The 288,358-nt window shown below is 37.8% G+C and overlaps 1 protein-coding gene and 1 long non-coding RNA gene across 16 annotated transcripts; both read right to left on the bottom strand.

Annotated features, from left to right (window-relative positions):
* Nucleotides 1–62,279: 62,279 nt before the first annotated feature.
* Nucleotides 62,280–69,769, bottom strand: LOC132345940 (uncharacterized). The gene is made up of 2 exons (XR_009495538.1): nt 69,594–69,769; nt 62,280–64,438 (listed from the first exon to the last, which is right to left on the bottom strand). It is a non-coding gene; the product is annotated as an uncharacterized lncRNA (long non-coding RNA).
* Nucleotides 69,770–72,645: 2,876 nt separating this feature from the next.
* Nucleotides 72,646–247,938, bottom strand: MPDZ (multiple PDZ domain crumbs cell polarity complex component). Of its 15 annotated transcripts, none has more exons than XM_010807804.4 (49): nt 247,679–247,938; nt 222,278–222,355; nt 219,938–220,104; nt 193,722–193,931; nt 192,921–193,060; nt 191,857–192,070; nt 190,757–190,885; nt 188,597–188,806; nt 185,897–186,011; nt 185,449–185,537; nt 174,402–174,582; nt 173,485–173,574; nt 169,942–170,039; nt 167,558–167,704; nt 166,559–166,723; nt 164,143–164,328; nt 162,801–163,010; nt 160,416–160,532; nt 158,944–159,111; nt 152,119–152,403; nt 151,741–151,864; nt 138,988–139,186; nt 131,690–131,794; nt 127,481–127,573; nt 120,354–120,531; nt 117,463–117,573; nt 112,239–112,337; nt 111,450–111,521; nt 109,000–109,162; nt 107,083–107,279; nt 105,660–105,751; nt 105,353–105,443; nt 103,047–103,127; nt 100,431–100,523; nt 100,266–100,340; nt 93,645–93,819; nt 90,563–90,708; nt 89,746–89,829; nt 89,372–89,565; nt 87,038–87,185; nt 84,416–84,502; nt 83,553–83,643; nt 82,889–82,966; nt 82,604–82,647; nt 81,688–81,810; nt 80,342–80,446; nt 79,684–79,796; nt 78,771–78,894; nt 72,646–76,903 (listed from the first exon to the last, which is right to left on the bottom strand). In XM_010807804.4, exons 2-49 carry the CDS (start codon nt 222,291–222,293, stop codon nt 76,757–76,759), a joined length of 6,369 nt encoding a protein of 2,122 aa, XP_010806106.1. In that variant the 5' UTR covers nt 222,294–222,355; nt 247,679–247,938; the 3' UTR covers nt 72,646–76,756. The 15 variants fall into 15 exon arrangements, with proteins under 15 accessions (XP_010806106.1, XP_010806109.1, XP_005209997.1 ...); XM_010807807.4 differs by having other exon boundaries at nt 173,503–173,574; XM_005209940.5 differs by lacking the exon at nt 82,889–82,966.
* Between the last annotated feature and the right edge of the window lie 40,420 nt (nt 247,939–288,358).

Raw genomic sequence — 288,358 nt, 5'->3', positions numbered from 1 at the left:
ATACAAACCCAGTCATCAGCAGACAAGATTGCCACCTCATTCAGCCTTGCCCATCAGAGGAAAAACAAACAAACAAACAAAAATTCAGCACAAATCTCACATTATAAGAAGCTTACACAAACCACTGGACCAAACAGAGACCAAAAGGAAGAAAGAATTCAACCTTGATGCCTGGGAAAAGGAGACCTCAAACATAATAAGTTAAAAAAAATAATAATGAAAAGGCAGAGAAATACTGCACAAATGAAGGAACAAACTGGAAACACAGAAGTCCAAACAAATGAAGAGGAAATAGGCAAACTACCTGAAAAGGAATTCAGAATAATGATAGTAAAGATGATCAAAAACCTTGAAGGCAAATGGAGAAAATGCAAGAATCAATTAACAGAGACCTAGAAGAATTAAAGAATAAACACGCAGAGACAAACAACAGAATTACTGAAATTAAAAATACTCTAGAAGGAGTCAATAGCAGAATATCTGAAGCAGAATAACAAATCAGTGAGCTGGAAGATAAAATGGTGGAAATAACTTCTTTTTTTTTTTTTTTTTTTTTGGGAAATAACTTCTGAAGAACAGAGTAAATTGAAAAGAATGAAAAGAACTGAGGACACACTCAGAGACCTCTGGGATGATATCAATGCACCAACATTCGATTAAAAGGGGTCCCAAAAGAAGTAGAGAAAATGAAAGGTTATGAGAAGTTTTTTTGAAGAAATTATAGTTGAAAATTTTCCCAACATGGAAAAGGAAATAGTCCATCAAGTCCAAGAGGCATAGAGTCAGATATAGGATAAACCCAAGGAGAAACACACAAAGACACACACTAATTAAACTAAAAAAGACTAAACCCAAGGAAATAATATTAAAAGCAACAAGGGAGAAGTAACCAGTAACATACACGGGAAACCCCATACACTTAACAGCTGATCTTTCAGCAGAAACTCTGCAGGCCAGAATGGAATGGGAGGATATATTTAAAGCACTGAAAGGGAAAAATCTACAACCAAGATTACTGTACCTGGCAAGGATCACATTCAAAACTGATGGAGAAATCAAAAGCTTTTCAGACAAGCAAAATTTAAGAGAATTCAGTACTACCAAACCATCTTTAAAATAAGAGTTGAGTGGACTTATAAAGTCAAGAAATACAAGAGAAGAAAAAAGATTTACAAAATCAACCCCAAAGTTTTAAGAAAATGGCAATAGGAACATATATATATATATATATATATATATATATATATGTAATATGTATAATATATATATGTAATATATATAATATATATAATAATATATATATATATATATATATATATATATATATAAAATTACTTTAAATGTAAATAGATTAAATGCTTCAACCAAAAGACACAGACTGGCTGAATGGATACAAAAACAAGACCCATATATATGCTGTCTACAAGAAACCCACTTTAGACCTCAAGACACATATAGACTGAAAGTGAGAGAATGGAAAAATATATTCCATGCAAATGGGAAGTAAAAGAAAGCTGGAGTAGCAATCCTCATACCAGAAAAAACAGACCTTAAAATAAAAAATATTACATGAGATAAAGAAGGATACTACATAATGTTCAAGGGATCAATCCAAGAGGAAGACATAACAATTGTAAATATCTATGCAACCAACATAGGAGTGCCTCAGTACAGAAGACAAACACTAACAGACATAAAAGGAGAAACTGACCGTAACACAATAAGAGTAGGAGTCTTTAACACCCCACTCACACCAATGGACAGATCATCAAAATGGAAAATTAATAAGGAAACACAAGTCTTAAATGACACATTAGATGAGATGGATCTCATTGATAGCATCAGAACATTCCATCCAAAGGCAGAAGAATACACCTTCTTCTCAAGTGCACATGTAACATTCTCCAGGATAGACAAAATCTTGGGTCACATATCAAACCTCAATAAATTTAAGAAAATTGAAATCATATCAAGCATCTTCTCTGACCACAATGCTGAGACTAGATATCAATTACAAGAAAAAAACTGTAAGACACACAAACACATAAAGATTAAATAACATGTTTCTAAATGACCAACATATTACTGAAGAAATCAAAAGGGAAATAAAAAAATTTCTAGAAAAAAATGGCTATGAAAACACAACTCAAAACCTATGGGATGCAGCAAAAGCAGTTCTAAGAGGGAAGTTTATAGCAATACAATCCTATCTCATAAAACAAGAAAAACATTGAATAGACAGCCTAACTTTACACCCAAAACAACTGGAAAAAGAAGAACAAAATAAATCCAAAATTAGTAGAAGGAAAGAAATCATAAAGTTCAGAGCAGTAATAAGTGAAAAAGAAATGAAAGAAATAATAGTAGAGATTAATAAAACTGGTTCTTTTGAGACGATAAACAAAACTGACAAACCTTTAGCCAGACTCATCAAGAAAAATAGAGAGAAGAATCAAATCAACAAAATTAGAAATGAAAAAGGAGAGGCTACAACAGACAATGCAGAAATACAAAGGATTATAAGAGACTTATATGAACAACGATATGGGAATAAAATGGATAACCTGGAGGAAATGGACAGATTCTTAGAAAAGTTCAATCTTCCAAGACTGAACCAGGAATAAATAGAAATTATGAACAACTCAATTACAAGCACTAAAATTGAAGCTGTTATTAAAAATCTCTCTAAGAAACAAAAGCCCAGGACCAGATGGCCTCTCAGGAGAATTCTATCAAACCTTTAGAGAAGAGCTAATGCCTATACTTCTAAAACTCTCAAAAAACTGCAGAGGAAGGAACACTTCCAAACTCATTCTATGAGGGCACTATCACCCTGGTACCAAAACCAAAGAAAGACAATAGGAAAAAAGAAAACTACATGCCAATAACACTGATGAACACAGATGCAAAAATCCTCAGCAAATTTTTAGCAAACAGAATTCAGCAACACATCAAAAAGCTCATACACCATGATCAAGTTTGGTTTATTCCAGGAATGCAAGGATTCTTCAATATACACAAATCAACCAATGTGATACACAATATTGACAAATTGAAAGATAAAAACCAGATGTAAATCTCAATAGATGCTGAAAAAGCCTTTGACAAAATTTAGCACCCATTTATGATTAAAACTCTTCAAAAAAATGGGCATAGAAGGAATCTACCTCAACATAGTAAAGGCCATATATGATAGGCCTACAGCAAACATTATTCTCAATGGTGAGAAACTGAAAGCATTCCCCCTAAGATCAGGAACAAGACAAGGGTGTCCACTTTCACCACTATTATTCAACATAGTTCTGGAAGTCCTAACTAAAGCAGTAAGAGAAGAAAAAGAAATAAAAGGAATCCAGATGAGAAAAGTAGAAGTAAAGCTCTCACTGTTTGTAGATGATACATAGAAAACCCTACAGATAGTATCAGAAAATTGCTAGAGCTAATCAGTGAATTTAGCAAAGTTGCAGGATATAAATCAATACACAGAAATCACTTGCATTTCTATATACTAACAATGAAAAACCAGAAAGAGAAATTAAGGAATCAATCCCATTCACCACTACCACAAAAAGAATTAAATATCTAGGAATAAACTTACCTAAGGAGACAAAAGAACTGTACACAGAAAATTATAAGACACTGATGAAAGAAATCAAAGATGACATAAACAGATGGAGAGATAGTCCATGTCCCTGAGTAGGAAGAATCAATATTGTGAAAATGACTGTACTACCAAACACAATCTACAGATTCAATGCAATCCCTATCAAATTATCAATGGCATTTTTCACAGAACTAGAACAAAAAACTTCACGATTCATATGGAAACACAAAAGACTGCAAATAGCCAAAGCAGTCTTGAGAAAGAAGAATGAACCTGGAGGAATCAACCTTCCTGACTTCAGATTATACTACAAAGCCACAGTCATCAAGACAGTATGGCACTGGCACAAAAATGGACATATAGACCAATGGAACAAGATAGAAAGCCCAGAAATGAACCCTTGCATGTATGGGTACCTTATTTTTGACAAAAGAGGCAAGAATATACAATGGGGCAAAGACAGCCTCTTCAATAAATGGTGCTGGGAAAACTGGACAGCTACATGTAAAAGAATGAAATTAGAACACTTTCTAACACCATACACAACGATCGACTCAAAATAGATTAAAGACCTAAATGTAGGACCAGAAAATATGAAACTCTTAGAGGAAAACATAGGCAGAACACTCAGTGACACAAATCAAAGCTGGATCCTCTATGACCCACCTTCCAGAGTAAAAGATATAAAACAAAAGTAAACAAATGGGACCTGTTGAATTTAAAAGCTTTCGCACAGCAGAGGAAACTATAATCAAGGTGAAAAGACAACCCTCGGAATGGGAGAAAATAATGGCAAATGGAACAACTGACAAAGGAATAATTTCCAAAATATACAAGCAGCTCATACAACTCAACACCAGGAAAGCAAACAACCCAATAAAATGTGGGGGAAAGACCTAAACAGACACTTCTCCAAAGAAGACATACAGATGGTTAAAAAACACATGAAAAGATGCTCAACATTGCTCATTATTATTAAAGAAATGCAAATCAAAACCACAATGAGATATCACCTCACGGTAGTCAGAATAGCCATCCTCAAAAAGTCTACAAACAATAAACGCTGGAGTGGCTGTGGAGAAAAGGGAACACTCTTGCACTGTTGGTAGGAATGTAAATTGATACAACCACTATGGAAGACAGTATGCAGATTCCTTAAAAAACTAGGGATAAAACCACCATATGACCCAGCAATCCCACCCCTACGCATATACCCTGAGGAAACCAGGGTTGAAAAATACACATGTATCCTATTGTGCATTCCAGCGCTATTTACAATAGCTAGAACATGGAAGTAACTTAGATGCCCATCAACAGATGAATAGATAAAGAAGTTTTGGTACATATACACAATGGAATATTACTCGGCCATAAAAAGGAATGCATTTGACTCAGTTCTGATGATGTGGATGAAATTAGAACCTATTATACAGAGTGAAGTGAGTCAGAAAGAGAAAGATAAATATTGTATTCTAATGCACATATATGGAATCTAGAAAAATGGTTCTGAAGAATTTATTTACATGGTAGCAATGGAGAAACAGACATAGAGAAAAACTTATGCACATGAGGAGAGGGGAGGAGAGAGTGAGATGTGTGGAAAGAGTAACATGGAAACTTACATTACCATATGTAAAATAGATAGCCAATGGAAATTTGCTATATGGCTCAGGAAACTCAAACAGGGGCTCTGTTCAACCTAAGGGGTAGGATGGGGAGGGAGATGGGAGGGAGGTTCAAAACGGAGGGAATATATGTATACCTATGGTTGATTCATTTTGAGGTTTGACAGAAAACAACAAAATTCTATAAAGAAATTATCCTTCAATAAAAGAAAAATTGAAAAAAAAAAAAAGTAACTTAAAAAGCTGAACATATTAAGAAGAGGTGGCAAGAATACATAGAGGAACTATACAGAAAAGATCTTGATGACCCAGATAACCACAATGGTGTGATTGCTCACATAGAACCAGACATCCTGGAATGTGAAGTCAAGTGGGCATTAGGAAGCATCACTATGAACAAAGCTAGTGGAGGTGATGGAATTCCAGTTGAGCTGAAAGATGATGCTGTAAAAGTGCTGCACTCAATATGCCAGCAAATTTGGAGAACTCAGAAGTGGCCACAAGACTGGAAAAGGTCAGTTTTCATTCCAATCTTAAAGAAAGGCAACATCAAAGAATGCTCAAACTACTGCATAATTGCACTCATCTCACACACTAGTAAAGTAATGCTAAAAATTCTCCAAGCCAGACTTCAGCAATATGTGAACCGTGAACTTTTAGATGTTCAAGCTGGTTTTAGAAAAGGCAAAGGGACCAGAGATCAAATTGCCAAAATTTGCTGGATCATCGACAGAACAAGATTTCCAGAAAAACATCTATTTCTGCTTTATTGACTATGCCAAAGCCTTTGACTGCATGGATCACAACAAACTGTGGAAAATTCTGAAAGAGACAGGAAAACCAGACCACCTAACCTGCCTCTTGAGAAATCTGAATGCAGGTCAGGAATCAACAGTTAGAACTGGACATGGAACAACAGACTGATTCCAAATAGGAAAAAGAGTATGTCAAAGCTGTATATTGTCACCCTGCTTATTTAACTTATATGCAGAGTACATCGTGAGAAACACTGGGCTGGAGGAAACAGAAGCTGGAATCAATCTTGCTGGGAGAAATATCAATAACCTCAGATATGCGGATGACACCACCCTTATGGCAGAAAGTGAAGAAGAACTAAAGAGCCTATTGATGAAAGAGGAGAGTGAAAAAGTTGGCTTAAAGGTCAACATTCAGAAAACTAAGATAATGGCCTCCCATCCCAACACTTCATGGCAAATAGATGGCGAAACAGTGGAAACAGTGGCTGATTCTATTTTGGGGGGCTCCAAAATCACTGCAGATGGTGACTGCAGCCATGAAATGAAAAGATGCTTACTCCTTGGAAGGAAAGTTATGACCAATCTAGACAGCATATTCAAAAGCAGAGACATTACTTTGCCAACAAAGGTCCATCTAGTCAAGGCTACGGTTTTTCCAGTAGTCATGTATGGATGTGAGTTGGACTATAAAGAAAGCTGAGTACCGAAGAATTGATGCTTTTGAACTGTGGTGTTGGAGAAGACTCTTGAGAGTCCCTTGGACTGCATGGAGATTCAACCAGTCCATCCTAAAGGAGAACAGCCTGAGTGTTCATTGAAAGGACTGATGTTGAAGCTGAAACCCCAACACTTGGGCCACCTAATGTGAAGAGCTGACTCATTTGAAAAGACCCTGATGCTGGGAATGATTGAAGGCAGGAGGAGAAGGGGACATCAGAGGATGATATGGTTGGATGGCATCACCAACTCAATGGACATGATTTTGAGTAAACATCAGGAGTTGGTGATGGACAGGGAGGTCTGGCATGCTGCAGTCCATGGGATTGCAAAGAGTCGGACACGAATGAGTGACTGAACTGAACTTAAAAGAATAATATAGACTATGGTGATTTATTTTATAACATGGGGAATATAGCCAATATTTTCATAACCATAAATGGGTATAACCTTTAAAATACATTAAAAATAAAATTTTTATTTAAAAAAGAATATTTGTCAGTTTGTTAGGTGACAGCTTGCATAATACTTAAAATTTGCTTTTCTAATTTTATAAACTCACATCTATTGTTCTCTAGAGGGAGGAAGGTATTTCTAAAAAGAAATTACACATCTATGTAGCTTTTTATGTTGAGAATGATTTTCTAATATTTATCTTTGGTTACAATTTCAAATTCTACATTTTCATTTCTAGTACAAAGAAAAGTGAATGATTTTTGTATATTAACCTTGTATCTTGCACCCTTGCTGTAATTGCTCATTTGTTCCCAGAGTTATTTTGTCAGTTCTTTTGGATTTTTAACATAGGTGATCATATCATGTGTGAATAAAGACAATTTCATTTCTTTCTTATTAATCTTGTCTTGTCTTATTGCATTAACTAGAGCTGAACTGATTTTAATGTAATCAAATAACAAAGTTTTTCCTTATAATATCTACATATATCATAAAGGAAAGGAAAAAATGTGGGAATGAAATAAATTCAAGTTTAATAGAATATAGCAATATAACATATCTATTAAAAAAACTATATATATTCTAGCATATGTGTATGTTTACTGATGTATTTAGCTAACACCAGATTTGTTAAAAGAAATTATTTTAGGTCACAGCTCTGACCTTTGTGAGGTTACTCAGAGTCCAGCAACAGGTTTCTCAACTGTGCAGGTGGGAGACATTCATAGACATTCATCGTTAGCTCATTCCAAAAGGATAAGGCTTAAGATGAATACCAATGAGACCTCCAACCAAATGTATTCACTTAAAATGGGAAAAAAATTCATAAGCAATCAGTTAATTGATCAGCTGTACACAGCACCCATCCCCTAATATAAGAGAGCTGTAAATAAGTGTAAGAAGTTCCTCGGAGACTGTAGAACTTAAGAAAAAAAGGAGTTTTGAATGGTTTATATAGTCTGTCACCTGCCCAGAAATGTATGGAGTGAGACATAGTCTTCAATAGGATCTGAACAGATTCTTTTGAGTTAATTACCATAACTGAGTAAACTAATGATTTCCTTTCTCTTCTCATCATTATTATGACTTGGAGTAGTTTTTATCTGTGAATACAAGGCATACTGATGAGCTCCTTTTTGCGTTTTTAAAGACCTCCAAGTCAAATGTAAGATTCAGGTTCTTCTCAACCTAAATGAATTGACTTGATAGTTTTGTGATTTAGTTGAGGGGGGGGGGTCCTGCATATCAAGCACCATGTTAAGCAAAATTTTCCCCTAAAGGGCAGCTTTGTGGGGCTGGTGGATAGAATATACAGGCGTGTATAAATTGCAAAACTAATTGACAGATGACAAATGCTTCACTGCTCTGTCCTGGAGCCAAAGAACAGCAGGTAACTTATCTTTGCTGTTTTGTTGTTCCCCTTTTCAATATTTTCTTTGTCAATAGTGAAATCTCATTATTCCCTATGCATTTATAGTTCAGTATTTAAAAATTTCCTCTTATTCATTTCCAAAACCTCTTAAAATTTGTCACTTTTATTTCAACCTGTTACAAATACTGGCTCATGGTTGCAGCTTTATATAAAGTAGTAACTGGTTTTCAGATGAAGACAGTAAGTACATAAACACCAGTCCTAAGTAGAAATATTTCTTTACTGACAGCCAAGAGCCCACATGCATTATCAGGCCTGACCATAATCAGGTGAAGAATGAAGGTTAAAACTTTGCTTTCAGTATATCTTTCTAATTAATCAGCAGCAGCACTTATTATAGCAGGCATTAATTTTAGCAATTCCAGAAGAGAAACACAATTCCTACTTTCAAGAAGGAAATGGCAACTCACTCCAGTAATCTTGACTGCAAAACTCCACAGGCAGAGGAGCCTTGTGGGCTACAGTCCATGGTGTTACAAAGAGTTGGACATGATTGAGTGACTAAACAACAACAAAACCTTCAAGATGGTAATTAATTCTTTGAAAAGACAAAATATTCACACATGAAAAAGTGAACTATATGAAAGTTAGTCTGTTTAAAAAACAGCAGAATAGATGTGTGCAGGTATTATGCATGAATATGATACAGACAATAAATGCTATGGAATTCAGATGAATTCAGGGAGCCAACTCAGAGAATGTTTCATTGCTCGTCAGACTTGAAAGATAGGTAGGACTCACAAAAAACAGAGGACAAGGGTGGATGTCTGGATGGGTGAAGATTGAGTAAATGGTGTGAACAGCTATGTTGGCAAAAAGCATGCTGTATTAAAAGAATGACTTTATCAGTCTGAATAGATAAAGCAGTCAAAGATAGAATGCTCTCTTTCATGTCTTACAGAACATTTGAACACTTCTTCTTTTGTGTTCTTGGGTGCTGTGTTAACAACTTTACAACAAAGCATATCCTATTGCTTGAAGTTTTGTTGTAGAGATTTGTTCTTCAGCTCATCTGAGACCTCTGAGACAGAAGCTGTATTCTTTCTCTACCATGAGCATCTAGTACACGCCTGGTACACGGAAGTCATTACTAGAATTTAGGTGAATGAAAGAAAGCACGATAAATACCGAGAAATGTTTCTTTTAGTAAAGATTGTCGTGCATGCGTGCATTCTCAGTTGTGTCTGACTCTTTGCAACCCTATGGACCATAGCCTGCTAGGCTCCTCTGTCCATGGAATTTTCCAGTGAAGATCATTTTTCATTAATTACTGGAGTTTTAATTCTCAGTAAGAAAGGCATAAGATATTTGAAGGGTTTCTAGTTTTCAATGAAATTTTATCTAGCTTTCCACTAAAAATGGGATCAACTAAAAAACGTATTTGAAAATGTTGACTTAGACCCCACTAAACAGATTTATTTTTATGTATTCATTCACAAATATTTATTGAGTACCTACTATTTACAGGTCACTGTTCTATGTGAAAAAAAGTAAGGAGCTAAAAAAAAAAAAAAAACAGATTAAAAAAATGAAAACAAAACCCTTGCCTTTAAGGAGCTTATATTCTAGTAAAGGGAAACAAAAAATTTAAAGTTCCAACAGGTATAGTAGTTTACAAAAGGACCCTGAATTGCTCACCTCTTGCTATATCCACATTTTCTTTGTATGTATTTTTTAAATTTTGTTTATTTTATAATGGGTCCTCACTGTTTATCTGTTTTAAATATAGCAGTGTGTATGTGTCAATTCCAAACTACCAATCTATCCCTCTCTCAACCCTGCCCTCACCAACCATAAATTCATTCTCTAAGTCTGTGGGTCTGTTTCTTTTTTATAAATAAGTTCACTTGTATCATTTTTTTAGATTCCCCAGTGATATGATACGATATTTGTCTTTCTCTGTCTGACTTACTTCACTTAGTTTAAGGCTTTGTAGCACTGAGTTCCTGCCTGCTCTGAGCTTGTGTCTAGCCAGGTGACCTGCTTTGGCCAATAGGACATTAGCAAACTGATACAAGCTCATAGAAAGGCTTGCTGGCTCTTGCATCTCTGTCCGGAGACTAGTCCTCTGCTAGTTGAGGAGTCAAGGCTGAGAGGCACATGCAACAGAGCTAAGATGCTCCCGTCATCCCACTGAGGCCCCCTGGAATATCTAGCATCCTGGAGACCCACAGATAGTGACTGTGCCCACCCCAGGGACGGACCCAGTGACTGTGCCTAACCCGTTTCAATGGAGTTGCCAGACAGTGACAGAAAGACATGGGAGATGAAGATAGGAAAGTAAAGGGAATACGTCAGAGCCAATTTTGCAGAGCTCTAAAGTCCATAGTGTCACAAAGAGTCAGACATGACTGGACTGAGCACACACACAAGCACAGGAATTCTCAAAGCCTTAATATGCTAATATGTCTTATGAGTTTCCAAACAGGAGACTTAGAATTCTGCAATTCCTCAAATGTATCTGGTAACCCAACACATTTTCTCTTTTTCTCACAGAGCATCTCAAAGCTCTGCCAAATTCATCAATGGGGGGTTTTCTTCTTTAGGTCCCAGGCTAGGCTGAAATGCAATGGTTGGAGACATGCTGAAACTAGCACCCTGACAACATTCCAGAAGATCCAAACACGTAGGCGGAGTCAGCTCCAAGTCGTGTCTCTCCTGGCTATGTAATTTGACATGCAGCAGATATACTGGCTTTTTTCATTAAAAAAGTTTCATATGTAGCATATTACATCATCACATAATGGTTCCAAATGAAATAAAGTTCTACCAAGAAAAAAATCAGATGGCATGTTAAAATACACAGAAGTTATAAATCACTAAGCCTTATAAGCTTTCCAGTAATTAAAAAAAAAAAAAGGTTAGGTTCTCCAGATGTTCCTAATCCACAACACTTGGATGAAAACCCTACCTTAACCTGTCTCAGCAAAGAACATCTTATTCCTACATAAAAGAAATGGAATTGCTGTGATAATTTTAAAGATGGATTAACATTCAAGTGACTTACATATAAATGCACATGACTGTTGATTTGTTACAGGAAGTATTGTCTCAACCCAAGACCCTGATGCCAGGGAGGTTTGGCTCTCTCTGCTCCATTTAAGACCATGTATGTATACACAAGACAAGAATTTTCATTCATACTGTATTATTTGATCCCAAACTCTGCTCTTTCCCTAACTTGTTCATTATACCTTTTCACTCCAACTCCTTCCAATTACAGCTACTTTTTCTGAGAATACAAATATTAAAGGTGAGAATGTATAGCATCTCCACCCAAACAGTATCCCTTGTGTATATTATATTTAAACTGAAAAACTCTTGGCCATTACAAAACTATTTGATCAGTTATATTTTCCATAATTTCCCTCTGTCATATTGTATATGAAAGAATATATGCAGAAATAATATAAATTAAGCACTTTAAGGAAATGGATTCTCAAAACAACATATCATACACACTTTTAAAATTGTTGCTTAATGGCAAACTTCCTTTCTGTAAACTGAGAAGAGGCACCTTCTTCCTTTGCTCCCCTGAAAGGCCCATATTCCCTCTCTCTCTGACTGATCACACTCTGTCAGTTCCTTTTCTGTAGGCCAGAAGGGAGACTCCCCCCAACAGCCCCCCACTTCTGTTCCACGTTGCTAATGGCAGGGGAGACTTATCAAAAACATGGAATTGCCAGAAAGCACATACAGGAGAACCCAAAGCAAGTACCTAAGAGTCTCCCGCTGCAGAAACTCTGTTTCCTTCCCAACACAGGACATACTTCCTGCTAAGACGGAGTCCTCCCAGGGAATCCACATGTGAGCATGGCACTACATCCTTCAAGGGGACAGAAAAGAAATATCTACTCAATCAAGAAACATGTATTTATTACTTAGCCGAGAAGCCATGTACTGGGTATTTTGGAGACATCCACTGTATAACACCAATCCTGGCCACAAGGCAAATTCCCTACAGTTGGGGGAATAAGGTAGCACTTTCTCTGTAAAAAATATTAACTGTTCAAAATATATTGACTTATTCAGAGAATAACATTACAGAGTTCAGTGGAAGAGATACTATTTGGATGAGTCAGGTCATCGGGAAGGAGAAAGTTTTATTTCAGTCACGCAACATAAGCCTCAATTCAGTTAGTTAGAGAAATACGGAGATGTTAGGAGCAAGGCTTTTGGTAGGAACATATATTTCCTCCAGGGGAAAAAAACAAACAAACAAACAAAGTTCATTAAGTGTATCAGGTAATATTCCAGGTGGAGAGACAGTAACACCAGACAAGGCTGGTTCCCTTGGCTCTTACATGCTAGAGAAAAGATAAACGAACAAGCGACTAGCAGTAAGCACCATCACATCAAATCATGACAAACGTGAAGAAAACAAAACCGGAGGATGGCATGGGGAGGGATGACGACTTCCAACAAGATGGTCAAGGAAGGCCATTCTGAGGTGTCCTTGCACCTGGGCAATGAAAGGAGCAAAGGATGGGGGTTAGGGGTAGGATTTCCTAAACTCTAGGTCAGAGAACTCTGGGAAATACCAAAGAGCAACTGAGGAAAACAAAAACAATCCATTTCCATAGAGATTCTTTTTGAAGTTTCATAATACACATGGGAACACTGAAGACATCTGAAAGTCCTTGAGGAAAAAGAACCTATTAATATTTGGCCCAGTGCTTCCCCAGTACACTACAGAAAGCAGTGATCCTTCCTTTACTGGTGGTGGTGTCTGCATTGCAGGGGTTGGGAGAGGGCAGGGTGGTTCTAATACAATAATATTTTTAGTATTGGCTCTCAAAACACTGCTTAATGCTAAACTCAGAAGTCTGCAGACGCCAGTAGAATAAAACCTGAATAGGGTTCCCTGGAGTTATGCCATATGGAGACCTCTTTGGAATTTGATTTATAATAAAAAGGAAGTCCTTCTAACTTTTGAACAGAGAATTGATAAGGTAAAAGCATGTGTTTTGATGCTGTCACCCTAATACTGATAACGCTGAGTGAGTTTAATAAAGGAGAATGTAGAATGAGGTAGAGTAGCTAGGAAACATTTTTCTAGCCTAAGTGAGAATTCTTGAACCAAGATTTAAAGTGGATGAAAGGGAAGGGAGAGAGATGAAAAATGAGGAAAGAAGACGTGGCCAAACAAGTGGACATCTCTCTAGAACTTGGGAGAGACAAGACACTCAGTAGTGAGTTGGAAGCAGTGGGCTGGTACTGCAATGGTGGATCAAACACAACAAAATCAAATTGATTAACATTTCACAAGCAAACAAAGGATATGCAAAGACAGAAGCATGAAATGGCAAGAAAGCAAACAAGGATGAGGTTATGATATGAACGACCTACAGGGGAACGTTCAGGAGTTTACTATGCATTTTATCAGCAAACTACTAGGAATTTCTCAGAAAAAATGATTTGAAGTATGTTTTATTTAAGTTCCACTGAGTACAGTGTGTAGGATTCCCTGGAGAAGAGAGAATGAAGATAGAGCCACTCAAGGTCAATTTCAAAAGTCCAGGTGAAAGGTAAGCAGTTGCTTAGGAGAGAATGGAACCTGCGGATGGGGATGAGGAAAGAGATGCTAAAGGCGTCTCACAGGTAGAACATGGGAACTGAAAGACATCAAGTGTGGTGAGGCAGCATTGAAGGGGATGGAAGAGATGACGGCATTTTCATCACAACTGAGGAGGTGAGTCAGCCAATTGAAGTCAAGGGTGGAGGCAGCAGGTACGTGGGAGCAGATCCTCCATTCCATCTGGAATGTGCTGAATTTGATGATCCAGGGGGCCGTTTGGGAAGAGATGTTCTGCAACCCAAGTTGGAGATGGAGGAGGAGTTCAGCCTACAGATGGGGATCCATTCAGCAGGAAGAGCAGGTGACAAGTCTCTGTCCTGACTCCACCACCTCCTCTCGTGATGACTCTGGATGTTACTCCTCCTTCCTTTGACTCAGTTTTCTCAATAAAATGGGAATAATAATACTACCAACCTTACAACACTGTCATAAGGGTTAATTAAGTCAGTATATGTGAGTTGCCTAAAACGGTATTTAGCACACAGTGTGACCACAGTAGTGTTATTATTTTATTGTGGTTATTGTTATTTTATTGTGTTATTAACAACACAGTTGAGGAACTTTTAAAGCAATGAACTAGAGCAATAATCTTTAAAATAACTTTCTGCTCTCAGTGTCCAATTATACAAACTTTCTTTTCCTTCATGAGAATGGGTACATAATGCTATTGCTATGCAGTTGGTATTTTGATTTTCAAATTCAGGCTCAGAAAAATAGCCTCATGAAAGCATAATCCACCATATCATTCACTGCCTTGGGTACAAAGCTATTATTTCCTTTGTTCTAGTTGATTAATTAGACCCTTATAGTAACATAGAGACTAGACTTACATTTTGAAGGGATTTTAAAGACAATTCAAGACTCTGTAAGACTGGGTTAGACCTGGGGGTTCAGGGGGATGAGTTGAGAAAGTGTGACTTTATTCCTGAAGATTCTATATCAACTGTTTACAGTACTGATGACCTTCATCAGACACCTCAGGTACCTTAGGGTTAGGCTGAGGGAAATTTTAAAGAAATAAGTTCTCCAAAAATGTATGACCATGAGAATACTAATCGTTTTCAATAGAAAAGTCTATTTATTTGACGTTAGAATATCACCAGTTACTGTTACAATAAAACTGCAAAGATTATAAATACTGTTTGATGAAGCTGGCTGTGAACCACCACCTTAAAAACGCATGCCTGTTAATCTGTCTCTCGAAGCAGCCCTTCACAAAGGAAAGGATTATCTCATCAGTACATTCTATTGTGCTGTGCAGTGAGGACACTTCATTGGTTCAACCAATGATAGTTTGCAGGATATCCTGAAGAGGCATGCTGGGATAAGAACAGCACAGTTTCTCTTCACAAAGGTAAAACAGCTCATTCATATGTCTTAAATGCGAAGACCTCAAAAATAAAATTGCAAGGCATGCTTTCAGGTGACTTTTTAAGGTCTGAAAAGTATTTAAAATATGCATTTGAAAATGAAGATGCAGTTCTCTTACTGGACTTATTTAATAGTCACCAGTAAAGAATTTGCTTGCCAACACAGGAGACTCAAGAGATGCGGGTTTGATCCCTGGGTCGGGAAGATCCTCTGGAGGAGGGCATGGCAACCCACTACAGTATTCTTGCCTGAAAAATTCCATGGACAGAGAGCCTGGTGGGCTACAGTCCATAAGGACACAAACAGTCAGACATGAGTGAGCAACTGAGCACAGCACAATAATACGTTTAAAATTCTGATGAAACATAACTGTTCTTATGTATCAGCATACATAGATCAGATTTATATCCTTAAAGGTTAGAGTCAGAGATACACAGGAGAATTTTCTAATATTTCAGTTTAGTTATCAAAAGTATGTAGACAGTACCTATTTTAGCAACTGCAACCAATGTAAATATACAGAGATTTAGGCAAACGATATTTTCCATTGTTGATCACAAGTTTTTTTTCCAAAGATTTTTTTTTTCCCTCTTGGATGGTACTGTGAATCCAAAGATATTTTCCTTGAAATTCATAAAGAGTGTAAGGTTGGTTTGGTGTTTAATGTTTGAAACCCCTAGAACTATAAGGAAGTTGCCAAAACATAGAATTTTCAATTATATTTTAAATGAAATAACACAGTCTATATTTGCTTCAGATTAAAAAAAAAAAACACACAAAAAAAACTCTCTACAAATTTAAATAGAAGATTCTTTCCAAAGAAGCCAAACAGGAAGCTGAAAAGACTTACAGGTAGGAGGCACTGCGTGCGTGCTAAGTCACGTAAGTTGTGTCCTTTCTGTGCAACCCCATGGACTGCAGCCCACCAGGCTTCTCTGTCTAAGGAATTCTCCAGGCAAGCATACTGGGGTGAGTTGCCGTGCCCTCCTCCAAGGGATCTTCTCGACCTAGGAACCAAACTTGGGTCTCTTGTGTCTCCTGCATTGTAGGTGGGTTCTTTACCACTAGCACCATCTGGGAAGCCCCAAGAAAGCTGTGGCCCTGGGCTGTTTAACTTGGTGGGAAGGGTAGTTCAGTTTGAAGGGCTTCCTGGCCCTTACCTCTAGTGAGTTCCATATGATTATTTCAGTCTTCTTTCATGTCAGGTCACTAGAAGAGTTTCCCTTGCCTGCTCTGGCTCCCAAAGCTGGAGCAAATGGAAAGACAGCCTATTCTGTGTGTGACTAAGGGGCTGAAGCTGTGGTCCTCTCCCTGACAGCCGTGAGCGCAGGGGCTGGGTGTGTACGCAGAGTGCTGCCAGCTTCCTACAATTTGCTATTTCGATCATAAAATTCTGAGACTGTTCATGTTTATCACATGCCTGACCCTAAAGCAGCTGGGAGAAACTGACAGTAAACCTGACAAATGAAGCGTTTAATGGAACCAAGGTAGAAGTCTTACCCAAATTCTGACTTTGCAGCTTAACTGATAAATGAAACCCTTCTGAGCAACAGGAAGTGAAGTCAATTTCCCAGAACCCCTGAGAAAGAAGTCTTGATTTAACAGTTTAAATCAAAAATTTAAAAATCAAGCAGTTTGACTTAAAAATCTCAAACTAACCTGAAACAGTTTAGAATAATTGTTCACAAGCTAGTAAGTGGGGAATGGAGAACATGGGTGGGAAAGAGAAAATAAAAACAAAAAAATGGCCAAAAGTAAGAAAATAGCATATATATGTATATACATATATATATATATATATATGACATATAAATATTTTTTTTCTTAATAGTTTACTCCCCAAACATAAGCTTAAAAAAAGAAATATTCCCTGTCTTTTCCCTTTGTATCTGCATCTCCTGGCACCTAACAATAATGCCTGGTAGATAGTAGAATCTCAATAAATAATTATTGAATCAAACAATATATCAATCAATAATTATAGCTAGATTTTAAAGTCTATGGGAAAATGACACAAGCAATAGGATCAACACAGGCTTTTCAGGGAATAAGATTAGAACACCAAATATGGGGGGCTTGGGGGTGTAACACAGCAAGTCTGGCAAATATTAAAAGCTTCCAGTTGGCTCATTTCAAAGGCACTGTCCCTCTCAGTCCTGCATTAGAGCATTTGTGTGATTGCTCTAATGTTTTTATCGCAGGTCTGTCTGCCCCATAAGACCATGATGCCTGCTTTCCTCCTGCTTAGTACCGTGTCTGGCACAGAGTGTTTAGTAAATGTTCCATGAATGAAGGAGCAAATAACAGATAACCAGATAGCAAACACGATTCCAGATGTGTTAATAATTTAGATGTCAAGAATTCCTTCGGTTTTTAAATGGAAAAGAATTATAGGGTGATATTCCTCTCAAGGTTTTTCAGACTCTTGGGATGACGTGGATTTTTTATTCCACTCTTCAAAGGTATTGAGGAAAGAATGCTTTTCGCCCTCTGAAATTCCACTGATGACCACATGATGGCGCTGGCACTGCACCATAAATACAGAAGCAGCTGAGCAACGCGGATTCCCTCCAGGGGCCTCCCTGTCTCTTCCTCCTGCCCCCACTTTTCTGCTGTGTTTCCCCTCAGGTCCTCTTTCCATCCAGTCGCACTTGATACATATAAAACTTGCCAAGAAGCTGTCAGACCGGAACTGGATACTGCCCACCTGAAGCTGGTATGTTCTTTGTTCTCAGACAGGCCAAATTCTGTCTGTTCCTCCCATCTGCAAATTGCCTTAGAACACTTCGAAGGTTATTTAAAGCTGTGCATTCTTAGTTTGCAGTACAGGTCTTTTTATTTCACATTTGACTAGCCCTTGAAAGTGACCTATGCCTTCCTAACAAACTAGCTAACACAGCAAATTATGTCCTGAATAATTATTAGAATTCTCTCAATTAAGGAGATTGAAATCTAAGGTTTTGCCAACATTTACAGAAGTGGACTCTGACAGAGGTTCATATATTCAAGGTATACTGGATAACTCAGAAAAGAAAAAGTAAATTACTTGATAATAACAGCTTTCAAAAACAGAACAGGGATAAACATTTTCATAAAATTAAATGATTTTCTCTTTTTAAATTGAGGGAAATATCATATGTGGTGAAATGCTCCAAGATTTATGATTCTTTATAACATTTGTTGAGATATGAAAGTGGTGGAATTTGCTCAGTTGTATTTGACTGTTTGTGACCCCATGGACTATACAGTCCATGGAATTCTCCAGGCCAGAGTACTGGAGTGGGTTGCCTATCCCTTCTCCAGGGGATCTTCCCAACCCAGGGATTGAACCCAGGTCTCCCCCATTGCAGGTGGATTCTTTACCAACTGAGCCACAAGGTAAGTTGAGATATAATTTACATTTAATAAAATGAATCTACTTAAGTACCTAGCTCAGTGGCTTCTGATAAATGTCATATCAAATGTTATAAACTAACATAAACAACACCGCATGTCCAGAGTGGAGATACAGAACTTTCCCAGTACCTAAGATAGTTCCTTCAGGCCCTCTCAGGTCAACTGCCTCCCACACTGGTCTGATTTTTATTGCCTGAAAATAATTTAGCTTGACCTTAACCTTCATATAAATGGACTTATATACTCTTTTTATTTCTGGCTTCTTTTACTATCTTCTCTGGTTTGGTTTTTGATGATCAACCATGCTATAGACTTTATTCTTTTTTTATTGCTAAATAGTGTTTATTTTACACATTTGTTTCCAGTTTTGGCTATAACAATTAAAGCCACTATCAATCAGTTCAGTTCAGTCGCTCAGTCGTGTTCGACTCTTTGCAACCCCATGAACCACTGCACGCCAGGCCTCCCTGTCCATCACCAACTCCTGGAGTCCACCCAAAACCGTGTCCATTGAGTCGGTGATATCCTCCAACCGTCTCATCCTCTGTCGTCCCCTTCTCCTCCGGCCCTCAATCTTTCCCAGCATCAGGGTCTTTTCCAATGAGTCAGCTCTTCGCATAAGGTGGCCAAAGTACTGGAGTTTCAGCTTCAACATCAGTCCTTCCAATGAATATTCAGGACTGATCTTCTTTAGGATGGACTGGTTGGATCTCCTTGCAGTCCAAGGGACTCTCTAGAGTCTTCTCCAGCACCACAGTCCAAAAGCATCAATTCTTTGGCGCTCAGCTTTCATAGTCCAAGTCTCACATCCATACATGACCACTATCAATATTCTCATACAAATATTGTTGCACACAAATACTTTCATGTCTTTGTGGTTAAACACTAAGAAGTGGAATTGCTGAGTCATAAGATAGGTCTTCCCAGGCGGTGCGAGTGGTAAAGAACTCGCCTGCCAATACAGGAGACATGAGAGATTCAGATTTGATCCCTAGGTCGGGAAGGTCCCCTGGAGAAGGGAATGGCAACCCACTCCAGCATTCTTGCCTGGAGAATCCCATGGACAGAGGAGCCTGGCAGGCTACAGTCCATGGGGTCGCAGAGTCAGACATAACTGAGTGACTAACGCTTCACTTCAAAGCAGATATATGTGTGTGTGTGTGTGTGTGTGTGTGTGTGTGTGTGTGTGTGTGTGTGTGTGTGTAAGGTTATCACTTAAGTTTCTAAGGTGGTTGTATTCATTTACTATGAGTGCCATAACAAAGTACCACAAACTGGGTAGATGAAAACAACAGAAATGCATTGTCTCAGAGTTTGGGAATCTAGAACTCCTGAAATCAGGTAGTGTGATATCAACGTGCTATCACAGGCAAACTCCTTCCAAAGGTTCTGGGGAAGAATCTTTACTTGCCTCTTCTGGCTTCTGGTGGCTGCTGGCAGTTCTTGGCACTCCTCACCTTATGTCAGCATGACTCCAATCTCTAGTCTTGACATGACCTTCTTCCCTGTATATCTCCTCTGTCTCTGTGATTCTATTTCCCACTTCTTACAAAAACACGAGTTATTAAATTTAGGATCCATCCTAATCCACGTTGGGAACTCCAGTTGCTCTGCATCCATACCAATCCTGGGTGTGGCCAGTTTTTAAAGTTTTGGTCATTCTAGTGTATGCATAGCAGTACCTCATTTTGGTTTTATTTTGTAGTTCCTTGATGACTCCTGATGTTGAGCATCATTTCACATACTTACTGGTCAGTTAGGAATCTTCCTTGGTAAAGTTCTTTAAGATATTTCCCAATTTAAAAGTTAGGTCATCTTTCTTTTTTTTTTCTGATTTGTAGGAATTAGTTACATAATCTGAATATAAATCATCGGTCCAATATATATTTTGCAAATATCTTCTCCCTGTCTATGGCTTTGCTTTTTATTGTCTACAGCGGTTTTCAATGAATGGAAGTTTAATTCTGATATAGTGCCCCCTCTAGGGAACTCCCCAAACACAAGGTTCTGAAGATGTTATATATTTTCCAGGAGCTTTGTGACTTTAGCTTTTTTGTTTAGTTCTATGATTCATGTTGAATTAATTTCTACATACTGTGAGGTAAGAGTAAATGTTGATTTACCCCCACGTTTATTTAATAGGCCTGACTACATTATTGAGAAGACTCTTGTTATTTAATTATAAAGCTCTGCCTGAAAATCAACTATTTTATGTTGGTACATGGTCAGTTCCAAGGATCTCTGCCTATTCTTGCCACATTAATTTAACTATGATAGTTTTATTGTTAAGTCTTAAAATAAGGTAGTTCAAGTGTTTCAGCTTTGTTCTTTTTCAGGATAATTTTGGTTATTCTAGGTACATTGCTTTTTCATATGAATTTCAGGGTTAGTGTTTCAATTTCCATCAAAAAATCTGTTTTGATTTTATTGGTTCAAATCGAATATATAGTAACTAGGCTTTTAAACAGTTATTTTGTTAAGTCCATTTCTTGCTAAGAAAACCTCATTTTCTAAAATTTTTTATTTTTACCAAATTGCCTTGTCTTTGAAAAATATGTGTTAACAGTCTTAAGCTAGATCAGAACATATTTTTAAAAATCTTGGAAATTATCCAATCCATTTTAAGCTACTCTTCCTTGAAAATAAAATAAAAACTTCTCAATAATTCAAGTATGGGAAAGAATTTTTCTGACATTAGAAAAAAATGTACCTATTTATGATAAGTAAAAACCATAACTCCCCAAATGTTTTAGAAGCGTTATTTAAACACACACACACATTAATTTCCGTTTCATTTAACTGTAGCGTCTAAATACATCTCCAGACTAGATTTGATAGAAAAGTATGTTGTCTATTTATTTTAATTCAGTATATTCAAATCATGGAAAGTTAAAACCACAGTTACTTTTCTTCACGTATCTCTCTTATTGTTCATTCCACTTTAATTGTATATTTCACAATCCAAGGGTATAGAACGTTGAGAAATCCACCACACAGAAGAAACACCTGGCACACTTTACTTTGCAAATGTTTTCAGCCTCAGGTTATTCCTGGTCTTGTTTGTGTTTCTTCGCACATGAAATATTTCAATGTTCAGAAAGTAAAAACTCAAAAACAAAGCCTTAATTATGACTGCCCCATATTCCTTTCAAAAATCTTGTTCCCTGGTACACTTTGAAGAAAGGAATCCAACTGCTACCCCTTCCCAGACATCTCTAAGCACTTTATCCCAACCTCACTTCAACTTTCAGTGCATGAAATATCTGGATTCTAACATGCTGTCCTTTATCTTTCCAAATTAAAAGTGACAAGAGCTGCAAAAGGAAGGAATTTTTCTGTCTACAGAATTACAATGATTCAATGAAAACTGCAGCTCTCCCAGGGTGCAATTTAAGTCTCCATGGTGAGGGCGCCATCTGCTGGGCGGGTCAGGTAGCACAGAACTGCTGCTCATCTCCCTCACTGATTCAAACAGGAGTGCTTCCTGTTTTTCTTCCATCATGAGATGTAGTATCCCCACAGTATAATATTTTCTAAAATTAAAATGCACTGGAAAATCTCCGTTAAAATTTAACCCGAGTAAGGAGTAACATCCCTCAATCAGAGAAATACATAACTGACTTTAAGCTGAAGTTAAACCAATACAACAAAGCTTTAAGATTAGATCTGTTTGGGGAATGCCTTGGAGATTACTTATAAAGAAGCTAATTTAATGAATTATGAAACATCCATATAATTAATGTTTAATAGTTATTAAAGATATTTGAAAATGTCTAATGAAAAATAAAATTATTTTTATTTTAATACTGCATTTTAATATTAATGGGAAAATAAAGATAATGAAATATATGTACCATTTAAGCCCCAACTAAGGCATTAGTATTTCCTAGTTCAGAATGAATCAGACCTGGGTTCCAATCCTATCTCTGACTTTATCTCCCACGTGACAGTGGGAAAATTAATGACTCTGAGCCTCTGTTTCCTCATCAAAAAAAGCTAAAAATTACAAAATTCATAGCATTGTGAAAATTAACTGAAGGTAATGCCCTTAGAATGATCCCAGGCAGAGATTACACTTTTATGGAAAGTATTTATGAGTTTATAGGAAAAATAAAATAATTCAGGTCAAAACTTAAAAGTTTGCTTATGAAAAACAATTTTAATTCTTCATTAAGTATGTTTGCTAGAGTCAGACATGACTGAAGCAACTTAGCATGCATGTGTGCATTGCAGAAAGAAATGGCAACCCACTCCAGTGTTCTTGCCTGGAGAATGCCAGGGATGGAAGAGCCCGGTGGGCTGCTGTCTATGGGGTCACACAGAGTCGGACACGACTGAAGCGACTTAACAGCATCAGCAAGTATGTTTGCTATTGTTGTTTAGTCACTAGTTTGTGTCTGACTTTTTTCTGACCCCATGGACTGCAATCTGCTAGGCTCCTCTGTCCATGGGATTTTCCAGGCAAGCATACTGGAGTGGATTGCCATGCCCATCTCCAGGGGATCTTCCCTGATCCAGGGACCAAACCCCAGTCTCCTGCATTGGCAGACGAATTCTTTACCACTGAGCCACCTGGGAAGCATCTAAATATTTTTCCACTTCCTAATTTTTTAAGAGTAAAAATATTTGCTTTCAACAATCAAGGAAATGAAGTAAAAATAAAAAATAAGAGATACCTATTAATAGTAGTGTTTACAGGCCTATGGACCAATTACAAAAATAAGAAGAAAATAACTACTATCTGGTTCTAATGTAGGCTTCAAGAGTGGCAGGCCAACTGTCAGAAAAGCAACTCCTTCCATGCAAATCTTACACTAGTCTTAACTATGTTAGAGCTGTCGGTAGCAAATGCAGTGCAGTGCATATAAGAGACTTGGGCACCTGGGACCATCAAGATGGACAGCCATCACTTCTTCTAGAATCTTATATACAGTTTTGGAAAAGCACAAAATAGTTAATATTAAAAGTGATGGGTCCATACCTTTATCAGCAAGAGATGATGTTCTTCATTTTTATAAGTACTAAGAACTGCACAAACCTAAAATTTCCCAAATGTATACCAAGTAGGTAGGTGCGAACAACTTTATTTCTTATCCTAGTAGTTCTTATTTCCCTTTAGATCCCATAAAAACAAATAATTCTTAATTATACAAAGATGAAAGGGAAAGTTATAATAAAGGCATTGTAAAGAAGGTATGAAGGAGCATTATAATGTTAAACCCTATACTGTGGCAGTTAGGAAATGCAGAGTGTATCAATTTTAACAATATGTAACTGTTCATGAGCTCCTTATTGCAAAATTCAGGCTTAAACTGAAGAAAGTCAGAGAGGGCAATTGCACCCTACTCCAGTACTTTTGCCTGGAAGGTCCCATGGACGGAGGAGCCTAGTGGGCTGCAGTCCATGGGGTCGCTGAGTGTCAGAGACGACTGAGTGATTTCACTTTCACTTTTCACTTTCCTGCATTGGAGAAGGAAATGGCAACCCACTCCAGTGTTCTTGCCTGGAGAATTCCAGGGATGGGGGAGCCTGGTGGGCTGCCGTCTATGGGGTCGCACAGAGTCGGACACGACTGAAGCGACTTAGCAGCAGCAGGGAAAACCACTAGGCCATTCAGGTATGACCTAAATCAAATCCCTTATGATTATATAATGGAGATGACAAATAGATTCAAGGGATAGATCTGGTACACAGAGTTCCTAAGAACTATGGACCGATGTTTGTAACGCTACAGGAGGTAGTGACCAAAACATCCCAAAGAAAAAGAAATGCAAGATGGCAAAGTGAGTGGGGAAGTTTTACAAATAGCTGAGGAAAGAAGAGAAGTGAAAGGCGAGGTAGAAAGGGGAAGATATAACTAACTGAATGCAGAGCTCCAGAAAAGAGTAAGGGGAGGTAAGAAAGCCTTCTTAAATAAACAATGCAAAAAAAAAAAAAAGAAAAAGAAAAAGAAAAATAATAGAATACGAAAAACGAGAGATCTCTTGCAGAAAACTGGAGATATCAAGGGAACATTTCATGCAAGGATGGGCATGATAACAGAAACGGTAAAGATCTAACAGAAGCAGAAGAGATTAAGAAGAGGTGGCAAGGATACAAAGAAGAACTATACAAAAAAGGTCTTAATGACCCAGATAATGAATGTAGCCACTCATCTAGAGCTAGACATTCTGGAGTGTGAAGTCAAGTGGGCCTTAAGAAGCATGACTATGAACAAAGCTAGTGGAGGTAATGGAATTCCAGCTGAGCTATTTCAAGTCCTAAAAGATGATGTAATTAAAGTGCTGCACTCAATATGTCAGCAAATTTGGAAAATTCAGCAATGGCCAAAGGACTGGAAAAGGTCAGTTTTCATTCCAATCCCAAAGAAGGACAATGCCAAAGAACGTTCAAAGTACTGTGCAAGTGTGCTCATTTTACATGCTAGCAAGATTATACGCAAAATCTTTCAAGCTAGGCTTCAGCAGTACATGAACTGATGTACCAGCTAGGTTTAGAAAAGGCAGAGAAACCAGAGATCAAATTCACTGAGTTTGTGGAACCAGAGACAATATTCACTGGATCATGGAGAAAGTAAGGGAATTCCAGAAAAACATCCACTTGTACTTCACTGACTACGCTAAAGCCTTTGACTGTGTGGATCACAATCAACTGTGGAAAATTCTTAAAGAAATGGGAGTACCATACCACCTTACCTGTCTCCTGAGAAACCTGTATGCAGGTCAAGAAGCAACAGTTAGAACTGGACAGGGAACAACAGATAGGTTCCAAATTGGGAAAGGAGTACGTCGAGGCTATATACTGTTGCCCTGTTTATTTAACTTTTATGCAGAGTAGATCATGCTAAATGCTGGACTGAATGAATCACAAACTGGAATTGAGGCTGCCATGAGAAATATCAACAACCTCAAATATGCAGATGACACCACTCTAAAGTAAAGAGGAACTAAAGAGCCTCTTAATGAGGGTAAATGAGGAGAGTGAAAAAACTTGGAACTCAAGTTTGGAACTTGGCTTGGAACTCAACATTAAAGAAGCTAAGATTATGACTTCCAGTCCCATTGCTTCATGGCAAATAGATGGGGAAAAAGTGGAAACAGGGACAGATTTTAGACAGTGTATTAAAACGAAGAGATGTTACTTTGCCTACAAAGTTCCACAGAGTCAAACCTATGGTTTTAGGTGTTATTGTTCAGTTGCTAAGTCGTCCAGCTCTTCGAGACCCATGAACTGCAGCATGCCAGGCTTCCCTGTCCTTCACTCTCTCCCGGAGGTCGCTCAAACTCATGTCCATTAAGTTGGTGATGCCATCCCACCATCTCATCCTCTGTCACCCCCTTCTCCTCTTGTCCTCTATCTTTCCCAGAAATAAGGGGTTATTCCAATGAGTTGGCTCTTCCCATCAGGTAGCCAAAGTACTGGAGCTTCAGCTTCAGCACCAGTTCTTCCACTGAATATTCAGGCATGATGTCCTTTAAGTTTGATTGGTTTGATCTCCTTGCTTTCCAAGGGATTCTCAAGAGTCTTCACCAGTACCACAGTTTGAGAGCATAAATTCTTCAGTGTTCGGCTTTCTTTATAGTTCAACACTCACATCCATATCTGACTATTGGGAAAACCATAGCTTTGACTCTACAGACCTTTGTTGGCAAAGTGACATCTCTGCTTTTTAATACAATGTCTAGTCACGTAAGGATGTGAGAGTTGGACTATAAAGAAAGCTGAGTACTGAAGAATTGATGCTTTTGAACTGTGGTGTTGGAGAAGACTCTTGAGAGCCCCTTGGACTGCAAGGAGATCCAACCAGTCCATCCTAAAGGAGATCAGTCCTGGTTGTTCATTGGAAGGACTGATGTTGAAGCTGAAACTCCAATACTTTGGCCACCTTATGCGAAGAGCTGACTCATTTGAAAAGACCCTGATGCTGGGAAAGATTGAAGGCAGGAGAAGGGGACGACAGAGGATGTTTGGATGGCATCACCGACTCAATGGACATGAGTTTGGATAAACTCTGGGAGTTGGTGATGGACAGGGAGACCTGGCGTGCAGTGGTTCATGGGGTCGCAAAGAGTCAGACATGACTGAGCGACTCAACTGAACTAGGTTTGTTATAGCTATTTTCCAAGCAGCAAGCATTTTAATTTTGTGGCTGCAGTGATTTTTCCAGGAGTCCTGTACAGATGTGAGAATTGGACCATAAAGAAGGCTGAGCATCGAAGAATTGACGCTTTCAAACTGTGGTGCTAGAGAAGACTCTTGAGAGTCCCTTGGACTGCAAGGAGATGAAACCAGTCAATCCTAAAGGAAACCAATCCTGAATATTCACGGGAAGGACTGGTACTGAAGCTGAGGCCTCAATACTTTGGTACCTGATGTGAAGAGCCGACTCATTGAAAGGTTCCCTGATACTGGAAAAGACTGAAGGCAAAAGGAGAAGGCATTAGAGGATGAGATGGTGAGGTATCATCACCAATTCAATGGACATGAATTTGAGCAAATTCTGGGAGATAGTAGAGAACAGAAGAGCCTGGCATGCTTCAGTCCATGGTGTCACGAAAAGCCTTATAGCACTTAGCTACTGAACAACTGTTCACATATATTGCGGTTGTACAATTCCTACCAATATAAAAGTCTATTAAACTTACACATGAGGAAGGAATATAATGATGTGATTTTAGATATTTAAAATATTCAGATATTTACTCTGATAAGGGAATTAGCTTCTTGCAATGAAGATTATATCTTAATATTTCTATCTTCTTAGTACCAGACATTAGCTTTAGGCTATGCAGCAGGTATGAATTTGCAACCTCATATTTAGGTAACAGAAACAGCACACTTTATTTTCTTTAATTCACGTAAATTCAGCTCTGAGCACCATCCCAACAACAGGCTGTCAAGAAATCTAGTCTCAATCAGTATGGGGACTTCTGCTCCAAAGTCAAATACTGCAGCAAAGCTTGAGAGTTTTGTTTGGCAAGGGGTACAGGGTGAGAGTAAATACTAGTCTTCTGGAAAAATAATGACAGCTGCTGAGATGCAGAATCCAGGCTCTCACGGTCATCACTGCCTCTATGTCATCCTCAGGGCATGTGAACTTGTGCCTTGCATGGGAACCTGAAGGCTGGGAGGACACGCTCCCCTTCAAGCCTCTCTCTCATATCTTGCTGTCACAATCCTTCAGGCTAGAAGGAGTTGGCCTTGGGCTTCCAACGTCCTTTACATAATTTTTATCCCACTTGGGCATAAGATAAAATTTTGTGTTTTAATCAGGGAATGATAGAAAAATGGAGATACTTTTTTCTATCCTTTGTCAATCCTGACTATCTAATGCCTGGATAAGATGTCCAAATTTCTTATTGAAGGACAGAAACTTAAAAGACTCTGCCTGCCAATGCAGGGACAGGTTAAATGCCTGGTCCAAGAAGACCCCACATGCAGTTGAGAAATTAAGCTCATGTGCCCCAACTACTAGGGCCTAATGAGCTACAACTACCAAGCCGGTGTGCCTAGGGCCTGTGCTCTGAAACAAGAGAACCACAATGAGAACCCTGAGCACCACAGTGAAGAGCAGCCTCCACTTGACACAGCTACAGTATGTCCGCATGCGGCAATGAAGACCCAGCACAGCCAATAAACACATCAATAAATGGAAAGCAAAGAGGAGCAGAACACTTTCTTCCTGAGTGCTGGCCCATCCAATATGATTTCCCTCCTATTACCTCTGCTAAGACCAGTTACATAATTTGCAGAGTCAAGTGCAAAATTCTGGGTCCTTTTATCGAAAATTATTAAAAGTTTCAAGACAATGACAACAGAGCATGAAAGCTAGCCCCGGACCTTTCTAAGTGGGGGACCATGCTATGTGACTGCACAGGTCACATGACCTTGAAGCTTGTCCCGACCTCTGTTTACTTCAGCCCTTCACCATCTTCAACAACCTCCTAACCGATATTCTTCAGACTTACTCCCTTGAGAATCATCCTGTACACATTATCCATATAAAATGCTAAAGCAGACATCTGGTTCTGTCACATCCTTGTTTAAATCCTTCAATAACTCCCTGAAAGGGGGGAGTCCCTGCTGTAAATGTGAACTGCAGCACACTTCTCCGCCTGGCCTCTGATTGACTGGTCGTCTCCTATCTCTTTCCACTCTCTGCTTCACATGGGATGTTCCAACTAGAAGTCAAAATTCAGAGCCATCTATCAGATTCCATCCAAACCACCTGAGAAAGATGGTAAATCAACATGAGATTATGTTATATACAGGCCTTTGTTTCATGTTGATAGCAGTCTGTCCTTCCAGAAGAAACTGCTTCCAAAGATGTTATTTTGTCAGCATAAGAAAGATCAGGAACCATACAATTAAATGATTGAGATGTATAGACACTATCAATGTCATTATTTCTAATCCTGCTATAGTACAAATTCTCAAAGAGATTTCAGCATTCATCTTTTTTTTTTTATCTTTTGAGCAAATATGTATTATACAATTGCTATGTGCCAGGATCTTTGCTAGGTCCTGAGGCCAGATTGATGAACGAGAAGAAATAAGATATAATCCCTTTTTCCAAGGAGGTCACTGTTTAAACAAGATGAGGAAGACAGTTAACAAAGCAATTAGGATGTAATCTATTGTGGCTGTTGTATGTTGAGCCCTTACAAGTATAGCATGGTGTATTTCATTACATGCTGTTTTTAATCCTGATAAAAATTAAGTATGCTTTTCCTTTTTGACAAATGAGAAAAGTAGGTTTCCAAGAGTATAAATAACATGCTATGTAGGTTATAAACGAGGACTTAAGTTCAAGTTTGATTCCAAAGCCCCCTTCTTTCTAGTATGTTATGTATCTCATATACATTAAGAGTGGTACTCTAAAAGCTGGCATGTGCAGAGAAGTGACCGGCAAACCCAGCCCAGGTTTATGTATAATAATAATCTAAAGAGAAAAGGATAAGAAGTGACTGGTCTGTGGACAAGAGTAAAGAATGGCATACAAAGAAGTACACGTTGCCCGGCACAAAAGAGTGTCATATTCTAGCAACTGCAAGTAGTCTGGAAGGAAAGGACCATATATGAAGTCAGGACACATGGAAGCAAAAAGTCACGCAAAGGGCCCTATCACAAGTGCTCGGCAGGACACCGAAAGAGCTCAGGCTTTGTTCATTAGGTGCAGGGAGTTCCTGGAGAAGACTGCAGTGGGAAATGATACATCAGATACAAATTTTAGAAAAACATACTGTTACCTATTTGGGGAACATACCAAAGGAACAGGAGACCACAGGCAGAAAGACTTCAGCAGGTCACTGAAGTCTAGACAAAAATGGAGACAGCCTGGACAAAGTCAGTGAGGAGAATAATAAGAGGAAGCCCATTTTATGACATAGATAACAAGAAGAGGGATTTGGTGATCAGTTAAATCAGGGCTTTGTGATAAATGTGAAAAAAAAAAAAAAAACCTACATAACTTGAAGGGTTCTAATTTAAATACTGGAGTGAACGGTTCTTAACCCAATTGCTCACCTAGATTGACAACCCCAAGCAGCAGACGTGTGAAATTTTATCTTCTGTCATAACTTTCCACGTAAGAAACCATTACAGCCTTTATCTTCTTCATAATTGAAGCACATCTTCATTCCCACTTTCTTGAATCACACAACCTTGTTGCTGTGTCTCTTCTCAACAAAAGAGTCAGTGATTACTTAGGCATGTTGCCTTTCTTCTCAATTATTTTCTAAGAAACTGTTAACTGTTCCAGGATAAAGTGTTCCACAGCTTGTGTACTGGGACGTCTTTACCCTGTTATACACTATACACTGCATTTTCATGAAAAGTTTCTGTTTGAATTCCCTGTGAGATGGGAAGGAATTGAATTTCCTATTTTCAAATATGGAAAAGGAGACTTCCAGAGAATCTGTGTCATTCCTGTTCAAACAGGGAACAGAACCTAGGTCAGGCTGGTTTTCTGAAAAGGTGGGCATTCATTGCCATAGACTCCTCCCTCTAGCAGCCATGTCTGAATTTTACTGACCAGCAGCAAAGTCACTAGCATGTGCCCTGTAATTAAACATGAAATTTTATTTTTTTTAATGTATAAGGAGCCAACAACTGTCAGGATTTGGGGAAGCTAAGGCTCAAGCCAGTTGCTGTTAAATAAGGATTCATCTGGTCACTTGAATTTCCTCCCCACCCTCCTGAGACATTACGCGTGACTGGATCCAGGCAGTTTGCACAATGCAGTGCATCAGCTAATTGCTCCTCCGCTTACGATAAGTACAATTGGCTACACGGATTGGAAACCCAACCCAGGGAATAGGCTATGAAATTGGTATTGAAGCTTTGGCAGTGGACTGGCTGATCAGGATACTGAATGAAAAGCTGAAACACAAAGCACAGCTTGTTTTGTTTGGTTCGGTTTTTTTAACAGTAATTTCTAGTGGCGGAGACAGATGTTTCTTGAAGTGGCAAGAGATTTGCTAAGCAGAACGTTATAGCACTTACTGTAATTGCTTTATTAATATTGTATGCGTTTATGGCTTCTATCTGTTGGCTTGTGGCACCTCTTATTTCAAATGACTTTAGGTTTCCTGATGACTGGCAGTTAATCTTTACTCCAGAGATCCTTTGAGTCCCATATTCAGCTTTGTTCCTGCATAGTGAATTATTTCATATGAAGTCACATTTTCGTTTGCTTTTATTACACTTAGAAGCCCTCAGGGGGCACTGGAACACCATCAGAGATGGCAGTCCAGTATCTGCCAAGGAACCTCTAGTCTGCAGAGATATAAACAACCAGACGCAAGCCCATCCTTGCGAAAGAAATGACCTAGAACATCCTTAGCCAAGTCTCAGAGCTTAACATCAGCTACCATATCAGGTGAAGGGCCTAAGAAATTTTAGTCCAGGGTCTTGAAAATACTGGATTCATTTGGGAGGGTCAAGTTTGTAATAGGCATATTCTAAATAACCTCTTTTTTGGTGCATGGTTTACTCTGCTTGGAAAAACAGGGATGGTATATTGATTCTTTTTTAGTGTGTGACCAAAAAAAAGGGGGGGTGGGGTGGGGAGAAGGAATCGATATGGAAATTGACCAACAAATGCAAGTTAAATTTGGAGGTGATATTTTAAGAGAAGGTTGGTTGTTTTGTTCGATAGCTATTGTATTTCCTTTCTTCCCTTCCCAGGCCCACCTGAGTGGCTCTGAGTGGGTCCTTCATCTTCTCTCAGTAGACTTCTGCTGTTTTCTGTGCTTACTCACTGGGCTTTCCTGGGTGAGGAGGGGAAAGGGAAATCCTTTGGGATGTTTTCCTCTGAGTTTCATGGCTGATATCATTGTTGTTGCAATTTGATTTAGAATTGCCCCCCATGGATCTGTGGATTCAGTGCAGGCCCCACTCAAACAAAGGCCATAAAGGGCGCAAGGAAAGAGCAGCAGAGTTACAGAAAGATCCAGATCATCAAGTCCTTTCCAAGAGCTGCTGCTGCTGCTAAGTCGCTTCGGTCATGTCCGACTCTGTGCGACCCCAGAGACGGCAGCTCTCCTTATAACACCAACTTGCGTGGAGGACCGGGCGGGGCATGGCGTCCTCCTTATAACACCAACCTGCGTGGAGGACGGGGCGGGGCATGGCGTCCTCCTTATAACACCAACCTGCGTGGAGGATGGAGTGGGGCATGGTGTCCTCCGCATAACACCAACCTGAGTGGAGGATGGAGTGGGGCATGGTGTCCTCTGCATAACACCAACCTGCGTGGAGGACGGAGCGGGGCATGAAGTCCTCCGCATTCGATGCCATGTTGTGACAGTCATTCCTTTGTGAATCCTTTTGCAAAGACTCACAACAGGAAGCTTCCAGACTCACTGGTGATAAAGAAGCATCTTTCTTTGATTCATTTCTCTAGGAAGACGCCTGCTCAATATTTAATTTTAATCTAACATGTCACACTTTTTCCATGCCAAGAACTAACCCTCCGGTTATGCATAATTCATCGTAGTGGACAAGCCTGACAACAGCGCTCCTGCAGCGGATGCCGTCGGGAGGGGCGTGTGGTAGCCAGCACTGTCACCTTCCCGCAGACTTTCAGAAGGAGGCATTTCTAAAACCAATCAACACATACAGAAATTATCTGATGCAGAGAAGAAAACACTAAAATAGAGTAAAAACATGTAGATTTTTTTTAATACACTCTGCAAGACGCATAAATAAGTGCAGCTTAGAGCTAACCACTGCTCAGAGCTATACTTTCTGTGCTTCAGTTTCTCCATCTGTCCCAATGGCCCTTCTTTAAATAATGTGTGTGAGACAGACTTTAGAATAACTCAAGACAAAGAAAGAGGACAGCAGATATACTTCCATGGTGCTCCATTATTGTTGCCTTTCAGCTGTAACTAGTAAGAAATTCAGTCAGCTTTCTCATGGTGAAAAAAAATAAAATAATAAGAATTAACTGGAGCCAACATCCAACCCTCACAACTACAGTCACGGTTGTTTTTATCTTCAACAATCATCATTCCTCGCCTCCAAATCTAATTCCTCTCCTTAAAAAAAGACATTAATGCTACTTCATTAATACAAATAAAAAATCAAATAAGGATACATATCTGTAGAAGTGACATTTCTGTACTTAAGCTAATACCATCTTGCAGGTAAACAAAGATGATTTATAAAGGCCAGGTTACCACATAATATTATTAAAATACTGCCATTCCCTCAAGCTGTTCCACAGCACAACCAATCTGACGCATTAACATACTGCATAGTGAAAAGGCTGCACTTGCAAAATCCCCAGATTTTGTTTCCTTTAAAATATTGTGTACAAAAAAAAAGTCATATTCAAGACATTGCTTATCCACAACATCCCTGAAGTGCTTTGACAGCTATGAGACTTTTTTTAAGTAACTGAGCCATGTATACATGCATTTGTTCCTCCTTAATGCTTATTCTTTTTGTATCACTTACCAGCATTTAATTTCACTTTTCCTTATGGTTAGTTCTTAACATTGTACATTTTTTTTTCTGTGTGGTAACAAACTTTCCAAATGGATACTTCTGTGAGGAAGCTACTTTATCTGTATATTACATCTGATGCCTTCCTGGTGCACAGTTACAGTGTCTTAACTTGTTTCCTTTAAAAAAAAAAAAAAAGAACAAGAAGCTCAGGTTAGTATTTTGTGATGACCTAGAGGGGTGGGCTTGAGTAAACTCCTGGAGTCGGTGATGGACAGGGAGGCCTGGCGTGCTGCAGTCCACAGGGTGGCAAAGAGCTGCACAAGACCAAGAGGGGTGGGATTCAGGATGCATGGGAGGGAGGCTCACAAGGGAGGGTATATATGTATACTTGTAGCTGATTCATGCTGTTGTGCAGCAGAAATTAACACAACATTGTAAAGCAATTATACTCCAATTTAAAAAAAAAAAAAACAAAACAAGAAAAAGAGAAAGAACGAGTGGAGGGTAGTGAAGGAAGGAAGGAAGGAGAGAAAGAACCTCATGGATATTTTCCCTCCAATTTCTCATTTTCTTCAAATCCAAGATGTGCAATTCTCAAGAATATTATGTTCCCTGGGCTGATCAGTATTCTCTTTCAATAAAACCACAGGACATAGCTGTTGGGCACAGAAACTAAATGTCATGAATTCAGTGCCTGCTACTTGGCAGGAAACTCTGGCTGCATGCTTTTTATGTAATGTTTTTTTCACCTTCACTCCTTTATTGTGCTTTTTTTCAACAAAAGTTAGACAGTAATAACGAGCACATTTACACACCGCAGTTAATGATTATAATAGTATAAAGTAAGAGGATAAATACTTATTAACACAAAAAAAATACAGTATAACCCTGCAATGAATAGAAAAAATTATTTCAGCAGTTAATGAAAACATGGATACATTTGACAGAATTACTTAGGGGAAGAAAATCGCTTACATGCCTCCTGGGGTCAAATTAACTGGGTGTGTATGTGTTTAATCCTTTCAGGACTATAAAATATAATTGTTGTAAACTGCCATCCTCCTTGCCTCCTACCCAAGTCTGAGTAGGCACCTCCCAGCTCTGTCTCACCTTTCAGTAGCTAATCTGAGTTTCTCTTCCCAAGAAGCACCACAATGTCTGCAGGAAAGGAGGCCAATCATGCCTTCCTGGGAAATCCTATATTCTGTTCCCTGGGGTTAATTGTTGATCGAATAACAGACAATCAGAGCAGTAGTCACTTGGATGAAGAAGGAGGAAGGTGGGGAGCCATGGACAGAACGGGGGGGAAAAAAGAATACTTTCAAAAACATTCAAAAAATTATCAAAGTTAATTTTTCTTTATTAATTAGCATTTTTATGTCTTTTGATACTGCACTCTGTTAACTTGATGGCCCAGACTAATAAAATTAAATATTTAAATACATATTAATTAATGGTCTTTCTATAATCACCTCATTCCTTGTTAATCTAGGCATTAGCAAATAGCTTTCCCCCAGTATATATGGAATATATATCCCCAAGGAGAAGGCACTCATCACATATATACAGCCAGTCTATCAAGCCTTAGATGAGTAAAATAATCTTAAAGACATTAGCAAGTAATTGAACAAAATTAGTAAAGGAGCAGTCTAGGGTTAGGATCAATCCTTTCTGATTAGAAATGTCATGAAAGTGAAGACATTCTCTTGAGACAATTCACTTATGATGGAAATTTTTTCTATAATTTTTGCAAGTTGAGATGAATCACTTAATTACTCTGGCTCTCAACTAAATCCTAGGATCTATAAAAGAGCACAGCTGGGCAAAATGGCTACAACTCTAGAGTTACTTGATTTATATAATGTTAAAAATTTGTGGTTATCATAACTAAAAGAGGTGTATATATATTCTCCAATGTTCACTGCAGCACTATTTACAATAGCTGGGACATGGAAGCCAGAGAAGGCAATGGCACCCCACTCCAGTATTCTTGCCTGGAAAATCCCATGGACAGAGGAGCCTGGTAGGCTGCAGTCCATAGGGTCTCGAAGAGTCAGACACGACTGAGCGACTTCACTTTCACTTTTCTCTTTCATGCATTGGAGAAGGAAATGGCAACCCACTCCAGTGTTCTTGCCTGGAGAATCCCAGGGAAGGCAGAGCCTGGTGGGCTGCTGTCTATGGGGTTGCAGAGTTGGACACGACTGAAGCGACTTAGCAGCAGCAGTAGCAGGACATGGAAGAACCTAGATATCAACAGATGAGTGGATAAGGAAGTTGTGGCATATATACACAATGGAATATTACTCAGCTATAAAAAGGAATGCATTTGAGTCAGTTCTAATGAGGAGGATGAACCTAGAGCCTATTATACAGTGTGAACTAAGTCAGAAAAAGACAAATATCATATATTAACACTTGTGTATGGCATCTAGAAAGATAGTACTGGTGATCCTATGAGCAGGGCAGCAAAGGAGAAACAGAAATAGAGAATGAACTTTTGGACATGGTAAGGGAAGGAGAGTGTGGGATGATTTGAGAGAATAGCACTGAAACACACATATTACCATATGTAAAACAGATGGTCAGTGGGAGTTTGCTGTATGACACTGGAAACCCAAAGCCAGAGCTCTGTGACAACCTGGGGAGAGAGGTGGGAGGAGGCTACAAGAGGAAGGGGGCATATGTATATACCTATGTCAGACTCACGTTAAAATAAGGCAAAAACCATCACAATATTTAATTATCCTACAATTAAAATATAAATAAAAGAAAAAGAAAACATTTGTGGTTATTAGCAAAAAAGGAAGACTTCAGAATATGAGGACATGAATATATCATCTTAGATTTCTTGATAACATAAACCTTAGCAATGTAGATTTCAGTAAGTTGTGTGTAGAAATATGTGGGATTTTACTGCCAGAGAATCTAAAAACATCCCTAAGAAAGGATGGGAGACACTAAATATTTCAAGCAATCACAGAGCAGAATAAAAGGGAAACAACTCAAGGAACTGTGTCTCTTGGAAGCAGACATGAAAAGGGAATTTGGGGACAAGATGTTTAACAAGGGAGAAAGGGTGATGATGTCCATCGGGGACCGGAAGGAGCAGGAAGTAGGTGTGGGTAAGGAAAGGCATCAGGTGACAGTGCTGATGACCCTTGAGGAAGGAAAGCAGGGAGGGGGCAGGAGGGGCAAAGTTGCTGGAGGCAAATTCTCCACCAGCCCAAACAGGAACTATAGATGGAAAACTGATAAACCAGGTCCTGCCAAAATGGTCAGGTTCTAGAATCCCCCTGCCACCACATGCTCAGACACTGGCTGGGAACTTCCAGGCAAGTCTGAAGTCTTGATCCAAAGCAGAGGTGATGATGTCTCACTGTGGATTTGATTTGCATTTCCCTGAAGATCAATGATGCTGAGCACCTTTTTATGTACCTGTTGGCCATTTGTATGTCTGTTTTGGAGAAGGATGGCTATTATCAAAAAGTTTCAATAGACAACAAGCATTAGTGAGGATGTGGAGAAAAGCAAACAGTTGTGCTCTGTTGTGGGAACAGAAAGTGGTGTAGCTACTATGGAAGACAGTGTGAGGATCCTCAAACAATTACAAATAGAATTACCTCTGGCTATATATTCAGGGGGATTGAAGTCAGGATCTAGAAGAGATAGATGCCCATGTTTGTTATAAATTATTCACAATAGCCATGGAAACAACCTAACTATCCATCACTGCACAGTGCAAATTACTTTTCAATTTAATACCATTTCAGTCTTTCATTTTTCTCTATTGCATCTTATTAAATATTGAATTATACTGTATGTGAGGTATGAGTGCATCTTTTCAAGTATCAGATATAAGCACATGGCTTGTTATTGCCAATGAATTCAATTTTTTTTTCTAGGCACCAATGCAATATTGTGATGTGTTATTTGACTATCTTAAGAAAACACCACAGATTATTATGATATCTATATAATTTTAATTGATAATTAAATTGAAATGAATGATTTTACAATGATATTACCAACTTATTTGTATGGAAAACATCATTTAAAATAAAGAGTGGAAATGGTACAATTAGTATTGTAACTGAAGCAATAAAGAAAAAAGAAAGAAGAATATTTGCCACAAATATACTAAATGCAAAGTGAAATCTGCTGGGGCAAAAAGAAGAGCTGTTTATTGTATAAAATTTTTACAAATAAGATACATGACTATGCCTTTGCTAAAACCTATTCAGAGTGGATGTTGCTGTGAGGGTACTTCTCCATAAGATTAACATTTAAATCAGTCCACTTGCATAAAGCACACGTTCTCTCATAATGTGGGTGGCCCTCATTTAATCAGTTAAAGGCCTGAATAGAATAAGAGACTGACCTCCCCTGAGCAAAAAGGAATTTTCCAGCAGATGGCCTTCAGACTTGAACTGCAACATCTGTCCTTCCCTGGGTCTCCAGCCTGCCAGGCCACCCTGTGGATCTCAGACTTGCCAGTCTCCATAATCACATGAGCCAGTTCCTTAAACAAATCTTTATATACACATCCCGTTGGTTCTGTTTCTCTGCATAACCCTGACTAGGGTACAATGCAACTCATACCACCGCTGAGTAGGCAAGCCCCATTGCCCAGCCCTATCATACTTTTAGTCCCATGTCTGACCAGAGCAGGAATCTAAGAACTTTAATTTCCTTCCCTTAGACTTCTCTTTTGATGGCTCTGTTTCTGAGAATGACTAACTCTAATGACTGACATCCTCAGAGACTGTCAACCTGGGTCCCCACAGAAAGACAGTTCAAGGTTAACCCTTGGGAAGCACAGAGTTGAAGGGGCAGAAACGCACCTGTTGAGTGTTCCATCTTCCTATCTTTGATCCTCTTCCTGGCCTTGTGGTGATGTGAAAGACAAAAAAAGGATGAGAGTTGGGAACTTCATGTCATTCCCCTCTATCTAGGCAAGATGAAGATATTCGTCAATCACAAATAAATGCTTTTCGGGATTGAATTCATTACAAGCATTCATTACAATCAGTTTCCCACTTCTGTTATTCATTTAAAGTGGATAAACTAGGACTTCCCTGGTGGCCCAGTGACTGAGATTCTATGCTCCCAGCAGAGGGGATGCAGGTTTGATCCCTGACCAGGGAGCAAGATCCCACAATCCCACATGCAGCAACTAAGACCTGGCACAGTCAAATAAATCAAGTGGATGGAATAATTTTTCATTGTTTCTTCTCTGAAAAACTCAAGCAACAAAGGTTTCCTCGATGTGAGGCCTTCAATTGACGTGTCCTTGGCTGAAGAAGGCACAGATCCTCAGAAACATCTGTGCCTCGTTCAATGGGATTCTGTTCCCCACTGTCCTCCAGGTCAGCCCTCACACAGGAAGAAGATTATCCCAGAAACAGTTGAGGTAGAAGGCAGCTGATGAACGATGTAGAGAAATATCACCTTGGGTGTTATGAAATACCTTAGAAAGACAAATTATCACCACTGATTAACGGTGTTTGGGATTTTCCCTGGTAATTCTACGACGCCTGGGAAGATGGTCAGTGAATCTTGCATGGGAGTCTCCAACTCCACTCTGACCTCTTTCCTGCCCAACTTTTTCCCCTAGAAGGATGGTGTCATATTACTTTCTGAGAGTTTTCATTCAAGTGTCTTTCTGCTCCTGGGAGCTGTTCCAAATTAAAGGAGACTAAAGAAACACTATAAGTAAAGGATCCAAAATATGTGATCCTTAATTGTATTTTGAACTAGAGGGAAAACGTGCTGCAAAGGTCATTGCTGGGTGGGTGAACTGATAATACTGAAATAAAGGTGGTAGATAAGACAGAGCAAATAGGACAAATTATAAACAATAAGTGGATCTGGGTACTGTCTTTACTAGTCTTGCAAATTTCTATGTTTCAAACTGATTCCTAATGAATGGTATTAAGAAACGGTCCAATGATCATTCCTGCTGAGTTTTAACAATGTGTGTTTGAGACACACACATTGATGCCCACAGCTGTCAATACCACATCCGACTCTTCAAAGTGAGAAATTCAAACTTTAAAAAAGAGTATTTATTTATTTTTGGCTGTGCTGGGTCTTCATTGCTACACGCAGGCCTTCTCTAGTTGCGACAGGTGTGGCCTACTGTCTAGTCGAGGTGCATGGGCTGCTCATTGCTGTGGCTTCTCTCGTTGCAGAGCTTGGCCTCTAGAGCTCAGGTTTCGGTGGTTGTGGTTCCCTGGCTTAGATGCCCTGCAGCATGTGGAATCTTCCCTAAAGAGGGGTGGAATCCATATCCTTGTACTGGCAGGCAGATTCTTAACCACTTGACCACCAGGGAAGTCCAGAGATTGCAACTTTAAAGGAGTTTTATTAGATCCTGACTCAGACAAAAACACCAAGACATGATTGCAACTATGGTTCTAACATTTTCCACATGGATTTTAAAAATGACTGGTAAATGCAAATAAAAGAAAAATACATACATGTAAACATACAAAAAATAAAAGAATCATGTAAATATGATTTTAAACCTTTGCCCTGTAACATACCTGCGGTGTGGCCTGGGAAAAGTCATTTAACTGCTTCTCTCTCAGTTCCTTTATCTGGAAAATAGAGATAAAAATCCTTTTTCACAGAAATAGACTTATGATTAAGAATACTAACAGAACCAATAGAAGATTTTCTGGACCTAAAATGCCTCTCTTCAGAAGATTCCAATTTTTCTAAATGCACCTGCCACAGTTCCCAGTCCACTAATACATGGGACACAGTCCTACAAGCCGATAGATTGATTCTCCTCAACAAGATGAAGTGCTCCGTTCTTCAAACTTTTGCATGTTGATATCACTACCTCGTAATGCTGGTGTGTTGAGGACCAGCTCCAGGCAAACGTCCCCCCACTTCAGCCTTTTATGCGATTCTCCTGAGAGTTCTTTCCCCTCAGCCTTTCTCTTCCACTAAAACCCACTATTGGGTGAGCAGATTTCACTTCATTTCTATCTCTCTTCAAAGTGTTTCTACACTGGGGTAAAGCTGCCACATGTTCACTTTACCATGCCTCCTGTGACTTGTGGAACATCTCCCTTTTAATCTATAGTTGTCATTTTCTACCAACAGAAACATTTTGTTTCCAGCCTCTTACAGAAGAGAAATAAATATTCAGGTATAGGTATCCATGGGTTGCCCTCTGTGCATCACTGTACGTATCTAAAAAGAAATCTACCTCTAGAAAAAAGTCTATAATTGCATGGAGAGTATGAATGGTTATTTGAAAGCTGCGGCCTGCCAAACCTGCGGATGAAGGGTGTGTTTCACTAAATTCTTGAAATTCCCAATTTGAAAGCTTAAACCAATGAAACATAAGGCTCTATCGTGTATTCCAATGCAAAATATTATTAAACAGTTTTTATTAAAAAGAAAAGAATACAAAAGTTTTGGCACTTTTGCTTATGTAGTTTCAAATGCATACTAAAATATTGACATTTTTAAGATAAGTTTATTTTAAAGTAATTTTTTGCCTCAAACCCAACTTCTTTCCCAGGTGTTGCTTTTAAGAAATCCTATGGAGACTTAGCATTTTAGGGTTTCATATAATAAAATCACATTTGAAAAACAAGAAAAACTTCAAGTCATTCATGGCATAACTGAAGATAAAATGATAACCAGTATTTCTGCTCTCTGCCTACGTTCCCCCAAAGAGAAAATAATTACCTTTATTTCTAGGGAGTTAGACAAGGGACTTCTGGAATGAAACATATGGATTACAAAAATGTACATTAGACTTAGGAAAGGATCTACGGGGTAAATTAGATTAAGGATTTAATATAATACAAAACTGAGTCCTAAAGAAGGTTTGTCCATGGCTCCACAGTTAGAAATAGCACCTCCACAACTACCTTGGTCTCCGTGCTCCCTGCCTTGTCCTATTTCATGGTCCTGCATGTTCTTCCAGTCCTATAGTCCTATCTCCAATATCCCTCCCCTTTAACAAGGTCCCCTTAGGCCTTCCTAGACAGGATGCTTCAGAATAACATCTTTAAAAGTCCTTATTTCCACCCTAGTTGCTTTCCTTCTGTAATATTGAGTCTTCGATTCTAACAGAAATACCCCATTTTTTGTTCACTGAAATGCAATTTGATAGCCTTCACATCACTTCCTTTTTTCTTCTACCTCCTTTTATCCAACATTATTCAACTACTGCTGAATGAGAGGAACCTTGACAGATGTGGAGGATGTAAAGTTAGACCAAGTCCCTGCCAGAAAGAACCCACAGTGTTCTTTGAGTTACTTCTACTATCATTATTGAGACTATCTACCAATTTGCAATTCTCTTGTTTCTTCCTGATCTTTTTCTATTTGACTGGGTGACATTTGTTTACATGAGTACTAATATTGCCTGCTCATCTATCCATCAGTTCATTCTTCTATCTGTCCACCCATCTATTTATCCCATCAGCTAAAGACACCACTCTTGCCGAGGGCACCAACCTGCCTGATTTATTAGTTGGCCTAGCATAGGCATGTTGAATTATATCACCTACTTCTCATAATGAATGGGCTTTTGTCCATAGGGGAAATAGTTTGGAGTTATGTAAGATGAAAATCTGTAATACAGTGGTTTTTACTCTTGTCCCCTCAGGATGATCATTTTGTTAAGGTTCTTCCTCTGTCATTTTTTAAGCTATAAAATGACATTTAAAAATAGTACCATATAATCAAAACTTCTCAAAATACCAGAAAAGAATCAGTAAACCTCTGGAAACCTGAGTCTTCATGTTCTTAATGGTTAGTCTCTTAATTAACAGCTTAGAGATCCCACCTGCTGTCAAAATAATTGTGCCATCTTTTCAGTTAATTTTTATATGACCTCAAAAGCCTCCCATTTTTTTCCTTCTTGGAGATTAACTTTAGTTTTTCATACTACTTTTCTCATAAAGTGTTTCAATACACATTCTAACTCAAAGGAAAACTGGAGAAAAAAAAGAAAAAAGAGTGTTTTCTTTGTTAAAATACAAGAGCCTTCTTGACAGGGAGGGGCTCTGAAATAAAGAGAACAGCCTTGTTAAAACTTTGAGCTGTGCTTGAACACATCCTACAATGTTTAAATTGTCTGTTCCGGGAATAAATTATAAGCTTGGTAGTTTAAAGCCAACTCCCATTGACTAATAAAATGGAAAATACTGGAGTAGGCCAGATACTAGTTTTTAGTGAACAGCTTCTCCATGAATTGCAATGAGAAATGTTCAGTACAAGCGACAGTAAACAAAAGTTAGATTTAAAAAATGCCTGGAGGATATGTGATTCATGAGAACTACAGAATTTGTTTCTGCTTCCCAATAAAGACGACTAATAAATTATAAGCACATCAAATGTAGCTGCTGATACAATAATAAATATTGATATAAAACAAAACTCAGATTACCTTCTTTTGCCGCCTGAATCTTGCAGTCCAGTCTGGCAGCTCTGTGTTACTCAGACTTTACTAAGGGAAATGTTTTCCTTGTTTTTCTTCAGATTAAACAGCAATAATAGAAAGCATTGTGTCTATCTAACAAGGCATTGCAGTTCACATGAGAGTAATAGTCTCCGGTAGATAAGATTTTATATAATGCTAAGTCCCCAAAGGTCAAATAATTGATACCTCGAAAAGAAACAATCATAATAGCAATAAAAGAAGGTGAGCTTATATGCTTTCATTCTTGGTGCTTCATGTAAACCACAAAATTTAAGAACCTATTTCTACTTTTCTTCACAAAACAATAATATCTGATCTTTAATTTTCAACTGGCTATTCCTACTCTTTGCTTTCTTCCTCAGCATTCTTCCATTCTGAAAACTCCATGAAAAATATTTTGTGTGTGTGATTGGCTTTGAATTTCACTATACACTAAAATCTGGAAAGTGATATGTAAGAGGACCCCCAGTCTGGAAATTGGAAAATCTCCACTCTGGTTCAAGGCTTGCCTTGCATTAGCTGTGAGGCCACGGGGAATTCACTTCTCATCTCTGTACTTCTGTTTCCACTTATGACGTGATAAAACTGGCCTGGATGGCTGATACAATTCCTCCCAACTATAAATTGTGACTTAGGAAGCTCAGCTTTGCATATCCAAGAAAATGGACAAGTTTGAATCCATCCTATCTTTGACTTTTTTAAAGCTTACATTAGTTTCAGAGTGACTTCCCAGAGAAAACTAAAAATGGTGTGAGACATGTTCTAGCTTTTTGGACTAGGTCTTCATTCCATCTTCCTGACTGAGCCTGGTACAAAAGAGGATGTTTTTGAATCAGCTTTGCAAATTGCAGTTACTCTTTCTTCCATCCATCCTCAATAATGCCAGGCCATTTTCTTTAACACAGTTCTCCTTTTATCATTCTTCTATATCCAGTCTTTGCATACTCCCTGGTTGCTATCACTTCAAACCTAAGTATTCTCATCCACCTGAGGGACCTTCACTATCAACATCTCCCACCCTCCTCACATACTTTTATCACAAGTTCCCACTGCTCTCAGCAGCTAATCACTGCTCCCCACAGCCACTGATGTCACGCCTTCATTCATATTATGATGCACTTCTTCATTTATCTAGTTCACATTCCGATAGCATTTTTGGCAAAGATGGAAATGTTCTGTGCTGTCCAATTAGGTAATCACCAGGCTCAAATGATTATTGAGCACATGAAGTGTGGTGAGTCAACTGTGAACCTGACGTTTATTTCTTTTTAATTAATTTCTAATGGTCACATGTGGCTAGTGGTGAACGTATTGGCTAGCACAGCTCTAGACAATACTATGATGTGACATCTAGCTCCAACCCCACTTCTTGCAGGATAGGGCTCATTAAACTTACCTCCAAAACATGAAAAAGAGAACTGTCTAAACTCCATCCATTAGATTCTCTAATCTAATGGGTCTGGGGTGTGATCTGGCCATGGATATTTTTGAAGGCTTCCAGACCAGGGGGCATCAAGTTCGGCCACTGCTGCTCCATGAAACTCACTCAGGCTTCCCATGTCTCAGTATTTATTGCTGGATGTCCCTTAAACTCTGCACAGTAGTCTGATTCATTCAAACTGCCACTTTCAGTTTTCTTTAATTGGAAGCATCTTTCTCCTGTTTTGTCCACTAAATCTGCTGCCACTCATGACAGGTTCTGAATACATTTTTGATTATTGAACACTTTTTACTTAGTTACACATAGCCTTGAAGTGAGAAATATTTATAGTTATTGGATTTAATAAACCCTAAATTAGGGTTTCTATCCTGCCTGAAAATCATTATCATGTACTGTACTGAGTGTATGAATGAGACTCGTGTGCTAGATGGTACACTCCATGAGAGGAGAGGCCACAGCCCTTCAGCAGTGTACCTCTAATGCCTAGTGCCTAGTCTGACACACAGAGGCACTGAATAAGGCATTGCTGAATGAGTCATTTAATGAAGTATTTGAATGAATGCTTTTAACATCAGTATATTGTCTTATTCATGGAAAGTGAGCATAGAGTCATCTGTACATTGAGGTGGTGTGTGTGTATGTGCGTGCACATGAGTGTATACAGCATGTGTACACACATGCATGAATGTATGTACTTGCAGGCATGTGATACATTATGTGGTGCGTATGTGTGTGTTTCAGATGCACAATCAGTGTGAGCATCCATAAGGGGATCCGAAAGTTGCTGAGTATTCCAAAGGATCCCTTAGCACCTCTTGATTCTGCACAGCTGGTAGCTCTGCTCTCCATAGCTCTCGTCCTGGGAAATATGGTATTAATACTGAATGAACAGATGGTGCAGGGTGTGTTACTTAAGACAGTTTTGCCAGGAGGTAAATTTATGCTTTATAAATGTACTTCAAAACTATGCTATTTGATTTAATCACTTAATGCAAAGACAGCTGCATACTATATCTGCCTTAACTACAGTTATATGGGTTATCTGCCAATCTGTTAATTATAGTATTTTGAAAGGCTTCAGAAAAAAAAAAAAAAAACAGTAATTACACAGATTGGGAAAGCGGGAGGAACATTTTTGAAGCCTAAATTCAGACATTCATTCCCAGTGAACACAAACTTATTGAAGATTTAGAAAACCTGTTAAGAAAGTGGGAGTAGATGTGATGGCTTTCCTTCGAAAGGGGCTTCTGTGCATGTTCAGTCTGCATTAGCCACTGTGGGTAACTGCCTGGGAGATGGGAACTGTGTGATGTTCCAACTGGGTAGAGCCCCAGCCCATTTGCCAAGGTCTTAGAACCACTGCTCGATTCTCTGAAATTAAAAAGAGGAGGAGGATGGTGATGAGGAGGAAGACCACGATTAGGAGGAAAAGAGGGAGTAAGAGGGGGAAGAGGAAAAGGAGGGGGAGGACAAGGATGGGGAGAAGGTTCAACTTTAATTGTAAACATGATTCTGTCCTTGCTGTTCTCATAATTTTCCACAATCTGCTTGCTCCCTGAGTTTTCTTGCCTAAATCTTCTTTGCTTAATAGTTGCAGAAATGATTAAGCAGATTTAATTAATATTATATCAGTGAAGAGGAATATTTCAAGTTTTAGTCTGACAACTTCCTTTTCTTGCCAAGGACTAAATGCCACCTACTTGAAGGAGAAGTCTGGCCCATTTCTCCTACCCTCTGGGGATTCATGTTCAATGAATTTCATTGTCATTTTAAGAACAAGATTTCTTCTGTGTGTACCAGGATGAAAGGACTGAATGGGATCCAGGCTGTAAATCAAAAATTGGGGCAAAAGTATTACAGGTTATCTGATCCACTTCTCTATTTTCACAGATGAGGAAACCAAAGACCCTTTAAACTGATTCAGTTTCCCAAATTAGTTAAGGAATAACGGGGCTTTGACCATGAACCCTCTTCTATCAGTTAAAGCTCTTTTGACACACTCCAACTCTCTATAAATTATAAAGTAACAGCAAGTAAACAGAAAGAGCAGAGAATTAATTTTCCTGTATTAGTCCATAGGCTGAACTGGCTGGAGCTGTCTTTGGGCAAAATTTAAAAGCAGCAATAATAACAGTCCCCATAACTGTCTGCCTAGGACCTCCATGTTCCACAGCTACCGGCGCCATTCACACCTGGAACGCTGCCCCGTGGGCATTGCAGCGTGAGTGCTGCCTACTCTGATCTAGGTTTTTTCCAAACATCATCTCAATTAAAACTGCCAAAAACTGACAATGCAAATATCATCTCCTGCACTTCACAGACAGTGCTCTCAGAGCCTGAGTCACTTGCTTAAGTCACACAACTGATTTCTAGTAGGGTCTTATATTCAGACTTGGATTTACTGAATCAAAAAATACTATATTCACCATCCCAAAAAAATGTGCTTGTTTCTTGGCAACCTCCTTTCAAATATTCCCATTAATTCTCTGAGGCCCTTTACTATATCTGTTCTCCCTAGCCAAGAGCCATTTTGTGGCTTGTTACTCCTAGGAGTACCCTCTGCACCACAGTTCAACAGACAGACATCTCACCTGCACAGCCAGGCTATATGCAATGTTCAACGAGCCTCAAGTGATGAACTGATACATGCTTAGACAAGGGCACCAAAGCACACATTGAGAACTCACCTCCTTTTTTTGTTGTAAGTATACATTTCCATACAATATTATCAATGCTGATACATGGGTGTCCAGCTGACCTACTGGAGTAGAATTACTTCAACTTCTTGTGTTAGGGAGAAGGAGAGGATAATACCAGGACTGGCAGGTGAAGAGGAGTTAGAGGGGGCAGGCCTGGCTTTTTGTACTTCTCAAGTAATATTTAAATGAATATTGTACCGAATCTATGAAGAAGCTAGAAGGTACTTATTTCTTTAGTGGTCTCTAGTGTTTCCATTTCTTTGAGATAAAAATTATGGACAATGCAATCTCTCTGAGCCTTCACATCTCTGCTTTGAACCCATGCCATATATTAAAAACAAGTGTCTCATTAAAATTTTAAATGTATGCCTACAACCACAATCTTCATGTTTTAGGGCAATATAGTCATCAATATTCTCTGGCTGCTCTGTTTTTTTTTTTTTTTTTGTAATATCTCAAATTTTTCAAAGAAATATTAATCATCTTTGAATGAAGCAACTTTATCATCTACCAGTTAAAAAAATGGTTTGATTTCTGGTGTATTATAAATATTGATATTTTATCAACAGTTTTTTCTATAGCTTTTGAGATTATCATATTTCCCTTTATTCCAAGGGTAAGCAACATTTTCTAGAAAGGATCATACAGTATATGTTTTTGGCTTTGTGAGCTATATTATCTTTGTTGCAACCAATCAACTCTGCTATTGTAGAATGGAAGCAATTACAGACCACAGGTAAAGGAGTGGGCATAACTGTTTCCCAATAAAACTTTATTAACAAAAAAAGGAAGTAAAATGGATGAGAGACTAGCATTTCAAAATACGAAAAATTCTTTCTGGTTGATATTGAAGTACTTTATGTAACAGAGTTGAGTGTGAGAGAGAGTGTGTGTGTGTGTCTGTGTGTGTCTGTGTGCTTCTTTATAGTATAAAATTGCTTTCAGGAAAGTTGTGCAACCAACCCAATTACCAATTTCTGTTCTTCCAAAGAAGGAATTACTCCTAGGAAGTATATTGACTCTGGGGAATTCCGGCTGGTTAGATTCACAGCCCCACATAGAAAACCTAGGTGCCTCCTGGCATCATTGTTTAACCAGTACGACTTCTCCCAATCCTTCTTCTGGATACTGTGATTTAGAGTTTAAAAAAATCTCCTCCAGTTAGCAAAGATAAAATCTGTGTCTGCCATTATCCTTATTGCTGTGGAGTGATTACTGAAACAAAGGACCAAAATTACCTTTATTCAATCATCTAACAAATGGAAGCCTTCTCTTTATAGATCATTTGTGTTTTTTTAATTATATTTCATTTTATTTTTTAAAATGTAGAAAAAACACCAGGTCCACTCAAATACAGTCATTTGCTTTGTCACCAAAAAAGCAAATTAATAGAAAAAAGATAAGTCTTTTCAACAAACGATGCTGGAACAATTGGCCATTCATATTGAAGACTATGAATTTAGACACAGATTTTATACTCCTCACAAAAAATAACTCAAAATGGATCATAATCCTAAATGTAAGATGCAAAACTACAAACCTGCTAGAAAATAACACAGGAGTACCTCTAGGGGACCTTGGGTCTGACAATGAGTTTGTAGATACAACAGCAAAAATATGGTAATTCATAAAAATTAAAAATTTTTGCTCTGTGAAAGAGAATGAGCAAGTAAAAGCACTCTAGACCAACTCGTGTATGCTAAGTCACTTCAGTTGGGTCCAGCCCTTTGTGATCCTATGGACTGTAGCCCGCCAGGCTCCCCTGTCCATGGGATTCTCCAGGCAAGAATACTGGAGTGGGTTGCCATACCCTCCGCCAGGGGATCTTCCTGACCCAGGGACTGGACCTAAGTCTCTTATGTCTCCTGCATTTGCAGGTTGGTTCTTTGCCACTAGCACCACCTGGGACTGCTTAAACCCAGGATTGCTTTAGACCAAGACTGCTTAAAAGTAAGACTCTAAAAGTTCAAGATGATGTGTTAAGTTGATAAGTAACTAGCTGTCAGAACCAAGCTCACCACTATTTTAAGAAAAACAACAAATTCAAACATTCAATTCTATATAAACATGATCCTTGTGAAAACTACAATGTTGAGTGTCCAATATACAGTAAAATAATTACTAAACATGCAAAAGAACAAAACAATATATACTCATTAAGAGGACAGCAATCTTAAATATTCTAATAATATGACTTCAAAATACATGAAGCAAAAACTGATAAAACTATAAAGCAAAAGAGACAAAGCCATAATTTCAGTAAGAAATTGCAATAGCCTTCTCTCAAAATTAAAAGAACATATAAATAGATCATCATCACTATAGATACAGAGGATCTTACGCACTGTCAACCAACTTGACCTAATTAGCATTATAGACCACTCAACCCTATGAGAATGGAATGTGTATTAATATTAGTTCACAGCCCAGCCAATCCACAAAGAAAACTCCAAGCCCAGATCACTTCACTGATAATTTCAACCAAATACTTAAGGAAGAAATATTATCATTAAACATAAACTCTTTCAAAAAACTGAAAAGGACAGAATATTCCACAATTTATTTTATGAGAACCACATTACTCTGATATCAAAACATGAAGACATTAATAAGAAAACTAGATGCTAATATCCCTCATGAATGCAGATGTAAAAATTCTAAACAAAATTTTAGCAAGTTGAGTCAAATAAAATATTAAAACTATAACACATTACAACCAAATTTGTTTTTTTCTAGGAAGTCAGGGTTGGTTGAACATTTGGAAATAAAAATAAATGTATTTTAACATATTAATAAACTCAACAAAAATACCAATTTAAGGGAAACAAAAAAGTCACTGAACAAAATCTAACATACTTGGTATATATTCCTAGCAAACTAGAAAAAAAGGAATTTACTCAACTGGATAAAAGGCACAAACAAAAAACTCACAGTTAATTTCATACTACATAGTGAAAAACTAAACACTTTGAAATAAGACAAAGATTTCTAGTCAATATTATACTGGAGATTCTAGCTAATGAAATAAATCATGAAAAATAAATTGAAACCATTCAGATTGGAAAGGAAAAATAAAACTCTTTTATTCATAGATTACATGATTTTCTAGATGTAAAAGCTAACAGAATCTGCAAAGAATGCTGTCATCACTAATAAGTGGTTCAGTAAGTTTGCAGAACACAAGAACAATAAAACCAACTGTATTTCTATATAACAAGCAAAAAACCAGAATTTGACATTTAAAAAATATCAATTACAATAACAAGAATTTAAGAGTGATTAATAAAAGAGGCAAAAGACTTGTACGCTGAAAACTACAAAAGATTGGTTAGAGAAACCAAAGAAATCTAAATAAAGAAGAAACAGACTTTGCTCATGGTTCAAAAGACTCAATGAGGTTAAGGGATCACTTCACCCCAAATTGATTTACATATTCAACATGCTGCTGCTGCTGCTGCTGCTAAGTCACTTCAGTCGTGTCCGACTCTGTGCGACCCCATAGACAGCAGCCCACCAGGCTCCCCCGTCCCTGGGATTCTCCAGGCAAGAGCACTGGAGTGGGTTGCCATTTCCTTCTCCAATGCAGGAAAGTGAAAAGTGAAAGTGAAGTTGCTCAGTCATGTCCGACTCCTAGCAACCCCGTGGACTGCAGCCTACCAGGCTCCTCCGTCCATGGGGTTTTCCAGGCAAGAGTACTGGAGTAGGTTGCCATCGCCTTCTCCAACATATTCAACATAATCCCATTCAAAATCTTCAAAGACTTGTTTTTCAGAAATTAAAAATCTGATTCTAAATCTCATGGAAATGCAAAATTCCCAGAATAGCCAAAAGCATTTTGAAAATTAAGATCAGATTTGGAGGATTAACACTAAAAACGTTTAAAGCTTAATTTAAAGCTAGAACAATAAAGACAGTGTGATATAAATGTAAAGAGAGCAAAATAGATCAACAGAACATAAATAAGGTCACATGTAAATGAACAACTGATTTTCCAAAAAGTGCAAAGATAATTAATTCAGTGGAGAAAGGACAGTCTTTTTAACAAAGGTGCTGAATCAACTGAATATACACACACCAAAAAAAAAAAAAACTCATTCATACCTCATCCAAAATATAAAAATTACATAAAAATTAACTGACAATAAGTCATTGACCGTAATAAAAACTTATATCTAATAAGCATGTAGTAAATTAGAAAAAAATCTTTGTGACTTTGAGTTAGGCAAAGATTTTTAGATACACAGAAAAATGGATGACCCATGAAAGAACAAATTAATAATTAGACTGCATCAAAATTAAAATTCTGCTTTTTGAAAGACATTGGGAAGAGAAGGAAAGGACAAATCTAAACTGGGAGGGAAATTACAGATAAAATAAAGGATCTCTTAAAACTCATTAATTAGAAAAATAAACATGCCATTTAAAAATCTGCATAAGAGATATGGAGAGACACATCTAAGAAGACATACAAATAGAAATAAAATAGAAAATAAACACAGGAAAAGTTGTCCAAATTGTTATTCATTAGCGAGTTGTAAATTAAAACCACAATATAACATCACCACATGCCATTTAAATGACTACAATTAAAAAAGACTGATCATATCAAATTTTGGTGACTGTATCAACTAAAAGTAGAACTCATGCTTTGATGCAGGGAATACAAATATTTCCCTTATGACCCAACAATTCTATATAGGCCTTATCCAAGAGAAATAAAAGTGTTATATGGACACAAAAACTTTTTTAAGAATCTTCTTAGTATCTTTATTATAATAGTTGAAAACCTGAAACAAATGTCTATCCTAGTGGTATGAATAAGCAAACTGGACACCTCAATAGTGCACTACTACTCAGAAATGAAGTACGAAAACATACAGCATATATCTCACCAATGGGCTGAGCAAAAGACGTCAATACAAAGGTAACACATACTTCATGTAATTTTACTCATATGAAATTCTAATACAGAAAATTGGTTGTACAGAGAGCAAGTCAGTGGTTGTCTGTGACCAGGAGTGGTAACTTGCAAATGTGGAATTTGACTGAAAAGTGACACAACTAAACTTTTGGGGATATTGGAATGATTGGCATGAAGATTTATCAAAGCATATTAAAATCTACAGCTAAATCTGGTACATTTCACCGAATATAAATTATACCTTATTAAAGGTGATTTCAGCTACAGTTCATCTTATCTCCATGAAACATCCTGACCACAATACCCATTCGATAGTGAACAGTGACTCTACATAATTTTCTGTACTTAATGTAATTGAATTCACCTTTATTTCAAAAAAAGAATGGGCATCAAAGGAAAGTTTGAAAATAACCTTCTAGAAATGTACCGGCTTGTTTTCAAAACAATCATTTATGTAACTGAGATTAAAATGTAACTGGCCATTTCAGCTGAAGCAGATAAAAATCTGGGTTGCTGAAACTTGTTTAGCTGCTCTATAAAATAGCTGCAGTATCACTGGCACTTATTAGGCACGAATCATGGTGCAACCTTCCTGTTTAAAGACATTAGCAGAACAGCTGCATCCCGAGTTATAATGATGTGTTTGAGGGCAGCATAAAGTCTGTAGGTGCAAGAAGGCTATGGGGGTTCATGCAATGGTTCCCATTAATAGCAATGACTCTTAACTTGGCTTTTGCTTTCAAAACCTCATTTAGTCCAGTTCATACCATTTTCCCTCCTAGGCATGGAACTACAGCTACAGTTTTGGCCAAAGCAAAAATGGAAGTTGACATCAAAAGATGTGGCTTTGATTCTCACTTTTGCCCTTTAAACTGTGTGACCTTAGATTGATAATTGATTTATCTGTTTTTTTTTTTTTATTTTCTTCATCTGTAAAATGGAGATCACTGTTCCCATCACATGAGTGTTTTAAATATTCAATTCTGTAATGTAAAGAGGGAATTAGTCATTACAAGCTCTGAGTAAACAATGGTTGGATAGGAAATCAGAGTCTGGTGTAAAAAGCTAAAATGTTGGCGGCCACTCAGAAATGATGCTACAGATACCAGGGGATGACTGAACTATGAGCCTAGAAGAGGATTAACTGAAGGTTGCTCTCCAGGGCAGGCTGGCTCTCAAGTCCAACAGAGGAAATATTAGCAAAGCGGTAGTCTAGGCTGCAATGTTAGCTGAACTGGATTAAATACTGGGTTAACTCAGGTTACCCTCTTTCCAGCTTAATCTGATCAAGTATCTCTTTTAACTGTAATCCAATCCACAGAGAGGAAGAAAAGGACCTCTCCCAACCCTCATAAAAAACCTTCCTCAGGAATAATTGCCAACTGGGCAATTTCATGAGATAAACAGCAGCTCTGACAGGCTTCCATTTTCGGAAAAGTCACTTGACAAATGCAGGTCTTCATACCTGAAATACCAACGTTCTGCTTTAGGGTCTGAGGATTTCTATTCCACTCTGAGGAGAACAAAGTAGCATATTTGAGGTTAACCTGGATTTTTTTTTTTTTTTTTAAGAAAGAAGTGTTAGAATATATGGTGGCTGCCTCCCAAGAAATCTTGTTAAAAAATAAGACTGGATTCTTTTGATATGTGTGCACTGTTGCCTTAATATCATGTCCTCCTAGTTCCCTAAGAAGGGCCAATGAAAACTGAGCCACTGCGTGAGTAATAGACTTACACACCAAAGAGAAACTTAACCTGAACCAGGACAATTTTTGTCTACAAAGCTCTTACTGCAAAGCCTTTCCAGGAAGTTGCCTATCAAGCCCTAGGCCACATCCAGAACTAAATCTTTTGCAAATTTACAAAGTAAATTTGTGCAGGAGGGGCAAAGTACCAAAACTATGTATGGGAGTTACCAAAAAAAAAAAAAAATCCTGCTGACAACACACAGGGAAGTTGGAGAAAATTTATCACTTAGGCCAGTAATTGACAACACTGTCTTTGAGACACTGCAGTTTGCTTGCAGTAATAGTCTTAAAGTTTGTTTTACAATGCTCTGCAACAATAACCCAATTCACTTTCACTGGAAAAAAACTTATCCACTTATCATGGAGCACTTTTGTGAGGAGATTGGGAAACTTTAACCAAAATTAACAAATATAAGTTTTAAAATTAATTTATCCTAGAGTTAGCAATACAATGGCACCCCACTCCAGTACTCTTGCCTGGAAAATCCCATGGACGGAGGAGCCTGGTAGGCTGCAGTCCATGGGGTCGCTAAGGGTCGGACACGACTGAGCGACTTCACTTTCACTTTTCACTTTTCTGCATTGGAGAAGGAAATGGCAACCCACTCCAGTGTTCTTGCCTGGAGAATCCCAGGGACGGGGGAGCCTGGTGGGCTGCCGTCTATGGGGTCGCACAGAGTCGGACACGACTGAAGTGACAGCAGCAGCAGCAGCAATATTGAACATTTATTACTCTAGAAACTATTAACTTCCATAAGGAAGGGCTAAGAATTCCCAGCACGTTTGGAATTTCGATACAATCAACAGATGCTAATTTTTCTTGAACAAATTGAGTATCTGCTCTATGCCCAATACTGTGTGGGGAATAAATAGTTGCTTAAGAGTATAGGTGAAGGTTTAACCATACTTAATCAAATTTTCTAAGGAAAGCTCATATTTCTCAAAAAATATTTCTCTATCGAATTCCATTCTTTGGCAAGTAAAACTACCAGTTCTGTAATTATGTTCATAGAAAAATTTAAATTAAAATTAAAAATTTAAGTATTTCTACTCCAAAGATCCTAGCTAAGTTTATTTTTTCCCCTGCAGAGGAAATTTTATGCACAAAATGTTGACAAATGCAGTGATGATCACTGATAGAAGTGGAAGCAGAAACCAAAGAAATTATTTTAACTTATCAGTGATGTATTAAAACATAATCTTTCTTTATTGGATAAAACACAAAGTACTCACACAATCAGTTTCAACTTGTCAAAGAACAATTTCGACTAAATCTTTTGTTTTGCCAAAGATAAAAGCTTTTGTTAGAAGAGAGAAAGATAAAGAAAACTGAAAAATAAATTTGAAAAAGCCTTTTTTCTCTTCCAAATTCTAGCAATTATATGCAATGATAACATCAATGAAAATCTAAGCTTATAAGTTTCAAGTATTTTGTGTGGTTATTATTTTATCTTCTTCATACAGAGTTTCTTATTAAGAATACAAAGAGCTTGGCTTTATCACTCTTGTATTTTCTCACTTTAAGTTAGCTTTTCAGGAATGGAAGATTTCTTAAGAATTGACTTAAGAATTAACTAATTTAGCATTTTATATTAATTTTTTCAATAGCTACAGAAAAGCCTGTGGATATGCTCCCTCCTTTTTTTGCCCCAAGTACTTACTTCAAAATAGAGCTAATTTTAATAGAAATAAAAAGAATATAATCACACCCTTAAATCTGGAAAAAGATGTATCTCATATTCTACTTGTATCTCAGATATGTTTCTACAAAATGTTATGCTCCAGTATTTTAGAAAGAAGAAACAGCCTCCTTTCTGAAAAATACATTTATCTATTCAGAAAGAGAAAGATGGGCTGAAGACAGAGTGGGGAAGGGGGTCTGAGGAATGGGGCAGGTAATGCCCATCAAAGTCAAAGTACCGTGGACTCTCCTGCCCTCTAGTGGCTGGATTCTGGGAAAAAAATTAAACTGTTCCATGGATTTCTTTTCTTCTCATGGGTTTATTTTCTCTTTGAAAATGTAAACTAAATACAAAGGTGTTTGGCCAATTGGCAACATTTTTTGGAGTATTATGAACAGCCTGATTTTATTCCATCAGGCATATTTATGATCTGGTCTGTATTTTTTCAGTCATTGAAGTAGCATTCCAAACACAAAGTCAGCACTTTGTAAAAGGCACTGGTGGAAAGTCGTCCCCAGCTGTCCCCCAAATTCAACAGCATAGTTTCATAATCATCCACACGCTTTACTCAGTTACCTCCATTTCTCTTAAACATCTAACTTGTTTTAATACCTTGAAACTTAAGAAGTAAGATAAGTCTGGCCCAGTGGTGTCAGTGTTGCACCGTTATATACATACAGGAACCAGCGACGGCTGTCAAAACCAACACAACTCATGTTCACGTCGTGAGCCTCATATTTAGGTGCTGGTGTAAGGTTAGTTCATCTGCTACACTTAGTATTGTATCTCTAAAAGTTGTACGCTAATCCTCAATGTATTTATGCTTAAATTTTCCCTTTAAATGGGACTTGTACTTGCAAAAACTTACCCTGAGATATCTTAATAGTGTTCATTGCTAATCTCAACCTGTAACGCATTTCCATATATTGAATGAGCTTTATAATCACATATGATTCCAACTGACTATACATGCACAAATGCTTTGAAACTTCTCAAAACATTAATTTACCACAAAATGGGTTTGTTCTATAACTTAATATTACAATCACTATCAAACAAACATAGACATTTAATCAAGCTTATGCAGGACTCTTGGCTCAGTAGTAACAGAGTAATAATCAAAATGCAATTTTGTTAGGATTCCCTGGTGGTACGGGGCACAGGTCTTGAGTTTGGTCTCTGGCAGGGAGCTAGATCCCACGTGCCTCAACTAAGAGTCTGCACGCTACAATGACGATCAAAGATCCTGTGTGCCGCAACTAAGACTCAGCGCAAATAAAAAATACATATGCATGCTGCATGCTAAGTCACTTCAGTGTGTCCAACTCTGCAATTTCATGGACTGTAGCCCAACAGGCTCCTCTGTCCATGGGGATTCTACAGGTAGGAATACTAGAGCGGGTTACCATGCTCTCCTCCAGAGGAGCTTTCTGACCCAGGGATTGAACCCTCGTCTCTTATGTCTCCTGCCTTGGTAGGTGGGTTCTTAACCAGCAGCACCAGCTGGGAAGCCATATAGTATATATATGTGTGTAGATACATATATATGTAACATTGCTTATTTTTGTTTTTCCGTATCTGTCACAAAACTTAGTTGCTGGAATGATAGTATACTGATGGGAGGTTTGCCTTACATTTTCATGGAGAATGTAGATGAAAAGAAATTAGACACTCACAGACACAATCTGAGAAACAATAAACTTCAACAGCAACTGAAAATGTTGTTCATCTGCAGCTTACTCCTGTCAAAGAACGAGCTGAATCTGAACGATCTTTCAGATAGCATTCTTCTAGAAATTTATACATAGTGATGATGATGAACTCTCATGGTTTAATGTCTGAACTTTTCAAAGTACAGCTCAATAAGTTAATGACAATAATCAGCTATTATCCATTCATCTTCTTGGCTCCAATTTCAAATGTACAAGATTAATACTTGGCTAATTCCCCTCAATGAAATTAATATGGGAAGATACTATTATTATAAATCATTTAAGTACTGAATTCTTTTAAAAAGAATTCAAATCACATTTAAATACTTGTGTTCAATGAAAAGAGTCACTCATTGTCAGGAAACCTGAGTTTTAGTCCCAGTTTAACCATAGATTGCTGGTAATTTTGAAGATGGTTCCTCTATAATATCAGTGGATTAGATTCTTCTATAATTTAAAATTTTTAACCTTATGGAAAGTCAAGGATTTTCAGGCCTTTTATTTAGTATTCACTTTAGAATGACCACATGCCAGATCCATAATATGTGATCAAGGTTTTGGTCAAATTTAATAACCTAGAAAGATGTAGATATTGGAATACTAAAATATACCCATACATAAGAACTTACCAAGGAAGAGCAGCCAACTTGGAACCATATTTGACTGTAAAAGGACTGGCTTGTACTCTACAACCTAATCTTCTAATATCAGTTAAATTACTTTGTTGCAACTTTGTGGGCATGCCAAAAGCTGACCCAGTATTTCCCTGTCCAGCTCCATGCTCTCTGTGTGCTGGACAGGCACAGAGGGTTTCCTTTTTACCATTCACAACTCAATTAATTTCTTAAACATAATAAACACATGCTCTCTAACTTCCTTGCTTTCAACTCCTTTCCAGTTCCTTTAGGAAAAAAAAAATCTTTCTCTCTCAAAAAGAAAATGTAATATGGCCTGCTATATGATACATGTAATATTTCATGGGGAAAAAAAAATTTGATTCTGGCTGGATTGGTCCAGCCAGAAGCTTAAAATTTATTGGGGAAGAGAATATATAGCCAAATGACTTTATTAGATCAAAGTCTAATGGAGTAGAGATGTGCTTCCTTACAATGTATTCCTTGGAACTTCAGTCTCACCAGATATTTCTGGTCAATTTGGTTTGGAAAATGGTATCCCACACTCAGTGAAGATTTACAATATATTGCTGTATTTGACATTCTGAGAAGCCTGACATAAAACAAATCTCTTTAACTGAGTTTAACCAACGATCCAACAAATTATTTTTAGACCATACAAGATTTTTTTTAGTAGGTAATATGTAACACTCAAAAAACTCTATGCCAGAGATAAATTTTTTTTTTAAGTTTTACCTGTTTATTGCTACCAACCCATCTCCATGGAGAATTCCATGGACAGAAGAGTGTGACAGGTTACAGTCCATGGGGTCACAAAGAGTCGGACACAACTGAGAGACTAACACTTTCACCATCACCCTTACCCCCCATCCCCTGCATACATGCGTGCTCAGTCATGTAATCCCATGGACTGCTGCCCGCCAGGCTCTTCTGTCCATGGACTTTCCCAGGCAAGAAAAATGGAGTGGGTTTCCATTTCCTTCTTCACAGAGATGAAATTTTATGAGCATAAGAAGAAAGATGAGTTCTGATTAACAATAATCAGTGTTCTAAGTACTTGCCATGGGAAGCACTTTAACACATACTAGCTCAGTAAAGAGATAACTTGATGAAGAATAAATGATTTGAGCTAGGTCTCAAAGAATGAATCCAGGGACAGGTTAAAGAAAAGGTTATTTCAGAAAAAGGTAAGTGTTAATAGAATCACGGAGGCCAGCATATACCAATCATGTTTTGAAAATTATAAACAGAGTGATAGGACTAGCACTTCTCTGAAACAGAACTGGAGAATCAGATTGGAAAACTCAGGGCCAAGCTGTAGACTAAGCAAAGCATGGACATGTTTCTACACAGCAGAACACCTAAGATGCATCTGAGTAGAGTGGCATGATTACACAACTAGTCCAAACGAGTAGTGTTAGTGACACAAGTGGATCAAAAAACTTAAAAAACACAGAAGTCTTACACTTGGAAGCAAAATCAGGACTCACAAAGAACCAGCTTGCATTTCACTTCCAGAGTTCTTGAGCACATCCAAGGCTTTCTTTGATCTCCACAAAAATATTTGACTTATCTTCCTCCTCTAACAAAGTCTGAAAGTGAAAGTTGCTCAGTCATGTCTGACTCTCTGCAGCCCCATTGCACCCCACTCCAGTACTCTTGCCTGGAAAATCCCATGGATGGAGGAGCCTGGTAGGACACAACTGAGTGACTTCACTTTCACTTTTCACTTTCATGCGTTGGAGAAGGAAATGGCAACCCACTCCAGTGTTCTTGCCTGGAGAATCCCAGGGAGGGGAGAGCCTGGTGGCTGCCGTCTATGGGGTCACAGAGAGTCAGACACGACTGAAGTGACTTAGCAGCAGCAGCAGGACTATACAGTCCATGGAATTCTCCAAGCCAAAATACTGGAGTGGATAGCCTTTCCCTTCTCCCAGGATCTTCCCAACTCAGGGATAAAACCCAGGTCTCCCTCACTGCAGGAGGATTCTTTACCAGCTGAGCCACAGGGGAAGCCCCTTCAAACATGGTATTTAACACATACCAAACACTAGTTTTTCTAGGTCAATTGTTTAAACATGTAACAGAATACAACATAAGTAGACAATCTAGGGGCTTTCCTGGTAGCTCAGATGGTAAAGAACCTGCCTGCAATGCGGGAGTTCTGGGTTTGATCTCTGGCTTGGGAAGATCCCCTTGAGGAGGGGCATAGAAAGCCACTCCAGCATTCTTGCCTGGAGAATCCCCATGGAGAGAGGAGCCTGATGGGCTACAGTCCATGGGGTTGCAAAGAGTTGGACATGTGTGAGCAACTCAGAACAGCACAATCTAGACCAAGGACAAAGACAAGAACAATAAAAGGTCTTCATAAGAGACAGGAAATGTGAAGTGGGGCTTTGAACCAAGGGCATGCTAGGAACCAAGATAACCATTTTGACCTGCTGATTGCAGAATGAAAGTAAACTCTTTCCCTTCTGGTCTCTGCTCAGGACACACCCTGGCAAAACAGGGATGCTATGCTATGCTAAATCACTTCAGTCATGTCTGACTCTGCGACCCCATAGACAGCAGCCCACCAGGCTCCCCCAACCCTGGGATTCTCCAGGCAAGAATACTGGAGTGGGTTGCCATTTCCTTCTCCAATGCATGAAAGTGAAAAGTGAAAGTGAAGTCGCTCAGTCATGTCCAACTCTTAGCGACCCCATGGACTGCAGCCTACCAGGCTCCTCTGTCCATGGGATTTTCCAGGCAAGAGCACTGGAGTGGGGTGCCATTGCCTTCTCCGGACAAAACAGGGATAGACACCCTCAGTGATCACAGAGCACTGCCTTGTGGGAGGACAGTGCTGCTAGGTTATATGAAGTTCAAGCAAGGGAAGTTTCTCCCTTTAACTAACCAGTCTGTGCCCAGGCTAACCATTAGCTAGAGCAGTGGTAAACCATGTCCCAAATGCTATTCTCAACCACCATCCTCTTCATCTCCAATTATTCTCCTACAAAATTTTGAAATGCTAGCCACTCAGGAATTAGAGATACCCTTTGTATGGGGACTTCAATGTTTGCTTGTGAGAAACAGAAGTGCCATGGTCCTTGCTCCCCTCTTACAGAACTTTGTAACTGATAATGATATGCACTCTCCCTAACCAGGGAGGAAGACCTTTCCCTCATGTTGCCAAACCTACCCAAGTCCTTCAGTGCCCCTTCCTCCAGTTCCCCGACCTGGAGTGTCTGTCAGAATCAGGGCACTGCTGGTGGATCCACGCAAACTGTCAATGGGAGACATTCACTCAAGGACAAGAGGGCCCCAAGCGCCCTCCCCTCAGCTTCTGGGTCTTACATCAGGCAATTCTTTCCCCTGCATCCCACTTTAAGGCCTTTAATTCCTTCTATTCCTTCTTCCTCAGCAGCCATATTCTGATATTGTTTGGGGGAATGAAAACACTGTGTATTAAAAACTTAAACTTCTTCCTCCAATACTTTTGCCAGCAGCTACTTTGAGAGTTTGCTTATATTTTACTGTGGGCTGGGGAGGGGGGAAAGTTGTTTGTTTGTTTGTTTGTTTGTTTGTTTAGGAGAGGGAAAGAAAGAAAGATAGGTGAGGGGCAGAAGGAGTGGAGTGAGAACTATGCAGTGCATAGAAAAACAGGTATTCCACAGTTCCAGATACAATCTCACTACATATTTATGCTATATTCACGTAAGTCCACCTAACCTTCCCTATACATTCTTCCAAGACAAGATTTCTTTTCTTTCTTCTTTTTATCTTTTTTGCTTGCCATCATTTATGTATGTGCTGAAACCAGATAGATGATTTTGCCAAGAGAGGTGATCAGAGTTATCATTTCCTATGGGCTACTCTGCATTTCCCTCCATGACAGTCAAGGACTTTATGTAGAGTTTCTGAGTTAGCCAGAAGTCCTGGGTCAACCTGCCCCACTTGCCAGACATACGTGGCCATTCTAGCCTGAAGATGGAGCAAAGAAACGGCGCAGCACGTAGTATGGGAAAAAGACTAGGAAATGAGCAGGCGAGGGGATGGAATTTGCAATGCTTTCTTTGAGAGTGAAGACTGGAGTAAGATAGAGATCAGTCAAACGATATTTAAGAAAGTTTAATGAGCATAAACCTAAAGCTCCATAAATGAAATAAACACTTCAGTCTCCTTTCAGTTGCATATTTTAGTTGCCAGTCTGTGCTTCTTCCAATACAGCCCATTCATCATTAATTATAGTTCATCCACTGATCATGTTATGAAAATCAGCTTTAGACTTCAAGTCTACCATATAATATGTACTGGCAATCTGAAGAGGGCTGACAGGAAAGCAAAAGTGATTGAGAAGTTGATAAATAAGCTACGGACAGAAAAGACTGAGTTATCAGGGATGGCGCATTTTGCTATCAGAGAGTAAAGACAACGTGACTTCATGCAACTGTCTGATCCCTTAACTTCCACAAACTTCATTTCCTTCCTTTGTCAAAAAGGTGTTGAGAGCACTTCTAGATGAAGTATGACAACAATTCCGAGAATGAGCTGTGGTTCTTCACTCTTTGTAGTAAAACAATGGGTTGGAACTGGGGTTCTCCCTGACAGTCACAGTCAGATGGCCCTTCCCTTCAGTTTACCTTAGCAATGAGCTCTCTTAGTCTCACTAACCAGAGTCCTTAAGGTTATGACATGTCTCGAGGAAATGTTTGTACTCACTGCTCCTTCTCTCTTTTTTTTTTAATCCAAGGCAAAGATTAAAAGATTTCCAGGAATTTAGCTCTTATCTACTTTTTTAAGAGAGGCATCAAATCATCTTTGACAGTTGTGAACAACACTGGAGAGAATAACAAGGACAGAAACAGAGTTGGTATTGCAAGGGAACTGCTACAATGGGGATAAATATTTTCACTAAAAGGAGAGGGTTGTTTGGTGGAGGGAGAAGGGAAGACTGGGGAAGATCCTACAGAGGCTGTCCTGACAGTCACTGAACCGCTAATCAATCATCTATTTCCAGGAAACATTCACTGTCTAAAGAGTTCATGCAGAACACAGGTGGAAAAAAAAAAAAATATTGGGCCAAAGAGTACTCTGGTTATCAACTCATACCTCATTTATCAAACATTACATCTATAACTCTAGGTGTTGAGTACTTTGTTAATACTTTGATTATACGTCAAGCCAAATCTACACTCTATAAACTAAAATATCTAGATTATGGCTTTACTTCACTTTTTCATCATGCCACCTCTAAGGATGCTTCTTAAAGGATTTCAGATGGTTCACAGATTAAAGTACAGAGGAAATATTCTCTGCATGGTATCAACTGGTACCACAGACTATTCTGATTATCATTAGTACTACCTAAGGTAGAAGTCAAAGAGATAAACAGGGCCTTAGTACTAACATTTATGAAGATTTACTGTTTGTCCAGTAGATGCTGTTCTCAGGTTGATATATTGTGGAAAGTGGGCTTGATTAAATAAGATACATATAATATATTCTTTTTTATAATAAAGACTATCTTGGGGAGTAACTTCAATTGAGTAAGAGGTAACTTTTCTTCAAGGACATTCTGGAAAGGTTAAAACCATTCTGCTAGCTTCTACCTAGATACCAAGCGTTCCTATGGAAACCATCCACTAGCCCTAAGTTTCAGCAATATCTACAGGAACAAACAGCAGCAGCATTCTGCCCTTCAACCCCTTAAAACCTTGTGTAATTTTCCTACTTCCTCAGAGAGTGAAAAACATCCATGATTTATCAAAATTCTCTTCAGTTCAGTTCAGTTCGGTCACTCAGTCATATCCGACTTTTGGGACCCCGTGGACTGCAGCATGCCAGGCCTCCCTGTCCATCACCAACTCCAGAAGTTTACTCAGACTCATGTCCATCGAGTCGGTGATGCCATCCAGCCATCTCATCCTCTGTTGTCCCCTTCTCCTCCTGCCCCCAATCCTTCCCAGCATCAGGGTCTTTTCCAATGAGTCAACTCTTTGCATGAGGTGGCCAAAGTACTGGAGTTTCAGCTTCAGCATCAGTCCTTCCAATGAATACCCAGGACTGATCTCCTTTAGGAGGGACTGGTTGGATCTCCTTGCAGTCCAAGGGACTCTCAAGAGTCTTCTCCAACACCACAGTTCAAAAGCATTAATTCTTCAGCGCTCAGCTTTCTTCACAGTCCAACTCTTGCATCCATACATGACCACAGGAAAAACCATAGCCTTCACTAGATGGACCCTTGTTGGCAAAGTCAAAGTTAAATAAAAAGTCTGAAAAGAAGGAAAAGAGAAAAAAGTTGCAGAAGATGAAAACTAGCATTGGGCCCACTGGTATTATTTTTGGTTTCTTTTACCTTGATCTGGTCAAGTCTGTTCCAAAATGATTCTATCATTTATTTATTTGTAGTTACTAAGTACTTATAAAGGTCTTATTATTTATTTATATGTAGTATGTGAGATTTTGTAAATTCTGCTTTTTTTCCTCCAACGTGTAATTGGTCTTGTCTTTTTGTTTTCCATTGACTCTAAGGAAGAAAGTATTTAACTTTCATATTCAATAGTAGAATTTTTATAATAGTCTTGGGGCTAAAGATATTCTCCTTTTCTCTAAATCAACTTTTTCTTTCTTCCTGCCTTCTTTCCCTCACTCACCTCTCTCTACTTTGCTGAGTAACACTCCTGAGCTAATATTATTTCCCTCACCTCTGTATGGGATAACACTTCTAAGAGGGGACTAGAGAAAAGATATTGTATGACAATCCTAGAAAGCATTCATCATAGTCCTCCTTTTAGAAATGAGGACACTGAAGTTCAGAAAAGTCACCTACTGGCACAAGGTCACAGGGCAACTAAAGAGCCTCTCGATAAAGGTGAAAGAGGAGAGAGAAAAAGCTAACTTAGAATTCAACATTCAAAAAACTAAGATCATGGCATCTGGTCCCATCACTTCATGGAAAATAGATGGGGAAACAGTGGAAACAGTGACAGACTTTATTTTCTTGGGCTACAAAATCACTACAGATGGTTACTGAAGCCATGAAATTAAAAGACGCTTGCTCCTTGGAACAAAAGCTGTGACAAACCTAGACAGCATATTAAAAAGCAGAGACATTACAATACCAACAAAGGCTGGTCTAGTCAAAGCTATGGTTTTTCCAGTAGTCATGTACGGATGTGAGAGTTGGACCATAAGGAAGGCTGAGCACTGAAGAACTGATAATTTTGAACTATGATGTTAGAGAAAACTCTTAAGAGTCCCTTGGACTGCAAGGAGATCCAACCAGTCCACCTAAAGGAAATCAGTCCTGAATAGTCATTGGAAGGCCTGATGCTGAAGCTGAAGTTCCAATACTTTGGCCACCTGATGCAAAGAACTGACTCACTGGAAAAGACCCTGATGCTGGGAAAGATTGAAAGCAGGAGGAAAAGGGGACAACAGAGAATGAGATGGTTGGATGGCATCACCGACTCAATGGATATAAGTTTGAGCAAGCTCTAGGAGTTGGTGATGGACAGGGAAGCCTGGTGTGCTGCAGTCCATGGGATCACAAAGAGTCGGACATGACTGAGCTACTTAACTGAACTGAATAAAGCCCATAAGGTACAAAAATTAAAGCAACACGATTTAACTATCTGCTGTAAATGGTTATGTTCAAGACACATTAATGGGGGAAAGATCATGCTTGGGAATGAGTGTGGTTTTGCTCTTTAATGGATTTATCATTATTAATTTTTTAAAAATTACATAACACAAATTTTAAATACATACACCACCTAACACTTTTGGAAAAGAGTGGCATATATAAATGTTTCATTCATTAATAAAACATTGTATGAGTAGGAATATTTCTAGAGCTATGTAACAGGAAAATGACAAAATATATTATTTTGACAGGACTGGTCAATTTGATAACTTTTAATCAAAAAAGTCATAAATGTGTGGGTTAGCTAATAGATAATAATGATCTATGCTTTGAGCTATTTCAAATCCTAAAAGATGATGCTGTGAAAGTGCTGCACTCAATATGTCAGCAAATTTGGAAAACTCAGCAGTTGCCACAGGACTGGAAAATGCTGGTTTCATTCCAATCTCTAAGAAAAGCAATGCCAAAGATTGCTCAAACTACCAAACAATTGCACTCATCTCACATGCTACTAAAGTAATGCTCAAAATTCTCCAAGCTATACATGAACCATGAACTTCCAGATGTTCAAGCTAGTTTTAGAAAAGGTAGAGGAACCAGAGATCAAATTGCCAACATCCACCGGATCATCAAACAATCAAGAGTTCCAGAAAAACATCTATTTCTGCTTTACTGACTACGCCAAAGCCTTTTGACTGTATGGATCACAATAAACTGTGGAAAATTCTGAAACAGATGGAAATACCAGAACACCTGACCTGCCTCTTGAGAAATCTATAGGCAGGTCAGGAAATAACAGTTAGAACTGGACATGGAACAGCAGACTGGTTCCAAATAGGAAAAGGAGTACATCAAGGCTGTATATTGTCACCCTGCTTATTTAACTTCTATGCAGAGTACATCATGAGAAATGCCAGGCTGGAAGAAGCACAAGCTGGAATCAAGATTGCTGGGAGAAATATCAATAACCTCAGATATGCAGATGACACCACCCTTATGGCAGAAAGTGAAGAGGAACTAAAGAGCGTCTTGACGAAAGTGAAAGGAGAGAGTGAAAAGGTTGGCTTAAAGCTCAACATTCACAAAACTAAGATCATGGCATCTAGTCCCATCACTTCATGGGAAATAAATGGGGAAACAGTGGAAACAGTGTCAGACTTTATTTTGGGGGGCTCCAAAATCACTGCAGATGGTGATTGCTGCCATGAAATTAAAAGATGCTTATTCCTTGGAAGGAAAGTTATGACCAACCTAGGTAGCATATTAAAAAGCAGAGATATTACTTTGCCAACAAAGGTCTGTCTAGTCAAGGCTATGGTTTTTTCAGTGGTCATGTGTGGATGTGAGTTGGACTGTGAAGAAAGCTAAGCACCGAAGAATTGATGCTTTTGAACTGTGGTATTAGAGAAGACTCTTGAGAGTCTGTTGAACTGCAAGGGGATCCAACCAGTCCCTCCTAAAGGAGATCAGTCCTGGGTGTTTATTGGAAGGACTGATGTTGAAGCTGAAACTCCACTACTTTGGCCACCTGATGTAAAGAGCTGACACATTTGAAAAGACCATGATGCTGGTGAAGATTGAGGGCAGGAGGAGAAGGGGATGACAGAGGATGAGATGGTTGGATGGCATCACCAACTCGATGGACATGAGTTTGGGTAAACTCCGGGAGTTGGTGATGGACAGAGAGGCCTGGCATGCTGTGGTTCGTGGGCTTGCAAAGAGTTGGACATGACTGAGCAACTGAACTGATGCTTTGGGACTAAAAACTTTCACATCTATTACCTATTTCGACTTTAAAAACCTTAGTTGGAAGATATTATCCCCATTAAGAAAAATAATTGTCAAAACCTAGTATCTGGCCTTAATAAAGGAAAGACTTATATCTCTAATTTCATTTTTTTCTCTTTCAAGTAGAGAACATTTTCCACAATCCCATTCAAATTCTTTAGCAACTAAACTATCTTCTCTAGTATTTAGAATCCCTGTATGGAAAGTTAAAGCTACTTTAATAATTTTTTCTTGTTTTCACTTGAAAAATAGTTAAGTTTTCTAAGTAATAACATCATCACAAGTGAAAGTTTCTCAGTTGTGTCTGACTCTTTGTGACCCTATGGCCTATACAGTCCATGGAATTCTGCAGTCCAGAATACTAAAGTGAGTAGCCTTTCCCTTCTCCAGGGGATCTTCCCAACCCAGGGATCAAACCCAGATCTCCCACACTGCAGGCAGATTCTTTACCAGCTGAGCTACCAGGGAAGCCCAACATTATCACAAAGTATGAAGAAATATGTGATCCATGGTCATCAGGGAAAACCTACCAACGTTTTTCCACTTTAGGACTTCCATTTCCAACTTTCTCAGGAGCTTATCTACCTGCAAAGGATCACTTCTGCACAGCTGGTGTAAACATATACATTCATTGGGATTTCAGTGCCTTATAAAGGTTTAAGATGATTCTCTGCTCTTAACTGACTTCTAATATTTAAGTAATTGAAAAGCATGATTTCTTTTGTAAATACCCATAAACCATTTTATTAACAAGTGGGGACTGAGAATGCTTTATAGGCTTACCCCTCCCAATGTCCAAACCTAGAAATTAGGCTTGCATGTACTAGTCATCTGCTCTCTAGTACGGAAAAACATCACCCTTCATCACACCTAAAGAAAAGCATGCTGCAGGATCCAAACAGAGGCCCTCACCTCAATCTTTTACAGTATGAACCATCAGGAGGCAGATCATACAACTTGAAGCTGATTTTATAATCAACTGTGATTGTCACTTGGGAGTAGTCCCCTTTAAAACCTAATAATGTTTCCTTAAATCCTTGGGCAGGGGGAGGGGTGGTGGAAGGGAAGGGACTAAAGCATTTAATCACTAGCAATGCATACAATTTCCACCTTACATTTCCCCAACTTGTTCAGTATCAATCACTTGATAAATAATATCTAAGAAAGGAGGATCTGACAGTCTGATCTCACCAACTTCCTTCTAGATGACTGTTAGTCTACCAAGCTCATGTCTTCATTCCCTCCCTTCTGAAAAGATTGTACCTAAAAAAGCTGAAAATAAAGTTTACTTTTCCTATTAATTGAACACAGAGGACTAGGAGAGATTATGGGGTGATGAATATTGAACAACTTCCCATTTACTTTCAAAATTAGAAACTCTGCTTATTATGCAAGAGATGGGGCTCAGATTGATGATAAAGCCTCTCACTAGGCTTAAATAACTCCCATACCAAAATATCTTATTTAAAATGTTAAGGAGTGACACATTTGCTTCATCAACGAATGAGATTATGTCGTTCTCAGCTCTTCTGGAGTAATTTCTGACTTTGCTTTCCATTCTAACAGAAAGTATGAGGACATTCCTAGGATGAGAAACTAAGAGGACACTTGACAAGTTTATTTCAAAATTGGGATATAATTTAAGACTGGTGACAGCACATTCTACTCTAGATGAGCCCCACAATTTCACTACAGGTATCATAGCAGCCCTGAAGTTATACTAACTTAAGAAATACTAAAAATATATCTATCAATTTACCTAGTGCCACCAGGAGCAGATACATCACCTCATTTGACACTAATGAAGCTGAGAGGAAGACACTATTATTTCCCTTTTACAGTCAAGGAGGCAGAGACTCCAAGAGGTCAACTGCCCTTCAGTCTGGGACCAAGCCAGGAAATGAATCCAGGGCCTTGAGACCCAGAGGCCCACGATGGATTTCAGAGAAATCTAGAGCTCCTTCAGTGTAAGACATTCATCAGCTCTGACTTACATTCATTCAAGGCAGTCAAAGTGGGTGTTGAGACTTGATGACTTTGTTACATGAATACCTGTAACATACAGAAAGGAAAAGCTATAAAAAAATTAACTACTGAATAGGACTAATAGGTACTTAACAATAAATGTAGATGACTGAGTTGAACATAATTCCCATTTTTTTATCCAAATGCCAAGAAACATTACAAATGTATATTTTAAAATGTATAATTCCTTTACTCATTAGCCCTAAGAACAAAAGATGAAGAAATTATATGCTCCCTAGCCCTGAATTTTTTTTTAAATGAGCCAGCATCCTTATCATAAAATGAACATCTGGCCTTAGATCTATTTTGATAAAAACTGTCTGAAGAAGAGTATTTTACTTGTCATTTTTTAAAATGTAGGCTATATAAATGGGCTTTCCAGGTGGCACTAGTAGTAAAGAACCTGCCTGCCAATACTGGAGTTGTAAGAGACAAGGGTTCAATCCTAGGTCGAGAAGATACCTGCAGGAGGGCATGGCTACCACTCCAATATTCTTGCCTAGAGAAACTGACAGAGGAGCCTGGTGGGCTACAGTCCATAAGTTCACGGAGCTGGACACAAGTAAACTGACTTAGCATGCACACAGGTTACAGACATACATCTAATTATAAGAAAAATAAGGGATGTATATAAGAAGTATCATAAAAGCATTTAAAAAATCATTCTGAAGCTAAAACTTGGGAAGTTGCACTTTTAAATGCATAGGTATCCAACTGTAACAAAACAAAGCCAGAATTCACATTCCTTGAAGGAAGAAAATACATAAGTTTTATAAAGTTCAGTGACATCTCTGAAATACCGGTAGTAAAAAAAAAAAAAAAAAAAGATTATCTAATTATTACATGTTATCTAGAGTAACTACTTCTTAAACAATTGAGCAAATTTATACATATCTGAGTGATATTTGGCCAGTCTAATTTGTACCTAGGGTAAGCAATCAGATGATTTAGGATTCTATTGTAAATTTATCTTTATAACTAATGTATAGAAAGTAAAAATGTAAACTTAAACTACTTCCTAGCTCGTTTGAGAAAATCTTTTCCTAATGGAACTGACGTATATTCTAATATACACAGAAAGGACAAAGGCTATGACTCTAAGAATGATTTACTTTAAAAACCAGGCAAATATTTAATCATTTAACTTACAGAATTGCATCAGAGAAGGCAATGGCACCCCACTCCAGTACTCTTGCCTGGAAAATCCCATGGACGGAGGAGCCTGAAAGGCTGCAGTCCATGGGGTTTCTAAGAGTCGGGCGTGACAGAGAGACTTCACTTTCACTTTTATGCATTGGAGAAAGAAATGGCAACCCACTCCAGTGTTCTTGCCTGGAGAATCCCAGGGACCGGGGAGCCTGGTGGGCTGCCGTCTATGGGGTCGCACAGAGTCGGACACGACTGAAGCGACTTAGCAACAGCAGCACAGAATTGCATGTTTTCCTCAAAAAAATATATGTTAGGCTATGTTTTTTTATGTATTGTGCTTGCTGTCTTACTCAAATGTGTCTGGAGCCACTGAACGAACATATTTTATACTCAGCTGAGAGATTTTTATCAGTACACTTAAAGGCAGCAGGGTGCATAATTAGGTATGCCTACCATCTGCATCGCCCTCCAGGTGCAGGAGACATTAGCTTTATTTAATATTATCACAACATTAATTTTACTCCATTAATTTATGTCATTTGTCCTTTATTTCAAACTCAGATTGCCAATACTAAAGCATTGGAGGTGAGGACCCAATTCTGATTTCAGTGAAAGTCTTATACACAAAATCTTAACCTCATTAACTAATACTCTTAAAATAGGAATTGAATGGCTTCCTTTTACGTTTTCAAAAGGAATCTACAAACAAAACCATTCAGAGTTTTTTCCAAACAGATAGTATATTGAGAGATCTTTTTTTGTAGGGCATAATGACAAGGCACTAGAAAACTTTAAATCACATTATGAACAAGCTATTTTTCTTTCAGTTCTTTTAAGTCCAGGAGTGTCTCCACTGAGTCATTAACACCATTCTAGTATTTGTAAATCTCCCTCACAGAGCGTAGACTTCAAGTTTTCATCCTTGGTAGGCAATGGTATTTTGACAATTTAATAACATTGCTTTTGCTCATAGTTACCCTAAAATTTACAGCAAATAACATGGTTTTCCACTTAAAGTAGTGAGATACAACTCTGCTGTTAAGCACACTTAAGTTAAATGGGAGTCTATTTTAATGATAAATATTTAGTAATTAATAGCAGAGTTGTCGGAGAAGGCAATGGCACCCCACTCCAGTACTCCTGCCTGGAAAATCTCATGGATGGATGAGCCTGGTGGGCTGCAGTCCATGGGTCGCTGAGGGTTGGACACGACTGAAGTGACTTAGCAGCAGCAGCAGCAGCAGCAGTTGTATGAGGACATGATAAACACCATGAAGAGTCTATGCAAAACCACTCAAACTGTTTTGTTGTTTAGTTGCTAAGTTGTGTCCGACTCTTTGCGACCCCATGGACTGAGTGCACCAGGTTTCCCTGTCCTTCACTATCTGCCGGGGTTTGCTCAAACTCATGTCCATTGAATTGGTGATGTTATTTTGCATCCAACTTCAGAAGCAAAATGATATGGTTATATAAAAATGAAAACAAATCTATTTAAAGAAAGCTACTGAATTTATATTACTCTATGTCTTTCAGGATATACCACTACAATAACCATCACATTCCTTGACAGCTTATCATAGGCATGGTTTAAACAGTTATCTAATTTTCCAAAGCAAGGTAAATCTGTTAAGTTTTACTGAATGCATAAAAGACCTTTAGGGAAATGAAATTTAGAGAGTGGAATTTTGAATGCCAAATACTTCAGGGTAGACTCACGTGAAAAATCACAACTTCTAATACATCAATAAGAAAAAAAGAGAAAGAGTAGGTTTTCCAAGGGTAATTGTTTATTTCAGAAAATACACATGTGAGGAGGGGAAGGATGTCGGAAGGAGGGAGAAACGATCACGAAGAATCAGCAAATGACACAACTTTCCAAAAAATGTCCTTTATTAAATGAACAAGTTAAAGCACCCTCTTAGAAGCTGCCTTTTTGATGATGGTTGTAATTTTTTTTGAAACATCAAGAAACATTTTCAGTGAGAGAATTCTGAGGTCATTACCATTGTCTGTCACTGTCTTGAAAGAATTCCTTTGTAGGGCCTATGACTGAACTTACCAGTACTTGAATGCTAAATAAAATTCCTAGAAAAATGATAAAATTTTTTTCTAATTTACATAAAATGGAGGAACTATATTTTGAAGGCAAAAAGCTGCAAGGTCAATTATACAAAAATCATAGTAACCATATTTGCTTTCCTAGTCTCCACACACTTCATTTAGAAATGTTCCTGCCGCCAACATTTTTTCTTTACTTGAGGTAACAGAGTCCAATCCCGCTGTAAAAATAAAATAACTCCCTTTAGGAAGAGTCAAAGTTAAACATTACTTTTTGGTAGACAAAGTTGAGGAACATCTTTGCACAAATCAAATGCATTCCAGAATACTTGTCACTGACACGAAACAACACACCAGGGCTGCTGAAAGCAGGTGATGATAGTTTTGACATTTCCACACCTAGACCTCAAAAGCTTATTGATTCTCGTCTCCCTGCAGGCATCCTTTCAACTTCTCCACTCACCATAATGGAGATCTGAAGAAAGGCACTAAATCACCGTCTGGCATTCTCAGACAGTAAGCTAGATGGCCAGATCTAAGGCAGCTTGGCACAGTAATCTCAGAGCAGGGAAGAGCTTCCTTTGCTTCTTTGAATCAATCAAAATCTGCTTTATCAAGAGCCTTAAAATGGGAAAAAAAAATCTTTTTCTTGTCTTTCATGAATCTTAATCTTTCATGTTTCCAATTCCATCACTATTCTGATAAATGGGTTCTACTGACTTGCTACACCACACTGCAACATCAGCTGCTATGTATCAGTAGATGTTGAAATTAAACACATCATCATTTTCACCATCATCATCATTCAGAAGATGTCACAAAGAAACCAGAAACGTCTGGCATTCATCGATGTGATTTAATCACACAAGCAAATATACTGAACCTATTACAGGCAAGCCACAATCGTGAGTTGTACATGGTCTTGAGTTGCATTTGGCATTAATACTATAATGTTCAAGTCTTCAAACTCTTTGCTCAAACACTTTCTTCCTTCCCCACCGAGAAATCTTAACGTTTCCAAGAAGGAATAATATAAGAAGCATAAGCCTCTGTCATTCTCCAATGCTGATGTATCTATATTCTTTTCCTCTCAAATCTTCTTTTCCTTCCTTTCTTCCCTCCTTCTCTTCGTGTCCACATGCTTCGACTTTGTTAATTAACAGCAGTTCAGGAGGGACGCTTTCCCCTAGTATTCCACACCCCTAAGTGGCATTCCCACTGCTTTGTTTTGAATTCAATATAAAGGCCATAGCTAGCTTAACTAAAACAAGGTAATACCATGAAATTAACCACAACTTATAATTCAATCATCTACATACTGAATAAAAATGTATACAGTCTCTCGTATTTGCCAGGCACAGCAATGGTAGCTAAGAATATAAAAACATCCAAGATACTCTGTTAAGTGTGTCCTAGGGCTTCCATTGCAAAGTACTACACATGAGGTGGTTTAAAACAGCAGGAATTGATTCTCAGTGTTCTGGAGGCCAGATGTCTGAAATTAAGGGACAAGGTGTCTCCGAAGACTCCAGGGAAAAATTCTTCCTAGTCTCATCGAGCTTCTGGTGGCTGCAGATATTTTTTGTTTGTTTTTTGTTCCCTATCTTTACATGGTCTTCTATGTCTTTCTGTCTCTGCCTGGCCTTCTCTTAAGGATTTTGGGCCCACTATAATCCAGCATGACTTCATTTTAACTGAACTGACTACATCTACAAATACCCTGTTTCTAAATAAGGTCACATTCTGAGGTTCCTGGGAGACATAATTTTGGGGGCAATGCTACACAGAATAGTACAGTTACCTGTTGGGCTGCTGTCACTGTAGCACTCTCACACACGTACTCAAGCCAACATTCATTGGTTAACTTGCCTTCCTAGGGCATGCCACAGAGTGGCCTCCATAAGACCTTTGCTAGTTAAAACATAAAAGTGGGTGGCTCAGCTTCCAGCAGCCAACCATGAGAGGATCCTGACATGCCTTCATGCTGAAGGGCCATTCCTTGGCGACTAAGAAGTTGACTGTGTCACTGGGATCCTGAAATGTATTTTGCAGCATCAGGTATCTCAGTTTACAAGAGTTAGTTGGGAAGAATATCTCCTGAATTCTTGGAACATGTAGCTCTATCCATTCATTTTGTATATCTAAGAATCACAGAATTTTTATATTTTAGAACTTGACAATAAGATTTGGGATAAAATAACCTATCACTTCACACAGGAGATAAATCAGAGGGAATGCATATGTTCATTAGTTAATTAGGGAAAGAAGTGGCAGAACAAAGGTTCCCCAATTCCTTGTTCAGTGTTCAACTCATATTTCTCATGCTATTAAGAATAATTTTCATTATGACTTTTTCTATCTGAATATGCTTTAATTCTTGATCCCTCTAAAGAACAATTCAAAACATTGCTTCACTCATAGCATTTCAGAAAAGCACATACAGGCACAACACCTCTCTCTCTTCAATACTGTTTTCTTCCTCTATGCAGAGTTTATGAATCTTTAACATAAAAAATCTGGGCATAAAAAACATTGAGCTTTTCATAATGCAGTTGTCCAAAGTTCCTCTAACTGTAACTATGGACACCATATGTTCAGTTAGACATGATAAAAACCAATTTTAAATTGCAAATTTTGAACAATAAAGCTCTTTCCCAGTGAAAAGAACAGAAAATAATATGCCTGCCTTTTTTTTTTTGGTGTACCATGAAACTTATTTATTCATTTCAATTCTGCATTTACACAAAAGTGCTGTAATAAAATATCTGTACACTACTTTTGTTACAAATATAGATAATATTCAAAATGACTTTATATATTCTAATGTAGGAGTTTCACGCTCTAAAATGGGAATGAACACATGATAATTCCTCACCAGTTGTCTCAATAAACAGTTCCATCTGTTTCCCTTATTCTTAAACTATTGTATTATAAGATGTTAATATAAAGCAATGAAATTAAGTTATGTTAATCCCCTTAATTTTTCTATCAATTTACTAATGGCATACAACCAAAATAATTACTAACACATTGCTTTTTTCTCTGTCATTAAGATTAATACTAACTGAAAACCAATTGCACAGCACACAGACACATTTTCAGCAAAGCATCCCTTAATACCAGCACTGACAATTCAGAGACCCTTCCACGCTCCTGAATGGTTAGCATGGAGGCTTTCTAGAGAAACCACAGTCAATACAGGACAAGGCCATCATTTTACTTATAGAAAGGTGACGTAAAATATGAAAATGAACCTCAAGATGTGCAATAAATGGTTTCTTTACAAATTTAGGGACATTGATTCCTATTGCTGCTATTTTACTCAATCATGAAGCCCATTTTTGGAGAAAACTATATATGTATATATTAGAGCTAGGAGATGCAATGTTTAATAAGTAATATTTAAAATAATTAAATATTGAAAGAATTTTTAAAGACTTTCAGTACAACTTTTCTTAGTTAGAAGTGGGGAGAGAAGGTAGATTAACAAAATACATTTTTATAAAACTCGAGATTTTCTTCCTTATACTTTCATTTTTCACCTTAATTTCATGAAGCCACTTTTCCTCGGTTAGCTTTTGAGTGACTTTTTCTTTCTCTACTAACCACTGATCACACATTAAAATTTGCCCACCTGATTATAAAATGTCAGGTATCTTCAGGAAGAAAGATCAGCTTTATCTATGCAAACAAAGAGCCCTTCTCTTTGAGTTTGCATCACAAAATATAAAGAGAATGGGAATGTGATGCTAGGGTGTCAGTAAGAAAATCATTTCCATATGACAAAACAAACTTAAATATTATTTTTTTTCCTACAGTATTGAAGAGCCCAGTGAACACAGCCTGGGAAGAATGTGCAGGATCACTCTCTTTATAGTGTGGGATGAGAGGGAGAAGTTGTAGTGGCTCAATTCTGGCAGCAAATTCAGGAGAGAACCATCAAAGTGACAGTGCCTTTTGTCCGCTTAAGGATGGCAACGGCTTCTTCATGGGTTACGCCTTCCAGACTCTGCCCATTGACAGCAATGATCTGATCACCCCTCTTTAGACGGCCATCTTCGGAGGCTGCTCCCTGCAATTATAAAGTGGGCTTATTTACTACTCAAAAAAAAAAAAAAATGCTGCCTCACAGCTACACAACAGAAAAAGATCCAAACAAGAATGTAAATTGCTCTGCGTGTACACACACATTGCTCTCAGTGCTCCACGGGTGCTCCACAGCCATTAAGCAATGATGAACAGACACAAAGGAAGCCTTGCTCCTAAATGGCTTTAGCACTGAGATTCCAATTTGAGGGAGAATTTAGCAGTCAGTAGATTAGTTGGATGGTTTTTTGGCTGTTCAGCACAGCAGTTGGTGGGAACTCAAATTAATAAAGAATATTTGGGAATATGCCTAGTAGGAATGATTTCATAGAATCCAAGATTTTTTTTATCCTGTAAAGAAGACCTACAGAAAGAAAACAAAGGATTAGTAGTTTTGTAGGACAAAAGCAGTTTTATAGGACAATGACATGAGGGCCACTGAACCCAAAGTTCTGCAGAAGCACAAAAGCCCACATGTATGTTGACAAGCGCAGGATGAGGCCCAAGTCATGCAAACTCTAATCCTAATTCTTTCTGTGGCTTCAAAAAGGAAGCTTAAGCTGCTTGATTCTTTACTTCCCAAGCGTAGATGGAGTCTTCATATTCCTTATGGGCCCTAAATGATTAAGACTAAACACAGACACTGCTGTTTGTAGAAGAACCCTATCTTAAGGCATACTTACAGTAGGCAATTATGCAATTAAATATAAGATAAAAAATATGGAAAAGTTAATGAGGAATCCATAATGATGAAATTCTTAAAATATGCTCTAACTAGCATGCCTTAAATAAACTGTTCTGAGGCTGAGAAAAAGGATTGCATGACTCTTTTATTTACTGGCAAATGCTATTTGTGTTTTTGGACATACCAATGGCTTTAAAAAAATCTCACAAAATAGGCTTATTGTTAGATTGCTATAGATATAGCACTTTATATTGGTTAAAAAATAATAATAGAATGAAACCTCCATAGGTAAGTACTCAAAAAGAATGATACACTAATCTAAAGCCCCTAAATGAAATCTTTTAGTAGGTTAAACATATTGTTTCTTTGTGCTGCAAAATTTTGAGAATCTGAATTTTCTCCTGTAGGAAATTTCATCTAATTTTATAGTTCCTAAAAATTGTCTTCACAACAAATTACCAAATAATAATTATATGGGTTTAAATTATTTTAACAGCCTCACTAATGTTTTAATAACTTGCATCCTAAACATTCTTCCCATCCAACAGGATGCTATATGATTATAACTATATATAATGGTTTTCTTTTCTTCACTGAATCCACATACACTGAATACACATAGCTCGTTTGTGGTAGGTGACAGGGCTGCTGGATACGCAAAAAATTTTAGCAGTTATTTTTCTATTCCATTTAATGAAATGAAACTTGCAAAATAAACACATCTTAGCTATTCTGCATATGTATTACATGTACTCTTCTGTGCCTATTTTATATTTCACAATAAAAAATGCAAAAAAAAAGAAATGCCAGAGCTCTTTAACATACACATATTTAAAATGTCCTATTTTCAAAAGACATTCAACTATATGCATCTTGTTTGCAAAGGAAAACAATCAGGCCTGACTGTCTAACTCAAGTTCATGAATTTTATGTATATTGTTGAGAGCACCCATGGAACTTCAGTTTGAGCCTATATTCCTTTAAACATAACTAAACCTCAAATTGGACAAAAATACTTAATGACCTGTTCCTGTAGGGAGTTGTGCAAGAAAATAATCAAATGTTGACCATTTGGCATTACCTCAGGCCATAAACTAATAAGCCAGCTGCTGACCACTATTAGTGAACATTTTGGGGGGGAAAGGGTAGTTAAAATTTGAAAGCTTACCTTCGCAAACACTGTTTTAACGTAAATGGGTAAGTCTCCATGAGGACTGCCATATCCTCCTACTATACTGAAGCCTAAGCCATCTGGTCCTCGGTCTAGGGTAATAGACTTACACTGAGGAGGCCTACAGAAAAGGCAAGAAAACAAGAGCCATTAGATCTTCTATGTGTATCAATGGGTTATCTGACACCCACCTAAAGCTGATATAATTCTCTGTCACCAACAGTGAGAAAACCATGGGTATTCGGGGATGCTTCAATTGTCAGTGTCTGCTGTGCTACATATCTTAAATTTACATAATCTAATAAAGTCCTACTTAACTCCCTGATTCTATTACCCATGTATACTACCCTTAACCTAACATATTTATGGCAACTTCTCATTGTACACTGTAGCAGCTCTTTCTTTTTCCAGTTCATTTAAAGTGAGAGGAACAAGCACCAAAGACTAAGATGGAATAAGTCATAAACATCAGTATTCCCAAGCTCAGAGACAAAAATAGATAAACAAAATAAAAGCAGCATCAAATAATTTAAAATTTCTAATATGCTCCTCTCTTCTCTCTCTATATTCTAATTCTTTTGTACTCAAGTTTTGGGTAATTGTCAAGTTTTTTTACTCAAAAGTATGATCTATTAAATGATTAGGTAATATAGACATTTTTAAAAGGATAGACTGACCCCAAGACTAAAATGTTCCTTCAAAAAACTCAGGAGATGAAAATGTAGGAAGAGCAGTAGCACACATACATGCCTGTCTGTCATGTACCTACCTACCTGTCTTTGATAAACTAAATCCATACCGAACTTAAAGAGCTTAGACACACCTGGCTTTCAGATTTTATACTTTATCTCCCATCATTTCACCTTGATGTGGCTCATAGGGACATACAAATGATAGTATGTGAGCTCACCCTAAGTCATCCTGAAATATACTACTTGACGTCAGCCCAGTGAAAGAAAGACTAGAACTGGCAGGCTCCTGTTGATGACCTGTGACCACACTCACATCTCCTCCAGCAACCACCTGAACACAGAAGAAATATAAATAGAAAAACACGCTCATGTGGCTAGGAAGACATCAGTAATTCTTCTTCAAAAAGAGCACTGGGATTAAAAATGTGTATTTCATCATTCACTTAATCATTTTTGTTAACATAAATTTCATAAGGTCCAGAGGTATCTTTGACACTAAGGATATTCTACTGATTCCATTCTATCAAGTTCTTGATGCTTTCAAACATGGTATCACATGCAATTGATTTCTAAAGATCTTTAGAATACAAGCCACTCAATCACACCACTGAAAATTTCAGCAATTAATCATATTCTGCCAAGACTGAGAATTTTCCCCCTTAGATATAAAAACTATGAAATAATACATACATTAAGAAAAAAATGTGACAGAATGTATTTCCTATGTACTTTCTTGGAACTCTCAATGTAATCATTTCTGTTCAAGGGAAACAGTAAATAAAATACGAGCAGGAAATTTCACTTTATAGTTTTAACATCAAAGCTCATGTGTCCTCAAGCTACTCACAATCGGAAGAGTTGGGATAAAAATCTTACCTGCATTTCAATGGAGCCAGAGGCATTTTTCAGTAAGTTAACTGCCTGGGTGTGAGTCATCCCCTCAGTGGATGTGCCGCAGATAGTGACAATCCTATCCCCAACCTGTGATGGAGAGAAATAGCCATCTACTACAAAGCCATGGAGAGGGGGACCATTTGCTTCCCCAGCCTCCACGCGACACATATACTGCTAATCAGCACCAGAAATATAACCAAGGAAACCTCCGATTCCTAGCAGCAGCAACCACAGAGAAGCTGCACATAATGGCTATGTTCTATCATCTTTGGGACCAGGGGCAGGGAACCAGACTTCCCTTCTCTGCATTTCTCCAAAGAACACTGCATCTGTTATCATTTGTGAACAGGAATTCCTCTGGATATTGTTATTACATACATTATCTGTGACTATAAGTCAAGGGTTGGCAAACTGTGGCTGATAGGCCAAGACTGGCCCCCCATTTATTTTGGTAAGTAAAATGTGGTTGTAGGACAGACACAATTATTTGGCTGCATTCACAGGGTAGAGTTGAGTAACTGCAATACAGACACATAAGCCCTGCAAAGTCTAAAATATTCATCTTTAGAGAAAAGTCCTTTAGAAAAAGTTTTCTAACCCCTGTGTTATCCGTACAATTAGTTCTAAAGTGCTAGTCAGAAATTCACATATCAAAGGGAGATTGAACCATTACTGATTTACATAGCATTTCCAAGCAGTGGTCATTGTTTGAGACAATTTTAAGGCATGAGGCCATACAGATTTTACTGTGTAGAGACTGAGTTACTAATGGAATAGTCACATGATTTCAGAACTGGGCAGTTAGCATAAAGTCTATCATAGTGCTCTACAAATGAAAAATCCCTCAATTTTGAAGCAAGTTTTGTAGTTTCACAGTATAAATCACATTTACATCAAACTTCTGCAAAACAGATAAATAAAATAAATGCAACATAAATGATAATTTGAAATTTAATAAAATACCAAAAAGACATGTAAATAAAAAATTTCACTTCAAAAAAATAATCTTACTTCACTCTGCCAATACTTTCTGAGAGTACTTTCTGCTTTCTTTTAACTTCTTCCACAGGATTTCAAGCAAATAAAAATATTAAAAAACAACTACAAATTATCCCATTTCATTTACTGACAAATTGCTTACAACAGCAAATTCTTCTTTTAAAATTTCTTCATTTTTTACTCAAAGCAACCCCTGTTGCAGCCAGATTAGCTGATTTAAAAGCTGATAGAGACATTTCAAACTGCTTGCAACAGTTGGCCAGATGCAAAGGGCTTATAAAACCTATTGGCAGATTTGCTAAGGCTACCAGGGACTTTGTAGAACTTACTCTGAGTTTCTGCGTCTGAGCTGCAACTCCATTCGGGTGCATCATCGCAATAAATATAGGAACATCACCCAGTGGACTGCCCACTCCTCCAGCAATGCTGATACCCAATGAGTCAGTGGGCCCCTGCCACAAGACAGACAGAGTATTTTGGTCAAACTGTTATCTTTCATTGGCTTTTGTTCTCTTTGGCACAGCATTCTATAGTTAATTCTGATCTAGACCTGAGGGAGGAAAAGGATGCCCAAGAAAACTGCATTAATTTATCTGATACAAGTCCTTAATGTGACTTAGAAAACTAAGCATCTGTTCGGGAGGTAAAAGAAACCACAACAGGCTAAATAAAAATCATGTTACAGGGAATGAGGACAACAGGGACCTGCATTCAAAGCCACAAACCCACACTAACAAATGCTGGGACCTGGAACAAGTCCACTGCTTTCAATGAATCTCTAGCTCTTCACGGACAAAATGGAAATAACCGGGCCTCTTACAAAGAGCTGCAGTGACTACTGAATGAAATGGCGATGGTATGAAGTGTCTACAAGCGTGCTCAGCACTTAAATTTGCTTTTCTTTTCTCTGTTGTATATAGCTGTCAGAAGAATCTGTTTCAGAAGAATGGGAAACTTCTTCTGAAAGTCTGAAGAAGGCAAAGGTTTACTGATCCATAAAAGAAGTCAGAGAGGCCCGGCATATTTTGTGTGGGGCTGGGTTGATACCATTTTGGGCAAAAAAGGGTATACCAAAAACGATTTTTCAAACAAGGAAATTCAGCAGAGTCTAGATTGTGCTATTTTCACTGCATGTAATACATATTTTATCAGATGGTCCCATAAAGCAGTGAGGCAGCTAACAGGAAAACATGCAGACGACCTTGGAGCCATCAGCGTGTATACTATTTTCTCTCTCCCCATTACCTTTTTAATTTCAACAGTTCTTAATCCCTGTATTTCAGATGCCACTGTAAATGAAAAAAACAAGAGAAAAATATGATTATTAACACATTTTTAATGTTAATAATAGTTTAAATTTTAGTTGATTCTAAAACTAAATGGGACTAAGTACCTAAGTGAGGTACCCCAATGTTTTTGGAAATAGGGTGTTCAAAGTTACTAGCACACATGATTACATCTGTCTTACAGAGGGGCTCCCAACTGAAAAAATGGCACACCATCCCATATCTTCCTTCTTATTTCACGCACCGCTTATACAACTGCATAATCCACTCTGAATGAGGCAAGGACAGGATGTGTTTTGGACAGAGAGACACATGTGCACAGCTGAGAGGAATAAAGTCATGGAAACATTAACAAGAATCCATGGACTTAAGTGCCTAAACTTCTAGAATATTAGTCACTGCACACAGAGACTGCCATATGGTTAGTTTCTTCAATTTGAACAACTTTCAACCAATGCTCCAAGCCAAAAAACCCTCTGCATCATGATTTCATGTAATTAAAACACAGGAGGATCATATTCATTTTCTCAATCAACATTTTTGCAATCTTATGAAAAATAGATGGCTTCAACTAATGGCATCTTCTGATTTATTGCTATTACATTAAATAGAGAACAGGGATAAAAATAAAACACACCAATCTTCTTCGTAAGAAAAAAATGACAGAATACTGATTCTAATGTTAGTAGGTCTCCCAGGGAAAACATCAATGGGACACGCTGCCACAGGCATTGCTTCATGCTGTTCTCAGTTTTTGCAGGCACTCGTGTTTGCACCTATGTTAGAGTTTAGGATGATTTAGAGGGAAGAAAGCTTCAGAGGTAAAGTAAAACAGGGGGAAAAAAACCAGTGTTGATGGCCAAAATTCAATCCAGTAAATCATGCTCAATGTTTCAGTCCAATCTTACATGCATTCTTCTTTGAACTACTTTCCAGTAACTCAGGTGTACCGGATCCCGAAAGTGGAAAAGTGAATGAGGACAGGCTGGCTTCACTCATCTACAAAGACATAACAGTTGTCTTAAGAGAGTTTGGGAAGTAATAATACCCCTTAAGTATGACTTATTTCATAATTACTTTAATGCACTTAGAAATACTTGTTAAGCAATAGTAGCATTTGATAATTAGAAAGGTAATCAATATACACAGTTTCCACTGAGTTTTGTTTTCAAGGAAGAATGTGCCCAGCGACATAACTAATTAAAGGTAAAAGAATTTGATTCCAACATAATCTCACCCAAGCTAATCTCTAAATTTAATCTAGTTGCACACAGATGCGAACTTACACAACTGCAGAAATAGAGCCAGGGGACAGGAAACAAATGGTAATCATTTAGGGGTGACTGTGAGGTCTTTAAGACAGGCTATCACTGTGTTTTATATGTAGTGGTGAGGTTGTACAGTTCACCTACACAAGATTCTTTTCAGTTGAATGCTGGCTGATAAATGTTTGCTATAAGAATAGTTTAAACATATGCTATCTTGGTAGGCTTTATAATGTATTAATTGGTTCACTTTTGAGATTATGCAAAAAGAATCATGTCAGAAAAGAAGAATGGTTGGGATTGTTTCTCAGAATGACTCACAAACTACTTAAGAGCTTCACCTTGCTTGCCTGTCCATTCCCATCTCTCAAACTCTGTACCCTAGCTGCTATGCCATGCTGCCAGGCCTGCATACAGGACCTTGGACAGACTGACAGGAAAGGCCATCTTTGAACTCCTTTCGGCCTGTGAACTGCATCACCTTGATGAATTCCACAGCTACGTACCTGGCTGCTTTGAGAAGGTCTCCTCTCCGAATGGAATGGACCAGTTTTGACTCTTCCAACTTCCAAGGTTACTGTACCTAGGGAACACTAGGGGGAGGTTGTTTGACAGAAACATTTAAATAAAATGCTACAGTCAGCTTTAGGATTACATTTTATTCTTTACGGCTGGGTTTTTGAAAGTCATGTTTCCTTTGGAATTTCTACAGGCAAAGATATCTCCCATCCTTTGTGGAAAGGTTTTTCTAAAACATTAAAACTAGTAAAAACTGTAACAACAAATCAGTAGTAGTCTGTCTTACTAGCTCATGATTTACATGGAGAGGGTGTCTGTCCAGGCAAAGAGAAGTGGAGAATCAACCAATTCTCTCATGCAACACACTAATGTAGAGCCAAATGAGCTAAGGAATTTGGATTTTAAACAACATAACAAAAGCAATAAATAACCACTGCTGCAACAAGTTGCTTTGCTTTCAATAGCAGAGGTACTCAGATAACATAAGCTCTCTACTGCCACACTGCATCTGAATAGACCTATTACGCAATATTTAAGCCATACTGCTGTAGACATCAAATGAGAATTGAGGAAAATTTCCCTGTTGCCCTTTACAAATAAATCACAGGCATGCAAGAAGTGCTATACAGTCTAATGTGGAAGCAGCAAAATGAGGGGGGTGAGAACCGGCTTTTTGGAGTCAGATACACTGGTTTAAATCCAGTCTGTGTGATTTACTCGCTGTGTGAACTTAACAGACATCTACCTTGATAAGTCTTTTATTCTGCATTTTAAAAAACAGAGATCATTATAGGCTGCTGTGATAGAATAATCCACATACAATGCTCATCAAAATGTCAAACACATGCAGTATTGTCAACTGTGTTGCTTCCAGATTTTCCATTATAACAAAGAGCACTGCAATGAACTTTACCTATGTAAAATTTTTTGTGTACTGAGGATTACTGATGCAAGACTTTAAAATGAAGAATTACTAAGTCAAAACAACAAAATGCAGCAGCAGTTACAAATAGCAAAGCTACAGGGATATTTAAGGCTCTCATCATATACTGGCAAACTGGTTTTTAAATGAGGATTTAACTGGTTCTAAAATTATCTATGTTACATTATGGATGCCTCCTTCTGTATCTTTGAGAGGTTTTTGTCTCACAGAATTAACTATCATTTTCAATTTATCTCCTGAAGGAAGAGACTTTTCCTTAAAGAACTCTAATTACTTTATTTTTTGAAAATAACTCCAAGAAGAAATGATATTTTAAGTGTGCTTTATTAAAAACTAAATTTATATATACATACCAGGTCCTATGCAAACCAGAGGTTAACTACAATATGCTCACTTGAAATCCCTCTGTGAAGCTCAGCTTAACAACTGAAGAGGTTCTGACTAGAATCTGAGACCTCTGACATTATCCACTGCTGCTTAATAATATCATGAAGTTATATGCTCATGTTACTGAACGTGTACCACACGACATGGATTCTGATGGCAACAGGTGTCTAGTCAACTTTGAACTACACTTCGGGTCATAAAAACACGTGTTAGGTAAAGGAAAACAATGAGATAAGAATTGAGAGGAAATACATCTAAATTTCCAAGAACTGTATTTTTAAGTGACCAGCCTGTATTTTATAACTCACTTTTTAAATTAGACCGGTGCTGCCTTTCCAATCAGCAAATGATTCTTCATGGAATTTACTTTGGAGGAAAGAGACTTCACAATGTAAAACGAACGTATTTAAGCTTAGCAACTATACCTTGGGATGGAGGCCTTATAATTACTGAATTAACAACAGTGGTAACTGTTGAAGGAACTGCCAGGTAAATCTGCAAACACTCTTATGCATTCTTCATCTCTGGGGAAATACTGGGTTGGCAAAAAAGTTCATCTGGGTTTTTCTATAAGATGGTACAAAAAAAACCTGCATGAAATTTTTGGCCAACTCAATATAAAGATGTCCAACTTAGTGTGCCCAGTAAAGGGTTAGGGCAGGGCGGGGCAGTCCAGAAAGCATGACTTTCAGAGGTACTCTGCTTGCCCCCTCTGATCTCCCGCCTTTCTGTGGGAGCATCCCCGCCAGTATGAGATTCTCCCCTTATGCCAGAGGTCGTAAGAATACATCCAGATATAAATATGGAGGCGGGGTGAATTGACATAAAGACATTTTTCCCTCTTTTGTGGCCTGAAGATGTGCTTTTCTTTCAAGAAAAGAACCACATAACAATCACTTTATGATAAAATATCTGCTAAGATCACAGATATTCAGTTCATAATTCTTCTTACTGTGTGTGCTCCCTCACTCAGTCGTGTCTGACTCTGCAACCCCACAGACTGCAGCCCGCCAGGCTCCACTGTCCATGGGATTTCCCAGGCAAGAATACTGGAGTGGTTTGCCATTTCCTTCTCCAGGGGAAAATACTTACTACTACTCTATAAATACATAACTATATAATAAAGAGCTGATCATAAGTGTAGAGATTTACCACTGAAGTATGTTGTCTAACATATGTCTTATTTGAGAGAACATATTAAATGAATACTTGTTGCATGTGGCAGCTCCTCCTTCTCCTACGCTATTACACATAACCATCTATGGCACTGGATTTCTACCTTCAGCAGAGCCGCAACGGCTTCCTGCGTTGCATGACGGACGTCTTCTCCATTCACCGTCAGTATCTGGTCTCCCTGTAGCAGTCGCCCATCAGCATCTGCAATGCCTCCTTTGACAACATCGGACACAAACACTCCAGTATCATTTCTGTAAGTGTGATTTTTAAATACCACCATTATTATTTTTTCCCAATTGGAATGCAATGCTTAAAAAGGCTAACATTTTAGAATTGAAAATTTTACTTCTATTTTTATGACTTTAAAACTTTTATTGCTTTATCAACACTGGTGAAACTGAGAATTTTGTATAATAATAGTATCTTATGTCTTTATAATATTTTATAGATTAAACATATCTTTCATAAGCATATTTATTCAACACTTAAAAACTGTGAGTAGAAGTGGTTATTATACACATTTTATAGGTCACATAGCTACTAAATGGAAAAAAAGGGACTTAAGAGTCAGTCACCGGGAGAAAAATCTATTGTTCTTTCTACACTATATTGAAGCCTTGAATGGATATTGACCTGTGCCTATATAAATATGTTGCTATTATCAACAACATCATTAACATTACTTAAAAGAAACAACGGATGTGTCTCAAACTAAAACCATTTGTTACTCAAAATTACATACCTTTGCTGTGATGTCTCATTTAAATCATTACGGGTCTAACTTTCATACAAGATAGGTTTATGCAAAATGAACAACTATTAAGCTTATTCACAACCTTCTTTTCATAAAAGTAAAAATAACTCAATGACTTCCTGTTGAGATATAAAGATGACCATGTAGAAACATTTAGTAAGGTTTAATTGCATCACTTCTTCTTGCCAAGGTCTTGACCTCAAACAAGTCATTTCATCGTGTGATACGGTTTTCCCATCTTTAGAATAACTGTGCTGGAATTTACTAGATTAAATTATTTTTAACATTACCAATATATACATATTTAAATAAATTAGGTATTCAATTTATGTAAATTCACTGACCTACTACTCCAGGCCTCTTAATTTACACTCTCTGTTTCCTTCAGGTGGTGTGCTCTTGTCATGCTGATGCTTCTCTCTAGAATATCCTCCTTCTCCTTTTGTTAGATCACCTCTCACATATCACACTTTTAGCTTCATCTCAGGCACTTTTTTTATAAAGCAGTTTTCCTAACCTACTTTCCTTAAATAAGGTCACATGATCCCTTTCTCCTTTGCTTCCATGGATTCCTCACAATATGTTTCTGTCTCTCATTAATAGATTCCTTTGTTGCAAGAATATATTTAATTCTCATTTACCAAACTGAGTTTTCAGATGTTAGCATTCATGCCTCTTTTAACTTTATTTCCCAGAACCTTAGAGATCTCTTGGCACCCAGCAGGTACTCAAAATTACCAAATGCCTTTTTGTCTTGTTGCTGTTGTTCAGTTGCTATGTCCTACTCGTTGAGACTCCATGAACTGCAGCATGCCAGCCTCCTCTGTCTTCCACTATTTCTCGGAGTTTGCTCAAATTTATGTCCATTGAGTTGGTGATGCTATCTAAACATCTCATCCTCTGTTGCCCCCATCTCCATTTGCCTTCAATCTTTCCCAGCATCAGGGTCTTTTTCAATGAGTTGGCTCTTCACATCATGTGGCCAAAGTATGGGAGCTTTAGCTTCAGCAACAGTCCTTCCAATGAATATTCAGGCTTGATTTCCTTTAGGATTGACTGGTTTGATCTCCTTGCAGTCCAAGGGACTTCCAAGAGTCTTCTCCAACAACACAATTCATCAAATCTTTGGCAATTAGCCTTCTTTCAGCCTTCTTTATGGTCCAACTCTCACATCTATTCACGACTACAGGAAAAACCACAACTTTGACTATACAGACCTTTATCAGCAAAGTGATGCCCTTTTTAATATACTGCCTAGGTTGGTCATAGTTTTCCTTCCGAGGAGCAAGCATCTTTTAATACCGACTAAAAAAGTCTAAATTAGTATCTTCTGATGTTCCACTGCTGCATGGGCTGACAGTTCAGTTCAGTTCAGTTCAGTCACTCAGTCGTGTCCGACCCTTTGCGACCCCATGAATCGCAGCACGCCAGGCCTCCCTGTCCATCACCAACTCCCAGAGTTCACTGAGACTCACGTCCATTGAGTCAGTGATGCCATCCAGCCATCTCATCCTCTGTCATCCCCTTCTCCTCCTGCCCCCGATCCCTCCCAGCATCAGCTGACAGTAGCTACCTACAGAACACAAGCAGGTGATAAAGATTCTACTACTACTAGTACTCTTCAAAGAAATTTAAGTTCAATCCTTTCCAGGAAATCACTGCCTTTGCCCTGATTAGTCATACCTTTTACCAACAATACTCAACCCCAGGCCTTTCCCTGGCTTCTTCTGCAGCTCGACGGTGAGGGTGTCATACACGTCCTCCTCTTTGTATGGGGCCTCATCTCTGTACAGCGTCAGGCGCACCCTTTGTGGTGTCTGTCTTAGGACATTTATTGCTTCATCATGTGTGGCCTTCCTCAAGTCAATTCCATTTACCTGTACAGAAGAGGGACACAGATGGTGAGGAAGTAGATGAGTTGAGTAAAGTGAAGAAAGATGGACAAGGGAAGGGGTGGGGAGAAAGAGAAAAGGAAGGGGCAGGGAGAGAAACAAAGACCACCCTCTCCACAGTTGCCTTTCCTTTGAGGTAAAGGTCAAATGCACAGCATTCTGTACCTCTAAAATCTGATCTCCAGCCCAGAGTCTTCCATCTTTACATGCTGCTCCTTCCTCATAAACTTCATGGATAATAATGGCACCCTAAGGGCACAAACAAAACAAACCATGCTTTACCCCATCCTCCCTAGGGATGGTGAACAGAAATGCAGTCAAAGCACACTGTACTCTTAGAGACACTGATAAGGGTTATACACTGACTATATCTGTATGTGAGGCATGCATCAAAATTCAAAGAAAAGCATAACAAGACAAGTTGCTGTAAGTCTTAAAGAAATTTGTATTTCTTTCAAATGACAGGGAATTTTAAAGAAAAAATTTATAAAATACATAAATCACCCACACACTTATTTATAATAGATACACATCACCTTTCCTATCCACAAATGAAATTAACAGATATGCCTCACGTTTCCTATTTATAAGTGGAATGAATGGCTTTTAAATGCATTTTTTGACAATTAGAAATTTTTGTCTATAAATTATCCAATTTATCAAATGTTTTCTCAGTACGGGTCTAACCCAATGATATCCAGTCAGTAAAAAGACGATTAAAATATGGCAGGAACTGGTAAACTAACACAAACATTTTGAACCTAAAGGGCACAATCACAAGTATAAAGGAATATTACTAAGTCAGTGTTGACTCACTCAAAGTAAATGAGTAATTGCCCCACAAATTAAAGTAACAAGAAATGGTACACTGCCTAAGTCTTTGTATTTCATTTCATACGGCTGATGGCAATTTCCCTGCAGTGACCTCTCAGGGACCACTGAAGAGGCTGCATATGTGGAGCATCTCTGACTGCACCCTCACCAGCAGTGTGTCGGACCCCCCAACGATGCTCAGGCCCAGTCCTGTCCGCCCTTTGGAAATCTCAATAGTTGTTTCACAGCCTGGGATGATGGGGCAGGTTGCAGGATCAGAAGCAAAGATTGCTGGTGTTGACGACCTGCTTGTACCTAAAAGTAAGTTTAAAGTGAAATACAAATAAAAATTGGTCAGAAGGCATATACATCAAACTCACCACACTGGTTGCCTTGGGGGATGGAGCAGAAACATGGGCCCGAGTTTGGGGACAAAGAAGACTTCGATTCCACCGTAATCTTTTAGTTGTGTTTAAAACCATCCAACAAATAATTACATCATCATTGTTACCTTAGTGTAGTGGGTACAAAATTACCTGTAAATTATTTTCTGCACTATTCTGTATTTTTCTTTAATTACTGGAGATAATAGGTAAAAGGAATGAGAATAGAGTTGAACTCAGCTGCTAGTTTCACTCTGATATTCTGTTTCATGGGAGCCAAACAAATCTCTTAAGAAATTTTGATTCGTAAAACTTAGAACTGAGATATGCAGTGGAGACCTAACTCACATTCAGGGAAGACAAAACATAAAGAACATCAGTAATTCTGGTCATGGTGCCTGCCACTCATGGCTTTTTAGGTTTCTGATTTGGTTTTCTCCTTATGTAATCAAATTTGTAATCAAATCATACATGCAACCAGATTTAATATCTGGGTTTATAACACATTAAGTGAGCCCCACCGGAAGTTTGTTTCTTAATGTCTCAATGTGTTATAAACTTGAATATTAAATACTGGTGCATATATGCTCAAAATTAAATAAATAAGATTGGATTATGAAAAAATAAGGAGAATATAATCTCATACTCTGCTGTATGAGAGTCTTCATATTACGTTTAGTGATATACCAAAAAGCATATTCAAAGAAATATTCATAAGCAAATAGCATATTCAGAGAAAGTTGGTAGACTTGATAGATTAGCTTTAGAGAAAACGTTCTTTTTAGGAATCAGAGGCAGACTAGTTTCTTGCTCCAGAAATGGTAAGAAGAGGTGAAAGATATTTTCCTTTATGCTATGTTTCCATTTAGCATCTTATATGTTTATAGACATGCTATTTAGGGATCAACTTAATATTGAAAAATTACAAAATTACTATATTTTTTAACATTTTAGAGAATTATTCAGTCTTTCTAAATAAAGGATTACTTCCATTAGATGTTTATTACTTTAAGATTTTTTAGCAATAAAGTCCAACTGTATAGTACAGGGAACTATATTCAATGTACTGCTGCTGCAGGCGCTAAGTCGCTTAAGTCGTGTCCAACTCCATGCAACCCCATAGACGGCTGCCCACCAGGCTCCCCTGTCCCTGGGATTCTCCAGGCAAGAAGACTGGAGTGGGTTGCCATTTCCTCTCCAATGCATGAAAGTGAAAAGTGAAAGTGAAGTCACTCAGTCATGTCCGACTGTTAGCACCCCCATGGACTGCAGCCAACCGGGCTCCTCCGTCCATGGGATTTTCCAGGCAAGAGTACTGGAGTGGGTTGCCATTGCCTTCTCCGATTCAATGTACTAGGATAAACTCTAATGGAAAGAATATAAAAGAATGCGTGTATATATATATGTACACACACACACACACACACACACACATATATACACAACTGAGTCAGCAGAAATTAACACATCATAAATCAACTATACTTCAATTTAAAAGCTGTGGTACATATACACAATGGAGTATTATGCAGCCATTAAAAAGAATACATTTGAATCAGTTCTAATGAGGTGGATGAAACTGGAGCCTATTATACAGAGTAAAGTAAGCCAGAAGGAAAAACACCAATACAGTATACTAACGCATATATATGGAATTTAGAAAGATGGTAACAATAACCCGGCGTACGAGACAGCAAAAGAGACACTGATGTATAGAACAGTCTTATGGACTCTGTGGGAGAGGGAGAGGGTGGGAAGATTTGGGAGAATGGCAAGGAAACATGTAAAATATCATGTAGGAAACGAGTTGCCAGTCCAGGTTCGATGCACGATGCTGGATGCTTGGGGCTGGTGCACTGGGACGGCCCAGAGGGATGGTATGGGGAGGGAGGAGGGAGGAGGGTTCGGGATGGGGAACACATGTATACCTGTGGTGGATTCATTTTGATATTTGGCAAAACTAATACAATTATGTAAAGTTTAAAAATAAAATAAAATTAGAAAAAAAATAAAAATAAAAACAGACTTTTAAACCAATTATATTACAAATGTTTTAAACTGCTGTTTCATTAAAAACCTGTCAAAAGAACTGAAAGTTTCAGTTTAGAAACTAAAAGAGCTTTTTTCTCCAAATGCAGACAAAGTGTTTTTAACTACTTTTTTTAAATGCCACAAAGCTTGAAATGTATTCTTTTACTGAAAATCAGTGTGATTTTTCTGAAAAAGAACCTCAAAGGAATAATTTGCCTCAATGTACGAGACTGACATTTCAATTACATGTGAAATGGTCAGCCCAAGCTCCATATCCAACCATTTCATCTACTTCGTTCTCTTCAACAGTATCTGCTGTTTACACCCAAAGGAAGAACTCATATCCACTGTGTACATGTGGCAATGAGCAACATTTTAGGAGTTTGATATAGTGCCAGGCAAAGTTGATTCTACCAATGAAGTGGTATCATTGTATCCATATTAAAAATGAGAATACTGATGTTCCAAGAAGTTACATTACTTATTCAGTAGTATAAACAAGGAATGTACAAAATGAGATCTCTCATGTATTAGTAAGATACCTGGAGTCACAGATACTCTTAGCAAAAGGTCCTTGGAGAGCAAAGAGTATCACTCCTTTGTCTTAGAGTTGGGTGAGCAGAGGCTTAGAGTGGCTGGATGGGTTCCCCAAGGTTCTATGGCTGGTTAATGTACAGCACCAGATCCCTTCTCTTTGTACCATCCTTTCACCAAAATGCTGTCGGACTACAGCCTATCAAGCAGTGGACTACATACAGGCAGATGGCTCCCAAGCAGGGACTTGATACCGAGTCTGAACATGCCATGTGTGAGAACCATCAGGAGACAAGCCCTTACTTCGCATGGGCTCTGGTTCCGGAGAGCTAGACGGTGGGGCCACTGGAGACTGGGGGCTGCTCTTTTTCTCTCCGTTGGCTGTACCAGTTCCTGAAGTAGTAGCCTGGGAGTCTGGATTCTCAGCACGAATCGTCAATTTCACTTTTGTCTTTGCAGTTTTCAGAAGGTTAATAAACTGGCAGGGGGTTGGGGTGGAGGAGAAATAAAATTAAAGGCAAGTTAGTAGACTTACACACAAAAAAAGCCACTATGATAGCTGTAACTGGAAACATCTATGGTTGAGAGAAGAGTCAGAGGCAACTTTTTCCCTGCCAGGACTCAAGAGGTCAAGAAAGAATGGCTGCAGTTTCTAGTTTTTTAAATTTCCTGATACTGATTAAGGCCAAAAAGTCTACTTCAGACTATATTCTTCATTATATAAGAAAGAGCTTTCACTTGTAACATTTCTAATTAATACTGTTCATTTCTCTGGATCCTTACAACCTTAGAAGAATATGGGGTGCTTTACCCACTTCTGATCATAGGAAACACCCTCTTCCAACGACACAAGAGAAGACACTACACAAGGACATCACCAGATGGTCAATACCGAAATCAGATTGATTATATTCTTTCCAGCCAAAGATGCAGAAGCTCTATACAATCAGCAAAAATAAGAATAGATGTGGCTCAGATCATGAACTCATTGCCAAATTCAGATTTAAACTGAAGAACCTGTAGTTTCCCTACCTGTAGTAGGGAAAATCACTAGAACATTCAGGTAAGACCTAAATCAAATCTCTTAGAATTATACAGTAGAATTGACAAAGAGATTCAAGGGATTAGATCTGATAGACAGAGTGCCTGAAAAACTATGGACAGAGGTTCCTTCCTGACATTGTACCAGAGGCAGTGATGAAGACCATACCCAAGAAAAAGAAATGGAAAAACGGTTGTCTGACAAGGCCTTATATATAGCTGAGAAAGAGACGCTAAAGGCAAAGGAGACAAGGAAAGACATACCCATTTGAATGCAGAGCTCCAAAGATAGCAAGGAGAGAGAAGAAAGCCTTCCTTAGTGATCAGTGCAAAGAAATAGAGGAAAACAATAGAATGGGAAAGACTAGAGGGCTCTTCAAGAAAATTAGAGATACTAAGAGAACATTTCACGCAAAAATGGGCAAAATAAAGGACAGAAATGGTATGGTAACAGAGCAGAAATATTAAGAAGAGGTGGCAAGAGTACACAGAAGAACTGTACAAAAAAGATCTTCACGACCCAGATAATCACAATGGTGTGATCACTCACCTAGAGCCAGACATTCTGGAATTTGAAGTCGAGTTGGCCTTAGGAAGCATCACTACGAACAAAGCTAGTGGAAATGATGGAATTCCAGTTGAGCTACTTCAAATCCTAAAAGACGATGCTATGAAAGTGCTACACTCAATATGCCAGCTAATTTGGAAAACTCACCAGCAGCCAAGGGCTGGAAAAGGTCAGTTTTCATTCCAATCCCAAAGAAAGGCAATGCCAGAGACTGTTTAAACTACCACACAACTGCACTCATTTCACATGCTAGCAAAGTAATACTCAAAATTTTCTAAGCCAGGCTTCAACAATATGTGAACCATGAACTTCAGATGTTCAAGCTGGACTTAGAAAAGGCAAAGAAACCAGAGAGCAAATTGCCAACATCTGCTGGATCATCAAAAAAGCAAGAGAGTTCCAGAAAAACATCAACTTCTGCTTTACTGACTGTGCCAAACCCTTGACTGTGTGGATCGCAACAAACTGTGGAAAATTCTGAAAGAGATGGGAATACCAGACCTCCTGACCTGCCTCTTGAGAAATCTATATGCAGGTCAAGAAGTAACAGTTAGAACTGGACATGGAACAACAGACTGGTTCTAAACAGGAGCACGAGTAAATCAAGGCTGTATATTGTCACCCTGTTTATTTAACTTATATGCAGATACATTATGTGAAATGTCAGGCTAGATGAATCACAAGCTGGAATAAAGATTGCTGGGAGAAATATCAATAACCTCAGATATGCAGATGACACCACCCTTATGGCAGAAAGCAAAGAGGAATACAGATGACTAACAAACACATGAAAAGATGCTCAACATCACTCATTATCAGAGAAATGCAAATCAAAACCACTAAGAGGTACCATTTCACGCCAGTCAGAATGGCTGCGATCCAAAAGTCTACAAGCAATAAATGCTGGAGAGGGTGTGGAGAAAAGGGAACCCTCTTACACTGTTGGTGGGAATGCAAACTAGTACAGCCACTATGGAGAACAGTGTGGAGATTCCTTAAAAAACTGGAAATTGAACTGCCTTATGATCCAGCAATCCCACTGCTGGGCATACACATTGAGGAAACCAGAAGGGAAAGAGACACGTGTACCCCAATGTTCATTGCAGCACTGTTTATAATAGCCAGGACATGGAAGCAACCTAGATGCCCATCAGCAGATGAATGGATAAGAAAGCAGTGGTACATATACACAATGGAGTATTACTCAGCCATTAAAAAGAATACATTTGAATCAGTTCTAATGAGGTGGATGAAACTGGAGCCTATTATACAGAGTGAAGTAAGTCAGAAAGAAAAACACCAATACAGTATATATGGAATTTAGAAAGATGGTAACAATAACCCTGTATATGAGACAGCAAAAGAGACACTGATGTATAGAACAGTCTTTTGGACTCTGTGGGAGAGGGAGAGGGTGGGATGATTTGGGAGAATGGCATTGAAATACGTATACTATCATGTATGAAACGAGTTGCCAGTCCAGGTTCCATGCACGATACTGGATGCTTGGGGCTGGTGCACTGGGACGACCCAGAGGGATGGTATGGGGAGGGAGGAGGGAGGAGGGTTCAGGATGGGGAACATGTGTATACCTGTGGCGGATTCATTTTGATATTTGGCAAAACCAATACAATATTGTAAAGTTTAAAAATAAAATAAAATTTAAAAAAAAAAGAAAAAAAAATGTGAAAAAAAAAAAATAGACTCTTGACGAAGGTAAAAGAGGAGTGAAAAAGTTGGCTTAAAGCTCAACATTCAGAAAACGAAGATCATGGCATCTGGTGCCATTACTTCATGGAGAATAGATGGGGAAATAATGGAAACAGTGACAGACTTTATTCCTTTGGGCTCCAAAATCACTGCAGATGGTGACTAAAGCCATGGAATTAGAAGATGTTTGCTTCTCAGAAGAAAAGCTGTGACCAACCTAGATAGCATATTAAAAAGCAGAGACATTACATTGCCAACAAAGGTCTGTCTAGTCAAAGCTATGGTTTTTTCAGTAGTCATGTATGGATGTGAGAGCTGGACTATCAAGAAAGCTGAGTGCTGAAGAATTGATGCTTTTGAACTGTGGTTTTGGAGAAGACTCCTGAGAGTCCCTTGGACTGCAAGGAGATCCAACCAGTCCATCCTAAAGGAGATCAGTCCTGAATATTCATTGGAAGGACTGATGCTGAAGCTGAAGCTCCAATACTTTGGCCCCCTGACCTGAAGGCCTGACTCATCTGAAATGACCCTGATGCTGGGAAAGATTGAAGGCAGGAGGAGAACGAGACAACAGAGCATAAGATGGTTGGATGGCATCACTGACTGGATGGACTGAGTATGAGCAAGCTCCAGGATTTGGTGATACACAGGGAATCCTGGTGTGCTGTAGTCCACGTGGTCACAAAGAGTCGGACACGACCGAGTGATTGAAATGAACTACTTCTGTTTCTTTTTCTTTTTTTTTTTTTTCAATTTTTATTTATTTTAAATTTTTAAAAGAAAATCCATCCTTAACCCTCCTCCCTCCTCCCTCCCCATACCATCCCTCTGGGTCGTCCCAGTGCACCAGTCCCAAGCATCCAGCATCGTGCATTGAACCTGGACTGGCATCTCGTTTCATACATGACATTTCACATGTTTCAATGCCATACTTCTGTTTCTATAGACAACGTGAAGCAGCTTACATAAACATTTTTAATAAAATGGGAACATTTATGCTAAAAGCAAGATAAAGAAAACTATGCAAGAGAAGAATCAAGCCAAATGGAATGTTAAAAACATACACATGTGGGTTAAAGAATAAAACCTATACAATTATTAAAAGTGGTGCTGGAAAGACTGGACAGCTACGTGTGAAAGAATGAGAACACTTTCTAACACCATACACAAAAATAAACTCAAAATGCATTAGAGACTTAAATGTAAGGTCAGAAACCATAAAGCTCTTAAGAGGAAAATAGGCAGTGCACACTTTGACATAAATCACTGCAAGCTCCTCTTTGACCCACCTCCTAGAGTACTGGAAACAGAGAAAAATAAACAAACGGGGCCTAATTAAACTTAAAAGCTTTTGTATAGCAAACTAAACTATTAATAATATAAAAAGACAAACCTCAGAATGGGAGAAAAAACTGCAAGCGAAACTGACAAAGGATTAATCCCAAAATACACAAGCAGCTCATACAGTTCAATAATACAAAAACAAAAACTGTCCAATCACACACTGGGCAGAAGACCTAAAGAAGATATCTTCTTCTCCAAAGAAGATATATAAGAAGATGGCCAATAAATACATAAAAAGATGATCAATATAGCTCATTATTAGAGAAAAGAAAATCACAACTACAATGAGGTATCAACTCACCCCAATCAGAATTGCCATTATTAAAAAAAACAAAAACAAAAGAAACCACAAGCAAAAATGCTAGAGAATATGTGGAGAAAAGGAACCCTCTCGCACTGTCAGTGGACATGTAAACTGGTACAGCCACGAGGGAGAACAGTATGGAGAGTCCTTAACAAACTGGGAATAAAACTACCAGATAAAAACCCAGCAATAAAACCCAACGATCACACTACTGGGTTTATACCCTGAGAAAACCACAAGTCAAAAAGACACATGTACCGCAATGTTCAATGCAGCACTATTTACAAGAGCTAGGACAAGGAAGCAATCTAGACATCCTGACAGATGAATGGATAAAGAAATCGCAGTTACCACACACACATACACACAGGATTATTACTTAGACAGAAAAAGAAACAGATCAGTTGTAGTGAGGTGGATGAACCTGGAGTCTGTTATACAGAGTGATGTTAGAAAAACAAATATCATATATTAACGCATATATATGGGATGTAGAAAACTAGTACTGATGAACTTATTTAGAGGAAAGAAATAAAGACGCAAACATAGAGAACAGACTTGTGGACACAGTGGGTAAGGAGAGGCTAGGAGAAATTGAGAAAGTAGCACTGCCATATTTATACTATCCTGTATAAAATAGATAGCTAACAGGAAGTTGCTATATGACACAGGGAGCCCAGGCTGGCACTCTGTGATGACCTGGAGGGGTGGAATTGGGGGTGGGGAGGCTCAAGATGGAGGAGATACATATATAGTTATAACTGATTCACACTGATGTATGGCAGAGACCACCACAACACTGTGAAGCAATTTTCCTCCAAAATAACACAAACTGAATTTTAAAATGATTTAAGCACCTTGCTGGCCAATGTATAAATGGACACAGTGACCCACCAAATCTCAAAGAAACACAGTTTGTTTGTTTGTTTGTTTTTCTAGCATTTACCAAAGGCTCAAGTGAAACTCCCAGTAAGTACAGTATTAAGATCACTTTTGAGAAGGAAGAAACTCAGGCATAAACAACTATTTATCCACTTAAAAGTTATAATAATTTAATGTCTGAGTTTTAAAATCTGTTTATAAAGCAATATAAATAGTGGATATTTATAGAAGCAAATCCATAGACAGTATATTAAAAAGCAGAGACATCACTTTGCTAACAAAGGTTCTTATAGTCAAAGCTATGTTTTTTCCAGTAATCATGTACGGATGTGAGAATTGGACCATAAAGGAGGCTGAGTGTTAAAGAACTGATGCTTTCGAATTGCAGTGCTAGAGAAGACTCTTGAGAGTCCCTTAGACAACAAGCAGATCAAGCCAGTCAATCCTAAAGGAAATCAACCCTGAATATTCACTGGAAGGACTGATGCTGAAGCTGAAGTTCCAATACTTTGGCCACTAGATGTGAAGAGCCGACTCATCTGAATAGACCCTGACAATGGGAAAGATTGAGGGCAGGAGGTGAAGAGGGCGATAGTGCATGAGATGATTGGATGGTATCACCGACTCAATGGAGATGAGTTTGAGCAAATACAGGGAGATACTGAAGGACAGGGAAGCCTGGTGTGCTGTAGTTTACAGAGTCACAGAGACAGACATGACTTAGTTCCTGAACAAAAACAACACAGGAGCAAATATTCATTAAAAATATTCCTTTGGTTTTAATACTAAGTTGTCATTTGTTTAGAAGTTTGAAGTTTTCCTTCAAGAAAACTGAAATGATATTTATCAAAAATGCCCACTGAATACTGAATTTATCAGGTAACAGGAAAAATACTTATCATCTTAATTAGAAAACAGAAAGTAGAAATTAAGTACTTTTCAAATCTCCTCTCTTCCTTGCAGATATCTAATACAGCTAAACAGGTTTGATCCCATGACTGACCCCCACCCCCACACACTTAGCCATTTCCAAGGATGAGTTCACAGTACCATTTACTTTCTTTTGGATAAGTACCTTTTCAACAGGATAGCCAACAACAACTTCATCATCTACAGCCAAGATCTGATCTCCAACTTTCAGCCGTCCATCCTAGATGGAAACATGGAAACTTTTGAGTGATTTTACAGACAGAATTCCCTTCCTCACCAGTTTCTGACTGTAAGAAGGGGGAGGCCTCACCTTGGCTGCTGCCCCATGCTCTGTTAGACTCTTTATGATGACCCCACTGACTGTATCTTCTTCACTTATGGCAATGCCCAAACCCCCCTGATCCTACAGAAACAAAAACAGAAACACTTAGGAAATGTGAAACATGAAATTTATCCAAACAGAAAGGTATGTGACCGAAACTTCTGAACATTCAAAGGCTAGAAAAGCAATTAAAGGTGTTTTAAAATCCACTCTTCGAAATCCCCTTTTCTTAAGCAAACTTTGAATTACTTTAGTCGGATTAAATTTCTCCTCCATCAAATATTCAAATGTTCTCATTCCTCCCCTATGTCTAGTATCTCTAGTACTCAGTCGTGTCCGACTCTTTGCGACCCCATGGACTGCAGGACGCCAGCCTTCCCTGTTCATCACCAACTCCCAGACCTTGCTCAAACTCACGTCCATTGAGTCAGTGATGCCATCCAACCATCTTATCCTCTGTCGTCCCCTTCTCCTCCTGCCTTCAATCTTTCCCAGCATCAGGGTCTTTTCTTTTCAGCACATACACCAACTAACATATCTCTAGTCACTTTATCAGTAGATTCAGAAAATAAAAATGTATTCAACAACTTAATGAATGTACGTTTGAGAATTCAGTTCTGTGTAATTGGTTAAGTGACTTAAAACCAAAGCACACTCCTGCCTCCTTCTTCTGGCTTAGACATAACCACTAATACCGGTCCTTGCACGCCTGTTCCACTATCCCTTATTCTTCAGCAGACAGGCTGCCCTGACACATGCTCTGTGCTTTCTGGGGCTGAAAATCCACACTGGTTACTTCAAAGACTCGGGTTTTGGTTTGATACAGAGTGAAAATGCTCTCAACTCATGAGTCCAAAGACTTACCCTGAAAACCTGCCAAGGCTAGAAGAGCTACACTTACTTTAGCTATATTTTCCATACTTTCTTTTATCAAAACCAGGTGTTCCACAATGCTGGCTTTTACCTCTTCTTAGCGTTTATATGAATAAAATCTACCATAGGGTAGTGAATATTTTCATTCTGGTTAGAGCAACTTCCCTTATTACAGTTTCCATCCAGGCAGACAGAAAGCAAGAGACAAAGGAGCTTACATGAGAGCCATGCTTGCCATGCACTTTTAGGATCATGGCATCGAGGTAAAGCTTCATCATCATTTTAAAGATTACGAATACTGCTGCTTTGCTGACAGAGACCATTAATGCTTGATGACATTCCAGACTGTCATTGCACGTCCTCCCTACCACCACTCTTTTCATGTGCGTAATACAGAGACAATTACACAGGTTTACGGTAAGCAGAACTCAGCTATAATATACTTGCGGGCTAGATTTGGAAATCTGGATACGTTCCTTAACATCTCTAAACCTCTAAAATATCCTGTCCCCTCTCCCCTGCTGTCTCAAAGGACTCTCTCTGACATGGCAACAGAATGAGGGATGCTGGAATGGACATGTATGGACTTTTTGACAGAAAAGCTTTAATGACTTTTGTTCTTTTCCCTTTACCCACAACACAAACTGCCCATGACAATGTTTCTTAAAAGTATATGATAAGATCATAAAAAAATAATAATTAAAAAAAAAGTACATGATAATATCAGAGCAATCCATTTTTGTACAGGGTTATTTATTTTAAAAAAATAAATAAACCAAGAAGAATCAGTATTTTTTTCCACTAAGTGCTTAACAAACTTTGACCACATATCAGGCATTATGCCCACCAGTTTATAAACAACTCATTTAACCTTTCTAATTACAATATCAAAGGTAAGACTATCATCTCCAATTTACAGGTAAGAAAAATGGAGGCAAAGCAAGATCACAAAATGTGTTAAGTCTGTAACTGATGAAATAGGATTCAACCCAGTCAGACGGCCTTTGGTGCCCTGCCTTGGAGCTGGGAGTCTCGGAGGAAAGCACTCCCTTCTGCTGTAGCATTACACACAAAATCCCTCTGTCCCCCCATTCCACCTCCTCCGTTCCCCTCCTCTTCCCTGAGCATGTCACTGCTCTTTCTGTTTATTCTGTTCATCCACTGTCCACCTGCATTCCAGCATGAACCTGCAGCACCTAAAAGCATTTACAGGATTCTGTTCAACAAACCACCTCTTTCAAGTGGTCACTTGAATCCAAGGTTCAGATATTTTCAAAAGCAAATACCTCAACGATGCCTATCAGTGAGACTTCTAGGCATTTGGGCTTTCGGTCTGACAAAGGACAAAGCCTGTAACTTGTTTAATGTTTTATATCGTCCATAGCAAGTCCTTGTAAATAAATTAAACACAAGATCACTAAATGTCATACCTTGGGATAATCATAAAAGCAGGAGAAGCTGGGCCCCTGCTCAAGTATCAATTAGCACAATGGTTATCAAACGTTAGTGTACGCTGGCATCATGGAGAAGGCTTATTAAAACATGAGCTGAGGGCACACCCCAGAGCTGCTCCTTCGGGAGATCAGGGTGGGCCAAGCACCTGCAGTTCTAACAAGCTCTCAGGTGATGCTGATGCTGCTGGTCTGTGGAGACTAGTTTTGGGAAACAGTGAATCAGAACACCAGTGTCACGGTCCTCACATCATTTCAGTCCAATTCTAAGCAGATTTACCTTAGGAAGTTCTAGGTGTTGCACGTTTGTCAACGAACTGAGGTCAACAACTGCCTCAGAAGTAGTAACACTCGGTTCAGCCTGGCAGAGGGAAAAAGGCGACAAAATAGGCAAATGTTATGTTGTTTTGCTTGACCAAATAGTTGTTTATTGTTGTCTAGTCACTAAGTTGTGTCCGACTTTTTGCAACCCCGTGGACTGTAGCTCACTAGGCTCCTATGTCCATGAGATTTTGTAGGTAAGGATACTGGAGCGGGCTGCCATTTCCTAACCTGGGGGATCTTCTTGATCCAGGGACTGAACCCATGTCCCCTGCATTGGCAGGTAGATTATTTACTGCTGAGCCACCAGGGAAGCCTCAAAGGGGCCGCTTAATTAACATTATTTCATATGCTATATTCCATCATTATAATTTTAATACTTCATGACGTTTATGAACATTATATCTTAAAGATATGAATGAGGTGTGATTAGACAGTAATTATTTTGGAGCACAGAAACATAAAATGCTTCACAAGACTGTATGGATTTACTCTACAATGATGCCTAATAGTTACCCAGCTCCGAACAGCACAAGCACTGACATACAGAACGCCAGCAGAGGCACCATTCACTATGTTTCACTGTGCTAGACATCAAGTGAATGTAGGAGCTGTTAAATGTTTTACCCGAAAGTTACTAAAATCCATTTTCTTGATGGACGTTTTTGGTACAACTCACATGAAAATAAAATGTTCTCCTTTACAATCTTGAAAAACCACTTGATTCACTCAGTTCCCCATTATGATCAGTGAGTCCGTTCACCAGCATGAGACAAGTGATTTGTGCATCTTGCGTACAGAAAAGCCTAATGTTTAGATATTAATTTAGGGAAGAGTGTTTCCAATTCATACCCTTTTCCACTGACAGTATCATACTTCCTCTAATTTTAAGTTTTCATTCTCTATCTCCTTTTACTCATTCTAAACAAAGTAAACACAAAGCTTTCACCAAAACTCTCTTAAATTTGTGTCATCCTCTGGCCACTGCCTTCTCTTTCCTAAATTTCTTATCCACCATTTGCTTTATCAAAATCACTAATAATCATCTATTGGCAAATACAATGAACCCTCTTTATTCACCTTCTCGCAGGAGCCCTCCTCAGCTGCTGTGCGACCCACCCGCCTGATTCTTCATTTTGGACTTGTCAATTCTCCTTACAACTGATATCATACAATTCTGCCCTCGGCTCTCATCTTTTCTCAATGTCCTCCACAGACAGAGCCTGAGCTCCCATGGCTCCCAAGCTGGCATCTATGGGGATTCATCTCTAAACTCGAGACCAAACGTCCCCGTGAACACTTCTACCGAGCTTTCCAATAGACACTTCATTCTTAAGCTGCCTCAGAGAGAAAGTTCTCTATTTTTAAATAAATACCTGCTTTTCTTTTTTACTTTTTCTATTTTGATAAAAGATAACCATCTATTAAAGTCACCAAATCAGACATCTGGAAACCTGGTACATCTCATCTGTTTCATTCTCCAGCCTATGCTCAGCCCCCAAATGGTACCTGGTGGTGGATGAATACATTCTCAACCAGTCATTTTTCCTCACTGAATATATTTAGTTAGGGATGAAGTAATATCTATTTGGGTTCTAAAGACCTGACACAACCATTTCTTCTCTCTCTCTCTTTTATTTTTGGGCATCAGTTCAGGTCCTCCATATCTATCCCGTGAATTACTTTAATTCTCTTGCTCCCTTCAACTTCTCTGTCCTGCAACCTGTGATTTTTCTCTGTACCATTTCCAGAGTTCTTAAAAATAATCATTCTTTGAGTCTGCAAACATATAGCCTAAAAGACAAGGTCTGCATGGTGATCCTCATGATCCAACCCTACCTGTTCCCTGCCTCCCACTGTTCAACAGAGCTCTGCAGTTATCAATTCTCTGCATTTGCCAGAGCCTCCAGCCCATCCCTCAATCCATGTCCTCTGCTTGCAGTGTTTACGGCCCCAGACACCTACTCTCAACGTACACCTCATGTGAGACCTCCCCTATGTTTGCATTCTCTCCCCAGAGGTAACAGTGTCAACTCCTTTTCTGCCTTCATTATTCCCTTGACAGGCTCTACTACTGGGCTTCATGTAAGCCATGCTTATTTACATGAGTGTTCCATAAACTAGGCTATAAACATATTGGGGATCAAGAGGATCAAGAAATTCACTTCTCTCTTATATCCCTGAAAGGGCTCTATAATTGTTAGCTAAATTAATAAGTGATGCATAAACTAAGGCTTCCCAGAGAAACAAATATAAGCTACAAACCTCCTTGTTTTGAAGATTCTCTGAGGTAGCAGGCGAGGGTTCCACTGTATGTCCAGGACATACAGCCATCTGACTCACTGCATCTTTATTTCTAAAGGAAAAAAAGCACTAACCTGTAATATCATGACCATTCATACTATTTTCATTCTTTAGCTTGAAGACTCAGATAATTAGACAAAATTCTGTAGCCACAAAGGCTTGGAACTACAACACTTACACGTTCATATATGTTTCATTTTTATTCAAAAGAATCAGAATTGAACGGCTAAGGAAAAATATTTATAAACCAGGAAAAGAAAATGCTCACCTGATAAAAATTATTTTTACTTTAGAAGGGGCACATTTGATGATTGATGAAGCATTCTGATGACTTCTTCCATATAAAATTTGACCATTGATCTATGAGAAATAAATATCATTAATCGAGCCCAGAATTTTAATTTTACAAATTTTTATCTCCTTTCTAATGCAAAGGACTTCCCTGGTGGCGCAGTGGTAAAGAATATGCCTGCCAATGTTTGATCTTCTGGGTTGGGAAGATTTCCCCGAGAAGGAAATGGCAACCCACTCCAGTATTCTTGCCTGAAGAATCTCATGGACAGAGGAACCTGGTGAGCTACAGTCCATGGGCTCACAAGAGTGAGCTAGGACTTGGCAACTAAACAACAACAATCTAATGAAAAGCATATTTTTTTTTCTTCCTTTAAAATAGTACATACATTTTCTTTCCCACAACATGAACCTGACTTTGATGCTGAGAGAAAAAGCTCATGTTGAAAACCAACATTAAAATTCCATGCGTGTAGTCTGATCTCCATGGACTAATGAGGCATCACTTGGACTGACTACAGGAGAAGTATCCAGGCAGGCAACAAGCTTCTAGAATACTCTGCACAAGCAAGGGCTCTGCAGAGGCACCTGTGATCAGCACAGATCATCCTGGGAAGGCCTGACTATCACAGTTCACAGTTAATGTCAGCACTGAAGGCCTGGGGGTGGGCCACTGGGAGAAGCAGTGCTGGCATACCCAGGCTTCAGGCAGTGGAAGGTGCTTAAGCAGCACGCTGCCTAGCAGAGACTGCCACTCATCCTGTCAGTTAGCCGCTGCTGACTGAGCCTTCCTAGCGAAGAGGGAAACGCAGGAGGCATGGGAAAATGTGCTAAAGCAGTGTCAAGACACGTGGATCCCAGCCTATAGGAGGCAAGGACAAAAAAATCAAGCAAACACAATTCCAAACACTATAAAAGTATAGTCCGCAAGTTTATTCTGCTTGGTGGGCTGAATTACTGTTTTTGGTTTTTAGCCTTAAATTCAACCCCACAACAATCCACCCCCATCAAGTGTACCATGAGGGATTCAACTTCTAGAAGGTCCAGTGATCAGTCTCATTACAGGGGCATGATTGGTCATTTGGCTTTTCAAAAGCTCCTAATAAAAATGCAGCACATACTAAAAAATGTTTTTGAAGTGTGATCTTTATTACTGTCTTGGGGCAAAAATTTTTTCTGGTGCTACACAGTCACAACCTTTAATGGAAGTTAATGGGAACATGGGTCGTACTTAGTAGAGACTTGCTCTCGAGCCAAATTTGCTGCAGTACATCTTTGTTATTAGGTGAGTGATAGTTTTCTCAGTCACCATATGAGACCCAGGTGGGTTTTCTGGAAACTGATGGCTCTGTCACACCAATTCAGTGGGAGTAAATGCAGTGTTTGCCGTAAGAACTTACCTCTAGAAGCTCATCTGCAATCTGCAGTTGACCATCTTTCCCAGCTGCTCCATTTGGATCAATCCCCACTATAAAAACACTCATCCTCGATCGGTCTTTGTTCCCAGCAAGACTCAGACCCAAACCACTACGACCTTTCTCTAGTTCGATCATGTGGAGCTCGCCTGTGAGGGTTCCGTAACGTTCTCTGATATTTTCTGCACACAACAAGAACAAAAAACCACAGGGAGTAAGAGATAATTCACAGCCAAAGGCTTTACTCTGGAAGGTTATTGAGAATGGCATTATAAGGCCATGACTGTACCAAAAACTAATTCTTAGCGGTTAAGGAAAGCTAAACAGACTGGCCTCCTGGGCGTCAAGACTGGTTTCCTAGAGCACCCAAATTCTGAGTAGCTTTTCTGCCTCTAGGATGCAGAGAGTACGGTGTCTGACTCATCAGTTCACCTGAGGTGAGCAGACCCAAAGGAGTGAACCATGTGATCACGTGAATAAGCTCTCCAAAGACTGTGATTAAAACAGAAAGTTACTTTATCATTTGCAGAGAACAGAACATCCAGAGGATTTGTCTTCCCTGGTCAGGGGAAACTTTTCTCCCACAGCAACACGGACACTGCACATTGCATTATGCTGGGTAGTGCTTGGTACACAGATCCAGATTAGATGGAATGGGTTTTCTTATTGCACAGAGCTATCCAACCAAGACACATGGACGTACCTGTTCTCATTAAATGAGACCTTTCCTATCTCCCATCTCCCATGTTCAAAAGGTAGCATTTATTCTGTAATCTGGTAGGTGTCCCAGGCCCAGATGACAACCAGCCAGTGGCTAACACTTACCACAAGGCACGTGAGGGAGCTAATAACCTGCTTTCTTGAGACATTAAGTTTTGGAGTGGTTTGGAATATGATAATAGGTAACTGAAACATTCCATTTCATGTTTTCCTCAGAGTACATTCTGGCCAGTTTGATGGATTAGCAAAATATTCTAATTTAATGAGAAATAAGACTAAGAAAACTGCAAACTTTACAAATCATCCCTTAGAAAATCTTACTAAAGGGTTAATGTCATGCATTCTATATTAATTCTTAATTGCATCAATTTCATAAACTGCCATTTCCTGATTCCTTCTAGAATCTAGCAGTACAAATTTTATACTTTGTACTTCCCCAAAGCACATACCACAGTATTCTTAAGGAAAACAATTACATTTTTTTAAACGAAACTTTTTAGAGCACTGAAACATAACTTTGGTTTAACCTCTGTAAAATGGCTTATTTTGTTAGGAAACAGAGACACTCCCATGATTCTATCAATAATTGCCCTCAAATGATTCCTGTGCATCAGGCATCATGCTCAGACATTATCTAATTAACCCTTAGCAACCTGAGGCAGAAAACGCATTTAAAAAGGGGAATAACCACCATGCTACAACTTAAGAGGTCGTTAACCAACTTGCCAAATGCCCCAACTTTTTAATCTCAACACTTACACTATGTTACCGTGTTAGTACGGAAATACCTAAATTCCAGGCTGTTTAAATAGCATCAACAAATGCATTTTATAATGAGGAATCTGAGGCCTAAAAGGGGTGATGCTCTGTTGGAGAGCATGAGAGAGCGGATCCAATAGAGCTTCTGAGAGAGTGCCCTGACCACCTCAACTTGCAGAAAAATGCAAAGCATGCTTGAACAGGGTTGCAGATTTACAAAACAGAAGAATGTGATTTCAAGCCTCAGGAATGTGTGCTATACTCAACTACAACAAACATTAGTTTTTTTCTACACAAAACTGCATTATGTGTAACTGAAGATGAAATGTATTTACCCATCTGGGGCATAAGCCTTGAGAGAACCAGAGCTATGAACAGTTTGATACCTCTTACAAGTCAATGCATTTGAAACAGACAACTTACTCCAGCTGTAACCAAACTCATCCTCTTCATCCACATCTTCTGAGGTTTCATTTGCAGATGACAGAGCGTGATCCCCACTCATTTCTGCCAACACTGGAGGCTGGGGTGGAGGCGAGTGGCACAGAGGAGGGTTTTCTGGCTCTGATTCTGACTGACTGGGCACCTGTGGGAACAAGAAGACTGCAGTGGGTATGTGCAGTCTAAGGAAGGAAAACTCAAGGAAAAGAAATAAGACTGCAACATCAAAAACCAAACTACTAGCTTTAAAAGATCTAACATATTAAATAATGGGAAAATACACATATATAAAAATGGCAGACAGGATTCAGGTAAAGCTTAAATACACTAAACAAATCAGTATGTTCAGAGCATGATCCATTAAACGATTACATGGTATTTTAAGGTGAAGAATTACTCAATTTGCAGGCTTAAATAACTGAAGATGGAAAGCTGTACAAATTTTGTGTTTTGGGGGAAAAAAATCTCATTCAAAACTCATCTAGACAAGATTGTGGAAGTCTAAAAAAGTCTTCCAAGAAACTGGAAACAAACTAAAAATGGTAATCGAACAAAGCAGTTCAAAGCTTGTTAGTGAGATTATATATAAATACTTTTATTGCTACCTGAATCCTCTCTCCACATGACTCAACAAATTCATGAAAAAGCACTGCACATGCAGGATCCTCTACCAGAGTGACTGCTTGTTAGCAAAGAGCACACAAATTCAGATCTGAGGGGCTGGTTTTAAGGGACAAAACCACCATCCGCTTGCCAAGGTAGCCCTAAACATAAATGGAAAAACAGGGTTGAATACTTCATAAAAAGCCAAAGCTTGATTGGTATGTTTGCTGTCACTTAAATCTACAAGTCTTAATTTAAAAAAAAAGGGGGGGGGGATTTGGTATCATCGGGTTCTTTCCTATTCTTAATTGAAACGTAGTGGGTCAAGGTTTGATATTATAGATTCTCAAGCAGATTACAGTTAGAAACATCTTTACGTCACTGAGTCCATTTTATTCATTTACAGATTAAATACCAAGGCCATGAGAGGTGAAAGATTTTATTCAGAATAACCTTGCGAAACTAGACTTCTCTTTGCTTAATTTCTAACCTAACCCAATGCACTTTCCACTGTGTCATGTTTTCTCCTCCAGTTTCCACAGTAAGACACAGAGTACCTCAATCAAGGGTCACAGATACCCAGCTAAAGTTCTAACACGTTTTCAGGTTGTCCCTGATGCCTTGAGCCTACATTTCTCCTTCTTTGTCTATTTTACTGTTTGTTTGTTTGTTTGTTTGTTTTTTCCCTATACAAAAATCCCTCTGATATGCCTCGTTTTATTCTACATGTGTATAGCTGGAAAAAATGTGATTAAAAGTACTTCTTACATGATACACTAAATGAAAGGAATGTACAAATACTTAGAAATGATTCAATGGTGTTGAGTCAAAATACACCTAAAAATAAAACCACAGGGCGCTGAATATGATCTTTCTTTGATGATTCAGACACTACTTCAGGACTCTAAGCTGCCCCCAAAACGGTCCGGGTAAACATGAATTATTATTTTTCTGGCAAAGCACAGGTGAGCTGATTGACAGCCACTAATGGATGGGCAACAGATTTTCAAGTCACAGAATCTGCTGTATTTAAAATGCTTGGTTTACATACCACTGGTCAAACAGACAAAAATTATTAGTGCCAACAGAATCCTGTTATCTTCCCAAGTGCTGTGCCATAAAACTTTCAAAAAAGCAATGCACAAATACATAAGAACAAACAAACAAAAAACTTCATTTGATTCAGAAGGGTCAGTAATGATACTAAAGCAGGGAGAAACATGTAATTTAGAATTTTTCTCATTAAAATTCTTTTAAAAATTTACTAACAATGGAAAATTTGAGAAGCATGAATTAAGCCCATTTCATTTTCAAAAAGTAGAATCAAGTCTAACTTAAAATTGTCATAATTTTAATAAATTTACAGATGCAAATTTTATAGATCTTACTCTCTGCATAACTTTCCTGAGCTGTTATTTTCCTTAAAAAACAAATGAACAAACAAAACTTGCTTGCCTAAAAACTATTCAGGATCTTACTTAGGCAGAACATTTTCATACTGTGAATAAACTCAAATGTTGCCCTAACATAGCTGGTTAATCATAAAGTCAATATAAGCCTGCATTTACTAAAAAGGAAATAAGTGTTCTATTTTGTTATGCCTGATACTCTCATTCTTACTGAGATTGTAGAATTTAGCTTGCTGTTGACACTTCTAAAAATTTATCCACAAAAACACAATTCTTTAATGAAGACCATTCAGCCTTCACTGGCAAAAATGCAGTGTACTTGAAATCACTCCATGCCATGTATGCACACAAGTATAATGTACACGCATAGCACACTGTAACACACTCACTGACTCGTGAGAACTTCATACGAAGACAAACCTTAAACGGTGTGGGAGCAAAAGGATTAGTTGGGGAACAACGGAAGAGAACTCTACTTGATTTCTGTAATGCCTACAGTAACAGAAAACATATTCCTTCAGATACAGTATCTTTGATTATCTATATTACAATAACATGAAAATCCAATGAATATTCATAAAATGCTTCCTGAAAAAACAGCTTTTCTCCTTTCACAATCAAATTATAGTATACAAATTCTCATAAGTTTTTCTTTCATTTTTGGATTTATAATTTCATCAGAATATGACAAATCCTAGTATAGATTTACAAACGTTGAAACAATTCCGTGCTTCCTGATCAGGCATTTACGTGGACATCCTTTATGAATATTCAACAGATTCTCACACATACACAATTATGTGCGGGCTGATTAAGGAAGAGCTTTTAGGACCACCTTGTATAAGTCTAAGAAGGACTTAAATCAATACAAGGTTTTTAGAGAAATTATGTATGAAAGTAGCTTATATGTTTTGCAACTAACAAAAATTTATATATCTGAAAATTCAATTCACACCAAAATATAAGAAGGGCAGTAGACTCACGATTTTCCCTTACTCTTCAGAAGGGCCATCTAATTTCAGCTATAAAAATGAATAGGTTCTGGCAAGAAAATGTGCTTAAGAAAGGATTTGCATGCCCACTCCAAACACACAGTTGTTTTTTGTCCTTGCCCAAATTCAGTCAACACTGAACTGGGACAAATGCACACTAGCAACAAAGAACAAAACATTGGAAAAGGCAATGGCAAGACAACGGTCATTATCCAACCTTGTCAGCGTTGAACTGTAGAGAACCAGCAAATGGGTTAGTGCTGCTGAACTTGTACTTAGGGTAAAGGTTGTGCGGCAAGGAAGGCAAAGGGGATTTCTAAAAGGAAACATAAGAGGCGCTGAGCGCAAGAGAAATGTATTTAAAACAACTCCGATATAAGGATAAAGTAATGACTGATTTAAATAACTATGTGACACCAGATCCTATCAGATTTCATCATTAATAACAACATCTTATCAAACAGTCTAGAACTAAGTGTTTCCTAGAGCAACCTGAATCCACACTCAAATCTAAATCTGGCCACAAAACATATAAGGAAGCAAGTCTATCAAACTGGCCCCAAATTTCTTTCATTTTCACTGAATGTTGTCACTATCATGGACAGATAAGCCTATATATTTCACCCACTTATATTAATATATGTTCCATGCATATCAGTAAACATGCTTCAGTATTAAAAACCATAAATGGCTTTTTATTTACACTTAGAAGCAAATTATGCTGTTTTGGTTAAAAAAAAACACAAAAATAAGAGTCTATCAGTTGCAGAATGCAAATTAAACATGTGTCTTCTAGTCCACTGGTAATCTTCAGTGTTCTGTTATTTTGTTTCTCAGTTACGAGTCTTTTTATACCTTGATTAGGTTTTAAGGTTGCTTCAATCAACAGTATTATTTAAACAAGGAAATCAATAATTTTTAAAGAAATGAACCACTTCCTACAGTGTTGTTCTCTATTTCTGCCCACTTTTTGTGGTGCTAGGAACACCACAAAATACAGACAGACAGCTATTTTTAATTTCCTATAAAAGTTCCCATCTTATTGGGGAATTTATGAGGTTTGGGTAATATCTGAGGTCCTGCCTTAGAGTGTTCACATAGGTTTTATGGCTCGCCTGATATGTCCTGAGCTTGAACTATTGGAGTTGAAATATACATATTACAGGCAGGATGACTGCCAAAGAGAATCTAGCATTTTCATAGTAAAAAAAAAAAAAAAGTAATTTCCTTAGCACAATAAATTTTTTTTCACACTACTTTTTCTTTTATTGACTATATCTTTCAGAGGAAATTGCAGACATTTAAAATTCAGTTTGGCTCTAATTAACTGTTTGTGTTACTTCTCTCTATAAAAAAGCCCTACTGGCAAGCATCGAGAGTAGGAAGAGGTTGTCATGTGACACCACCCTGCACTCTACAAAGACTATCCTCACTCAGTACGGCTATACTGAAGCTTATGCCACATCACCCTTTCAATCTGCTCTTCCTACAAAGTTTTTTCCTACAGAAGGAAGATGGTCAAAAGAAATGGGCATGCTGACATTTCTGCTCATCTCAACTTTCCCTCAGCTTTTCAATTTAAAATGTCAACTCCTGCTTTACAAAAGGGAAGATCACAAATGCAAAAAAAAAAAAAAAGACCATTTATTAAGGTGGAAGAAATGACCAGGCAGAGATTAAAAACACACCCTAGGCAAAATAATGTTACAGAAGGCAGATTATTTCTAATCCTCATACGTGGAATTGTACGGTTTTACATTTCCTTTATAATTCTGTAGAACAAGATGAATCAAAATAATGACGACAAGAAATGGAATATTTGAAAAAAGCTCTGGTTTTTTTGTTTGGCTTTGCTTTTTGCATTTTCAACTTGCAGCTCACATAGGATTAGAATTTGGCCCTGAAAGGAGAGTATAAAAGTACAGGATGAGCACACCACATGAAATAGCAGAACATTCTATTATTAGGGAAGGATTTATAGGGAGAGTGTATTTCTCATTAAAAAATCAATGACAAAACTGTGTTTATAGTTCCAAGGGCTGATAAAAATAGAAGTGTTATTAACTAAGAAGCACAGGGAAGACAAAATCATCCCCTGGCCCAAATGAGTGGGGCCCACTCCTTAATATGACAATGTGGTCAGACTGAATTGTGAACTGTCATATCAGTGGAATTATCAGGGTTAGTTCTGGGAAGTTCTAATTCTTGAACAGTTGAAGAGCTAAAAAGACTGACTAGTTTTTAGTCTATGTACAACATTTTCTTGATGCTTTATTACATCCACAAATAAAACATTTACCATTAAGAGACTCTTGTTTGGTCGCTAAGTTGTGTCCAACTCTGAGACAGACCCAATGGACTGTAGCCTGCTGGGCCCTTCTGTCCATGGGACTCTCCAGGCAAGAATACTGGAGTTGGATGCTATCTCCTCCTCCAGGGGATCTTCTCAACCCAGGGATTGAACCCATGTCTCCTGCACTGGCAGGCAGATTCTTTACCACTGAGCCACCACGGAAGCCCAAAGAGACTCTGAAGTATTTATGATATTTTTCCCTGTAGATTCCTGGAGACACGATTATTTCCACAGATAAGTAAATTACTAAAAACTAAGTATATCTCATTTTGTTGTACTGAGCTAAGGTGTGCATGCTAAGTTGTGTCCAACTCTTGTGACCCCACGAACTGTAGCCTGCCAGGTTCTCTGTCCATGGGATTTTTCAGGCAAGGATACTGGAGGGGGTAGCTGTTTCCTTCTCCAGAGGATCTTCCTAACCCAGGGATCAAACCACATCTACCTGCATTACAGGCAAATTCTTTACCCACTAAGCTATTGGGGAAGTCCTAAGTCACTATAGTCATATCCAACTCTTTGCAACCCTATGAACTAAAGCCTGCCAGGCTCCTCTGTCCATGGGATTCTCCAGGCAAGAATACTGGAGTGGTTGCCATGCCCTCCTCCATGAGATCTTCTGGACCCAGGGACTGCACCTGCATCTCTCATGTCTTCTGCATTTTCAGGTGGGTTCTTTACTACTAGCACCACCGGGGAAGCCCAATATCTCATTTTAAAAACAATTTTTTTTCTCATTTCCAAAGCAAAATATTACTGTAGAGGAGGAGAGAGGTCTTTCCTGTACCCATCTTAAGACTCTTGGTTGGATCTCTGTAACAACAAATTAATGAGAAAAAAACATGCATATTGATGTAACCTAAGCTCTGTGTGACACAGAGCCTCCACTGGGAAATGAAGACCAGAAGAAATGGTTAAGTCTGAGTGCTTTTATAGGAGGTCTGATGAAGAGTAGAAAGTTGGGGGAAATATGACAGGACAAAACAGCATGAGCTAAGCATAGTTAACTGGGGAAAACTTAGCAAGGCCTGTTCATTCAGATTCCTCTCAGGGGTCCTCCTCATCTGGAGGTAAAGCTGCGCCTCTCCTGAAGATCTCTCAGGAGAATCTTATGACCCGCTTCGGGGGAGAAAGGAGAGGTCAGAGTCCTTCTAGCATCTGCCTTTTCTCAAATAACTTCCATTAAATATTCAGTGTGCCAAGGTGTTTTGTTTTAGGGTATCAATCCTAAACCTTGTCACGTATCATTTGACTACACATGTCATTCTAAGCAAGATTTATTCTGGAATATTACTATAAATCAGGCGTCATTATACCTCAGATAATAAAATAGGGATATTTTCCAGGTGCATGAGAAAATATCTTCCTAGCACATTAGAAAATGCAGTTTGGCATTGAAAGAAATATTTGCAATTTAATATTTAAAAGTAATCTGAGACTCCGACTCAGCAGTTTGTAGCACTGTCCTAAATGATACAAAAGTTGGAAAGTAAAAATAGAAAAAGAATAAAACCCACCCACACACACAGAAAACAGCTTTAACTTAACTTAAACAGCCATTTACCAACATCATCCTGCTGTGTCTATGTTTAACACAACAAATGGAAACAAATGTAGAAAGACCTGTAGTTATTTAAACAAACTGAACAGCATTTGAAAAGAATGCAGGATGATCTGGTCCCATCATTTGGCAGATTTTCTTATCTGAATGTATAATTATCACCTAACAATAAATAACCGAATGATTAAAAACTGCAAATGTGAAGATAACTGCTTACATTAGGAACTACTAATTCATTTCTTAGCATGAACTCAGACCAGAGCTACACCTGTCTTGACGACAAAAGGAAAAACCAACAACATAAATCTGGTCACTTTGTTTCCTGGGGCACCAAATATTGAAAAGTTCCTTTTACTAATCACTAAGAACCTTTCCACTACGCTGCTTCCTCCGTAACTTGAGCATTACTATCTTAAATTTTAATTTTAAAAATTAAAATTAAATATATTGTATGAATAAATTACACATTTTAAATTTCAGATGATCTTTTTCACTTTTCTTACATGTGTTAACATTGTCTTTTTAAAGACAACAAACACTAAAAGCTAATAAGTAGTTATTTCAAGAAGAATCAGTATGACAGAGATTCTTATATTCAGAAGTGGACCCTGTATGAGCCTCAGGACATCTAAGAAACTCCTGAAATGCTATGTTAACTTCTCAGTAAATCTCAAGAACTTTCTAAGGCCCAGTATGTTTAAGAGGTACTGAACAGGAAAAAAAAATTTTTTTTTCCATTGAGGCATAAAGAAGATATAGAAAAAATAGTTTTAAACTACTGGCATAACGTTCATCTTTGGCAACATATCAAATATACAAAGCTTCTCTTAGTATCTTCATCAACAACATGCACTGGATGTGCTTAGATTTCTAAAATATTTTTAAAGCCATTTCACTTGTAATAACCAACAGTAAAATGGATTAATGGGTCTCTGTCCACCAGTGGCTACACAGTGATCAGAGCTACTCAGTGACGGTGGCTGGGAAACAGCAGGTATGAAATTCTGAGTATATAAACGTACAGCTTAACCAAAAACAAACAAACAAAAAAATCCATCATATGGAAAGTTAATGTCCACTCGGATAGACAGATGCATTAAAGACCATGCACAGGAAATCACAGATTGCATACTGGAAATTCTAAATTTATAAAGAAAATGAACTCTCTCTAGTTTCTCAGAGACCTGACTAGATGTCACAGACTGTCAACCTGAATAACTCCACCACATCCTTCTTAACAACTTACATATTTTATGCCTATAGTGAAACTAATGATTATCTATCTAGATGCCTATGGGCCACCAGTCAATCCTACTTTTATGTGTTTTCAACAGACTTCAAGTGTCTGTTATACATGGTAGAAGGATTTTCAGGATAACTCAATGGGGGGAAAAAGCAAAATAAACTTTTTAAGTCTCCTGAGATTTCCAGGCTTGATCTCGGGTCCTAGAAGCAACTTGGCCCTGGAGGCGGCAGATTCCAAGTTGAACGCTGTTGGATGCGCCTACCTTGCCCTTTGTTTTCGCTTACCCTTGGTCTGTTTATAATGCTCTGTACCAGAAAGACTACAGGGTTGCCTGCTTTCCGAATGGCTTCCACAGCTTGTTCATGGCTTGCATCTCTGAGGTCCATGCCATCCACCTGCAATGGAAGGCCTCAGCTTAACATTTTAAGAAGCTATAGAACAACAGAACAATTTGCCGATCTGGAGTTTTGAGAATCCTGGGTGAGGTTCCTAAAAAATCTTTTTCAGATTCAAAAATATTTGAGACTACTTGTGAGGCTCCAGAATTTTTCATCTGTCCAGCAGACTTCTGGTCCCTTTTCTTGGACACAGATTTATGTCTCCAAAAATCAACTGAAATAATAATCAATTAGAATGAAGGCCCTGCTTCTACTTCCCTTACACTGCCCAGTTGTTCCTTTAAATTGACAAATCAGCATCATCAAAGAAACAATACAAGGGAACTGCCTAGTAGCACTGTTTTCATCATAAAAGTCACTGTACAAATTTTCTTCCCAGTCATCACAGAGCGGTCTGGGAAGTGGCTATGTGATGCTTTGTGTTTTTCTATTAGGGAAGCTTGAAGTTAAAAACAAAATTCTAATGTACAGAAAAATCAGCTTATGGTAAGGTTTGTTTGGCAAAAGAATCTTTGCAATAGACATGACACGAGCTGGAAGCCAAGAAATTGTGCTTACTTGTTAGCAAATCTTGTATAAGTAGCTTGAGAATAAAAGTTATTTTGGAATTTTTTATTGACCACGGCTTGCCTGGGTGATGATCAGCTTAGCTTACGCACTACATGAACAGGAAGGAAAACAGTCTGAGAGGCCAAATGCTAATCTTGCCGGAAAATTACAGGATACTGGTACACTTTTAACATTTCCAATTACCAGAGAATGATATATACAATAAAAATAGCAAAGTAAGAGTAGACACAATTCTGAAAAATAAAATTATTAGATCTCTGCAAAGAACCTTATCACCTTTAAAAGAATTATACACCGTATTTTATTGAAAACTTCCCTCAGGTTGATACTTAGATAAAATAGCAAAATCTCTTTCAGTGCATATTAAAAATGGCTTCTAACTTTTTGCAAAATAAAAGTATATATGTTTACTATATATTTAATTTGTGGGAAAATGTAATAGAAAATTAAATATCTTTGCTCAAGTCTAAAGAACTGTATACTTTCCACGGAATATTTCATAGGTCTCTAGTTTACACACACTGTCAGAGATTCTTAGCAGAGTCATGTTCTGGAATTCCAAGGATCACAGAGGTCTAAGGCTTTCTTATTTACTGAAAAAGGCCCCTGCACATAACTGAATTCAAGAAACTGCCACTGAGCAGTATTTTACCACATGGAAAAAAACCTTCATTCCAATTTCAAAGGCGTGTTTAACTCTACTGATACATTAAAACAACATTTTGGTGCAAAGTATGATTAATCCTTTCTCAAAATAATTATAAACATTTCTTAATTTTTCTACTTAGGTCAAAAGTATTCAGTAGTGAAGTACTCATAAAATAAATTGCCTTAGATAAACTTAAATTAGCAATTTTATGTAGTACTCTAATGAAAGACTTCTTTAACATGGGGCTAAGGTATCATTTAATGAAGAGCAAAGATATAGGAAGAGAGAAAAAAAAACCCATCATTCTTTCTTATAAATGGTCAGAAGGGAAAAAAAAAATGAAACATCAGACAGAGCCCTTGCTTTCTCGCAAATCTCAATCTTCTTTCTTCAGTTCTCAGTGTACATATACTTTAAACAATAAATCAATGCCCACAGTGTTCAAGTTGTGGCTGATTCTTACCAACTTCTTCTATAAAATTAAGGCATCTTAGTGTGTAAGTTATATGGATTTAGAAAATGAGAGACAATTACTTGTACAAAATAAAACTAATGGTTGCCAAAATAACAAAGTGATCATATGTTTTTTGTTTGGAAGTTGTCTCTCTTAATTGACTCTCTACCTCCTGACAACCCAGCAAATCTGGGTCAGGATTTGCTGGCCTTCCTCTACACATTTACTAAAACCATGCTTATATTAATCAAATAATTCATCACACTATCCTGAAGTGACCTGATTACTTGTCAGGTCTGTCCCGCTTGACAGGCAGGCTGGATGTTTTATTTACCGTGGGATGCCCAGAGCCTGTTACAGCACCTGGAATGCAACAGTTGCTCTAGGAATACTTGTTGAGTACATGAGTAGTGACTTGTGAGAAGAGTAGATATAAAATATTAAACTTAGCTTTGAATGAAGGGATTAGATACAATTTGACCAAATGCTTCTCTCTTACATATAACGAAATGTGTACACACAAGCACATACATACCAATACACACGTGCACACTCATACACACAGCCCTCTGTGATGAGTGGGGAATGGGCAAAGCCATGATATGGAGGAAAAGCCAAACTTGGGGTGGTGGGGGTGGTGGGGAGACCTTTCACAAAAGGTAATGAGGATATTAGCATAAAAAACTTTACCAAAAAGACTCATTTAAAAAAATCTTATCCAACAACATTTAGATATTTCCTGAAATAACGTCTCATTTGAGGGTTCATCTGTGATGTGTACATTTTGTGTGTGCACACATATATTAAACAATTATTCCCCAAGAAATTTGCTTTGTTTTTTTAACTGAACTTAGTAATTTATCTCAGCACCGACATTTTTTAGAACAGTTGGTTATACCTCCAAACACCTATCAATATATATATAATTTGTCATCATATACTGAAGATAAAAATTATGGATGAAAACAAAAAAATAAGAAAGAAATTCTTTAACAACAAACATATTTTACTCGAGTGTTGAGTCAGTGTAAAGATGATGATTCCCTTGGTAAAGAGGATGGCCCAGGTGAGTAATTTTAGCACAGAAAGCTAACTGGAGGGTACCTCTACTATTCTATCGCCAGGTTTCAGGGTTCCATTTTTGCCAGCTGGACTATCTTCAAGAACATGTTTGATGAAAATGCCCCTCATCACTTCACCATTGCTTAGACGACTCCCCATCCCTCGTCCACCAACAATGCTGATGCCCAAGGATTTGCTTGGTTCTCGCCAAAGTTCAACCCTATAAAAAATAAAGAAAATTTTAAAGTCTCATAAGAAAGTATAGGGAGAAAGCCTCGTAAAGTTGGGTTTGGCAATGATTTCTTGGCTATAACAACAAAGGCAAAGACAGCAAATTAAAAACGGACAAATTTGGTATCAGCAAAAGTAAAAGCTTTTTTTCATCAAAAAGTACTATCAAGTGAGTAAAACAGCAACCCAAAGAAAGGGAAAATATTTGCAAACCACAAATCTGATAAGGGATGAACATCCAGAATATATATAGAACCCCTACAACTCAATGATAACAAAGAAAATAATCAAAATTGGGCAAAGAACTTGACTAGATATTTCTCTGGGGACGACAGACAAATGTCCTATAAGCACATAAAAAGATGCTCAATATCACTAACCATTACGTGTATCAACACTGCTATGAGCCCACGTGCTGCCACTACTGAAGCCCGTGCACCTAGAGCCCGTGCTCTGCAACAAGAGAAGCCACTGCAAGGAGAAGCCCACACACCGCATCTGGCGAGTGGCCCCCACTTGCTGTAACTAGAGAAAGCCCACATGCAGCAATGAAGACCCAGGGCAACAACAAAAAACTACTAAGAAATACCCCCTCACACTCAGTAAGATGGCTAATGCAAAAAAACCCAAAAAAACAGAAAATAAGTTTGGCAGCGATAAATTGTACAAATTATGGGGAAATTAGAAGCCTTGTGCACTGTTTGTACCCATGTGAAATGTTACAGCTGCTATGGAAAAAGAGTATAGAAATTCCTCAAAAAATTAAAAAAAGAATTAACATATGATCTGGCAATTCCACTCCTGGGTATATACCCAAAAGAATTCAAAGCAAGGTCTTGAAGACATACATGTATAGTATAGTTCATAGAAATATTTTTCACAATTCACAATAAGAAAATATTATTTACAAGCCAAAAGGTAGAAGCAACCCAAGTGCCCATGAATAGATGAATGAATCAACAAAAGGCATATAAATACAAAGGATATTGTAAAGTTTAAAAATAAAATAAAATTTAAAAAAAAAAGGAAGGAAATTCTGATGCATGCTAAGACATAGATCATCTCTGAGAACACTATGCTAAATGAAATAAAGGACAAATCCTATATGATTCCACTTATACAATGTACCTAGAATAGTCAAATTCACAGAGACTAATGGAGAACAGTGGTTGCTAGATGATGCAGGGAGGGGGAAATAAGAGGTTACTGTTTACTGGGCACAGAGTCTTAGTTCCGCAAGATCAAAAAAGTTCCAGAGATGGATGGCAGTGATGGTTACAAAGCAACGTGAACACACTTTATGCCACTAACCTACAAGATTAAAAGTGGTTCAAACGAGTAAAAATAATACTACTACTAAATACATTTTTAAAAATTCAAAGGAATAAGATATTATACTAAATTTTGTAAATATCATTTGCTCAATTTGTTAAAGTTTTACCCATATTAAGACAAAATCACTATAAATTAATTTTCCAATTAAGTGTTTTATAGAGTCTGATAAATACTATTAATAATGTATTTTTGAAACTGATTTGTTACAAGTTAATATTAGGCTCATACTCCAGGCTGAGGCACAAATGAATATAAAAGGGCCACCTTCCAGTGGCTCTAATACTGCAGACGTTAAAAAATTCAGCTACTCTCAAACAGATGGTAGCTTCTAAGCTTAGCAACCCAGTTAAGAGAGAGAACATTTCTGAATATACTGAATGAGAAGCTTACCTCTGCAACAGTCTGCCTCGCCAACACAGAGCTAGAAACTAACAGTCGGGGCATGAAGAGCGGTTGCTAACACAGTCCTCTGTGACCTGAGCCCATCGCCATCTCCTAAATACATCCTCCTCAGCTCTCCACTCTCCTCTTTCCACTTGGCGACCACATCCTCCTGCTGTTGCTGAGGTTCATCTCCCATCCTGGGGCCTTGGTGCTTGCTACTGCCTCTGTCCTAAATGCACTTCCTCCACCCACATAATAAGTGCATGAACTCATATCCAATACCTGTAGATAGCGGTCAGAACCATGGATGAACTGAAAGTACATGTCTTATGAAAAGGCCAGGACACAAGAATAAAGTGATTAGCACCAAGGTGTTTGGCCAAGATGAAGGGGCTCAGATGACTGGAAGCAAACAGGGATACCAAGTAGAAAGTTCTAAGACAGGTAATGAGACTCTGCATTCTACTCTAACCTGCAGGAAGGGAGCCGATGCTGGACATCAGATAGGACAAGAAAGCTTGGTTCAGCATACCCTCAACCTTGACATGTGAAGTGCTCCCAGAGGAAACGAAAGGTTGGAGGTAGGACTCCTGGGTGCTGAGGGAGGTCCCGGTAAGAAAAGACGGGGGTTAAAAAGCACCACGGTGAAGTGAGAAGAGGGACAACTGGTCACAGGAAGCAGATGAGGAAATACTTCTTTTCTCTGATCAGCACTTTTTTTCTTTATTAGAAATCTAAGACCTAAAGATCTGTGGTTTAGTTTAAAGGGATCTCACTATGATTCTTCATCTTAACAAATTTGTGAGAAAAGCTTAAACTAGTTAAAATTCTTTTCATCACTTTCTTTCATTCTAGGAATTCTGTGAAAGACAAGAACCAATTTCTTCCCATGTCTAAGGTAAAACAGCAAAGTAGTAAAGTCAGTAGAGTCAGCCACTGTCTTTAATATTTAAGAATCCAGAATATATAGGTGGGACTCATTCTCTCTTCTTTTAAAAATAAAAAAAAAAAATAAAAGAACAAAAGAAAATGTCTCATAGATTCTTAGTAGTGGATATATGTTAGAGAATGGTTCTCATGATTCTCTGGACACTAAAAATAGCAGTTGCAGCAAAAACTCATTGAGGGCTTATGTACTCAGCCTTATTCTCCAAGTGAGTTCCATATACTTTGATTTTATTTTCAAGTCACTCCTGTGAGGTGGATGCTCTTGTCACTCTGTTTTACAAAGGGAAGAGGCACGGAGGTTAAACAGCCTTTGGATACCAGTACCCTGTGCCTCCTCACGATGTACCATAGACAGCAAAGTGGTATTAGATCCAGTCCTAAGAGGAAATGCTGTAATTCTTCAAATCATCAGAGCAAATAACCAAAAACAGAGCTGCCAAAATGACCCCAGCACTGAGGAACCGACCCAGGATTCATGAAGCAGAACACGGTCAACATTCCATGTTAAGAAGAAAATAAGAGACCTATAAAAGAAAAACCGTGCAGAACACATGCAGGGCTGGTTTTACAGAAAAATGTCAGCCTTTTTGGAGAACACAGATTTTCAAAAAGTGAAATTAATAAAATCAAAGGTAAAATAGAGCTCTGAGGCCAGGTTGCCTGAACACTGAACCAAGAGTTCCTAGGCTTAATTCCTGCCCTTCTGCTTAACAACTGCTTAACAACTTAACAACTGGGTGACCCTCTTTTACTCCCTTAGTCTCTCTTTTCCTTACCTCAGCTGGAAAATGGATCAAACAAGAGCCCCAACATCAGAGAGTTGCTGTGAGGATTAAATTAATGAATGTATGTCATGTGCAAAACCATTTTACAAATTAATAAAGCAATCAATAAATCTGACTGCTCTTATTATGATGATGATAACTATGATTACTGAAGTAATGTCAACAAGGTATAATATTCAATTCATATGACAAATGAACAAACCTGTACACCAGCACCTCAATCTGTTATGCTTACACATTGTTTACTAAGAGTAACTGGGCTCAATGTACCATATTCTATCCACTGGGTTGATAAAAGCATTTTTAAAGATGATCATATGATGTGGTAACAAGGATATGGGGGAAAAAAGCTCTCATATATTGGAAATAAAACTAAAAATTGGTACACCCACCTTAAAAAGCAATTTGACAACTTCTAGTAAATAATAGAATTAAATCTACAAGTCAGCAATTTCCCTTTGGAATACATATCTAGACAAATTCTCCAATGTGTAAGAAAATATACTTACTACACAAGATTATTATAATAATTAACTGTTAACTACTCAAATTTCAATCTGAAAACAAACTGAGCTATATTCATATACTGAAAGGCACTGCCACAAGTAAACTGAATGAATTGGATATTTTTGTATCCACATGAGAGTGTACAGAAACATTCATTTAAGAGTAAGTAAGCTGGAAAATGATACATACAGTATGATATAATCCTGCACAAGAAAATCACATGCAAAATAAAAGTGTAACACAGGTTATTTACAGATTTTTCTTGACTGCATGAAAGAATGTCCAGCAGGTTTCCAAAGCTGTAAAGCTTATTCATGACCCTTGTTCCTTATTTACTAAAAGCTCTAATTATTTTGGTAAGCTTCCTCATGAACTTCTATGAACTTCTCCCCTAAAAAAAATTGAGGGATTCCATATGGTTAGTGAGGGCAGATTATCTTCTTTAAGATTTACAGAATCTGTAGACATACTTTCTCGGTAAACTAGTTACCACCATTAGAGACATCACTCAGTGTGATGTGAAGGTTAAAATTGAGAATTAAAGTATAAAAATCTTCTGGTCCAGAAGTTGTACGCAATTTCTCCTCATAAGAAAATTTCATAATGACTCCTGTGCTCAACAATTTTCACTTGCTCTGGTATGAGTAATAATGAAGAAGACGCTGGTGACTGCTAGGACCAACCACTGACTTGAGTCCTCACTGTGTACCAAGCATTATACTAAGGACTTTAAGTGCATTATGATATTAAATTCTCTTCCAAATGTTAATGGTTCTACCTTTTTATTTTTAAATTAAGAATGTAATTACTCTTTCAAAAATATGTTATTTAAGTATACTGACACAGTACAGTGATTCAGTATTTTTACAGATTAACTCCATTAGAAATTATTACAAGATTATGGCCATAATTCCCTGTGCTATACAGTATATCCTTGTTACTTATTATTTTATGCATAGTAGTCTATATCTCTTAATCTCTCACCCCTAATTTGCCCCTCCTGCCTTTTCTCTCCCCTTTGGTAATCACTAGTCCGTTTTCTGTATCTGTGAGTCCGTCTCTGTCTTGTATAGACATTGGTTTATTTTTTAGAGCCCACATATATGTGACAAAATACAGGATTTCTCTATCTGACTTATTTCACCCTGTGGAAGAATATCACTATTTTATGACTGAGTAATAGTATTCCATTGTATGTGTGTGTATATATACATATATTTCCATCTAGTATTGTAATTCCATCTGTATTTATAATTCCATCTAACTTACTTCTGCCTCTATCTTCAAATAAACAAAAAACCTAACATCTTATAATTGGAGTAGGAAATGGCAACCTACTCCAGTATTCTTGCCTGAAAAATTCCATGGACAGAGGAGCCTGGCAGGCTACAGTCCATGGGGTTACAAAGAGTTAGACATGACCAAGAGACTGAGCACACTTACAATATTTTTTCTGCTACAAATCTAACACTTCTATTCTCAATGTGGGCAATAATGCAGCAAGACTTTGATTTTTAAAGCAGTCTGAATAACTTTTTACTGGGATGACCCAGAGGGAGGGTAGGGGAGGGAGGAGGGAAGAGGGTTTAGGATGGGGAACGCGGGTATACCTGTGGCGGATTCATTTCGATATTTGGCAAAACTAATACAATATTGTAAAGTTTAAAAACAAAATAAAAAATAAAAAAAATTTTTTTAAATAAAAATTGAAATCAAAAAGTCATTTTATTTGGCCTGAGATGCTGTTTCTTACGAAAGCAACATAAAAGGTTTCCTATACTTTGAACATGATTCAACCTAGAAATTGTTTAAAGGTTATGCAGCCTAAAGTTCATTTATGAGCTAGGCAAATCATCAAACTGTATTACACATCAGAAGAGTAGAAATTTTTCTATCTTGAGAATTTTATTTTTTCATTGTAGAATAAATAGTTAATAAATATGTAAAAGGCACCTCTCTGACATTCAACTTTAAATCTGTTTAGAGAAAGTGTCCACTGATTATATTTTACCCTTAATGCAAAATATCTTACATTTTTCTTTCATTATTTCGTGTCTCTCTACACCTTGTCTAACTCAATACACAGCAGCTTCCATAAAGGCAGGATTTATGTCTTACACTTCCCTGTTATTTACAAACTATCTGCCTCTCATCTTGTCAATAATCAGGACTCAGTAAATTCCTACTAAACTGAATCTTCTACTCAGAACAGGAAAATACACCTTAGTGATATACAGAGGTATATATGAGTAGATTTAGGAAAGTCATCATTCCTATTATATATGAAATTCATTCTAGAAAAACCATGTGTTAAAATAACCACAGCCTATGATAATACGCTCACACATACATTTTGAATTTATATGTTTGAATATCTACTTTCTACAAATAATAGAAAAATTTCAAGTTAACATTTGGTTGTTTGCCTAAGATAATCTCCACAAAAAATATTCCAACTACCTATGCATAATTTTCTCTAGTCAATTTTATTTAGTCCCTGCTGCTGCTGCTGCTGCTGCTGCTGCTAAGTCGCTTCAGTCGTGTCCAACTCTGTGGACCCCACAGAAGGCAGCCCACCAGGCTTCCCCGTCCCTGGGATTCTCCAGGCAAGAACACTGGAGTGGGTTGCTGTTTTCTTCTCCAATGCATGAAAGTGAAAAGTGAAAGTGAAGTCGCTCAGTCGTGTCCGACTCCTAGCGACCCCACTGACTGCAGCCTACCAGGCTCCTCTGTCCATGGGATTTTCCAGGCAAGAGTACTGGACTGGGGTGCCATTTGTGCCAAATCCTCAAGTACATATTAGTGTTAACCCTGTGTGATACATACTATCTTCTCCACTCTGTGGCCACAGAGAAATGGACGGTGAGCAATATTAAACAGCTTGCTCAAAGTCACAGTAGCAAGTTATAATCTAGTACTTGAAACCACCCCTCTCTATCTTTAAACCCTGAGTAGGCAGAATACAGAAATAGTCCTTACCGCCTAGGCTGATTCCAGTTGCTGTAGGCTGCATTTTGAAGGTCACTTTCTTCCCCCTCTCCTTCTTCTCGCTCTGGTAGCTCTGGAATGTCTCTGGTAAAGAGTTAGACAGTGAGTACTCCACAATCCTAGTAAAACCACACAGGCTGTCTTCTAGGTACTTTATTATTGGTTTGGCTAAAAATACAGAACTGCTTCATATTTTCATCACACTTGGCTAGTAAGTATATAATATTTTACATTAAAGGGAAAATAAAACCTGATTACATAAAATAAAAACCTCATACTGGAATCAATCTACTATACCTGAACTTCCCAGGTGGCACCTGAACAAACCCATGTGGGTTTGATCCCTCAGTTGGAAAGATCCCCTGGAGAAGGGAATGGCAACCCACTCCAGTATTCTTGCCTGGGAAACCCTTGGACAGAGGAGCCTGGCTGGCTACAGTCCATGGGGTCACAAAGAGTCAGACACAACTGAGTGACTGAGCACCCAGCACTGTAACTGAGTCTGGAGATACAGCAGAACACAAAGTGTCTTGTCTAGTCTTTTTCTTTCCTAATGAAACATGGACAAAGGAAGGAAGGGAGTGAAAAGAATGGGGAAATGCCAGAATTTTTAAGAGCAACTATTCAAAAACTATTTCCTAAATTTTTCCCATGTGTGAGAAGGCAGACACCCCATGTGTGTTATAAGCTTGTACAGTCCCACTGGATCCCTGGCCTGACAGAACTGAACATCAAGTATGCCAGGAGTGCAGCATCTCTACCTCCTCAGGACGGACCAATGCTTTCCCTTCATCTTTTGAAGACAGACGGAAAATGCTTATGGCCCACTTCTGCCCATCCAAAGGAGCCAGCCACAGTATTCTTACGGAAGCAGTGTACAGGCACTTGAGTCCAGGGTCAGTTGTCAATTTCTACAGGAATTCACATTTTGCCAAATGCCAAGCATGTAACAAAATGCGTCCAACTCTTAACTAACTATAAATACAACTGTAAGATAATAATCTTGTCCAAAAATATTTGGTTTTTACCAAAGGTACACTTTGCATCAATAAATGGTATTGTCAGGACAACAAAGAATGGTTAAATCAATTATGGCATGGTCTTATGCTATTAGGAAAAATTGGATTTCTAAAGAAAAATATTCTTCTTAAAATAGAGAAAGCTTTAAAAACTCTAATTCAATAAATACTTGCAACTGATACTTACAGAAATTAAAAAAAATCTGAAGACAGCATATGTTCAAATTATATACATTCTCCCCCAACAGGAATACTGAACTCTGTCAAATTATATCATCTTCAGACCTTGAGATCAGAAGTCATCTAATCCAATAATCCACCTGTGCCTCAATGTGTTTCCCAACATTTCTGCCAAACAACTGTGCAGGCTCTCCCAGAATGTCTCACTCTCTTTGACCTGAAAGTTAGATCTCTGCTTTGTCAGAGGGAAATCCACCTGCCTGTGGTTCCTACCTATCGGTCTTGTGACGGAATTCTCCTTCTGTAATTGAGAAAGGAGACTCTGAATGAGGCTGGGCTCACAGAGACTAATCCTGACTGTGGGACAGGACTTTCAGGAATGGAGCCAAAGAAAGATTTTCAAAATGACGTTAAGAAGCTGACTGAGAATGAAATAGTCTGAGTGAACCTCAATCTGAAAGATGCAAGGCAGTGGGGGGAAACAGAGCCTAACCCTCTGGAAATACCACTGGGGAGAATATGACAGAAAAAGCAGGTACAGAATACAGAGAGGAATGGGAAGTAAGAAAGAGTCCTTCTCTAAAATATCCAGTTATTACCCTAAAGCCCAGGCAGGGGGAGCTGCTCAGATGCAGTCACACAGAGCGCATCATACGCTCCTGGCTTGTGAGCTGTACGATGACAAACACCTGGAGTCTTCTCATACAAAAAGCTCCATTCTCTTCAGATGACTGTCCAGTCTTGAATCATTTCACTAACCCAGATACGTTCCTATAAATGTGTTGATTATTCTTTATCCATCTTCAGGCAGGGTTTACAGGACTCAAGCCGTGTGCACCTCAGCAGAATGAACCTGTTCTGTGTCCCCACACTCACTCAGCCAAGAATGAATTAGACTTCTCGGCACTCATGTTTGATTGTTGAATATCAAATAAGTTCCTGTGAGCTATAACAAGCAACACTCTATATGTGCATTAAGATTCCAGAAACTGGCACCAAGTCACACAGTAAAGGAACAGAGATGAGACTTGAATTGGGCCAGTTTACTACAAAACCTGAGCTCTTAAACTCCATGCTATGCGGCCCCATAATTTCATACAGGACTAGTATAATTCTTTTTTTGGATCCCATGGTTAAGAACATGGAGCCCAACCATGATTTAACCTTGATTCTTCGACCCATTAGTTATGAAACTTGAGCAAGTAACTTAATCTCTCTGGTGCCGATTCCGCCTGCATGCTTAAAGAGAAATCTGTTACTCAGTTGTTAATATAACTGAAAAAAATACAGGCCCACAGCTGAAAACGTATTGTGCATTCTTTTCGGGATAGCAATTTGACATTATTTCTCTCCCTGTTCTGAACTCAGCAGCAGCATCAAAATCTAGTTTCTGCCTTTCCTAAGGGAGGAAAACAGGATGCACACTGTTTTTGTTTTGAGCACCCTTATATTAGCAGTAAATACACTTTTTTGCAGGGAAGCAGTTATTCACAGTACTGACAGCTCAGGTTCTTTTCCTTTGTGTGCTAGGAGAGAACCAGCATGCTGAAACTGGCTTTTTTGTTTTAATATTAACATTTTGAGTGCTCTTAAGGCCTCAGAATTTAGTAAGAATATCATGTTATCTTGTCATATTCTCTAATTAAGCCATGTGAAATGGTATTTCAGAGGGACACTGGAAATTACTGCATCTAGCTTTTTAACAGGAAGTACCACGTAGTTGTAATCAATTCATGTCATTAGCCCTAAGATGGAAATTCTACAGAGAAGTATGGCTGAGCTTTGCAAAGGGTGGAATGAATAGTCTTTTTCCCATAAAATTCAAGGGGCCCTTTGGGCCATGACATTCCTTCCCTTTATTAAACACATAACAAACCTCTCCTTCTTTAACACTGTCTGCATAGCTGTAGCCACATACAATTTGCAGAGGAAAGAGTGATGTGATGTTACAATGCCTGCAGAGTCACTGGACACCAGAATATTATGGGTTGTTAGAACTGTTGTGAGCAGACCTCAGAATGTTTGCAAAGCTATTTCTTCTTTACAGCATGCTTAAGGAGAAATATGTTACTCAGCTGCTAATGTAACTGGAAAAAAAACAGGCCCACAACTGAAAATGTATAGTGTATTCTTTCCAGAAAAGCAATTTGACATTATTTCTCTCCTTGTGCTAAACTCAGCAGCAATATCAAAATCTAGTTTCTCTCTTTCCTAAGGGAGGAAAAAACTATATTTCCTGTATATTCAAAGGTTCTCAATACACTGTGTATAAAGAGGCTTTAAAAAGCCAAACATTCTGTACCTAAAATGTATATACACAAAGACGTTCAGCTCAACATTCTCCAAAAGAGGAAAAACATAACCATTAAAAATGTTTGTGAATCTGTATGTATGTTAATGAGTAAATAAATAAAGTTTGAAAATGTTTATGACAGAGGAAAAGTGATACAATACCATAGAAATTGTAGGTTCCAGGGAGTGAATGAAACCATAGTCATATCTGAGGTAAATTCCCCAAAACTCAGTAAGTTGACAGTGGTATATGGACTGATACAACTAAAGACAGATTTAATTTCTTGCTTTTCATATTTTCCCCAAATTTCCCACAATATGTGATCACTCCTTAAGTAATATGGGTTGCTGTTGTTTAGTTGCTAAGGCACGTCCAGCTCTTTTGTGACCCCATGGACTGTTGCCCGCCAGGTTCCTCTGCCCATGGGATTTCCCAGGCAAGAATATTGGAGCAGATTGCCATTTCCTTCTCCAGGGGATCTTTCCAACCCAGGGATTGAACTTGCATCTCCTGCTTGGTAGGTGGATTCTTTACCATGGAGCCACTAGGGAAGCCCAGTAATATGGGAAAGGGGGGTGATTTTTTTTTTTTTTAATCTTGAAAGAGAGAAAAAGAATCCAGTCTTTTTCATTGCTAGGCCTCCCTGACACTGGATTCAAAACTCTTCTTTATAACTTGCTGTATTGATCATTCACACAGCAGACTTACCTGCCAGTGTAGGAAGCAAAAATATCCAGTGCCATTATTCCTCCAGATTGCTGCCCCAAGCTTATTTTGAACTCTTCCAAATATTCTGCGGGTACATAAGTAATTCTGGAACAAGACACAATCCATGAAAGCAAAGCTCGCTTATTGGGAGAATCTTCCAAAATATGAAATAAACTTATTTTGTCCCTCATTTCTACTTTTTCACACAACTCATTTAAATCAGCTTACTGAGTAGAGACTCTAAACTTCAAAAGAATCAAGTATTCTATAGGCAATAATAACAACAGAAATTAAAAATTTAAAGGCTGCTGATAATTATCTGTTTACTGATAATCATATGGGGGAAGAAAACAGCATAATATATATTTCAAAATGAGAAGACTAACAGCAATTTTTTTTTTAATTAAAGAGATCTAGAAATCCTTAGAAAAGTAATTTTCAGTAATAACATTTATTTTCTCCAAATATTTTTGGGTGCCTTAGCAGAAACACACTGGGTAAACTCTACTAAACACTGGGCATTCAAAATTACATTCTCCCATAAGACACAATTAATTACGGACATTAACAAGTACTATCAGTAATCATATCCTAGCTTTATTAAAGTATTAACTCAAGTCTGAGTTAAACCATTATCAGTGCATAGAAAGATTTGCTTACTAATATGTAAAAATGTTTATGTTCATTTTGGTTCCAGAGAAGACTGACACTTGAATGGTCACGCACTAATTCAACACGTGCTGGCTGAACGCCTATATGTGGAAGGCACTGAGCAAGTTGCTGACTATAGTTATAATGCTTAGAAATGACATCTGAAAAGTCAAGTTTACTGCTGTCCTAAGAGGCAACACAACTGATACACCTGTTGAAGTAGTCTGTTCTGGATCCTCAAACTAACACGTGGCATGGCAAGTGAAAGAAAGAACTTCAAGGCATTTCAGGATATTTGTGCAAAGAAACAAAAGCATGTATCAAAAATGCACAACACAAAAATCATGAAGACTGTTATGCCGGCTAACCATAGCTTACGCATGAAGATGGTAAGTAGCAAAATCTTAGCACTGGAGGGCAAAGATAAAGGATTACCTTTCTTGTTATAAGAATATAATATAATAATAGAAGTATACTAATGGCATAATTTATTGAATAAGGAGGATATATAATATATACCGGTGATTCCATAAAAGGCATTCACTCTGTGAGGTCGCTTATGTTTAGAGTCAGAGGACAGAGTACTGTTGCTTCTCTGGAGTGTTCTGGTAAGGTAAATCACCCACTCATGGATCTCCATATCCCCAATAATGAAAAGATGTCACTTTTGATGAGGCTGTTGTAAGTCAAGAAGCGCAACACACACGTAAAACAGTGCTCTAATAGAGCTTCAGCCAGCCTGGCCCCCACATCCGATCATTCTGGCAGAAACCGGCACCCTTATGACATTTTGTGACACCTTCACCTCAAGGATCCAACTGAAGTGAAAAACACAATTCAGTGATTTAGGACTAGTGTGGGTGAGAGAGCTGTATTCTAATTCTGGCCCTACTTTATTTATTCATCTACAAAAACATCATTTCCACAGTGTAACAAAAATATATTGAATAGCAAATCTGCATTTATCCCTTCAAAAATAATGAGTCAAAAATGCAGAACACATTATACTTGGAAAGAAGACTGTCTTTTATACAAAGAAAAATAAATATAAATCATAAATTTGAAAAGTCTATTCAAGAAAATTATTTCTGAATTATATCTGAAAATTATTTCTGAAGGTTCAGTAAAGGTAAAACTCATATAAATATAACCTTAAGAAAAAGAAAAGCTCGGTGAGGTCAAAAAGGCTAGAAGACAAGAAAAATAAGAATAATCAGTTCAAAGTATTAAATTTTTTAATTAAATACTGGTTTGGTTTGAGAAAGAAATGATGCGTCTATCCGAGACACTGTTGAAAATGAATTCTTCTCTGTATTTGTTCAAAGGTGTTAAGGTTTACCAAGGAAGAGTTTTAGAAATGTTTTTCTGATATGTTAGGGGGCAGTGAGAAAGAAAGCAGTTTTCATATATTTAGCCTAATTCGGACAGCAAGGGCACTGGAACAAGCATCCCACAGCGCACTAGCCCATGCAGAGCCATTATAATACACGCCTGGTCACACGGCCATACAAAACCTCCAGACACCAACCGAGAACACCAAAACACACACCGAACTGCATAAACACACTAAAGCAGCTTCTCTGAGTGTTAAAAATTCTTAAAGGCAAAAACTAACCTTAGGTTATATACATGGAGTACAAGAAAACAGAGCAGCATTAGTGATGCTGAAACATAACAGTTGTTAATCCAGAGGTGATCGCCCCCAACAAAAGAGCCAGAAAGCTTCAGTAGGAGGAAAACATGATTTTCAAATGAGTTCACAATCACCACTGCAATGTGAAAATGTAACCATCTCATAGCTCTGTTGGAAATACGCTCTTATATAAAGAAGAAGAAAAAAAAAAAAACGGAAAATGTATATACACTGAATCTCTCTCTGGATCTAGCCCCGCATAGGGATGTTACAAAAGCACGAAGTGGTTTTCACAGACAAGTTGTAACACACAGCCATAATGAGCTTTTGAATCACCGATACTCACACATAAAAGGGGGCTCAATCGTCAGCAGGTGCTGCGGAGAATCTAGAATGTGAAGCATACGCCGTGGCATCTTTTTACAATGGTGTTAACAAATGTCAGTGTCTTGAGCTGAATGTGAGATGCATACATATGGAGTTAAAAGTGGGTGCTCCTGGTTGTTTCTTCCCCTTTCCACAGCCCTCCTATCTACACCTCCCCCAGAAAAGCATCTGCTCTTTACTGGTGTCTATAGCAGTAATTATTAACAAGCACAGAAAAATGTAACTGCAATCAATCTTTTATTCCTTGATCAGGAATTCATCCCACACTTTAGGTTAAGGCAGGTGAATTCAGATTCAGCTTGGTAATTATCTGGCAGATGTTACAAGCAGCTGCCGTGAAACACAGAACCCTGGCTATTATTACAGAAATATAAGCGCCCCTGGCAAGGTGGAGTGTGAAGTGAGACAGAATGCATTCTGGTGAGGCTTCACATCTGGTTTTCCATAGAAAATAATGAAACCTGGAACTTCAACTGGCTGTTTCTGAACTCTTGAAATGCAAATTATCTACCCAGGCATGCACGAAGGCACACATGTTCAGTTCCTAGCCACCTCTCTTAAACGGCAGTAAAGAAAGCCAGTTCACTGTCTCAATAAGCAATGCTTTACTAAAACCAATCAGTTATGTAATTGAAACAACCAAAGTACATTTTTATTAAGTACCTACAATACATTTCTCCACCACTACCCCAGATTAAGCCAGCTTCCTCATGAGAAATAAGAAGAGGCATGGATGGAGCCTAGATCAAGGCAATGGCTACAACATTTGACTGGCACTTAGGTCGTGGTTTCATTCACAGTAATGGAAGGATTAGACGTTCTGTTTGGGAGAAATCACCCACATAGTTTTCAAAGTAATTTTAAATCTTTTGTTTGTGAAAGCAAGTGAAAGGGAGAAGAAAGGGCCAAAACTACTTAAGGCAAAATGTATATGGAACACGCTGCTCAGCCCTGGTCAATCTAAATGGCTATTTATCATCTGACAAATTTACTTGAAAAAGGATGCTATTATTCTCATTTCTTTTTATCATTTACCCAATGAGTCAAAACTATAGCCATGTAAATCACAGCTTTAACAGTATGCCCGAGAAGGAATCAAGGTGATTTGTGGGTGTGTTTGTGAGAGTGTGTGTGTGTGTGTACGCACCCACGTGAACTTGTAAGAAAGACTGATTGATAGACTGATTTCCAGAGGAGAGAAGGTTGTAGGATTTTTATTTTCTCTTTCTAATGTAAGATACTACATTACATTTTGCTTCCTGGGATACGAAAGCAACTGTTTATGAATCTGTAGATATATATGGATTTCTAGATACCCTTTTGGAGAATGCAATGGTACCCCACTCCAGTACTCTTGCCTGGGAAAATCCCACGGACAGAGGAGCCTGGTAGGCTGCAGTCCATGGGGTCACTAGGAGTTGGACAAGACTGAGCGACTTCACTTTGACTTTTCACTTTCATGTATTGGAGAAGGAAATGGCAACCCACTCCAGTGTTCTTGCCTGGAGAATCCCATGGACAGAGGAGCCTGGTGGGCTGCCGTCTATGGGGTCGCAAAGAGTCGGACACGACTGAAGCGACTTAGCAGCAGTAGCAGCAGAGCAGATACCCTTTACAGTCATAATAAACCTGCTGAAGGCATAAATGGGTAAATTCTGGTGCTACACCAGAGGATGGGGAAAAAAACAACAACAAAACAAATCAAAACAAAACAGGACAGGAGAAAAAGATTGTAGCCTGAATATGTGCTGGATAGCTTTTCAGCTCTTCTAGAGTTGACTAGGAACAAGATTTAAGCTAAATCATTGTCACAGTGGTCTTATTTTCTGGCCAATTTTAAATTCTGCAGGACATTTACAACTCGGAGGTAAAATTAAAACCAAGTACCAATTCTAGCGTTCAGAGTGCCAAAAAGTGAACAGGAGACTTGCATTAGGGTTCATGACATAAGACAAGCATTATCGCACAAAAAATCAAATGATCAGTCATGAGGTCATCTGTTTAGATTACCTCTAAAATAAAGAGCCTCTTGATGAAAGTGGAAGAGGAGGGTGAAAAAGTTGGCTTAAAGCTCAACATTCAGAAAACTTAGATCATGGCATCCCGTCCCATCACTTCATGGCAAATAGATGGAGAAACAGTGGAAACAGTGGCTGACTTTATTTTTCTGGGCTCCAAAATTACTGCAGATAGTGACTGCAGCCACAAATTAAAAGATACTTACTCCTTGGAAGGAAAGTTATGACCAACCTAGACAGCATATTAAAAAGCAGAGACATAACTTTGCCAACAAAGGTCCGTCTAGTCAAGGCTACAGTTTTTCCAGTGGTCATGTACGGATGTGAGAGTTGGACTATAAAGAAAGCTGAGCACCAAAGAATTGATGCTTTTGAACTGTGGTGTTGGAGAAGACTCTTGAGAGTCCCTTGGACTGCAAGGAGATCCAACTAGTCCATCCTAAAGGAGATCAGTCCTGGGTGTTCACTGGAAGGACTGATGTTGAAGCTGAAACTCCAATACTTTGGCCACCTGATGCAAAGAGCTGACTCATTGGAAAAGACCCTGATGCTGGGAAAGACTGAGGGCAGGGGGAGAAGGGGACGACAGAGGATGAGACGGTTGGATGGCATCACGGACTTAATGGATGTGGGTTTGGGTGGACTCCGGGAGTTGGTGATGGACAGGGAGGCCTGGAGTGCTGCAGTTCATGGGGTCACAAACAGTTGGACATGACTGAGCAACTGAACTGAACTGAACTGAAAATAAAGAGTTTGCATGTAGATCCTTATCGTTCATCTTTGAAGGAAAAGGAATGGACACTAGCCTGCAAGTGGTGAGGAAAGCACTTAATATTTCTCTTTCATTTACTGTAGAGGCACTGAAATTTTTAATGATCTTCACTCTTACTTGCATGATTAAAAAAATAATCATGAGAGTGTCACATGACCTGATGATCTGTTTATTATAAAATAAAAGCCAAAAAGGCATTAAAAATATGAACGCCCCTTAGTGAAATTCCACCCTAAAAATAAAAATCTCCTTTATATAAGACTACAGAACCTACTCTAAACAGCATGTATTTGTCTGCTTTTTATCAATGGAAAAATGAAAAACAGATTTTAAATACAATCTTTCTTACCTAAGCTCTACCAATATGTATTTTATAAAATAAAAATACAGAATGCAGTCAGTAAGATCATATTAATACAAAAAAGTCTTCCATACTAGTATTCATCACATCAATTTAAACAATCTTTCTTTGAATTCTTATTTTACTATTTTATCCCTTATACATTAAATGCAAATATTTAATTATTAATGATAGAGGGAAAAAAAGGCAAGCTATTACATTCTTCAGGTGTGACGATCTGACAATAAGGCTAAGTAGTGATTTTTATGCTGGCTCAAGAAATGTTTAATGATTTAAAAAACAAACCACATATATGACATGCTTTTAGTACATTATGAGATGATGAGATATTTAAAGTCTTCTTCACAAACTAGCCTGCATGAGCTACCATCAGACCATAACAGCATTTTTGTGAATTCTCTTATATGGGTTGAAAAGCAGTTCAACAAAGGGAAAATTATGGGTCAGATTGCTTCTATACAATCTTGGCTGACCCCTAAAGAACTGGCTTACTTGGGAATATTCATACAGATCATTAGGTAGTACAATTTGCTATACTGAGGCCAATCCAAACTTCTATGTAAGTTCCTAAGTGTGGACCATCCTGCTCAATAAAAGAGATCTCATATCTCATATAAAGATTTTTGCAGAAATCACTGGAAAATTAAAAATAATAATGGTAGGCAACATGGTTTTGAAATATTGTTGTCGTTAGGTATCTGCAGGGGATTGACTCCAGGTGCTTTGGATACCAAAAGCCATGGATGCTCAAATCCCTTATATATGAAATGCCAGAGTACAGCTGACCCTCTGTATCCACAAGTCTTACATCTACGGATTAAATCAATCTCAGATGGAAATTTGGATCCAAAGTTGGCTACAACTTAGGATATGAAACCCACAGAGAGCCAACTGTATATTTACTGAAACAAATCTATGCATATATGGACCTGAGAAATTCAAACCTGTGTTATTCAAGGGTCAACTTTTTTTCAGTACTCTTAGTATTAAGAAGGAGAAGGCAATGGCAATCCACCCTAATACTCTTGCCTAGAGAATCCCATGGACAGAGGAGCCTGGTAGGCTGCAGTCCATGGGGTCGCAAAGAGTCGGACACGACTGAGTGACTTCACTTTCACTTTTCACTTTCATGCATTGGAGAAAGAAATGGCAACCCACTCCATATTCTTGCCAGGAGAATTCCAGGGACAGAGGAGCCTGTTGGGCTGCCATCTATGCAGTTGCACAGAGTTGGACACGACTGATGAGACTTAGCAGCAGCAGCATTAAGAAGTTATTGACTGCAGATAAACTCTCCTAAAGTCTACAATCAATGCAATCAATAACTTTTCAGGAATAGTCAAATTCTTCAATGATTAGTATTAAATATATGATCATTTTTGTATATCAAACAGAAGTATGCACTGAGAAAATTCTGATTAATAGATTGAAATTCCTTTATTTCCCAAGCCAAACTATGGTCCAAATGATACTTACTTTATGTCAGGCCCAATGAGAGAATGCCTTCTCAACAGGGCTCGTGCCTGGGCATTGGTTAAACTGATAGTAGATTCTTCATTAATACACAAGATGCAGTCCCCAACAGCAATCCGACCATCTCGGCTAATGGCACCTCCGTGAATAATGCTTCGAACAATCACCCCCAAGCCATCTTTATTAGCACTTACTGTCATTCCTATGGAAAAGGAGGAACACATGTTGAATACATGACTTTCACAGTCCCCCACAGCAATAAAAATAAAAACAAAAATAAACAAATAAGACCTAATCAAACTTACAAGTTTTCTGCACACCAAAGGAAACCATAAACAAAAAGACAACCTATGGACTGGAAAAAAATATTTGCAACAAGAGCTTAATTTCCAAAATATACAAACAGCGCATATAACTATAACAACCAAAAAACCAACAACTCCATCAAAAAAAGAGCATAAGACCTAAATAGACATTTCTCCAAAGAAGACATACAGATGGACAACATGCACATGAAAAGATCTCAACATTGCTAATTATTTAGAAATGCAAATGAAATGGGTACAATGAGGTACCACTTCATACTGGTCAGAACTGCCATCACTAAAAAGTCTACAAATAACAAATGCTGAAGGGAATGTGGAGAAAAAGGAACCCTCCACATTGATGACAGAAATGCAAATTGGTACAGCCCCTATGGAAAACAGTATGGAGAAACCTCAAAAAACAAAAAACAGAATTGTCATATGATCCAGTAATCCATTCCTGGATATATATCTAGAAAAAATTGTAAATCGAAAAGATTTACGCACACCATCTATAATACATAGCAAACCACTTGCAATAAACAAGACACAGAAACAACTTAAATGTCCAAAGATAGATGAATGGATAAAGATGTGGTGTGTGTGTATATACATATATGTATATACATTATACACACATACATACACAAATACATACATACAATGGAACAGTACTCAGTCATAAAAAGAAATGAAATAACGCCATTTGCAGCAGCAAGGATAAACTGAGAGATCATCATACTAAATTAAGTCAGAAAGACAAAGACAAATACCATTTGATCCCACTTACATGTAGAATCCAAAATATGACAAAAATTAAGTTATTTACAAAAGAAACAGACCCACAGTAAGTACAGACTTGTGGTTGCCAAGGGGCTGGGGGGTGGGGCATGTGGATGAATTGGGAGTTTAGAATTAGTAAATGTAAACTATTATGTACATTTATAACTGAACCACTTTGCTGTAAACCAAAAACTAACACAAAATTGTAAATCGACTACACCTTAATATTTTTTAAAAAGCATGACTTTCAAATTCATTTAATTTGAATTTAATAATCTCTACAGATTCATATATAAAAGAACAAGAGTAACTTTTTAAGCTTTGGACCATAAAAAAGGCTGAGTGCTAAAGAACTGATGCCTTTAAAGTGTGATGCTGGAGAAGATTCTTGAGTCCCTTGGACTGCAAGGAGATCAAGCCAGTCAATTCTAAAGGAAATCAATCCTGAATATTCACTGGAGGGACTGATGCTGAAGCAGAAGCTTCAATACTTTGGTCACCTGATTTGAAGAGCCGACTCATTAGAAAAGACCCTGATGCTGGAAAAGATTGAAGGCAGGAGGAGAAGTGGACAAAACAGGATGAGATGGTGGATGGCATCACCAACTCAACAGACATGAGCTTGAGCAAGATGGTGAAGGACAGGGAAGCTGGACATGCTGCAGTCCACGCGGTTGCAAAGTGTTGGACAAGACTGAGCAACAGAACAACAACAAAACTTTTTAAGCAGTAAAAACAATCAAAAGGAAAGGAAAACATGAGCTTCAAATATTTTTAAAGTCAATTTAGAAATGTTTCTGAGATTTTATCTAAAGACACTCTACATTAAATATGTTAGAGATGAAACAGGGTCTACACTGTACAGTGAATGTAGCTCAGCAAAGGGATCATACTTATAAATAATTACCTTAAACGTAAATGGGTTGAATGCCCCAACCAAAAGACAAAGACTGGCTGAATGGATACAAAAACAAGACCCCTACATATGCTGTCTTCAAGAGACCCACCTCAAAACAGGGGACACATACAGACTGAAAGTGAAGGGCTGGGAAAAAATTTTCCATGCAAATAGGGACCAAAAGAAAGCAGGAGTAGCAATACTCATATCAGATAAAATAGACTTTAAAACAAAGGCTGTGAAAAGAGAAAAAGACGGTCACTACATAATGATCAAAGGATCAATCCAAGAAGAAGATATAACAATTATAAATGTATATGCACCCAACACGGGAGCACCACAATATGTAAGAAAAATGCTAACAAGTATGAAAGGAGAAATTAACAATAACACAATAATAGTGGGAGACTTTAATACCCCACTCACACCTATGGATAGATCAACTAAACAGAAAATTAACAAGGAAAAACAAACTTTAAACGATACAATAGACCAGTTAGACCTAATTGATATCTATAGGACATTTCATCCCCAAACAATGAATTTCACTTTTTTCTCAAGCGCACATGGAACCTTCTCCAGGACAGATCACATCCTGGGCCATAAATCTAGCCTTGGTAAATTCAAAAAAATAGAAATCATTCCAAGCATCTTTTCTGACCACAATGCACTAAGATTAGATCTCAAATACAGGAGAAAAACTATTAAAAATTCCAACATATGGAGGCTGAACAAAACGCTGCTGAATAACCAACAAATCACAGAAGAAATCAAAAAAGAAATCAAAATTTGCATAGAAACGAATGAAAATGAAAATACAACAACCCAAAACCTGTGGGACACAGTAAAAGTAGTCCTAAGGGGAAAGTTCATAGCAATACAGGCATACCTCAAGAAACAAGAAAAAAGTCAAATAACTAACCTAACTCTACACCTAAAGCAACTAGAAAAGGAAGAAATGAAGAATGCCAGGGTTAGTAGAAGGAAAGAAATCTTAAAAATTAGGACAGAAATAAATGCAAAAGAAACAAAAGAGACCATAGCAAAAATCAACAAAGCCAAAAGCTGGTTCTTTGAAAGGATAAATAAAATTGACAAACCATTAGCCAGACTCATAAAGAAACAGAGGGAGAAAAATTAAATCAATAAAATTAGAAATGAAAATGCAGAGATCACAACAAACAACACAGAAATACAAAGGATCATAAGAGACTACTATCAACAATTATATGCCAATAAAATGGACAACGTGGAAGAAATGGACAAATTCTTAGAAAAGTACAACTTTCCAAAACTGGACCAGGAAGAAATAGAAAATCTTAACAGACCCATCACAAGCACGGAAATTGAAACTGTAATCAGATATCTTCCAGCAAACAAAAGCCCAGGTCCAGACGGCTTCACAGCTGAATTCTACCAAAAATTTAGAGAAGAGCTAACACCTATACTACTCAAACTCTTCCAGAAAATTGCAGAGGAAGGTAAACTTCCAAACTCATTCTATGAGGCCACCATCACCCTAATACCAAAACCTGACAAAGATCCCACAAAAAAAGACAACTACAGGCCTATATCACTGAGGAACATAGATGCAAAAATCCTTAACAAAATTCTAGCAATCAGAATCCAACAACACATTAAAAAGATCATACACCATGATCAAGTGGGCTTTATCCCAGGGATGCAAGGATTCTTCAATATCCGCAAATCAATCAATGTAATACACCACATTAACAAATTGAAAAACAAAAACCATATGATTATCTCAATAGATGCAGAGAAAGCCTTTGACAAAATTCAACACCCATTTATGATAAAAACTCTCCAGAAAGCAGGAATAGAAGGAATATACCTCAACATAATAAAAGCTATATATGACAAACCCACAGCAAACATTATCCTCAATGGTGAAAAATTGAAAGCATTTCCTCTAAAGTCAGGAACAAGACAAGGGTGCCCACTTGCACCATTACTATTCAACATAGTTTTGGAAGTTTTGGCCACAGCAATCAGAGCAGAAAGAGAAATAAATGGAATCCAAATTGGAAAAGAAGAAGTAAAACTCTCACTGTTTGCAGGTGACATGACCCTCTACATAGAAAACCCTAAAGACTCCACCAGAAAATTACTAGAAGTAAATAATGATTATAGTGAAGTTGCAGGATATAAAATCAACACACAGAAATCCCTTGCATTCCTATATGCTAATAATGAGAAAACAGAAAGAGAAATTAAGGAAACAATTCCATTCACCATTGCAATGGAAAGAATAAAATACTTAGGAATATATCTACCTAAAGAAACTAAAGACCTATATATAGAAAACTATAAAACACTGGTGAAAGAAATCAAAGAGGACACTAATAGATGCAGAAATATACCATGTTCATGGATTGGAAGAATCAATATAGTGAAAATGAGTATACTACCCAAAGCAATTTATAGATTCAATGCAATCCCTATCAAGCTACCAATGGTATTCTTCACAGAGCTAGAACAAAAAATTTCACAATTTGTACGGAAATACAAAAAACCTCAAATAGCCAAAGCTATCTTGAGAAAGAAGAATGGAACTGGAGGAATCAACCTGCCTGACTTCAGGCTCTACTACAAAGCCACAGTCATCAAGACAGTATGGTACTGGCACAAAGACAGAAATATAGATCAATGGAACAAAATAGAAAGCCCAGAGATAAATCCACGCACATATGGACACCTTATCTTTGACAAAGGAGGCAAGAATACACAATGGATTAAAGACAATCTCTTTAACAAGTGGTGCTGGGAAAACCGGTCAACCACTTGTAAAAGTATGAAACTAGAGCACTTTCTAACACCATACACAAAAATAAACTCAAAATGGATTAAAGATCTAAACGTAAGACCAGAAAATATAAAACTCCTAGAGGAGAACATAGGCAAAACACTCTCCGACATATATCACAGCAGGATCCTCTATGACCCACCTCCCAGAATATTGGAAACAAAAGCAATAATAAACAAATGGGACCTAATTAAACTTAAAAGCTTCTGCACATCAAAGGAAACTATAAGCAAGGTGAAAAGACAGCCTTCAGAATGGGAGAAAATAATAGCAAATGAAGCAACTGACAAACAATTAATCTCAAAAATATACAAGCAACTCCTACAGCTCAACTCCAGAAAAATAAATGACCCAATGAAAAAATGGGCCAAAGAACTAAATAGACATTTCTCCAAAGAAGACATACAGATGGCTAACAAACACATGAAAAGATGCTCAACATCACTCATTATCAGAGAAATGCAAATCAAAACCACTAAGAGGTACCATTTCACGCCAGTCAGAATGGCTGCGATCCAAAAGTCTACAAGCAATAAATGCTGGAGAGGGTGTGGAGAAAAGGGAACCCTCTTACACTGTTGGTGGGAATGCAAACTAGTACAGCCACTATGGAGAACAGTGTGGAGATTCCTTCAAAAACTGGAACTAGAATTGCCTTATGATCCAGCAATCCCACTGCTGGGCATACACACTGAGGAAACCAGAATTGAAAGAGACACGTGTACCCCAATGTTCATCGCAGCACTGTTTATAATAGCCAGGACATGGAAGCAACCTAGATGTCCATCAGCAGATGAATGGATAAGAAAGCTGTGGTACATATACACAATGGAGTATTACTCGGCCATTAAAAAGAATACATTTGAATCAGTTCTAATGAGGTGGATGAAACTGGAGCCAATTATACAGAGTGAAGTAAGCCAGAAAGAAAAACACTAATACAGTATAGTAACACATATATATGGAATTTAGAAAGATGGTAACAATAACCCTGTATACGAGACAGCAAAAGAGACACCGATGTATAGACCAGTCTTTTGGACTCTGTGGGAGAGGGAGAAGGTGGGATGATTTGGGAGAATGACATTGAAATACGTATAATATCATATATGAAACGAGTCGCCAGTCCAGGTTCAATGCACGGTACTGGATGCCTGGGGCTGGTGCACTGGGACGACCCAGAGGGATGGTATGGGGAGGGAAGAGGTAGGAGGGTTCAGGATGGGGAACATGTGTATACCGGTGGCGGATTCATTTTGATATTTGGCAAAACCAATACAATATTGTAAAATTTAAAAATAAAATAAAATTAAAAAAAAAAACAACAAAAAAATGAAATACATATATACAATAATGACTGGACAAATTCTTCAAAAAGTTATTTCTAAGTTGTTAACTAGCCTTTCGAGATTACTAATTAATAAAGCACAGTTAACTGGGTCTTTGGGTTAGCTATAAGTTGTGAATATGTATGTAGTACTGAAAAAAATCAAATATTTGGCATCTGATAATATAAAAATATGTTGATAATGCCACTTAAAAATAAATTTAAATATAAATATTCAAAAAAAAAAAAGGAAGAAATATGAGTCAGTAGTGAGGTAGATGAACCTAGAGCCTGTTATACAGAATGAGGTAATTCAGAGAAAAACAAAGATAGTATATTAAAGCATCTATATGGAATCCAGGAAAATGGTACTGATGAACCTATGTGCAGGGAAGGAACAGAGACACAGACACAGAGAATGCACTTGTGGACACAGCACATGGGACGAACTGAGAAAGTAGCATTGACATACATCTACTGCCGTGTGTGAAACAAATAGCTCTGGGAAGCTGATATATAACACAAGGAGCCAGCCTGGCACTCTGTGATGACCTGGAGGGGTGGAATTGGGTGGCGGCTCAAGATGGAGGGGATACATACATAGTTTTGATTCATTACACACACACACAGAGTTATGACTGGTTCATGATGTTGTAAGGCAGAAACTAACACAATTATCCTCCAGGGGATATTGCCAACCCAAGGATTAAACATGGGTCTCCTGCATCACAAGCACATTCTTTACCATATGAGCCACCACAGAAGTGCAACAAAAATAAATAAAAATAATCTTTTTAAAAAAGCATAACAGAATTACTAAGAAGCTTGTATTCAAGTCTTATCTGCAGTGCCTATCACAGTGCCTAAATGTACAGTAGTCAGCTGAATTAAACTGATGTAAACAATAATCTGTTACTGCATTATTTCCAAATCTGAACTTCAATAGCTCCAGATTTTGATATTCACTTGTGCTCTTGACATGGTCTCTGGATGATTCGTAAGAAATACAGCCCTAGTAAGTATAAAATTGAATTCCCTAGTCTCTATTTACCCTCATTTCTCCATCTGTCCTCCCGTTTTTGTTTACAGCACCACCATACTACTCTTCCTTTTTCACTACAGGAGAGTGAAAAACCTGGCTTAAAACTCAACATTCAAAAAACTAAGATGATGGAATCCAGTCCCATCACTTCATGGCAAATAGATGGAGAAACACTGACAGACTATTTTCTTGGGCTCCAAAATCACTGCAGATGGTGACTGTAGCCATGAAATTAAAAGACGCTTGCTCCTTGGAAGAAAAGCTATGACCAACGTAGACAGCATATTAAAAAGCAGAGACGTTACTTTGCCAACAAAGGTCCATCTAGTCAAAGCTACAGTTTTTCCAGTAGTCATGTATGGATGTGAAAGTAGACCATAAAGAAGGCTGAGTGCCAAGGAATTGATGCTTTTGAACTGTGGAGTTGAAGAAGAGTCTTGAGAGTCCCCTGGACTGCAAGGAGATCCAACCAGTCAATCCTAAAGGAAACCAATTCTGAATATTCATTGGAAGGACCGGTGCTGGAGCTGAAGCTCCATTACTTTGGCCATCTGATGCGAAGAGCCGACTCATTAGAAAAGACCCTGATGCTGGGAAAGACTGAAGGCTGGAGAAGGGAACGACAGAGGATGACGTGGCTGGACGGCATCACCGACTTGATGGACATGAGTTTGAGCAAGCTCAGGGAGATGGTGAAGGACAGGGAAATCTGGCATGCTGCAGTCCAGGTGGTCGCAGAGTCAGACATGACTGAGCGACTGAACAACAACACTACTCTCCATTATTCAAAGCAGTAATGTTGGTGTTCTGGATTCTTACCCCTCCCACTCCCAATATTTAATCCATCAGCAAGTTCCATCATTTCTATCCCCAAAACTTACCTTGAATTCGTTCACTTTTCTCCATGTCCATACTAAACTAGACCAAGCCATCACTTCTCATCATCACGCCTCACCTTTTGAACCAGCATTGTAACTGGTCTCCTGACTTCCAAAGTTGTTCCTGCCATTTCATTCTTCTCACAGCAGATAGATCATATCACATCATTCTCTATGCTAAGAATATTTTTAACAGTTTCCTATTGTGCAAATAGCAGAGAAGGCAATGGCACCCCACTCCAGTACTTGCCTGGAAAATCCCATGGAGGGAGGAGCCTGGTAGGCTGCAGTCTATGGGGTCGCTAAGAGTCTGACACGACAGAGCGACTTCACTTTCACTTTTCACTTTCATACATTGGAGAAGGAAATGGCAACACACTCCAGTATTCTTGCCTGGAGAATCCCAGAGACATGGGAGCCTGGTAGGCTGCCGTCTATGGGCCTGCACAGAGTCGGACACGACTGAAGCGACTTAGCAGCAGCAGCATTGTGCAAATATACAACATACCTACAATACATGGCTCTGTCTATATGGAACTCCTGGCCTGGTCCTCCTGATGGGCACCCTTCTTCTGCGTCATGTCCTCCTTGCCTCCCCACCACGTTCTAGTAACAATGCCTTTCAGAAATACACTAAGCCTCCCTTTTCAGAGTCCTTGCCTGATACCCCCTTTCTGTAGCTCTTGCACAGCTAACAACTTCTCATTCTTGAATATCACTTCTTCAGGAAAACATTCTCAACAATTCCATTTGAATTGTTCCTTCTCCCCCTACTCTCAACTACACCTTTAAAAATATCAAACCTACTGAAATTTTTGGCCACCTGATGCGAAAAACTGACTCATTGGAAAAGGCCCTGATGATGCGGAAGTTTGAAGGCAGGAGAAGAAGGGTACAACAGAGGATGAGATGATTGGAAGGCATCACCATCTTGAAGGACATGAGTTTGAGTAAGCTCTAGGAGATGGTAATGGACATGGAAGGCTGGCATGCTGCAGTCCACGGGGTAGCAGAGTTGGACACGACAGAGCGACGGAACTGAACTGAACTGATTGAAATTTTAAAATTTACATACAATAATATATAGATAATATAATTTCATTTAGAATCAAGTACTAAAATTTCCTTTCAAAACAAGATTATATGATTAAACAATATAAGGAGAGATATAAGTCGATAAAGACATTTACAAAGACTTTGAGAGAAGCCACTAACTCATTTTTAGGTTTTATAATTTTTAATAGAAAGAAATCCTCTCTAACAGTCACGTCTGACTCTTCGGGACCCCATGGACTGTTGTCCACCATGCTCCTCTGTCCATGGAATTCTTCAGGCAAGAATACTGGAGTGGGTTGCCATTCCCTTCTCCAGGGAATCCTCCCAATTCAGGGATCAAGCCCTGGTCTCTTGCAGATTCTTTAATATCTGAGCCACTAGAGAAGCCCATGTATTAACTGTAATTATACCACATTACACATGATATTTCAAATATTTTTAAAGAAATGATCCTGACTGCAATATGTTCCCAGCCTGATATTTCATGCCTGGAAAGGAGCCACCCAGACTTCTAGTTACCATATGCAGATAGAAATGAGCTATTAATCAAATATACTTTAAAAGATTCTGTTAAGACTCATACAAATGAGTTTTAAGTATATTGTCATTAAGGAAACACCTCTGCTTATCATAAACCAATAAACAAGTTTAGACACATTTTCAAACGAGGTGGGTTTCTTTTGAGCAGAGAGGCTGGTTCTGAAATGTTTCAATAAGCACTTTGGTTTGCCCTAATGCTGCCACGTTAACTACCAAGTCCCTCGAGACAACTATAGTTTAAAAAAAAAAAAAATGCAAGACTACAAAACACAATTTAACTCAGTGGCCCATCCTGGGAATCTTGCCCACCATGGATCCTACAATAAAGCAAGCCACAGACATGGGACAAGTTTTCACAAGCTATGGCCAACATGACCTCTAAATTCTTTCTTAACAGCATATTTAACTCATGACTCTACCAGTTATGAAAGCTGTCAGGTCATGTCAACAATATTAAAAAAAGAAGTTGACATCAGTTAGCTCAGCTTATACTTTCCTTTCACCAAATGATCACTTTTAGGTTTCAACAACTTCAAGGTAGTGCCTACTGACTGGATTTTGGTTGTAACTTGTAAGATCTCTCAATTTTGTCCTAAAAGATGTACAGGACAATACTGCAAACCATGTACTGCAGAAACAGAGAACTGGTTCCAAACCTAACTTGCAGCACTTCTCATCACTGTGGCTTTGGACAACGGACTTAACCTCACACTGGTCTGCAGTTTACTCATCTAATCAATGGGGATAATGTCCACATTTGGGGTTATTCAAAGAATTTTTTGAGAAGAGCACATGCAATGTTCCTTTCAAAGTGCTCAACAAAGTACAAAAAAAAACAGAAGAAAAGGCACAGAATATATTTTAAAAGGCATCTCTACTCATTTCTACAAATATATCGCTTTCTAAAGGCTAAATGCAAATTGTAATTCAGCTTCAAAATTACGCTTGCTATTACAACAGTGCTAACACAGCCTTGGGTGACTTGATGAGCAAAAATCAGAGACAGATTCTGGTGTGAGCTCTGGTTCCACCTTGTAAGGGCTGAGTTCTTCCAGAGAAATTCCTGAGTCTAAGAAATTCCTAATACTTCATCGGTGAAGAAAAGGTAACACTTTCCTTCTTCCTGTTTTACCTGTGCTTTTACCTTTCAGATTCTAATACAACGTAACTAGCCAACGTACAGCAGATCTATCAAAAACCATCAATTAAACTTTTAAATTAATTTTTCAAAGGTCATTACACCTATGTGTACATATAATACCCCCCGCCAACTAAATGTAACGAATTCTGTCACTCCTTCAGCTTCAGCTCTTGCTTTGCCTGCCACTGTGGCACACTTGATCCACACCAAACAAACCCACTGATGCTTTTCTCTGCCTTGGCTCTAGCAGCTTCCAATGTTTCCAATGCCTCAACGAGGTGGTAAAATCTATTTCTTTTTCCAGGATGAAATCAAACATATTCTCTTCTTTAATATCTGTCTACACTCCTCCAAACTCGGAGAGGAGGGCTTGGCTACTCCTTCATTTACGTCTTCAGTGTTCTTGGTGTGAATGCCACTCATGGCAGGTATGATATGTTAATGCAATAAGGGATCTATACATCAGTCAGTCTACTCTCTTAAACTCATGCTCCTTGAAGAAAACAATTATATCATGGAGTCTAGAATAGTGGCCAGAATACAGAAATAATGTTTGAGAGTTGAGTCAATACATAAGCTAGAAGAGGGTTTCTCATACAGGCTCTGCAAAATTTCTGTCTTATGAGTTAATTTTAAAAATGGGTTCTGTGGCCAATGATGTGTGAGAAGTGCTGCATCTTGGAACATGTACTTACAGATACACAAGGCACAAGTGCAGAGCTACCGAGCGATGCGAACAGAAACACCTGTCTCCCTAAGTTTATCACATCCCAAGCTCGGAACCCAAGTATAACTCCTGTTAACATCCTACAGAACTAGTGTTCCAAGTAACATGCTCTCACAAACACTGCGTTAGCAGATGAAGTAATTCTGGCAGTTAGCTGTTTACAGCACGTATCCCATAATTAATGATTAGAGAAAGTTCTGTAGCTTAAGTTTTGTAACATTCTATTAAATGTAATATATAAGAGATATTATAACCAACGAGAAATTCTCTGCTACAATTCTCCTTTTAGCTACTGTTGGTAGGACCCAGCTACCACCAAATGGAAAAAAATCTAGGAGACAGATTGGAATCCCAATCACCAGCTACAGTGGTGTTGCCGCTCGACTCCTCTGCCAACTCCCAAATATAACAAGGAAACCAAATCCCACCATAGATACCAACATAAAGGGTACTGGCTGGTTACATCCTAAGAGAAAGAAGACCTCTGACACAGAGCTAACCAGAGTCTTAGACTGCAATCAGGCTTCTGGGGGAAATTATTCTTGACCCTATTTCAGTACTGAGCACTAAACACAGAGCTGAATCATGTCACTGCCTAAGTCAAAAGAAGTATAAATGTGAGCTGCCTTGAAATAATTTTAGCTAGTGTAATTAGGATTTTATTTCTACAGACAGTCTTTGCCCAAATCAGAAGATTTGAGATTTTTAATCAGTCACAATCTTTTATGGGTGGAAAACCCTCACACCTGGGAAGGACTGTTGAAGAATTGCATTAATGCTTTGGTAATGGCACACCTGTCTTTTTAGTCTTTATTTCAGTGAATGAAAGAAATTAAATACAAACTAACGCACACATAACTGGTACCATTCAAAGAAATTAATAATTTACTTTTCCAAAGAATTTAGAATTCCAAGTCGCTGACTTCTCATTTTCTAAAAGTTCCTTCCCTTTCCTTACTTTCTGTCTCATACACAATTTGTATATCTTTCACTTGAATGGAAACAAGGCTTGTGAATACTTTTAATTAATAAGAGAGTGACGGATTTAAGGTAGTCTGAAGTAAACCTGTTAACCATTTCAGATAACTGTAGTGAGTACAAAAAGAATTAACATTAAAATTATGGTAAATTTTATCACATCTTCTTATCTACAGTTAGAAGTATTGACTCTATGTTCAACACTTCCTCTTGGCAAGGGGGTTAGGACAGAAGGTGTATGTGGAAAAGAAACTTACCTAAGCTAGAATTGCCTTTTGCTATCACAATAGTCCTCTCGAAAGATTCTCTGGGTGTATTTTGGAGCATGACACACTCAGCAGCAGAGGCCAGGGAGCCTTGTGGAATTAAGAACTTGGAGCCCTGTCAGAAAATAAAAATAAGTCATGTGGAAAGGAAAACACTAGACTTTGGAGTGTGATTTCAACATCACCCATACTCTCTAGCTGGTTGTGCTTTACTCAGCAAGAACTTACACAACAAGTTCATAGGTTGTCTTTTGAAAATCGGAGCTTCAGGAGAGCACTGGCTCCAAATGAGAGAGAAGCCAGAGTAACCTAAGCCTTCACTGCTCCCAACCTCACCATCGTACACAGACTGTATCTTTAGAATGTCACCTTTCCAGTCGAATCAGTCAGCACAGGAGAACTCAGCTCTGCACTTGACAGAACTTCATTTGGTAGGTGAGATTCAGTCCACGCTCTTAAGCCGTCACATTCGTACTGCTGTTCAATAGCATTTGCAGGTGTATAGTCGTTCACGGTAAAGCCAGAAGCCGGCCCCATGCTCAAGTCCACTGAAGGCGCACTCTCGTCCTGTCTTTGCAAGAGATTTTGGGCATATAGCTCCTCCAAGGACATCTGCAGATCAAGTACTGAATCTGAGGAATTTTCAGCAATATCCTGATGATTAAAGAACAAAATTAAAAATTATGGCCAGAATTCTATCAGTGCATTTCCTATGATCTTAATGAACAACTATTTAGTAAAAAACATACACAATATTACTTAAAAAGTATTAGCAGATGTACAAACTCACTGCTCAGCTTATATGTTGCATATGTTTCTTTTTATAAATACATATACTCTTCCTGCAAAACATACATCTACTACTGAGTCATACTATTACAATACACTAGTACTTAATAAGCTTATTAAGATACAATATTTTGTTATACTCACAAATAAAATTATTCAGAGTTCCATAAACATAGGAAAGTAAATAACTTATATTTCTAAATATCATTTAAAAAGTAGTTCATTTCCAATCTATCTGAAATTCTTATTAGTTCTAAGATTCAGAATATAAAGAATATGACATTGATTGAGTAGTTTCTACTTACAAGAACCTCCAAGAAAAAATTATTTGGATAGGGATTTGTAGGTATTTATGTAGTCAAACAGAAAGTCACACAATCCACATTTTTACAGGGAATTTTTTCTTAAGTACTCTGAAAGTTGCAGCAGAAGGAATAGTACTAAGAAAAGTTGTCCTAAGATGTGGATTCCAATCCAGGCTCTTTATTAATAATAATATCACAGAATTTTTCTTTGTTGTTGTTGACAGTTGCTCAGTCATGTCCAACTCTTTGCCACCCCATGGACTGCAGTATGCCAGGCTTCCCTGTCCATCACCAACTCCCAGAGCTTGCTCAAACTCATGTCCATCGAGTTGGTGATGCCATCCAACCATCTCATCCTCTGTCGTCCCCTTCTCCTCCTGCCTTCAATCTTTCCCAGCATCAGAGTCTTTTCTAATAGGTGGGCTCCTCACATCAGGAGGCCAAAGTATTGGAGCTTCAGCTTCAGCATCAGTCCTTCTAGTGAATGTTCAGGACTGATTTCCTTTAGGATTAACTGGTTTGATCTCGGCTTTATGCAAAGTAATCTCTAGAATTCCATGAAATTCTAAAATTCTACAGCTCTACATAAATATATATTATCTACTTACAACACATATATTGTATCACTTCTGTGCTTTGGACAAGTAGTGTCCCACGAACTGCTGTTGAATAAATGTATCAACTGTTCTTTCAATCCTTTTACTGATGTTTTTAAAGTATAAAATCAGTGTATGAATATATTATTATCAAAAATAATTTGGACCATACTGCACACAGATTACAGTATGAAAGTCTTCCTTCACTGCTCATTCTGCCAGTCCTTTCCTCAGTAGAAATAAATGGCTGGCATTAGTTGGGTGTTTATTCATCAGAGTTTTTTATGTATCTGTATAAGTACACATGCACACATATGCACATATTCATATCCATTTTTAAAAATTATACTAAATACTATATTCCTACTTGATTTTTTGAAGTATCTTTATACCTCAATATGAGAGATTTCCAATGTCAGTAAATATGTCGTCATTGATATATTCTGAGTCACTGTGATATATACCGCAAGTACTTCCAAGGTTGTCAATTATCTTTTAAGTCTGTATATGTCATATACATAAATGTGCAGAAGTTAATGCCTTATGTAATCAAGAATTATGTAATTCTTTATTAAAATTATTTATGCAATCAGACTGGTCAATTTCTTTATGCTTCTGGTTTTATAAGCTGCTTAATAAGTCCTCTTTCTACACAGAATAAATGAAATACTTTTTAGTATTTTTCTCCAACTTTATAAATGGTTTGTTTTCTGATACGGTTTTAACCCATCTAGATTTATTTTTCTGGAGAAGGCAATGGCAACCTACTTCAGTACTCTTGCCTGGAAAATCCCATGGATGGAGGAGCCTGGTAGGCTGCAGTCCATGGGGTCGCTAAGAGTTGGATACGACTGAGAGACTTCACTTTCACTTTTCACTTTCACGCATTGGAGAAGGAAATGGCAACCCACTCCAGTGTTCTTGCCTGGAGAATCCCAGGGACGGGGAAGCCTGGTGGGCTGCCATCTCTGGGGTCACACAGAGTCGGACACAACTGAAGTGACTTAGTAGTAGTAGTAGATTTATTTTTCAGAGTTTGATGTGAGATATGCATCCTTTCATTTTTTTTTTTTCTAAATTGGCAATCAATCGCTTCAACACAATTTATTACACTAGTTTAATCAAGTGTCTGTCTCTTTGGAATTATCAAACATTCGTGATATAAAGAATTGAGGCAAGTGGGAAAATCATGCAAGCAACTAACATCTTTAACATCCTCAGAAACAAAGGATAGAAAAGTATCATCCTCCACAATACCAAAACCTAAATAATAACCTGTTGGCTCATACAACCAATTTTTAGTCTTTCGGAAAAAAAAAAATACAACACAAAGTACTTAATAGAATAGTGGTTAGCTTCTGTATTTCTACATTAATTATAATAATTAGCAGAGATCATCCTTACCGCTCCTCAAATAAAGGTGGCAATCAAAACTACTTTCCACCGGAAAAAGAGGTCAAGTTGCCCTTGTTAGCTGGGGTTTACTAGAAACCATGTAACAGAAATCTCCATGCATTATTCATGAAGGAGTTAACACTGCCACATATGAAAGAAAGAGCTCATCAACACAGCAGACAACACACGCCTACTTCAGAAACATTTCTGGTTGCTGAACAACAACTGAGTTTTATTTTTAAAAGTCTTATGGATCTAAAAGAAAAGCAGTTCTTCCCTCATAAGATGTCCAAAAATAACTACAATTTCCCAGTACAACTTGGTTATCTAAACTGGAATCTTTCAAAAATCCACCTTAATAGGTACTTCCACTTGATACATTTATGTTCTTAGGGAAAATGGGGGAAAAGTTAAATGAAAATGACAATTATACTTGAAAATATAGTGTAATGCATATTAATGTTATACTTAGGCACATTATTTACCCAGAGAATATATTTACATAGACAAGATTAAAAACTTGAGCATTCAGTGGACACAACCTACTTTTTTTTTCAATAATCAGTCTACCACAGAAATCTTTCTATACTTTAGAAAAATATACCATAAGGACAGCTGCTCCAATTTGCATTGCACTCCCACTCTTTCTGAGATAAGGTACACTTCCTTTCCTATCTGTACTCTTACCCTACTGAGAGAGAAGGTAAGATCTTTAGTACCTTTGCTAGCTCATAGTTTTATCACTAAGATTTCCACAATCACTCTCATCATCTTGATTATAGTGATGTAATCAGTTTTTGAGATCCTTTCTCCACAAAGTAATAAAAACTGGTATCAAGATTTAAAACATAACTGTGAAGGTAGCAATATTTTATGCTACAGAATGACACTAGTGGAGATTTATTCCTACAAATATGTAGATTTTTATTTTTTTTTTAAAGCATGGAATCCATTGGTTTTGTTTGATTTGTAAAGGTATGAAGAGGGGTTTCTATGGTGACAAACATGAAGCTCAACTTACACTAGAATCAATCGCATTTCCAGGGACCAGCATTCAAGAATGCAGGACATGCACCAAACTGGTAATCTTTTCATCGCTGGAGCAAGAAGAGAGACCATGGGTACACTAGGGAGTGTGGTGCATGGGCGTGTGGATAAGAAGAAGAGGAAATGCATTACACAGCTACTGAACCTTTACTGATTGGACTATTAAGTGAAAATAGAGAAAAAGTATCTTCTCCCACAAAACCATTATTGAGCTTTAAAACAAAAGTGTACAAGTATTTAGTAAGTTTCTAAAACAACTATTTCTGCATTCTATTATGTCTTTGGAGTTTAGAAGGAAACGAGGATAAAAACAGTAATGAAAAACCTAGAAGAATGAGAAAACCCACCAGCTTCTTGCCTTTAATGTCCACCTTTCAGTGACCTGACTCTATTAATCCAAATACCGCTGGAAATGGCCATATTTTTCAGATTCTTGAGTAATGTTTTTTCCCCTAAGTCCCTAAATGATTATTAATCAAATTAAGCAAACACAACTCCTTTATTAAAAAAAAAAAAAAAAGGCAGAATGATCCCCCAAATGGGAGAATTCTGTGCAGAGGAGCTTCAATGTATGCCTACAGTGCTAATCTAGGCAGTGAGTGGTCTAGGTCCAGGCTCTGCGCTTAGGAAGAAGGCCTCCCTCTATAATAAGACCCTGTTCTGGGTGATCAGCTCTTAGCGCTTCCAGCAGCATGCCTGGCAAAGGTCAAAGCCTTCTCATCAGGGTAAAGAAAACAGGTAAACTTATTTGTGCATTTCCAGTCACCATTTAAGGCTACGAGATTATTACATAATTAGCAAAGTCAAAAATTTGAGGAATCACTGAGATCCTCTCACTCTTTTATCCTTCTTTCAAATCTGTATGGAGGTTTCTCTTTTTCTTAAAGATCACATGTGGTATCATTTTATCAATTAAAGAATCCCCAAATGAGCTCACTTTTCTTTAAGAAAAATGGTCGGCTCTAAGTTCTATAACAAACTGCCGCTCTGTCTCTTAAAAATAAATTTAGTGCAAAGAAATAGGAAGATGAATGAATAATCTAACTTTTCAATTTTCCAGCAAAATATCTTAGTACTAAAAAAATGCCACAAAACAAATACAAACAAGCCAAAAAAGTGGCAAAGATGCACGACGATACACAAACAGTCCTACTTTCTAAGAAAACCGAAATCACACAGGAGTTTCACAATGTGTTTTAAAACACCCGCATTAGTGTTTCCTTTGTTGTTTTGTAGTTTAAATATTTCAGTTGATAGGCCAGCGTGCCAAAATTTGCTTCAACAAAAGAGTAAACTGCCTTGGACTTCAGTAAGCCAAAATGTTGTGCTGCGCATAGCCAGCATTTGCCCTGTAAAATATATGCTTCTCAGTATGCACATTGTGTAATCCCTTTAAGTAACAATTACTAAGTTAAACAATGCAATATGTCCCACTGGCAAGAAGGAGCGTGCTATGCAGCAGATTAGAAGATTCCATTAGGAGATGAACTCAGCTTTCAGCCTTGAGGCCACTAAAGAAGGAGTATGTTCCAGACAGGACTCAGTCAGATAGTCTCAGGTGTGGTGAGAGAGGAGCAGCTGCTCCATTCAAGATTATACCTTGCAAACCAATTCAAGGAGATTGCCCAGCATCATTTGCAAGGATAACAGGTGCATCTTGAACATAAAAGAAAATGCTTTGAAAATGTTCTGGCCAAAAAATTTTTTGTTAATCAGAAAAGGAGGAAAATTGTCCAAGGCCTACTGAAATTCTACTTTCCAACCGACTCATAAATACAGATTTCCTTCCCACTGAATTTATGTGGAAAATATATACTTTATATATTTAAAAAAGAATTATTTTCCAATCTTTTACTGTAATGATTATGTTCATTTACAGTATACTTCCAACATGGAAAAATAAGGAAAATATATCCATATATGAACCTTTTGCCCAGATTTAACATACAGCAATATTTTGGCATATTTTCTTCAATTTCTCTTTCTTCTTAAAAGGATATAATGTACTGATATTACAGATACAACCATTTTCCCATGCTTTCATTTTTTCTCCAAGAATAACTTCTTTCCTGAAGTTAAAAGGAATCATTCCTACGCATTTTCAGATTTTCAAAATATACACATTCATAAATAAACACACACTAAATTGCTCTGTTTATTAAATTTCTAGGAAATATAAATGAGTCCAAGAAATCAATAGAAAGATAAGCAACTCCATTATAAAATGACCAAAAGATATGAAGATGTCATTGCTGGATATGAAAAACAGATGGCCAATATATGAAAACCTGTTCCACTTCATAACCAATTAGAAATCCAAATTCAAACAGTGATATATCATCTCACACACAAAAGACTGAATAAGCTTTATAAAATGTTACTTATTAAAAATTACAGAAAAAAATTAAATAAAGAAAGGAAAAAAAATTATAGAGTGTGTCACCAAGAAAATGAATAGAGTTGGATGAGGCACTTACACCAGTAATCTATTTCTAAAATGTCCATGGCACAGACATATCATACAGTAGCTAAATTCTTCATTCACTTCCAGTGACTTAAACATTCTTTGCTATTCACTGTGGTTTTTACATAAAGTATTCTCTGGCATTATTTTATATAAAAATATATGACGGCATTAAGTTCAACTTAGATAATAAATAATAAACTAATGCAAGGACTATTTTACTAACCAATTTTCCATGGAAATCAGATTTAAAACCGTTCAGAAAATAAAGTTACTCTTGTAATTTTTCCAAAGTAGACACTACCAAAAACACAATTTAAGAAATACATTTCATTAAAATTTTTGTCTAATATGCAAATCCTAATCAAAGTTTTGAACTCTTGTATCTATCACACTGTATCATAGAACCCAGATTTAAATAGTACCTTGGAGTCTACAAGATACTCAGCTAACACTACCTAAAGGAAACTGCACTTTAAGAGTGAAGTCATCACTGCATAAACATAAGGTCTTTAACATGCCACTCCCACAAAATCCCATTAGCAATGATCTCTGGGCAATAAGTTCTCTCATAAATAAAATGGCATTTCCTTTGTACCTTGGGAGGAGAAGATGGAAGGGAGGGACCATAATTCAGGTTATCACTACAAGCACTGCCATGAAGAGATAAAAGAGAGGCTTGAGTAGAGTAGATACTGTCATTATCAGGAGAGTACTGTGACTCAAAGGCAGATTCATCTGCTAAGTCAGCATCATTTGTGTTCACCTAGGAATAAAAACAATAGTATCAGATGGGAATTCTGTTCTGTTACTAAGACTAAAGGGCATACTCGTATCATTCTCTGGTCTATTCTATTTTCTGCAGGACCTCTTCACTCTCTTCAACACATCAGAAACTAACCACTGTAATAGAACAAAGACAAACTGGAGCTAGCATAGAGGGTTATTCTGTCTCATCAATGAAAGGGCAAAAGGTAACAACCAAGGGCTTGGAGCAATTCTAAGTTTAAATATTTCTATAATTTAAAAAAATACTTTTTCCAGTTACCTGGAATTATAATGTGAAATAACTGTACTGATTAAAATATACACCAAAACTCCAAATGGCTGATTCAGGAGCTGGCAATTGAAAAATAACTAATAAGAAGAACCATATCTTTCAACAATAGGATTATTAGAATCAAAGCAAGATGTGCACAATTAGTTATAAACACCTAACGGAGAATTTCACAGGTTTGAAACCTCTCTCTAGTCCAACACCACTAAGACAAGAATTTAAAATACTCCTTTCTAGTCACACTAAGGAATGCTTCCCAGCCCTCCAAAAAAATTTTAGGTCAGGAACCTTGCTTTAATGAAAGAAGTACTAGGAACAGGATGTGTAATTTTTACACTTGTATAAATGTCATATGCATATGCATGTTTATATCTGGTATTTAGTTTTATACTTTATTAACATAGCACTGGCTCCTCTACCAGCCCATAAGGTTCTCAGGAGCAAGAACCATGTATTCACCCAACAAAGTTGGCCTCTAGTGGTCCCTAATGGTAAATCAATAATGTTAACAAACACGTATTCATAGAAAACAGGAACATTCCCTCTTTTGGAAGCTTCTGTACTCTTAATCCGTAAGTGAACCAATGTATGTGACTTTCATATTATTAATATCTAATGAAATAATATAACTGTTACACCATTAAAAGGAAGCTAAAATAACTGATCTATGAATACTGAAAACAGTTAAAGTATGCTTAGAGATACTCAAGTATGTATTTAGAGCAAACAAGTGCTTTAATAACTTTTGGTATGATGTAAAGATTAAATTTACATGTTGACATAATACACTCCTAACTGAATTTCTGCCACAAATCCAACATTTTTCAGGTATATAATGGTTTGCTTTTCTTCTCATTTTGAACTGTGAGAACTACTGAAGTTGAAAACAAAATGTTAAGTTTTCCAAAATATAATGAACAAAGAATACAGTAAGACTTCAGAATGTTTTGAAAAGCAAAAATAAGACATTTAAGATTTTGAAAGAAAGCTTGATAAGCCAGTGCACTACTAACCAGAGCCAAGTCAGCCCTGAAGAGGGCTTTATCAGCCAGCCCTTCCTCCTCGCAGGAATGTGGCGGGTAGAGAAAGGAATCCTCCTTAGCAGAAACATAACCCTCTTCTGGGGACAGCTGCAGGGAGAATGAAGCTCAGTGTTTGAGGATGAGTTCATGAAAAAGAGGAGGAACAGGAAAAAGGGAGGGAAGGGAAAACAGAGGAGAGGGGAGAAAAAAGTAAAGTGGGGAGGAAAAATTGGAAAGTTTTCAAATAATGTTTTCAAGTTATAAAGTCATCATAAACAAACAACTTTAACATAAATGATGAGCAAGAAATATAATAAATATTCATGTTGAACAGTTTTATATTTTAAGACACAGTAAGAATGTTTATCCCAATACCAACATCATCTGTTAGATGAGAATCCCTTTCTACAAATTTTTTCACCCTTCTTACAAAGATTATCAAAATCAACAATTTTTTACATTATAATAATCTTCTGGTCACTTCTGGTCACCTACCAAATACTCAAGTTAAACAATGACTTCTGAATACAGAAATAAGGCGACTTTTAGGTGTTAAGATATAGAAGATTTTGCAGAAAAATAAAACATTAAAAAGAAGGACCAATATCTCTCTGTCATTCCTTACTAGAATATTACTTTAAAGAATGTAATTTCTCTGACAAGGATAGTTAGTGAACTCTCAACGGAGTCTCTTAATTTAGTATGGCTCAAAATACAACCATCACCACCAACTCTGTATGTATACAATATACTTATACTGCACTCCTGATTATTTTAAAAAATGTTAATTTCTTTGACAAGGACCTTTAGTAAACTCTCAATGAAGTCTCTTAATTTAGCATGGCTTAAAATACACCACCAACTCTGTATGTATACGATACACTTATATTGCACTCTTGAGGAGTCAAATTATAACCATGATCACAGTGATGGAAAACCTAGCATTCTTCTTACAATATCAGGAAAAAACAGGCTAAAACATTTAGATTGTCTTGCCTACATCACCCTGTATCACCAATATGTGCAAAAGTATTTCAGAGAAAGAAAATCCTTATCTTCTATGCCCATACATATGAGCTTAATTTTTAGTAAAACTGACTTCATATAAATGAGATTTATCACAATTGCAATGCATATTCAATTTGAAATACTAAATACTCATATGAAAGAAACTTATTTTGGAACTAGCTAGGGAAAAAAAAAAAGATTGCTTCAGAGTTAAGTGGCACTTAATTTTTCCTTAAGGGAAGTAAAACACGTGTATTGATCATGTTTGGCATTTTCTTTGTGTAACAGAAAGACCATAACCAAATGTATGGTCAATATTAATAAATATGTAGAGTCCCATAATGCACTATCTTCATTCTTACACTCTTCATACTGAACCCTTGTTCTGATTCCTACAATCCTGGTTTAATTTAAGGTTTGCTTAATATTCCCTTTCTTCTTCCCTTTCTTCCTGTTTTCATAAATACATTTTCACAGCTTACCAAAATCTGTTATGGAATGAAAAGCAGAGCATAAAAAATCTACTCAATATTTTAAATACATCAACAAGCTTACAATCTAAATAAACTCTTTGATGTCAACAGACTTTTATTTGATGTTTATGCAAATATATCTATGTGTCTATGTTTATTTAAGAGAAAATATTATTTGTCTTTTCTACTTAAAATATATTTATACACTGAGAAAAAACACAAATATTGAGACTGTCTCTAATATTTCATTGCAATTCAATGATAAGTGCTACGTTGCAATCACTGTACCAAATAATCATACTGACATTACGTAGCATGAATTTATTAGTTGTTTTTATATTGCAGTAATTAATAACATGAATGCTATTCCCTCCCAGGAGGAGAACTACAGGCTGATGTACCTAAATTAGAAAGTTCAATTTCTTGCTCTGCAGTAATTATACAACAAATATTTTGAAGTCAACAGAATACCGGGATGTAATCCACTCTGACAGAGATTCTATTTCTTCCACTATAACTGAAGATTCCACTGTTAGCTCTTGTTATTAATTTCTCTAATACGTCAACTTATTGGTATAGATATTTTAAAGCCTATTTCTTTGAAAACATTTCTTTGTATATTGATCATGACCTTATTTTTGAATTAAAAAAAGCTAAAAGTGAACCACAGAACATTAACTTTTAAATTTACTTCTGAACTTCCTGGCTGTTTCTTTCCTTTATCCTTTAAAAAAAAAATTACTCAAAACTAAATTTTTACACTCATGAAGCCAATAACCATGCTGATGAAAAGTATCAAAAGTCATGATTCAATCATGAAAATACCTGAAGCAAAAAGGCTGAAAGTCACTTTTATTTGTAAATAAAAAGAAATCAATAAAATCTGAATTCTTACAGGCAAAGGCTTGGCAACTCCTATTCTCACAGTTCCTGATGGTGCACCCTTCAGGGCCTGGACAGCTTCTTCGAGACTGCTGTTTTCCAAGTTAACATCATTGACAAACATGAGTCGATCTCCAGGGAGAAGTCGTCCATCCTTTTCAGCAATTCCACCAGGCACCAAAGAACGAATGACGATCACAGTGCTTGCTGGATCGACTGGATCCTGAAAGGACGAGAAAGCAAAGAGCAGGCAACTCCTCTCTACACTTAAAAATGTTATTACAGGTTGCACTCTCTGCATTGTAATGGATGGGTAAATTTTTCAAAGTGTCTTTTACAAATTCCATACAACAATTCCAGTGAATTGTCTGGGTGAAGGCAATCTCCATTTTGAAGAGTTTAGGAAGAGTCCACCCTAAACAATGGCATCCCCACTTTCAATGGTTCCCAAGTAGATGTTTTAAATTTTATAGGTAAATTTAAAAGTGTGACTTCAGCTATTGATAAACTGTCCAACTTTATAACTATCATCTGAGATGAATGAATTATTAACAGCGGCATTTACTGACAGGCTGTTACTATTGTGGAACATTAGTAGATATGAGTGTTCTGAGGAAAGGGCTTGTTTTAGGAATGAAGAAATACAGAAGGAGGCCATATCATAATTGATAATGCAGTTTTGTGATACACAGCAACCTTAATATTAGAATAAGACTCCAGAACCACGCCTGAGAAAGAATACAACTCTCTGGAGTCATCTGAGACAGCCTTCCAGCTCAGTATTAATTAATGAGGAGCAGCAGCTGCACCTCATCACCCAGCAGTAGCATCCCCTCAGTAACTCGGCACCGAGCGCAGCACGAGGATGCTGCTACACCTGACCTGACCTAATTTAAGATTATTCATCAAGTTTGGTCAAATAATATGAGAATTTACAATATATCCAAAATGATGTATCTATCATTCACTTCAGACAAAAAAAGTATTGATAGTTTCTGTCTTACCAAATATGGTTCAAATATGAACCATCCATTAAGAGCAAGGAAATAAAAACAATTTAGATATATTCCCCAAAGAAACAGGAAAACTGTATTTCTATGATATTCCTAAAAAGTATTCTGCATAGTCTTCAAATTTCCAAGAGCTGAAATATAAAAGAGCTCAAAAATCTCAATGTCAAAAAAAATGCTTTATAATAATCATCTTATTATAAATTATTATTCTGAAAGATTAGAAACAAGACACATATTTGATGACTCTAAAGTATTACCTACTTTTGCTCTGCCAGTAACAATATGCATTTAGCATCTGTTATCTTTTTTTAAAAAAATTTGTTAGAAGTAGGATATATTTACCTGGTAATCTAAAATGCTAAAACCAAGTCCTTGGCTCCCTTTCTCCAGCTCTATGTTCTGAATATCGGCTTCCCACATAGCCAAAGGTCCTTGAACTTCCTCTGCATTCCGACCCACATCAGTCATTGTCAGCACAGGATCCTCTGTCTCCGAGGACCCGATGAACTCACCTAGATCTATGTGAGGCTGGATAAACAGACCAGACAGCTCTTATTTCAGATGTACTAGATCTGCAGATGTACATACCAACACTATGAGGAAAAGGGAGATTCCCAGCATCTGTCCAGAATATAGCATTCACATATGAGCAGCAACAGTTTACCAAGAAATCTTTATGAATTAAGGTAGCAACTTAGAAATAACCTAACTTGTAATAGGCACTTAAAATGTATGTTTCAAAGAGCTTCCATAAAAATATATAGTGATTCTATCTTAGCAGCATAATATTGTCTAATTTTCACCTTTTTTCATCAGTGTCTGAATCACATCTGTTGTTAGAAAAAGAAATGTAAAGCTATTATTGATATTAAAGAAAAAGAATGCTTATGATAAATTAGAACAATTCAAGAGGAAATGGCTGTATGTATAAGTTCTACACACTGAGCAAACAAGGTTTCTAAAATCCTATGAGTTGTGCACGTGATTATTTCATTAATAAATTAACAAGCACAGTGGCAAGACGATACTTGACACACTGGCCTTAGCTTGAAGACTTCCTCTATTATTTTTATTTTATCTGTGTTGCCTTGAGCTGCATTCTTAACCTGGGCTTCACAGTTACCCGTCTCAAAGAATTTTTGTGGATTAAGTAAGGTAATATTTAAAAAGCACTTGGCACAAAAATAGGGGTTCAAACATTAGCATCTTTTAGTCAAATAAATTACAGGGAATCTAGATTAATTCAGTTTTGTATATCTCTTGAAGACACTAGATAGGAAAAACATGTTTTTGACGATGAAATGTTACTTTAAATGTTATCTTTGCTTTTTTAACAATTACTGTACAGTAGGACCATGGATGCAAATCTGTCCACCTGGTTTATTGTAATAATTCCATTTATATCACATAAAATATATCTGGACACGTATGGTGCTAGACTGATTTCTACAGAATTTGGCATTATGTTTCTTATTTTCCCCTATTCTTAAGGCGAAGAAACCCAGCGCAGGGGAAGGCCCATCGTACTGGAAACTGGGACAGCAACAACTGAACTCAGCAGAAAGCTCACGCGGCCCAGTCTCAGATTCCAGAAGACCTCCGGTTAAGGTTAGAGGTCCTCGCTCCTATGGCTGTAGGGACCTTTACAATCTCTTGTTTCTTGTTTCCTCGAACCTCCCGAGAACAGGCGGGCGGCAGGGGCACAACTGAGGGACTCTGGAGAGCCTACTCCGCAGCATGTCCCAAAGGTGCTATCTGCTGAGCCCCAGTAGCTGTTACCCAAGCCGGTGGGGATTCTTCTGTCCTTTCTCTTCTCTGTGCCAAGGATCAGACCAATGAAACTGTGAGCACCGGTCAGATATTTAGCAAATCTTCGGTGGGCTATGAAGGGGATTCCTTGGCACGTTTTTCCCACTGCTTTTTCCTCCTGTCCTTCAGCTCTCTCCCGGGACTCAAGCTCGGCCAAAACGAATGAAACTCAGGCTCTGATGTCTCATTGCAAAAATTCATTGAGAGACAAAGTGATAAGAGGTGGATTTATTAGGATCCAGAGAGAAGCCACTCTTCAGGGTGTGAACCACTGCCGAGGGCAAGGGCTAGGGCCAGGGCCATGGAATTAGGCCTGGCTAGGTTTTATGAGGACCTCCCTGGTGGCTCAGACAGTAAAGTGTCTGTCTACGATGCGGGAGACCCGGGTTCGATCCCTCGGTTGGGAAGATCCCTTGGAGAAGGAAATGGCAATCCACTCCAGTACTATTGCCTGGAAAATCCCATGGACAGAGGAGCCTGGTAGGCTACAGTCCATGGGGTCGCAAAGAGTCGGGCACGACTGAGCGACTTCACGTTCACGTTTATTCTTATCACCCAAAGTATCTTTGACTAGATATGTACTATATATTCACTACTTTCATATTTCAATTTTCCCTCTGTTAAGGGGGACAAGTGTCTATTTCATAGGAATACTATAAATAAATTATAGAAGCACCTATTTTGCAATAATACCTAACGACTGACACTTTACCTCAAGAAAAGTGAGATTCAGAAAGATGAAGTGACTTGCCCATGGTCACAGAGAGAGTAAGGGTCAAGCCTGATTCAAACCTATGTCTATCTGACTCCAAGATCTATCCTATACGCCACAGGATTTGTGAGGAAATCAGTACCAAGTAAGAGAAAAAAAGGCTTAAAGATTTTTAAATGCCATATAGCCTTCCCATTATACATTCAGATTAGTCTCCTGTATCTGCGTGTCTGATACCTTTTCTGTTAGTTCAATGTCACATAAGTCCAGGCTCTCCAACTCTGACGGGGCAGTAGGTGGTACCGTTCGACGACAGCACACCATTGTCACCTCTATAGGCAGCTCTTTTAAAATAGTCACCACATCCTGGTGATTCTCCCCAAGTAGAGTTATGCCATTCACCTGTGCAAAAAGAAAAGTTGACCAAGAAAGAACACTTCCTAACACTTCAAAGCAATTTTTTATGACATTAATATAAATTGTACTCAAGGGATGATCATAGCTATACTATGCTCAGAACTATGGCCGGATCTGTAGTAGTGTTGCCTAAAATAATTTACATGCAACACTACACTCTTATTGGAACTAGACTTTCTAAAGTAGTCACAGAAAGATCACTAGCTTTCACCCATGTTTCATATGCCTGTGTAATAGTTTGGAAAGGGAGAATTAATAAAATTATTCCCAAAGAATAAAGCTTGTTTTAACATGATATATTACCATTAAATGAAAAAATTCAAGATAAAAAATGGCATGTATTTTATTATATACTAATACCTTTTAAAAGTAGGATAAATTAATAAGTTCAAATTTCATACATATTCATTAAAAATATCTGGAAGATTGCATAGAACCAATAATAAGCAGTTACACCTAATGAAGGGTTGGGACAGAAAAAAAACACTTCTCACTGGAGTATATTTTTGTCTTATATGTGATTATGAAATGTGAATATATTACCTATTCTAAAATTTGAATGTTTAAAAAAATGTAAAGACAGTTTTTATATTCTTTGGACCTAAAACAAACAAAAACCATGCATGGAATTAGGTCTGATGATCAATGTACATACAGATTGGAAATTTCTGCTCTGTGTAAAGTTTTACTTGTGTATCTCTCTCAAGTACCCTTTGGAGGAGGAACTTAAAATAAGAACTTAATTGTTTACCACATTAAGCATCCCACAGCCTTTTCAGAATTTTATTTACGAAGGGGAAGATGGAATAGCTTGCTTACTTCCAACAGCTCATCTCCACTGAAAAGCTTCCCACTGTGTCCAACAGGACCTTCTGGGAGGACAGATCGAATAAAATGATGGCCTACTGTTGCTTCCAGACTTATTCCCAACCCGCTGTTCTCACTGAACTTGCTCACATGAGCCACCTGAAAGGAGAAATATCATCACGATTTTTAATATTCATTTTTTTTCTTTTTCTGTATATGTATTTTATGTTCACCCCCCAGAAGGTCAAATTTCTCACAAAACCTTCAAAAACCTTATTTTAAAGCTGCAAACCTTTAGCATTTTGCCTAGGAAAGAGTACTGATGTCTATTAGTTCCCTGAACCAACACAAACCAAGAGGAAGCAGCCAGGTGCAAGCTTCCAAGACACTCTGTGTTATGGAAGATGCTAATACCAGATGGAGGGTAGTCAGAGGACCACTGATAAAACCAGAAGCCTGAGCTCAAACCACACACAGAGAGACACACCCTTACCACCTTCCATGTGCTAGGACTACACTAATCCCATTACACAGATTATCTCACTTACTTTTCATAAATAGGTACAATGTCTATCCCTGCTTCCAAACTTACAAAAATGAGGTTCTGAGAGGTCAGTTTCAATAGTCACACAGCTAACAAAAGCGCTTTGAACCTCAGCAGTCTGAACTCATGGCCCAGGCTCTGGACCGCACACTGTATCAAGGGGACAACACTTGTCTTTAAAAGTGAATCAAAGCTTAAAACGGGAGAGTAAACTTTTTATTTTCTACTGTTACTCTAAATAACGAAGAACATTAGGAAATCACTATTTTTACAGACAGTGCAATCACTATAATATTAAAATCAGAAAGTATACTAAAGACGATCTGCTTTACCCCCTTTATAGTTAAGGGAACTGAGCGATAGAGAGACTGAGAAAAATACTGTTTAATTATAAAAGATCTTTTTCAAATCTTAATGATAATGAGCACAGAGTTAATACTGGAAGCTGCATTATCTGAGTTTTAAATCTGTTGTTGACAAAATCCTTCAATTCCTTATTTAGGTTATCACTTCCTCCATGCAGCCATCCATGTCCCCAAATACATCTATCAATGCTTCTCTCTACTACCCCACTCCTCCGATTACTTCAATTGTGCAGTGTAACTACATAGGAAGCAACTGTAAATCCAGACCTGTCATATTTTCCTGTGTTTGATAAGGGCCTATAAACAGCTTAGCCCTTTCTGACTTATAATAAATTTTCAACCTTGATACATTACTGGAAGTGCCACCAAAATAACATGTAGACAAAGGGCAGTTGAAAGTCCACTCTCCATTCTGACCTCTGTGAGGAGTGGCTAGTGAAAGCGTCCTCTTACCACTCAAGAATGACCCAAAGGAGTGCAGTCTCAGCTGTGCGTGCCAGCCATGTTAACCCCACCCCACAGAGGAGCCTCCCGACTTTCGTTTCATGCTAAACTAACCATAATTAAGCTGGACTTTGTTGTATTCTTTCTTGACTCAATTTAAAATGGTAGTCACAGCTGTACTTACTCAAATCTTATTTGATACAAATTGATTAAAAAAAAACTTTGTAATGAGGATTAAAAGAACACTGAGAATACTGCTTGACACAAAGTACTCAGTAAGTGTTATTTTTATTAATATTATATGTAATTATCTCTTGGGTTTTATCACCTTTAATCTAGAGCTACTTGAACATCATAAGCAATACCAAAATTTTTACCTAACCAAGTACTTTATTGTTCCTTTTGAAATTCCTGAAATTTGCTGGTACATACCTAAAGATTCATAATCAATGTCCACTTCATTAAAACACTTTTTAGAATAGCAGATTACAATAGGTATGCAAGTCATTACATAAACATGAAATGGTTCACTATGGCCTAAGTAAAATGAAAAAAGCATGCAGACTAAAAACCCTCAAGAAGAGTAAGAGCATAAGAATGATAAAGAGTAAATAGGAAAAAGTTCTTTTTACAATTCTGTACTAAGTCATGATGATTTTTGTTTTATTTTCAAGTAAATTCTGTCATTCTATACAGATTATTTCCATAAATGCCAGGAATGAGAATCAGAAAAACTCTTCATTTTACCTATATAATATACACTACAACCAGAAATAGTGATGAATTATAAGTTCTAAAACTTCCATTCCATGTACTTTAGCACCTTGGTTATTTACTATCCAACTTTCTCCAATTTGAATTTTTTAATATCTGAATAAGCACATATAGGTCTTTGAAAAAAACCCTGGTGTTTGCAACTTCTCTAGGACTATTTACAATAGACATCTTTGACTATATATAATAGTCACCTTTATTACTGTCAGAAACTCCCCGCTCAAATACAGTTCACAAGTTAGGAAGTTGGGGAGGGGAAGCTAACGTACCACAATTTCATAATTAATCCCCATAATCCTTTGCCACTTGGTCAGTAGGGCAGCTTCCTGTTGTTGAGCATCTTCTATTTCTTCTCTCTCAGCTGACACTAATGGAAGAGTAGACACAATTAGTGACATACTACAAAAATCTCCATGTTTCAATATTCTGTACCAGAGACACAGGATGAGAACCTGTCTGTCATACTGTTAGGTAGGAAGTTAGGCATAAGCAATGAGGGTGGCCCGGCTGAAAAGGATGCAAGCTGATCTCTAAAGCCCATCCTAGACACACCCAGGGGAGCTCACAAATATGCTACAAAATAACCACAGATTTGTCCAACTCCGGCACATGCGCCCAAGGCACACTAACCACAGGGGCTCCTCCAGGAAACCTTGAGGTAGCTAGGAAGGAGCCCACTAAGGGTCCATAAATCCTCTACACACACACACACACACATCTGACAAAAGACTGAATTATGGGAAGGCGTAAACAACATATCCTGCTGTTATATAACTTGCAGTTGTCAACAGGCTTTGAGAGGGTGCCCATTTGCATTCACTTTCACTAACCAGTGGTGAGTACAAGCCCTATTTTGCATTTTGCACAGGGCATAACCAAAAGGAGGAGACAGAAAGTATAAAAAGGGGGACACCAAGAGGACTCAGAAGGAGGATGACAACTCCTTTGGAGTCGGCCTGCTCCCATGTCTGTCTGATAAAAGATCTGTCTGCTTGAGCTGAACTGAGCTGTAACTGTCTGTTGTTCTAAACCCTTCAGTCCGTCATACCAAATTTTTGTTGAAATGACACAAGAACTGAGGAAGAACCGACATAACAATAATAAGTTTGACTCTTCTCCTAATATATGATTTACTCTTATTTCTCTACTCATTTTAACAATTCGCTTTAGAACTGTATATTCCAACACTATTCTCTTTTAAGAGATATCTTTTAGGTCTTAACTGTATTTCAATTAAAGTATCCATATATTATCTAACTTTTATTTGAAAGAATAAGGACTCTAAGTAGCTCTAGGATTCACTTGATGGCCCTCTAGTGCCTATTAAAACACTATGCTGCCTTCTATGTTAATCTCTTTCATTTTCATTTGGTTCTACACAGTACAGAAGGGAACATGCTATGACTCAGAAAAAAACAAACAAAAGAAATTAACAAATAATATATGCAACTCCATGTACTCCATGTACAATGAGAAAATATAAATAAAAAATAAGAAACAAATGGGAAATGTAGATTAAATTAAATCCCTATAATAGGAATCATACTAATTGGTTGAAAAAAAAAAGGAAAGTGAAATCTATTTTGTGAAGAAAGTCACAAAATAATTATGTAAACAATACTGAATTAAAACAAAATAAACTGGTTGAGGATAATTTTCAAGTCATAGTCAAGGATTTCCTATGCCATCATATTTCTCACTCATAAATGCTGTCTTTTAAAAAAATCTTTACAAGGCACTACTCCCTAAATTAGATTTTCAACATCACTTTTAGCATTCAATTCTCAAATTTAAAGAGTATTCTAAAGTTCAGATGTCTCATTAACTGCCTGCTTGTTAGTGGAATGAATGGGCTTTCACTCCAGGCCTATTCAGGTTTTTTATGCTTTAAATTAATAATATTCAGCTTTCTCCTTGAGAAACTAGAAATAGTAAACTATGTATTTCTTTAAAAATCTGGAGACTAGCTGCCCAAAATAAGTATTTTTCTCTTCAAAAGCATATTCAGTGCTGAGAGGATACATGTGCAGGAGTGAACACAAATTATAGGAAACCTTTCAACCTGATGAGAGTTAAAAACAGGAGGGTCAGTTCAGTCCCACCTCCTCCCATAACCCATTTCTCTGATTCTGCAGTGGTTATGCAAGTGAGCAGTGATTCAAGGAGGGTGAGATTCTGAATAAAGAAAGTAGGAATCTGTAAGCTAATAATAAAAGATTTGTATTCATTCAATCAATCTACAGTCACAAAAACCCTCCATGTTCCCCCTTCCCCAAATGCCCCAAGATGAGATTCCAGGCATACTTAAAAAAACCTGAAAGTCCAATTCTGCTGTTACTGAAAAGTCAAATGACTTGCCCAGGTTCACACAATGAGTTGAATTTCTGTGGAAGAGGCAACGATATCATATCCCTTGTCTGAGGACCAGCACTTGAGTAGAGGCACTAGAATCATTTAGATATTTTTTTCCTTTATTTTAAAAAGATTGTGGGACTCCTGATCCCAAGTCTAGACCCTCTCACTCTCAACGCACATCACCGAAGTAAAACAGACAGTTGAGCCTTTAAGGCCCTCCACTACACTCACTCCATCTACTATCTCGAGTTTCATGCTTTGAAACATTTTTTATCCTTTTCCAGAAACTGTGGTGCTAGAGAAGACTCTTGAGAGTACCTTGGACAGCAACGAGTCAATCCTAAAGGAAATTAACCCTGAATATTCATTGGAAGGACTGATGCTGAAGCTCCAATACTTTGACCACCTGATGCAAAGGGCCAACTCATTGGAAAAGACCCTAATGCTGGGAAAGATTGGGGGCAGGATGATAAAGAGGCAACAGAGGATGAGATGGTTGGATGGCATCGACTCAATGGACATGAGTTTGAGCAAACTACAAGAGATAGTGAAGGACAGGGAAACTGGCGTGCTACAGTCTATGTGGTCACAGAGTCGGACATGAAAGAGCGACTAAACAACAAAGTTCTTGTGATATTCACTTTATCCTAAATAATTCCTACACTTACTAGTGTAAAAATTGCAGACTGTGATTAACACCTGAGAATCCTACTCACTCTTGGGATATCACTGTGAAAACAAATATTCACTTAAACCAAAAAAGTTAAATCACAATTTTCAGCAAGAAAAATACTTAACAATGAAGGAGCAAATATTTTAATGAACTGCAGTGCTTTGATGTAACTATTTAGTGAAGGGCAGAACTCCCATAAGGAAATCTGTCTTGGGCTTCATTCAGTAGATTTAGTATGCCAAACACCTAAAGCAATATGACAGGTAAAGGAAGCATGGACCACCCAGCCCAGAAAGATGGCAGCAACATGTTGACATAATTATGTGTAACAATGCTGCCTTAAAATTTCTTTAAGCAGTGTGAAAAAAATTTGGAGAAAAAGCCTGCAAAATAGTCATACTTTCATTTAAGAGTTTATACTTTAAAGATTCATTTTTTATGTTTATTTTTTAAATGCTTTAACCCTTTACTGTTGCTTGTTCAGTAAGAGACATATTGGTTCTATCTTAAGAAATAAGGGGAATGAAATAAAACTATGTAGGTAACAGAATGATTTCTAAAGGTTCTAGTTTTTAAAAAACGAAGAAGACTGATTCAGCAAGAAAATCGGCCAGTTATAAATAAACAATTTTAAACAACTAGAGCACTTAATCACATCTCTAAACAAGGATATAACACTCTTTTTTGAAAGCTATTTTTCTAATAATTTATAATATATCCATAGAGGTTGAACCACATCTGTAAAAGTCATTTCTCTAAAAAAAGTAATAAATATCATAATAACCTGGCTCCATGTGTTTACCTTCTTCTTCAATTGGTAATATGCTGGTGTTTCTCCTCAGAGATAAAGAATCTTCATCTTCTTGATAATTATCTTAAAGATAAGAAGATTTTAGCACTTGGGCCTGTAATATAATCAAGCAACTTGACTTTTTCAAACTCCACTTTATTTGAACACCTAGGTGAGAGCTAACTTTTTGTATCTAAAGTTTTCAACAATCATAGGTACTTACAGGAAAGTTCTCCTGCTAATGGAACAAAGAGGTGATAAAATTCCCCTGGGATTTGCCTCCCTGTTTCCTGGTCTGCAATTAGTAGTGTGTGGAATAAATGGTCAACAGTTTGAGAAATGAAACACACTTTCAAACCAGCAGCCTGACTTCTACGAATAAATGCTTACATCAGAGGGCTACACGGGAATTTTGGTAATTTTCAGAGATGTTCATGTACAAACACTTATGAATGACATTTCTAAATGTGGAAATGAGGGTCTCACGGTCTACTGACCGAGCTAGTCAAGCCTAGACACTGACTTAAAGCGGATTCCTTCGAGAAAAGGCTGGGCAATTTGGAAACATTACAGGGCTCACATACATAATCTAGGCAGAACAAACTTCCCCCTAAAGAGAAAATGTATCAATGACACCCCAAAGTAAGGCAAAAGCAGAAAGGGAAATGACTGTACATGATTCTAAATGAGAAGTGGTAACTGAGAAAACAGGACAGAAATCTGCTTTATTCAGAAGCTGTTTCTACAGTTAACAGACAAATCTCTGGTTGCAGTTAATCCCCATTGTATTAAAATCCCTTTTTACTTGGTTCCTAATGAATAGTCACAACAAAGATGTTATTTAAATAATTTCAGAATTAGAAAAAAACTGATATGAGTCCAACCTAAAAATCAGACTCACGTGTCCTCACCTTTGCTAACATTTGCATTAACAGGAGACAAAACTGCGTCTTTTGTGACGTCCTCCCGTGACGCCAGTTCAGCATCCTGCTTAGTTCTTCTCATTAGCGTCAGGTGCACAGTCTGCCCCGTGTGTCGCAACACCTCCACTGCTTGTTGATTGGTAAAACCCTGAAGGTTTGTGCCATCTACCTATGGTATGGTTAGAACAAGACATGGTAAAAATAAAAGGATACCAACCCATGAGACACATGGTTACTGCTGGTCAGTGAGAACAGAATTAGGAATGAGTACTCCCCTAGTTAGGGAACGGGCTAACACCTGTTTGGGGACCAGTACTAGCTCAGATGCACTGGAATCACACAGGGGTGTTTCATTTGTTTTAATATAAGTGATGGAGTCTCTTTTCTAGAAATTATAAGCCAGCGGGTCTCAGGGTAAGGCCCAGGATTCTCTATCTCTTAAAATATTCTTCTATATTTCTCAGATCAGATCAGATCATTTGCTCAGTCGTGTCCGACTCTTTGCGACCCCATGAAGCGCAGCACGCCAGGCCTCCCTGTCTATCACCAACTCCCAGAGTTCACTCAGACTCACGTCCATTGAGTCGGTGGTGCCATCCAGCCATCTCATCCTCTGTTGTCCCCTTCTCCTCCTGCCCCCAATCCCTCCCAGCATCAGAGTCTTTTCCAATGAGTCAACTCTTCGCATGAGGTGGCCAAAGTACTGGAGTTTCAGCTTTAGCATCATTCCTTCCAAAGAAATCCCAGGGCTGATCTCCTTCAGAATGGACTGGTTGGATCTCCTTGCAGTCCAAGGGACTCTCAAGAGTCTTCTCCAACACCACACTTCAAAAGCATCAATTTTTCAGCGCTCAGCCTTCTTCACAGTCCAACTCTCACATCCATACATGACCACAGGAAAAACCATAGCCTTGACTAGACGAACCTTTGTTGGCAAAGTAATGTCTCTGCTTTTGAATATGCTATCTAGGTTGGTCATAACTTTCCTTCCAAGGAGTAAGCATCTTTTAATTTCATGGCTGCAGTCACCAATCTGCAGTGATTTTGGAGCCCAGAAACACAAAGTCTGACACTGTTTCCACTGTTTCCCCATCTATTTCCCATGAAGTGATGGGACCGGATGCCATGATCTTCGTTTTCTGAATGTTGAGCTTTAAGCCAACTTTTTCACTTTCCACTTTCACTTTCATCAAGAGGCTTTTGAGTTCCTCTTCACTTTCTGCCATAAGGGTGGTGTCATCTGCATATCCGAGGTTTATTGATATTTCTCCCGGCAATCTTGACTCCAGCTTGTGTTTCTTTCAGTCCAGCGTTTCTCCTGATGTACTCTGCATATAAGTCAAATAAACAGGGTGACAATAAACAGCCTTGACGAACTCCTTTTCCTATTTGGAACCAGTCTGTTGTTCCATGTCCAGTTCTAACTGTTGCTTCCTGATCTGCATACAGATTTCTCAAGAGGCAGATCAGGTGGTCTGGTATTCCCATCTCTTTCAGAATTTTCCACAGTTTATTGTGATCCACACAGTCAAAGGCTTTGGCATAGTCAATAAAGCAGAAATAGATGTTTTTCTGGAACTCTCTTGCTTTTTCCATGATCCAGTGGATGTTGGCAATTTGATCTCTGGTTCCTCTGCCTTTTCTAAAAACAGCTTGAACATCAGGAAGTTCAAGAGATCCAAATACACAGTCAAGCTTGGAAACCAATACAAGGTAGGACATAGAGGTATAGATGATCGTAAAGAAAGTGGTCACTGAGAGTGCTGACAAATTCCAAAGAAAGATAACGAAACTACCTTCCTTTTTTATATCTTTGCCTCTTCAAAAAATATTTTCCCTTTTTCCTGTTCACAAATGACAAAACACTTGAGGGTGCCCCAATGATCTTTGCAAACTACAGATATGATCCTATCACCCCACCCCGCCTTACATAGAACAATCCTTAAGATGTGCTCCCAATTCTCAGTGTGGCTTAGAATGGCCTGTGTCAACCCCACCTTGCATAATTGACCTTGTCCTGCAGCATCCTGTCTATTTCTCTGCCCTCCAGCTCCAGAGGATCCTTTCCCTTTCTCTGACTTGCAGCACTCCTTCCAGTCATGAGATCTTTGCAAATTCAGTTCCCTCAGTCTAGATTCTCTGGACAGCCCTCTCCAGCCCACACTATTTCTAATTTATTCACTGAGGAAAAAGCCCATAACTGCTTAATTCAATAGTTATTTCCACAATTAAGCTATTGATGCTCATGACTATAGTTAAAGCCCCCTTTACCAATTCTCCTTCATGGCATTTATCAGAAATTTAATTTTGTTTTCCAGCATTATTTGGTCTATGACTGCATCCTCCACGAGGACAGGTTCTGTGTGTCAGCAAAACAAAATGCTGGGAATTCCCTGGTGGTCCAGTGGTTAGGACTCTGTGTTCTCACTGCTGACAGCCCAGGTTCAGGCATCTCTGAGCGGGGAACACAACCCACAATCCATGCGGCCACACACACACACACACACACACACACATACACACACACACAAACACAACAAAACCAGTGCTGTTTTCAGAGTAGATATTCACAAATGGGAAACTGGCTCATATAGCAAAGATTTACTTGTGAAGCAAATTATATTTCTGAATAAATAAATGCAGGTTATAACGCTTAATTTTTAAAATACATAAAATTTTAAAAGGAAAAATTTGGAAAGTTGAAAAAGTAGTACAATACAATTAATGCTGAAATTCAAAGTCACTGATACACTTTTTGAATTATGAAATAGCTGTAAAATGGCTATGCAAGTATCATGCTTTTCTGAGCACAGTCCTGACCATAGTAGGCATTCAAATATTTACCAAATGAATGAGAACTACAATAAGACCTCTTATCAGTGATCTCCAAGATGAAGTACCTTTACTGTAGAGGTTTCTGGAAGAATGTAATAAAATTCATAATTAAATATATTTTTAAATCTCATTTAGTTCTATATACACATATATATAATTCATATATTAACTGTATATAAAATAATATATAATAAATATATAAAACAAGATGCATTATATATCATATAGCATATATAAATACATAGGAGAAAAAAGGAAGGAGAAAGGAATAGGTTATAGATTGATCGCTTGATAGACTGACATAGTTTGTTTTTTTTTAAACAATGAGGATATTCAATAAAAAATCGAGACCTCTGATTGAAATGATCAGTTTGATAACTCTGCAAGTTAAGTTTTGTATGATACTTTTGTACTAAATGGCAACTTTAACATAGGTGTTTAACTCTCTCCTCTTTCCTCCCATCTCTATCTTATTGATCCCCTTTTAGAAAGACGAATTAAAATATAACAACAGAGAAAACACTAAAACAAAACTGGAACCATGGAAGAAGACAAGTCCTTATACCAGTAACTTGAAGGAGCTTCTATGAGGAATGGTCTGAATATGACCAGATTGAAGGCAGGGCAGCTGCATCTACATGTGAGGGAACATCCTGTGTGGTCTGCCAGATGAAACATCCGTAAAATCCAACAACTGTCTTTCATTAACAGGAGCCAGTCAGAAGGTACATGTGCACTTCAACTGGTGATTCCAAAAACCAATCAAGTGCCAGGCATCACACCAAGCTGGGAGCATATGCCACACAGAACCATATACACGCAATGAAGTCACACTAGGCACACACATGCATCCACACACGACCCCAACCAAGTCCACAACACGCACAGAAAACCACCCGTCAGTACAGACACACCATGCTCTTCATCCTGTTCTCCTGGTTTCCTCTACAGTCTATCAATCTACAAGTGAAACTGACTTGCAAATTTAAACTGTCTCCTTCCTTCTTGCTTTGCAATTCCTGAACTATTTATATAAAAATCCATCTCATCCCCCTTTTGCACAAGCATAGTTCTCACAGAACTATGAGGGAAGAAAAAGGTCACAGGAATAGAATACCACAGTCTGAAAGAAAATGTGTGCCCTTAAGTGTGAGTACAAATATCTTCCAATGAGACTGTCACTGCAGGGAACAGAATGATATTTTCTGAAGCTTCTTTTCAAAGAGATTCATTTTTCATTGTATTTATGGAAGTGGAGAGAATACATACAAAGAAGAAACAAGTATCTACCAAAAAAGAAAAAAGAAAACTATTGCAATGAAGGCATCAACAGCATTTTACATACTGTACAAAATCATGAAATGGAAGATAGGAATACGCAATTTTCCTATGTTTTCAGAGGATAAGAACAGGTAGATAAAAATGATCAGGGAAATAAGACTGAAGACATATTAAGGCTGATCTAGAAGGAAATGGCAACCCACTACAGTGTTCTTGCCTGGAGAATCCCATGGATGGAAAAGCCTGGTAGGCTGCAGTCCACAGGGTCGCACAGAGTCGGACACGACTGAGGCGACTTAGCAGCAGCAGCAGCAGCAGAAAATCAATATAATTACAAAAAATTACATGGGAGAAGGAAATAACTAAGGAAAAATAATCAAGGAAATTATGAGGAGATAAAGAAATCTGCCTCTATAAATCAGAGGTATATGAAAAACTAGAAACAAGACTAACACTCAGACAAATCTTAATTAAATTCTTGGATTTCAAAAATCAAAAGAAAAAAGCCTATTACCTTCTAGGAAACAGAGTGAGCAGATAACTTGTGAAAGAAATTATGAACCCAAAATTTTATACTCAGTGTAACATATATGAAAATGGAAATTATGGTTGAGATGCTATGATGTTATCCTATAGTATCATAGATAGCATCTGATAGCATCAATTATAGCATGAGATGTTATAATTATATCTTATACCAAAGTGTGTTATGAGAAGACCACAAAGCAGAAATTTAAGCAGTCTGGAATTATAATCTGTACACATTTAGGACATTAAAGGGCTGGGCTGTTAGAGATTAACAAAGACTTAAGAGGAGGTCGGAGAAGGCAATGGCGTCCCACTCCGGTACTCTTGCCTGGAAAATCCCATGGACGGAGGAGCCTGGTAGACTGCAGTTCACGGGGTCGCTAAGAGTCAGATACGACTAAGCAACTTTCACTTTTCACTTTCATGCATTGGAGAAGGAAATGGCAGTCCACTCCAATGTTCTTGCCTGGAGAATCCCAGGGACAGGGGAGCCTGGAGGGCTTCCGTCTATGGGGTCGCACAGAGTCGGACATGACTGAAGTGACTTAACAGCAAGTAAGAGGAGGCTGCTTTGCTTTTTTAGAGAAGAGTGCTATAAATCCCTACACAGATGTTCAACCTATGACCACAAGTCCAAAGAGCTGTGTCACATGTTGTAAGGAAGGATGCAGTAAGTACCTTGTGTTTAGCTCTATCAGGAGGTTAAGGGTGAGGCTCTTTAACTGCTCTGACAGTGAAACAAGAGAAAACTGCTATTATTATCGAGAACTGTTTGACAGCCTGACTCTGTCTGGGCACAGATCAGAAGGGGGCCACACACACACAAACACGCATACACACACTCACACACACGAGAAAGCCAGGCTGGAGCCACCTTGAAACCTACCCAAGAGTACCCCTAGGGAATGATGGTGCCCAAAAATGAGAATTTATGGAGCAGAATGTTGAGAAACTGCAGCCAAAGGGAAGAAGAGTCAGTCAGATGAAAAATCCACCATCTGTCATGGAACGCTCGGTCAAATATCTCTAGTAGAGTCTCCCAGAAACCCAAGAAGGAACCCTAAGTGACTGTCACATTTAAGCATGAGCCAGGCTCACAGAGCAAAAAACCATGTTACGGAAGTGCCAGTCAGGGATGAAGTGCCTTGCTGTCTTTTACTCTCTTCCTTCACGCTGGTAAGGGTCAGCAGGCATAACAAGAAGGGGAGGGAGGAAAAGAAAAGCTCGGTATGGAAGACAGACTAGGAGTGCACTCTCTATCTCTACCAGTTCACAGTAGGCTTCTGCCAGGCCAGGGTGGGGGTTGAAATTAGAATATCATTTAGGATGGGAAATCTTTAATTACTAAATTAGAGCTGTATTTGGTGATCCTGATTGGCCATAGGACATTTTACTCTGAGAATAATAACTTGACCAAGATTTCCTCCAGGGGAAAAGGAAGACCTTTGCCTATAGAAGATAGACATCTAAAGACAAATTTTAAAAAGCTGTTTAAGACTATCCCCCCAGGTCTTCTTTATGTGAAGTCTATGTTATTGCCAGCCAAACTGTCCAAGTGTGCAAAGGCAACATAAAAGGTTCTCAGAGAGAAAAGCTTCTGAAAGTCTACCAACCATTCTCTTCCTATGAAATTCACTCAAAAAACACTCTAGCTGACTGAGCAATTAATCAGATTTAAAACTCCAAGTGAGAAAAATGTGACATACAAGGTTTAGTGCTGAGTAATAAGTAAAATTCAAATCCAAACAACACTATTACAGCAAACTTAGAAGTTTTAAGTCTTGGTCCATAAAAGATATACAAAATGGTATGTAACACAGTTATTTATAATAGCAAACCATTATAAACAATATACCTCTCCATGAATAAGAGGTGCTTAAGTATATTATGATAGATCCAACTGTGCTGATACAACCATACATACCAGGTATATTTCTAAACTAAATAAATAATAGAAAGGTATAAACTAATACAATCCTAAGTACAGATACATGGAAATTTTCTGAAATGTTAAAATCATAAAGTATTAAGAGTGGTTTCTATTAGAAGAGCTTTTTAAGCCATGTTCAAATTTAATGTCCTTTAGACCTCAAAGACAAAAATTACTCTAAAAGAAATAAACATGTTATTTATTCTCAGGGTAACCATAGAGAAAAATCTCACAAAAATCTCAACTTTGAGGTGCCATAAAAATTCTTAAAATGCACATAACTTAGGCTGCAAGTTTTCATGTGCAATAGATTTCTACAGCTCAATCCCTTATGTGGTTTAAGAAAAATCAAATGTATATGATTTTGTCTACTAAGTAGCAATAAAGTTCATTATGTAAAGAAAAAACATGTTTCCTTTTCCCCCCCAAAACCTGATGACCTGAATTTAAAAGTATATTCCTTACTCAAACCTCCCAGATGGCAGGTACTAGCACAGAAGAAATTGCTGTAATGGAATAAGTACAGACTTTTAATCCTAGACTTTGGTTCAAAGTTTCTCAGGATCCTCACGTGTAATGTGCGAATAATGGTACGTACTTTTCCAAAATTATAGTGCATGGCGCTTTGTACTGAAAAGTTACTCAGAAACTTTTATTAATATTTGATTTAATAGCAGATTTCAAGAGGTACTATTATTAATAAAATGAAGAAGTGATTAATAAACATAAAAACCCCAAGCCTTATGGAAGCACTTTCTGCTCAACATAATTACACACGTCATACATATGGGACAAGGCACTGAAACCTGAATGAGGGCTCAGGCCAGCTCTGGTTCCTCATTATCACAATAAGAGACCCAACTGTCGCAGAGACAAAAGTGCTGTGGAACGAGGCACAATGACAGTAAACTGTCTGGGTGCCATCTTGAGGAGATGGCAGTGCAGTGCAGACACTGCTATGAATAATTATAAGGGAGAAATCCTAGTTAGAACAAATGGAAAAGCCAGCTCCTCAGTACACTCAATCTAGCTGGCCAAGCCCTCCTCCAACACGGCCTATAATTATACACACGTACAAAGAGGGAAATTGAGACTACTAACAAAGTCACAGAATAGCAAAGGCAACATCTGATACCTTTCCATATTTTCTTTTCATGATACATTTCCTGTATAACATTTTTTAAATCAGATGCATAATTCTATACTGCTTTTATCAAAGATATCTGTATACCAATCTAAAAAAATGAATATATGACTTTTTGTCTAATGACAATTTTGGTTGACTTTACAAAATAGAGTTACCTTATTAAATTAATTCTTATGTAGTAAAGAAAAAGTCTCATTGGTTCTATTCCCTGCACCTGTAGTACCTACAGTGACACCCTAGGGGTTAAGAGAGCATAATTCATAAAACAGGAATCTTATAATAAAAGACTTTATTTTTTTAAATAATACATCCTTAAATAATAGAAAATAATTTCTTAATCCTCTCTCCACTTCAACAATTAAAAATAAAAACATTATAGTTCAAAATAGTTGCTGCCAAGACAAAATTGAAAAAAAAAAAAATTAAAGACAGCAGTCGTGAAAAACAACTAGCGTTAAGAACTTCCCTACCCATCTCTCAAAAGACTATATAAAATGATGGCATTTTACACAAAATTAATGGATGATCAAAGCACTGCATGATATTTCTTAAAAATCAAGGTGCTTCTAACTTTGAAGTAAGAGAATGTTGCTAAAAATAAAAAATCATAACACTGATGAGAGCAAAGGCAGTGACTTTATTGAAAGCAAGAAAATACTTCAGAAAAAAGGTGCTTCCACTTATGAGTCAACAATCTCCGTTAGCACTTGTCCAAGCAAACTTATATGAGATTCCAGTTATAAATCAATGCAAATAATCACAAATTTGAAGGGAAGATTTTGTGAGACTTACATGTGTAATCATTTCAGACTCTCAATAAATATCTGCTTAATTAACTAAACCATACTTATGTACCAAGTATACTATGTATTTTAAATAAATAACCTATTTGGTTTTCTTAAAAATCATACAAGGAAAGTTTCTTTATCTCAATATCATAGGTAAAGGAATCCTGCTTCTCACTAAATGGTTAAATACAGAGGTATATGATTCAGCAATTATACTCCCAAATATACACTCAGGAGAAATGAAAACATATATCCACACAAAATCTATACATGAATGTTTATAGTGGCATTGTCCATAATAGCCAAAAAGTAGAAACAACTCAAATGTCCATCAACTGATGAATGGATAAATAAAATATGGTGTGTTAATACAATAGAATATTATTCAACTAAAAAAATAAACTCAGAATTGATGATGCTACACATGGATGGACATTGTTCCACCCTACTTGAAAACACTATGCTAAGCAAAAGAAGCAAATCACAAAGCACCACTTATTGAATGAGTCTATTTACGTGAAATGTCCAAAACAGGCTAAAAAGACAGAAAGTAGGTTGGTAGTTGTTCAGGGCAAGGAGGATCTAAGAACTAGGGAGTAACTGCTAACGAGACAGGATTTCTCTCAAAGGAAATGAAACTGTTCAAAAATTGACTGTGATCATGAAGACACAACTATAAACATACTAAGAGTTTCTGAATCATATACTTTAAATGAGTAAATTTGTATGTTCTCCTGAGTTTTAGCTCAAGAATGCTGATTTTTAAGAAAGCATTCTATTGGTTTAAAATATATAGCCTGGGGGGCCAATTAGCTATGTATTCAATTTTTAATTCTTTATCACTTATATAGATTTAGAGTATGTGTATATTATATTCACTCTCTCCTTCTCTTTTTCCTCCAAAATAAAAAAAAAAAGTAGAGAATTTTCACTGTATGTTAAAACAGAGATACAACAGGAAAGCTCTTTTACAGAATACGGTCAGCTTATGTGACGTGCACAACTTGATCTTTAGAGCAGATTTCAAGAGGTGAACAGGTGTAGTTAGGAGTTTTATAGAACTAAGATGAAGCAAAGTCAGGGAATTGCGATGTAGAAGCAAAGGACACATACAGATAAAGAACATCTCTATCTTTTAGTTTAGTTGTGAAAGAAAACACAGAAACATAAAATTTACCATCCTTCCCATCTTTATGTGTATAGTTCAGTAGAGTGAAGTATATTCAGGTTGTCATACATTTCTGGAACATTTTCATCTTGCAAACTGAAACTTTAAACCGACTGAACAACAGCTCCCCGTCTCCTCCTCTAGGCCGCCCCTCGCAGTAACTGTTCTACTTTCTGCTTCCATAAGCATGACTACTTCTGATACTGCATACAAGTGGAAGCACACAGCCTGGCTGATTTCACTCACCATAATGCTCTCGAGGTTTATCCATGTCGTAGGATGTAACAGAAATTTCTTCTTTATAAGACTAAATAATATTCTACGTATGTATATAACACATTTTTATCCATTTATCTGCAGATGGAACTCTGGGAACTCTGGGTCACTTACTCATCTTAGCTCTTGTGACTAATGCTGCAGTGGGCAGGACTCTTCTATCTTAACATTCTATTTTCTTACTATTATTAAGACCTCAAGGGGAAAATCGAGACTTCATTAAAATATAAACAAATGCATATTAAGATAAATCAGCATTCCCCAAATCTACTACAGAGAATATTAATATATGTTTGGGGGAAGAAAAAACCCATGATTACAAAAGTTTGGAACCTCTGAAATAAAAGAGTTAAACAAGATTCTTTATTGGAAAACTTCTCAGTTTTTTTATTTTTCAGTGTGTACTGTGAATCCCTAAGAAACTGTATCCCAGGAAGCTTTTCCTAAACTTATTTAACCAGAAAGCCCTTGATGCGGGGCTTCTTGGATTCATGTTCTGAAAAGTAGTTAGGGTAGGTCAGTTTACAACTAAACACAGAACTGAAAGCTGGATTCTTTTTACACCACCTTGAACAGCTATATGGTCAAACATACTAATGTTACTAGGAAAACAATGCTGCCTTGATCTAACTAAGAGGGTCTGACTCTCTTTATACTCTTATGGCTAAAGAAGCCTTGGTCATGGTGCCAACAAAATACTGTCATTCTGCTGATATTAAAAAATGCATACAACTCAAATTCAGATTCAAATACACTAAAAGTTATAACGCATGGTCTTTATCTTCAGAGTATCTGCAGCTAAAATACAAGAAAGATTATTAATGTACCAAGCTCATTAAAACCAGAAATCAGATCTATCAGAAGCTATTCAAGAAAGAATCCCACTTTCAGAAATGACATCAATAAACCTTCTATCCAATGCTCTGATTTCCACCTAATAATATAATGAGTAATACTGACACCTAAAATCACAAAAGCAAGGTTAAATTAGTACAGAGCTACCTGTAAACCAGGTGTAAACCAGGAGAATGCATCTCTCAACCCTGAAAATTAACAAAGCTGTCATTAAACGTGTTACTTACTGCTATAATTTGGTCTCCAATTTGGATTCTTCCATCATGTTCCACAGCACTGCTCTTTGTAATGCTCTTAACAAAGATCCCTGAAGGTTCTAAGATTAGAAACAAGTTCGTTTTGTTTTACTATTTACAAAATGCACTCAAAGAATACCTATCCTCCATTCTCCTAAAAATAAAGTCCTAATTCTGAGTAGATATAAATCAACAAACCACACAAACAAAATCACTACTAGAAACCTCGGCTACAGAAAAAGACAATGGCTTTGTTTATGTGAAATAAAATATCACAGTAACCTGCACTATTCCAAAGAAAAACTTCCATCAGTTTATCATGAAAATACATCATCAGACACATGAAAATATATTATGTTGATTCAGTATTTCATAAGACAAAGACATTAGAGGCAATTGCCAAGATAAAAGAAACAGAATATTAATATTTTAAAACTACCTAATTTTTTATCTCCAATGTATCCAGCAATGGTAATTCCTAATCCTTGGACATTTTTAGTGAGTTCTACGTCAAATGTCTCACTTTCTTCACTTTTCTGAGTTGAAGCATCAACCTGAAATACAATTTAAAAAAAAATACATATAAATAAACACACAAACAAAACAAGCTTTTTCAAGCCACACTCTTCATTTAGAAAAGGTATGATGTAATTAGTTCTTAAAGAACTCTGCTAAAGAATTATAGTTAGGGATTACTCCTTCAATCTTGACAACGTGGCCTCAGCATCACATTTTTACTCAAAAGCAATGTCAGGAACAAAGCTGAACACCCTCTTCAGAGAAATACATTATTGGTTTTTTGTGAAAATCATAAAAAAATTAGTTTCTTATTACAGATTATATTTTCAGGAGTGGCTCAACTTCCTTTTTGAAGAAGTTAGAGGATATAATAGAGTTGAAATAAGGCTTTGAATGCACATTAACAAGCTCAAATCTAGCTTTGTCATTGACTTTTTCTAAGCATCACTTTGCTCAGCTGTCTATCAGGAATAAGAAAAAGTCCAGCTAACATTCATTGAGCAGTTTCTACATAATAGACATTTGATATGTCTCAATCAATTTACTCCTTAGAAGAAGCCTATGAATCAAGTACAATTACTGTCAGTTTTTATCCAGGGAAACTGAGGAACATAAACTTTTCCAAGGACTCACAGTGAACCATCTAATAGAGGAAGAATTCAAACACAGAGGCGCTGGTTGCAGAGCCCCTGCTCTTAAAAGATGCACAGTATGCAAACCCCCTTAGAATGTAAGGGCCACATTGCCTGCTCAAGACATGCCATTATTCCTGTCTTAACTTAGAAGCTGATTCGAACATCATGAAGGTGAACCTGTCCTCCAGATAAAATATTAATAGACCGATGGTTATTTTGAAATCCAGTGAAAGATACCAAATATTAATTAAAACTGTCTTTGTATTTGCTTTATAAATTCAAACTTCAACATGAAAAGCCCTTTAGAAGGAAAGCATGCCTTCCCATGCTGATTTCCTTCACCCTGGAATGATATTTGGAAGCAGCGTTCTCTAATATGTACACTTGTTATTATATACTGGACTAAAGGGCAAGGCTCCCTGAATAAAGCATGAATGGATTAGTGCAGTAAGTCATCAACAAGTTGCTGGTATTATATACTGGTGTGGTGTCAGCAGATTCCAGAAAGTACCCTGGGAAGATCACAGAAGAAAGAAGGCTATGGTTTGAATAGACAGGCAGAATGGGGCTAGCTGGTAATGCTTTTTGATTTTCTCTAAGCATACTCTATATCTCACTGATAGTCACCTAAATGAGATATAAAATTTTATAGTAAAGTTTGATTTATTTTTTCATTGCACATAATTATCTATGCAAACTTAGCAAAAGCTTAAAGTTTAGATAATTACAAGAAAATGACAGGATGAAATCTGCTTCAATTGTAACAAATGTGTTTTCTATTTTTAATAAGACTTATGCAAGTGCTATTTTAGAGGGTGGCAATTTGACTATCGAATGGTTTTAAAAGGGGCACAAGCTTCAGAAATGATGATATGCACAGAATAGATATTTTTCTAAGCTTTCAATTACATCAAGTGGTTTTCGGTATTGCATTCATTTATATATTGCTGAATAAAATGTTTTGTTTACCACAAAAGAATGCCACTTAAATACTTTCATAAACAGGCTTTCTTTACTTTTTTCTCCCTGCAAAAAATAGCAACCAAACACAATCCTAAAAACAACAGATTCATGGAAATTTCAAGTGTTCTAATAAAGTTTTAAAGGGCTTGTAGAGGAGGTTAGAATAATAAAAAAGGAATTGGTAGCAACTATTTGGAAAAAAAAAAACTGTAATAGGAAAAAAAACCTGCTTTTAGATCTACAAGAAAGGAATGTAGAACTAGAATTTGCTAGAAAACATATAGAAAGTGAGTATAATTCTCTTAAATATTCAAGAAATTTCTGGATAAAATCATGTTGTTGATATTTAATCCATGATACTGTGGGACTTTAACTATTTGAGATAACATTACACTAGAATAATTTTGAAATATTCTAGCTTTTTGCAGATCAAGAACAAAGATGGAATGCACTGTCTATGAATAAAGCTTTTGTTACCACCCTGAAAGCATAACTTGTGTCTAAAAAACTTATATAACTAGGTCAAGAATAGCGACTTCTCATTACAAATCTTATAACAATTATATGACATACCTTAAAACAATAATATTGAAAGGTTTTATAAGTTTTATTCATCCACCTTGCCCTCCAAAAGACACTAAGAAGCAAGTTGTTGAAAGGGAAAGATTAGAACTTACAACCCACCTAACAGAAGACCTTCTAAATAAGAAAAATATAGAATAAAACATTTTAGGTATTAGTAGCATATAATTCATTTAAATTTATTCATACTTCAAAACACTTATCCTCATAAAAGCGTTGCTTAGAAAAAAATGCAAAACATTAATCAATCTATCCTTCATTTGTGAGATAGTAGTCCTATTCAATAAACTATTATTAGTGCTAAAACATTCTCTATTTGAATTTTGTTTCATTCTTTAGCAATAATACACTAACATTAATAAATCTAGTTTCTAAACAAACATCACTGTCATCCAAGTGCTATAATCGATGACCTTCCCATTAACTTTTTATGTCCTTACCCGCATTTCTGGCGTAGAAGCCGGGGATGAGGAAAGGGTGATGCCCAAAGAGGTAGGTGCTGTTGGTTCTTCAATGGCACCTCTTGCAATCATCAACTTCACTCTATTTCCACACTGTCTGAGGACTTGGGCTACCTGCTCACTGCTCATTCCTGCTAGATCTGTATCACCAATCTTTAGAATATGGTCTCCACTGCATAATCGCCCATGCTAAATAAAAAGGAATTGGTTAGTCAGCTTGTTGTTATTATTACTAACTTCATCAGAGAAACTCTAAATGAGAGAATGGGAATAACAAAAAAGAGCCATACTGTGAATTCTTGGTACATTAAACATAGTGTAGTGTTAACTCTCTTTTGAAGCATCCTAACATCATTCAATGTGATATAAGTAACCAAAATATTTAAATAAATATTATTTAAATCAATAACTTATATGAGCTTTTCAATTTGATTTCAATACACTCGATGCAAGAAAGCACTTGCCCTTCTTTGAATTTTTTGAGAAAAATAAAAGAGAGAAAATGCCACTAGGTAAAGCTGAAACTCCAATACTTTGGCTACCTGATGTGAAGAACTGACTCATCTGAAAAGACCCTGATGCTGGGAAAGACTGAAGGCAGGAGAAGGGGACAACAGAGGATGAGATGGTTGGATGGCATCACTGACTCAATGGACATGAGTCTGAGTGAACTCCAGGAGTTGGTGATAGACAGGGAGTCCTGGCATGCTGCAGTCCATGGGGCCGCAAAGAGTTGGACACGACTGAGCAACTGAACTGAACTGAACTGAACGATGAGGTATAACTCACTATACAAACATATATTACTCAAAATGCAGTGTGAACCACAAAAAAAGCTCTGAGTTAATATCACAACTTTCTGCCTTGCCATTTCAAAGATAAATATCCCTAAAGGACTCGCTTGCAGATGAAATCTTTGCAAGATGTAAATTCAGATAGACCAGGGAAGTGAACACCGAACTGGTAAGCCTCCATACAAGCACTGTCCAGAAGAACATTCTGCAGTCATTAAAATGTTCTGCAGTGTCCAATATGGCAGCTACAAGCAACATACTGCTCTAGAGTAGAGATCCCCAACTCCAGGCTGTGAACCGGTACCTCCTATCATATCAGCAGCAGCGTTAGATTAGAAATAAACTGCACATAAATGTAATGCACTTAAATCATCCTGAAACCGTCTGCGTCACCCCAGTCTGTGGAAAAACCATCCTCCACGAAATGGTCCCTGGTGTCAAAAAGGTTGGGGCCTGTTGTTCTAGAGCACTTGAAATATAGCTCATCTTATGAAAAGCTGAGGTGGTAATATTATTTAATTTTAATAAATTCAAATTTGAACTTAAAAGTGGTATGTGGCAAGTACCTACAGTATTAGTGCAACTCTATACAGAAGAGAAAGCTTATTCATCATAAGTCTGTCAATTAGAGAGATTTCACTTGATACTGGCTAATATTTAAAAGTGAGAAAAGACACATGCTATTGAGTTACTCTCAATACCTCTACTAATAAGGTTGCCCATAAATTTGCCTTTTATTTACCAATATGAACAATATTTGATAACCCTGACTTCCTAAGTTCAAATACACATGCAAAAGCAAATAGCTTCATACACAAAACATTATTATCAAGGCAAAGAAGACACGAGAACTTGTCAAATTAAAATATAAATCACAATTAGTAACTATTTTCTCACATATATTCCAACAATTTTATATAGCATAAATGGCAATGGCTTAATGAACTACTCTAAGTAATAAAAAATAGGCTGTACTCTTGTTTTCCCCCCTCAGTAATGAAATATTCTTTTTTCCACAATACCTTGTAGCTATAAAATAGATAGGCTTATAAAAATGACTTACAATCATAATAAAGAATATCTACCTTTAAAATGATCAAAATCACAACCTGGGCTTTCCTCTCTGATTTGAAAGTCTTAAGATCACTGGAACTGTAAATGAAAATCAAGGTCTCTTCTGAAATGCATTTCACCCCAAGTCAAAGAAAATAATTTTACAAACAAGCCCAGTGAAACAAAAGAATCCGACCTTATCTAAAGCCAAAGTCTCTTCTTTTTGACAGAAATATACAAGATGAAGCTGTATTATCAGATAAAACATAAAGTAACTGCTGGAATAGCTTACCTGATCAGCTACACCTCCAGGCAGAATGGTCTTCACAATCACACCAGTTGCTTTTCCTCCTACGATGCCAAAGCCCAGACCAGAACCATCATTGACCAATTCAATGGTTTCCACATGCTGCCAGTGAACCTGAAAACAAAGCCCTCATGTGAATTTGAAAACTAAAATTTTATTGTAGTTGAGATTTCTATGAATATTATTTTGTGATTAGTATTAAATGAGTGAAACATAATAATGAGTTTTAACAGGGTCCCTTTTATTTAGTACACTTTTCTTTCAACAGGTTGTTACTACTGTTGATATAACCATTCTTTTTTTTTTTTAATTTTATTTTATTTTTAAACTTTACAAATTGTATTAGTTTTGCTTCTTGAAATTATCAATATATCATTACAGTGGCTCCATTTAACCAGTTAAAGATACAGACTGGCAAGATCCTTTGTAGAATTTAAAAAAAGATGATCAAAGAAAAAGAGAAAAAAAAATGTTAGCTGTTAAAAATTTCTTCTACATAAATCTTGTTGCATGAGATTTCAAGTTAAGTGAGAAAGTGTTAATCACTCAGTCGTGTCCAACTCTTTGCGACCCTATGGATTATAGCCCGCCAAGCTCCTCTGTCCAAGGAATTTCCCAGACAGAAACACTGGAGTGGGTAGCCATTCCCTTCTCCAGTGTATCTTCCTGACCCAGGGATTGAACCTAGGTCTCCTGCACTGTAGGGGGATTCTTTACTGTCTGAGCCACCTGGGATGCCCCCAAATAAAATGACCTGTTAAAAGTCACTGATAGCTAACTCTAACAACTTAAAAAGTAAAGTCAAGATTTTATTTGTTTACAGATAGTCAATTTTTTAAGGGACTTTTTCCTTTTTTAGGAATGAATTCAAGTTAAAAAGCTACATAAATAAAGATAAAAGTTTTTTGGAAGCCAGAAACTTAATCATAATTGCATAAAATATATTCTATGCACAGAAGGGAAAAAAGAACAAAAAGGCAAAAACTCAAGAATTACAAAGAACCTACAGGAATTGCAAACCTGTGCAAAACCTTAAAGAATTAGAAAAATATGTTCTGTTCCCCTTGAAAAACTTATGTACTCACCGGGTTAGAATGAGCTGAAATTGTGCTCGCCGCAGATGGAGAACGGGAAACTATGGGGCTGATAAGCTGAGGCAATGAGCCTCTGGCAATAACCAGCTGGACAGTATCTTTGGCTTTCTGCAGGATGCTGATGGCCTGCTGATGTGTAATTGTCTGATCAAGTGCCTGTCCATTAATAGCAAGGATTTGGTCAGTTTCCTTCAATCTTCCATCTCTAACAATGAAAAGGGGAATAAAAGAGAACTGATAGATCTCAAGAAAATGACCTCTTCTTTGGCATGCATTTTCAGGTTATTTTTAATTCTATTTTCTAATGTCCACACTACGTAAGTTTTTTCTTGCAATTGTACTCCTAACATATTTTTTCTCTATTTCTTTAATTTTGTTCTATGTGACATGCTGTTCACAAAACCTACCATGATATTCACTCCATGATGTATGTAAGTCCAATCATGATGCTATACACCTTAAACTTACATAGTGCTATATGTCAATTATATCTCAATAAAAATGGAAGGGAAAAATATATATGCTTTGGCCCCAGCTGACCTAACCTAGTCAACCACTCCCAGTCAACAGCCATCTTCTTTTTAGCTACTAATTCAACCTATACGTTGTATTTTAGTACTGCTATTATCTTCTACAGATGAATGCAAAGAAGGATATGTTTACTTTTTGCTTTGAGCATATTAATAAAATACAGCTCTTAGTTGTTGTTTTGAGTATGTTAATAAAATCCAGCTCATATTATCATAGACCACTTGAATGCTTTTCTATAATTTTTAAATTTAATCAAAAAGAGCCTGTTTAAAAACAACGGGAATAATGTCCTAGTCAAATTTCTATTTCCTTACTAAAAAGTGATTAAGTCATGACTATATTTAAAAGTTACTCTGCTTTCAAAGGACTTTCTTGTTATTGTAGCAATGTTAATGATTTCTAAAAACTGTTTAATAACATTTTATATTGTTTTTAGGCATTTTTGTTTCTTGAAATTCTTCTAGGGTGAGCAGCCCCTTCTGAATGTGGTATCAAAAACAGGGAAGTCACAATGACAGTCTCACCTGTGGGCCACACTGCCCTCCTGGATCTCCTGCACAAATATACCCAGCTCTCCCCGGTTTTCACTCCTCAGTCCCACCACACTGAACCCAAGGCCTCCACATGGAGGTTTGAGGAGGTCAAAAACTTCTATCTGGCGACCCTATCCAGAAAAAGAAGCAAGGAATATAATTACATGCCAGCCACTGCAGTCATAGTCTTATTAGTGGCATTAATCTGTTTAAATTTTTTTTAATTTTTTCTAAGATAACCTTCATTTAGAAAAATCCCTGAAGCACTTAAACTTACATGAAATCTGCATCTTTTTCATTCTAATTTTTTCAATGTTAAAAATGTCTTCATAAATAAGAATATATATCATAGTATAATATACATTTAAGATATACTTTACATTGTTGTTCAGTAAAATGTTCAGGTTTCCCTGGTGGCTCAGAGGTTAAAGCGTCTGCCTGGAATGTGGGAGACCTGGGTTCGATCCCTGGGTCGGGAAGATCCCCTAGAGAAGGAAATGGCAACCCACTCCAGTATTCTTGCCTGGAGAATCCCATGGAGGGAGGAGCCTAGTAGGCTATAGTCCATGGGGTCGCAAAGAGTCGGACACAACTGAACAACTTCACTTTCACTTTCAGTAAAATGTAATAAAATTTATAAAAGAATATAAAACAAAATATATCGTTGCCATATTGTCTATTATAATAATATATTTAAAGTATATATTTAACATATGCAATATAAATATGCAAGTATTCTTCAAATTATCCAGGACACATTCTATCATAACTAACAGGAACAAATGCTCTTACCTGGGCCATATTTTTGATCAGTTGATCAAATTCATCACAAGCAGGTTTCCCATTGATATGTGCAGTACCGAATCCTGTAAGAACTTCCAGATTTCCATTATTTGGGGATGATAAAAATGATTCATTTTGTAGAGTAGGAATTACACCTGGGCTGAGATGAGGAATGTGACCATACTCGACATTTGAAATTGTTGAAGTTGCAAAGTTTACCTAAGAGTAATAAGGAGATTATTAATAATTTTGATATTCCAGAAGCTACCTCATAGAAATCATCCCAAGAGGGGTAATAATGAAGCACTATGAAATTTCAAAATGTCCATACTGTTTTATTCAGCAACTCTATTTCAAGAAGAAAAATTAGAAAAACGCACAAAGATGTACATGCAAGGATGTTCAATGAAGCACAATTTCTAGGTGGAAAAAGTTTTAAACACTAATTATATGGAAAAAATTAGCATTCAATGTCAAGGTACTCGTTTAAACACACAAAAACACATACATCTATACATAAGGTTCTTAAGTGAAAAAGCCTTGTTAATGAACAATAACTAAAGTATAGTTCAATGTACATTCAAAAAATTATTAAACACCTGGAACAATATATACTAAATAACCAATACAGCAATAGTTGTCTCCAAGATATGGCAATCCAGGGAGACATAGTTGTCCCCAAGATATGGGAATCCAGGGAGACATTTACTTACTATATTACTCGAATTTTCATAACAACTTATGCAGTAAAGAATCTGGTCTTTCCCAAAGAGAGGCCTGGCCTTTGTCTCCAGTTCAGAGAAGTAATTTCTAAATCCTTGGAATGTTTCCAGATGACAGAAGTGTCTCTGTTGTTCACAGTGGGCCCCTAGGCCACATGATATCCACTCAAACTCTGAAACTAAGTCATCTCACATGGGCAATTAATCATACATATGAAATAATGTCCCAATAAATACTGTGTACACCAAGCTCATATGAAATAATGTCCCAATAAATACTGTGTACACCAAGCTCATGTGAGCTTCCTGAGTTGGCAATACTCCATATGAACTGTCACACACACAAATTTGGGAAGAGAATACTTCCTGAGGAACAGAAGCGTCACATCAGGAATGCTCCCAGACTCGGTGCTGTGCATCTCATTCTTATGCTAATTATTTACCTGTATCCTTCCCTATAACAGACCATAATCATGAGTTAAACAGCTTTTAGTAAGTTCAATAGGTCCTTCTAATGAATTACTGAACCTGAGGGTGGTTTGCGGAACCTCCTCAACATACATGGTTGGTATCAGAAGTGAGAGTGGTCCTGTGTGGACTCTTCCTACCAACTCTGTATTTGGAGCTTAACTCATTGCTGTTTATGTCTCAAGTTTGGGCAGAGCTGCCATTCTGAAGGACAGTGCCTGTAAACTTCACAGTATGGCTAGCTCCAGGTACAATAACATTAGTAAACAACAACAAAAAAGATCATTCCATTTTGGAAAAATATTCTAGTTACTTGCATGTGCCTGTTATACAGACCTAAATAATCTAATAATATAGACACCATATTAAAAAGCAGAGACATTACTTTGCCAACAAAGGTCCATCTAGTCAAGGCTATGGTTTTTCCAGTAGTCATGTATGGATGTGACAGCTGGACTATGAAGAAAACTGAGTGCCGAAGAATTTATGATTTTGAACTGTGGTGTTGGAGAAGACTCTTGAGAGTCCCTTGGACTGCAAGGAGATCCAACCAGTTCATCCTAAAAGAGATCAGTCCTGGATGTTCACTGGAAGAACTGATGCTAAAGCTGAAACTCCAATACTTTGGCCACCTGATGTGAAAAGCTGACTCATTTGAAAAGACCCGGATGCTGGAAAAGATTGAGAGCAGGAGGAGAAGGGGATGACAGAGGATGAGATGGCTGGATGGCATCACTGACTTGATGGACATGGGTTTGAGTGGACTCCAGGAGTTGGTGATGGACAGGGAGGCCTGGCATGCTGCGGTTCATGGGGTCTCAAAGAGTCGGGCACGACTGAGCAACTGAACTGAACTGAATATATTATCAAACAATATTATACTAAATATTAGTATATCCATAAAATTAAATGATAATATTAACATATTAATACTAAATAATAATAAATATAAACAATAATAATTTTCATTAAGGTAAATAATCATTCAACTAGTGCAAACAATCAGACCTAGTTTTATATAAAGTATATGGAATATAACTTTTTTTTATAATTAATCAGAAGACTATATCAATGATATAGTCTTCTGATTTTTGGATCACTCTCTAAACTCATCAGCACTCTGTCCTTCACACACAGAGCTTCAGCTATAACTGATCGCTGTTCCTCAAACCACTAAGCTGCTCTCTCTAGCCATCAAGGCTACACATCTTTCCCCCAATAATCTACATGCTTACATCTTTACTTCATCCAAGTGCACTCAACATCATCACCTCAGAGAAGGCTCCCCGACAGTGCATCCCAGAATTACGCTCCATGAGCTGACTCTGCCCTGTTTTCTTCATGGTGCTTATTATCACCTACATGTTCTCTGTTGTTAAGTAGCTTCCATCCCAATCTGTAGAGACAGACTAGAACATAGAATACTGCAGTGGATCAATAAAACCTGATTATTTTATTCTCTGCAGCAGCTGCTGCTGCTGCTAAGTCGCTTCAGTCGTGTCTGACTCTGTGTGACCCCACAGATGGAAGCCCACCAGGCTCCCCCCGTCCCTGGGATTCTCCAGGCAAGAACACTGGAGTGGGTTGCCATTTCCTTCTCCAATGCATGAAAGTGAAAAGTGAAAGGGAAGTCGCTCAGTCGTGTCCGACTTTTAGCGACCCCATGGACTGCAGCCTACCAGGCTCCTCCATCCATGGAATTTTCCAGGCAAGAGTACTGGAGTGGGGTGCCATTGCCTTCTCCGATTTTATTCTCTACTGTATCCTCATTCTCTATGGTAGTGTCTTGCATGGAGCTGGCATTCAATATCCATTTGCAGAATAAATGTTTATTCAATTTCTTTTTTTTTTTCTAATTTTATTTTATTTTTAAACTTTACATAATTGTATTAGTTTTGCCAAATATCAAAATGAATCCGCCACAGTTTATTCAATTTTTAAGGATCTACTCCGATTTAATCTGCCCAACAAACCTCCAAGAATCACCATTTCCATTTTACACATGAGATGATTACACAAAGTCACACACTTAGTAAGTAGATTATGACCTATATCTTTTCCTGTCATCTTTGTATTATACACAAGGCAACAATCATTTAGATATCAATTTCTAGGAAGGAGACATTAGTAAATGGCTTCCACTAACAGAAGCAATCAAAATACTTCACAATATGTCACCAACTGATGCCTAAGAGTTTGTTACCTGTCGTGAAAAATAAAACAGGAAATTCAGTAAATCACCATAGTTACCAACAATCCACAATTATTTGGTTGGCTATCAATAAAGGCAAATGAAAAAGACATCAGTGTGTTCGAGGAAGAAGCTTCAGGGAATTCTTTCAAATGCTTCTTTTAAAATCTACAGCAGACATGATCAATTTTTTTTTTTTTTCCCCCGAAAGGAAGCTTCTTACTCCAAACCTGATTTTTTTTTAAACCTGAGCATGACAACTTCAATAAAGTCTGCCAGGAGAAGATACACTGTACAGGTTGAAGCAGACAGGATCATGAAATCTGTGACAGGCTGAGGATCTCGCACACCAAGACCTAATGCCTATGGGATGTTTGCATAGGGAAAAAATAATTGGAGCTTTGCTACAGTGAGCTAGAATGAACAAGTCATGTTATAAGAACAAAGAGTCTATATGAAGTTAACTGCTGAAGAAGCGCTGAAACTATGTTAGACAAGGTGTGAAGGCATTCTAAGAGTGAAGTTATATATACATATTAAGCTATATGATACTGGATATTGACTGTCTTCTCCAAATTTGTTAAAGGCTTAACCAATGACAATGACTCCTCCTATCTCCATCCAGCCACTGAGGTCTATACAAATGTAAAAGCAAAGAGATCACATATGTAAAAACTATAATTTAATTATACCATACAAAAGACGTGTTTTTTAATTTGAAATTTTATTCCCATAGGGAAAAACACAAAGGCACAGCTATGACTCTGCTACAGCTTTATTAAAATGGTTTTCTGAAATAAAATCTCCTGGAAGGATAGGAGCAAATCTTCTCTGACGTGACTAGTCAGTTCACAGCAGACCCAGTACAGATGGTTAATAAAAAGACCTTGACTCCCATCTTGGTTTACACAATATAAAATAAGCAGAAGAAAACACAACTATCTGGTGATTTGATTATACAGATATACAATCTGTATTATTTAGGGAAGTTACTCGTAGATGAACAAGAGTCATTAAATAATTATGTTTTCAGTTTAGCTTCTGGCTATTTCAGTCTAAAAAGATCTTTCATGTTCTCACTAAATAAACATGTATTAATTTAATTAGGGATGTTTCATTAGTGCCAACACCTAAGATAAATTAAATGAAAATTAAGTAAGGTATTCAGTTAAAAACTTGTCAAATTCTTTGTGAATGGTAATATGAAATACCATCTCAGTATTTACGACAGGAAGAGGCTCTCTTACAAGCCACAGTCAGAACCAGCAAAAGGTTCACTTACTCTAAAAGGTCAGATAAGGCAAAAATCATTAACAAAGGACAATTATACAATTTAAGCACACTGTTTTAACGCAAAACACATGCACAGCCATTTACAAATACCTTAATGTATCTGAGGTCCCCATCTTCTTTCTTGTATAAATCACACTCATACAATATGATTTTTTTCAAATTTAGTCACTCTCTCTTTAAAAGGTGAAGCAAGTACATGGGCACGCGAGAAATAACTTTAATAAAGAACCTTTAATGAGATCTTTCTTCTTCACAGTTTTATCTAACACAACCAACTCACCAACAATTGTTTTATCATCTATGTAGTCTTTCAAAAGAATTTAAATAAGTTTTTAGAGAAAAATATCTCATCATATATTTTATACATGATAGAACCCTACAAATATAAAAATAATTATGACTGGCATAAGCAACTCTAAAATGACTTTTTTAATAAATCTATACTTACAGAACCAAACAGACTACTCTAAAATGACTTTTTTAATACATCTATACTTACGGAACCAAACAGACAAGAAAACACCTGAGTAAACAAGTGTTTAGTCCTCTGACCATCAGTCAATATATGTTACAGGAGAAAAAGACCGCATCTTTTCCACCTAGCAAACAACTAATTTTCAGGTGTAGTAAGACAGCTGCATCTTCTATAACAGCATTCCAAGAAAACAAGAATTCTCTTTAGTTCTGAATACAATTAAGCTCACCCTCTGTAAATAACTATATCAGAATAACCCTTCCTCTGAGATTAATCAGAAAATGTGCATAAAAGCTGTAACAAAACAAAAAAAAACAAAAAACTTTAAAAGATCAAAAAGAAAGTGTCAGATCTGCTCTAGTCTATTCATTAGAAGTAAATCAGTAAGCCCAGCCCACACTCAAGAAGGTTATCATACAAGAGCACAATTACCAGAAAGTACAGATTATCTGGTGTCCATCTTCCAGGCTGTCTACACAGTACATAATAGTAAAGCAGCTGAAAGCCAAGACAGAGGGAAGACCTTAAAAGCTACCGGAGCAAAAAGGGACCTTATCTTCAAAGAAGAATAAAGCTGACATCTGACTTAAAAATTTTAAAGAACTGACAACCCAACATTTTCAGAACAACTCCCCCACACACACACTCACACACAAAGCATTGTCTCAGTTTGGGACAAAATAAATACCAAAATGAATTCTCTGGCAGAAAGAAAATGGCCTCTGATGGAATTTCCTGAATGCAGAAAACACTGAAAAGCACAGGAAGGGGTTTAAAATGTGAGTGAAACAACAGAAATTGGTTATGACACATAATCTAAAACTTGTGAAGTTTTAAATTCATGTAGAATTAAACTACATGAACAATTACACAAACTACAGGAGTAGGTTAAAGGGGTGGAAATATATTAAATTCCTTTTATTTTCCAGGAAGTAGTGCAAGTACTAAAGTAAAATCAAGTTAAGGATATGTATATCTGACAAAGAAGTCAGACCTAAAATACATAAAGAAAATCCAAAACTCAAAAGTTTAAGAAATTCAATTAAAAATGAACAAAAGACACAGACATTGAACCAAAGAGGACACAGAGATGACAAGCAAGAACATAAAGGTGTTCAGCATCTGATCCATTAAAGAAATGCAGATTACAAGCACAATGAGGTATCACTCTATACCTGAAAGAATAACTAAATAAAAACAAGTAATGGCAATGGCACACCCGGATCAGGATGTGGAGAAATGTAAAGACTGTAAAACAGTAGAGTGCCTTTGGAAAACAGTTTGGCTGTTTCTGAAACAAACAGTATATTTACCATATGACCCAGTAATGGCACTCCTGCTATAGAGAAATGAAAAACAAGAAAATCTATGTCCACAAAAAACATGTACAAAATTGCTCACAGTACCTTCATTGATAAGAGTAAAATACTGGAAACAAAGTATCCCCCAGTAAGTACATTCATAGCCAGAATAATTCTAAGCAACAAAAAGAAACAAAATATTAAAATGCACAATAACTTGGAGGGATCATGTTGAGTGAAAAAAGATAATATCAAACAGTCACATAATTATTAAACTTTTAATATTCTTTAAAAACTATATACATATACACCATTCTAGGGTCAGGAATGGTGTGGAATATATGGCTGGATACAAAAGGTAGCATAAGGGAGATCTTTGTGGTGCTAGATAGATCAGTACTTAGATGGTGTGTAGTTACACAAATCTACACGAGTAGAAAAATAACACAAATTTGAAAAATTAACACACATTTTATCAATACCAGTTTTGTGACATGATGCTTTACTAAGATTGGAACCACTGGAAGAAACTTGATGAAGCACACATACCATACATACTGAAAATTTTCTGTGAATACATAATTAACTCAAAATAACTTTTTAGGGTTAACTGAAATAGGTCAGGGATACTATATCTTTAAGCTAATCAATAAAAGAATAATAAAATTAAGTATAAATAACATGCTAATACAGGAAGAAGATGATATTAAAAACTTAACTAATACAAAACAGGCATAAAAGAATATGAAAACAAAAATGTCAAATTTATAAATAATTAAATATGAAGGAGTTAAATACCCAAAAGACTAAAATTGTCAGATTGGATAACACAGTAAAAATCAAATGCATACTGATTACCAAAGATATAAATTAATAATAAATAAGAGATATAGTAAAGATGAAGTAGGAAGAAGGGAAAAAAACACATCACACTTCAATTAACCAACAGAAGTCTAGTACAACAGAACTAATATCAGACAAGTAGATGTCAAGAAACACTACTGGACACAAAAATGGACAATCCCTAGAGACAAAGGGTCAATTCAACAAACAAGAAGAAACAATCTTGGCAATCTAAAAAGATAATCTCAAAAAGATAGGGCATTCCCCCTAAGATCAGGCACAAGACAAGGATGTCCCCATCTCACCACTATTATTCAACACAGTTTTGGAAGTCCTAGCTACAGCAATCAAGTGAAGAAACACAAATAAAAGGAATCCAGAGCAGAGAGGAAGAAGTAAGGCTCTCACTGTTTGCAGATGACATGATACTATACCAAGAAAACCCTAAAGATACTATCAGAAAATTATAGAGCTAACCAGTGAATATAGCAAAGTGCAGCTCACTTGAGTTGCTCAGTTGTGTCTGACTCTGTGACTCCATGGACTGCAGCACGTCAGGCCTCCTTGTTCATCATCAATTCCTGGAGTTCACTCAAACTCACGTCCACTGAGTGGGTGATGCCATCCAGCCATCTCATCCTCGGTCGTCTCCTTCTTCTGCCTTCAATATTTCCCAGCATCAGGGTTTTTTCAAATGAGTCAATTCTTCATATCAGGTAGCGAAATTACTGGAGTTTTAGCATCAGCGTCAGTCCTTCCAATGACTGTTAAGGACTGATTTCCTTTAGGACGGACTGACTGGATCTCCTTGCACTCCAAGGGACTCCCAAGAGTCTTCTCCAACACCACAGTTCAAAAGCATCAATTCTCCAAGTGCTCAGCTTTCTTTATAGCTCAAATCCATACATGACCACTGGAAAAATTATAGCTTTGACTAGATGGACCTTTGTTGGCAAAGTAATGTCTCTGTTTTTTAATATGCTGCCTAGGTTGGTCATAACTTTTCTTCCAAGGCGCAACCATCTTTTAATTTCATGGCTGCAGTCACCATCTGCAGTAATTTTGGAGCCCAAAAAATGAACTGTCACTGTTTCCATTGTTTCTCATCTATTTGACAGGAAGTGATGGAACCAGATGCCATGATCTTAGTTTTCTGAATATTGAGCTTTAAGCCAACTTTTTCAATCTCCTCTTTCACTTTCTTGAAGAGGCTCTTTAGTTTTTCCTCACTTTCTGCCATAAGGGTGGTATAATCTACATATCTGAGGATAATGATAGTTCTCCCGGCAATCTTGATTCCAGCTTGTGCTTCTTCCAGCTGAGTGTTTCTCATGATGTACTGCATATAAGTTAAATAAGCAGGGGACAATATAGCCTTGACATACTCCTTTTCCTTTTGGAACCAGTCTGTTGTTCCATGTCCAGTTCTAACCGTTGCTTCCTGACCTGCATACAGGTTTCTCAAGAGGCAGGTCAGGTGGTCTGGTATTCCCATCTCTTTCAGAATTTACCACAGTTTATTGCGATCCACATAGTCAAAGACTTTGGCATAGTCAATAAAGCAGAAATAGATGTTTTTCTGGAATTCTCTTTGCTTTTTTGATGATCCAGTGGATGCTGGCAATTTGATCTCTGGTTCCTCTGCCTTTTCTAAAACCAGCTTAAACATCTGAAGTTCACGGTTCACGTATTGCTGAAGCCTGGCTTGGAGAATTTTGAGCATTACTTTACTAGTGTGTGAGATGAGTGCAACTGTGTGGTAGTTTGCGCATTCTCTGGCATTGCCTTTCTTAGAGACTGGAATGAAAAACTGACCTTCCACTCATGTGGCCACTGCTGAGTTTTCCAAATTTGCTCGCATACTGAGTGCAGCACTTTCAGAGCATCATCTTTTAGGATTTGAAATAGCTCAACTAGAATTCCATCACCTCCACTATCTTGTTTGTACTGACGCTTCCTAAGGCCCACTTGACTTCACATTCCAGGATGTTTGGCTCTAGGTGAGTGATCACACCATCGTGATTATCTGGGCTGTGAACATCTTTTTTGCACAGTTCTTCTGTGTATTCTTGCCACCTCTTCTTAATATCTTCTGCTTTTGTTTGGTCCACACCATTTCAGTCATTTATTCAGCCCATCTTTACATGAAATATTCCCTTGGTATCTCTAATTTTCTTGAAGAGATCTCTAGTCTTTCCCGTTCTGTTGTTTTCCTCTATTTCTTTGCATTGATCACTGAGGAAGGCTTTCTTATCTCTCCTTGCTATTCTTTGGAACTCTGCATTCAGATGCTTATATCTTTCCTTTTCTCCTTTGCTTTTTGCTTCTCTTCTTTTCACAGCTATTTGTAAGGCCTCCTTAGATAGCCATTTTGCCTTTTTGCATTTCTTTTTCTTGGAGATGGTCTTGATCCCTGTCTCCTGTACAATGTCACAAACCTCCATCCATAGTTCATCAGGTACTCTGTCTATCAGATCTAGGCCCTTAAATCTATTTCTCACTTCCACTGTATCATCATAAGGGATTTGATTTCGGTCGTACCTCAGTGGTTTAGTGATTTTCTCCACTTTCTTTAATTTCAGTCTGAATTTGGCAATACGGAGTTCATGGTCTGAGTCATAGTCCGCTCCCAGTCTTGTTTCTGCTGACTGTATAGAGCTTCTCCATCTTTGGCTGCAAAGAATATAATCAATCTGATTTCAGTGTTGGCCATCTTGTGTGTCCTTGTGTTGCTGGAAGAGGGTGTTTGCTATGACCAGTGTGTTCTCTTGGCAAAACACTATTAGCCTTTCCCTGTTTCATTCTGTACTCCAAGGCCAAATTTGCCTGTTATTCCAGGTGTTTCTTGACTTCCTACTTTTGCATTCCAGTCCCCTATAATGAAAAGGACATCTTTTTTGGGTGTTAGTTCTAAAAGGTCTTGTAGGTCTTCATAGAACAGTTCAACTTCAGCTTCTTCAGCATTACTGGTCAGGGCATAGACTTGGATTACCGTGATATTGAACAGTTTGCCTTGGAAACAAACAGAGATCACTCTGTCATTTTTGAGATTACATCCAAGTACTGCATTTCGGACTCTTTGTTGACTATGATGGCTACTCTATTTCTTCTAAGGGATTCCTGCCCACTGTAGTAGATATAATGGTCATCTCAGTTAAATTCACCCATTCCAGTCCATTTTAGTTCACTGATTCCTAGAATGTCGACATTCACTCTTACCATCTCCTGTTTGACCACTTCCAATTTGCCTTGATTCATGAACCTAACATTCCAGGTTCCTATGCAATATTGCTCTTTACAGCATCAAACCTTGTTTCTATCACCAGTCACATCCACAACTGGGTATATTTTTTGTTTTGGCTCCATCCCTTCATTCTTTCTGGAGTTATTTCTCCACTGATCTCCAGTAGCATATTGGGCACCTACCAACCTGGGGAGTTCATCTTTCAGTGTCCTATCTTTTTGCCTTTTCATACTGTTCATGGGGTTGTCAAGGCAAGAATACTGAAGTGGTTTGCCATTCCCTTCTCCAGTGGACCACATTCTGTCAGACCTCTCCACCATGACCCGCCCATCTTGCGTGGCCCCACACACCATGGCTTAGTTTCACTGAGTTAGACAGGGCTCTGGTCCATGTGATCATATTGGCTAGTTTTCTGTGATTGTGGTTTCAGTCTGTCTGTCTCAGGGAACTCAAACAGGGTATCTGTATCAACCTAGAGGGATGGGATGGGGAGGGAGATGGGATGGAGGGTCAAGAAGGAAGGGATATATGTACACCTATGGCTGAGTCGTCAAGATGTTTGACAGAAAACAACAAAATTCTGTAAACCAATTATCCTTCAATTAAAAGATAAATTAATTTTTTAAAAAACAGGGCAAATGAGAAATAGATAAATCCACAATCATAATTAGAATTTATAACATGTCTCTCTCAGACGTGACAGAATGAAAAAAAGATCAATAAGGAAACATTCTAAATAATGTTGACCTAATTAACATACATAGAACAGTGAGCTCAACAATTGCTGAATGTTAAATTCCTTCCAAATGTAAAAGAAATGGTTATCAAAGTAGACTACGGGCAGTTCACAAAGCAAGTGTCAACAAACCTCAAATAGAGACCTCGGAATACAGTAAAGTAAGCTAGAAACCAATAACAGAAAGGTAACATGAAAACCAAAGCATGTCAATTAAGCAATACATTCTAAGTAAACCATGGATAAAAGAAACTATATTAAAAATTAAACATTTTAATTAAATGATAAGATAAAACAAATCAAAATTATGGGATGCAGCTAACACAATGCTTAGATTCAGACTTAAATGAATATATTTAGAAAAATGAAAGCATAAAATGCGATGAGCTAAGCATATTGTAAAAAAGCTAAAAGAGAACATGCAAAACCCAAAAAAGGAAGAAAATAACATAGGTTAGGCCAGAATTGAGGAAATTTTTTTAAAAATACAAAGAAAATTCAAGAAAGGCAAAAGTTGGTCTTTTGAAAGAAATGGATTAATAAAATAGATAAATCTCCAGCAAAGTTTTATAAATTGGACATTATACATTTTTTAAATGTCTGGTCATCAAAAGATATAATTATGGGAGTCAAAAGGCAAAACACAAAGCAGAAAAAGACAGGTGTGATACGTATGTTCAACAAAAAAGTTGTATTCAGAATATATTAAAAAAAATAACCTTGTCAGTCAATAAGAGAAGGACTGACAATGTCTATAGATGGGGAAACAGTGTCAGACTTTATATTTTTGGGCTCGAAAAACCACTGCAGATGGTGACTGCAGCCATGAAATTAAAAGACACTTACTCCTTGGAAGTAAAGTTATGACCAATCTACATAGTATATTTAAAAGCAAAGACGTTACTTCGCAAACAAAAGTCTGTCTTGTCAAGGCTATGGTTTTTCCAGTGGTCATGTATGGAAGTGAGAGTTGGACTGTGAAGAAAGCTGAGTCCCGAAGAATTGATGCTTTTGAACTGTGGTGTTGGAGAAGACTCTTGAGAGTCCTTTGGACTGCAAGGAGATCCAACCAGTCCATCCTAAAGGAGACCAGTCCTGGGTGTTCATTGGAAGGACTGATGCTGAAGGTGAAACTCCAATACTTTGGCCACCCCATGCAAAGAGCTGACTCATTGGAAAAGACCCTAATGCTGGAAAAGATTGGGGGCAGGAGGAGAAGGGGACGACAGAGGATGAGATGGCTGGATGGCATCACTGACTGGATGGACATGGGTTGGGGTAGACTCCAGGAGTTGGTGATGGACAGGGAGGCCTGGCATGCTACAATTCATGGGGTCACAAAGAGTTGGACACGACTGAGCGACTGAACTGAACTGAACTGACAAAACAGAAAAGTGGACAAAAGACATAGAAATTCCACGAAAGAGGATTTCTAAATGTCCAACAAACATGCAAAAAAGGTATTCAACATTATTGAGAAATGCAAATTAAATCAATAATGTGATACTACAAGTACCCTAGAGTAGTTAATGGGGGGAGGGGGAAGAATACTAAAGCTGGCAGTAGCAAGTAAAGGCAATGATATGGACGAGGATTTTCATACATTATAAGGAGAGATTGACAACTGATTTGGGAAACAGCTAGACAGAATATACAAATGCTGAATATATACCTTAAGACCCAGAAATTTCACTCCTGAGAAATGCAGACTTGTGAACATCAAAAGATACATGTTAGAACATTTATGGAAGTTTTATTTATAATACAGTCAAACACTGGGAGGGGGTAGGCAAAATTATAGTCAACAGTCCCTGATAGCTCAGTTGGTAAAAGAATCCATCTACAATGCAAGAGACCCCAGCTTGATTCCTGGGTCAGAAAGATCCACTGGAGAAGGGATAGACTACCCACTCCAGTGTTGTTGGGCTTCCCTTGTGGCTCAGCTGGTAAAGAATCTGCTTACAATGTGGGAGATCTGGGTTCAATCCATGGGTTGGGAAGATCCCCTGCAGAGGGGAAAGGCTACCCACTCCAGTATTCTGGCCTGGAGAATTCCATGGACTCTATAGTCCATAGTGTCACAAAGAGTCGGACACGACTAAGCAACTTTCACTTTCACTTTCTTTCACAGTCAACAGAAGAAAGGAAAAATATATTCCAGTGTACTCATGCAATGAAAAATGAAAGACAGCTACAAAGAACAAGATAATGAATCTCATAGACACTAAGCGAAGACAAAGAAGCCATGTACAAAAGTATATATACTCAGACTCTAATATATAAAATTCAAATACTTATCTATGGGATGGAAGTCAAAACAGTGTATGATCTGACTTACATGTGGAATCTAAAAAAGCCAAACTCATAGAAACAAAGAGTAGACCGGTGGTTACTAGGGACCGCAGGGTATGGGAAATGGGGAAATGTTGGTCAAAAGGGCACAAACTTTCAGGTAAGAAATGAATAAATTCTAGGATCTAACGTACAGCAATGATGGCTACAGTTAATAATCTGTATTATATACTTGAAAGCTAATAAGACAGTCGATTTTTAAAGTTTTCAGCACATACACATATAAATGGTTAATTATGTGAAGGGACAGATGTATTAACTGGCCTTACTGTTGATAATCATTTTGCAATGTATACATGTATCAAATATCTCAAATATCACGTTGTACATCTTAAACTTATACAACAATATATGTCAGTCAGTTGGTTCAGTCACTCAGTCGTGTCCGACCCCATGAATCGCAGCACGCCAGGCCTCCGTGTCCATCACCAACTCCCGGAGTTCACTCAGACTCATGTCCATCAAGTCAGTGATGCCATCCAGCCATCTCATCCTCTGTCGTCCCCTTCTCCTCCTGCCCTCAATCCCTCCCAGCATCAGAATATATGTCAACATAACTCAAATCATCTGGAAAAAATAAGTGATTCCTTTGGGATTGTTAGGACTGACTGCAGGAACAGAGAGTATTATAGAGTGCTGGTAATTTTCTACACTGTGATTTATGGAAAGGGTCATACTTCTACATTCAATTTGTGAAAAATCCTTGAGCTATGCAATTTTCCTTTAATTGTACTGAATATGTTCTTGCTTAATATTTTTAAGTTTACAAGTAAGTTTTACAATCAGAGCAGAGAACCTGGGGGTGCCCCAATGAACGATACATTTTAATGATAAACAACAAAAAAAGAAGTGTGAATGATACACACTTCTCCTAAATGGGGGGGGTTAGGAATAACCTCTATGTATCGAGCTAAATCTTTTCTGACAGAAACTGAAAGTTCAGTTATCTAAAATTCACCATAAACAAAGGAAAATGAAGAAATGGATCTGAAGATGAAGTTTAGCCTATTACTGTGATAGATTACCTTCCACAGGCTTGATATAGATTCAAGAGGCTAATTCCCATTCCCAAAATAAATTTTTACAAGTGCTCAAGTCAAGATGAATCCTCAGCAAACATGTCTTAACTGCTGAAGCACATCTAAATTTGTTCCTTAAAGGTTATAAATTTTTAACACTCGTATCATTTAATTGCACATCAAATTAGAAGAAAAACAATCATTACACTATCTTATACTTTTATACTAAGGTATTTGACCCACCCTACTACAAGGCTGATATACTTGTAAGATTTTTAAATTATAAACTGCTTTTTATTATGTTTTCAATAATAAATATACTATTCTTCAAAATAAACATCATTCCAAAAATAGTCAAAAAGATTAACAGAAAATTTTCAAATAAATTCATTTAACTAAAACAGCTTCAAAATGCTGAATACTGACTTCTTACTTTTTATCTATCCCTTTTAGGCTGTTAACTGAAAAGAAGTTAACATTACTAGCTCTATTTAATGGCAAACATAAATCTTTCCAGAAATACTTGTGTAATTGTCTATGAACATGATTGCTTAGGATCAAACTGAATTTCCCAAAGCATTACTATATAAATCATCCAAACCTAATTTGTGGTCCTGTTATTTTGACTTAATCTGAATTCATAGTACAACAATGAGAATAAAATCACCCAAACACTTATATACATTTGATAAATATTATATTTCTATCATTTACAAGCTAAAATATATTATTTAAATTAAGTAAGAAAAATGACTACTGCTTTTACAACCCCAGTTTTAGTTAGATTTTAAACAAATTTATAAATATATATTGCTAGTTCAATTCTCCAATTTTCTGTTTGTTACTCCTCAACATAGTGAAAAATAAGAAGCAAGGCTCACTCTGAGGATTTTGCCATAACAGGTGCACCTCACAGAACTGCGGACTTTTTTTTTTTTTTTTTGTATTCCACACCTTGTCTTTTCTTCATGCAGAGCAAGAAAAGTGCTTATTTTCTTGTGAATTTACAAAAATGCTGTAAAACACTCTCTGGAACTGATCCCAAATATGAACTGCAAAGAGGGATAGAATCCTGATAGTATTCAATGAAATACAGCACCTAAAATGGCAGAATAGGAAAAAAATTTTATACATAATAAAGCTCTATTTCAAGTTTGGAACCAAGAGAGGGGAGGTCTCCTTTTCCATAAATCTTTCAGAGAAATACTGAGTAGAGCACAACTCTGATGCATTATTGAACAGGCAAACCCTAGCACAGTAATTGATGGTGGCACTCTGATTTAATGATCCTTATTTTTAAAGCTAATTAAAGAAATTGAATTGCATGTTCAAAGCAGATTTGCTTAATGTGACGAGACTATTTTGGACATAAAGTAGCTCACAGTTCCTGAACTAAACAAGTTACAAAATGGAGCAGCGAGTTTTAAGGAAGGGAAGGGGCTTGCGGCGAGTGGGGCTTTAAGACAAAACAGTGTATAATTTTACATTTTCTATGAGACCTTCCTTTCTTTCATTGGAATACTTATTCAGCACCTGAAATGTTCAAGACATTCGGCTCTAGGGGATGGGACAGTAATAAAAGAGGTGTCTGTGGAAGGCTGTGAAAAAAAAGGGCAACAAATCATTTTCAGCTCCTCTTCGCAAGAACAAGTCTATTCCCCTACCACAGAATCACATACAAAAGTCCTTTTTTGTGTGTGTGTGATTCAAAAGTAAATCAGTAGTAAAGTAGTAGTAGTAAAAACTATTAATTTTATTCAATATTGACTCTTAAAAGTATGTCTTTTAAAATTCTGTGATTCAAAGTGGTAAGTAAATATGAAGTACTTCTCATATATTAAAAATACAATCGTCACAAGAAAAGCACTATTGTTTGAGTTGCAAGCTAAACTAGGTTATTTTTTTCATCGGCACTGTATTACGTGAAAAATGACTTAAATCCAAAAACTGATTATACAGACTTTGGTATATGGCAGACACTTTCTCAAAAATAAAGTATGCCTGACACTTCAAAGAAAACAACTGACAGTAATTGTTGCCAGTAGTAAAATTTGAGCTTTCAAGTAAAAATTAAGAATTTTGAAAAACTTGCATCTGCCAACCTGGGCTTGACAACTTTTCCATAATTTAAAGACACATTGATAAGATCAGAAGCAATATCAGCAAGTCTAATTTTCTGATACTATGTAATGAAAGGTGAAGTGCAATTTTTCTATTTTTCAAATTTTCCAAATGACCAATGTAATATAAAATTATGCATGGGTAATGAAAGTAAAAATTCAAAGCACAGGGAAGTATTCCCTGTTTTGGTTTCAGATTCCACACTGCAACTAGCCTCTAAGAAACTAACAAGAGACTGGTGCCCTATCAAATAAGGATAACTAACCACAATTATCTGAAGGCTATATACACCCCTCTCCTTTTCCGTCTACATACTTGTGTGAAGCCAGATTTTCTCATGTTCATAAACTAAAACAACAAATCCAAACAGATCAAATCCAGAAGCAGATATGAGAATCCGATATCTTCTACTGAGCCATGTTAAAGAAAAATGCAAAAATGTAAAACAATGCCACTCTTTTCACCAACTTTTAAATGTAATGGGCTTATTACTGTTATTTTTTATGTACTACTAAGTAAATATTTACAAAAGTTCTCAATTTTAATGTCTAACCTGATATAAATATTGATGGATAAAACCACAGAAATAAAAGCTCTTTGAGGTCCTCAGAAATGTTTAAGAATGTAATGGGGTCATGAGAGGAAACTGAGAGCCACGGCCTGAGAACATTAAATCTCCACAGAAGAGGAAGCAATAAACAGAGAACGGGTTATTTACTGAGCTCTTGGTAAACACTGGGCTTAGGCCTTCCATTTTTAAAATCCATGCTATTTAGCTCCCATTTTACAACTAAAGGAGGAGCAAAAAAGGGCTCAGTCAAGATTAATATATATTTTTTTCATTTAAACAAATAAACTCATGGTTAAGATCATTGTCGGTCTCTGAACAACACTACAACACTGCCAGCATCTGAGAGCAGATAATCAAAACGAAGGCCTCGAGATAACCAGGAATTCCTTAAATTATGTTCATTATACTGTTTACAAGGACAGTGAAACAAAAAGCAACAGAGTTTTATGATTAAGACCTGAGCTCTGGAGTCAGCTTGCCTGCATTCAAATTCCAACTCCCTCACCTAACCTCTCTGTGCTTCCATTACCCCTCTATAAAATGAGGAAAATATTATCCTCTGCTTTATAGTATTGTTGTAATGATGAAACATGGAAGAGCTCCTGGCACACAGTAAGAACTCCTTCCAAGTGAATTATGATGATGATGAATGATGAGTGATGTATCTATTTAATATGGTTCCTAAGAGAAAAATGAGGGGTCTTCAAAGTAACTTTAGTTATGTGGCTAGTTTATTGATATAAAAAACTAGTTATCTAGCAAGGAAAGACAAATTATTAATGTGCAACAGTTCTGAATATTCAAGAACATTCATGTAATCATTAATTGTTTACTGAGTCTGAGTTAAGTGTCATGTTAGGAACAAGGTATTCAAAGATGAACGTGTCATGGATTTTATCCCAAAAGTGGGAAATGGATTCCAAACAAACCTCCAAACAAATGAATTCTTCAGCCCCTTCTCATGCTTGTTAAGAACAAATGGCGCAGTGGCGCGCAGCATATACACCACTAGTCTAGGCATGTGTGTTGATGTGTATTTACAGAATGTCTTTCCTTTATTTAAATCTCAACACTTCTGTGCTTTCTGAACAAAATTTCCAAAGAAAAAGAGTGTAAAGAATGTAGCTTGACCAAAAATAATATTCTTATCAAAGTATGCTGGAATTTTCTACAGTAAAGGGGCAAAGGTATAAAAATTAACTTTATTTCGAATGTCACCACAAATTTTAGAAATTAAAAATTTAGACAAATGACATGTTAGAATGTTTGCAGTGTTTTTTCTACCAGTCCCACATTTCTAGAAGATAAAATTGATTCACTGTTCACAGTCTGCTTAGAGAAAAATAAAAATAAAACCCTCTAGACAAGTATAAATATATGAAAATGGGCACATGAAAACTGATGTTACTTTACCATGCTGGCTCTCCATCTTACTATTACTCTACCCAGTCCATTTACTTTAGAAGTTTGCCTAATTATAAATAAAAGGAGAATGAAACTTCTGGTTTATATTTAAAAGGATTTCTGATTAAAATTTAGGAGAGATAATTCAAGGGAAACAGCAAATTTTAATACATTTGAATTTACAAAAGACTAAATTCATTTCTCTTTATGATTGCTATTAACTGTTTTTTTTAAACCTATTTTTTCCTTTATGTTATAGAACTAAGGACTTAGAAAAAGTGTAAATTAGAAGGAAAAAAAAAATATTGGCTTCAGAGTCACACAGACCTAGATTCTTCCCCTAAATCTACCAACGAATAACTGTATGGTCCAGATAAAGTTATATAATCTCTCTTAGCCCCTATTTCCTCACTGGACAAAGTGTGGAGAAACCCCACCTCAAAAAACTGATGGACTGAATAAATGAGACAGAGTCCATAGCACACAAGGGTTTCCTAAAAGGAATGGTTCTTACTGTTGCCATACTTCAAATGCAAATCAACCTCTATTGTTCTAAATTCGTGGGTTAAAAAACTGATTTAGATTATACTCAGTAAATTTCTTATTTTTTTTTTTCCCTCTTCTCCGAAGACCATTTAACTTTGTCACAAAAACACCATACAATTAGCACCATTTGCTGTTTTAGACACACATGCATACTCAATGGCAAGATGGTGTTGCATTTTAATCCAGCACTGTATAAAAAGCTTGAACATTGCCTTCTTGCCCAGGATAAAACAAGAATTTTAGTCCCTTCAAAGGCTCTATATTTACAAACTTTTAGTTAAAGGAACAAACATTTAAAAGCTGTTATTGTACCAAAAATAAAGTATTTGAAATTCTGACAGTAAATAAACTTTATGGTAAATGCAAAAACATGAGACTCAACTCTTCTCGTAACTTCTCCTAGATAATGTACATTGAAGTCTTACAGACACTTTCTGTTAGGCTGCTGTAATGCTCAATCATAAAAGTAAAACCATTTTAAGGGTAAGAAAAATATTTTTTAATTCTCACAGGCAACATCAACTGGGAAGAATTCTATTTGACGTCTAGATAATTCTTGTTAATAGGTTGAGGCATATATTCTTTCTCTCCATTCCCCTCCCTTCACACCAAGTCATAATTTAACCTAAGCATTCTTGAGAGACAGTAGTCATTTCCCTTTTCCTGACAGCAAGCTTACAGATGAATCATCTTCATTTCAGTCTCAAATTAGAAACCATCAACACAGGGTTACATTTTCATCTTTTATATAGTTAATAAATCAGGCTGAGGAAACACAGGCATTTCTGTTCTTTGAGACAAGAATTACACAAAATAGTGGGTGTTTATTAATTACCTAAGTCAAAACAGAGCAAGCAAGTGCTCAATTATCAAAATTTTCAACTTTTCATCAATCTAAAAATCATAAATGCAAGATGTCAGAGGTGTTGATATTACTGCTTAAAAGCAGCATACCTCAACACTTTGGCCATGAACTTGATTTATCGGTCCTACAAATACAGAAGAGTGGCTCTTTGGGCAGGCCCCAGCATGGTGATGTTCCATCTAATACCCTCTGCTGATGTCAGGTATTTGAAAGTGACCTTCTGAAGTTTACTGTCAGTGCCTGGTGGTTCAGACAGTAAAGAATCTGCCTGCAGTGCAGGACCCAGGTTCGATACCTAGATCAGGAAGATCCCCTGGAGAAGGGAATGGCAACCTACTTCAGTATTCTTGCCTGGAGAATTCCATGGACAGAGGAGATTGGTGGGCTACAGTCCATGGGGTGGTAAAGAGTTGGATACAACTAAGCAACTAACACAGACATAAAACTCTGAAGTACACACTGACTGCCTGCTTCTCTAGGTTCTATAAAGTGTGCTTTTGTTTTAAGACAGAGGATCAGAAAAATATACATGGGGTACATTATCTCATGCATGCTTTAGCAGAAAAGTCATTACTAAATTAGTGTGTATCCTTAGTGTATTTCAGACTTCAAAAGATGAAAGAAACAGCCCTTTGAAGAATGATTCATGTATTTTACAATTATATTTGAGGGTCTTATCCATCAAAATGTCATTAAAACCTTTACCTTCATTTTATGTGGTATGTTTTTTACCACAGTCTTTAAAATGTACAGAAATAAAAATAAATAATTGTTAAAATATTGTATTAAATAGCACCTTTAAAAAAAATAAAAAAAATAAATAGCACCTTTATGTGGTATGTTTTTTACTACAGTCTTTAAAATGTGCAGAAATAAAAATAAATAATTGTTAAAATATTGTATTAAATACAATATTTTGTTTTTGTTGTAATAAAGCAACATAAACAGAAAAAAAAATATTGTATTAAATAGCACCTTAAGAGATAAAGTTGATACAACTTCAACTTGTTACAAAAAAAAATGATATGGAAAGCTGAGTGCAAAAGAGCAATGATGATAAAAAACAGAAAGAGAAAAACAGAAAACCTTACTAAAGCCTTCACAGTCTGGCTCCAAAGTTTCCTCTTCTGTCAATAGCCTCCCATACCCTATTTCTCTGATAACACAGGTATATCCTCGACTCTCTGTCAAGATTTGTCAACCTCAGAACTGAAGACTCTCTAAACCCAGCAATTCCCTGTTTGAGGGGCTGTCCTCTATATTGAGGATGTGGAGCAGCATCCCGGGACTCCATATATTACACGCCTCTAGCGTTGTCCCACCCCTCCAACCCACAAGTGCGACCATCTAAAGTGTCTCCACACACTGTTCAGTGTCCCCTGGAGAGAAAGTGTACAGTAACCCTGAACTGAGAACAGCTCTACATTTTTAAACACTCTTCCCATTACCTGAAATAATTCCCTCTATCTCTACAGAAAACTTCTACTCATTTTTCAAAACCCATCTTCGATGTCACCTCCAATGTGAAGTTTTCCTCTAGTCAAAGTTAGTAATTTCTTCCTCCCTCTTCCTTTTATACCACTTAGCTTGTTTTTCTATTTAATGACATAAGATTATATATGTTCTTTCCCTCTAGATAGGTAAGAATCTCCATCTTACTTATTCATTGCATTTTTATTTATTTTAAGTGTTCAACAAAGGTTTATTACTAAATGATTATGAGCTTTCTATTAAAAAAAAAAAAAACATGAGCTCCCATACCCTTCCCACTGCCAAGGGGAAATTTGGTTTATTGAATGATGTCTCATATTGAGCAATATACAATCATCTGGTTCTTTTTTGCCTTTGTCCTGGGAAATGAGAATTAAATTATATACTCAATTTTAGCCACCCAAGAGACTTGGTATATCTAGTTCTCTAATATTTTTATTTGATCTTTATTTAGATTTACATTTGCACCATCTATTAGGATGTTTTGCCCTCAGGAGTTGTCCCAAACTTTTTTCAGAATGTGAAAAGATAAAACTTAGAAACACAGAAATATAAAACCATGACTTTTATACCGTGAAGACCATATTTTTCGAGAATAAAAATGAAAAAGGACTGAATTACTCTAATCAACACTGAAGAATAATTTCCAATACTTGTTTTAAGTTAAATCAATGTCTCTCCAATAATTCCAAGAAATTTCATAAAATTTCCAAATAAAAACCTAGAAAAATCTGGCTTAATTTTTTATATATATACACATATGCATCTAGATGATATATAGGTAAGCCAACACTTCCCTGTGAGAAAGGTGAACAAACCAGGAACCTGGAAATCAAACAACAACAAAATAAGGAGTGCCATACTCCAAAAAGGCTGGAAATCCCTAACAAGGAGAAACCTCCAGAATACTGTGCCCCAAGGCTAATTTTCCAGATCAGCAGCTTTTGTAACCCTGATATCCACATCATTTCTTCAATGTTAGAATTGGTCTCTGTAACCATAATTTTAAAAAATCTTAGCAATGACAATTTTAAGTATCAGTCCTTTCTAATAAAGTTAATAATTTTAATTCACAGTTTTCCGATTTAACTTAGTACCCTTAGTCATTTCAGAAGGCAAGGCAATTAATTAATCAGGAAAGTAGCATCCACCTATATTGGGTTGGACAAACGTTACAGAATAAATATGCTAATCCAATATCCTCTCGTCTGACAAGTTTCTATTATTAAATTGCTAACGTGTTTATTTCCTCCACAATAGCTGGATTTTTGTCATGAATATGCATTAAGCCCTGCAGTTATTAGCCTGGATGACTAGGTGACAGAGAGGACACTACTTGAGAATTTGCATTTGACAGATCATTGACACAAAGTCACAGTTATCCACCCCCCTTCACTTAAACAGGATCATGCAGTAGGAAATGAACTGGAGCTATTAGAGATTATTCAGGTTTAACAGCACACATCCTTTTAGCTGGTGGTTAGAACAATACACAATGTGGCAGAGTTAACCAGAGGCATCAATTATACTCTCAGACCTGTTAATATTTTTGACAATATTTAAATAGCACATCCCTTCAGGGCATGGCTTTTTTGCCCTCTCAGTTACACACCTGTCAAGTGTTTAATTTGCCAAAGGGAAACAGTTTGATTTCTAAGGGCTGTCTTAATACTGAAGAAGCAAATTGGAAAAATCAAACATTACTGAAAAGAAGTAATGAAAAGGGGAAAAAAAATAGTAGGTTTAATTCAACAAGGCATGTTAACATCTGTCATTAATACAACAATATGATCATGTTCCCCATATGGTGAATATACCTTGGGCTTTTCAATTATTCACTCCCTTTGCTTCTAAAAGGCAGAATGATGGCAGAGAAAAATTAAAGGGGTCAAACTTTACAGTAATACTAAAAGAGACAGAGATAGTAACTTGCTCCTATCATGCATATAAAATTAAATACTTGAAAATGTAATTTAGGTGAAAGATAATAAATAAAAGTTGGCCATTCATCAGATTTGTATAGCTACTCACTCCTTAGATGCACTACTTAAATATTAAATTACAAATAATAATAAATTAGCAGTTGGTAAATGATATAGAAAATTTAAATCTAACATGATAACACTTAGAATATATACGTTTAACTTTAAAACAGAAAATATTACAAGTTTTTGAAAATTTTCTCTAGTCAGGCAAGGGAGAAAAATAAATGATTTTGAACTGGTAAAGAATGGAGAGTAAAGTGAAGAGTACAAAAACTGTGGGACGTTATCTATGGTTTCAACAGACACTAAACTCATGGCATCCAGGCACTGTTAACCTTGGTCTGGGGGAGATGTAAGACAAGCTTCAGGGTCAAACGTGGGAAAGGACTGCGCCTTGGGAGCCAAGAAGTCCAAGTTCCACCTCTGGCTCTACTCTGTAAACTAATCTGTTATAATCAGCAGGGGGATGAACAGATAGTTTCCACGGTCCCTTTCACTATTTGAAGAGGTGACCAATGAGCCAAAAACAGGAAAGTCATGTCAAACACACCTACATAATTCACGAACATCACAGCCTTGAAATACAGTTGACCCCTGCACAACACAGGGGCGAGGAGTGGGGTGAGACATCAATTACGATGCAGTCAAAAATCCAAGTATTATAGCTTTGACTCCTCCAAAAGTTAACTACTAATAGCCTACTACTGACTAAAGTCTCACCTATAACATAGTCAATTAACACATATTTTGTATGTTATATATATTATATACCATATTCTTATAATAAAGCAAACTAGAGAAAAGAAAACATTATCAAAAACATCATAAGGAAGAGAAAATACAAGTTTGTACAGTTCAAACCCAGGTTATTCAAGGGTCAACTGTATAATAGCATTTGTCATTAATAAAATGAGATCATACTGTCCATAGTCCTAGACTACGAGGCTCCATGATATTATCCTCAGTAATTTCCAAAGAAGTTTTAGGTTGAATTACACGGGCCCCAAATAGTTTCAGATCCCATATCCTAGTTCCATTCGGAAAGGGTAAAACAAGCTCAACAACAAGCAGTCCTTTTTCTTCCCTCCTTTCAGCAGACCTGTCAAGTACAAAAGCTATTCCCCTTACATAAGACTAGATAGCAGGGACATTTTGACAGCTGCTTCACTAGACTAACAGCATTTCCTAACATAATCACTAGTAATTTTTCTTTCAGCTTTCCCTCTCATTCAAGTCATATTTCCACATAATACAATAAGGGGAGAAGATATCTGTAAAACATCTTCACATTGTTTAAAAACCAGGTAATTTTCTATACCATAATTATACTAATATCCATAATACTGGTTTCTCCAAAAGAATGCCAATCCATTCTGAAAATGAGTACCTGAAACCAATTTTTTCAATAATTTACAAAGGAAAAAAACACAATTATATATAATGAATCCACCTCTTTTTCTTAATTCATGATCATCACTTTTAAAATTAGTGTGTACAAATTCACTTGAGAGAAATATTTTTAAAGATTCTTCTTGATCTATGTACTTAATTTGGGGGGGGTCATTAAAATAGCTAGATTAAGAAGTTATATGACATTTAACAAATTCCTTCTCTATTGCTACTACTGTTCTTTTTCCATTTGGCAGATTTTGGGGTTTTTGTTGTTGTTAATTGAAGCTGTTCTTCAACTGAATTATGAAACTAATCTTCAGGTTTCATGTTAAACTTTTAAGGCAGAATATTGGCTAGCCATAACCATTAGATTAATGCTAAAAACATCAGAATGAGAATTAACTTGGACTGAAGACATAATTAGATAAACTTCAAACCTTGTGAGGATAACTACCATTTAAAAACTATTTTTAAAAAACCTGAGAAATGGTGATTACATTAAGTAAGTTCAGTGACCATATGACTTCAGTTTTCATTCTGTCATTGCATTATGTTTCAATTTTAATATAAACGCTAGGACTTTTTAGTGCTCATAATTTTTACAGAAATAAACACTGTGTTACATTTAGAAGTCCTAATGTTTATCACCATCTGATGCTGTCATGGTAGCAATTGCTACTTACACTCTTTTTAGAAGTGAGAATTGCAATGCCTCTAACTGATGACAATGTAATTATTCCTTCTATTGTCAACATAGAGGTGATTTCCTTTCTTCACATACATGATTACACATGCAAATCTAGGCTCATCTGAAATCTTCTAAGTGTGATGAATGTCTGAATTTGAATAAGCACAATCACATGAACAATGAGTCACAGTGATGATGGAAACCAAGCTACAGCCATCCACCCTAAACATATTTTTATCATCTTCCTCTCCTGCAGGAACTCATTCTTCCATTTTCCCACAGCTTTCAACACAATGTCATATCATTTACAATATACAGCCATGACCATTAAGAAAATAACTGAGGGCACAGCCGAGTGGGGAGCCACAGTGAACATGAAGTCTCACTTGGAGGTTTAAATGACCTCATTAACAATTAATTCACACATACAACAATCAGCCTTTCAGAAAAAAACAGGAGACTTTACAAGCTCTATGCCATGCTCTGCAGGCCTCCTGTGGATACACACCATGTCTTACCTGGTCTTTCAGCTGCTGTATGGAAGTCTGAAAGTTCAGAATCTGGCTGAAGAGCGGGCTCTGCAGCACTGACTTGAGAAGGTTCAGTTTGTCTTCATTTGCTGCATCCCCACGTTCCCGCAGCTTGGCCTGCAAGCGCTCTGCTGCCTGCAGGGCCCGATTTTTGTCTAAACCAAAGAGCAGTGTTAGTCAGTAACAGGATTCAAAAGACAGGCATCAAACCATGCTTATAGAAATTCTAAAACTATTTCTTGGGAGACATGAAAATTGACTTGGAAAAAAGAAGGGACTAAAACATGTCACTCTAAATACATTCTTCAAACCTTGAAGCCTCTAATAAGAAAGTTTGTTTAAAAGCAGCCAACTGGTTATAGTGTACGGTACATGCAACTAACTAAGTATGGAAACAAATTCAGATGATGCATATCTGACATGCTTCTAATACCAGCTGTTTCAACTTTTATAAAAATTAATTAAAACCAAACATTCTGTGATCTTATAAATGCTATTTCTTTTTTATTAAAAATGTATATATAAGAAAAATTAGAAATATAACTAATAAGTAGAGGTAAATAATGTCACTGATGAAGTATAACAGTTAAAATATAACAATTTCATGTATTAAGTAAGAGGCAATGCATTATATATTTTTGCATTTACTTGAAAATACATTACAATAACACATATTCCTTCAAAAACACAATTTTTTAGTGCTTGAAATGTCTCACCTCCAAGTTAAATAGCATACGTACATAAGCATAAAACTGAATACAATTTATTTATTAATCACCTGTGTAAGGTACCAAGGTGCCAAAGTTAGTATTTTCCATAAGGGCATCCTTAATAATCCTAACATCCAACATGCAAGACTCTAGACAGTTCAATGCTACCATAAATAACAGTTAAAAACATCTCTCAAAATCCCACTCTCACTCCCTCTCTCCCTTCCATGTAAGTGAAGCTACAATTTTTAAAAAATACTGGAGACTGCTAAGATATATGCCCTAACATATTCTCGACGATATCTATTAAAATATATTTGCCATATCATAGTAATAAAAGAGTGCGAACTATCACTAGAGACATTTTTTGATAGCAAAAATATGATTATGCAGGAATGGAGAAACTAAAATATTAACTAATGCTGACCATGAGTTCATGCACAAAGTTAAACACTCATATGCAGAATTTTAAAAGCAAACAGTAATAAAGGTATGCCTAAGAACTGATTTTAGGTCATATTTCCCATGGTATCTCAAAAAATAAATCTAGTATGAATTCTCACATCAATTCTTGAAAGGTGTACAACTCAGTAATAACTTACAAAATGAAGATTATAGGTAATGGCTTAAATAATTCTGTATTTCCCCTTTGCTGTCCACTTTCTTATGAGGAACTTTCCTATGTAAACTATTAGTCTTTACTCTGTGTGACTTTAGTATAAAATAGGTGATAGGAAATGTGCACCCATGCATTCTTATTATGGTCATAGTACCAGGAACAAAAGTCAACAGTAATGATCCTCATGATCACAAAAACAGTTCCTCCTTTCCTGCCACCCACTTCCCACTACTCCTCAAAACCTGCAGGTGTCAAGGTATCAGCCATGATCATCAAGGCATCACAGATACCTTCCAATACCTTCCAATAATCACACCCAAAGCGTTCCCAGGAAAAGGTGAAGACTGCAGTGTCAGATAAGGGACCATGACAGACTGGATGTTCCATACCTGACATATCTGAAACCAGTTCTATAAACTAGCTTCTCTAAAACTAAAGAGCAGTACAGTGTGGGGGAAAAAAAAGATCAACACAGAAGTCTAGAAAATTTGTTGGATATTTCAACCTAAATTATCTACTGCAGAAATTAAACTACCATAAATTGTCACTCAAGTTTGTCAACCTATTCGGTACTGTTATAACAGTTTTACCAACTTAAAAGCTCAGTACTATTTAACCTGCCAAGAGTAAAGTAAAAGTAAGACACAGGCAATGACCTTCAGTATTAAAAATACTGTTATACTTCTGGTGCTATCCAGAAACAAACTTTAACCAGAACTGAGTTCATAAATCGGAACTGGGTTTACATTAAGCTTTCTTAAAACCCAAATTTGGTAGAACACTTCATATGCTTTTAACTTTTGCTTATAAATGATGTGATTTGATAACACTTCGTATGAAACCATCTAAATATCGAAACACATTGCCCTAGTACAATGATAGTGGATAAAAAAAATAACCAAATTATTATAGACAGAATTTTAATATGTAGAACATATTTCAAAGATCCCAATGGAAGAATTTTAAATCATTATCAAAACAGGAAGAAATAGGTCTTACCTATAGTTTCTAACATTTTTTTCCAAATTTCAGTGTTCTTCTTTAGAATGATTATAAACCAACGACTACAATGGAACTCTAGGGAGAAAAGAAAATGAAATGGTTATGTTTAACCACTTGATACTACTATGATTCCTCTGACCATTAAGATATTGTAGAGATAACTTAAGATAGTTTTCTGTATAGGTTAAAAAAAAAAAGTATTCATTTTAGGATTTATTCAAAATTATCTTATATTTGAATAAGATTTGCATAAATGTATACAGATTGCATTTGTATAATAAGGTAAAAGGCATAAAATCTATTTTAAATAAGTTGGTGCTCAGTTGCTCAGTCATGTCTGACTCTTTGGGACCCAATGGACTGTAGCCCACCAGGCTTCTCTGTCCATGGAATTCTCCAGGCAAGAATATTTGGGGGAGGGTTGCCATTTCCTCCTCCAGAGAATATTCCCAAACCAGGGATCAAACTCATATCTTTTGCATTGGCAGGCGGATTCTTTACCACTGAGCCACGTGGGAAGCCCCAAGTAAGTTGGTGGAAGTATCCAAAATATTTCCTTAAAAGCTCCTCAACAGAGACCACTATAACTCTGGATTCACTTACAGATCCTTACCCAAAGTGGAAGGAGCTTACTAGGCTCTGAATAAGAAATTCTGTAGGCAAAAAAATATTTTTAAGATAAAAAGTAGAAGATATGACCCTGCTGTTGAATGCTCCTAGTCTTAACTGGGAAGACAATTCAGACACACCAATTAAGAAATGAACTGTGATGCTCAATCAGCGAGTGAGTGCAAGATATATTAAACCATGGATGAAAAACTGAATAAAGGAGAGCACAACATTCCAAAGATATTTTACATTTTTAAAATACCCTCCTGTCAATAATCTTTTTCCCTACTCAAAAAAACTCCTTCAACCCACACAGATCTCATCTTTCTCTGATTATACTCATCTAAACTCTTTCAAGTACGGGATGCAGGTCTCTGACAATACCCACATCACTAGCTCATCCTGAATCTCTGCTGTCCAACAGTTTTGTACAACTGACTCCAAGTTATACTGATCCTTCCCCTTGAAGAAAACCCACAGTCATCAGAAGTCAGTGGGTCATTCCTTCAATGGAGAAGAGGAATTCAGAACCAGAGATCCTCACTTTTCATCTAAAAGATGAGACAGGGGACTTCTCTGAGAAGGAACAAGCTGACCCCCTGTTTGAGAAAGAATGCCTTTGGGAGAAAAAGAAGAATCTGGTATGCAGGAGCAGATGCACAGCCCATTGATGGTTAGCTCTGTGTAAACTCTGAGAATAATACCTATTGACCTTTCTTAAGCCAGGTCGGATATACAATTTAAAATGACTCCATTTCAAATAGTCAAACAGCTCAAGTACTGACACTTGTATTAGAAAATCTCATAAAGTTTTGAAAAAGTAAAATTATATACATGAGTGCTTGGTATGCACAATAAAATTTAATTCTATGCTCTTTCCCCTATGAAAACTTAACTCAGAAAGATAAAAAGTTAAGAAAAAAGAGCATTGACTCTAATGTGAAATTAAGAGTGATACAGCCTTGAACAAGGGGCCTATCATATGAACCTCAGTTTCCTAGAAAATGCACTTACTCTTTGGGTTTGTTATGAGAAGTGAGATAAACATACAAATTTCCAGCTCACTGCAAAACACCTACCTCTCTGTTTTTATGATTAATGTTGATCACATGTAGATGAGCATTCCAAGGCCAAGCCTTGCATGGTTTCACAGGGAAAAATATAGGAAGATCTTAAAGGACAATATAAGAATCCTTCATAAAAGAGTATTATTAGGTCCTCTCTCAAAAAATTATTAACTTCTGACAAACAAACAAATGGAAAGATACCCCAACAGCAGGAAGTCCAGGACTACAAACATGTAGTTAATGCAACTGCCCCGGAGGAAGCGTGATGGTAATGAAAGGGCATTGACGAGAGAGTCTGATGACCTGAGTTAAAATTTCAGCCTGACCATTTACTAGCTCTACACCCTTGTTATGTCACTCATCTGTCTTTTCTGAGCTTGGAATCTATAATTACAAGTGAATGGTATTCATAAAGTTTTGAAAGAATACAATTACTTACATGACTACTTGGTATGCACAATAAAATTTAGTTCTATGCTCTTTCCTCTATGAAAAATTAACTTCAAAAGATAAATAGTAGTCATGGCTTGGTGGGGGATGGAGGTTGGCCTATGGATTCAGAGGCCCACTGATTCATGAGAAGTCTGCAGAGAAAGCACAGAGTAAGTAGTTCTCAATTGTGAAACACCCTGGCATCCAAAAGTTCACCTAAAGTCAGTTACGTGGAAGTAGAATTGCTTATTCTTTCAGAGAAACCCTTATCATAAATGTTTATATATATAAAAGCCTAGACTATTCCTGCAAGCTTTCCAAAGACACTAGTGGTTGGATGTCAAGAGGTGGAGAACAGAACATTTTGAGCTGCATTTCTTCTGGATTTTAATATTTTGTGTCAGTATACGGTGGCCAGATTTAGCAAATAATAATAAAGGATACCCAGTTTAATCTGAAATTCAGATAAATGAATAAATTCTAGTACAGGCATATCCCACACAATACTTGGGATATAATCGCACTAAACACTAACTTGATTATCTGAAATTCAAATTTAAACAGGGATCCATTATTGTACCTGGCAAGCCTACTTTGTGTATATTAGCTTAGGAAAAATGCAAATTTTAAAAACCATTTTTAATCTAAGGACTCTATGATTCCTGAAGAACTTTAATGACAAATCCTTTAAAAATCCTCTTAATGATTTTAGCCGTGACCTTTCGATTCTCCATCAAGTGGTTGATAACACTGGTTCCAATCGAGGATAAAAATCAAACAGCTTCTTTCATTTCTTTTAGAAACAGAAACTGATTAATTAGGAATCATTTTACTTTTCAACAAGTTGTACTGGTAATGTGTAGGCACAGCTTTTGTGTAGTTGAGAATCATTACTTGAAACATAAAACAAATCATTCTTGCCCAACACAGATTATATGGCAACTAACAAGTGAAAATGTCTTATGCTAAAAATAATTCTACTAACAGAAACTGCCCCAAATGCATACAATTTTCTAGATATCTTAACTATTTTGACTGTAAAAGAAGTACACCACTAAAAGAGCTTGCTGCAATGGTTCACGGCTTGTCAAAGTTGCTCAGCATCCGTTAATGCATTTAAATTTAGCATTCATCTCATTCTTAGCTGCCTCAGCACTACCTGAAGTTAGCAGACAAATGCAAGGCTGTAGTCATTTGTAGGCAATTTGTCGTAAAGTCAATTGGCCATGACAGAAAAACTGACACTGGCAGTCATAATTCATATTCTAGGGTTACTGAACTACTGTTCCAAGAGCACAAAACTGTCCAGCTACCCACCAGCATCATGCAATCATCCAACAGAAAATAGTCAGGTCTTTTTAGCATCTGTTCTGTAGGACTTCTCCCTCATTTTTACAGGCTTGATCAGAAAAGCATTTGTGAACAAAATCTTTCTTTTGAAGTTGACATTTATGAATCTCTCCAAACTCCTTCAATAATAATAGAATTTATTCATTCTTTTTGCTCTTTCAAATCAAAGAAAATCTAGTATCCAGGAACCTTGCCTTAATGTAAGTCAAATACTGATTGATGGTCTCATCCTTCTTTTATAAAATGAAAAGATAAATTACCTGTCCAAAATGAATATGCTGAGAGGGGTCACAAGCTTACAAAAGAACTCAAATTCTCTTATTTATTGATTCAGCAACTCACAGAGTGCCTACATGATGAGCATGTTTCTGGGTGGGAGAATTAGAGGAATGAGGACACAGTCTGAGAACTCATGGGCCAAGTGAATGGAAGAAGAAAAAAAAAGCAAACAGACATTGGAAATAATAAGAATACAAAAGAGAGATGCCATCAAACCCAAACTGAAGAGAAAAGGGAAAGCTTCCTGGAGGCAGCGACCCGTGCATGGAATTTTAAAAAACAGTTGGGAGGTAGGACAGAAGGGGTGATGGAAGGCTGCCCACACAGACGCAAGAGCACACAGTACCTTCTGAGCACTGCAAGCCCTTACTTAGGCCTGGACTGGGCCTGAAGGACAAGGAAAAGAGAGGTGGCGAGGAACAGATGTGGCTACAGGGTAAATCACTGAGGGCCCTGGGTGCCATTCATGAAGAGTTTATTTAAAACTGAAGCTTCTTTTGGTAGAGTGAGTGATACAGCCAATCTTTGGTTTAGAAAGATCATTCTGGTGATGGTGTGGAGTATCTATAAAAGAAATAAAAACTGGAAGCAAGAAGACCAGTTAAGAAGCATTTTCAAAGAGATGAAAGTGAAAAGTAAATGAAAATGGGAGACAGATCTGAGGATTAAGAGCTGTAAGCAACAGGACCTGGTGATGTGAAGATAAGGCAGACGAGTCTAGGAAGAATCTCAGCTTTCCTGCTTGAGTTACTGATCAGATGGTAATATTAACACCATCAAGATTGAGAATATTCAAAAAAAAAATAGTAAGTGATATGATGTTCTAGACATAAAGCTCTGTCCTGATCAAGAGTTTAAAAGGCTGAGTGAGTGTTACAGTGCCTTCTAAGACTGCTAGGCCCCCAAACTTCATTTGTTGAAGCTGTAACCCTCAATGAGATTATATTTGGAGATAGGGTTTTTAGGAAATAATCAAGTTTAAATGAGGTTATATGGGTGGGGTCCTAAACCAAGAGGACTGAAAACCTTATAAGAAGACAAAGAGATATCTATGTTCCTCTCCCTCCTTCCTTTTCCCCCTCTTATCACATGCAAGCAAGAAAGAAAAGCCATGCTTTTTCTTTGGAAGTACACAGTGAGAAAGTGGCCATCCACAAAACCAGGAAGAGAGCTCTCACCCGAAACCAAACCCTGCTAGACCTTGAGGGTGAACTTCCCAGCCTTTTACAGCAGTGGGGAAATAAATTTCTACTGTTTCAGCCACCCAGTCTATGGCATTATTTACAGCAGCCTGAACTAATTACTGCAGACTGCAACCTTCCCACAGCCCCTGCTCCAAGGAATATGCTATTGCATACTATGCTATGCCCCCCTCCTCCAACCATAGCCAAGGAAGCAAAGGGTGGGCCCCTCTCTCAATGGAAGACAACCTAAGTGCTGACCTAAGAGGTAAAACTGGGCTAGAGTCTCTCTCTTGAGAATTTGAAAGAATTAACCAATTAGTAGTAGAGCTAGAGTTGAAAAGATAGAAGCATGAGTAAAAATGAAGAAGCTAAGGTGGGGCACACATAGGCTTGAGTTATGAGAGACAGAAACAAATCAGTGGACAGAGACAGAAGAACACAGCTGACATTAGGAGAGAAGCAAGTATAGCCTGGGAGACCCAACACAGTGAATGAGAGGAAAACTAAGTAAAACTGGCCCCCAAGAAACAGCCACTGACATCCATTTTTACCGTGCACTCCACTTTGCCAAAGGTAATCTGTATGAGGCTCTCTGTTCCAATCAAACACACCTATCATACTCTGCTTCGGTACAGCATCATACTATCACATCCCAAATAAACCAGTATCTTTCTTAAGATGAACCCTTCCTCCTTTAATTCATGTGGATACTCTACTTCCAATAAAGATTTGAGGGGACTTACAAGCAAATACAACTTTAATATGAAAACTGAGACAATTAAGAATTTTACAAGAAAGATAGTTACTTCAAAAAAACAGAGCATGGGGAACTTCTACTACAGCAGGTGAATAAAATACTGTAAAGGATTCAGTTTTGATCAGAGCCTGAGAAAAGTCATCAGGTTTAAATCAAAGAAATCATAAATCTACTGTTGATAAAGGAATGTGAGATCTGACTAATAAGGTTTCATTCTATAAATGAAACCATAGTAACTGAGGAAAACATTCACAAGTAATGAAAATATTCCTGGCTAAAATATTCTAGTCAAAGGAGAATAGAAATACTTTCACTTCAAACTCCACTAGAAAAATAAGCCAAACATGTAGGTTAAAATTAAAACACTAAAAAAAAAAAAAAAATAGAATTTACAATTTATAAACCAGGAGGAAAAAAGATGGAACAAACCATACTCAAGCAATCTAAAAGAGTTTGGGAATATAGAAAATAAAGAAAAAGGAAAAAGCATCATTAAAAAAAGAGAAATGAAATAAATTCAGATATCCATATTCACAATAAATATAAACAGGTTAGACTCACTGAAGAACAGGCTCACAATCTGTATCTCAAAAATGAAAATGAGAGTTGTAAACAGTCTGATGTCAACCTATAATTTTTAATATATAGAATAATAATATATGCTACACATAAAAAGGTATTTATGTGATTTCATCATTACAACAATGAGTTATTGATAAAAGGACACATTCTAAAATCAATTACAGTTATAGTTACTTTTAGGAGTGGACAGATGGAAGTGGTAGCTTTTGATTAGAGAGAGGTCAAAAGGTGACTTTAGCTTTCTCTACTTTTTTAAGGAAACTATAATTTTAGAATGTTTTAAAATGTCTAAAATGTTTAAAATGTATAAAAATTAATTGAGTTGAAGTATTTATGGATAAAGTGGTGAAATGCATGGTATTTTCTTCCAAAAAATGGAAGAGGACAGAAGAAATATGACTGGACATGAAACAGTGGCTATTAAAAGTGAATAATGGATACATGAGGATTCACTATAATATACACACCATAAAATGTACATTATAAAGTTTTCATAAGGAATCTGTATTTGTACCATTAAAAGCAAATTTATTCTGATTTTCTGATGGCTAGAAGTACTGCTTCTAGTTTTACCAAGCCCTGTGAGATAAGAGCCTCCGAAGCAGATCTATGGCCCCGGATTAGCTAATTCCAAGTGAGACTGAGCAGCAGGGCAGGAAGTGATAAATGACTATTACTGTTCTACTTCCAAACACACACACAGAGCAAACTAAAACCCCACCACTAGAAATGACGGGTCAACCCAAGAGAGTACATAAATATAAATTTGTTTCAGTTGAAAGAAAACTTATCTTTCATGTATATGTAAATGATGATTCAATATTATGAAAAGTCACACAATATATTTAAGTTAAAATTATAATATGGGCAAATGGCATATTAATCCACATTTGGAAATACATAAATTATAATCATTACTCTGATCAGGAATCTACATACTCTAAACAAATTTGGTGATAATAATCATCTCATTCCTTTTCCTAGGAATTTTCTAATATGGAGAAAAGAACTTACTGAAAATACATATAGATATTAGGCTATTTAGTAACTTACAGACACACTTACACAACAATGTGTTTATACTAATAAACATTAACTTTATTTAATGTTCATTAACTTTATTTTGGTTTTGAAAGCTACTTCCTTTTATTTTTAAAACTGTTGGCCTGAAGTGAAAGGTTCATTGTCCTTTCAAAAGGTATAACATGTTCTGTCCTTAACTGCGGACTTCCTAAAAGCACAAAGATACTAATTTTATACAGACATTTTGCCAGATTCATATCCACTTCTAGAAACACACACATAAATTATATTTTGTGATGATTTTGAGTCAAGCTCCTTATTTATTGCTCACACTCAAAGATGAAGTCAATTTTATGATTGAAAGCAGCCTTAAAAAACACATAGGGCACAGACAAATGCAAGTTTGTGAAGGTCTGGTGAACTATAATTTAAAAAATAACTATAACAATTTAAACAATAAGAATCAGCAGTGTGTCTGGGATTAGAACCCCAGGCTGCTTTATTACTCAACTGACTTTTTGAAAAGGCCGGACTTTTTTAAAATATACTACAAACCAATTAAGTTTATAGCCCGTTGTACTATATTCATTTCCTTCCTCCTCCATCATCCATATATTTTTTTTTAAAGAACAACCAAGGAGACACACACATACACACTGCTAGAGAATTGGAGATTCCAATCCCTTCTCTTGGGCAACCATTTTTATGTATTTTCCATCCATTTTGTTCTCTCTTAAAACAATCACCCCTACAGGAAAGGGACCCTCTGCCCAAATCAACTCACACCAAATATGGTGACTCCGTAAAAAGATTTAGATGCTTCTGAGAATAAAGATTTAGCCTCTTCTGTGCTCTCATCCCCTAGCTAAACGCAGGAATTGAGGTTGGTGGGCAGTTTGCTCCTGTTTGCCACCACACTGTCAGTGTTGAGAGCCAAGCAGCAACAGGCTGGGCGCACTTCTTGGACAGAACCAGGCAGGGGAATCCCTCCAAGGGCTGCCCCTGCAGGCAAACAACACTGGGTCCACATCAGACTCCAGAGGCAGCCAGCTGTTCATACAGCACTCACTCCAGCCGTATAACTGAACTGAGGGAAACCAAAAATGGACAGGGGGATTAACTCTGCCACAGGATCCTCAGGTGTCATTCCTCTAGCTGGCAAAATCCACCAGAGAAAGTACTGCAGGCGCCTGCCTCCTGCCCTTTGCCTGCCTGGAACGAAGCAATTCTCCAGTGGGCAGGGCCAATGGTGTCCCTGGTGCTTAGAAAAAGCACGAATACACAAAGCGTCCCCACAGGACCCTGTAACACGGCCCGGCAGCTGCCAGTCAGTTCTGTGTTAAGACTGACCAACTGCAAGAGGAGGTGATAGACGAAGCTCTGTCGTTCCTGGCTGCCCTCTCAGAGATGAGTTTGTGAGATCTCAGTAACAATACTGGCATATAACAAAACAATTGATGGCTTCGTCAGTTGTGACTCAATGATTCCTTAGGGGAAAGCCCCAAAGAACAGTAAAGAGAGACAGACTTTTCAACACAGATACACTGTGGAACTAGGAGATGGAAGGCCATAATATCACAACCATACTGCTTCAACTTACCTCCCCATCCAACTAGCTCATGCTATTCATCAAAGGTCATCCAAGGGCTTTGCCCCATAATTTAAAAAATAACTCTACATCCACCATTCCCAAACAGTTTTTCCTGTTCTGGAATCTTTTCTACAAAAATTATGAAGCGTTGTCTATAATATCGCCACTTAGCTATCATTTAGCTGTAAGTACTAAACGTAGTTAGATATTTTTATTTTTCCCCATCAATCAGTGCTTCCTAAATTCCGTCTGTGGCTTTCATGATTTCCCTTTGCTGAATCTGGATGGAAACACAGACAACGTTTACAAACTTTAATCAGAAAAGGGCAGCCTCAAATTTCTAACGGGAAACCCTCTGGGAAGAAAACGGCATACTGAAATGTGACTTAACGTGGCTGTTTTTCTTTCCTGGACTATGCTTGTGGTGACTAGAGGTCTGCACCCATGTTGACTCAGTTACAACCCTTTGCTATGCTGAGAAATACCAGGCATGTGCTGAAAAGTACCAGGCATGTGCTGAGAAGGGCTCACGAAAGATCATGCTCTCTTGCTCTGAGTCCATTCTTTGCCATATTTGTCATGGAGCATTTAGAACCCTTAAGTTTAGCTGGCAGAAGAAACTAATGCATTTTTGCAATTATTAATGCTTAATAATTTCAAATATCTTATTTAAAGACATCAGAAAAGTTTGTGACCTTTTACCAAAACAACTTGTTAACACCTTATTTTGTTGATAAGGAGTAAAAGGTCAAAGAGATTACTAACTTTCCCAAGATTACATAACTCAGACCTTTTATTAAGCAATCCTATTTCTACAGCCATTATTATGCAGGGGCACTGTAAAGTTTACATAATAAAACATCAATAACTATCTGAAAGTTTCAACCAAAGGTAGTCTTAATTCATCTACAAGAGGATACGGGGGCAGAAGAAAAATGGAGAAATAATAAGCTTAAAAATCTTACTCCGTTAGATTGGGTGTCTATTAAATTCCCTAAACAACGAACTGTTTCATTTTCCATGTCATTTTGTGGATTTTTTTTTTTTAAAGCAACTTTATTGCTCAGGTACAAATTAACCACCAAATATTCTCTTAAAAAGCCAAAGGTTTCCTCATATATAGTCACCACTGGAATATTTAAAATGCAGGTGTGTTGCAATCCACAACTAAGCCAATAATTTGTCATTTAAGACTGTTAAAATATGCTCTTCAATAACAACTGATAATAAAACTGTATATAAGAATTGGTTTCTGTTGCATCTAGTATAATAACTCTTCCATAAGTGAGTTTTTTAGACAATGAACTGGCATTTATTGTTACTCTTTGAAATGAAACCATTTATGAAATAGCTGTCATATATCCCTATCTTCTTAAACACAGCATATGTGCTTCACAAACATGCATGTTTAAACCTACCAATAGCTGAATATTAGATATACCCACTTTCAAGTAAGAAAACTGAGGCTGAAAGATTGAAGTATTTTCTCCTATACTCATGAAGTATGTAAGCAACAGAGCTAACATTAAAAGCCAATCTGAGTTTGACTGACATGAAAGTCAAGTGCTTTCCACCAAATCATAGCTCTGTGCTCTAATAATAATACTACAGGAAAGAAAATAGCTACTTACCTTCAGATAAGTAGCCTCAAACAGCCATGCTTTCAGAGGTCCCAAACTGCTACTATAAGGCTCTCTTGAAAAAACATTCTTACCATTTCACTAGTTGAGATTCTGGGCAAGTTAACTTCTTGGAGCTGCTGTTGTAAAGTAAGCATTAACAGTAACATATGCAAAATGCCTAGAAGAAACAGGCATACAAAAGCCGCTGCTATCATTATTTCGTCTTCTAGTGTCTGCACCAACTCAATGGACATGAGCTTGGGTAAACTCCGGGAGTTGGTGATGGACAGGGAAGCCTGGCGTGCTACAGTCCATGGGGTCGCAGAGTCAGACAGGACTGAGCGACTTAACTGAACTGAGTGTCTGCTGTTTCCAATTTGAACGTAACTCTTTAACAGGAGTGAAAATTTGATCATTTCTGACCTTGGTCTTGTAAGTTACACTATGTCTTACCTATGTAGTAAATAAAGCATTTAGCTTTAGGACAGCTTTCCCATTGCTGAAAAATACACGTACTTTTTGTACTACTGAAGATCCCACAAATCACTCGCTCTAAAATACTTCAAAGAAGTAGAAATGAACCCAAAGAAAGTGTAGTCCAAAATTCAGCTTAGTCAAATAACTGACACTTTAAAAAGTGTTAAGTTACCAACCAGAGGAGACAGACGGAGAGGGAATAGATGGGGTGTCTGACAAGACAGAGATAAACGAACAGGAAGAAAGGAAGAAGAAATATTGAGGTGAAGAAACTGAAAGGGGGAAGAAATAGAAAGCTGAAGGACAGCAAAGCAAGTTAGAAAGCCCTGAGAAAAGTCCTTAGCATTGGCCAGGCTAACAGGAGGTGGAGGGCGTGCTGACTAAGGTCACAGATGCCCAGAAGAACTGAATCATCTCCCTGCCAATGTAAAATCTGATCTCAAAGGAAGAACTGCAACTCAATCTTCCTGTATCCAAACACAGTAAAACTCATTACATTTGAGTCACTATCTTTTGAGTCAGTTATCAGAATCTCCTGAGATAAAGTATGTGAAAAAGTTTAGAAAATGGGAAGTTATAGAAGCAATGGCACCCTACTCCAATACTCTTGCCTGGAAAATCCCATGGACAGAGGAGCCTGGTAGGCTGCAGTCCATGGGGTCGCTAAGAGTCGGACCTGACTGAGCAACTTCACTTTCACTTTTCACTTTCATGCATTGGAGAAGGAAATGGCAACCCACTCCAGTGTTCTTGCCTGGAGAATCCCAGGGACAGGGGAGCCTGGTGGGCTGCCATCTATGGGGTCGCACAGAGTCGGACACGACTGAAGCGACTTAGCAGAAGCATTAGGCATTATTATTAATATCAACGGTATTGGTATCAGAATGGCTGACTGATGCTGTTGTTTCCTATCCCTAACTTCAGAAAATCAATAACAATAAAAAATTATATATACACAGCACTATTTTAGCAAGTTTTAAATAAGCACTTACATTTCCCAAAGCATAAGGCACAGGTAGATTCAGCAGGCAGATACTTGCACCAGATACTTCCATTCTCATACAAATAAATACACACTTTCACATCTAATTTTGCATTCATAATTGTGTTTTTGTTTTTTTTAAGAAAGCCATCCTAAATTCTATAAACTTTAAGCCCCCCCTCAAAAAAAACAAACTGTACTATCTGCCTCTATCACTAAACCATATGGCAAAGAAAAATAAAGACAGGTACCTTGCTTCCGAGCTCTCAATTTTGTAGAAAACAGTACATAATTACACTGCAACAAGATGTGCTAAATTTTGGGAGAGTAAAAGGAACCAATGCTATCAGAATGAGTCAGAAGAAAAAACTGAGAACGTGACATGTGAATCGTCCTGAAAGACCTGCAACTTGGGATATGAGGGACAGCCAGGAGAGGGAACGGCATCTCTTACAAATGGAAAGACACCTGCTAAGACAACAAAGCCACATAATTTAATGACAGTGGTTCTGTAGCACAAGGCTGCCACGCTAGACAGGAGAGGAGAGCCATGTTTTCATGGCCTTCGTGGGACTTTGCCCTACAGGGGGAGAGCAGTGAATTTTAGATACATGGGGCAGGGGTGGCAGGGAAGAGGGGGAGTTACTAAAATTTGTTTTCTGGGGGAAAAAAAATCTGGCAATAGGCTACATAGTTCATCAAAAATAGAAAAGAACTAGGGATTTCCCTGGAGGTCCAGTGGTTAAGTCTCAGCGCTTCCAACATAAGGGGCCCAGGTTCCATCCTGCAAACCGAGGGTTCATGAGCCTCAACAGAAGATTCCTTACGGCATAACTAAGAAAAAATCCCACAATTCTCAACCAAATTGTGACCTGGCACAGCAAAAGAAATAAATAAATACGTTTTAAAAAATAGAAAAGAACTAATAATAGAACAAACAGACGTTAGGTTGTTAAAAACAGCCCAGACCTGGGGTAGGGTGGGGGGTGGAGGGGGGCGGGAATGCAGAAATGTGAGCAAGATTAATGACAAGAAACAAGAGAAGTGATACAGACACACACATTAGAGAGTATTAAAAGGACCAGTGACCACTAGTTGTGTGTTTGGGACAGGTGTAATGTTTGAATGACAGCAGCAGAGGTCAACTCTTAGCATTTCTAATCTGGGAAACTAAAAATATCAGAGCATCATTAGCTTAAAGAGCAGAAAAAGAAATGTCACTTAGAGAAAGGGGGTAGAAATGCATTCCTTTTGGGCATATTGAGCTTGAAATGTCTAGAAAACAGAAAATAATAGAATTTAGGCTCCATGAGGGTAGGAACTTTTATTTGTATTTTTACATGTTGTTGATTTCTTTTTCTCACTGGACTATATCACCAGCCCCAGAAACAGTGGCTGGCCCAAAGCGGACACTCAATAAATATTTGCTGAAAGAATGAATCAATTACATAAGTGAATCTAAGGAGAAAAAAATTTGGAAGTATAAATCAGGGAATCCCTGGCCTAAAGATGTTGCTGAAGATAAAGAAGATTAATCAGGGAGAAAATAGAGATTAAGGAGAGAACAGACTGGAACTCTGGGAAACACAGACATTTAAAAATAGAACATAAGAATTACTTTAGGAGTAAAAATCCATTAGAAGTAAGGGCTCTTCATGCTTTATCACTCTCAACAGGTACTTAAAAACTCCCACCAGGGCCAACACTCTAGGCCAGGTTACTGTTTATTTAGCTGACCCTAAATAAGGATCATCATTGACATCACATTTGACATCACTTTGGTTCCTATACCAATGTGATAACAAATGACTTATGGAAAGTGAAAGGCGCTCAGTTAAGTCCAACTCTTTGCAACCCCATAGACTATACAGTCAATGGAATTCTCCAGGCCAGAATACCGGAGTAGGTAGCTGTTCCCTTCTCCAGGGGATCTTCCCAACCCAGGGATCGAACCCAGGCCTCTGGCATTGCAGGCAGATTCTCTACCAGCTGAGACACAAGGCAAGTCCCTGACTTATGGAAAATAACCTTAATCAAGTCAAATTAAATACAGAAAATCAAAATATCTTAGACATCAAACAATTATTTGTAAGAAAAATTCAAAATCCTAGTGGAATCAAAATATTCCAGCCAGATCCAAGATGAAATAATATCTACATACATGGAAAATCTGGGCTTTCCAGGGAGCTCAGTGGTAAAGAATTTGCCTACCAAAGCAAGAAACACAAGAGACACAGGTTCAATCCCTGAGGGAAAATCCCGTGGAGTAGGAAATGGCAACCCACTCTAGTACTCTTGCCTGGGAAATCCTACAGACAGAGGAGCCTGGTGGGCTACAGTCTACAGGGTCGCAAAGTGTTGGACACAACTGAGCATACACGCACGCAAAACATGGGGAAAAAAAAAATCTAAAAAATCAGTGATCAGGCTCTCTTATTTACCTCCATGCTGCTGCTGCTGCTAAGTCGTTTCAGCCGTGTCCAACTCTGTGTGACTCCATAGACGGCAGCCACTAGGCTGCCCCGTCCCTGGGATTCTCCAGGCAAGAACACTGGAGTGGGTTGCCATTTCCTTCTCCAATGCATGAAAGTGAAAAGTCAAAGTGAAGTTGCTCAGTCGTGTCCAACTCTTAGTGACCCCATGGACCACAGCCTACTAGACTCTTCCGTCCATGAGATTTTCCAGGCAAGAACACTGGAGTGGAGGGCCAGTGCCTTCTCTGACCTCCATACTAAACCAAAACAAATTCACCTCTAGATTGTCCATTAACTGAACAGGCAAACACTCAAAAATAAAGTCTGTCCATAGTAACTGAAACCAATGTTTTTCATAACCTGTACTAAAAGCTTTCTAGAGAGAATGCAGTATCCCTCTGACAGCAAAGAGATGCCACTCTCTAAACCAGCCGATACGCTCCTTAGGCAGTGGTAGTCTACACTGCTGAAGACACACTGAGGAAAATCAGTTGATAATTTCCATCACACTGGCCAGATTCCAAGTGGCTCAGCTAAGGGAAAATTATACAAAGAAGTCAAAAGTAATATGAACCTACTCAAACACAAACCTTAGCCATATAAGATAAGTAAGTGTGGACCAATTCAATCCCCTCATTACTAATTCAGAAATAATTATAACAGGCTACACTATTTAGTTACCTTATGTAATTCATAGAACTCACTAAGGCCATCCTAACAACCTGGTATTTTCTCTCTAAAAACAATTTAAAAGATCTTACTCTTTCAATAAACATGACTATTTGCTTCTTAATTAACCCATCTACTATTTAATCACATACATTAACTGTATTTTACTATGGCACTCAAAGGGCTGTTAAAAGTAAGATTATAAACCAACTTTTACTTTTGTAATAATCCAGAGAGTGCACCTGCTTTAATGGTGGTGTTCTGGGGTTTGTAGTTTTTGTTGTTACACAAAATTTCAATCAAGTGATGAGAAAGTAGCAACAAACATATACATGTTAAAAATGGCCTGAGAAATCTGAATGACCCCAGTAAGAATAACATGTTTTCATAAAATAATGACTATCCCTTCTCCAATTCCTGGTGTGTCCAATGATCTTAGGTGTAACATACACTGGGGGGCAATTATTTGGATAATTCAGGCACCAAATTACTCCTTTGTTATCCAATTCACTATATGATTGTTACATAAAGTTGTCAAAAGAAGTAACCAATAAAACTTTCAAAAATTGTAAGAGCTACCAAAAATATGTACAAAGGTCAGGAGAACTAGGCAAGTACTCTGGAATAAAGCTCGGGGCTCAATACTAAGAGTGACTTCATAATGTCATATACAAAAGCTTGTGGAAAGCCTCAATACTCATGCAACTTTTTTTTTTAATTAGCGGACATCTTCAAAAATTAGAAAAATTTAAACCTGCTTATTTTACAATTTACTAGGCTTTTTTTTTAAACAAAACATAACTTACATATTTTGAAACTTCAACTAACATTAAATAAGGGTATTCAAATTTTATGTTGATCAAAAAGGAACAGGAATTTAAGAAGATAGAGTAAAACTATCAAATACAAAAGTCTGACTCAACACAGTTGAAACCAAACAAGCACACTACAAGACAACGAAGTATAAGAAAATCCTGAAATATTAAAAAAAAAAAACTCTGAATGGTATATTCATACAATGAATTAATACTCAGCAATAAACAATAAAAAAACACAAGTAAAGGCAACACGGATGAACCCAAAATAGAGTCAAAACAGTCAGACACAAAGAACACACTGTATGACTCCATCTATTTAAAGCTCTAGAGAATGCAAACTAATCTATAGTGACAGAAAGCAGATCAGTGGTTACTTGGAGATGGGGAAGTAGGCAAGGCAGGAAAGGATTACCAAGGGGCATGAAAAAAAATCTGCCAGGGATGGACATGCTCGGTCTTGACTGCCAGGATGTTTCACAAGGGCCAAAACCCAACAAGCTATACAATTTCAATACATGAAGTTTATCATATGTGAATTTTGATTATATTAATACCTCAGTAAAATACTTAAACAAGCCCTCCTCACTCCTTGAGAAAACGGGAGAGCCTAAACATCCTGAGTTTAGTACCCAACAGATATTCATTGAATTTAACAGAGCAGCCTAGGGAGAAAAATTCAGGCCAAGGGGGACTGTTTACACAGACAAAGATATTGATAGATATATGGCTATGGCTATAGACAAACAGCTGAGAAAAGAAAAGAAGCTAAAGGCAAAGGAGAAAAGGAAAGAGACACGCATTTGAATGCAGAGTTCCAAAGAAAAGCAAGGAGAGATAAGAAAGACTTCCTCAATGATCAGTGCAAAGAAATAGAGGAAAACAATAGAATGGAAGAGACTAGAGATCTCTTCAAGAAAATCAGAGATACCAAGGGAACATTTCATGCAAAGATGAGCACAAAAAAGGACAGAAATGGTATAAAACAAACAGAAGCAGAAGATATTAAGAAGAGGTGGCAAGAATACACAGAAGAACCATACAAAAAAGAAGTTCATGGCCCAGACAATCATGATGGTGTGATCACTCACCTAGAGCCACACATCCTGGAATGCAAAGTCAAGTGGGCCTTAGGAAGCATCACTACGAACAAAGTTTAGCGGAGATGATGGAATTCCAGTTGAGCTATTTCACATTCTAAAAGATGACGCTGTGAAAGTGCTGCACTCAATATGCCTGCAAATCTGGCAAACTCAGCAGTGGCTACAGGACTGGGAAAGGTCAATTTTCATTCCAATCCCAAAGAAAGGCAATGCCAAAGACTGTTCAAACTACCACACAATTGCACTCATCTCACATGCTAGCAAAGCAATGCTCAAAATTATCCAAGCCAGGCTTCAACAGTACGTGAACCATGAACTTCCATATGTTCAAGCTGGATTTAGAAAAGGCAGAGGAACCAGAGATCAAATTGCCAACATCCGCTGGATCATCAAAAAAGCAACAGAGTTCCAGAAAAACATCTACTTTTCCTTTATTGCTACGCTAAAGCCTTTGACTGTGTGGATCACAACAAACTGTGGGAAATTCTTAAAGAGATGGGAATACCAGACCACCTGACCTGCCTCCTGAGAAACCGTATGCAGTTCAAGAAGTAACAGTTAGAACTGGACATGGAACAACAGACTGGTTCCAAATCAGAAAGGAGTACGTCAAGGCTGTGTATTGTCACCCTGCTTATTTAACTTCTATTCACAGTATTCATGCAAAATGCTGGGTTGGATGAAGCACAAGCTGGAATTGAGATTGCCGGGAGAAATATCAATACCTCAGATACGCAGACGACACCACCCTTATGGCAGAAAGCAAAGAAGAACTAATGAGTCTCTTGATGAAAGTGAAAGAGAACAGTGAAAAAGTTGGCTTAAAGCTCAACATTCAGAAAACTAAGATCATGGCATCCGGTCCAATCACTTTAGGCCAAATAGATGGGGAAACAATAGAAACAATGAGAGAGATTATTTTTATGGGCTCCAAAACCACTGCAGAGGGTGACTACAGCCATGAAATTAAAAGACGCTTGCTCCTTGGAAGAAAAGCTATGATGAACCTAAACTGCATATTAAAAATCAGAGACATTACTCTGCCAACAAAGGTCCATCTAGTCAAAGCTATGGTTTTTCCAGTAGTCATGTATGGATGTGAGAGTTGGACTATAAAGAAAGCTGACTGATGAAGAATTGATGCTTTTGAACTGTGGTGTTGGAGAATACTCTTGAGAGTCCCTTGGACTGCAAGGAGATCCAACCAGTCCATCCTAAAGGAAATTAGTCCTGAATATTCATTTGAAGGACTGACGTTGCAGCTGAAGCTCCAATACTTTGGCCACCACTGTAAAAGACCCTGATGTTACCATCTTTCTAAATTCCATATATATGATGGTAACAATAACCCTGTGTACGAGACAGTAAAAGAGACATTGATGTATAGAACAGTCTTATGGACTCTGTGGGAGAGGGTGAGGGTGGGAAGATTTGGGAGAATGGCATTGAAACATGTAAAATATCATGTATGAAATGAAAAAAATAAATAAATAAATAAAAGACCCTGATGCTGGAAATGACTGAAGGCAGGAGGAAAAGGGGACAACAGAGGATGAGATGGTTGAATGGTATCACCGACGCAATGGACATGAATTTGAGTAGGCTCCAGGAGTTGGTAATGGACAGGGAAGCCTGGCTTGCCGCAGTCCATGGGGTCACAAAGAGTCAGACAGGACTGAGCAACTGAACTAATTGATAAGAGAGATAAATACACACAAATATATGTATATTCTGCAGATTTAATCAGTATAAAGAGGCATTCCAGCACTGCACTTTTTCTAAAAGGGAATAGCATGAATACATTCACCACTCCCAGATAAATCATGAATGAAGTAGCCAAGCAGGGGGTCAATGTCAGTCAAAACTTCACTGACTCCTATAGATGAGGCTCCTCCAGTGCTAAAGTAGGAAATAAATGTTGCCCAGAGGCAGACTTCATGTTTGACTTACTAAAACAAATTACCTTCAAAAGCCTGGGGTGGATGGGGGGAGAAAGACGGGATACTTGACTTAAACCTTTTCAACATTATCCAGTAAAGCCTCAGACAAACTGGACCTGTTGGTGAAGAGGAGAACTAGCAACATACAAGAGAAGCTAGCCATTCCTTGTATAGATCAGAGAGGACCTTTTCAACTGTAGAATAATCTTTAGTATTTATGGTTCTATTGTCACAGTTTTGTCAGTTTAGTGATGTCTTATGAGCAATGGATAACAGATTCCCATTATCATTTGTTTCAGCTAGGTCCCTGAAGCAAGGCATACTACTGCTGCTACTGCTGCTAAGTTGCTTCAGTCATGTCCGACTCTGTGCAACCCCATTGACGGCAGCCCACCAGGCTCCACCATCCCTGGGATTCTCCAAGCAAGAACACTGGAGTGGGTTGCCATTTCCTTCTCCAATGCATGAAAGTGAAAAGTGAAAGTGAAGTCTCTCAGTCATGTCCGACTTTTAGCCACCCCATGGACTGCAGCCTGCCAGGCTCCTCTGTCCATGGGATTTTCCAGGCAAGAGTACTGGAGTGGGGTGCCATTGCCTTCTCCGAAGGCATACTAGGGCCCACCTAATTACATATTGTAAAGTTAATCCAAAATTAACTATATAGGTCTATAAAAACATTTACTTTTAAGCCCAGATCAAGATTTAAACACGCCTTCTCCACTGGCATCCTGTGTACCACATGATGCTCAGCCATATTATACCTCTTTAAAGAGTCAAGAGACACTGCTTCTAACGGATGCTGTTAATGTCAATTCAAATGTATGGATGTTTAATAATCTCAAATTATCCTCACTGAGAAGAATGACAATTAGTGAAAACTACTGATCAACAGTTGTACTTGTTCATTTGTATATCAAAACAAGCTGGGCGTCCTCATTTCACAAAATACTTGTTTTCTTTAGGGAGGGATAGCACCTAGGTGTGGAGAAGGCAATGGCACCCCACTCCAGTACTCTTGCCTGGAGAATCCCAGGGATAGGGGAGCCTGGTGGGCTGCCGTCTATGGGGTCGAACAGAGTCGGACACGACTGAAGCCACTTAGCAGCAGCAGCAGCAGCACCTAGGTGAGAGAACTAGTTTCTTTGCAGTTTCTTTGCACCTGTCTATGCCATCCATATTTTTCAATGTGCTTTCTTAATCATCAAAGTAAGTCACTAAAAGAAAAAACTATCTTATGTTTTAAAACATAAGTAATAAAGTAAATGGAAAGCATTCCTAAATGTATTCTTACTGTCAACATTAAATCATCAGCACAAGCGAAATAGGTTTTTCCTTAAGTTTTTGTTTTGTTTTTTTGTTGTCTAGTAACTGATGTTTCTGTTTTATTTCCTTTCTCATAAGTGTTTTACTTTTCACTTTCCCCTCCTGCATTTATTTATTTATAGCACCTCAGATATGGAGGTAGACTGGTTTACAACAGCATAATAATGAATGCTGATTTTGCAGATGTAAATAAAACTAAAAGGAAGATATAGATAACAATTCCCTAGACCAAACAAATTTAACCACCACAGTCAAGAAGAAAAAAAGCAGGAATTTAAGTATTGTTTTACCTTTTTAAAAAAAAAACTCAGCTTTCCAAGAACTGCTTTAACATTTCTCTAACAAATATAATTTCATCACTTCAAAAAAGTTTTTTTATTTTATGATATAGGATACAAATTACTTTTTAAATTATATTTTTTCAAAATGGAGAATAAATTTCTGGGGGGAAAAAAGACTATGCCAAATATTTGCCCACAAAAATGTGCACAGGATATACACACAATTGTCAGGCCAATATAATCTAAATAACAAATTATACTGTTTTAATCACACTCCAAAAGCATCACGAGATGCTGACAATGCTAATAGTTCATCTTTGCCAAATTTAATGTTTTACTCATTTTGTGAGAGAAAAAATATTTTAAGAAAACTGATGCTTTTATGAAACACTTAAAACGAATTCTGTCTACAAAAAGAAAAGGCCAATTTCCCAGTGAACATCAGAAGAGACAAAATAAGTGGCCTCAGACCAGAGATAAAATACCCTTTTCCTCACATAACAGTTTTCCTTTCTTTCCAAACATCAAATTACCACAGTAATGCTTAGTTACACCACTATAGCAGCCTCCTACAGGACTTCCCTCCCTGACTCCGAAACAGTCCAGTGTTTCAAGGTCTCACGAGTTTACAACCTACAGTCTGAGAGAGCCTTACGGTGTCTGTAAGAATCTATCATGAATTGTGGGTCCCCCCCAAATTTATATGCTGAAGTTCTAACCTCCAGTACTTCAGAATGTGACAGTAATCTTCTGGAACGTTGTGTTTATTTTGTGCTCTCTCCAGTGCCTAATTCAGTTTCTCATATCTCCTAATCTATTACTATCTACTCAATGAATGACTATCTTAGAGACCTTCTTGGGAAGTATCTCACAGGAAAGCAAGGATATCAGTTTTCTCTATCTAGAAACAGTTCATCTCCTTATTCTTAGCTGCCCATGTGGAAAATGAAAGTGAAGTCGCTCAGTCGTGTCCCACTCTTTGTGACTCCATGGACTACCAGGCTCCTCATCCATGGAATTTTCCAGGCAAGGAATCTACAGTGGGTGGCCATTTCCTTTTCCAGGGGATCTTCCCGACCCAGGGATCAAACCCCGGTCTCCTGCACTGCAGGCATTCTCTTTACTGTCTGGGCCACTAGGGAAGCCCCACCCATGTGGAATCCACTATAATTATTTAAGCACAGTATATCAATTTCACCATACTACATGTCATTTCCAATTGTATTTATACTGATGCTCTTTTATGCAGGAAACTAATTTACAAGACAAAATAATTCCATTCTTGTTATAAAGATGGGGTTGATAATGTTATGTAACAATGTATTAATAACAATATCAAATGAACTGCTACTTTAGGCCAAATGTGTTTTAAGAGCACATGTGACTGTTTAGAAAATACAACTGGTGCTATATCATCATTCACATGCACCATCAAGCTGTCCTGAATTGTACAGGAAGGTGTTTACTTCTTCACTCAATTACAGAATCTTTGGCTGATAGACGTGTATCTTGCTCTAATAACATATAGGGACATTTCCAATCCAATATGTTATCTCTGCCCAAAGATCTTTTGTGAAAAGCACAGAGGGCTTTGTGCATATTGTAAATATACAAAATGGAGCAACTCAACCTGAATCAAGTCTATGACATCAGACTTCAGATGTAATCTGGAGAAAATCATCTGCTCTTAACGCAGGACAGTATCTTCCAGGCAATTCATTGCTACTCTCCAGCTTCAAATCCCTTAATCTAAACCCTAGACAATGGGTGCATTTCTTTGGAAAGCAGAGCCCCTCCACCACAGCAGCTGAAGACCTGAATCAATGTGAAATTACATTTCAAAGTGAGTGAAGTGAAGTCGCTCAGTCGTGTCCGACCCTCAGCGACCCCATGGACTGCAACCTTCCAGGCTCCTCCGTCCATGGGATTTTCCAGGCAAGAGTGCTGGAGTGGGGTGCCATTGTCTTCTCCAAATTACATTTCAAGGCCTTCCATAAATATCTCAGAGCACCAAGCCTTGCAGACATGTAGTCAACTCTGGGGACAGCCTCTACTCTGACACCGTATTTATGCATTCAAAAGTTACCTAACACAGAAAGAGGACTGCAGGGACCACACAGGGCACTGCCTACATGCCAGGAATTTGGAACACAACAAAACCTGACTTCCACCTCTCCCTTCCCCAGCAACAACCACCACTGCGCTTAGGCAATACAATGAAGTGTGTTAAAGGAAGAAAGGAAACCAGAAACAAGTGAAGGGAAAAGAAATACTGAAAAGAGCCAAGGAAATGGGAGGGAAGGTATCACATGTGAGCAATCTAGTAGTAATACGTTGAGATAAACTTCATCGATTTTTTGTTTGTTTTACAAATAAGGTAGGCAAGACGAGCGATGATGAGTCAAGGAGCCCCCTAAAATACCTTTGTGTAAGTGACAACTCACTTGTGGAAAGGAATTTATGACACCCCCCAACCTCTGCTTCTCTCTACATAAATAAAGATATAGTTATCAAAACTGCTCAGGTAGCAGAGTAACTAGAAGTCACCAGAACTCACTGCAGAACACCCTGAGATATAGCTATCTATATTAAACTTAAAATAACTAAATATATAGTTTCTGCTAATCAGAAACCCTACTTTAGGCTAGATTCTAAAAAAGAAAGATGCCAAAAGGTTAAGAAAACTTTTTGAGAGTGAAACATGGAAATGAGAAAATCCAACACATTAACTTGTCCAACTACTGGGGAACAGTCTGCCATTTCCTAGGATACCAGAAACAGGACTTAAAAGGCAATGAAATTAAACAATACACTCATCACAAGAGGGAGTATGTAAGCGATACTTCTGAAGCCTGATCTTGATTGGCAACTTTTTCTGTAAAGTAAGACAGTAAACTTTTCAGACTCTGAAGGCTATCCATCTCTATCTCAACTATGCAACCAACTATGTCACTGCTTCTGTGAAAGCAGATACCAACAGTAAGAATGCATCACAGACAAAAGGAATGAATGTGGCTGTGCTCCAATTAAACTTTATGGGCACTGAAATGTGATTTTCATGTAATTTTCACGTCATGAAATGTTATTCTTTTGATTGTGTTTTTCGACCATTTAAAAGTGTACAAACCATCCAAAGCTCTTAAACTTTAGGGGAAAAAAACAGGCTGCGGCAGAAAGATCTGGCCCATGGCCCTTAAGTTTACAAATCTCTGCTTTTAAGGATTTTCCTGTCAACTGTGAGGAGCAGAGTGTGCAGTACAGCCCAGTCTAGATAAATGTCGCCCATGTGTAAACTAGCCCATTAGCAAGCAGGAAATCTGGGCACCCCAGACAAAATTATCTCCACCACCCTCCAAAGCTTCCAGCCCCTCCCTCAGGCAAGAGCGCAGGTGCATTCATCTTGAGCTTGGCATTGCATTAGAACTCTAGCCAAGGAACTTCAAGTTTTGTGGGGTTTTTTAATTCAACTGCCTAAATTCTACCAAGGGCTAAAGCAAGTATTAAGAAAATTTAGATGATGCAATTCTTACATAAAGTTCACTTTAGTCACCTATACCCAAATGTACATGTAATCCTGAAATCCCACTGCCATCACCTTGTAAGTTTTTCAGACTAGATATTATTTATTCTTAAAAGGCAACCTAAATGAGAAATGTCCAGAGAAACATAAAAAGGGATGTTTACGCCACAGCTGTCCAACAAAGCTGGATGACAAGTTTGGCCACTTTTCAGATTATTCCCCTCTCGACATCAAAAGAACTTGGGAGAGGTTTCCTTCTAGGCCGGGGAAAGTAAGGACCTTTCATCTGGTATCTCTGAAACACTAGCTGCCACCCGCTCCCATTCCGCCCACAGCACATAGCGCCCATACCCAGGTTCTGCCCTAGCAGAGCGACCTCAGCAACCCCAGCCGCGGAGATGGAGGGAGACGTCCCGCCTCCCTCGACTCGCCCCCGGACACTGAGCAGAGTCGGCCACCCTCGGCCTTCGCACGGCCCCTCCTCCTCTCCGCAGTCCCAGCTTGAATTTCCACGCGATCTACAGGAAAGAATAGCCTAGCCTTTGTGCCTCCGTAAGAACGCAAGCAAGAATTTACACCATCACCACCGGTGAAACAAACATACACGCACAGCGTATTCAGAGCAGCGCTTCCCTAGAAACATCCGGCATCCCGAGGCTGCGAAATTGCAGACAAAGGCGCCCCACTGGCGCGGGCTGGGGGTGGGGGGGCAGAGTGGAAGGAGGAGAGAGCAAAATGCGCCCATCAACGCGGACACGAGATGTTAAGGGCAAGGGCTCTAGGGGAAGGGGTGAAGAGTGGGGGCGGGTACCAGTGAGCCGCCGGTTCTGGGTGCCCCGCTGCAGCCGAGGCGAGGATCGCCAGTCTAGGGGCGCATCCCCATCCCCTGCCCACCCTCGCGGAGCGATGGAGTGGGCGTCCGGCCTGGGGCGCGGCCAGTGCAGCGAACAGCAACAGGCGCCCGTGCCAGGCCCGGGACTCCTCTCCCTGGCACCCTTACTATGCCCTTCCAGGCGAACGAAAAGATGAAACTTTTCAGCCTCTTAGAGTCAACAAGAGCAGAAGAGGAGGGAAGTGGCTGAAAGAACCAGGACAACCGCTCGGGAACCCGGCGAGTCGCAAAGGAAACTTCCAGACTCCCCTTATTTCAAGAGCCAAAGCAGCGTCTTCTCGGTAGCGCGGGGTGGGGCAAGCGCACCCCTCCCGCCGCCCGCCCTGAGCGCCCAGCCCCCGGCACCCGCGCACCTTCCCAGCCGGGGTGCGCGCAGGCCGCGGGGGCGCGCTCCGGCCTCCCGGCCCGGGCCCCGGCGCGGCTTACCCGGCTCGCGACGGCCGCCCCCGGCGGGAACGCTAAAGGGGCGGAGGGTGGGGACGCGGGGAGCCTCGCCTCGCCCACGCTTGCTCTCTTCTGTCCCGAAGTAACGGCCCGGGGAGGAGCTTCGGGATGAACGCGCACAGACGCTCCCGTGCGACCGAGAAACTTAATCCCGCCCGGCCACCAGCGGCCCGACGCCAGCTTCAGCCTCCGTCGCCCCCTCCCCCTGCGCGCGCCGCACTTGCGCCAACCGGGGTTGCCGCGGAGGCGGCGGCGTTGGCGGCGGCGAGGCTCGGGCCGCCCGGGCTGCGTGACGCCTGCGGCCGGCGGGGCGGCGGGCGCGCCTCGGCCAATCAGGGGGCGCGGCCCAGCCGGCCGGCCCGGGGTTTAAACCAGCTCGGCGGGCGCTCGGCTGGGATGTGGGGAGTGGGCTCTGCGAGGTTGCTGGGGTGAAGCCCCGTTTAATTCCAATGTCAAATTTTTTTAAAAAAAGAAGCGTTCATTTGGACAAGCCTGCCCCATGCAATATTTGGAATATTCTTCTACACTAAATTCTTACACTTCCCTGGTGGCTCAGACGGTAAAGCATCTGCCTACAATGCGAGAGACCTGGGTTCAATCCCTAGGTCGGGAAGATCTCCTGGAGAAAGAAATGGCAACCCACTCCAGTATTCTTTACTGGAAAATCCCGTGGACGGAGGACCCTAGTAGGCTATAGTCCATGGGATCGCAAAGAGTCGGACACGACTGAGCAACTTCACTTTCACTTTCTATACACTAAAAAATTGTTTATCTGAATTTCGGATTTAACTGAGCAGCCTTGATTTTATTTGCTGAATCTGGCAACCTTTGGAAACTGGTAGGCCCTATTACTAAATCTGAGAACCTCTTTTTTTTCTTTTTAATCCCAACGGAAAGGGCCACCCACTCCAGTATTCTTGCTTGGAGAATTCCATGGACTGACTACATACAGTCCATGGGGTCACAAAGAGGTGGACACGACTGAGCGACTAACACACACACACACTGTCTCTCTCTCCCTCACTCTCTCACAGTCTGTCTCTCTCTTTGCTTGTTAAAGTGATGAGAAGCACTTTAATGAGGATGCCTGGGCGCTAATCTCACTTTGTAAAAAAGTAACTTTTAGCTCATCAGTGTCCATTTTTTGACAATAATCGAACTAAAAGACACAAAGAAAAAAAATGTAAGAAGGCTTCAGAATTACAAGGTGCCAGAAAAAGCATATTTATTTCTATCTTGTGCCGATTAAGATTATCTTTCTGAAATCCTCGATTCATGAGTCCCAGGAATCTTGCCTGGGAAAGAAAATTGCTCCCTTTTCAATACATAAGTATAACATTAGGGCATACATTAAAGGATACGCAAAAGCCCAATTAGAATGTTTAAAGAATGTATTTAATATCCTGAATTAAAAATCTATTTTTCCTTGGCAGAATTGTAATTTTTGATTTGTCTTTAAAAAGCGATTTGTATATATTTCTACAATATTTACCAACTATTTGAGGGGAAATAGGTTATAAAATAGACAAGACTTCAGGGGGAAATTGGTTTGAGTTTCTAAATGGATATTTTCAGAAAGCTACAAAATAAAACATTTGCCTGCAAATGACTAGGAATTGAGTAAAGTGACCTCAGTGCCCTGGATGGAGTATCCTCAGCCCAAGGACCCTTGTGCTTTTATAAACATTATGAATTCGTCTAGTTTTTCCCACCAGTGAAACAAAAATACTGACTAGATTTCTTCATAGTATATGGACATTCATTTCCTCTGAGTCTTTTGAAAATAAAAGTTGATATAATAAGCGGAAAGCTCAGCTCAGCTTAAGGTTTCCCCTTGTCTCCTCAGCACACCTCTGCATTGTGTAACCTTTCAATCAGCACTCTCAGGTTTCACCATTCTGAAAGACAGACAGAAGAGGAGGAAGAGAGGAGAGAGGGAAGGAGGGAGGAAGGAAGGAAGCAAGGAAAAAAGAAAGGGAAGGATGGAGGGACAAAGGAAAAAAGAAAATAACCTTCCTGAGCAGCTCCTTTCTCATCAGCTACCACACTTTCCCCTTTTCCTTCACAGTTAAGTTTGTTGAAACCAACTAACCGAACCTGGCTTCCTGGCCCATCAGGGCACTGAAGGGACTTTACTAGGGACACAGTGGTCTTCCATCCACTGAATCCAACGGATATGTCTCTCGCCTCCTATTCCTGTCTTCTCAGGTGCATCCATAAGTGTTCACATCCTCTCCCTGAACTGTTTGCCTCCCCTTGTCTTCCCATGCAATCACCTTCTCTTGGTTTTACGTCTTCCTCTTAGGGGCAGATGTGTGAGTCCTGAAGCTCATACAATTTGAGACTCTGCTTTAAGAAAAGAAAAACAAAGATATCCTTCCTGTGAACATTTTACAAAACTACGGTACCATGTAAACCTGTTGCTAGGGCTTTTCCCAGGCAAAAGAAGGACCCAGAATCATCACCTTTATTAGCTGCAAAGCTGCTCTGCCTCTGTCAGACCACTCTTCGATATTCTTTGCCAACTAATCACTCTTTAATCTTTAAATGGAATTCCTCAAGACTCAATGATAGGCCCTGATTTCTTTTTAACTCTATCTCTAAGTCAGTTCATTCTCACCTCTGGTTTATCATTTATTGGTTAAGGATTCCTAAACTGTTATCTTCAATCCAGACGTCTTCATCTGAGTGTTTATTTGACTTTCCTCTATATATCTGTCTCAAACCTAGATTACTCAAAATGAAGCCATGATATTTCTGCTCAGGCCATCTTTCACAGTTCAGTATTTCAGTGAATAGCACTGCCATGGACTTTACTCCATGTTTCCCATAATTAGGATAAACCCATTGAGATACATTCTCATCTATACACTTGTTCCATAGTATTCATCCTACTCTATAATTATACATTTAGTTTATACGTTTAGTTATATATGCAATCTTTCCATTCTCTCTGAGACCATAAACTACTTGAGAGAAGTGCCCACATCACATTTTATCCTCAGAGTACAGAAAAATGTTCCATATCTAATTAGTGTTCAGTTGACATGGGCTAAATACATGAATGCAGAAATGAATGATTTATCTATATAACTTTCATTTTCTTGTCGTAAAGACATCTCCAGGTATCCCATTTGGAAAGAATTCTCTTATTGCTTAAAAATTCCAGATGATTCCTCCTCTTTGAAGAGCAAAGCCCTTCCATTTGTCCTTTTCCAAATCTGGTAATTCTCAGATGTAAAGGAAGTGCATGAAATACTAGTTTGTAGAAGTACAGAAGGAAAATGATGCCATACCTAGCGACTAAAGGTATTCTGAGAGTCTTGAAAGGCAAAATGGCATTTTAAGCATACACAAATTTAATATTTTGGTTTGTCGCAAGTCTATACATGAGATTAAAATAATGAATTGGTTTAAAAGACACTGTTGTTCTGGTCTCATTTAGCAAAGCAAATTGTACATGCCCACCTTAAATGGTAATACATCAGTGGTCAAAAAAGCATTTTGTTTCCATTGCTTCTTCCATAAAACTATCCAGCACTGGGATGATTCCACTCAGGATCATCTCCTTTCGAGGTAAACCCGTATTATTACTGCTCTTTTCTCTTATGCTTGTTCTAACCCAGACACACGCTTTCTGGTAGAAACAAGACAGTGTGGTTTATTGCACTGGTTTAAAAAATGTTTTTTTAATTAAAATAAAATCTTACAGAAAAAGCCCAAGTATAAAGCAGATAAAGTATAGATTAATGATTCTTTCTATTCTTTCTATTTCATGTCAAGCACAGTCTTCAGATCTGATGATGAGGGAATTAGGCACATTGTCTACATCCCAGTTGTTTTCCCAGGGAAGCATTCTGCACACTAATTTGTTTCTATCAAATCTGAATAATGTTCAGACCAATTTTGTACGGGAAAAATTCTGTGGACTTCTAGTATTAGCTAGATTTTTTAATAATTTAACAAGTATTGATACAAATATCAATTAAGGATATAAAACTCGGATACTGGCGAAAGGTCCAATTTGTCTACTCAAAACCCTTAGTGTCTGCCAGAAAGAAATCCTGGAAATTCCATGTATGATCCATCAAGATAGAAAGTTGCCTCCCAGGCAAAAGAGTCTTTGTTCTGCTTTCCTGACAGCGATCCAGTCCCTCCCTCACTTGGTAGATGTTACTACAGGGCCCCCAGGTCAGTATTGTGTATGAACCAGATCCTTTTCCCAGGACTATATGACTTTGGAGGAATTCTAATTGTAGGCCAATGGTTTATTTCCATATCTTTAAACTGCTGTGTCTGTTATTAACTAATAATGCTCCATTTAAATGCAAACTAGTTGATGTATTTACATTTCTTCCTGCCTAAGGATTAGCAGGAATATATAACAAGTATTCATTTTTTATTTATTATAGTTTGTAGAGGAGAAGGCAGTGGCACCCCACTCCAGTACTCTTGCCTGGAAAATCCCATGGATGGAGGAGCCTGGTAGGCTGCAGTCCATGGGGTCGCTAAGAGTTGGACACGACTGAGCGACTTCACTTTCACTTTTCACTTTCCTGCATTGGAGGAGGAAATGGCAACCCACTCCAGTGTTCTTGCCTGGAGAATCCCAGGGACGGCGGGGCCTGGTGGGTTGCCATCTATGGGGTCGCACAAAGTCGAACACGACTGAAGCAACTTAGCAGCAGCAGCAGCATAGTTTGTAGAAAGGTTTTTATATTCAGTGTTGGCTGGATAACTTTATGATTTTAACTGGCCTCTTGTTGGAGAAGGAAATGGCAACTCACTCCAGTATTCTTGCCTGGAGAATCCCAGGGACAGAGGAGCCTGGTGGGCTGCCGTCTATGGGGTCGCACAGAGTCGGACACGACTGACACGACTTAGCAGCAGCAGCAGTTTCTCAACTAAAAGAAAGGAGTTTGGATACTTTTTTTTTTTCTTCTGTTTGTTCAATGTTAGAAAAAAATAGGCTATTTTAAACAATCTTTAACTTTTTTTGATAATTGAAAACAGACAAGATTGAAAAAAGAAGAATGTTAGGATAATAAATATATGTCTACAAGAAATCCATTAGGAGGAAAGTATGGGTGAGAGAGAATGCCAGGCATGTGAAAAATGTAAAAATTATATCTCTTTTGAGAACATGTAGAGTAATCTGTCTCTCTTCATATAACAAACTGTTTATAGAAGAAGAGAGGAGGAAAAAAAAAAAAGATGAAGAAGACAGGCACTGCATACTGTGTGTGAAACTGGGTTTTATCAGAGGAAGAAAGAAAGGGCATTGGGAGGTCATGACCATCTGACCTTGACTCTATTTACTCATGGTCCCACAGAATTATGGTGCAGTGAGGAAAAGCTAAGAGAAAGCTTTAGGAAGAGCTTGTTTTTGGGGTGGAACACATCCAAATAATCTGACTTGAGTTTATACCAGCTAGAATGACATTTGGAATCTCTCTCCTGTAAAGTATTTCTTGTGCATCATGTATACTATTAGAGTATAAATCAGTCATCCAAAAAAAAGTCAAAATAAATAAGCAATAAGCAATAAGCAATGAGAACTTGCTTAAGTCATATCATAATTTTTAGGTAATACACCTCCTTTGTGATGACAGAAAGAATAGAGAAAAGAAATTGTGTTTTTGAGAGTGCCACTGGGTGACTAGATCACACTTTACCTGAAGTCCGTGCCCTCTTTTCTATTTTCGTTTACATGAGACAAAAAATATCCTTTAGTTCTTAAACTAGTGTGAATTGTGTCTTCTGTAATTTGCAACTAAAAGCTTTCAAACTGATAAAACATACATATTAAGCCATTCACAGTGATCTAAACAGTACTTTCAACTTCCTAGGAACACACGGGGTTCTGTCATCTAGTAGGAGTTGTTAAAGAATAGCTAGGAATGCGGGAAAGACAAGAGTTTCCATAGGTGAAACTCACCGAGAAATGTGATATACTTCTGGTTATACTACAAATGTGCAGAGAAAACTGTAAGTTTATTTCAAAGGATGTAGCACTACAGACCAGGTTTTCTTTGAGTCTCTGCATTTCTACCATAATTTTGACTCACTATAGTCCTTACCCTATTTCACTTGTTTTCCATCTTCCTCTGAAAATATTTGTTTAAATTGGTTCCTTGGAAGTCTGGTGATCCTTAGTGTTCTGATCTATTTAATAAAGAGGCAATAAACAGTTCTAGTCTCTATCCTTGGGATGCCTTCTTGACCCATGTGTTTCGCTTTTGAGGAAATAGCACTTAGGAGACTCTAATTTCCAGAAGGAGGAAGTCTTGGCTTATAGTCATTGAAATGTTTACAAAGGATATTTCTGGGTGTTTATCGGAGAAATAGATGATAGATGCCTGGCTGCCACGAGTTCTGTATGGAAGCTTTGTGTGTGTGTGTGTGTGTGTGTGTGTGTGTGTGTGTCTAGCTATCTGTCTGTCTGTCTTTATGCATGTGTGTGGTGATAATGGTAATGTTGATTGTCCTAATCCCCATTTTTTGCACCTGACATTTTATTTCTAGTCTCCATCATACCTTGTTTCCAACTTCTTTGCAGTTTTTCTAGCTTCTTTGAAGTTTTTGTAGCTTCTTTGCAGTTTTTGTAGCTTCTTCACAGTTTCCAGCTTCTTAGCAGTTATAGAAGATAATTCAGTTCTCTCCAGCTGTAGCACTGTAGGCTCTCAGGTAGTGTTTCTCAAACTATCTATGCAGAGTCAGATTTTGCACTTTAAACTCCCAGTGTATCACTGCCCATTGCGCTTAAAATGGATTACTAAAAAAGTGATTACATGCATGGATGTTGCATCAATGTTAAATTAATATAAAGATATTCAAAGTAACTTGAAATGTCAATGTGGACCAAGCTGTAGACCACACTTTGGGGAGCAACTCTGTAGGGCCTTGCTACTCCACATATGGTCCATAAACCAGAAATATTTGCATTGCTTGGGAGCTTGTCAGAAATGCAGAATCTCAGTCATCATACCAAAATTCTGACTTTGCATCTTCAGTTTAACCAGACCTCCAAGTGCACATTAAAGTTCTTAGGGAGTTTCCACTCTTTCATCTCTTTCTTGTCTTCTGGGAATGTGCTGCTATATCTTTACCTGAAAAGATTTTTCTTCAGAGCTTCATACAGCTCACATCTCCTCCTCATTGAGGTCACAGGTCAAATATCACCTCTGTGAAGAAGGCTTCTCTCCTGCTCCAACAGAAGCAGTAGTCTCTCTCAGGCCACATTACCCTGTATTACTTTCTTTTAAGTGTTTCAGTCAGTTCAGTTCAGATCAGTCGCTCAGTCATGTCCGACTCTCTGTGGCCCCATGAATCACAGCATGCCAGGCCTCCCCGTCCATCACCAACTCCCGGAGTTCACTCAAACTCAAGTCCATCGAGTCAGTGGTGCCATCCAGCCATCTCATCCTCTGTCGTCCCCTTCTCCTCCTGCCCCCAATCCATCCCAGCATCAGAGTCTTTTCCAATAAGTCAACTCTTCACATAAGGTGGCCAAAGTATTGGAGTTTCAGCTTCAGCATCAGTCCCTCCAATGAACACCCAGGATTGGTCTCCTTTAGGATGGACTGGTTGGATGTCCTTGCAGTCCAAGGGACTCTCAAGAGTCTTCTCCAATACCACAGTTCAAAAGTATCAATTCTTGCGTGCTCAGCTTTCTTCATAGTCCAACTTTCACATCCATACATGACCACTAGAAAAACCATAGCCTTGACTAGACGGACCTTTGTTGGCAAAGTAATGTCTCTGCTTTTGAATATGCTATCTAGGTTGGTCATAACTTTCCTTCCAAGCAGTAAGCATCTTTAATTTCAGGGCTGCAGTCACCATTTGTCCAGAATGGTTGCTTGTCCTTTCTCCTGTCTCCCAACCCCAGCTAGCCTCTAAACCCCATGAGAGCAGAGATCTTGTCTGTCTCATGTCCTGTCTTTCAACCTGTGGGAGCACAGTGCCTGGAAAATGGTAGGTTCTGTTCACAACGCTAGGTGTATTACTTCTGTTGACTCATGACTTCTGCCCACCACTGGCTCCTCTTGCCTCCTGTTTCTGTTTATTGCTTTCATTGTGTGTCTCTCTGAATTTGTAATAGAAAATCCAACATAAACTGACTTTTAAATAAAATGGATGCTGGTTCATGTCCAGAGGAAACCCAGTAATCAGGCATAGATCAGTTAGGGCTCTGGCCCTTTTGGCTCTGACTCTTTTGACCCCACCCATCTCCATGTGTCAGCTTCATATTCAGGCTGGCAGCTAGGTAAACAGGGCAGTCCCAAGTGTCACATACACACAGAATGCTGCTCACAGACCATCCAGTGTGCTCACTTGCTTTTAAAAACCAATGAAACTCTGTCCCTCACACCTCCTGCAGCATTCCTTCAACACTCCTTAGACTGAATTAGATTCCATGCCTATTCACAATTCAAATACTTATACACAAATAGAGAGTGGTATAATTACAAACAATAAAATGTACACATCTCAAATGTGCATTTCAGTCCATTTTGATAATTATATAGACACCAACAAATCAAGATGTCAGATATTTTCATCACCCCAGAAAGTTGCCTTGGGTCCTTTGTAGTTAATCAGATGAGTACCAGCCTTGCTGAGTGAGCCATACTGAAGTGGGAGGAAAAAGGAATAATCAGGAATACTGATCCTGTCCTTATTTAAAATGCTGATGTTTCATTCATTATTTTCCTCAAATTTATTTTTTAACATTGCATTAAAATATGATTTATTTTGATCATTAGGTTTTTTTGGTACCCCTCCCTTAAATTTTTTGCCAAGGCAAATGCCATATGCACTTCACTTACCTCTTTGGTTGCAACCCAGTGTTCAATGAACCTCTATCTCTGTCTTGCTATCTCTGTCTCAATATGGTTTCTGTATGTGACCTGCATGAATGGCCAAACTTCTTCCACTGTAGCTGAAGGCTCACAGTGTAAGTGTCCAAGAGAAGCCAGAAGGCCAGGGGCATTCCCTATTTGATTTAGGCTCAGAAGTCACCCAGAGCTACTTTTGCTGTGTTTCATTCATAATGACAGTCACAAAGACTCACCAGGTACAAGGAGAAGGGGCAGATACTCTATCTCTTGATAGGAAGAATGTCAACGAATTTGAAGACATATTTTAAAACTGTCATGGAGCCTGGTGGCTTTTATGGCCAATTTGAGGTATTAATAAATAGACCTTATTTTCAAGTACTAAAATTTCCCAACCAAATGAATTTTTAAAATGTGTACCTTACATTCAATTTAAAGTATCTTCTCTTTGCTCCAAGGTGCAGTTGGTTGGTTTTGGTTTTATTCGTTACTTCCTTTCCATTCACTCACTGCTATTTCTGGCCCTTCTAAGTTAAGGATAAGAGAAGCTGGGAATCAAACAAAAAAGAGCACAAACGTATTTTTTTTTACTTGGACAGATGTTGAAAACTCTCTTCCATGGCAGGTAGCCAAAGGCTAACTCCATCTCTTAAGGGGTGATTTAGTGATCTGAAGACCTCTTCCTCTCTGGCTCCCTGGACCTCTGCCCAGTTTAGAGATGATGTACACTCCTGCTGACCTCCTAAGACTCCCAGTCAGCTCCTGCTTTCCTAGTACACCCTCTACAGCCTCTTCCTCCTAAAGTCTGTTCCTCCAGGCAGGAAGTTCTTTGGAGAAAGCCTTTCAAAATGGGACTAGTCTAGAAGCATTACTTTCCAAGGTGTCTTTATGATAAACAAACCCCCAATCCATTCAAATCTATAGATTGGTTTTTGACCTGCCATCTCAGGCAATTCAAGACAGCCTGTCACATTCAAACTTTGCTATGGGAGAATCAGGCTCTCATCTCTATGATACACTTCTCACACTCTAGAGAACCTCGATTGAGTTCCCTAAAAGATTTTCACACCACACTCCATTTTAATAGCAGCACCAGATCAGACCTAAGTTTTCAGAGCTCAGGAACATCCAGTCTGTGTGAGGAAATGCCTCCCCTCCACAGACTTTCTTTTCTTGGGCTCCAATATCATTGCTGATGGTGACTGTAATCATAAAATTAAAAGACACTTGCTCCTTGGAAGAAAAGCTATTACAAGCCTAGACAGCATATTAAAAAGCAGAGACATTACTTTGCCAACAAAGGTCTGTCTAGTCAAAGCTATGGTTTTTCCAGTAGTCATTTTGGATGTGAGAGTTGGACCATAAAGTAAGTTGAGTGCTGAAGAATTGATGCTTTTGAACTGTGGTATTGGAAAAGATTCTTGAGAGCCCCTTGGATTGCAAGGAAATCAAACCAGCCAATCCAAAAGGAAATCAGTTCTGAATATTCATTTAAAGGACTGATGCTGAAGCTGAAACTCCAATTCTTTGGCCACCTGATGTGAAGAACTGACTCCTCGCAAAAGACCCTGATGCTGGGAAAGATTGAAGGCAGGAGGAGAAGGGGACGACAGAAGGAGAAGGGATGGTGTAGTTGGATGGCATCACTGACTCGATGGACATGAGTTTGAGCAAGCTCTGGGAGTTGGTGAAGGACAGGGAAGCCTGATATGCTGCAGTCCATGGGGTGACAAAGAGTCAGACGTGACTGAGCAACTGAACTGATTTTTGTTCACACAAATCAGAAATGGTGAATAATTCTCTTGAAGTTCCATTCACTTTGGTGGAAGATGTTGAAAAAGCATGACTTTGCCCAGTATGAGCAAAGAAGAGAAATGTGTAGTATTTTCTACCAAGGGTACAATTGTCTCCAAAGAAAGCCTCACTCTGAAAAACCCCTATGAATTCCTTATCAGGATTTGTGTTGATTTCTTAGTAAGTGCCATGGGGAATGTGTCTAGTTCTTCTGTTTAGAATATGTGAAACAGATATCCCTGGGATCCTGAGATTGGGATTTCATCAAAGTTTCAAGACAACAAAAATATCCCAGTTGACACTGATACAGATCCTGTTATCCCATATTAAGGATCACATCTTACAATATATGTTGCTTTATCATGTCCCATTTGTCTCATTTCATGCATCAATATCAATTTATTTTAAATGATATAGCTTTATATTGTATTTTAATAACTAGTACCCTCCGCTACTATTTTTTTTCCTCAAAATTCTCATAAATTTAATCACCTGATAGAATTTTTAAAATATATACGTTAACTTATGGAAATCAAGAATATTAGAAAATCCAAATGCAATTTGTACTTTGTTTTTTTCTTTTAATAGAGTCTAAAGTTATTTGCATCTCTTTTAAAAGTAACAACATAAGCAGATTTTATGAAATCTATATTTTAGAGGCAAATACAAAAAGCAGTAGTGGCTTTGAGATGTAGTTCTCCACCCATCCCCCAAATTCCCTTTAAAAATGTAATGTCAGCCAGAGGTCAACTACCAAGTTAATTCATTATACAGATATTAAGTGAGTTATGAGATCTGCTTTGTCATTTATAGTTTAAAAATACATGCTTACCTAGGGGAAGTTGGAAATTGAAGAACAGTGATGAAAAGGAGAATAGAAAAGTGAAACACTTTTAAACTATATGCTGGATCTATATTATCATCCATACCTTTTAAAGTCTTTGCTTCCCACTATTAGTTCTTAATCTTCTCAGCGTGGTAATGATAACTGAAATGAAAAAATATTTATCCATGGATAAAGCAAAGGATTTAAATCATCTGTAGACTAAATAATTCACCTATGAAAGGTCTTATCTTTGTTTTCAGGAATGATGCATTTAATGAACACAGAGATTATATTTTCTAAAAAGGTTTATAAAATGAATGAACATGCAACATTCTTAGCAATCTTGGTTCAGTAATAAGATTGTAAAATTGAAAGGGGCAAGGTGAAAAATTTGACAAGAGCAAACTAACCCATCAGTAACATTATCTCAAAGAAATAGTTGAGATATTTCAAATTTTGCAGGGCTTTACCTCTTCATAATATTCTCTGAATTTTGGCTCTTTATCTCTGTGATACATGCCATAGTCTTTATGAAATAGTTCAATGATTGAAGAAAATTTGGTCTAAGCTAATCAGTAAGTACAGGTTTACTTATATTTGATATCAATTATAAGTTTGAGGGTTTTCTCCTTTATCTTATGTTGCAATTATATTACATATAATATGATTGGCAACATGTGAAGACAAAGCTCACATGAACAATATTCATTCAGTACATTTAGTATATTATTTAACATTTTTAGAATAAGAAAATTTTAAAAGATTAATTGGCATATATGTAGGAATGTGTATTATATGATAATTATATGTGTGTAGCAGGCAAGTTCACTGAAATATTTTAAAGGGTTTTTTGGCTTAGACATATCAGGTAAACTTGGAAGAGAAAGAGGAACTAGATTAAGAACTGTTCTGTGTTCACTTGAAAGACAAATAGGAGATAGAGCTCAGAGAAATTTGGTACTGGGTCACTGGACAAAATGCCTCATTTTATTTAAAGTAGATTTATATCCTTTGCTCTATTGTTTCACTTTAATTAAGTATGAATATCCAGGTGATAAGGGGGTGACTGCCATTCATTATTTAGTAAATGATAACTAAGTACCTGGTAAGAGCCCCACTCCGAGTTCCTTACAGGAACAGAGACTATGTAGGTCCTACTCCCAAGACACTCATATTGCAAAGGGGAAGGCAGGTAGGATGACAGCAATGTGGCTATATTGTCCATGCAGACAAGGCCTCATTAGCATTTCTGTAATGGCATTAGACAGAGAAGTCAATGGTACCTCACTCCAGTACTCTTGCCTGGAAAATCCCATGGACAGAGGAGCCTGGTGGGCTGCAGTCCATGGGGTCGCTAGGAGTCGGACACGACTGAGCGACTTCACTTTTACTTTTCACTTTCATGCATTGGAGAAGGAAATCGCAACCCACTCCAGTGTTCTTGCCTGGAGAATCCCAGGGACGGGGGAGCCTGGTGGGCTGCTGTCTATGGGATCGCACAGAGTCGGACACGACTGAAGCGACTTAGCAGCAATGGCATTAGACAGAGAAGGCAATGGCACCCCACTCCAGTACTCTTGCCTGGAAAATCCCATAGACGGAGGAGCCTGGTGGGCTGCAGTCCATGGGGTTGCTAAAAGTCAGACACGACTGAGCGACTTCACTTTCACTTTTTCACTTTCATGCATTGTAGAAGGAAATGGCAACTGACTCCAGTGTTCCTGCCTAGAGAATCCCAGGGATGGGGGAGGCTGGTGGGCTGTCGTCTCTGGGGTCTCACAGAGTCGGACACGACTGAAGCGACTTAGCAGCAGCAGCAGAAGGGCTTTAAGATGGAGAAGAACATTATCAACTTGGTAAATCTCAGAGACCAAAAAAGTAGAGGGAAATTATCTTTTCAGGAAAATACCTTCTGTCTCTTCTTTTTGAGGTCAAGTGCAAAAGGCTTTTTTTGCACTTTGTTTTGAGGCTTTTTTTTTTTTTTTTGAAGTCTTTGGACAGACCCGGACTTAGGGTTCTGAGGCAAGGAGGGGAAGGAATGCACCTGCCAGAGAGAGCTGATTGCATACATGATACGTACATCATGTACATATAGGGTGATATGTACATCAAAAAAGTACAGGAATATTAGTCCCTTTCTACGGCCATGTCAGGGCTTCCCAGGTATCTCACTTGGTAAAGAATCTACCTGCAATGCAGGAGACCCTGGTTCTATTCCTGGGTCAGGAAGTTCCCCGGGAGAAGGGATTGGCTACCCACTCCAGTATTCTTGGGTTTCCCTGAAGGCTCAGATAGTAAAGAATCTGCCTGCAATGCAGGAGATCTGGGTTTGATCCTTGGATTGGCACAATCCCCTGGAGGAGGGCATGGCGACCCACTCCAGTGTTTTTGCCTGGAGAATCCCCATGGACAGAGGAGCCTGGCAGGCTACAGTCCATGTGGTCACAAAGAGTCAAACATGACTGAATGACTATGCACAAGCACATGGCTGTGTTCATAACAGTTTTCAGCAAAAATCTGGCTTCCGCCTATCATGTGCCCAGTATCTATCTGTTGCTTATAAGAATTGTCCCAGTTCCTAACTGAAAGTCATCTCTACAACCAATGATCTATTATCTCAGATATCTGGATTTCTCAGGGTCCCCACCAATGATGTCCCAATACCTACACATACTATACCTACTACTTACAGCAAGGACTGTACTGTCAACTCTTTCCCATACCACCTCTGCTATTACCAATACCACAACCACTACAGTTTCCACAATCATCTCCACTACCATGCGCCCTTATAATCAACACCAACATCATCCTAACCACCAAAGTAGAATGTAAATGTATACATTTTGCTACCATTCAAATACCCTGGAGAGCATAAATTTTGTTAGGGAATGCCCTTGGGATCAACATCTGGATGAGGGGGTTGTGACAGAAGTACGACTGGGCAAAGGGAGGTGGTGAATGTTGTAGAATTAAACCCTCAGTAGATTCTACAGGCTGCTCTGAAAGTAAAATGGCCCTTTAGAGTAGTCCCACCTTGAAGAAAGGGGTCTAGTCTTTTATAAGTTTATGGAAATTGTATAACTTATTAGCAGTATTCCCAAAGACTGTTTCAACATCATCATCCTTGCCTGTATCTTTGTGGACTTTGCTTTTGTTTGTTAATGTTTTTCAGATATTTTCCTAATTCTGTATTTGTTCTCCAAAAAAAATTATATTTCGTAGGGTCTGCCCAATTGCTCTTCTCTCTAGACACAAAAGTATAGTACAAAAAATGCAATGCTGAGTACAGCAAGATTAGAGTGCAATCAGCTCATCGAAGTATCCTCAGGTGGAAGGAGACAAATACCAATACCATGACTGACTCAAGCCCGAGAAAGCAAGTATAATGTGAAATCCAGAGGCAGAAGCAGGGTAACAAGCAGGAAACAATTGGGTATCAGGAACAGGATAGAAACTGGAGCAGGGAAGAAATTGGAACAGACCAAGAATAGGTCAGAAACAAAGCAGTTGCTACAAACAGCACCCAGTTACCACAGTTTGCTTTTAATGGTCAGTCAGTCCTCATTATGTGGAGAAATGGAGTTGTTAGCATGGCTTAAAAAAGACACAGAAAGGAGGGATTTTAATATTTGGGTTTATTTCAAGAGAAATGGACCAGGACTGAGTTATGAAGAAATAAAAAACCTAAACAGCTCTATTACTAGTGAGGAGATTAAATCAAGAATTAAATAAAAAACCTAGGACCCAATGGCTTCACTGGTGAATTCTACCAAACATTAAAAGAAAAACTAATAACAATCCTTTTCAAATTCTTCCAGAAAATACAAAATGAGGGAATACTTCCAAACAAGGCCAGCATTTTCTTGATACCAAAACCAGACAAGGACTCAACAAGAAATTTACAGGCCAATATTCCTGATGGATGTAGATGCAGAAATTCTCAACAAAGTATTAGCCAATCAAATTTAACAGTACATTAAAAGGATCACACACCATGATCAAGTGGGACTTATTCTAGGGATGTAAGGATGGTTCTACATCTGCAAATTAATCAACGTGATATACCATATCAACCCAAATGAAGGATAAAATGATATGGTCATCCCAATAAATGCAGACAAAGCATTTGATAAAATTCAACATCTGATTTTGATAAAACCTTTCGACAAGTGAGTATAGAAGAAACCCACCTGGGTGCAATAAAGGCCATATATGACAATCTCACAGCTAACATAATACTCAACAGTGAAAAATTGAAAGCTTTTCCTCCAAGATCAGAAATAAGACAAGGATGCCCACTCTCACCACTACTATTTAACATAGTATTGGAAGCCATAACCAGAGTAATTAGACAAATAAATGTTACCCAAATCATAAAAGGAGTAAAACTGTCACTATTTGCATATGATGCAATATTATGTAAATAAAACTATAAAAACTCTACCAGAAAGCTATTAGCATTAATAAATGAATTCAGTAAAGTTGTAGGATACAAAATAAATATACAAAAATCAATTGTATTACTATACACTAATAATGAACTATCAGAAAGAGAAATTCAGAAAACAGTCTCATTTATAATTGCATCAAGAAGAATAAAATGCCTAGGAAAACATTTAACCAAAGAGGTAAAAGACTATTACTGAAAACTCTAAGACTCTGCTGAAAGAAACTAAAGAAGACACAAATAAATATAAGGATACTTCATGCTAATGGATTGAAACAATATCATTAAAATGTCCAAACCACTCAAAGCAATCTCTTACTACATATTCAATGCAATTTCTATCAAAATTCCAATGGCATTTTTACATAAATAGAACACATAATCCTAAACTTTGTATGCAACTGCAAAAGATACATTTCTTACCCATCTCTGCAAACAATATTTTTTAGGTTCCTTGGTCAACTGTATACCAGCTCAATTCTAGAATGGAAGGAAAGAAAAAATGGGAGAAACCAGGTTTTTGCCCTCTTTCTCTTTGCTTTGGGCAGCTCAGGCAGTGCCTTTTTTCCCTGTAGATTCCTGATCCTTCTGGATGGATACAGAGGTTGCCATTCATCATACTCTTGAGTTCTGGTAAACACTGCCTTATCCTTCTTTCTCTTTACCCTTAGGCACAGTAGAGACTTACTGTTTTAGGTTTTAGAGGTCTCACCATCCCCACCGTGGTTTGTCTGCTTTTCCAATATACTTGTAACTCATATCTCATGCAAAAGTCTTTTTATTAAACCAGCTGGCATAAGTTCTGTTTCCTTCCTGAACCTTGATAGACCTAATTTTTTCTGTTCCCTTGTGCAAAATGAGGATTGCATTGACTTCTAAGGTCATTTCAGCTTTTTTGGAGATTACTGCCAACCAACCCTTTCCCAGCAATGTAGTACACCTGTTCATGCATTCATTTAACAAATACTGATCTTTCGACTATCAAATGTGAGGCCCTATTCTAGTTCCTGAGGAAGCAAACAACAGTGAAAGCAAAATCTTGCTCTCAAAGAGCATGCATCCTATCGTGGGGGAGGATAAACAAGTGTTACAGTTTGATTAGTACTGAGGTTTTATTTATTTATTTTTCAACTTTAAGTATACAGTTTTTTGTACTGTATTTTATACAAATTGTTAAGTATACACTTATACATTTCATAAATTTTACACTGATAAGATCCCATGTGAAATCTCCTAAAACATATGACTAATCTAACTCATATCCTTAATCATCATAATAAAATACATTAATAAATGGTTGCCCATTACAGGTATCTCTGAAAATTTCACACATGCATTTTAATTATCACTTTTGTAAAGGACCCAGTTTAAGACATTTAAAAAAATACTGAAATCTATATATTCTAATATCACATATGAAATCTGTTCTCAGAAAATAAGACATTGATGAAATATGAAGTCACATGATCAGTGCACCCTTACTACAAATAGGAAAAGAATTAGAACCTAACAAAACATCCGAAGGTAAGGAGGTGCTGAAGTAAATGTTTTGTCCATGCAAGAGAATATTCCACAGCCATCAAAATATAAGGGCTTCTTCGGTGACTCAGCACTAAAAGAATCAATCGACAATGCAGGAGATGTGGGTTCAATCCCTGGGTCGGGAAGATCCCCTGGAGAAGGAAATGGCAACCTATTCCAATATTCTTGTCTGGAAAATCCCATGGACAGAGTAGCCTGGCAGGCTACAAGTCCATGGAGTCACAAAAGAATTAAACACGACTTAAGCGACTAAACTACAATGGCTGATTTGCACTTTTGTATGGTAAAAACCAATACAACATTGTAAAGCAATTATCCTCCAATCAAAAATTAGATTTTAAAAATTCCTGCCCTCATGAACTCATTGGTGGAATCATCTAATGTGTAAATACATATAGAGCCTAAGTTATCTAAAATCTAATGAGTACATTTCCTTTAAAATTTATTAAATGAACTGGTAGAAATAAGAAAGGGATGGGATGCGATAGTAATGGGGAAATATGAGGAACATATCAATGACTTTCAGTTCAGCCCCCAATTATTTCCTTCATTAATTATTTATGCCATCATGTTTGTAATGTTTTATAGTACCTTATTGGTCATTTAAAAATTGAAAATACTACATTTATAGTGTCTACAAATAAGATCAAAGTTCAGAGACTATAATCACTTCTACATATACCTTTGATAACCAAAACCCCACTATCATAATTGCACCACAAAATGCTTTAACTGTGGCTGTGATTCACCTACTCTGCACCTACACTCATGCTGGAGAACAGTCACACAGATAATTTATGACCATGAACATCAGGTGAGCCATTCTTTCAGTACTGAGGTATTTTTGTTTTTGTTTTTGTTTTTGATACAGAACTTTCAGTACTAAAATGGGGAAAATTCTAGGTAATTGGGGCAAGATGGTCACCTTTGTGTGGGGAGATAGTTAAAAAATATATTGTTGTTGTTCAGCCTCTCAGTTGTGTCCAACTCTTTGAGACCCCGTGGACTGCAGCATTCCAGGCCTCCCTGTCCATCACCAACTCCCAGAGTTCACTCAATCTCACATCCATCAAGTCGGTGATGCCATCCAACCATCTCATCCTCTGTTGTCCCCTTCTCCTCCCACCTTCAATCTTTCCCAGCATGAGGGTCTTTTCAAATGAGTCACTTCTTCACATCAGGTGGCCAAAGTGTTGGAGTTTCAACTCCAACATCAGTCCTTCCAATGAATATTCAGGACTGATTTCCTTTAGGATGGACTGGTTGGGTCTCCTTGTTGTCCAAGTTACTCTCAAGAGTCTTCTCCAAACCACAGCATCAAGTTATGCTAGGTGAAGCCTAGCTTGGAGAATTTTGAGCATCACTTTGCTAGATGTGTAATGAGATGGTCAATACCAAAATCAGATTGATTATATTCATTGCAGCTAATGATGGAGAAGCTCTATAGAATCAGCAAAAATAAGACTAGGAGCTGACTGTGGCTCAGATCATGAACTCCTTATTGCAAAATTCACACTTAAATTGAAGAAAGTAGGGAAAACCGCTAGACCATTCAGGCATGACCTAAGTCAAATCCCTTAAGATTATACAGTGGAAGTGACAAACAGATTCAAGAGATTAGATCTGATAGATAGAGTGCCTAAAGAAGTATGAATGGAGGTTCCTAACATTGTAATCCAAGTAATCCAAGTGATCCAATATCATAGTAATCCAACTCTGTGCCCCAACCACTAATGCCAAAGAAGCTGAAGTGAATGGTTCTATAAGACCTACAAGACCTTCTAGCTGCTGCTGCTGCTGCTAAGTCGCTTCAATCGTGTCCGACTCTGTGCGACCCCATAGACGGCAGCCTACCAGGCTCCCCTGTCCCTGGGATTCTCCAGGAAAGAACACTGGAGTGGGTTGCCATTTCCTTCTCCAATGCATGAAAGTGAAAAGTGAAAGTGAAGTCCCTCAGTAGTGTCCGACTCTTCACGACCCCATGGACTTCAGCCTACCAGGCTCCTCCGTCCATGGGAGTTTCCAGGCAAGAGTACTGGAGTGGGATGCCATTGCCTTCTCTTACAAGACCTTCTAGAACTAACACCAAAAAAAAAGATGTCCTTTTCAACATAGGGGACTGGAATGCAAAAGTAGGAAGTCAAGAGATACCTGGAATAACGGGCAAGTTTGGCCTTGGAGTACATAATGAAGCAAGGCAAAGGCTAACAGAGTTTTGCCAAGAGAATGCACTGGTCATATTAAACACCCTATTCCAACAACACAAGAGACGACTCTACACATGGACATCAGCAGATGTTGTTTTTCATTCACTCAGTCATGCCCAACTCTTGTGACACCATGGACAGTGGCACACCAGGCTTTCCTGTCCTGTAATCCAAGTAATCCACTTACTTGGATTACTATGCCCTGGAATCGAACCAAGATCATTCTGTCATGTTTAAGATTGCACCCAAGTGCTGCCTTTTGGAGTCTTATGTTGACTATGAAGGCTACTCCATTTCTTTTAAGGAAATCTTACCCGCAGTAGGAGATATAATGGTCATCTGAATTAAACTTGCCTAGTCCCATCCCTTTAAGTTCGCTGATTCCTAAAATGTCAATGTTCACTCTTTCTATCTTCTGTTTGACCACTTCCAATTTACCTTGATTCACGGACCTAAAATTCCAGGATCCTATGCAATATTGTTCTTTGCAGCATCAGACTTTACTTTCACCACCAGACATTTCCACGACTGGGCATTGTTTTTGCTTTGGCTCAACTTCTTCATTCCTTCTGGAGCTATTTCTCCACTCTTCTCCAGTAGCATATTGGGCACCTACTGACCTTGGGAGTTCATGTTTCAGTGTCATATCATTTTGCGTTTTCATACTGTTCATGGGGTTCTCAAGGAATCCCATCAAAAATAAAACAAAAAATATAGATCTCTAAAAAGTCAGGTGGTAATAAGTGGGATGACAAAAAATGAATCCAAATATAAGAGAGGAAGGGTAGAGTTGCAAGAGGTCTCTTTCAATGGTGTGGTCTAGGAGACTTTTTGGATAAAATAACATTGAACAGAGACCTGAATAATGTAAGAAAACAAATACTACAGATATCCAAATTGAGAGGTCATCCAAAGGAAAGACCCTGGTACTGAAATATGTTTGACCTATGTAGTATCAGTCATAGTTCCAGCAGGAAACAAATGGCATAAATATAAACAGTAGACAGGAAGTAGGAATACCTTGAAGGATAGAGACTCTAAACCAGTTAGTGAGGCTGGGTACCTGAGGAGATGCCATCTCAATTTCTCTATGATGTTTCTCAATATTTCTATTAAGTTTCTCAATTTCTCTGCTCTGCTCACCTCAAAGCCATCATCAAAACAATCCCTTCCCACAAAATAAAGGGAAAATATATGCACAAAAACATCTCACCTCAAATTATATACCTCCTGGATCAAAAGGCTTTTAGGGAAGTGATACCTTTCATATATTTATTCAAAGTATCCAGGTACCATTTAAAATCTAGCCAGAATTCTAAATTATAATGAAATAATTATAATATTTTAGAATATATTGGGCTATTTAAAGCTTTGTTAAAATAAATATTACTATATAAAATAGCCATCTCAGGAAATAGGTTATACTATAGGCATTACTTATTTGTATCCAACTTTATTCCTCCTTTCTCCATTGGTGACAGAAACCTGAATTTTTTCAGGATGGTATTGTTTGTTGGGAGAGGCAGTCCACCACGAGCCCTGCACATTCTTGTTGGGTATGCTAAGAATGTAAGGTCCTGATAGCTCTTGACCTAGACCATTTTTCAGGGCTGCTTTTGCAGCAAATGGGGTCAAGAACAGGCTGGCTTACTGCTTGCCATAAAATGTTGCATTTTTTCCAAACCTCATGCTCTTCTCCTGTAATAATGCAACCCATGGCTCAGTCATCCAAGCCCATGGCATAATTCCCATGGGACTTAAGGACCAGGGTATTCTACAAGAAAATGCTGTGCAATGATTAATAAAACCCAAGAGTTTCTTGTCTTCTTTTAGCCACCATGAAACAGGATAACTTAATAGGTTGTAGGTTATTAAGTTATAAAAATCAAACTTACAGACCTGACTTGTGAAAAAGTTGTTCGCAGCTAGTGTGACCAGGTGTCTACTTTCAGGGCAAGGACTGGTAAGTAAAAAAAAAATGTGTGCAGAGTGCTTAAAGGCAAATAGATGTCTAGGGTATACTTGCTTTTTGTGCTTTATCTCCTCTTTCTTTCTATTGTGAGAAAAAAGGTAAGATGGGGGGAGACCCAGAAGCCATCCTGGACCACACAGTGACCTTGAGGATGGTAGCCTACACCAATGACGGCAAAGGAGAAGGAAGAGCCTCAGGTCTCTGTGGACCTTTGTGGAGTCTTCATACCTATGTTAGTCTACTTCCCTGTCTCTAGATGGCTATTTTTGGTAAGAGAATAAAGGAGTATGTCTCTGTTAGTCCTTTAGGGCTCTTCTACTCTCAGAATTATTAAATATTTTTAAAATTATAAACATCTAATAAATGAGAGAGCAGTGGATTTAAGTGTCTCAAGGGCATTAACAACTTCTTATAAATGCCTCATGGACCCCTCTGAAAAAACAACTAATAAAATTTTTGGAGTCAGAGTGTTTGTTGGGTAGGCTTCTATTTTATATCAGCTGATCTTCTTGGTAAACTTTTATTTGAAGAAGGGGTCCACCTCTATAAGAAAGTTTGAAAACTACTGTGTGAGAGAAATAGTTTATGGAATACCATTCATGTTATTATGTGAACTTTAAATTAGGAAAATTTATCTTAAGTTTGCTATCTGGACTTTATTTGATATTTTTATAATTGTGTCTGCAAGAATAGAAAATTAGTTTTAGTTGTAACGAAATGTGTTTTGGCAATTCTAGTGCATGGATTTCCATTTGCAAGCAATTTTAAAAGGTTATATTCTTCCCTGAGTACACATTTTCAAGTACTATTCCACTTTATTCATTAGTATCTTGGGAAGACTATGGCCCTTAATGTAGGACCAGGAATTATAATGCTATCATTTTTGAGATTTTTAACAACTAAGAGAACTCTGCAATTACAACACATTAAAATAGTTTTACTATTGCACAAAAATAATCTTATAATAACTGCTTCAGCATTTATCATAGTAAACACAGCAACACTTCTGATAAAATACATAGCATGTTAAATAAGCACAAAAGCTTTTTTAAGGTGCTAACTTCTGGAGTAGAATATGATTTTATTCTATTTTATTTTTAAATAGTCATGTATTTATTTCTTTTGAATTCAGATCTAATATGCAATAATGAGATGGGGGAAGCAGCTACGTAATAAACTGGCTAGTCTCAATAATGCACCATGATGTCTCCTGGATAGTAAGCATTTTTCAAAAAATTACAATGGTGTTTCTAACAGTTGGCCTAGTAAAATAGCAATAAGACCATTTGTCATCTAGATGGCCACCAGAAAATATGCTATCATGAAACATTCAAAATGGCTCCATTTCCTTCCACCAAAGGCAGATTATGTAGCAGAATGATCCAGAATCAGCAACTGATTGAGAATGAACAGTAGATTGAGAAGGGGTCTATTCTAACTGTTTAACAATTGGTATGACCTGGACACTAGGGAGACAGTGAAAAGAGACTGCACCTCTTTATGGGAAGAGTCATGTATTCATTCATGCATAATGTGACATGATATGAGAGGGACTATTGTAATTTCCTCAGCTTTTGTTGCTCCAATTGGTGTATATCTGCACATAAAAAGGCTCTCACAGATGGGCTAGGAGAAGAAGCATATTATTCTCTTGTGGAAATAAGAGATATTCTTAAGATTCCACATGAGGTATGGTAAAATGCCTGGAAAGATCCAAGAAAACACAAGCCATAGTCCCCCCAGCAAGTAAGAACCAAGAAACCACAGTGGAATTCTGAGACTGAATTCTACTATCTTTGGCTTAGCATTATAAAGTGTGGTAGACAGGAAAACTTATAATGTGATCCCTATGACTTGTCTACCATTTCTCAGATGTCATCTATGTTGTCTCTAAGATGGGGGTTTCTCCTGCCTCATTCCTGTTACTGAACAAAGCTTCATAAATAACATGATCAAATACAAAATTAATATCCCAAACTCAATCTCTTAGTAAATATTATGGAAGATATTGTTTATAAAATCAATCAAAAGTATTAAAAAACTAGGAATATGGTTTTATAAACATAGGATATATATTTAACACTATATTACTTGACTGATATACATTAAAAGACTTGAATAAATGGAGAGTTATGCTTTGTTGTTAAATAAGAAGACTCAACATCATGTCTGTGCCTTACATTAATTTAGAATTTAAATGGATTCTAATAAATATTTCCATATCTTTAAGAGCAAAGTTGATTATGCTAATGAATATACAAAAGGATAAATATATGGAATTTCTAATTTAAGACAGTTGATAAGAACATGCATATTCCACTCCATTTTTGAACCACACAAAAGTGGGAGTAAACAGATATGACCACATTAAAAGTAGTCATAAATACTTCTTTTAATATAATGGAAGTAAATATATTGCGGGTAATTGGGAGACAAGACAACAATAACAAAATTCTGTAAGTTGAAAAGAGATGGCAAGCTATAAAAATGCTTTATTTTTCTTGCAAACGGGTACCTGGGAATTGTGGAGAGGAAAACAGCATAAAAATAGTAGCAAAGTATCTTGCAGCAGAAGCAAGCTCCCATCATCTGCCCCACTCCACAAAGCTGGGATTGTTGCCTCTTTCCCATCATGGCAGAAGACAGGCAGTTTATTCTTTGTGGAGAGTAGAACCAAAGGGCTCTGGCCTGGGGAATGTGGGGTAGAGCTGAGAGACAAGACACTGTACTGAAAATAGGGATATTAAAGTGAAGGCTTAGAAAGTAACTGTTAATACACAACAGTCTTCTCACTCAATTCAGCTTCCAGATTGCTAATAGCCTGACCTATTAGAGTACTAATATTTCTTAAGTGCAATGTTAGAAAATTCTTTATTGAGAATGCCAATCAATCCAAAGTAAATTCCTAAAGATATTGATATTATGTACTCTCTAAATTTTTAATAACAAAAATTAAGACAACCTATTGTAGATGTTTAACATCACCAACTGTTAGAGAAATTCAAATCAAAACTCCAGTGAGGTATCACCTCACACCAGTCAGAATGATTATCATCAAAAAGCCCACAAATAACAAATGCTGGAGAAGGTATGGAGAAAAGAGAGCCCTCTTACACTGTTGATGGAAATGCAAATTAGTACAACCCTATAGAGACAAGTATGGAGTTTCTTTAAAAAACTATAAATAGAGCTACCATATGTTCCAGTAATCTCACTCTTAGGCATATATCTGGAAAAGAGGAAAATTCTAGTTCAAAAAAGATACATGCAACCCAATGTTCACAGCAGCATTTTTTTACAATAACCAAGACATTTAAGCAACCTGAGTTCCACCAAGTGGATAAAGAAGATGTTTTGTATACATATATAATATATATATAAGATGGTGTATATATATATATATATATATACACATATATATGATGTTTTATATATATGTGAAGGCCTAAGGCTACCTTAAATATATATATATATATAACATCTTTTATATATTTTGGCCACCTCATGCGAAGAGTTGACTCATTGGAAAAGACTCTGATGCTGGGAGGGATTGGGGGCAGGAGGAGAAGGGGACGACAGAGGATGAGATGGCTAGATGGCATCATTGACTCCATGGACATGAGTCTCAGTGAACTCTGGGACTTGGTGATGGACAGGGAGGCCTGGCGTGCTGCAATTCATGGGGTGGCAAAGAGTCGGACACGACTGAGCGACTGATCTGATCTGATCTGATATATATATATATATATATATATATATATATATATATGCTTTTGAACTGTGGTGTTGGAGAAGACTCTTGAGAGTCCCTTGGACGGCAAGGAGATCCAACCAGTCCCTCCTAAAGGAGATCAGTCCTTAAAGTTCATTGGAAGGACTGATGCTGAAGCTGAAACTCCAATACTTTGGCCACCTCATGTGAAGAGTTGACTCATCGAAAAAGACCCTGATGCTGGGAGGGATTGGGGGCAGGAGGAGAAGGGGACGAAGGAGGATGAGATGGCTGGATGGCATCACCGACTCGATGGACATGAGTCTCAGTGAACTCCGGGAGTTGGTGATGGACAGGGAGGCCTGGAGTGCTGTGATTCATGGGGTCACAGAGAGTCAGACACAACTGAGAGACTGAACTGAACTGATATATAAGATAAAATTCTTAAATACCATGCCTACCTCTCGTACTTATTGCTTATTATATATAAGATATTATATATATATATATATATATACACACACATACACACATATGCATACATACAATGAACTCTTGCTCAGCCACAGAAAAGAATAAAATAATGACATTTACAGTAACATGGATGGACCTAGAGATTATCATACTAAGTGAAGTGAGACAGAGAAAGAAAAATATCATTTGATATCATGTATAGGTGAAACCTAAAAAAATATAACACTAATGAACTTATTTACAAATCAGAAATAGACCTACAAATACAGAAAACAAACTTATGGTTACCAAAATGGAAGGGAGAGGAAGGATAAATTAGAATTCTGAGATTAACAGATACAGACTGTTATATATAACATAGATGAACAAATAAGACCTCCAGTATAGCACAGAGAACTATATTCAATACCCGGTAATAATGTGTAATGGAAAGAATCTGAAAATGAATATATATGTGTGTGTGTATATATATATATATACACACATAGCTATATTCCTGAAACTAACACAACATTGTAAATTACTCTACTTCAATAACATTATATATATATATATATGTATGTATTGGAGAAGGCAATGGCACCCCACTCTAGTACTCTTGCCTGGAAAATCCATGGATGGAGGAGCCTGGTAGGCTGCAGTCCATGGGGTCGCTAAGAGTCAGACACGACTGAGCGACTTCACTTTCACTTTTCACTTTCATGCATTGGAGAAGGAAATGGCAACCCACTCCAGGGTTCTTGCCTGGAGAATCCCAGGGACAGGGGAGCCTGGTGGGCTGCCGTCTATGGGGTCACATAGAGTCAGACACGACTGAAGCGACTTAGCAGCAGCAGCATATATATATACACATACATATATATATGTATGTGTATATATATCTCACATCTTCTTTATCCATGTTGATGGACCTCAGGTTGCTTCGATGTCTTAAGGCCTACGTATGAAATTGCCATCACATCTGCTGCATGATGTGGGTCAGTCTTTTTCGAGGGAGGAGATGTGGAAAGCTATGAGAGGAATTGCTGGCAGCTGCCATTGCAGGCCATTTATTCTACTTACTCTTAACAGGTAGGAAGACAGAATTACTTGGTGACTGATCATAATATTTTTCACTAGAGAGATACAGAAATCAAGTGTCTGAGGAAACCTCAAACATGAGACAGAAACCTAAACACACTGAATGAGAAAAACAGCTTGGAAGAAATCACATAGAAAGAGGAAATTGTAAATACAAAAACAGAAAAACCCACTTAAAGTTCAAAGAAAAAAAAAGATTTCATCCATAAAAAGATAACATGATTTTTTAAAAAAGAGAAGGCAAAGAGGGTTTTGGAATTTTAAAACAATGGTAGAAATTAAAAAATTGCATTAGACATTTTGATTATTAAGATATCTGCCAGGAGATAAGGCACATATAAAAAGTGGAAAATAATTGGAAAAAGATAAGAAAACAAGAGCATCAGTCTGGGAAGTCCAAATTTACAGTAATCACAGATGCAAAGATAGCGAACAAAAGAAATAGGGGGAGGAAAATCACTAAATAAATAATCCAAGAAAATTTCCCAGAACTAAAGTTCATGAGTTTTCAGACTCTAAAGTCCCCTGACAGCAAAATGGATCAAAACAGACTTAAACTAAAACACACATTATGTAATTTCAGAAATTTAGAAGATAAGAGTCTACAAGTTCTAAAGAGGAAAAGATGTTTCATATAAAAGATCAAGGATCACAATGGCACGGAACTTATGCATTAGTGATTCTGTGTGGGAGAAGACAGAGGCGATTAGCCTTCAAATTCTAAGAGAAAGAGATTTCCAGTCTAAACTCAATTAGCTATCTAACTGATCCAAGGAATGTTTAGAAGGGTATTTAACAATAGTTTTCATGTGTGCAGTGTCTCAAAATATTATCCTCCATTGATCTTATATTTAAGGGAATAAATCAGAAAAGAGAAAGAAATGGGAGCCAGAAAGTAAAAGACTGATTCAGAGGCAAAAGGAGATCCAAGATAACGTCTGACTTAACAAAGACAAACAATTCAGAAGAAGAAAAAAAAAAAGACGACTCATTGAAGACAATATATTTGAACAAACAGAGAAGATAAAGACTTCTCAGAGAGTTTGTGTGTGAATTAAAAATGAGTACTTATATTGCTCATGTCTGAATGGCAGCTACATAGCTTGCAGAAACCTTGAATATTAAACTATACTGCAAAGTATGAGAGAGGAAGCATGAGAGAGGAGTTCAAGGAGGCCTGGAAGGGAAAGAATTTGGTGATAAACTAAGTTCTCATCTTCCACAGTAGAAAGTCAATAGATAAGTCAAGACAGGAAGAATTAAAACTACTCGTGTTATTTAGAAGTAGGAAGCGTAGCCCAGTCAGTTCAGTTCAGTCATTCAGTTGTGTTCGACTCTTGTGACCCCATGGACTGCAGCATGCCAGGCCTCCCTGACCATCACCAACTACCAGAGTTTACTCAAACTCATGTCCATTGAGTCAGTGATGCCATCCAACCATCTCATCCTCTGTCGTCCCCTTCTCCTCCCACCTCCAATCTTTCCCAGCAGCATGTCTTTTCAAATGAGTCAGCTCTTTGCATCAGGTGGCCACAGTTATGGAGTTTCAGCTTCAGCATCAGTCCTTCCAATGAACATTAAGGACTCATCTCCTTTAGGGTGGACTGGTTGGATCTCCTTGCAGTCCAAGGGATTCTCAAGAGTCTTCTCCAACACCACAGTTCAAAAGCATCAGTTCTTCAGCACTCAGCTTTCTTTATAGTCCAACTCTCACATCCATACATGACTACTGGAAAAACCATAGACTTGACTAGTGGGACATTTGTTGGCAAAGTAATGTCTCTGCTTTTTAATATGCTGTCTATGTTGATCATAACTTTTCTTCCAAGGAGTAAGCATCTTTTAATTTCATGGCTCCAGTCACTATCTGCAGTGATTTTGGAGCCCAAATAAATAAAGTCTGCCAGTGTTTCCACTGTTTCTCCATCTATTTGCCATGAAGTGATGGGACCATGGAGTGATGGGACCATGAAGTGATGGGACCATGAAGTGATGGATGCCATAATCTTTGTTTTCTGAATGTTGAACTATAAGTCAATTTTTTCACTCTCCTCTTTCACTTTCATAAGAGGCTCTTTAGTTCTTCACTTTCTGAAATAAGGGTGGTGTCATGAGGTTATTGATTGCTCTCTCAGCAATCTTGATTTCAGCTTGTGCTTCATCCAGCCCAGCATTTCTCATGATGTACTCTGCATATAATTTAAATAAGCAGGGTGACAATATACAGCCTTGACGTAATCCTCTTTGTATTTGGAACCAGTCTGTTGTTCCATGTCCAGTTCTAACTGGCTTCCTGACCTGCATACAGGTTTCTCAGGAGGCAGGCCATCTCTTTCAGAATTTTCCACAGTTTATTGTGATCCACACAGTCAAAGGCTTTGGCATAGTCAATAAAGCAGAAATAGATGTTTTTCTGGAACTCTCTTGCTTTTTCGATGATTCAGTAGATGTTGGCAATTTGATCTCTGGTTCCTCTGCCTTTTCTAAAAACCAGCTTTTTTCTAAAAATGGTGAACATCTGGAAGTTCACCGTTCACATATTGTTGAAGGCTGGCTTGGAGAATTTTGAGCATTACTTTGCTAGCATGTGAGATGAGTGCAATTGTGCGGTAGTTTGAACATTCTTTGGCATTGCCTTTCTTTGGGATTGGAATGAAAAATGACCTTTTCCAGTTCTGTGGCCACTGCTGAGTGTTCCAAATTTGCTGGCATATTGAATGCAGCACTTTCACCGCATCATCTTTTAGGATTTGAAATAGCTCAATTGGAATTCCATCACCTCCACTAGCTTTGTTCGTAGTGGTGCTTCTTAAGGCCCATTTGACTTCACATTCCAGGATGTCTGGCTCTAGGTGAGTGATCACACCATTGTGATTATCCGGGTTGTGGAGATATTTTTGATAGTTCTTCTGTATATTATTGCCACTTCTTCTTAATATCTTCTGCTTCTGTTAGGTCCATACCATTTCTGTCCTTTATTGTGCCCATTTTTACATGAAATGTTCCGTTGGTATCTCTAATTTTCTTGAAGAGATCTCTAGTCTTGCCCATTGTTTTCCTCTTTTTCTTTGCATTGGTCACTAAGGAAGGCTTTCTTATCTCGCCTTGCTATTCTTTGGAACTCTGCATTCAAATGGGTATATCATTCCTTTTCTCTTTGCTTTTAGAAAACTACTAGACCATTCAGGTATGACCTAAATCAAATCCCTAATGATTATACGGAAAAGGCAATGACACCCCACTCCAGTACTCTTGCCTGGAAAATCCCACGGATGGAGGAGCCTGGTGGGCTGCAGTCCATGGGGTCACTAAGAGTTGGACACGACTGAGCGACTTCACTTTCACTTTTCACTTTCCTGCATTGGAGAAGGAAATGGCAACCCACTCCAGTATTCTTGCCTGGAGAATCCCAGGGACAGGGGAGCCTGGTGGGCTGCCGTCTATGGGATCGCACGGAGTCGGACACGACTGAAGTGACTTGGCAGAAGCAATGATTATACAGTGGAAGTGAGAAATAGATTTAAGGGTCTAGATCTGATAGACAGAGTGCCTGATGAACTATGGATGGAGGTTTGTGACATTGTACAGGAGACAGGGAACAAGACCATCCCCAAGGAAAAGAAATGCAAAAAAGCAAAATGGCTGTCTGAGGAGGCCTTACAAATAGCTGTGAAAAGAAGAGAAGCCAAAAGCAAAGGAGAAAAGGAAAGATACACCCATTTGAATGCATAGCCCAGTAGAAACATCTAAAAGAGTAGACTATTTAGTTACGTAAATTAATAAATCTCCCTCTTTTTTTTTCTTGTCAGTTTGAGTTGCAGTTTCTTTTTTTGTTGTTGTTGTTTAAACTTTGCTTTTTGTTTCTGTTTTATTTTTTACACTGAAAGAGTCCTGTTCAATACATATATATATATTCTCAGATTCCACATCAGAATTTTTGGGAAAAGGTATTTTGAAAAACTTTCCGGGCAATTCTGATGCACAGCCTGTTTGGGCATCAGCCCTCTGAAGAACAATACTCTTAGCAATGATCTGTATTCTTAAATAAGGATTCTAGTGAGCTCATCTTTCAAATTCAGATGGAAATGATAGTTCATGTTCCAGTACAGCTCTTGACATTTCTTCTTATCTTCAATTCAGAGGTAAGATTTTATCTTACATATTCAAGTATGAAATAGTGATGATGGCAGTAGCAAGAAACACATTGCTTTCTTAGGGGAAAACACAAAAAACAAAGAACTTGAAGAAATTAGGAATTTTGTTATCTGATAAACTTATAAATTGCCTAATGTTCTTTGAACTTTTCTGTTTTCCTAATACTCTTTCACCTCCCCTGCCTTCACCCTGGAGAAATGTCTTCATGTTTTATTCTGTATAAATAAAGGTCCACCCTTTATTTATGAACTTTATTATGAACTTTCACCCTTCATTCTATGAAGAATCTATTTCTTCTGTCAGGAGATATTTTTCCAGTTGAAATGACTCTAAATTCACTTAATAAAATGGCAAGCTGGACTTTTTAAAATTCTACTTCAACTGATGAAGCAATGTCTCTGCACCCCAATTTGCTCTGTTGAAGGTAGAATTTTCATGAGACCTACCATATTAGAGTTGCAGGCATTAAAATGCTCATGAAGTGCTTAAATATTAAAACTACCAAACTTCTTCAGTGAGAGAGGCAAGTTCTAGTTATCAAATGCTGTATAACAAACTATCTCCAAACAGTGGCTTAACCATTTTTTACTATCTCATGATTTTTTAGGTTAGGAACTCCAGCTGGCCTGTGATTATTCTGTTCCACATTCATGAATACTGAGTACTCAGTAGTCCTCAATGAGTAGGATGGTCTGCAGGGTTTAAGGTGGCTTCATTTGCACGTCTGTCACCTTGGCAGAGATGACTGGAAGGCAGAGCTCCCCGGGCCCTGCTGCCCGAGCATCTACACATGGAACCTCCAGAATGGTGGTCTCGGGATAGTCAGGCATTTTACCTGACTAGCCAGGGCTCCCAAGAGGGCTTGTACCAAGAGACTTGCTTGCATTTTGCTAATATCTGAGAGACAGTTATTCCAATGATGTTGACAGAATATGTGTTGAAGTATATAGGAAAAGTGCATATTGCTCTTTTTCTTATGAAATATAAATGATATTGGTGTTGACCCTGAATGTTCTGGGGTGTAAGAATATCAGACATGTTAGGAGATTGAGTCTCTCAGACTAGCAGGTGTCCCAGGAAGGAACTGTATTTCAGGAATAAAAAGGGGAAATGTCACAGTTTGTAATACAGTAAATGGAAAAGGAGAGAGCAAGTTGTCAAACATGATTATAAATCAGGACAAATGGATTTTTTTAAAAAAAGAAACTTTCCTGGGTAGTGATGGATAACTTTACATAACTTAGAACTGGGAAACAATGGTCATAGTTTAGCTTCCTGAGAACTATGATAAATTTGCTCTGTATTGCTAATAATACTAGCTGTATAGTATGGTAGGGGATGATACATACTGGAGGCAGGCTAGAAATAACCAAATGAATGGTTTTTATTTATATAGAATTATAATTATGCAAATTAACACTTAGGTATAGTTACTCTTGCCTTGTTGTTTAATGGACTACAAGCACAGAACTTAGGGAAGATTGGAATTATGTATATAGCACCTGTATGGGAGAAGGCAATGGCAACCCACTCCAGTACTCTTGCCTGGAAAATCCCATGGGTGGAGGAGCCTGGTAGGCTGCAGTCCATGGGGTTGTTAAGAGTTGGCACGACCGAGCAGCTTCACTTTCACTTTTCACTTTCATGCATTGGAGAAGGAAATGGCAACCCACTCCATTGTTCTTGCCTGGAGAATCCCAGGGACATGGGAGCCTGGTAGGCTGCCGTCTATGGGGTTGCACAGAGTCGGACACGACTGAAGTGACAGCAGCAGCAGCAGCAGCATAGCACCTGTATACCAGGAAAGGGCTTGAAATGAAAATGTAGAAATAAGAGTGGCTTTGGTTGTCAGACAGCTCAGTTGGTAAAGAATCTGCCTGCAATGCAGGAGACCCCAGTTTGATTCCTGGGTTGGGAAGATCTCCTGGAGAAGGGAAAGGCTACCCACTCCAGTATTCTGGCCTGGAGAATTCCCTGGATTGAATAGTCCATGGGGTCACAAAGAGTTGGATATGACTGAGCGACTTTCACTTTCACTTTGGTTATCAGAGTAGTTTCAGACTCTGCACTTTTATGTATTGGTAGCATGACTTCTTGCTGCTGCTGCTGTTGCTAAGCCGCTTCAGTCGTGTCCGACTCTCTGCAACCCCATAGACAGCAGCCCACCAAGCTCCGATGTCCCTGGGATTCTCTATGCAAGAACACTGGAGTGGGTTGCCAGTTCCTTCCTCAATGCATGAAAGTGAAAAGTGAAAGTGAGGTCGCTCAGTCATTTCTGACTCTTAGCGACCCCATGGTCTGCAGCCTACCAGGCTCCTCTGTCCATGGGATTTTCCAGGCAAGAGTACTGGAGTGGGGTGCATTGCCTTCTCCGAGCATGACTTCTTAGAAAGACTGAAATATTTTTTACCCAGGGACGATTGCTCAGAATTTTGTTCTTAACCTAAATATGTCTATGCTTTTGATTCTAAAATTAGTATTTTCATAATGAAAGAAACTTGGAAATTTTCCAAGAGTAAAATAAGACACGCAATATTTACCACCTCAGGATAGCTATCATTTACATGTATCTGCTTTTCCTTTCAATGTCTCTTTTTATGTATCTGTGTGAATACTCTCACTATTTCAGAAGTTAGAATAGCACAGTGGTTGCAGGTACAAGAAGTTAGTATAGTATAGTGGAGCCAAAGTACTTGGATTACATTCTAGTCTCATTAGCTTTTTTTTTTTTTTCTCTCTCTTTTTTTTTTCTTTTTTAAATTTTATTTTGTTTTTAAACTTTACAATATTGTATTAGTTTTGCCAAATATCGAAATGAATCCACCACAGGTATACCTGCGTTCCCCATCCTGAACCCTCCTCCCTCCTCCCTCCCCTCCCCTCCCTCTGGGTCGTCCCAGTGCACCAGCCCCAAGCATCCAGTACCGTGCATCGAACCTGGACTGGCGACTCGTTTCATACATGATATTATACATGTTTCAGGGCTATTCTCCCAAATCTCCCCACCCTCTCCCTCTCCCACAGAGTCCATAAGACTGATCTATACATCGGTGTCTCTTTTGCAGTCTTGTACACAGGGTTATTGTTACCATCTTTCTAAATTCCATATATATGCATTAGTATACTGTATTGGTGTTTTTCTTTCTGGCTTACATTCTCATTAGCTTTTTATCTGCATGATCTTATATGATGCCTCAGTTGTCTCATTTTTAAGAAAATAGTCTATGGGGTCGCACAGAGTCGGACACGACTGAAGCGACTTAGCAGCAGAAGCAGCAGAGATAATTATTACCTAGAGTTTTTATTGTATAGGCATTAAATGACATAATCCTCATTAGAGCTCTCAAGAGAAAGTTCATACCCTTCTCTTAGCCCAACCTTATTAAAGAGGGCCAGGTTGTGGCTCACTGAATGGAAGAGAATGCTCTGTGGTGACACATTGAAGCATTAGCAGAAGTTGCCAGGAATCTGCCCTCTAGGGTCCCCTGTGATCATGTAAGATTTTCATAGGAAAGTGTCTCACAGGAAGCTTAGCTACAAAACTGACTGGGGAAAGGGCAGGTACCAAGGGATGCCACTGGTCAAAGGTATTGCAGGACCTAGGTGCTAGAGAAACCTATGAAACAGGAGGTAAAACCCTTTTCTCCAGCAACCTCTCTCTAGCACCCTCTACTGCCAAAGCTTAACACTGTGACAGATGGTAAAGGAAAAAATGTTAAAGGGCCTAGTCCCTTTTTCACAGGGCAGACAAAAAGGGTAAATTTGGAGCCGAGAGGCAATATATTGATAACTGGCAGACTGAGAAACAGAACAATGACTAGAATATTGTAAGTGCTCAAGAACTATTAGTTTTACTTTTTTTAGTCACGTATGCATGCATGTGTGAAAATATGGGATCACATCTACTGGACACATATTTTGAATCCTGAATTTTCATTTAGCATCTTCTATAGCTATTTTCATTAACATTTCTTGGAATCTCAATTTCATGTCTATTTAATTATCCATCATGTTGAGATGTCATAATATATTTAGTTATTTTATTATTGTGCATAGTGTGGACATTCTAATTTTCAGGCTGATAGGTAAAGCTAGGTGAATGGTCATGTTTTTAAGGTATATTAGATAATTGCTATGGTTAATTCCCCAAGATAGAACTCAAAGAATGGATATTCTTTTTTTTTTTTTTTTTTTAGATTTTTGTTTTGTTTGGTTTTTTGAGAGTTCAGGTTTATTTATTTTTTTTAATTTTATTTTGTTTTTAAACTTTACAATATTGTATTAGTTTTTCCAAATATCGAAATGAATCTTACTTTATGTATGTTGCCAACTTTCTTTGCAGAAATATAATTCATTTTTATACTTTCTCTTGAAATTAGTTTCTGCCAACATACATTTTATATTCTATATTTTTTAACTTTGACTCTATGATAAGAGAAAAAGTATCTTATGTTTGTTTAAGTTTCTAGTCTATTAATGAAGTTTGACATTTGTCATTTTATACCATATATGTGTCCATATTTAATTGGATTATTAGAGTTCTTATAGTTTTGAAGAATTCTTTATGCATAAAGGATAATAGTCATTATCTATTAGATTTGTAATAAATGGGTTTCTTTTTTTAATTTTATACTTGAAATTTCTTATGTTCTTTTAAAAAGCCAAACTTAAATTTTATAATTCCTATATATTTTCCTTGATGATTTTTCTCATTTTTTCATGACAAGAAAGAAACTACTTCCATTTTCTAAAGATTTTTTTTTTACATATTTACAGTTTCTCTTGGTTTTTGATTTTATCTATTTGATATTTAAAGCACCTGAAGTCAAGTTTGGTGATCATATAACATTGTGTTTTTTCAAAGTAAGTTAACCGTAATTATTTGCTTAATAATCTAGCATTTTCTGATTGGCTTGCAATATCCCCTTATACACATACATTTTCTTACATCATTCCATTTGTAAAATTTATGCTAGTTGCAGATATTTTTAAATGTATGCTTTGTGAAAATAGGTTTTTATAATTTATGCCAGTGACCTTGCACCAGGAGAGTAGTATTGCTTATTAAATAGCTCCCTTATTAATTACTTCCTATTTTCCTATGAAAAAGAGTTGAAGGAAATTGTGTTCCTATATCTGTGAAATTTTGTTAGGTAAAATAATTCTGTCCTGCTGTTATCTAGGGGATAGTTAACAGAATTGACCTTATTTTAAAACTACTGAAATTTTGTCATCTGCATAATTTTTCTCCCTTTAATTTAAATTCTTTCTTCACTTTAGGATCTACTTTATCCCTACTTTTATAAAAATATGTGCATTGGACATCAGCAGTGTACAGTAACACTATACTTTAGCCTTAATGAGTTTTAATTTTAGCAGTTTAATCAGTAAAAATTAAATGTTTTCTAAGTCATACACACACACACACACACACACACACACACACCCCCCTCCTGATTATATACCAATTTGTGAAGACAGAAAATCTAAGCAACACAAAGACAAAAATGAAGAAAATGTAACATTATTCAAAACTAACCACCAGGGAAAACTGGATGTTAATATTTTGGTACATCTCTCTGCCTTTGCCCCACAATTTTCCTGTGAATGCTTAGTTAAAAGAGACAATGTTTTGAAGCAAATTTATTTTATCCAATATTTTTCAATAAATGCTTTTAGAGTTTATGTAGCATTTTAGTACATAATAGTTCCATAATTTACTGAATTCCATATTATTGAATATTTATTTTGTTTACTTTACAAAGCTATTAATGCTATGAATATTTGTCTGTAGATCCCTATGTGGTCTAATTACCTTCTGAGGATAAAATACTAAAAACTGAATTACTGGGTCAAAGGGTATGGACATATTTAAGGTTCTATTCCATATTACTAGACTACACCTCACAAAGTTTATACAAATTTACGCTTTCAGCAGCTATAAGAATGATCTTTTCTTTACAGCTGACTTTGCACCAGATGTTTAAAACAGAGAGAGGTGGAAACCCTGTTAATTTATTTAGTAAAATGTGTATTTCATAGTTAGAATACTATTTTATTTTATCAAATATCCCAATTGAGTGGGTGAGTACATTCTTCAATAATCTTTAGAAAAATCCTAGGGCTTTTTTTTTTTTTTTTTTTGCCAGTTTTCTTTCAAAACAATTTAAAAATAAATTTTAATTTAAAAAATTTTATGAACTTAATCGGGATTAGGTCAAGTCTAAAACTGATTTGGGTCAAAATGATATCCTCACAGTATTCCAATTGAGGAATATGCTATCCTTTCCCTTTTATTCAAGGAATGATTTTTATTTATTCTATATATTTTAAATTTCATTACTTTAGTATTTTATGATTTTTGCTGCCACTGAAATTGGAATCCTTTTTTCGCCTTGGATCATCTAAAGGGCAGTCTGGAGATTAGGGAGAAGCAGTAAATGTGGTCACTGAAAGCTCATGTTCTGTATCTAGATTTCTCATCTGTGTCTAAACACACATCTTAGAATATAACTTGGCAAGCTGGTGTGCTAAATATGTCTCTTAAATCTCTTCCTGACCCTCAGAGACTTCTCCCAGCTCTGCACCCTGCTCCATGTCTAGGGAGAGGGGAAGCCTGCTCTGACTAGGGCTCCCTTGCTTCCTGGCTTCCGGGTAGATTCAGCCAGTGAGGGCACTGGCAGGAAATGAGAGTGGCAGGAAAGTGAGAAGGTACTTATTCCCACACTCCCTCTCTGCTTAGTTGCTGTCTGACTCATGTCCTGCCAAAGGCAGCAGGTCCTGCCAGGAGTCCTCTCCACATTGTTACCCTGTCCCAGTCTGAAAAAGCGTCCCTCCACTAGCCCCTTCAGCCTTGCCAGTGGCCTCAGGCTCACTGCTGCTGCTCATTTAGGATGCTGCAGAATCCTTTGGTGTTTCTCTAGACCTGTTATCCAGCCTGAGTGTGTCATCTGTCTCCTGGTAGGAACTTGACCAAGAGGAAAAATAAGCACATACTCTGGCCCTTTTTTCTCATATTATTCAGAATGCCTCTTGGTTTTCATCATAAGGATAGTTTTGACAATTGATGTAAGATAGGTGTTCTACATTATGTTCAGAAAATATCTCCTTCTCCTTGATTTTTTTGTCAGTTATATTTTATATTCTGCATATATGTGATATATATTGAGTTTCTTTTGGACGTATTGATGTATTCTTTTATATTGTGGAGCTTTTATTAGTCAATAAAATCCTTTTATTCCTGGAATAATAAAAATTAAATTCACTTTACTAATATTTTATCTTAAATTTAAAACAACATCTTTCACCTGGCTACCACAGGCACCTTAATGGATCACAGCCTTGTCGTGGAGAAGGGGCTTGCATAACTCAATGAAGCTATGAGCCATGTCATGCAGGGCCACCCAAGATGGACAGGTCACAGTGGAGAGTTCTGACAAAACATAGTCCACTGGAGGAGGAAATGACAACCCACTCCAGTATTCTTACCTGGAGGACCCCAGGATGAGAAAGCAAAAAGATATGACACCTGAAGATGAGCCTCCCAGGTCAGAAGGTGTCCAATATGCTACTAGAGAGAGTGGAGAGCAATTACTAATAGCTCCAGAAAGAATGGAGCTCCAGTAAGAAGAGAGTGAAGTGGCTTGGCCAAAGCAGAAATGATGGTCAGTTGAGGATCTGTCTGGTGGTGAGAGTGAAGTCTGATGGTTTAAAGAAATTGATTCCTCAATTGCTTCACTTTGGGAAACGTTAACTAGTTCCCCATGGTGGACAACTATCTTAATTACAATAATTCTGGTTGTTTTGTTCTTGCTGTTTGCTCCCTACATCTGTAATTGTATAACTGGATTTGTTTCTAGCCGCATGAAAGCTTTTAAGTTACAGATGGTTGCTCAAACTCCTGCTACTGCTGTAGCTTCCTCCAGCTACTATTTGGGGCCCCTGGATCAGACATCCTCAATATGAGGATTAGCAGAATATGTTGCCTCACCAATTTAGGGACAACGCCCCTTGTCAGCTCGGAAGTAGTTATGGAATGAGAACGACGCCCCTTTTCCCTAGGCAACATAATTCTCCTAAAAGAAAAGGGGGGAATGATAGAGTCATTTCCTAGGCAGGTTGATAGGGAGTCTAGGGGTCCCCAAGGAGAGAGGGGTCTGGACTTCTCAAGGAGGAAAAAAGGACAAACTTTTTTTCTTTCTCCACATTCCTTAGCATTATATACCAATAATGTATCTTGCCTAAGGACAGTCTTTGGATTCAACCTTCTGTTATTTTAAAATGTTAATTATGGGAGTATACCTGGTCTTTACAAGGATGTATCTTGCCTGAGGACAGTGTTATCTTAAAATGTAAATTATGGGAGTAGGTCGGAGGAGGTCTTTACAACCTCCAGACATTCTTTGGATTATATAACCTCATTGTTAACACTAGCAAGCAGGTACTCTTTCTGCCCCCTTCTGATGCCTATGTCAGAAGCTTTCTCTATCTCCTTTATACTTTAATAAAACTTTATTACACACACACACACACAAAAGAAAAATATTGCATAGGAATCTGGAATGTTAGGTCTATGAATCAAAGTAAATTGGATATGGTCAAGCAAGAGATAGCAAGATTGAATGATACCTTACGAATCAATGAACTAAAATGGATGGGAATGGGCAAATTTCATTCATATGACTATTATATCCACTGCTGTGGGCAAGAATCCCCTAGAAGAAATGGAGAAGCCCTCATCAGTTGTGTCCAACTCTTTGTGACCCCATGGACTGCAGCATGCCAGGCTTCCCTGTCCATCACCAACTCCCGGAGTTTACCCAAACTCATGTCCATCGAGTTGGTGATGCCATCCAACCATCTCATCCTCCATCATCCACTTCTCCTTCCACCTTCAATCATTCCCAGCAATAGGGTCTTTTCTAGTGATTCAGTTTTTCTCATCAGGTGGGCAAAATATTGGAGCTTCAGCCGCAGCATCTGTCCTTCCAATGAATATTCAGGACTGATTTCCTTTAGGATGGACTGAATGGATCTCCTTCCAGTCCAAGGGACTCTCAAGAGTCTTCTCCAACACCACAGTTCAAAAGCATCAGTTTTTTGGTGTTCAGTTTTCTTTATAGTCCAACTCTCACATTCACGTATGACTACTGGAAAAACCATAGCTTTGACTAGACAGACCTTTGTTGGCAAAGTAATCTCTATGATTTTTAATATGCTATCTAGATTGATCATAGCTTTTCTTCCAAGGAGCAATCGTCTTTTAATTTCATGGCTACAGTCACCATCTGCAGTGATTTTGGAGCTCATAAAAATAAAGTCTCTCACTGGTTCCATTGTTCCCCCATCTATCCACTATGAAGTGATTGGAGTGGATGCCGTGATCTTAGTTTCCTGAATGTTGAATTTTAAGCCAACGTTTTTACTCTCCTCTTTCATTTTCATCAAGAGGCCCTTTAGTTCTTCTTCGTTTTCTGCCATAAGGGTGGTGCCATCTGCATATCTGAGGTTATTGATATTTCTCTTGGCAATCTTGATTCCAGCTTGTGCTTCATCCAGACCAGCGTTTCTCATGATGTACTCTGCGTATAAGTTAAATAAGCAGGGTGAC

Source organism: Bos taurus, chromosome 8 (genome assembly GCF_002263795.3).
Source record: "Bos taurus isolate L1 Dominette 01449 registration number 42190680 breed Hereford chromosome 8, ARS-UCD2.0, whole genome shotgun sequence".
Taxonomy (NCBI): domain Eukaryota; kingdom Metazoa; phylum Chordata; class Mammalia; order Artiodactyla; family Bovidae; genus Bos; species Bos taurus.
Note: the sequence above shows the minus strand (reverse complement) of the source record. Positions and strands in the feature narration are given on the sequence as shown.

Bases quoted from the DNA above. Each gene is read 5' to 3' on its own strand.
- MPDZ (XM_010807804.4), bottom strand. The intron at 82,967-83,552 runs GTAAGATTGGAC...TATTCCTCTCAG, and splicing joins TAGTTCAAAGAAGAATGCAT to CTGTGCACATGTGTCTCTCT. The intron at 78,895-79,683 runs GTGAGCTCACAT...CCTTTTCTGTAG, and splicing joins ATATTTCAGGATGACTTAGG to GCCTCCTCAGTGTAAGTCTA.